We start from the raw sequence: 207,864 nt of genomic DNA, 5'->3' as shown, positions 1-207,864 counted from the left end.
CCTAGTACTCTATATGTCCTTTATCATTCCATTTACTATACTTTGTTGAAATTATTTGTTGAATGTCTTTCTTTCTTGTTACACTCTAAGCACAACAGGGTGCCTGGAACATGGTAGGTACACATGATAGATAATTATTTGAATGTATGAATGACTAAATGAATGAAGGGTAGGAAGTGTGTGCTGATCTCTCTGGAGTGTTGCCTAGAAAGAAAGGAGGGAGATTAGATAATAGCTATTGGGAGAGAAGACCAGGAAAATGGGCTTTTTGAAGGAAGAGACTTAAATGTGATGATGTATGGGGAGGAAAGAGCCAGTGAGAGATTCACGATAGAGGAAGAGAGTTGTTGCCTGATAGAACAAGGCCTTCGAGTGGGCATGAGCCCAGGGATATAGGCAGAAAGGGATTGGCCTTGAACGACACAAGGGACTTCTGTTCTTCGGCAATACAGAAGAGGAGAATGGTTGCTGATGAAAAAAACGTTTTATGGAGGGGTGTGGTAACCGAATAATGTCTCCCCAAAGATGTCCACATCCTAGTCTCCAGAACCTGGGAATATGTGAGCTTACATACCCTGTTTCCCCGAAAATAAGACCTAGCCGGACCATCAGCTCTAATGCGTCTTTTGGAGCAAAAATTAATATAAGACCCGGTATTATATTATTTATTATATTATTATTTATTATATATTATTATATTATATTATATTATATTATATTATATTATATTATATTATATTATATTTATTATATTATATTATATTCCCAGTCTTATTTTACTATAAGACCGGGTCTTATGTTAATTGTTGCTCCAAAAGACACATTAGAGCTGATTGTCCGGCTACATCTTATTTTCAGGGAAACACGATAGCGAAGGGCAATTAAGCTTGCAGACAGAATTAAGGGTGCTAATCAGGTGATCTTGATATGGGGAGATCATCCTGGATTGACAATGTGATCACACTGGTCCTTAAAAGTGGAAAAGGGAGGCAGAAGAAGATTCAGTGTCAGAGCGATGCCATGTGAGGACTCACCTTGCCATTGCTGACTTTATAGATGGAAGAAGGGGCCGTGGGCCAAGGAATGTGGCGGCCTCCAGAAGCTGGAAAAGGCAAGGAAATGGATTCCCCCCTAGCGCCTGCAGAAGGCACTGATGACACCTTGATTTCAGCCCAGTGAGACCTGTGTCAGACTTCTGACCTACAGAATGTAAGAGAATAACTTTATGTTGTTGAAGCTATTATGTTTGTGGTAATTTGTTACAGCAGCAATAGGAAACTAATGCGGTGTGGATAGAGAATTTGAGGGAGTCCATGCCTGATTAACTCAATTTTCTTACACGCACTCCTCTGGGTCTGTAAGGTATTTCAAATTGGCCCGAAGCAGAGGAGGGGAAAGAAGATGAAACATCCCTAAGAAGTGGGGATGGACAGCGAGCTCTCTGGTGTATACAGTTCAAATTCACTCTACCTCCGCAAGTCAGAAATCCTCAGGCACCAGTCTTGTGGCGCCCCCAGGTGCTTGGTAGAAGCAAATGCAAATAGTCTCTAGAAAAACATGCCTTCATTCTGGGCCTCTAAGATTTCTCACAATTTTCCAAAGAGAATTAATCACTCACAGTAAGAAATAGCAAAGACAGAAAGCCCTCAGTAAAAACCTACAGAAACAGCAGACAGCAGGAGAGGACTTGTAAGATTATTTGGATTATCAGATACAAGCAGTGGTGTGCTGAGTTGACTCATACAGGCTCAAGGTGGTAGTTTGGAATTGGCTAGGGTGGGAATTTTTACACCACAGAAATCAGCAAGTGCGCTAAACCATTTTTGTTTTTATGTGTCCCTTCAGAGAGCTGATAATGAAAACTTTACCAGCACACCACTAGATACAGGTTGTAAAATTATCATGCATATTACCTTTAAAGAAATAAAATGTAGGAGGCCTTGGGGTTAGCAATGAGGTTTTAGAAACAACAACAAAAGCATGATCCATGAAAGAAAGAAATGGACAAGATGGACCACATAACAATGAAAAACTTGTGCTCTGTGAAGCACACTGTTAAGAGACGGAAAAGACAAGCCACATACTGGAAGAAAATCTTTGGAAAACATATCTGATAAAGGATTGTTGTCCAAAATATATAAAGAACTCAAAATTCAATAATAAGAAAACAAAACACCAATTAAAAAGTGGGCGGAAGATGTGAACAGAACACCTAGGAAGATACACAAATGGCAATTAAGCCTACGTGCAGATGTTCAATATCATGTCACTAAAGTGAGGTACCACTACACACCTATTAGACTGGCTAAAATCCAGGACACTGGCAACACCGAACACTAGCAAGGATGTGGAGCAACAGCAACTCTCATTCATCGCTGATGGAAATGCAAGATGGTGCAGCCACTTTGGAAGACAGTTTGGCGGTCCCCGAAACTAAACATATTCATCATGCCCCCAGCACAAGCGCTCCTTGGTATTTTCCCAAAGGTGTTAAAAATGTACGTCCACTCTAAAACCTACATAGGGGTGTTCGTAATTTTATTCATAATTTTTATAACTTGGAAGCAACCAAAATGTCCTTCAGTAGGTGAGCGGATTAATAAACTGTGGTCCACCCAGAGAATGGAATATTCTTCAGTACTGAAAAGAAATGAGCTATCAAACCATGAAAACACGTAGAGGAAACTTAAATGCGTAGTACTAAATGAAAGAAGCCCACCTGACGTGGCTACATACTGTATGATGCCAACTGTATGACATTCTGGAAAAGGTAAAACTAGAGACAGTAAAAAAGATCAGTAGTTGTTGGGGGTTGTAGGGAGACAGGGACAAATAGGCAGAGCACAGAGGAGGTTTAGGGCGGTGAAAATGCTCTAGATGATACTATAATAATGGACACATGCCATTACACATTTGTCCAAAGCCACAGAATGCACAACACAGAGAATGAGCACTAATATAAATGATGGATTTTACTTACTAATGTCTCACTATTGGCTCATCTGTTGTAACTAGTGTACTACACTAAAGCAAAATGTTGACAATAAAGGAAACTAGGGGAGGTGAGCTGTGATGGAGTAATAGGAACTCTGTACTTTCCATTCAATTTCTCTATAAACCTGAAACTGCTCCAAAAAAGAAGAAAATCTATTAATTTTTTAAAAGGCATCCCAGGTAATTTTGTACAGCTAGTCCAGCACCAAGTGTTCAACTACTATTTTAGGCAATGCCTGCATTTTGGTCCAATTGCATCCTTAAATAGATGCCATTGAAATGATTCATCACTGACGGTGGAGTCAGCTTCCTCTGGAACACCTTGGTGTCGTATTGATTGAGGCTTTGGACAACAGTATGCTTAATCTCTTTCTTCACCTCTACACCTGTAGGAGCAGTGCCTGACGGGATCTTGTAGTGGGAGTTCAATCATCCAGTGGGATGTGGATCGGAAATGGGAAGAAATGTGAGTACTGTAGTGTGTCTTCCAACCCAGCAAGTTTGTGAGTCTCTGCCCCGGTTTTCCATTGCCTCTCAGCTCTAAATCCACCCGTGCCTAACTGCTCTGTGATGGAGGGGGGCTTTGTAAATATGTCTCCCTTACTAACCAACACAATGTCAGTCCTTGTCTGTAGAGAGTGCTGGAGAGATGCTGCAGGAGAAAGGGCTTTGTTTCCCTTCCAGGTCTGCTGTGCCTCACTTGCTAGCCTCCTGCAGGGCATAGTTTTCTCTAGGGCTTGGCTCCTGAGCATGCAGTGTCTTCTGTGCTGGGCTCCTGTGTGCATGAAGTATGTCTTTTATTTTCTGTATTCTGATGCTTTCACATCCGGTGCCCCTCTCAGGTTGGGAGATCCCTGTGGGTTTTGTTTTTGTTTTTTGTTTTCATTTTATTGGTCCATACAATGCAAAGGTCTGGGACTACCTGGTTTACACTCAGTGTCTCCCTTTCTTCCCCTGTGTGATGATTAATTATATGCATCAACTTGACTGGGCTATAGCATGTCCAGATATCTGGTTAAACATTATTTCTGGGTGTGTCTGCAAGGGTCTTTGGAAGAAATTAGTATTTGAATTGGTAAATCAGCAGACTGAGTAAAGCAGATGTCTCTCCCTCTCACAAGGGCGGGGGTGGGGGAGAGTGGGGGTGGGGTGGGGGTCTCATCCAACCCACTGAGGACAGAATAGAACAAAAATGTGGAGGAAAGTGGAATCTCTTTCTGCCTGGCTGTTGAGCTGAGACATCCATCTTCTGCCCTCAGTGCTCCTGGCTCTTAGGCCTTCGGACCTGGACTGGAATCTATGCCATCGGCTCCTCAGCTCTCAGGTCATCAAAATATGGCACCAGCTCTCCTAGGTCTCCAGCTTGCAGACTGCAGAGCATGGGACTTCTTGGTCTCCATGAATTGAGGGAGCCAATTCCTCATGATAAATCTCATTACAGTTAAGCTCTGCATAACAATGTTTTGGTCAAGATGGACTGCATAGACGAAGGTGGTCCCATTAGATTGTAAGGGAGCTGAAAAATTCCTTTTGCCTAGTGACATCGTAGCCATAGTAATATCGCAGCACAATGCATTACTCACATGTCCGTGGTGCTGCTGCTATAAACAAACCTACTGTGCTGCCAGTTGTATAAAAGTCTAGCACATCCAATTATGTACAGTACATAATTGTTGATGATAATAAATTACTGTGTTACTTGTTTATATATTTACTGTGCTGTACTTTTTATCATTGTGTTAGTGTCCTCTTTCTACTTATAAGGAAAAAAGTTTGCCGTCAAACAATCTGCCGTGTTACACCAGCAGCGGCCTCGCACATCTCGTGTTTACTGCCTCTCTTGATTGCATTATTTTCTCTTGTGCTCGATTTAATAGCATGTTGGTTTGTATACTAACATACTGTACAGGTTGGTAGCCTAGGAGCAGTAGTCTGCACCGTATAGCCTGAGTGGGCAGCAGGCTAGACCATCTAGGTTTGCGTATGTGCACTCTGATGTTTGCACAGTGAACAACATCGCTTAGCTACGCCCTTCTCAGAACGTATCCCCATCATTGAGTAGCTCATGACTATATAGATATAGAGGTAGAGACAGAGAGATAGATTCTGTTTCTCTGGAGAAGTCTCACTTATACACCCTCCCAGTCATTTCTGAACCCTCACCTCCCGTTCCAATTGTCCCCTGAAAGTGTTCTCATCAAAGTCCATGTGCATGGTTGATTCCAGGAACCACTTCTCTGCCCCATCTTACCAGATGTCTCAGCACCACTTGACACTCTGAATCATTCCTTCATTAAAACCCTCTACTCTCTTGGCCCCCAGGCTCTCTCCACCCTGGCTCTTTTCCTTATCTCTAGCAATGCCTCAAGCTCCTCCAGGGCTCCTCTCCTTTCACCTGCCCCTTGAGTGCTGGTGTTCTAGTATCTCACCAGCATCGGCCTGACAATTCACTCCTCACCTTGCCTCCCACCACACAGGCAGACAGCTGAACCCCTTAAATGATTCCTGGGAAGGCAGATGGTCAACCCAACAACTCTGTGTAGAACCTGATGTGGCCTTGCAGGGCAGAGGGGCTTGGGGCACTCGTGTGTTGGGAAAGAATTCTCCATGGCTATGTCAGGTTTCTGCATGTGCCAGGTCCTCTGAGCAACTAAATGTATAGCCAAGTTAAGAACATTGGTATAAGGAGACAATTCCACATAGTAAAACTTACAGAAGTCTCCCTCCATGGAGCCAGTTCAGTTGTAGCGAAGGTAAAGAGATTCGATTCTAAGGCAATTGCTCCCTCTGAAAGGGAGGATGGACTGGTCATTAGCAACCCTATAGAAGATCAGACTTCCCCACATTTGGGATTCCTCTTCTGTCATGCACCCCATTGCATGTGCAGATACCATCTGGGCCCCTACTGGACAAACGAGGTCACAGGGCCAGGCCACATTCAAGAGGGGAAAAGAGTCCAAGAGAATGCCTTGGCTGCTGCTTTGGCTGTGAATAATAAACCGCCTTTGTTTCCGACCCAGAGACTTCATTTTCTCTGTCAGAGTATCAAAGTGTAGTGGCAGGCTAAATTTTTTAGCTTTCTAGTAGGGAAAAATCTCAGGCCCTCCAGAGCTTCAGACCAAATAGGGGGAAGCACCTTCCTTATAGGGCGGGGATGCTTTGGGCCTGGATTCCCAGCTGAGTGGGCGGACAGACACAAAAAAGGGGGGATTGCTTCTCTGGGCCAGACACCAAGAACAGTGTTTGGGTGCTCTTTGCAACAAACAAACAAACAAACCACACTAAAACCTAGTAGCTTAATACAACAAATTATCATTACTCAAAAATCTGGAATGAGTCTCCAGTTTCACGTAGTGTTGGCTGGGCCTCTGGAATAGCTGGAAGGCCTGAAATGGCTTCACTTACATGGCTGGCTGCTGCCTGAGGAACTCAGCTGGGGCTGGAGGCCGAGAGCCTTGGTTCTTATCTACCTGGGCTTCTCCATGTGCCTGGTTGGGCTTTCTCACCGCATGGCAGCTAAGTCCAAGAAAGTATTCCCAGGAGTCAAGGTGGAAGTTGCAGATCCCTTCAGGTCTAACCTGGGAAGTGACGTAACATCCTTCTGTCACATTCTATTGATCAAAAGAGGTTACAGGGCCAGTCCACATTCAGAGGGAGAGGACATAGACTGTACTATACCTTTTGATGTGGGAGTATAAGGTCACATTGCAGAAGAGCATGTGGGTGGGGGATATTACTGAAGCTGTCTTTGCAGGTACAGTCTACCACAGAGAGACTGTGCAGTAGTACTTCTCCAAGTGCAGTCCAAACCCCCTTGCCTCCCATAGATTGGACTAGGTGTTCCCACAGCCTGCATGCTCACCCCCATCATAGCATTTACCCACCTGTAATGTCATTGTTAATGTGTCTGTCTCCTTCCCTTGAATGTGAGCTTCTTAGGCAGGGATATGTCACATTCTATCGCTGTCCTGTAAGTCCTAAGTTTGCTTAACTGAACTGAAAGTCTGATAGTGTCATAGTGAATTCTTCTTTGGCCTAAACCTCCTCGAAGAATGTGGTCCTTAAAATATGTTTAAAAGTTCAACATTTTGTTTGTGATAAATCTCAAGGCAGCTAGGATGCTTGCAGCTCCTTGTAAGAAAGTACTTGACTATAAGTGGGTGTCGGTCTGCTTGGGCTGCCATAACGACATTCCATAAACCAGGAGGCTTAAACAATAAACATTTATTTTATTACAGTTCTGGAGGCTGGAAAGTGCAAGATCAAGGTTCTGGCAGGGTTTGGTTCCTAGTGAGAGCCCTTTTCCTGGCTTGCAGACAGCTGCCTTCTCACTGTGTCCTCACATGGCCTTTCCTTGGTGCCTGCTCATGCACAGTGTCTCTTCTTATAAAGGCATTAATCCCATCATACTAGGGCCCCATCCTAATGACCTAATCACCTCCCCAATGCCTCATCTCCAAATATTATCAATTGGAAGTTAGGACTTCAACATCTCAATTTGAGGAGGAGGGACATAAGCATTCAGTCTATAATAGTGGGTTAAACATTTGACTTAACCATTTTGGGAAACCAGGACACTGCAGGAGGTAGGTCTGCAGTGTGTCTGGAGATCTTCCCATCCTTCTTCTCAGCCCTCCTCACTCTGTTGCCCTTTCACCCCAGGTTCAGCCCATCTTGTATGTAAGATGGCTGCTGAGGCTCAAGTATCACATCCTCAAGGTTCAGTTTGAAGTTATTAAGGTGGTAGGGCAAAATGGGTGTGGGATGGGAAGTGGAAACTCCATGTCTTCAGGTCTGCTTTTTAGCAGGGCCCTAGGTCTGCTGTCCATAACCAGGGTAATCATAGGCTAAGGGGCTTAGTCATCACTGCCAACAAAATCAGGGGTGAGTTGACAGAGGATGAGAAGTTGGATATGGGAACTCGAGTGAAATGAGCAGGGAAATAAGTCTAGTCCAGGAATCAAATGTCCTAAATGACTTTATCATCAGATATCGACTTGATTTTCATAGTGGTGATTTAACCAACAGAAGTTAAATGTTAGTCTTGATATAAATCAAGGGCAGAAGTTGTGAGGGGGAGGGCTGCATCAGAACACCTGGTTGCCCTACAGATGCTGGGGAGGTGGGTTTTGTGGGAGGGAGGGGGGAACAGGGTGGGGAGGAATTGCTAAAATGTATGGAACTGCTCCTGGTTGGAGATGTCAAGACCAGGGGTCTGAATTTTCCCCACCCCAAAACTTTTCTGGGACGACAAATTGAATGAAAACAAATCATTTGTAATCCCTGAATTTCCCTAAACTTGTTTTAAACACCCTGAATCTATATAGTCAATCTGGTAATAGTTTCCTGCGCAAAGCACGTTTTGCATCACCCGTTTGTAGACTTTGACCCCAAGTGGCTTGGGCCGTGACCAGGTTGCTCAAGCCCGCAGGCCTGCGTCCCGGCTTCCCCGACGGGCTCCCAGGTGGGCTGATGAGGGTGGGGGCCCCAGCCGCCCGCGCAGCGCACCCCCGCCCCACCCCCGATCCTCCCCACCCCAGCGCGCGCGGCCTTGTGGGTAAGCGGGGCCACCAGGTGACAGCTAATGGCGGCGGCCGCCTGAGCCGGCGGGCTGCGGATCTCAGCGCAGGAGGTGCGCGGCGAGACCTTGCAGGCGCCGCTCCCCTCCTGACTGCGGCTTCCCCTCGGCGGCGGCAGGCTCGGCGCGCCATGGATCGGCCAGGGGCGGCGCCGGCGGGTGGCGAGGGTGCCGGGGGTCCGGGCCCGGGACCGGCGGGCAGCTGGAGGCCGCCTCGGGTCGCGGGGGGCCCGGCCGCTGGTTCCCGGCAGCCCAGCGTGGAGACCTTGGACAGGTAAGCGGGGCCCGGCCTGCCGCGGCCTCCCGCGCTCCGACTCCCCAGGGCCCCTCGCGAGGCCCGGACTCCCGGACCCGCGCGCCGGGCGGTTGCCGAAGTGCGGCGTCCCCCTCCTGAGTCCCCTCCCGGGTCCCTCCGGAGGCCCCAGAATCCCCTCCCAATACCCCGGGGCCCGCACCTGGCTCACTTCCGCCTCGCGCGCAGGAGCTCCCCGCACCCCTGAGGGCCTTGGCAGCTGTCAAACCGTTTCCCCTGCCACTTCCTACGGCACCTTGGAACTGCCTGAGCTGGCCTTGCCGGGGCCACGAATCACTGGGGACATTTCACCCAGCCTCTCCTCTTATAGAGGGACCTTGCCTCCGTGTGATTTGAAGACCAACATCCTGCCGCAGCTGCTTGGGGTCTTTGATGTTGCGGTTGGGACTGGGGAGAGGGGGTGTGCAACCCCGCGGGTATTGGGGTGCAGAACCCCGCGGGTATCGGATCCACTGCAGATGGAGGCAAACATACCCTGATTTGAAAAACTGGGAGGAAAAACGTCCAAACGGCTCCTGATGGAGAACACACAATCGTTTACTTTCAGTTTTTCGCTCTTGGAAGGAACCGATTTATTGTTTTCGTGAACACAGAAACCTACTGCTTCTCACGCAGTGGTAAGACTAAGATCCATCAGTTAGACGTATACTCTGACCACGTCCAACTGGGAGGGCCACCCTAACGCCTCCAGCAAAAGGGGCAGGTATTCCACGCCCAGAGTATCCAGCTTTCCCACATCTCGGCCATGTCACTGACAGCAGAGTGAACTTACGCAAGAGTGACAGCTTGGTCAGGTTTCAGTCAAGTTCAGATGTTGGTTCTTGCCTGTCTTCCACCAGTTGGATGAACTTTTGGGAGTTGCCAAAGACATAAGAAGGAGAAACACTCCCTTTGTTTCTACCCCAGGGTAATTACACTGTGTTTCAATAAGTAAATCACCCAAGTGATCAGCTTCACTGAAAACTAATCACAGCTAAGACTACTTGGAATGGTCAGGATTTCAGTCATTGTGGATACTCTACAATGTCTCGCGGCTTGGAGAGTCAGCGAATATTTGCTCTCTGGCTTACCATCTAGTAAAAAAAGACAAACCAGCAGTTTTAATGGACTGTGATAAGTGCGAGGGTAGGGTGAACACTGAAGTGTGCGACCGCTCTGGATGGGGTGTGAATGGGTATCATCTGAGAAGCTATTTCAAGAGCTCCAGGTTGCTGGACACCACTCCTGAGGCTTCTGACTCAGGGGGTTCACTGGGAGGCTCAGGAGTTAAGTTTCTAAAAAGCTCTGCAGCCTCGGTTGTGATCTGCTGCGCTGTGGGTAGACGGAGGTGGGGTACTTGATTTATTTGTTAGTGGTGGTGGTGGCGGGGTGGAGGGGGTCGTTGAGTATGGGTAGTAAGAGAGGGCCTCTGAGGAAGCTGACATGAACTGAATGGTGAAGAATGAGAAGTTAGCTGTGGGACAGGGTGGCGAGGGCTTTTGTGGCGTGGGGAGTGGGATGTGTAGTCACCCAGCTAGAGCTAGACGTGGGGAATTGGTCAGGGAGAAGACTCCTGGGAAGGCAGAGGCCAGATCTCGAAGGGGCCCTTGTGCCTTCCTAGGGAATTGCCTTTATCCTCTAGGCCAGTGCTTCTCAGGGCACAGTTCTGTATAACCTGCCACAGGGTCACCACCAGTGCTTGATGCAAATGCAGAGTCTTGGATTCCACCCTAAATGGAGTCTGTCCACCTCTCGGGGGTGGAGCCTGGGATTCTGCATTTGTAACAACCACCTGCTCACCCGGTAGGTTGGACCATGTGGTCTCTTTGGCCCAGGTTGGTACTGATTTACTGGTTGGGGCAATATAATTAATAGTGTCCTTCTTCAACTCGCAGTAGTGTCTTGATTTGGATGAGAAATTATATGGTTGCACTAGCTGCAGGCACCACAAAGGGATTTCCATCAGGTGAGCTACAGGATGGAGTTGACGTTTGAGAATGATTGCTCGGCAGTATCATGCCAAATGGACTGGAGGTGGGGAGTTATTTCACAAATTATGGAGTTGCTGGTCACTCAACTCATTTCTTCTATGAATACGAGCGCCTCTCTGTGTCAGGTACTGTGTTGTGCTGAGAGTATAGCAGGGAACAGACATGAATTTCTGCCCTTGTGGAGCATATGTTTGGTGGGAGAAAGACAAAAAGCAAGGGGAATGTGTTCTGTTAGATAGTGATCAAGTGCTAGGGGAAAAAAGTAAGTTGGGACAGGGGTGGGAAGTGTTGGCAGTATGCATCTGGGAAGTGGTTGGAATTTGATGTAGAATGGTCAGGGAAAGCCTAGCTGAGAAAGGTGACATTATGAATAATGCCCCCAAAGACATGAGGGATCCAGTCATACAGATATCTGGGGCGATAGTCTTCTAGGCATAGCGTCCTGGGCATCCTGAGGTGGGCGTATGAGCAAACTGTCCCAGGATCAGCAAGGAGAAGTGTGTCACTAGTGGGGAGGGAGCTCGGGAGAGAGCAGCGGGGCAGAGAGGTCACAGGGGTAGATGGTGGAGAGTCACGGGAAGCTACTGGGGTTCTTGGAGGAGAGGAGTGACTTAATTGGTGTGGATTTCAGTAAGATCTCCATGGCTGCTGTGTGGACAACAGACCGAACGGGGAGGGGGTTGGAACGGAGAGACTAGCAGGTAGCAGGCTTCTGCAGTCATCTGCGTGAGATAGGATGGCTTAGACTGGAGCAGTGACGTGGAGGAAGGGAGAAGTGGGTAGACTCTGGATATAATTTGAAGAAAACCTGTAGGGTGGAGCCAATAGGGTTTGCCGAATAATGATTGTTGGGTACGAGAGAAGAAGCCAGGAGACGATCCCAAGGTTTCTGGCTTGTAGGAAGTGTTGTTGCCAAGATGGAGAAGCCTCTAAGTGGAGCAGTTTTAGGAGATTGGCAGGCTCTCAGCTCTGGATATATCAGTTATGAGATGCCAGTTATATGTGCCAGAGGCAGCTAGTTTATATGAGCCTGGAGTTCAGAGGTGGTATCTGGGCTGTGGACCTCAATTTGGGCGTTATCAGCATAGAGATGGGGCTTAAATTCATGAGGCAGGAGGAGAACACAGAAGAATGATGGGCATCTGGAAAAGGAAATTGGAAGAGGAATCGAGCAGGGTGCATTCTCATGATACTTTTCAGATAAGAGCAACAGGATGTGGTGAGCATTTAGATGAAAGAGTGAAGTGGGGGGTGGGCTTGAAGGTAAACCCCAGCTTTCGGGCCTGGGGGCCCTGGGTAACTGGCTGTGCTTTCCCCTGACTTAGGAAACATGGGTCTGATGCTGGTTCAGACAGGTTGAGTTGGCAGAGTCTCTGAGATTGACAAGTGGAGCTATCTTCTAGGATCATGGGCATTCGGATCCGGGGGGAGAGTCCAGGTTGAAGAAACAAGGCTGGGAGCCCCCAGTCTACCAGTGCTTGTTGATACCTGCGTGTGGAGGGAGATTGCACAAACTAAAGAGAAAAGTGGGGGAGAGGATAGATGGCCTCCCTTCTCAGTTCTATCCTCGTGACAAACTCTGATTCACGCTCTTAAGAGGGACCCCCAGAGAGAAACCTGGCTCTCCAGGCGTGGTTCAGCCCTTTCCTGTAGACTGTGGGGCCCGCCCCATCCCTTGTGAATTCTGTACTTCTCTTAATGATTCAAAGCTGTGGTCCTGCAAGAGGATGTGGCTTGCTCAAGGTCACGGAGCTAGCTGGTGAGAGACAGGACTCGGGTGCAGGCCTCCTGTCTAGCTGCCCACGGTAGCATGCTGTTTGTAACCATGTTGGCCAGGACACTTCTGGTTGCAGGTGACGAAAAGCACCCATCTTTTCAGCTGAAGCCAGGAAGGAACTCTCTTGGCACACATCACTGCTGCAGACAGAGTGAAAGATGGCCACGGGCACGTTTGGAGCCAGAGTTGCAATGTTGTCAGCCCCCCTTCCCCATCTCTTGTTTTTGTCTTGTCTTACTCTTTATGTCTGTGGGTTTCTCAAGGTGGTGGGGATGGGGAGCGGCCTCCTGTGCGGCTGGGGCGGATCCACACGGCCCCTTCTAAGAGGAAAGCTTGGGATTGGCCTGGCCTGGGTCACTCCCCTGCAAGTAGGGGCAAGAGGAGCAAGGAGTCAGCCCTGCTCTTTCGTCCACCCCCTCCTCCTCCACAGAAGCCTATGGAGTGGGGAGGGGCCATTCCCCCCAGTAGAGAGAAGTGTCCTTATCAGCAAAAGGGGGTAGGGATGCTGGGCAGATGGTAGCAACAAGTCACCCACAGTGGGTGAACAGGCGGGGTTCCTACTGTTAGATTTGTAATCAGAAGTTGGTGGTGGCAGAGCAAAAGGCCACGTGACAAGAAAAATATGCCATAACCAGGCGATAAAGGTGACTTAGCATTCAGAAAAGAGACTAAAATCCCTCCCGTTTCCCTCCTTGTTCCTTTTAGTTAGAAACTGTGGTAAATGAATTCTTGACGTAGGAATGCCCGCCCATTCAGTGCACGCTTTGACTTGTATTTTCATTCCCATAGATAACCACTGGGCTATGTTGATCAGACTGCAAGTTAGATCACTAGCAGAGGACATCAAATACCTTTATTTTACTATTTAGGTTATTTTGCATACTGCCTAGGGAATCCAGATTTTTCTATCCTTCCAACACACGAGTGTGGATTTAATTAGTACTGAGAATTTTAAAGGTCTGGAACATTCTTTACAGTGAAAGCTACCTGCAGGGTAAACTTGCATTAGCATCTTTCGCCCTTTTGCTTGAGTTCTTCAGTGCTTTGACCAGTTGAGAGAGAAGCCTAGCCCCTGAAGGCAATTTTTAATTCCCTCTCTGCCTCGTTTGCTTATGTGGTCCTTTAAGGCAGGTAAGCACAGCCTGACTGCTTACTAATCATGTTACCTTGGCTAAACACTGGGACCTCAGTTTTCTCATCTGTAAGATGGGTCACTGTGAGGCTGGAGTGAGCCATGTGGAAATGTGCTAAACACTTCAGAGCACCATGCAAGTGGAAGGTGCCATTCTCTGCATTGTGTTCTTGTATAAGACAGTGGTTAGCATCTGTGGTACTGGCTGGCCTCTGTTTCACTCTCTAGCTCAGCAAGTCAGGTCACTACTGGTTGTGCATGTTCTGGAAGGCCAGCCCTAGTGGTGCTGGAGGCAGGCCTGCCACTTTCTGACGAGGCATGTCATCGCTGCACCTCAGTTTCTCACCTGAGAAACAAGTTCCCTAGTCCCTGTTCTGTCTTCTTATCGCATCGTGGTTTGAGGCTCTGATGTAATAACGGACTGAAAGAACCTATTGTAAGTCGTCAAAGCGCTTACAGAAATGTAAGGTAGCATTATGACTAGACACAGGACATCATTTTTCTGGTCTGTTCTTTTGAAAATCACATAATCAACTCTGCTGCATTAAGAGTCATGTTGAGTCGCTCAAAATTACATTATTTTCTGGATTTAAAGCTACCAACACGAAATTGATTGAATGTTTTTTAAAATCATTTATTTATTATTTTTCAATGACAATTGACATTCAATATCATTTTATATTAGTTTCAGAGGTACAACATAGTGGTTAGACATTTACATAATTTATGCAGTGATTTGAAAAGCATATGCTGTAAGATAAATATTTCACTTTAGGATTAATTTTCTATATACATTACATTAAGAATAGTCACTTTATATAATTGTAATTGTAAGAGAGTAAAATTCGACTAAATGATAGAGAATACCATGCTTAGAATCTTAAACTTAAAAAAAATTGTTGATTCGTGTAAAATCAACCTGGAAGCCAATCTTATTTCCCAGTTGTCAGTCAGTATTTCAGTTCTTATATTAAATGTAAAGGTAACCATTAGTCTAATGAAAGTTCATTTTCTAAAAAAAAAAAAAAGTGTTCCTGTATCTCCAGTCGGTGCTCGTTTTTCACTGAGAGCCTATGTCTTGAAATATTTTAATCACACTATTTCTTTTAGTCCTACAGGATCACATGTTGAATGGTGTAAACAGCTTATAGCTGCTACAATTTCTAGTCAGATTTCAGGTTCAGTGACATCAGAAAATGTATCCCGAGATTACAAGGTAAGCAGCATTGAGTCCTTAATTAACTTTCAATGTGCTAAGTAGCCAAGAAGCTTTACAGTTTTAATTCGAGTGAGACTTTGGCCCTTTGTTGCTGGATGACAATTTCCTTGGGGACAAGACTGAAAGGTTCTGTGATGTTAGATGTGAACTTTAGAAGAGAAATTTTACCAGGATCTAGTTTGTGTGGTCATAATTTTGCAATTGAGAGGAAAAGCTGTCTTTAGATTATGATCATTTTTTAAAAGCCCAGTTCCATTTTATGATTTATTATGTATTTTATTATATATTATATTTTTATATTTTATTATAATAAATACCTATATTTTCTTTGCTAATATTCTGAATTTCAGGAAATATCTGATATCCAGTATTTCCCTAACGTCACAATTTGTTTCTGTATTTAGATACTACCTGGGGGTATTTAGCATTAACATGTGATACTAGGATGCAGAAAACTTACAAAATCTCAAGAATATTTATGGGCAGCCTGAGGTTTTAGTCCTTATTGAATTAAGAAATCTCTTCAAAGTTCCTGCTTATTCCTGCTTATGCTAAAGTTAAGAGTGATAAGCAACTTGTCAGCAGAGGGGGGCTGGGGTTCTTTTCTTTACCACTGCTTCCCCAGCGTGATCCTGGAACTTAGCAGGTGCTCAATAAATATTTGTCGAATCAATTAACAAATAAAACACTTGGGTGCCCCACCTTTGTTAAGGTGAAAGACTAACATTGTTTGAATGTCAATAAACTATTAACAGGTACAATAAATGAAACCATGTGTACATTTCAGGAGTAGTGTTTGCTTGAATTGGGGTTTCAGTTTGTTGTAGTCATTTTTGCTGCTAGTAAGAGGTAATTGATTTTCATAACTATGTGCTAATTACATTCAGAATCCTGAACTACCCTCAGTCAACAGTGTCTCAAAATCTCGGTCCTTGCCCGGTGTCAAATCTTACAAACAATTCAAGAACTACAGTAAAGATCCCATTCACTCCTCATAGCTGCTCCTTGTTTAAGGGTTTTGGCCTCAGTTGTCTTTAGCTCATAATATACAAGTGCAGACTGACTCAAGAGGCCGTGTAATTGAGATTTGGCTGTCTTGCTGTATTTGTTTCATCCAAGCCGTAGGATGCTGTTGATCACGCCTACCGAGGAAAGCATGGCTGCAGACAAGTAGAAAGTGGGTGGTCTGCCCAGCCAAAAGAGTAACAGTATATTCCTTAATAGGAGTCCCTGCTACCTAGTTTTCTTGTCTGCCCACGTAGGAGTAGCTGGGCCTCCTGCTCCTCAAAACCCAGCTGGGCGAATATGCCATCTCCAGGTGGGAGAAACATCTGCTGTGTCACTGATGTCCTGAGTGGCTGGTCACTGAGCAGCTGCAGACCCCCCTGGTCCCAGTTGCCCTATTGCCCCCACCGTGGCTAAGAAACTGCCCTGCTGAGTGAAGAGGCTCAAGGACCCATATTAGCAGAAAATAGCTCACAGACCTTGGAGTGATTTTCTTTAGGGACAATTATGAGTTAACTATAATGTTTTCATTTGGTTGAATATCTGTTAGTGATGTAGGTGATGTTAGATCTGCTAGCACTTTCTGAGTGTGGGCCAGGATCGTGTCTCGTGAAGCCGAAGAATGGAAACACGGACCAGGGAGAGGCAAAGAGTTTTAAAAAGAAGATAGTTTATTAGAGGCAGCAGAAGAGGTTGCAGCTCCCGAGCAGGAGGGGGTCCCAAATGGGGGTGCCCAGTGACTGAGGCAAAAGCTCTTACTTTTATACCTTCCCTTGCCTGCTTGGGGAAGGGGAGCTGTTTGAAGAAGGGAACTTGTTTGAAGAAGGGAACTGGCGCCTTCTAATGAAATTCGTCTGCCAGGTTGGTTCTGCTTGCCCATCCTAAAAGAATTAGCAGAGTAACCCACTCTTGTCTATCAGATCTGCTCCGTTTGTCAGGCGAAAAGGAATTTTATGATTAACCTCAAGGCCTTGTTACATTATGTCCTGGAGCGAAGGAGTGATTTCAAAACGTGAAGTGTTAGGATATGGCTGTCTTTGTTTCTTCCACCAGGGACCTCCCTGTCTACCTAGGGACATGCTGACTCTCCAGCATCATTAGTGCTGTGTGGGTTCTGTAAGAGAGGGAACATTGATGGTATGCATAGCTTTTGAACCTGTTCATTAATAGAGCTGACTGAATCAGTACTTGAACATTTAGCAACTAAGTGTTTTTTTTTCAATTTTAGTCTATTTGCGAATTTTCTGTAGCAGAATTAACTCATATTGCAATGGTTTAACAGACGGTGTTCAGAAAAAAACTAAGGCTTTTCTATATTTTGTAAATTGAATTTTAAGTACCTACATCAGATCATAGCTAAAGCCTTTGATGAATTACTCTAAGGGAGTATGTTTTTTTAATTGTCTTTGTTATATTTACCCTGTAGCCAAGTCTTCAACGTTGGCGTTAAAATTAATTTTCTGGAGTTGTTATGTTTTCTTCAAGGAGAGAGTTTTCTTTTTTTAAATAATAAATGTTTATTTATTCTAAACCACAAAGATAATTTTATCTGCTACTTATAAAGTAGTTCTTAAAATCTCACTTATATATGGAATCTAAAGAAAAGACTATGTGAATGAACTAATCAGAGACAGTTTTGGGGACGCAGAGAAAAAACCGAGAGTGGTTAGATGGGTGTGTGGGAGGGGGTTGGGGATAAGGGGAAAGGTGAAGGTATTTGGAAGCAGCTGGTAACCACAAGATGGCCTCAGGGTTTTTTTTTTTAAATTAATTTGGGGAAGGTATTCTATAATGTTGTAAAGATTTTGTTGGGTATCCGATGGACATGCGTCCTATTTGGGAGACCACCTCAGGGATACTGTGGATACCTGATCATGGCATTGTACACCAGAAGCTAAACATTAATGAATGCCAACTATAATTTTATATATATAATGTGATGGTTCAGTGTGAGGTCGGAGGGATAGTGTATGGGGGGGAGGGGGGTTCACAGTATGAGGGATATAAATGATGAACGTCTAAGTATTACCTTGTTTTGTACACCTGAAACTAATAAATAAATTAATTAATTAAAAAAAAATCAGAGTAACCAAGATGGTTACTGTGGGATACCTCTGGCCTGAGAGCCGTTGTGTGGGGTTTTCCATGAAGGTCCAGACACCATTCCTTGAGGATTTAATTTGCAGTCATCAGTTGATAATATTTGAAATTATCTATTGTGTAAATATCTTATTTGAAATACACACTCAATTTGGGGTTTAATTTATTCTAGGTTAAACACAAGGTCAGTAATTAAATGGGAGCAGATGTTCCTACAGAGCAGAGAGCACTTGGATCTTTTGTTTTCAGTTACAGTTGCTTGCGACTTGATTGGAAACTGATTGTCTTCTGAGTTGCAGGCTGCTGAGAGTGGTTCCACGTTACCATCTTCATCAATCCTCTAGCACATACAGGGCTCTATGGTGTTGTAATACTTTTTGACATATCATCCATTTAAGCCTTAAAATAAGCTTTTATTATAGTCATCATTTAACGGAGGAGGAAACCAAGTGTCAGAGAGGTTACGTGACTCGCTTAGTATCACACAGAGTTGGGATTTGAAACCAAATCATTCTGTTGAAAAGTTAGAGTGAGTTTTAAAATTTTGTCCCCCCCCCCCGCCCCGGTCCCCGCTCATCCACTGTTTTTCAAAATGTGGCCCTCGGTTCTTCCCACATCAGCCCTCCCTGGGGTGCCTGCAAAAATGCAGCTTCCTTGGTCTCCATTCCACTCAGTGAATCAGAATCTCTAAGGGTAGAGAGCGTCATGCCTCACATCTTTCTTATGAACAATAAAATCTGAAAAGCTAGGCTTCCGAGGTTTATATTTGAAATTGGTGGCGGGGCCATACATTTCTGGTACATGCCCACAAGTCTGAATTATTAGCAACTCATGTCAGATTTGGGAGAACCGTTGTTTTATTATTTATTCATATCATAAACTGACAGTCAGCTCAGGATAAGATGACCCAAAGTATGGTAAGAATATCACTGGTATCACATGCGAGGAGTTTAGATGGTATGTCCATGGACATGTTTTAACATTGAGGTAATTATTTTAATGTATATTAGGCAAAACTAGCACATCAAACTTGTGAGTCAATGGATGTTCCTGCTTAGAGCTAGGCCAAGTATGAAAAAGGAGTGGATTTAAAGTGACTACAAAGGTAAATACTAATATTAATACAAGCGGTATGCAGATACAGCAAACCAAACTCGTAGAGGTGGTATGTGAAATGACAGACGTGTGGGAAACATTGTCCCAGGTGAAGCAGTAGAGCACTATTCCGTTGATTTGTGGATCAACTAAATTAATGAATGTATGCTTTAATACCAAGTCATCCTGAAGATTTGCCCGATAATTAAGAATACTGGAAAAAATATAATAAAATATTTTGTTTTGTTTACCCCCTCCCACTGCCAGCTCAGTTTTACTGGGCTAACAGTACAATTCCCTGTCTTGAATTCATCCATACATTTAAAGACAAGATTGGAATGTAATGTTCCATAGATTAGATGAAATAATACAGTCACAAATTGTAATGCAACATTTTTAGTAACTATTAGTAGAAATGACACAGCTGATCAGTTTCCATTGTTGGGAAAGTAGAACTAGGCCAGGAAGAGGGAACGTAATGGAGTAGTACAAACAGTACTGGTTAGCTTTGTGACCTTGTATAACCTCTGAGTGTCAGTTTCCTTATCTGTAAGGATAAGGAAGTTTGGATTAGATTGTAAGTGTCTAAATTCCTTTCTTTCTAGAACATTTTTCAATTCTGTTTTGTCCAAAAGGATTTGATTCTGGCCAGCCTTCAGCAAATTAAGACACTAGTTTTAATGTAATCACCTCTCTTCCTCTGGCTCCATCATCATCATTGTCATCCTCACCTCTCTGTACCTTTGCTCCCGCCTCTCCTCCCCTCATCCATGCACATGCAGTAGCTAGGCCCCTTCTTTAAACACTCTGAAGAAAAAGGAAAAAAAATAGGGTCCTGTACTCAGTTTCATCATTTAACAGGTTAGTGCACTGATTAAATTCTGGTTCCTGAACAGAAATTTCCTGAAGGGCTTTGGAGGGAAGTGGGATGCAGTGTGTGAGAAGGCTTCAGTGTGCTTGAGCCAGGTCTTAGTTACTAATTCCTAAATTGAGTACTAGTCTTTGGGAAAGGAAGCATGAGCAGGATCTTTCAGAATCCATGGCTATAATCTGTTGTTGATAGCTTGGCCTCAGGGTCTGTTTATTAAATCAGAGTTTGCAAATGCATGGGAGAGTTGACAAGCTAGACAGACATGGGAGGGGCTGTAGAGAACTGGAGAGTACAGCATGTCCCCCTAAAAACAAACTAGGAAGAAACCCTGCTGCTGCCTGTTTGAGCAGTAGGCCTCCAGTTTATAACCACTGTAACAGAAGAGTGCTATCGTATCTCCCAGGGTTCTGTGTGGGGAAGAATGATTGCTTAAAAATATCAAGATTTGAGCTTCTGCTTCTGGAAAGCTGGAGCAGATGTACTTTTTCTTATTCTTCACAGTAAGTACAACTTGAAACCCTGGACGTTATCTGTAAAATAAAGCTAAGAATTCCCTGAAAGAGAGAAGGCAGACTGGTCAGGGACTTCAAGACCCGAGGAGCGGCAGGGTGGTGAAGTCCCTGTTTTTTTGTTTTTGTTTTTGTTTTGTCACATATATCCCAGATTTATTGCTGAAGAAGTCAGCAACCCAGAAGTGCCAACAGAGACAGACAACAAAAGGCTACTCTCTGTAGCCAAAGGACCAGCAGCCTAGCAAAAAGAAAACTCTTAGATACTGACCACTGTACTTCAGCCAAACAGCACAGAAAAAGTTGTGGCCCTACACCCACCTTCCAGTGAGGCCAAGTGGAGAGCCTGGATTCCATCCTTGCCAGGCTGTAATGAGGTAGTGCCCCACCCTGCCCTTTTCCTGCTGGGGCAGTGTCAGAGAAAGCCAGCTAAAACAGAAGGTTTAAATAAGATCTCATAATATAATACTCAGAATGTCCAAATTTCCATTACAAATCACTCATCATACCAAGAATCAAAAAGATCTTAAACTGAACGAAAAACGAGAATCAATAGATGCCAGATCTGAGATGACAAATATGTTTGAAACAAGGAAAACATAAAAAGTGAGAGACAAGAAACAGAAACATTACACCAAAGAAATAGGAGATAAAGGAAAGCCAAATGCAAATTTTAAAACTGAAGAATACAATAACCGGAATTTTAAAAACTCAGTGAAAATAGGTTCAACAGCAGAATAGAGAGATAGAGAAAAGGGAATTACACTGACCAAAAAAAAAAAAAAAAAAAAAAAGGCCACTCCCAGAAGGTCCCATACTGTGTGTTTCCATTTATAAAACAGTCTTGAAATGACAAAATTATAAAAATGGAGAACAGATTAGTGGTTAATGGGCTACAAAAGAGAGGAGCAGGGTGAAAGTGGATGTGGCTACATTGGGGTCCTCGTGGTGATGAAATTGTTCTGCATCTTGACAGTATTAGGGTCAGTATCCTGGTTCTGATACAGTACTATGTTTTATAATACACTCCCATCGGGGAAATCAGATGACAGGTACATGGAATCTCGCTGTAGTGCATATAAAATTAATTTTGATTAATACTTATAACAACGATCTGAAGTATGAAGCATATAGTTATGCTATGATTTGTAAAGACAAACACAAGAGAAGGATAGCGTACGTGCTGAGCACCAACCCGCCTTCCCTAAATGTGATGTGAGCATCTGTTACCGTGTTTCTCGGAAAATAAGACCTAGCCAGACCATCAGCTCTAATGCGTCTTGTGGAGCAAAAATTAATATAAGACCTGGTATTATATTATATTATATTACATTATATTTATTATATTAATTATTATATAAAACCCAGTCTTATATTACAGTAAAATAAAACCGGGTCCTATATTAATTTTTACTCCAAAAGACGCGTTACAGCTGATGGTCCAGCTAAGTCTTATTTTCGGGGAAACACGGCATGTGCAAGGGGCTGAGCTGGGCTGCGTGGAATTCATAGTAGGGAAAAGAGACACCAGAAAATGCAGTACACATTGGACTGTAGTGAGCACGAACTAGACTTGTAAACAAGGTGTGGTGGGAGGAGGGCATGCTGGGTATTAAGCCTGACTGAGGGCCTTTTTCAGCCTCCTCCTGAAGGAAAACAGATTTAGGTGGGGCCATTTCTAGATTAAGAGCATGTACACTAACACCAGCTAGCTCAGGTTTGAATACCCTCTGTGCTATTGCTGACTTTGTGACCTCCTTGGTTACGTGACCTCACCTCGAGCTGCCTCAGTTTCCTCATTTGTCATATGGGGATCGTGGTAGAATCTCTTTCCCCGGTGGCTGGGGGTGGGGGAAGGGTTGAAATAACATGTAAAGCCTTTTACACAGTGCCTGGCGTAGAGTAGACCTGGTTAGTATTTGTATTACTGATACTGGCTGGGTTTGAAAACTTTCTGAAATATTGTCACACTGTTGGGGATTTGGGGGTGCCAACTCTTACCTTCTGAAGAATTCAGACAGGAGCCGAACAGATCGAGACCACAATTATGGATCAAAGCTGGCTTGGAGGGCCTGGCTCAGGTGTGAGGCCACAGTGGGCCCAGAAATAAACACTGCCCCAAAGGCAGCCCTGAACAACTGTGGCCTCTGTCTTGGGGCAGGGCCCACACAGACAAACTCTCCATGGGCTGGGGAGACCAGACTACGCTCTGGGCAGGCTGGCACACACATCCTGGGGCATGCAGACAGGTAAAGGGGAACACATTGGCTCCCTTACCCAATCCACCTCGAGCAAGTGGTCAGGCTGAACCCTCTGGTGAAAGCTGCCCCAAAGGATGGCTTACATGGAACCTGAGGGCAAAGGAGGGGAGTTTTACCCCCAACACAAACTTTTATACAAATTTAAATTCGGATGCTTGTCTGGGAAAAAATTCACTGTTTCCTCTCTGCTATTCATACCACACTCCTAGAACCCTGTGACACCGGATGTGTGTTTTTCCCACACTGACCACTTCTCCAACAACAGCTAGGCGTGCACTGCTCCATTCTGACACTCATGAGTTAGTGCAGACCCCGTCGTTGAAAGGCGCAGTCCCATGAGACTGCTCCTCATTTCAGACACTAATTGCAAGTCGTGGGTGTCCAGGTTCCCTACCTCTTCTGCCAGGCTTGGCTACAAATTGGGAGTTCCCCACAACCCCCTCCTTGGATTCGATCATTTGCTAGAACAACTCACAGAACTCAGGGAAACACTTAACGTTTACCATGTCATGAAGGGTGTGATGAGGGACACAGATAAACAGGCAGGTGAAGAGGTACATAGGGGGAGGTCTGGGAGGGTCCCGAGTGCAAGAACTTCCATCCCCAGGGAGTCGGGGTGCACCACCCTCCCCGTATGTAGATGTGTTCAATCCAGATCCTTCTCTACCCCATATTTTTGGGATTTTTAGGGAGGCGTCCTCACATACTCGTAGGCATGGTCGATAAACTAATTTCCCAGCCCCTCTCCCCTCTTCTGAGGATGGAGGGATGGCACTGAAAGTTCCAAGCTTCTAATAATGTCTTGGTGTTTCCCGTATCCAGGAACCCACCCAGACTCACTTCAGTAGAACAAAGACATTCCTGTCATCCAGGAAATTCCAAGGGTTTTAGGAGCTCAGTCAGGAACTGAGGTCAAAAACCAAATGTTAGAACAAGCGATGGTCTCAGCACCCTTATTTACCAGGGTGTTCGGAGCTCTGTGTCAGGAACAGGGGTCATTTCACAGTGCTTTTTCTTGATTTAGTGAAAGCCATTTAGAAGTAGGTAAATTTTCGATTTTAGTTAACTTTCGCTTGCTTTGGTAAGTAGACTAAGCTCACTAACTTTTCTGCACCTTCTCGTAGGTTCCTGGCATGGATAGGAGTTGAGAGAGTGGAGTTGAGGCTGGTCAGGAGAGTTGTGGTGCATGTTGGGGAGGCTGAGCCCCATCAACTAAAAAAGGGTACCTAAATGTTAGGTTGGTGCAAAAGTAATTGCGATTTTTGCCATTTTTAACTTTTTAAACCGCAATTACTTTTGCACCAACCGAAGAGTATTGATGCTAACCACTGCTTCTTCAGTACTTTTCCAGTTATGTTACCCAACTCAACCCTCCCAACAACCTGCGAGGGGCGTGTTCCCAGCATCACTGATTTAGACAAGAGGAGACTGGGACACTAATACTCTGCGGGCTTGTGTCACTTGTCAAGAGTCTGGCGGGCAGGAAGTGGTAGTAGAGGCAGGATTTGACTCAGGCGCGCATTTTTTTTTTTGGTGGAAGGAAAAGTAGGTTTTATTCCAAAATGGCAGCATTAAGGGAAGACAGCGGACTTCCTGTCACAAAGACTGCTTTGCCCTCTCAATATTGCCAAAAGGTTTTTTTTCGTTGTTTTTTTATTAGTTTCAGGTGTACAAGACAAAGTAATACTTAGACGTTTATTATTTATATCCTTCACACTGTGTGGACCCCCCTCCCCCCATCCACTATCCCTCTGACATCGCACAGTCATTACATTTCCACTGTCTCTATTCCTAATGCTGTACTCCGCTTCTTGTAAGTATGTATGTATGTATATATATATATATATATATATATATATATATATATATATATACACACACACACATATATATGTAAAATTATAGTTGGCATTCATTATTGTTCAGCTTCAGGTGTACAGTGCAGTGATCAGGCATCTACATCTTCCCTGAGGTGGTCTCCCAAATGGGACACGTGTCCATCAGATACCCTACAAAATCTTTACAACATTATTGATTACGTTCCCCAAATTAATTTTCAAAACCCCGTGACCATCTTGTGGTTAGGCGCGCATTCTTTTAACCACTCTGCTGATTTGCCTCCTGAAGCTTTGGTTGGGAAGATGTTTTCTGAAGTCTTCGCATGAGGCTTAGAGAAATGACTCCTGTGGTTTTAGAACTGGTCAGGTCCTTGCAGTCATTCGGTACCCTCCTCTGCTTTTCGATATGTAAAGACTGAGGCCAAGTACAGATATGAGAAGGCCCTAGATGGGCTGGAGAGAGCTGCCCCCAGGTCTCCTGACATAAAACCACTGTTCTTTTCTCCAGCTTCGATGAGAATCCGATTCAAGAAAAAAAAATGAACCCCTCTGTGTGTCTCAAATGGCTTATTTAGGAGAGGTGTAAACTAAAACGGAGAAGAACATTTAGGTATCAAGTTAGAGACTTTCAGGAGAGCCTCTGTTGACCTCCCCGGTCTCACACCAAGAATACTGAGGATTTCATTACAAGTAGGTAAAGAATTGTGAGTGTAAAAAGCACATTATCATCCTCCCTCTTTCCAGACTTTCCAGTTAGTTACTCCTTCCAACAGCAAAGGTTTATTGGCAATGGGGTACAAGTTGTGATCAAAAAATACAGTGAACATTATTGATTACATCCCCCAAATTAATTTTCAAAACCCCTTGGCCATCTTGTGGTTACTGTTTTCTAACCCCCTCGTCTTCCCCCTTATCCCCACCCCCCTCCCATCTAGCAACCCTCAGTTTTTCCTCTTTGTCTCCAAAACAGTTTCTGATTAGTTCATTCACTTATTCTTTTTTTTAGATTCCACATATAAGTGAGATCATATGGTATTTGTCTTTCTCTGTCTGACTTATTTCACTTAACATAATGTTCTCTAGTAAAGAGTTTGTAGGGTATCCGATGGACACTTGTCTCATTAGGGAGACCACCTCAGGGATGATGTAGATGCCTGATTACTGCACTGTACACCTGAAGCTGAAGCTGAACAATAATGAATGTCATCTACAAGTTTGTACATATATGTATACGTATATATGTATATGTATGTACTTACAAGAAGCGGAGTACAGCATTAGGAATAGAGAGTGGAAATGTAATGGCTCTGTGCGATGTCAGAGGGTTAGTGGATGGGAGAAGGGAGGTCCACACAATGTGAGGGATATAAAAGATAAACATCTAAGTATTACTTTGTCTTGTGTACCTGAAACTAATAAAAAAACAAACAAACAAAAAAACCCTGAGACCATGTCCCAGGAAAACATTAAGAAAAAATACAGTAAATGTTTAAATAAAAAAAATTATTAAGAGTAAAAGACACATGGCCCTCGCTTCAAACACACTCCTCCCATCGTTCTTGCCACTTTCTGAAGCAGTTCTGGAAGTCCTCTTTCGTAAGTGTCTTTAATTGTGCTGGCGTGGCTGCCTCAATGTCCTGAATTGATTCAAAACATTTTCTTTTCATGGTCATTTTGACTTTGGGGAAGAGCCAGAGGTCACACAGTGCCAGATGTGGTGAATAAGGTGGATGAGGACACACTGTAATGATTTTATTTGACAGAAATTGCCTTATACCAGAAGCGATGTGTGGCACGGAGCATTGTCATTATGGAGATGAAGTAAAGACACTCACAAAAGAGGACTTCCAGAACTGGTTCAGAAAGTGGCAAGAACGTAATTTTAAATGTAAAATTTTAAATGTAAAATGTTTAAAAGAACGTTATTTTAAATGTAAACATTCACCGTGTTTGGTGATTACACCATGTATGTCCTACATGTAAGGCCCAATTACACTACTTATGAGTGCTGCTTTTTCATTTTCGATTGTTCCTGTCACTTTAGAGACAGTGTTAAAAAAGTAATCGTGGTTACAGAACAAATGTGAAAATAATGGCTTGCTAGAGCAGAAGTTTGGAGGTAGCAAGTGGAAGTGAGGGAAGGGGTAGTGACACCAGGCTGAGACAGTGGTATACTATAGCAGACCGCTGGGTTTCAGTACTTGCTTTGCCACCTTGAACATGGCCAGATTACTTAACTGTGCCTTGGTTTTCTCATCAGAAATGGGGCCAATAATAGTTTATATCTCACAAGGTTATTTTGAGAGTAAAATCAGTTAATGTATGCAAAGGGTCAGAAGAGTGTCTGGCACCTAAAGGTCATTTCATGAGTATTTTTTTTATGATACCGCTGCTGCTTAAGGAAGTCAATAAAAGAACTAAAACTTAAAATTTCAATTAGCAGAGATTAGGAAGAGGGAGTTGGTAGTTTGAGAAAGCTTATTTTCTCATCTTTTAAAATGGGGGGTCACTAGCTACTGTTTAAAGTTGACAAATCAAGAAGTCTAGGTGGAACCATATTTATGTTATGGAAGTTGTCCTCAGAATTAAAAATAGGTCTATTAAACATGGTTATCACTGAGGAATGACGCGCGGGGAGCGGAGACTTTCTGTTTTGAGTTTTTATTGCCATATATGTCCCATTGTGAGTTTTTATTAACATAAGTATGGATTTTATGCTAACTTTATTGAGGTGTCATTAACAAATGATAAACGTCACATATTTAAAGTATACAATTTAGTAAGTTTTGATAGGTACACACTTGTGAAATTGTAACCACAAATAAGATGATAAACATATCTATTACCCATCCACCAAAAGAGCTAGGTTTAAGCTTCTTAGTCTAAATAGTCTATATTTAGGAATGTATGGGCTTTAGTTCTCTTTGAGCTACAGCATGACGTAATTCAGAAAACATTTTTTTTTACTTCAAAGAGTATTTTCTTTTAATGATGATACAATGATGAAGCCTATATCCTCCTATTCATTCGTGTGATCTTATCTAGCCCAAGTAAAACCTATACAGCTAATAAGAGCCTCCAGTGATTTTTTTTTAAATGATCTATTTTCCATAGGACATCCAGTTGGTTGGATGATCATATTTCAGACTTTGGAATGGGGAACAGACGATTCAGACCTTCCTGGGACAATTACCACTATTTGCTTTTCCAAAGTCCCGCCTGTTCTCCGGGGTGTCTCCTCTGACCCAGGTTTCCTGAGTGCATATGCTGCATACTAAAGTAGCATTCAAAGGCTACGAAGGAAGAAGGTTGCTGAAATCAGTGTCTGCATTCAATAAAGCTTGGCTTCCCCTTGTGGGGACAGCAACCGAGGCCTCCCCTCTGCTTCCCTCTTCTCCCCTGCCCTCCCAGACAAGCCAGCTACCTCTTCCCACCTGGAAGTGCCCTTCCCCAGGACAAGCACCCTTCTCTCAATGGGGTGGCCTCATCGGGGAGTCTAATTCTGGAATCCCAAGTGCGAGTTGGAAATATAATTTCTACAGAAACCTGGTTAACATTTGTGGTCAGCTAGGTTTTATGATACCGTTAACGCTACAGCTGAGCTGTGCTCTGGATCAGATGTGGGAGCTTTTGTGGGTTTTTTGGGTTCAGTTTTGTTTTGTTTCTGTGGGCTGGTTTGGGAGCAGAACCGCCTTTTTATATCATTGTTTCTATGGGGAAAATGCATTCAGTATTCCAAACAGACACACAAATGAACTTTTCAAACACTGCCTGTTCACAATGGCTTGTAATAGCACTTGACAGAAGGGGTTTGTGTTTAAAATAATGTTGCTTGTCTTAGCCTAAGGGCAGTAAGTTTCTCCAAACCATAGACTTGCCTGAAAATTATAGGACAAATGTGTTAGGATTGATTTGATATTGACTAAAACTTAGAGGGCAAATGTATTAGGATTGATCTGGTTGGTTTTATGTAGAGAATTATGATGTTCCTTAGGGAATGGGCTGGTGAACTTCTTAGCATCTTGTACAGGTCAGTAGTAACGTGTTTGTGATGATGTTCTGTATTTTGACTAACAGGTTTTCAGGAGGCCTGATATAAGGGTAAGGATGTTTGGCTTTCAGCAGATGGGCCTCCTACTTGTGTGTCTCTGTGCTTTACGGAACACTTGGTCTATTTAGTGTTCTTTACCTTCTCACTGGTTTTTATGAGTCGGATCAATTTGCTCTACTGTGTCATAGCTTTCCGTGTTCACTAGAAATGCTTTATTTGTTAACGATGTTTGTATGTACAATAAAAGCCAATGTGTGTGAGGGCAGGATGCTAAAATTGTTAACTACAAGTGTGTAATACTGACTTTTGTTGTGTTTCATGAATTCTGACCAAGTGGATCTTTGTGGCAGGGGCCTACAGAGTCCTATTTTAACATTGTTACTCATTAATTCATGCTAAAGCATTTAAGCAACCACAACAAAGTGGTCAGTTATTGTCCATCCTATCTAAGTAAGATTTTTGTGTCTGCATGCTGAATCCAAAAAGCAGAAATGCTAACCCTGAAGATAAGTTTAGCAAAATCAGTCCCATTTAGTATTTCTTAAACCACAGATGTAGCTATTACATCTAGTGGGTTTTAGCTTATATTTTCCTCATGATTTTTCTTCCCTTTATTTCAGAGTATTCATAGAGCAAGACAAAGATTGGTAATGTGCATGCATTTGAGCCTGAATATCAGATATTGAAAATTAACCTATTTCCATTAAATGAAAACAATGTGGAGTTTGACAGAATAATTAGTGACTTCAGTTTAAAATTTTTAATCTCACTGAAGCCAATGAAGTCATGCAAAAATAAGCAGGTTAAGTCAAACTCTTAGGAGTCTAGTTGGTGTATCTTTGTTTAATCTTGTTTTCACCATGTTTCTTTTGCTCGTGGGAATCATTTTCCTTGACTGATTCACATTGTTAAATATTAGTGTTTGGCTTTACATTTGCATGGACTTTGAAATGTTGTGTGGGTTTTTTTTGTTGTTGTTGTTTAGTCATTCATTTTTCTGATTCAAAAAAATTTTATCAAAGATGATTCCATTTTCTTTGTATTTAAAAAAATGGAAATTTCAAAAAAACTGGCTTCATTTAAAATATTACCCTGTTTTCAGGGGTAGCAGTACCAACTGTGTACTGAATTAAATCTGATAATGAAGTATAAAAATGTAGTAAGTAGCTATTTTACTTGATTGACACAAACGAAAGGTAGGGAATAGTAAATTCTTTTAAAGCTTTGCTAATTCTTCACTGATTAGCTTTCAAAGGAATGTAGTCATTGTAGTCAAAGTTTCATGAAGGAAAATATACATCTATGCTAAATTTTAGTACTGTCAGCCTTAGAGACTTGATACAACTTTTAAAAGGGGTTGTAATCTTGTCATCTTCAGTATTCATATTCTTTATACCATCTGATGAACTAAAAGTCCAATTTTAAAGTTTCCAAAACTGAATCTATGAAGAAATTAAGAACAGTATACCTTCAAAGGGATTGGAAAAAAATTTAAATAAAGATATGTGACATTTTAGCTATTTCTCTGAACCATGTTGATACTGTAATTAGAAATATCTCATATGGTATTGATTCATAATTCACAATATTGAATTAGCAATGAGCAATAAGTACCAGATTATATGTATACATATACATGTATATATGTATGTCTCTAGCATGTGACATGTGCATGTGCATGTTTGTGGAAATTTTGGTAATACCACTGGAGTTGACCCCTGGACAATATAATAATTCTTGAGAGTATATGAATACTTACTGTGTTTAAAATACATGTCTATGAACTGCCTTTGTATTTTGGCTTGATTTTGCTCTTCATCTGGTTTCTGTGGTGTGCTTTATTTGCCATGAGTATATCATGTGTCTGTTATTTTGTTTCTTTTCTATATGGTGTAGTATGTATCGCTTGGTTTTCAAAAGACAGTGCATTCTTTGGAATCCATGATGTTTGCTTTTCATTTTTCTGCCCAACACAAACACAGAATAGATACTCCATTTTAGGCTGAGGATGCTATAGGCGGCCTACACGTTATTCCCTTACCTCCAAGGGCTGAAATATTGTGATTTGCAAAGCCGTGAAAGGTGTGTCAACTTTTACATGCTTACTGTCTCTTTAACAAAGAACTTCTGTCCTTTCACCTGTCTGTTTGCACGTGTTTCTCTTTCTCCTCTTTGCCTTTTCTTGTCCATGCACCTGGTGCTGTGCAGGAGATTCAGGAAGAACACAATGGCTACCCTTCTGAAGCTGAAGCTGATCAGGTTGCAAGTTCTACATGTTCATCTGTTTGTAGCTGCACATCGTGTATTTAGAAGCCATTTCATACTAGATTTCTAGACGATGAGCAAACGCTTTGACCACTAGAGTAGTGCCCTCCTGTCCAAGTTTGGTAGATTCCACTATGACATTATTTGCAAAAATTGGTTTATCCAACATTTTGTCAACCAGAAATTTGGTCATCTGTACTTCTCGGTTTCCCCACAGAGGGTTTTTGATGAGTTAATGAACGGCAGTCACGAAAGGATTCTGAAATGCTGTCACAAAGACTTAGAGGGGACAGATTCATATGCTGAGGGTGCTCCTTGAGGGTGCGGACCTCGCTTTATTCAAATGTGCATGGTCTGTGCCAAGCGCAGTACCTGGTACTTTGTACGTTTCATGAATGAGTCCATGTAGTTAGTATTTATTGATCAGAAGAAAAAAACTCATTCGAGTACCCTTGAGTGCTTACTCAGTACCTCTAGACCCTCTAGAGTCTCTTAAAGCAACAGAACCTTCCCCAAAGCTTATGGAGAAACTCAATATGTGAAAATGGTAGACGTGCACTCCAGGAAAATGTGGCAAGGCTCCGTGCTCAGCTGTGCCTCTGCTTGGCCCACCCTCCCTTGGTGACTCTGGAAGCACCTTGAAGCACCCGATTTGAAAACCACTGCTTTCGGCATGCAGCCATTAACTGCCCACCCAGCATATTAGAATCAGATGAGGAGAAAAGTAGTGGAGAGGCTAGGGACATCCTGTGGGCTCGAGCATTTGGGGACAAATTCAGGGAGCTGGTGGGCCTTCAGCTGGACTTTCAAGGTTGCAGGAACAGGGTTTAGATGAGCTCATCAGAGGGAATTCCTCAACTGGGCAATACTTGGAGCAAGGGCACCAAAGAGGAATGGGTGTGTTCCTGAGATCAAATTTCGTTCATAAGAATATTCCATTCTTTGTTTATGCTGTACATGGGTTGGATAAATCAAGGGTCAAATCATGTCCTATGCAACTTCATAGTTGCAGTCAAAGCTTAATGTAGCACAAGTGTGAGTCCCATTTCCTAACACCAGCTTTATAAAGGGAATCTACTGTACTCATAAAACGATGAGCCTTTAGAAACTATTATCTTCTTGAATTCCTATGCTAAAGCTAAATGTGTTTCCTGTACAAAATAAACCATATATGGGGAAATCTGAAGCAGTGGGATCTTTTGTTTGTTTTGTTCTGATAGTTTCTTTCTCATCAATTAAAAAGCATGTCCCAGAGTTAATTATTATTAGTGAGAGGGTTGTCTCACTGTCTCACAAACACAGTCGTGCTTCATATAAATGCACAAGAATTTCAAGCCAAATTCAACATGGCTTTCAGAAGAGAAGAGAAACATTTAATCCTCAACCTCTATCTTGAGAGCCTTGTACATTCTCAAAAGGGTCCCATTCACTGCTGTCTCCCATCTGCAACATTTTGCTTCCTAATCCTGGGTTGAGGACTTCAAAGTATTTGATGTGGCTTGCTATAAGGCTTCAGGTGAGCTACATTTGCCCCCCATCCCTTGCAGACAAAATTGATTAAAACAGCTTGCTTTAGTAAATATATTTCAAAATAACCTATCCCCATTTGTTTTTAAATATGAGTTAAGAAATTGAAGTCTATATAATATATGATAATATTTGGCCATTAAAATGAGCTTTAATGTAATATTTGAAGTAATATAAAACTTGGCTATTGATTAAAATAGCTTTCTCACTTTGTAACTATATTATAAAGTTAGTCTTTATTTCAGGTAGTAAATGAAAGAAAGCTGACTTTCAAATGAAGGCTTCTATTAAAGTTCGTGATTTTTTTTAGTGTTTCTAAAATTTGACATTTAAAAGTATGAATATTGGTTTATGCTTTATTGTGTAAAAGATGTATTTCCAAATCAGGTGTGAGTATAAAAATGAATGAACAAACACCTTTCCACGTCCCCTTTAACAGTTCTCTACATCCCTAAAATTTTTGGCTGAAAAGTATTTTAAAAACCAATCTGGACTAACAATTCAAATGGAATAAAATTATTGGGAGGTAACAATGAACCCTAATCTGTATTATTTTAATTGTGTATCTTGATAAGGAGGAAGATGGATTGCGTCCTATTGGGTACTCCCCATGGAACAGACATACCCTGACCAACATTTAGCATTGATTTTCCTCTTTATAGTTTGACTTTTCCCCTTTCTTTATTTTGAAATTTTTGATGAAATTACTATACATAGTGTTTTTAAATTGACCCCCAAGTTCCTTTAATAAAACAATAAAATATTCTTATAAGTATAAAAAAAGTTATTTTGAATTTTCAATAATTTCTGTTAGAATTATAAAAGTTACCACTTTTTTAATGTTTTGTTTCACAAAATCATGCTGAAAACTTAGTATTGTCCACTCTGTTTTCCACTGAACACTAGTGGCCTCCTGATGTTAACAGGTATTTTTTTGGAGAAAGCAGCTCGTGATCAAATAGGTATGGGAAAAGCAGCATACTCTAGCGCCCTCTTGCTGATTTGACTCACATTAACACACTAAACACTCACATAAAAATAAAAATAAAAAGTTTGTTTTCTTTAATCCTGTATTTCCCCAAATTGAAAAAGACCTATTCACATCTCTTGGGAATTTAATGTTCTATGAAGCACAGCTTTGGAATTGCTGGGGTTTTGAACACCTTATTCTTCTTGGTAACATATTGTGTCAGATGCCAAGGAGAAAGTGACCACTGCTTTTGGCAGCATCTTGGCAGGGGGTGGGGGGGGTATCTTGGAATGGGCCCCGAGTTCAGACTCTGGTCCCCAGTGTTTTAGTTCTAAAGCCCCATTTTCTCAGCTCCCCTGAGTTCTCTGGCACTGTGTGACCAAGCTCACAAGAGACTGGGTACTGGGCCTCTGTGCCAATCTGGACATTTAGAACTGTAGGCAGGTACCCACATTTATACCCAAGCACCTTATAATAGCCATCCATCCAAGACATCCTTTTCGTAGTATCATGGTAGCCAGGAAACCTAGCACCTTATTAGCAATTTGCTGGAGAGTGTGGAATCAGCACAGAGTGAACTGGCTTGGGAGAAGCCTAAGGAACACACTCGGCTTGTCCACAGTCATGATTGAAATATTCTCGTCTGCCAGATGAGGGCGCACTGTCGTGGCCTGGATGAGATACACACTGACGAGCTACCAGGCTTTGTGCACCCACATGTAGTACACAATCTAGGGCTTTCCTTGGTAATAGCGCTGCCCTGAAACCCCTCCCTGGCAACGTGACTTACACTTCGGGGTTTCCCATGCTATCTCAGAGGCTGGGCCATTTCTACAGCACCTACATCTAATGTTGATTTTATTTGTATTCGTTTCATGCTCAGAAGGTAACCTTTAAAAAAATTGTTTTTTTACTTTATTTCTGAATTCTGGAGGAACCTTATAATAGCTGTCTGTGTAGTGATTATAGTATCTGTCATGTCAAGCCATTTATGTATTAATGCTTTCTAACTGTGAACTTGAAATATGTGTAATAACTTGCTAGAATATGCAGCATGGTGTCCTGTGATGCTGAGCTTTGAAATTGTCTTGTAAGGGGCGGGGGCATACATTTCGCACGCTTCTGTAGCTGTGTGGCGCAAGCGCAGAACAGCACAATTCTTTCCAGGTATACAGATGGAAAGGGAGATTTACTGCTGTTTGTTTTTTTGCCAGGCTCTAAGGGATGGAAATAAGCTGGCCCAGATGGAAGAAGCACCACTTTTCCCAGGGGAATCAATCAAGGCCATTGGTAAGTTTAGTGCGTACACTTTGCCTACAGAGATCCGCAAAATGACATGGCACTTTCCTTGTGAGCACAGGTGACGTATGTGCTGAAGATCAGCCAGGCCCATTTAATTAAGGGACAAATGGACTAAATCTCGTCATTCTTATTAGTATCCATATGACCTTAAGAGACAGAAAACTATAGAGGATCCCTTTAAACTCCGACTGAGTATTAGTTGGCATTGCCAACACAAGAGGGGCACAACTTTTCCTGATGAAATGAAGGCAGATCAGATATTCACTGTATGTCAGGTCACTTCTTTGTTGGAATCCTTCACTATAAGGAAAATGTATCAAGAAAGTACAATTTTAGTGCAAGAAAAAGGCGTGTGCTGCCACCCTGGATTGTAAGGGCGATGGCCTGAGGACTCCCACGTCACCCCACGGTGGATTAGCTGGCATTTCAGCAGGTAGTCCACTGTACCCTGGGCGGATGGGAGGGCGGCTGGGTGCGACCTTTTCACCTCACAATTGCTGGGGTTGAGTAGGACAACCTGCTTTGCTAGGCTAAGTGTTACCTTCTTCCCTCATGAGTCCCTTCCAAGGATGTGTGCTCAATTTCTGAGTACAGTCATCTTGTGTCAAGAACATTTGAGTAGCTGCTCTCTCCTACCAGGGCCTGCAAACAGCCACCCCCACTGAATATCCTTGTCTGTGGCTCTGGACCCTACTTATCCTATCCTTGGTTTTGAAACGCTTTCTCACTTTGGCTTCTGGAACTTCTCTTGCTGTTCTCTCTCTGGGAGTTCTTCTAGCCCTGCCTCCATGCTGCTTTGGGAATGATCTGTTTAAAATGCAGAGCTAATTATGTCATGCCTCTGCTTCTCCTTCTGACAGCAGACTACACAGATTTAAAGTGGATGTGAAGAGTTTTGACACATTATACGCCTGGGAAACTATTATCACAGTCAAGATAACGAACATATCCATCATCTCCCAGAAGTTTCCTTTTTAAAACTCCCCTTCTATACCTTTTTCCCATCCCCAAGCACTGTAGACTAGATTATATTTTCTAGAGTTTTCTAGAAATGTAATCATTGAGTATATCCCCTTTCTTGTCTAGCTTCTTCCACTCAGCATACCATAGTTTGTCGTGCATAATGCGCTCCTGTGTATATGTGCACCCACATTTTTGGCCCAAACTTTCAAGGGAGAAAAGATCTTTTGCTTTATTATTTTAATTCAAATTTTTATTTGTTTACATTTAGGTACTTGTTTTTTGTATTATAAAAGAATTTTACCATTTATTTTTTAACATGTGGTACAAGAAATTTTATGGAACAAATAATTATAAAACACAAGAACAGATACAAGGTACAGGAAATTTTATGTGTAACAAATTTACAATATTTACGCATCATAGAAGGCCAAGAAGTCGTTGCAAGTTCATTGTACGTTCAATAAAACCGATGATCATATTCCAGGGTGTTATTTTGCATATGGATATCGTTATTGATTTCTAGAGTTATACTTTTAACTCATAAGTATAAATAAAATAACTGAAAACATTTATATAGGTAGGGAATTATACCCATGTATAATGTGCATCCTTATTTTTCCCTCACAAATGTGGGCAAAAAAGTGTTCATTATACACGTTATAATATGATAATTACGTTGATATTCATCCATATTGTAGCTTGGCTCAATAGTCATTCCTTTTCATTGCTGAACAGTATTCCATTGTATGGATGCACCACAGTTTTATTTTTTCATCCATCCATCTATTGATGGACATTTGGGCTGTTTATACCATTTGGCTATTACAAATAATGGATATTCATGAACATGTCTTCTCTGGCCTTGTGTCCCATCATCCTCATGCGCTCTTTGATCTAGTCATATTAACCTCCAACAACTGGCTGCTCTCTCCTTCCTCCCTTCTGCCTCCACCTTCTCCTCTCCCCCTCCCCCTTGCTTACCTGCTGAATTAAGTTGATCCTTTTCTAAGCCCTTATCACATCCTGTCCACACAGTTACGATAGCATTTATCAGGCTATAGTATAATGCTGATTTTCTGTGTAGTGTCACTCACAGGTCACGGGCTGCTTGTGGACAGGAACTGTGTCTGGTCATACCTAGAACCCCAATAATAGAAGCCACTCAGTACATAATAACTTCTAGAAAAGTTTGATGGAAGTGTTTGGCCAGATGACAACTTTAGTACCTTTCATTGTTCCTGTGTACTTATGTACATTCCTGTCATTCCAATGAAATGGCACTTTGGGAAAATCATCAAGACGTAGGATCTTTGCGATAGACGTGAGGTTCTTACCCCTCAAGAGTCCAGTATGTCATTGATATTATATTACATATTCTGATATTGATATTCACAAGAAGAAAATAAAAATTCATATGGAAGGTGATAAAGAAATTGAAGCAAAGTCTTTTTCCACTCCATTAATGTGGTTCTAGTTTTTGTCATCTGTGAAAAAGTTGCTTTTGGAGGGGCATTAAGGGGCAGTTTTTAGCTTTAGTTAGTTTTCATTAGCAGTAATTTATTAAGTGGTAGCCCAGGGTCTTCAGAGTTTAATTAATATGTTTGTGATGTGATTAACTTATCACTCAGGGGAAAAGTTAACCACCTGGAAATAAAATGACAAAATGTAGCTGATTATGAGGCCATTTACTTAAAAACTCGTTAAGTAGCAAATTAGAATATTGTTTTAAAAACTGGAATTTTATTAGAAGAATATCCATCTATGTCTTTATTTAAAGTAATAACAAATTTAAAATTTAAAATTCCTAGAAAACTGGAATCACAAATATACGCGCATACACACACACACACACACACACACACACACGGTGCCAAAAAAAAGTATACACATTTTAAGAAAGGAAAAAACTGTATTACAATTGTAATACTCAATATATACCGATAACAAAAGATGAATACAAGTCACATTTGACTTCTGCAATTACAAAAGGTGTCATTCAGCATCCATCAGCATCCAGACAGTTCTGATTACTGCAAACTACTGCTTGAGCAACATGACCAAAGTGTCCACTTGTATACAAGTTTTGGCACTATGTATGTGTATATATATATATATATATATATATATATATATATATATATACACATATATATATATATTGTAGTCATCTTTTGTTATCGGGGTATATTATTACAATTTTAATACACTTTTCTCCTGTCTTAAAATGTGTATACATTTTTTTGGTACCCTCTGTATATATATATTTGGAAAGTCGTGTTAAGATTTATTGAAGCACTAGCTTATGGCAGTAGTTGCTACTTTTGAGTTTTTTCTTTCAGTGAAAGATGTCATGTATATCTGCCCATTTATGGGAGCTGTGAGTGGAACGCTGACGGTGACGGACTTTAAGATGTACTTCAAAAATGTAGAGAGGGTGAGTTTTTAAAAGCGTGTGTTATTTTTAAAAACACTTCAGAAGCAAGTAAACACTACAGAAGAAAGAAGTAACGTCAAATTTTATCACCCTGAGAGAACCAGAGGGTGAGTCGTAAAATGTCCACATTTGCAAACAGATTTTGTGTCTTGGAAAAAAGGCCATTAAAGTAGCACTTACACCGGGAGGGGGAGTTTAATTGTACTCTTAACATCTTCAGAAAGCATGCTATGAACCAGGCTTCAGTGTATTGGCTGGGACAAAGAGGAAATGCAAAGTAAACAAATGTGTTTTAAGCCAGTGAAGACTTAAAATACGAAAACTCTGTTGACTGATACTAATAGGCATTCTTAATTTGTAAACTCAGGACCCACATTTCATCCTTGACGTTCCCCTGGGAGTGATCAGCAGAGTTGAGAAGATTGGGGTGCAGAGCCATGGGGACAATTCTTGTGGTATAGAGATCGTGTGCAAGGTATGGTACCAACACCATTAAAATGAGAGGCAGTCAGCTGGGAACTTTCTCAGAAGCATTTTTCCTGGTCTTTGAACGGGGTAGTTTGTATTGTAAGTGACTCAAATGTTTTCAGGACAAAGACCTCTTCAAATCTTATATCAACCAATTCATACCTTTATGTAAGCCATTGTAGTAAACCTCTTCTTTTCTATTGAAATATTCTAATTAGCATAGACCTATGACCTACGTGCTGACATTATTTGTTACATTTCAGAAAAATCAGTGGAAAGCAGAGATCCATATTTTTTCCAGTTTGTTGTTTTAAGACTAACTTTCAGAACAGTGGATGGTCAAAGACTTCCTCAAGGCACAACAGTACAGTGACCCTTGAACAATGTGAAGCTTAGGGCATCAACCAACTGCCTGCACAGTTGAAAATCCATGTATAACTTTGTTTAAAACCATATTAATCTTTTTATTTTATTTTTTTCAATTACAATTGACATTCAATATTATTTTATATTAGTTTCAAGTGAAGTTCTTAATGGTTAGACATTTATATATCTTACAAAGTGATCTCCCCGATTAGTCTAGTACCCACCTGGCACCACACATAGTTATTATTATACAATATCATTGACTATATTCCCTATGCTGTACTTTACATCCCTGTGACTATTTCATAACTACCAACTTGTATTTCTTAATCCCTTCACCCCACATGTAACTTTTGACTCCCCAAAAACTTAACTACTGATAGCATACTGTTGACCAGAAGCCTTACTGGTAATTATTGATTAACACATATTTTATATGTTATATGTATTATGTACTGTATCCTTACAGTAAAGTAAGCTTAGAGAAAGAAGATGTTATTAAGAAAATCATGAGGAAGTGAAAATACATTTACAGTATTTATTGAAAAAAATCTGTGTGTAAGGTGGACCCACACAGTTCAAACCCATGTTGCAGAAGGGTCAACTGTATTCGTAAATTCTGTGATTAAAAACACAGTTAAGTTTCTTGGCTATGTTGGAATTTTCATCCTTTTGGTTTTGTACCCTTCCTACAACAGGTTAAGTAGAAATGTGTGTGATAACTTTAGTTACTTAAAATAACTAGTCACTTAAGAAACACCTTAACTGATGTTTTTATTGGAAATGCAGTTTATCAACAACCCTACCCAAAGTACTGGGAAACAGGTCCTGCCTGCAGAATCATCGAGGTTCCTTTCAAACATGGGTTTGGGATCCCTGCCCATCTGTTTGTTTTGGTCAAATCTCTTGAGGACAGCTCCCTGTGGCGGACCCTAGATTACAGTTGAATCCCCCTTTTTCAAAGAAACCTCTACTATTCCTGGTCACAAATCTCTGGCTCACTAGGCTTGCTTTGGGCACTACCTGGCCGTGGTGGCCTTTGATAAGGGACAGGTGTCCTTCTCAGGCCAGGCTTCTACATTCGGAGCCATGTGAAGCAGCTACAGAACTTCAGCCAGTGGGGTGACTTAGTCAGTTCTGCAGTTTTGAAACATGTCATCTCCCTAGGCAGAGCTCTTCAGTAGCTTCCCACTGTCCTTAGGCTAGAAGGAAAGCTTATCAAGACCCGGTGAGTCTGAATCTGACTGACTTTCCTCTGCAGCTTCATCTCCAGCCACCCTCCCCTCATTCTTGCCATTCCAGTTCCTTTAGTTGCTCACACTCAAAGCCCCTCCCACACACACACACACTGTCTGGGGTCTTCACGCATGCTGTTTCCTTTGCTTGCAACATTTTTCTCTCCCCAGCAATCCTAAATAGCAAATCAGCTCAGTCAGGGTATACATGTGTAGCCCATGTAGCTTGGAGGAAGAGTACACCAGGAAGTTAGGTCATGTAGGCAGGTGTCCTGTGGCTGTTTCTGATGCCTGAGAGCCTTGCAAGGTGTGAGGTCTGTTTTTTGAAACAGGCGATGTACAATTGAAAAGGTACAAAAATTGTGTGTAGAAAAAAGTAAGTAAACCCTGTTGGACTCCCTGTAGGCACCCACTGTTACCAGTTCCCATAGATACCCAATGCATGTAAGATGTATGTATAGTCTTTGCAAATATTTTATTGATCTCTGCAGCATGGCGTCTCCCTCATAGGTACTCAGTACACATTGAATAAATGAGTTCTGCTAATTGTTTAACAGGATATGAGGAACTTGAGACTTGCTTATAAACAGGAAGAACAGAGTAAACTGGGGATATTTGAAAACCTTAACAAACATGCATTTCCTGTTTCCAATGGGCAGGTAGGTACACCAAAATCAACCGCTTTTGCATGCCTTTGTGGAGGTCCAAAAATTTCATGTTTAATTATTTCTTTTTCCAGTGGTTTCCTTTATCTCTTTTCTCTCAGCTGGGAACTAATATTAAAGTATTTAAAATCTGTCAGTTCTGTGTAATGATTAAGAAAACTGCCAATTTGTTGCTTTAAAATTTACAGATTAAAATGGGAATCTTACTACATTCAGCTCATAACTGAATGAAAAGCTTTAACATTGTGTATATGACATAGCAAGGAAATACTGACATATGTATTTTGTGGTTTTTGTATCCAGATGCTCTTTGCATACAACTATAAAGAAAAATTTCCAGTTAATGGATGGAAAGTTTATGATCCAGTAGCTGAATATAGGAGACAGGTAAAGTATGCTGCTTATCAAACTGAAAATAATAGGTTGAGCATCCTTTTATTTTCTAAAAGGTTAGAAATATTGCGCAGAAGAAACCTGTTGAAACAAGTTGTATGTAGGTATAATTCACCTAGCTTGTAGGTTCTGATGCCCCGGACTTCCTATGCCAAACCGTTGACTATGCCACGGTGTGTTCATCCCTTTTCCAGAGACAAGTGGAGAACAAGGACTAGGGTTTAAAAAGCAAATTGACTATATGGCTTTTATTAGTTATTGTGGTAATGAGTTGATGCGTAAGGATGAAAACCAATGGCTTCAATGATATTTTAAGTATATGGCGTGACTATATCCGTCTGTTGTGGTATTCCTCTACCAGAAGCTCTTATGTGCATTGTCAGTTTCAATATATTCCAGTAAGATGATTTTCATGACATTTAATCTCTGTCTCTACCTGATATTTGCTATGGTGATTTATATTACTTATTTTAGACATTTGTAAGAAGTTTCTGTGTCTCTAAAGGGCTTTCATGAGCATTTTCAAAAACAACACTATGTTCATTCATTATAGAAAACATGATTAAGAAATGTATAGGACTGGGATTCTAGTATATAATTTTCATTCTTAGTATGTTTGGAAATTCTCATGCTTCGTTAGATTTTTTGAAATGGGTTATATTAGGTAAATGTATCTAAACTATTAAGTAGCACTGAACAAATTATAAATGGTTGTTAGTAGAATATCAGAAATGGACGTGGTTCATGCTTAGTACTTTTTGAAAGTGTAAAAGTATGCTTCCCACCCCCCTCCTTTCTTCTCTAACACTCTGCAGGGCTTGCCAAATGAGAGTTGGAAAATATCCAAAGTCAACAGTAATTATGAGCTCTGTGACACCTACCCTGCCATCATTGTTGTGCCAACTAGTGTAAAAGACGATGACCTTTACAAAGTGGCAGCCTTTCGAGCAAAAGGCAGAATCCCTGTAAGTAACAAACATTGTCATTTAGGTATAAACATCCACCGTATTAGATCTAATATGGAAAGAAGACAGAAAAAAATCCAGTGAACAAAGTGGAAAGTAGGAAAATAAGGCCCAAAACCTGAGCATAACTTTGATTGTCAAGAGCCACCTAATTATATAAACATTCCCTTTACTGACTCCGCTTTCTATGACTTCACATTGCTAAGTACAAGGGTAACTTCAGCTATGGACTCAACATGTAGTAGGGAATAATGAAGGAATAGCCACAAGGAGTTAGCATGCTACTGCGTTAACGGTTTATGTCACCGATTCCACCGTCTCATCCTAGAGAAAAGACATGTCCTTAAATGTCGAGTGAGTGCAAGGCTGCAGCTGCATGGGAAGGACACCATTAGGAAAAGAAACATACTGTGTTTCCCCGAAAATAACACCTAATCAGAAAATAAGCTGTTGCATGATTTTTCAGGATGCTCGTAATGTAAAATAAGCCCTACCGTATTTCCCCCGCAATAAGACCGGATCTTATATTAATTTTTGCTCCAAAAGACGCATTAGGGCTTATTTTATATTATGAGCATCCTGAAAACTCATGGTAGTGCTTATTTTCCGGTTAGGTCTTCTTTTCGGGGAAACACAGTAGCAGCCAGCAGGGGGTGGATTTTTAAAACAGCTTTATTGAGGTTTAATTGATATACAAAAACACTGCACTTGTTTAATGTATACAGTATGATGAGTTTGGACACATGCATACATACCCCTGTGATACTATCACCACGACCCGGGAGGGAGTGAACGTTACTCAGCTCGGAGTTTATGGTCTGGGACAATCCTGAGTCGCTTGGCCACTGGAGGAAAACGGGAGGTTTGGGGACATAGCTTTAGATTTTCTGAGAGGCTGTATATTTACTTTGTCCTCATCTGGCCACATGTATCATTATTAAGATACAAAGATGTTTGAAAATTAGGAGACAAAATAAAACTAGTCAATCAAATAGGAATGGGGTTTGATGTTAGTAATCTGTTGTCTTACTTCCTAGTTTTTTTGTTCTGTTTCAGTTTTTGTGTTTTTTTTGCTTTGTTTTGTTTTGTTTTTGAGACTTATAGAAGTTTAGAGATAGAAGTGGATTTTTAGAGCTCATCTAGTTAGACTTCTTTCAATCTGACCCAAACATTGAGTCCCATGGCCACTATCATGCTGTGATTGGCCTGACCCCTCATTTTGGAGGAAAATATGCAGAAGAAGCTGTGCTTAAGAAGGAAACTTATTTTTACTGCCTGGTAATTATAACATATGTTGTTTTAGGAACTGAACTCATGTGTTGCTTACAAACAGGTGTTGTCATGGATTCATCCAGAAAGTCAGGCAACGATTACTCGTTGCAGCCAGCCCCTTGTGGGTCCCAATGATAAACGCTGCAAAGAAGATGAAAAATACTTGCAGACAATAATGGACGCTAATGCACAATCTCACAAACTTATCATCTTCGATGCCCGGCAGAACAGTGTCGCCGATACCAACAAGGTACATTCTCGATGACATTGCAGTGGGGCTTGTCTTATGTACTGTCTGTAAATCATTATGCGGTTCAAATGGCCCACCGACTTCTTCCCTCCCTGAAGGTGGAATCTTTCCGAGTAGCCTGTAGTTATCCTTCTCTGGCATATTGTCTGTGGGGGTCTCATGTGGGTTGGAATCTTGTCTTCCTTATTGTTCCTCCACAATCCTGTCTGCTGAATTAATTAAGCAATGAGCCAGAAAGAGAATTATCACCCAAAGAATCAAGTATTTTAACGAAATGATCGTGAGGCCCTTGGAAGTCCCTTTAACCTGTGAAATATGTATGGTGATTGCTTGATTCATTCCTCTCTGGTCTGAAGCTGTTAGAATGGAATCAGGTATGTGAAGGTAGACAAATATACAGTTTCCATAAATCACATGGAGCAGTGGCATCTGCAGACCACCCCATTTGATCCCTACTAGCTGAAGGGGACAGGGTCCTTTGTACCTAGTGACAGCTATGGCATCAAGCCTTCAGAACCCGCTATCCAAATAGGAAAGGCTCTGAACCGAGTCATTTCGATTTCCCATGGATGACTTTCCAGCAGTGTGTTACTACAGACGGGCATTTAGCAGTAGGAGGGTTTGGCCCTCTCACAAGTAATTTCAGGTATCAGGAAGGTGGTGGCACACTTACCATCTCATGCCTACTTATAAACTGCTATCTGAGTAACAAACATGTCATGGACACCTAGTGGGGAAGATACCCACAATAGACCAGGTGAGGTACAGCTCAGTGCGCTGAGGGAGCCAGGAGAGGGATTGACCAGCCCTGCTAGTGAAGCTGGGTAAGGCTTCATGAAAGAAGCCCCATTCAAGCTGGCTTTGGATGGTTAGCAGGAAGAGACAGGCAGGACATCCTAGAGAGCACGAGAACCTATCCAACAGTGTGCCAGAGCATGTCATTCACAACAGTGACAAGAGGAAGATGTCTGAGGGTCACCCCCCACCACGTCCTCCTCAGCAGTGCTTGGGGAGGTCTTTGTTTCTTTGGGTAGCTTGAGCCTCTTCTTTCCTCAGTGATTATTCCATCGACCACAATCTCTAAAAAGCTACCCTCCTACCTCCCCCATCTCACTCTCAAGAGAAGCCATCATCTTCTCCTTCAAGGAGCAAAACAAGCCACCAGAGACGTCATTTTCCCTCGGTACTAATGTGGGCCCGGCACACATTAGGCACTGGGGACAGGTGCGTATGAAACAAGCAGTCACACCAACTGCCATGTGCTTATACTCTGAGAGTGTAAAAGGAACCTTGTTATTTGCTACATGACCCTGGGCAGTTACTTCATCTCTCTAGATCACGATTGCCTCGTTTCTAAAATAACAATGACAGTAAACCTACTTCCTGGAGTGGATATGTGACAACAGGAAAGGACCCAGAACAGTGTCCCTCCCTGAGAAAGCATTTGGGTCAAGTTAGCTGTCATTATTACTGACCTCAGAGTGGACCACTTCATTCTCTTGACTTTCATGACATCTCACCCCCGGGATTTCTCTCTCTCTGGCCTCCTTCGCTGGTTCCTCTTCCTCTTCCCAACCTACCAATGGCTGTGCTCCTCAGACTCAGTCTTGGGTCCTCTTTGCTACTTTGCATAATCTCCCTGGGCCATGTCCTCCGATGCCATGAGTTTAAACACTCTATATGTTGAGTTTGACACCCAAGTTTCTATCGCATCGTGATCCCTCCTGAGGCTGAGGCAGAATTTCCATCCTGTTGTCCAGTTGACATCTCCACTTGGCTGTCTCCCAGGTAACAACCTCAGCGTATCCAAACTGGCCTGAGAAGCAGGGTGGTAAGAAGCCTTGGCTTGGCAATCAGTTATCCCTGGGTTTTCCTCCAGATTCTGCCACTCAATGCTGTGTAGAACCCTGAACCGCCCCCTACTTTGTGCTACTTTGTTACTGTAGCACTAGGAAACCCAAAGAATCCCCTGTTACTGGGATAAATCCCACTTGGCCGTGGTGTATAATCTCCTTAATATGCTGCTGGATTCAGTTTGCTAGTATTTGATAGCGGTCCCCTTGAATCTAGTCTCTACTTCATGGCCCATGTAATCTAAACACACAGCTCTGTGCACGCCTTCCGTGCCCTGAAGCACTGACATACAATTCCTGAACAGGGCCTCTGAAGCCCCCCACCACGGGCCCTTTCCTTCCATGTCTCAGCTGTGGGAGGCTCCTTTCAGTTTCTTAAGCACGTCTCCTTGTCATCTCCGAGCCTGTGCCCCCAGAGCTAACCATTCCCCCAGCCTTCAGATGACACGTCAAATGTCACTTCCTCAGGGAGGTCTTTCCAGATGAGCGGAGGCCTTCCTGTGCCTTGGCGCTCTGCACTTCCTTTTTTATAATCCTCAGCACACTTCTGATTGCTCATTCAGCCCGTGTCTCGCCCCTCGGCCTTCAGCTCCATGACAGCAGGGACTATAAGGATCTTGAGTCTACCTGGGTCCCCCGACCTGGGCCATCACATAAGAGCTGCTCCATAGACTGTGGAAGACGGTCTGGCTGGCTGGCAGGTCAGGTCGTCTTTCAATGGGTAGTTGCCATTTAGAGGACCTAATGGCAAGTGGCGTTGTATATTAATTCAAAACTCCAGACTCCATCATGGAGGCAGTGTAATAGCACCAAAGGTTTTTAAGTCACATTTCTTTTTCAGAGAGTGAACATGGAGGGAAGGAATTTAGCTTTAACCTGTAGCATTCGAGGAGACTGTGTGGGGAAAGATAAAGCTCTGGAGCTCAGAAAGTGGTCAGGTTGAGTTTGAGATTGGGGCCCAGCGGCCTGTTGGGTGATGGTTGCAGCCTGCGTGTGTGTGTGTGTGGGGGGGGAATCTCCTTAATATGGAAGGACTCTAGGTCTGGTGAGCAGGGGCCAAGCAGCAAACCCTCAGAAATGTCGTCTGTGATGGGCAAGAGAGAGACTCTGTGAAGGAAGGCGTGGTCTAAGCGTTGGGAGGAGACCCGGAAGAGGGAGGGAGGGGTCCTAGATTCCAGAAGAGAAGGCATGCCCAGGGGGAAGACTGGGAGGGAGGGGCTGTCTTAGCTCCAGCTGCTGTAACAAAATACGAGACTAGGTGGCTTATAAACAACAAACATTTATTTCTCACAGTTCTAGAGTCCAAGATCAGGGTCAGCAAATCCAGTGTCTGGTGAAGGCCTGCTTACTGGCTTGTACCCTGCCACCTTCTTGCTGTGTCCTCACATGGCTGAGAGCAGAAAGAAGCAAGCTCTCTCGTATCTCTTCTTCTTAGGGCACTAATCCCATCCTGAGGGCTCCACCCTCATCACCTAATTCCCTCCCAAAGGCCCCGCCTCCTAATCCTATCATCTTGGGGGGTAGGATCCCAACATTTGGATTTGGCGGGCACAGATTCATGTTGTGCACAATGAGCAGTGTGCGGATTTCAGAGTCTGGGGGCATCGGAATCTTGCCCTGCCACTTTGTGCCTTTGGCCTTTGGGAGTTCTCAGCCCTCTTAGAGGCTTCAATTTTCTCACCTGGGAGCCTTCCCTCCTGCCGAGGATTGGCATGCTAATGGGCAAAGAGTGGCAGGCTTTCAAGGAGCCCTCAACAGCTGGCTTGAAATCGAGGAAACCTGAGTCCATCCTTCAGATGGCTGCTGGCGTTCGGGTTTCTTTTTCCCAAGAGGGTTGAGGATTGCCCTGTCACCGCTGGTATCAACTTATTCTTGCAGACTTGGGGGCTAGTGGCCCAACGTCACTAGCTTCTTTCTGGAACCCTGCTTTGCCCCATAGAGAGAGGCCTGGCTATGAAGTTCTTGTCTTCTAGAACTCTCTGAAACCCTCCCCGTATTCCTGCCGGTGTAAAGGTGGTTCCGCTTCTCACCCTCCTTCCCCTTCTTCTGTCTCAAGACCTCGAGGTGCCTGTTCTCTGTGTCCTGGCTTGGAGTAGGCACTCACACTCTTTGCCTCCATACCCCCATTTTCTGACTGCCATTTGTCTTATCTGAATCCTTGGTAATCGGTTTCCAGGTAACACATTGCCCTTAAATACATTCTCCTGGTTAAAACCAACGCTTAGCATTGGTTTCCTCCCGTGCTGAAGAGCCTGATAAATACGAGGCCCAGCACAACCCCTCAAGCTCTCTCCGAGACTCTTCCTGCCCCTTTGCTCCGCAGGGCCTGGGGCCCATTCCTCTGCTAGCTCTTGGCTTCCTACGTGATAGGTGCTTGTGAGGTAATAACATAACGGCGCTGGAGTATGTTTGGGGGGTAGTGAGAAGGCAACAAGCTGTGCGTGGATTAGCTTTCATTAACATCATTTATTTTATTTTATTTTATTAATTTAATTAGCAGTTAATCCCCACAGTGACCCTTTGAAGTTTTTACCGGTGAGAAAGCTAAAGTGGTATTTGGGTGGCAGAGCTTGGATTACAAACCCGCTCTCCCTGCCACCCAGGCCTGTGCCTTTAAGCACGACACTGTGCTGTTCCAACCTCAGTCAGCAGCGTCTTTAGTGGGCGCTGAGGTTAATTTTGTTATGAAAACCATAATTACTCCATGGAGGCAGGACCGTGCTCTAAACAGCCTTGTTCATAGTTGGTGTTCCAACAGTGTATTCTTCAAGTTAAGTTGTCTCATATAATTCTGTGGAATAACTTGGAATAGAAGCTCGTATCCACATGTGCACAATGTTGTTGTTCTCCTGTCAGTCATGTTTGCCATTTGCAGATTTTATCAGAAACTCAGCAACTGCAGTTACATCCAGGTGGAGGGGCTTTCAGCCGCAGGCAGGCTCTGGTCTTCCCCAGAGCTGCTTTCCTTCTGAATTCTCAGGTGCAAACTGCCCTCTCAGACCTCAGACTCCTCTGCAGGTGTCCGCAGGCCGTTCCCGCTCCACAGCTTGTCCTCAGTACACGACCCCCCTCCAGACTCTCCTGGCCCCTTCTCAGCCCCGCCCGTACTCATGTGCTCCTGCCCAGCCTGGTCTCCTTAGGCTGCCCCTCCACTGTCCTACGGCCAGCACCTTGGCTCATTAGACCTTCAGCACCCTTGTCTGGCCCAGTTCACTTCTGCCTGCCTTTCTCATGCCCACAGCCTGGGCTGCTGAGTGTCCCAGGAAGACAGAAGGCTCACATCATGCAGGTTGGAGTCACTCCAGACTCATGCTCTCCAGAATCAACTCTGCCCCTCCCCAGGGGCCGTTTTAGCCCCTTAGGGACTCTTTTCTAATGTACCACCCAGTTCCACCCCCTTCAGCTGACACTGCTTCCTTCACAGAGGATACACCAACCCTCAAACGGGAACTTCCTCTGCTCCTGCCACCACACCTGGGAACAGCTTGTATTCCTGTCCATGGAAGCCTCCTGCCTCCTGTAAAGATGGAAGTGGGGGCCTCCTCCCTGTGCCCTGTGTGCAACCCCCACCTCCCCTGCCTGCTCAGTCATCCCTGTTCCCTCTCTGGGGTCCCTGACCTTTCCTCTCTACTGCCTCCTTCTGATGAAGTTTTCCCCATTTACAAATAAACGCCCCCTGGAATCATCGTCACCGTCCCCTTCCAGCTGGCACCTTCCCCTGCTCTTTGGAGGAGCTTAGTGTTCACTGCCTGTCGTGCGGGGTGACAGGTGGGGTCTCAGCTCCCGCTTCCCACATAAGAACTCAGGATATGGTGAGGCCAAAAAGGAACACCCATGGAGCCATAGGTAGGGGAGTCATACTACTATATTCTCGCTGGCACCTGGGTTGGAGACACAGGAAGCAGGAGCCACACTGTCCGCAACCCGCCACCCTAACTGCAATCTGTGCTTGCCAGCCACCATCTTCCTGCTAGCCCCCATTTACTGCTAGCGTAGACACAGCAGTTATATTAGTGGCCAATGGCTCACTGGTTGCAGCTGACAGCCAACTAGCCACAGCTGATGGCCATCCGATCACAGTTGATGGCCATCTACTACCCGAGCCAGCACCTTTCCATGTGAGAGCCTGGAAACTGCTTTCTGGGGCTCTGTCCCCACACTGCCCCTCGCTTGCCCCTTAAGCTATCTCTTCAGACTGTTCTTGGTAAAGTCGCCAAGTACATTCTAGACACAAAATCCAACGTGTGTTTTTCAGTTCTTATTTTCCTTGCTCTCACAAGCTTTTGACATAGTTGAGTGCTTTCCGCTTTTCAAAATAGTCTTTTCCCTTTTTTTCCCCTTCAACCTCTGGCTACTTTTCTCAGTCTCTTTTGCTGCATAGCCCTTAAATGCTGGCCTTCTTCAGGTGCCCAGCCTTCACCTCTCACATTACTTGCTGTACTTGAGCACCATGTGCCAGATCTCTGTCCTCCAATATCATCCATGGGCCCGTGACTTCGTGTTGATATGCCCAGCTCAGACCTCTCCACTGAGCTCTGACCTGTGTGTCACGCTGCCAGTAGACCTCTCCCCTTGAATTTCTCACTGCCGTTTTGTGCTCACTATGCTCAAAGCCAAACGCTTTGTTCCCTCTTCAGTAGTCTATATCCCAGTAAAGATGCCACCATCTCTCCGGTCACCCAATCTAGAATCATGGGTATCACTGTCACCTCCTGTGCTATCCACGTCCATTGCCCCGATCAGCCATCTTGTCCTGTCTCTTAATTATCTCAAATCAGATGCATGTCTCCGCCCTGCTGCCTCTGCCATGATTCCTTCAGCCAGATGACCGTCGGTCTCCGAGCTGGTCCACATGCACAAGGTTCCACCCCTCTCTAGCCCCTCCCATCCCCTGTAGCCAGTGATGATTTTACCGTGCAACTCTGATCCAGGCCCTGGCCACTTTCTGGCCTCCTCTCTCCCTGCTCTTTCCACTGCCCTAGTGTTCTCTGCTGAATTTGTTGCCTGTCTCTTGAGAAGCCATGTCCTTGCCTATCTCTGAGCATCTAAACACGATGGCCCTTTGCCTTGCATGTTCTTGACGTTCCCTCCCACAGCAAAGCTTTCCTGACTTGGGTTCTCGTCTCAGTGTGGACATCTCTTCTGTCCCCCTGGCAGCCTCCCAGCATACCCTGTGCTCTCCTACAGCAAAGGACTTGCCTCCTGTACTACACGTGCGCCCTCTCCTCACCTGCTTACCCCACTATATTTTGAGGACCTTGAGGACCAGGGTCTACACTTGTTCATAACTGTTGCCCCAGTATTTAGCTCAGGGCCGAGCATTAGTACCCACTTGGTAAGTGGAGACTAAATGAAGAGTGAGGTCTTTGGGCTTACAGATGCATTGACTATTGTTTTTATTGAGATAAAATTCACACAACATACAACATGCCATTTTAATCATTCCAAAGTTTACAATTCATTGACTTCCAGTATAGTCACAATGTTGTGCAACAGTTATCGCTGTCTAATTCCAGAATGCTTTCATAGTCCCAAATGGGAACTCTGTGCCCATTGGCAGTCACTGCCCATTCTCCCCTCCCTCAGCCCCTGGCAACTGCTAATTTACTTTTCTGTCTGCATAGGTTTCCTTGTTTTGGATATTGCAGACAAGTGGGATCATACAGTATGGGATCTTTTGCATCTTTCACTTAGCATAATGTTTTCAAGGTTAATCCATGTTGTAGCATGGAACAACTGCGTCATTCCTTTGTATAGCTGAAAAATATTCCATTATGGGATTAGACCACAATTTGTTTATCTGGTCATCCATGGATGGCCACTGGGTTGTTTCCACCTGTTAACTATTGTGAATAGTATTGATGTGATCATTCGTGTACAAGTTTTTGTTTGAATACCTGTTTTCAATTCCGTGGGACTAGAATTGTTGTTTCATATGGTGATTCTATATTTAACTTTTTGAGGAACCACCAAACTTTTTTCCACAGACTGCACAATTTGAATTCCCACCAGCAATGTATTTGGGTTTTAGTTTCTCTACATTCTCATCACAGATGTGTTTTGAATGTTGATCTCTACAAAATATAAGCTAATTACACACTAGATTTTGTTGAGATTACCAAGGGGTGAACCATATCCCCCTTTTTTGTTACGTTTGCATTTTATTTTACTTAAGTTGCTAAAGTCTCATTGTTAGGAATTTACAAACTATTTTATTATACAGAAATTGTGTGGTAGTGTATTTTTTTTCTATTCAGATAAATGGCACTAACAGACAAAACTTTTTAAACTTAATTTGTCTTGAGTAAGATCCATGTATTAATGGTTTAAAACCTGACGATCGGTGATGGAGAATTGTTATGGGTGAATTGTGTCTCCATTTAAAAAGTACGTTGAAATTCTAACCCCAGTACCTGTGAATGTGGCCTTATTTTGAAATAGGGTCATTGCAAATGCTATCAAGTTATAATGAGGCCATATTGAAGTAGACTGGGCCCTGATCCAATCTGACTAGTGTCCTTGCAAGAAGAGAAGACACACATACAAGGAAAAGGCCATGTGATGATGAGGCAGAGATTGGAGTAATATGTCTATAAACCAGGGACACCTGGCACTATCCAGAAGGTGGAAGAGGCAAAGAAGTATCCTCCCCAAGAAGTTTGAGGGAGTGCAGCCCTGCCAACATCTTGTTTTTGGACATTCCAGCCTCCAGCACCGAGAGAGATGACATATCTGTTGTTTCAAGCTACTTAGCTTGTGGTATTTTGTTCCAGTGGCCACAGGAAACTCATACAAAGATTTAGGAGGTTTATTATGGACAGATAAGTGTGTTGCTTCTTTAATGGTCTCAATTTGGTAACACTAGAAAGAACAGAGGTTAACTCCGATGAAGTGATGTCTATCTATTGTCTTTCACAGGCAAAGGGTGGAGGATATGAAAGTGAAAGTGCTTACCCAAATGCAGAACTCGTGTTTTTGGAGATCCACAACATTCACGTGATGAGAGAGTCACTACGTAAATTAAAAGAGATCGTGTACCCCTCCATCGATGAGGCACGGTGGCTATCCAATGTGGATGGGACACATTGGCTGGAGTATATAAGGGTAAAGAGGGCCAGTCCCTTACATGCTTTCTGGATAAGATTTCTCTGTGTCAGTGCCATAAATCTGTCTATCCAAGTTGTTTCTCAACATTGCAAATAAGCACATCTTTGCTGTGTACTTGGGCTTCCTTAGTTTTCATGGTAGCATCCAAACTGTGGTCTTTGTTGGGGGGCTTTTGTGATACAATAAGGGATAATGCTTGCCTCACGTTGGGATTTTAAAGTACTTGGTGGCCTTTTTAATAAAGGACCCTATTTACTGCTGTAGTTTTCCTTAGTATAAGGTTTTTCCTTCCTCCTACGATGCTGTTTCCTAGTGATTCTCAATTGATTGCATTCTTGTTTGGTTCATTGACCTGAACTTTCAACATTCTCCCCAGAATTGCTTTTGGTATCATAGAAATTACAGCTTGCTCTAATGTGCCTTCTTTTCTGAAGATGCTTCTTGCTGGGGCAGTAAGAATTGCTGATAAAATAGAATCTGGGAAAACGTCAGTGGTGGTGCACTGCAGCGACGGTTGGGACCGAACAGCCCAGCTGACGTCTCTGGCTATGCTGATGCTAGACAGTCATTACCGCACCATTAAAGGATTTGAGGCTCTCATAGAAAAGGAGTGGATCAGTTTTGGACATAGGTTTGCACTGGTAAGTTGACACACTGGGGTTCATGCTTTGACTGTTTTGCTGTGTCACATGCATGTGCATAGCACACGAGGTGCACACACACACATGCACACGTGCACAGGCTTTGTGCTGTGTATCAGACCTGAATCGCTATAATAGAACACTATGGACCTCGGCATTGTATGTTGCTGATAGGGCATTCGATTTTATTGTAGTTTTTAGTGTAGGTATGCCTTTAAAAAATAAAAGTTGAGGTTAAATTCGTATAACAGAGAATTAACCATTTTAAAATGTACAGTTCAGTGACAGTTAGTACATTCACAATGTTCTGCAACTTCTGTCTGGTTCCAAAACATTCATCACCCTAAAAGGAAACCCCGTACGCAGTAAGCAGTCACTCTTCATTCCTTCCTCTCCCAGCTCCTGACAACCACTGATCTGCCTTCTGTCTCAATGAATTTGCCTGTTCTAGGTACCTGATATAAGTGGAATCATACAATATTTGTCTTTCTGTGACTGGCTTGTTTCACTAAGTTTTCAAGCTTCATCCATGTTGTAGTTTATATCGATTTAATTCCTTTTCGTGGCTGAATAGTACTCCACTGGATGCGTAGACCACATTTTGTTTATTCATCTGTTGATAGACACTGGGATTGTTAGCTATTGTGAATAATACTGCTATGAACATTGGTGTACAAGGTTTGCCATACAAAATACCACAGACTGCATGGTTTAAACAACAGAAATTTGTCTCATAGTTCTGGGTGCTGGAAGTCCAAGATCAAGGTTGTGGCAGGGTGGGTTTCTCCTGAGGACTCTCTCTTCGGCTTGTAGATGACTGCCTTCTCTCTGCCCTTGCCTCTGTATTGTGGTCTTCCCTCTGTATCTGGTCCAGGTTTCTTAAGGACACCAGTGAGACTGGCTTAGGGCCCATCCTAATGGCCACATTTCAACTTAATCACCTGTTGAAATCACCTCTTTAAAGGCTCTACCTCCACATACAGTCACATTCTGAGATTACTAGGGGTTAGGATTTTAACATGTGAATTTAGGGGGCACAACTCAGCCCATAATAGCCTGCTCTCACTTTGGGGTATGTATCTAGGAATGAGATTGCTGGGTCACCTGGTAGGGCATTCTTGGGCTGCCATGTGTGCTTTAGTCCAAATGGCAACTAATTCCCCGTCTGTCCAGGCAGCTGAACTGTTGGGAGTTTCGTCTGATCTATGTGTTGAATTGCAATCCCATTCAGACTCACTTGTGGAAAGCAGGAGGATGGGCAGTTTGAGGACTTCCGTGTCCCCAGCCGTAAGGGTGCTGAGTGTACCCACTGTGCCTGCATTCTCGGGGTGCACAGGGAAGGGCAGTGCTATGGCATCCCTTTGGGAGCTGTTGTCACATCTGTGGACACCCCCTCTTCACTCTCTGTGCCTTGGTTTCCCTTCTATTAAATGGAATGCTGTGGGGTGGGAATGTGTTTATCTGTACCGGGTGTGGAGGGTAGTGCCTGATCCAGGCCGTGCAGGTAAGTCATAGCTCCTGTGACTATTTTCAACCTTATCACAGACTCCTTCGTTGCGTCATCCCTCAGCAAAAGCTGTTGTGGGCACTCACTGTCACTCTCTTCAGCCAGACTTGCTTCTAACAATCCCCCCTCGAAACTGCTCTTGCCACAGCCACCAATGACCACCACTCCACCATGTCCTTCTCTTCTTTGGCTTGAGCATTTGACACTTGCTTCTTCCCTTCTTGTGGAAACACTCTCTTCACTGGCCATCTACAGCTTTTTGAATTTCCTCCTACCCTTTCTGGTCCTCCCTCTCTCCCCAACCTCTTAATGCTGGGGTGCCCCAGGGCTCGGTCCTTGGGCTGATCTCAACGAGCCCCATGACATTAAACACACATATTTCAAATCTGTCATCTCCTCTCCATTGCCACCGATGCCCCCTTAATTAAGGCCTGGCCGTCTCCCTTGAGGCTACTATGGCAGTCTCTTAACTAGCCTCTCTGTTGCCTATATCCTTCCAAACCGTTGTCCCGACTGCAGCCAGATAGAGCTTTCCAAGCAGATCTGGGGCTGCCACTCCCCATTGTGAATCCCTCAGAGCCTGCAATGGCCCATGGGATTGTGGGCAAACTCTTCAGCACGGCATTCGAGGCCCTTGGTGGCCCTTAGTCCACCTTTTCAGCTTCATCTTGCTTCCCTTCCTTTGCCTCATCCTCTGAGCCTCAGCTGTGCCCAGTGACTAATGGCATCCCTCACTGCTTCTGACATAATATGTCCCTGGGCAGCCAGGAAGCAGGTGCATTCCTGTCCTTCGAGGTTTATCTCAAGTGAGACCTTCTCCATGACCGACCTGTGTGACTTTCCCTCCTTGTTCTCTTCTCCCCATCTTAGGACAACCACTTGCTCCTCTGTGGTCCCACTATACTCCTTGGAACACTTTACTATCCTTGTTCTTCATAGGTCTTTCTCCCACAACTAGACCAACAATGAATTGTTCATTAGGCACAGGTACTGTGTCTCATTTGTCTTGCTATCCCGGTGCCTAGCCAAGGGCCTGGCATCTACTAGACACCGTGAAAATGCCTGGAATCCCGAGGGCCAGGCAAGATGCATTAATGACTTACACCATAGGAGTTCAGTGAATGTCTGTTCAGTGAATGAATGTCTGAAAGAATGAATCCTAAATTGTGAACTATCGGTGTAAAACTGTTCCCTAGGTGGCTTAAGTACTGAAGAGCAGGCTTCACAAATCATTTCACAAAGGCAGAAGTACAAAAATAAGGCAATGTATACACCTGCTATGGAAAACAGTATAGCAGTTCTTTAAAAATGGAATTACTATATGATCCAGCAATTCTGCTTTTGGTGTATACCCAAAAGAAGTGAAAGCAGAGACTCAGATATTTGCACTGCCACGTTCATAGGAGCACTATTCACAATAGCCCAAATGTGGAAGCAACTGAAGTTTTCATCAACAGACAAATGGATAAACAAATATGGTCTCTACATACAACGGAATGTGATTCAGCCTTAAACAGGAAGGGAATTCTGACACACGCTACAACATGGATGGAGCCTGAGGACATGATGCTAAGTGAAATAAGCCAGACACAAAAGGACAGATAGTGTGTGATTCTGATTATGTGAGGGCCTTAGAGCAGCCGTCAAATTCATAGAGACAGAAAGTAAAATGGTGGTTGTCAGGGCTGGGGGAGGGGGAATAGGGAGTCGTTCGATGCGGACCGAGTTTCAGTTTGGAGAGATGAAAAAGTTCTATGATGGATGGTGGGGATGGCTGCGTAACAATGTGAATATACTTAATATAACTGAACTGGACACTTAAAATGGTTAAAACGGCCAATTTTATGTATATTTCACCACAATTAATTTTAAAAATAAGGCAATATAATGTTACTTTGAGGTGTTGACAGTGACTTGGTCATTTCCTTGTTTTTACGTCTTTCCTGGTGGCAATTTCATAGATCCAGTATTCTCACTGTTTCTGTGTTGTGATTCCATTATATCTTCATGATGTGTTTTTTTCTCTTCCTTTTGCTTAGTTTATTTGAATCCTCAGATTCTTTGAAGCTTGTCTTAAAATCCTCACTCTTAAGCTGTTTTTTACCTTGACATGTTCAATGCTCTTTATCAGTCATGTTCGTGTGTTTTAAATGAACTTTTACTTTTTAGTATGAATCTATAAATATCTTCTAAAATATGAAAAGGTATGAAATGCAATTGTAAATGTCAATTATATCTCAAAACTGGAAAAAAATGCAATATCGGATTGCCTTGAGCAGGGACTCTACCCATTGCCATTTCAAGAGTGAGATTTTGGGGTTCTCCGAGTCATGTAGAATTGCTTAAAATTTGTATGTTGTTAATCACTATTTTTATTCTCAGACTACCTGACATTTTGGAATAATGGGAAAAAGTTTTTACACTTGTGGAGAAAATGGCAGTCATGATGCTTTACGGGGTGCTAATTGGTAGTCTCACAGTGACACTGTATCCTTGGTGTGGTGGCTGGGGTTGCCCCCATCCTTTGGACTGAAAAGTTTGCTGGCCATTTGCTTTTAACTCTTGATCCCACCTATCTGAAAGGAAAATTATAAAACAATCAACATGTAAAACTTTAGTACACTGAAAACTTGTTTCCTAAGAGTAATGGAAGTCAGTTCAAGTCAGGGAACATTTTTGAGTTCCTGTTATGTGCCAGGGATTCTGTTAGGTCTTGGGACATACAAGTGAGACACGATTCTTGTCACCAGGCAATTTAAAGTGCCTTTTGAGAGGACCATGGCAGACATTAAAATGTTTAACCCGTTTCTTTTCAGCGAGTGGGCCATGGCAACGACAACCACGCCGATGCTGACCGGTCCCCAATATTTCTTCAGTTTATTGATTGTGTTTGGCAAATGATAAGACAGGTAAGAGATTTCAAGTATATTTCTGACCTATATAGTGTGATTCAAACGTATGTTAAAGTTGAAGTTTAGATGAACTTTCATCTTCATTCAAAATGTAGATGTGTAGATGTGTGTGGAAAACATGACCCCTTCTGTTATAGAATTCATTTTGATTCTAATTCATTTAGACAGATAAGCAGGAAATTAGAAGCAATCAAGTTCACATCAAAAATTCCTTTTTTTGTGCAAGTGTTTTTTGTCAGTCATCCTGTCCCCCTGCCCTGCAAACCAAGGCCTGCTCCTCAGTCATCCTGCCTCTTTTGCTCCCTTTCTCGGCTGGAAATGTAGGATCCTGCCAGGTGTTAGAAATGGGGATGGGACCAAAGGCCACCAAAAGGGGATTTTACCAGGGAATCCAGGAATCTCCACACCCTGCCCCAGCCCACAGCCACTCCAACCTGAGGACCCATGGCAGAGAGGAAGCCGCAGACTATCTTGTCATCACCTGGTACTTAGTTCCCAAAGCCAGGTTCCCATCACCTGGTACTTAGTTCCCAAAGCCAATGCACGGGGCCCTGGTAAGCAAGGAGGCCATGCAGGGTCCCCCTTCCCTTCCCTAAGCTAGTTGGGCCCGGAGGGCTTCAGTTCAAAGCAGACCATAAGGCATGCGCTGTTTCTCACCTCATCTCCAACATCCAAACCTGAGTCTGGGGACTTAACCTCAGGATGGGATAGCGTGCCAGAGAAATGGACGTGACATCAGAGAGAGCCAGAGCCAGACAAAGAGACGCAGGGGGTGGCAGGAGGCAGGGGTGCTCAACGCCCAACACCCAACACGATTTCACAAGCCCTCCAGAGGATTCTGCCCTAGACCAGTACAGCTCAAACTTTCACAAGCACACACATCCCCCAGAGATCTTATTAAAATGCAGATTCTGATCCACTGTTCGGGAGCTGAGCCCGAGTTTGCATTTCTAACAAGCTGCCAGGTGGTGCTGCTGGTCCACAGATCACACTTGGAGTAGCAAGGGTCTTAGCATAAACATACCTTCAGAAATAAGGCAGAGGGTGAACGGGAAAGGACTGAGCAGCCAAAGTAAATTCCCGGAGTCGTTGGGCCTCCCTTAACCAGCATCTGAGTGCCAGGTCACAGCTGACTGAGAGCAACCAGTTAGAGGGATGACTGGGTAAAAGGGGTGGTCTCAAAGGTAGGCACCCTGGTACTAGTGACAGGTATCAGTGGGCACATACTCAAAAGGCGTGGAGGGTGGCCAGAAGTCTCACTGTTTTGTGTGCCATGCACTTCTTGCTGTTCACATTGATGGCAGGCCAGTAACAAAATCAAATGATGGTTACATTCAAATTAATTGATAGTTACATTCAGGTTAAGACAAAGTATGAAATCCATCTTAGAAAAATTGCATAAAAACGTTGAACACAAAAAATAATTCTGATGCTTCTGAAGGGATAAGCAGTGATTTTGTAGATGTACAACAACTTATTCCTCCCCAATGCCTAGGGAAACGTGGGGGTGTTTATAATATCGTCAAGTCGACTACCACTTTTCATGTTGATTAGTGCCTATTTTCATGTCTAATCTCTATCATTTTTGTACCATTTATTGGTTTTTAGGGAAAAAAATGAGGGGTTTCATTTAGAAGATTTCACATGCCTCTCACCGCCCTAATACTCTGTCCATGAAATGTGTATAATTATTTAAAAATAACATCGTTAATGCATTAGAAGCAGAAACATGAATCAGTCTTTATCAATTAAATCACACGTGAATGAGATAGAGCTTGTTGGAAAAGATGTGCTAATATAACAAGATTAGCTTATTTTTAGGCTGCCTACTGCTAAATCGAGTAAGCTAAATCAATGTAAAATTGTCAGAAATCTCAGAATCAAGTGAACTAGTTTCTGTGCACAAATTGATATAAGAAGAACTAAAAGGAAAAGTAATTGAGGGACTCTTTAGAAAAGAGTCTCAAAGACATTCTGCAACAGCCGTACTTTGATAGACTCTCTGTCCTTTTGGATAGGTTTAGTAAGTTGTTGATATTTTTGTCCCTCAAGAGGTGTAGAATTTCATTATGGATTCCTATGGGGTGTTTGAAGCCATGCTTTTTAGGAAAATGGCATAGTTTCCAGGTGAAGAGGCCCAAACAAACTGTAAATTAGAGACTTAATCTTTCATGTGTATTATTCTATTGTTGTGTCCCCTAATGAAATGTTTTCTGAGTTGTATTTAATGCCACAATGCCCTTTGAATGTGAATAGCAGTCCGGACCCAACATTATAAAGATGGAGCCCTTGTGCCCCAGTGTCATGGATGCTGAGAGGCTTGGGCTAAGCTCCATCCACCCTCACCTCCCATACCTGATGCCCACTAGGCCACAATAAGGCTCCAAGTCAGTGGTGCTAGAATGAGCCCAACCAAGCTCCCTGATCCAGAACGCAGGCTCAGGTTAGGAATGAAGACTCATCCAACTTTAAAACTATGTCAATAAAAGCCTTGCTGTCCTGTTAGTAAACATATTTTTTGTCCGTTTATTTTGTTCTTTAGATTCCACATAGAAGTGAGATCATGTGGTACTTGTCTTTCTCAGTCTGACTTATTTCACTTAGCATAATATCCTCTAGGTGCATCGATGTTGTCGCAGATGGCAAGATTTCATTCTTTTTTATGGCCAAGTAATACTCCATTGTATGTATGTACCACATCTTCTTTATCCAGTCGTCTCTTGATGGGTACTTGGGTTGCTTCCATATCTTGGCTCTTGTAAATAGTGCTGCAATTAATCATTTCAAATTAGTGTATTGAACTTCATTGGATAAATACCCAGGAGTGTATTGGATTTCATTGGCTAAATACCCAGCTGGGTCATAAGGTTCTATTTTCAAATTTTTGAGGAAACTTCAAACTGTTTTCCATAGTGGTTGCGCCAATTTGCAATCCCACAGTGCATGAGAGTTCCCTTTTCTCCACATCCTCGCCAACACTTGTTTGTGGACTTATTGATGATGACCATTCTGACAGGTGTAAGGTGAATTCTCATTGTGGCTTTAATTTCTCAATGATTAGTGATGTTGAGCATCTTTTCATATGTCTGTTGGCCATCTGTATGCCCTCTTTGGAGAAATGTCTACTCAGGTCCTCTGCCCATATTTTTAATTGGATTGTTTGCTTTTTTGGCGTTGAGTTGTATGAGTTTTTATATATTTTGGATATTAACCCCTTATCCGATGTATCATTGGTGAATATCTTGTCCCATTCAGTAGGATGTCTTTTTGTTTTGTTGATAGTTTGCTGTGCAAAAACTTTGTAGTTTGATAGAAAAGGCTTCGTTGGGATTCTCTAAAACCCTAGTAAGAATTACCTAAAACAACAGTTGAGATGATCATGTGATTTTCTTCCTTATTTTGTTAATATGGTGAATTACAGTAATTGATTTTTTCTAACATTATTGATTTACAAATGTTAAAGCAGCCTTTCCTTCCTGAGATCAACCCCACTTGGTCATGTTGTGGTACCCTTTTTAATGTATTGCCAGGTTTAATTTGCTTATATATTGGTAAGGATTTAGGGGTGTATGTTCACAGAGTTGTCTCTGTAGGAAGGTTTTTAATTATGAGTCGTTTCTTTAATAGATACAGACTTTCTGCTTTTTCTTGAGTCACTTTTGGTATATGCTGTGCCTGTGGTCCCCCTGCCTTCCTCTGTGGCTCAGAATGTACCTCCAGGTGCAAAGCTGGGACAATAGTAGGACTCTCCTTTTTGTTTCCCTTCTCTTGGGGGTCACAGTCCCATGCTGCCTATTGCCAATTTCTGAAAACAGCTGTTTTATATATTTTGTCCAGATTTCTAGTTGCTGCTGGCAGAAGGGTGAATGTGGGCTTTGTTCTACCATCATGGCAAGAAGTGGGAGCTCCATAAGCTTTTGTAGGCATTGAAAAGTACAGCAAGTTTTGTTGCTTCAGGTTTAGCCAGTTCTATAAGCTTGGGCTTGAAACTCTAGATAGTTAAGTGGGCTCCATCTTCCTTTTAATCTTTGACTATATTCCAAGTTGCAGTTTAGCTGACTTTCACCAAAATAACTGTACCAAGGTTTTAGAAATTGAACTGTAACCTTGTTTCTCTCTCCATTTAAGTTTCCTTCAGCGTTCGAGTTTAATGAACTCTTCTTGATTACAATCTTGGATCACCTTTATAGCTGTCTCTTTGGGACTTTCTTGTGCAACTCTGAACAGCAGCGATTCAAAGAGGTAAGTGCGCTACAGCCTGTCCATTGTTTTCCCGCTACTCGGGTGCCTTTCCCATGAAGTGCCACTGTAGAAGGGGTACTGAATGGAGAGGGGACTTGGGTCTAGCCCTGCTGCTGTCTGTAAAAGGAGGGGTTGCGCTACATGCCCACCTGACTTCACCAGGCCCAACCCAGCTATCTGATCTTCCACGTTATCTGATCCACGCCCCTTACTTTCTGGGTTCACAGCTCTCTGAGTTCTGGAGGGTCAGTACTAGATCCTGCACCCCCTAAACTCCAAGCTCGTACTTTTCACTATACCAGCTCCAAAATGATACGATTCTGCTTGTCATTTTCTGTGCTGTTGGGCAGAAGGATACATGAAGCCCTGGGAAAATGAAGTCTGTAGATGAGTCCCAAACCTCCCCCTGGGCAGCATGCTCTACTTTCTTCTCCAGCAAGCTGGTAAAGAGCAGCTATCAAGACTCTCCGTTACATCTCAGCTCTTCTTCCTTTCCTCCTCACTCTGGGATAAAAGAAAGAAATGATCAAAAGTGGGGAAGTGTTGGAGAAAAGCAGCTTATTCTCTGGGTAACAGAAGAGTATACTGCCTGCAGGCAAAGTATATGAGAACATTTTAGCACCTAGGAGGAAACAGGAGGACACCGGCACCCACATCCCTCTCTCAGCAGCCTCTCCACGGCTGACCACCCGCTTATTCCGTACCCTCTCTCCCCCATCTCACTGGCCTCTCCCGCTCAGGCTCTTCCCTTTGAACACATTTCTAAACTTGGAGTCATCTGGGCCCAGTCCTGGGTCCTCTTCTCTAGGTGACTTCATCTGTCTCAGGGCTTTCAATGCCATCTGGCTCCTCCTCTGCTATTTCGCATCTCAGTATATGGCACCTCTGCCCACTGAGATGCTGAAGCCAAATACAGAGGGGCCCGTCTTCAATTCCTCTCTTGCCCTCACTGCAGCTGCCATCTCCCGTCCATCAGCGTGCACTGCTGGCCCTGGCCCTGTCCCCCAAATACATTCTTAATCTAAGCAGTCCTCACTGCTTTACAGCTACAAACCTAGTTCAAACCCCCTCGTCTCACATCTGGACTAAGGCAGCTGCCCAGAAACAGACTTTGCTCCCTCCATTTGTGATCTCCTGCAGTCCACTCAAACATGGCGACCCAGGGCGCCAGTCCCACCATGTGCCTCTTTTTTGCTCGAGACCTCCCCGTGGCTTCCCACTGAGGTCAGGTTAAAACCCACACTCCTGTAGGCCTGTTAACGTCTGAATAATAAAAAATAGAGTGAATTTTATGGTGTGCAACTTATAACTCAGTAAAGTCATGTTAAAAATCTACAGGAGAATGAAGTTCATATGTAGAATTTAAACCCTTATGTTTTGTTTTCATTTTTTTGCCAAAATGTACTCTTAAAAGTAAAAAAAAAAAAACACACAACAACTCTCTATGTGTTTTACATTTGCATGCCATGTAATTCACCCTTTTAAAGTGTGCAGTTTAGTGGTTTTCAGTATATTGAGTATGCAGATATTACCACCATCTTTCATAAAATTTTCATAAAATTTTTGGAGTCCCAAAAAGAAACCCCATACCTATTAGCAGTCATGTCCCTGTCCCTCCCTGTCCCCAGCCCGTGGAAAACACTAATCTACTTCCCATCTCTATGGATCCACTTCTGGGTCTTTCATATAAGTAGAATCATAAAATATTAGTCCTCCTGTGGACTGGCTTATTTCACTCGGCATGTGTTCAAGGTTCATCCACATTATAGTGTGTGTCAGTACCACTTTCCTTCTGATGGCTGAATAATATTCCATGGTATGAGAGACCACATTTTTTTTAACCATTCATCAGCAGATGGCTCTTTTGGGTTGTTTGCACTTTCGACTATAATGAATAATGCTGATATGAACACTCATGTACAAGATTTTGTGTGGACATATGTTTTCATTTCTCTTGGGTAGATACCTAGGAGTAGAATTTCTGGCTCATATGGTAACTCGAGGTTTAATCTTTTGAAGAATCCCAGACTGTTTTCCACAGAAGTTCCGACATTTTACATTCTCATCAACAATGTCTGAGGGTTCCATTTTCTCCTTGCAGACACTTATTCGTGTGTCTTTTTGATTGTAGCCATCCTACTGGGTGTGAACTGATAGCTCATTGTGGTTTTTGATGTGCATTTCCCTAATGATTAGTGAGGTTGAGCATCTTTTCATTTGCTTATTGGCCCATGTGTGTATCTTCTGTGGACAGATGTTCATTCAGATCCTTTGCCCTATTTTTTGTTGGCTTATTTATCTTTTTATTATTGAGTTGCATAAGTTCCTTATGTATTCTTTATATATACAAGTCCCTTATCAGTTATGATTTGCAAAACTTTTCTCCTGTTCTGTGCATTGCCTTTTCATTTTTTTAATGGTGTCATTTGAAACAAGTCTTTAATTTTGATAAAATACAATTTATTTTTTTCTTTTGTTGCTTGTGGTTTAGTTGTCATTTCTGAGAAACCACTGCCTAACCCACGGTCATGAATATTTGAGCCTGTGGTTTTGTTCCTAAGAGATTTATACTTTTAGCTCTTAAATTTAGGCCTATGATCCATTTTTGAGTTATTTAATGTATATAAAGTACAGTAAGGGTCTAATTTCATTCTTTTGCATGTGGTTATCCAGTTGTCCCAGCACCATTTACTGAAAAGACTTTCTTTTCCCCTATTTTTCCCCTATTTATCTTTCCCCTATTTTTGGCACCCTTGTTGAAAATCAGTTGAGTGTAAATGTGAAGACTTGTTTCTGTATCCTTTTCTATTCCATTGATCCCCATGTCTATCCACCCTTGCCAGCACACCTGTATTGATTAGCTTAGCTTTGTAGTAAGTTTTGAAATTGGGAAGTGTGAGACCTTCACATTAGTTCTGTTTTTTCAGGATTATTTTGGCTAGTGGAGGTCCCTTGAATTATTGCTGGTGTTTCTCTTATAAATATAAAATATGAAAAGGTCCTAACTGAATTTTCTGAGTCTGGATTACTTTGTGAGGAAGTCCGCTGGCTTGGGAAGAGCAGAGTGGTAGAAAACCTTCTTGACCTCATTGTTTTCTTGTTTGGACTTTGTCACTGTGCTTGATCCATGTTTCATGTTTACCTGCCCCACCATACCTGTGGGTTTGGGTGTTTTCATTCGGAAGAGCAATGTACATAACATTTCTGAACAATGTACTGTAACATTGGGTGGTGGGGAGATACATGTTAATATTTACTTCTCTATATAAGGTCTCTCCAGCCTGCCACCTGGCACGTTTTCCCCAAGATACCCATGATTTTCCATTGAAAAGAATCTTATCTATAAATTCTACCCACAGTCCTTAATAGTAAGAGTTACAAAAGCAAACTGCGAACCAGAATTTGAGATGTACTCATATGTGTTATTGATGAACTCCCTCCTCCCATGGTTGTTAGAAAGCTCTCATTCTGGCTTCACACAGACGCAGTCGCCAGATGTGACCTAACTCAGCAATACGTTTTCCTGCACAGTAATCAGTGTGTTTTCATGTCATCCCCAGCATGAGGCGATGCATGGTAGAGGGGTGGGGGTGAGAGCTAGTAAATGTGCCTGAATTTTCACTGCTAGAACTCACTTCATTCCTTATTCAAGTCCTTTTCTTATGTAATATGAATTCGTAAGGATAGGAAGAAAAGTTGAATGTATCTCAAGGTATTCCTTTTTTGTTTTTCAGGATGTATATACGAAGACTGTATCTTTATGGTCTTATATCAATAGCCAGCTCGATGAATTTTCTAATCCCTTCTTTGTGAATTATGAAAACCACGTCTTATATCCTGTTGCAAGTCTGAGTCATTTGGAATTATGGGTAAACTACTATGTGCGATGGAATCCACGGATGAGGCCTCAGGTATTTTTTTGGTTTTCTTCTTTCCAAAAGAGCATGTCTTTGTGTCCAGGTAAAGATGGTGTTACAGAAATGTGTGCGTGCTACGTGTTAGTGTATTATACCGCAGGCTGTCTGCCCTCTGCCTCTCGTGTTCCCCTGTACCTGTGCCTCTGCCCCCACCCATCGTGGTTTGATGGACTCCGTGTCCCACAGGCCACCCCTCAGTCCCCTCCCCCACTGACTCTGGAAACATTTTCCCTGCCGTCTGCCTCTCAGCAGTGCCAATAGCTGGTGCTCCGAGAACCCTCTTTAGGAACCTTTCCTGACCTGAAATTCTCCTCCATTTACTATATGAGGGCCCTACTGCTATTACCGTGTGCCAGGAAAATTTCTAACGTGGTGCGAGGGACCACTTGCTGCTTCATATGTTACAACAGTCGCAAGGGCAGTTAGCACTGCCACCCTGGTCAAATACATTGATGTGATGGGGTCTTAGCACTAAGCTGGCCAGAGCACATAGTTCTAAGTACCACCTGGGCTCTGGGTTTCGTGTGCGTTTTGAGTAGCAAAAATGCTAACTTTTAAGTGTGGTAAAACTATTTTCTTTATTGAAGAACTTCTGAAGCTGGAGAAACCGTCTCAGCTCTTTACCCCATGAAAACAAACAGTACACATTTAGTCCACTTCTGTGGTCAGTGGTCAATGTTTTTAATACAGATCTTCAACTCGATTTGTGGCCAGTAAGCCATTAGTAAGTCATTTCAAATGTTTATGGCTTATCCCCGTACCGATGAGCGTCCAGCCTTAGCTCTGTGGTGTCTGCCGAGAGTGCTATGGCCTCAGTCAGCAATCAGCGGTGGCCTCCAGAAAGCATCCTCAGAAACACCGTCCTTTCCCCTTTCCTCTTGGGAGTGGCCCAAGCCTCATCATGTGACCCGAGTCAGTCACACCAGGCCTCCTGGTGTGTGCAGACATGGAAGGGAACGCTGCCCCCAAGCCAGGGCCAAATCCTGTCTCTGGTGGGGATTTAATGTCTGATGTGGGGCAAGGTCTTGAGCCTTGCAGAGCCCTTGTGGAAGGTGCGAGTGTAAAATGAATGCCTACCTGGGAGAGTGGCAGGCAGGTGGTCCAGCTTTTCGTATTCTCCCTGCACCGTGCTACACAGAAAGGAGAAGTGGAAGGCAGTCCAAGGGCCACAGCATTTTATCCTCAATGCAACAGGCACGTTTTGGAGACCTCCTAGGTGCAAGATACACAGAGCATGTTGGGGAGTGGCCTTGGTCACATTGGAGGCCAGAGGTCAGCAGGCCCAGGCTGCAGAGGGCTGCATGCAGCATCTCTGGGGGTTTGCACTTGATTCCAGTGTTGTGGGCGCCACCTCCCGCCCCCCCCCCCACACCACCACCAGGGTTTGTAGAGCAAGACCTGGTGTATACTCTAGAAAGCTCATTGTGGTAGCACTAAGGTGGACAGGAAGGGAGATGGGGGGCAATGAAGACTGTGGCAGAGGGATCAGCAAGAAGGCTGTGTGGCTGTCCATGACAGGGGACAGTGAAGCAGGCTGGGCAGACAGGAGGAAGGGGGACAGGGAGGCCAGGCAGGGGCCACAAGCCGGTTGCGTCTCTTTCCTCTGAGGAAGACAGGTGAGATTGGCTGCCTGGAGAGGATGGCTGGGTAGGGGGAGGGCCCAGCAGACAGCTTGTGTCCTTTTGTGTCTCAGACATGCTAGCCTCCACGGGGTGACTGGCCCCTAGATGGGCATTTTCTTGAGGAAGCATGCATTTGACTTATTGTCGGTGAAGACGTAAGAGAAAAGATCTAAAAGGCTGCGTGGAGATGTATGGTTGTCTCAGGCCCCGGGTGTGTGTGAACTCGTGTATTCCCACAGTCTGCTCTCTGAGCTCACATGCGTGCGTGTTAGTAATGGGAGCCTGATTGCGAAGCGATCCATCATCTGATTGGAACCAGATGATCCCACAAATAGGCAACAGCATCCTTCTTGACCTATTTGGTATTTTTCTATCTCACAGCAGCCTTAGGATCAGCAGCAAATAAGGCAACTCTCTTGTTGTGGGGCTCTTTGCCATCAGACTCCCACATTGCTGTTTCCCCCCTTCTTCCCCTGACCTGCCCAAGTCAGGAATTTCTCGGCCTCTTCAATGCTGGTCACCAAGCCACCCTGCCAGGTGGGCGCACCTGGCTGCCCTGTGTCTTGCTTGTACCCCCTCCCTCTCGTCTGTGTCTCTGGCTCTTTCAGTGTGTCTGTCCCACTCTCCAGTCTCCCATATGTCCCTCTTCCTCTCATCTGTCTTGCCTTCTTGTCTCTGTCTCTCTCTCCCTTTCTCTAGTGTATGTCCCTCTCATCTGTCCTTCTCTTGTCTCTGTCCTTCTCGTGTCTGTCTCCCTCCTTCCCGCCACACAGGCTGATCACCATTAGCATCCCTGCTCAGTTTTGGGGGCATGCAAATGATGAAACAAACGAGCCTGGTGAGGGTGGAGAGTCCAAAGGCCCCCAACCCAGAGCACACACTCTTTACGCTGGTCCCTGTGGGATGAAGCAAGCATGTGTGTGAAAAGGGTGGGGGGAGAGTGCCCCAGGAAGAAGGCACAGCACATGCATGGCATCTTGCAAACTTGGAAGATTCTGGAATGCAATAGGGGAGTGGAGGCAGGACCTGGTGAGAGGTGAGCCGGAGAGGCAGGCTGGGGTCAAACCACACAGTACCTTGAGGCCTGGCTGTTGCCGAAGCCATTGGAGGGTGTTCAGCAGTGGTCACATGGAGGGGTGGAGGACCAGTGTTCCCAGGGGGTTCCCCTCCAGTGGCCCTGCCTTCTCCTGGGGCTTCTGCCAGCTCATAAACACAGATTCCAGTTGTAGAAAATGCTGATGTAACAGAAGTATTTTTAGCCAGCAGAACTATTTATAAAGTTGCAAAATTGGAGGTGTGCGCGCACGAGGTGACGGGCATCCATGGAAACACGGCTCGGAAGCCAGTTGCATTTCCCACCCAGGCTGAGGACTGACTGTCCCTTTGTCAGCCTGCACCGGTGGCGTTGCCTGACGCACAGCTTGCGCTTTCACCTGAACCTGCTTGTGCTCTCTGGGAACTTGGCCAAGCCGGGCAGGACAGCACAGGGGGACCAAAGCATCCCCACGAGGTCAGCTGACGCCCCCAACTCATGGGGAGGGGGTCCTTGTAGCCTGGTGCCAGGTGGGTCAAAGGCCGAGGAGACTTGGGACGCTCGGGGCCGTCTGGGTTGTGACCTCATTGTGCAGTTGGCAGCGCCCTGGTGCTGACAGGCTGTGTTAGAAACACAGTGCCCGATGGTGGCCCGCTAACAGCTGTGCCCTGCAAACCCACAGATGCCGATCCATCAGAATCTCAAGGAGCTGCTGACCATCAGGGCGGAGCTGCAAAAGAGAGTGGAGGACCTGCAGCGGGAGGTGGCCACACGCGCCTCGTCCCCATCCGAGCGGGGCTCTTCTCCTTCCCACTCGATCACGCCTGTCCACACCTCAGTCTGACGGGCTCCAGACACGGCAGTGCCGGTGAGTCCAGCCATCAAGGCCATCCTGCGGCTCCTCTGCTCTCCCCGGTGACTCAGGCAAGGGTCCTGAGACCCGTCTCGGCTACAGCTTGTCATCTTGTCTTTTAGGATTAGGCCCAGTTCCCTCCGCGTCTGGATGGCACTTCCAACCAGTGACCATGTGTATGACTAGGTGACAGCCCCCACTGTCATGTACGCTTTGTTTTGCGAACACCCAGTTTCCCTCCTGTCGGGTTTCTCAGGGTGGCTGTCTGTCCCGTTGACCCACCTTTCTATCGCTGGGTCGCTTGGGAGAAACCATAGTGAATGGAATGCAGCGCTGAGGTTCAAGAAGGCCTCACACCATTTCTTTCCAAGGTAGATCCGTCATTAAAACCACCACCGTCACTTAGAGACTACGTTGCCAGCCACGTGGCTTCTTTCTGCTCCTTCCTACAACTTGAAAACTTTTAAAATCACCTATGTGGGGGTGGGGGGTAAACAGAGCATTGCCCTCTGTTCTAGAATTCTCTTCATGCACGGGGGCCCCTGTACCAATTACTCTTGTGTACATATAAGGTATTTTTAAAAAAGAGAAATGTGCCTTTATTTTCCTATGTCCTTTTTTATGTTTAGACTAGTCACCCAAGGAGGTATCTGCTTAACTGGACTGTATGAGAAATTCTTTTCAAACAAAGCTCGTGCTAACTTTTATGTGGTACATTTGAAACATGATTTGGTTATAGCCATCCCTGCAGAGGGAAAACCGAGGACTCAGGCAGCTCTGCGCAGGTGCTGACGTCCCCACAGGCTCCTTCAGGGAACTGTTGGCAGCTCCTGGCCTGTCTGACCTTGCAGCCGCCCGCCCATTTGTGTCAAAGTGAGTCTGGCCTCTCCTGTTACCTGCCTGTCTGAAATGTCTCATTTTCCTGAGATCCCTGCAACTCAGTCTATTCATATGACTTCATGTCAATTATTTTAAAGCAACCACTGTGCTGTCGTTTCAGTTGCCAAAAGCATAGCACGCACACCCCTTGGTTTGCTCATCTCAGAGCCAACCTCCGCCAGCCAGGCCTCTCCTCCCAGTTTTGCGCCTTCACTCACTGACTTGGGGCTCTAGGACTCCACCAGGATGGGCAGGACCTGATTTGCAATCAACTGGTCCATCCACTAGCACTGAAGCACTGAGCTCCCGTGTGTGGCGTATCAGAATCTTGCACATTTGCGCCCACCCCAGCAGGCCTCGCCCCCTGCCCATGTCTGCCCCTGGGACCCTCATCCCTACTGGAATTACGGTTGCCTTCCAAGGCAGGGGGCCTCAGAAGCTCATAGGATCAGATCTAAGTACAACTGCATTGGAGTATCTGGTTGGTTTCAAATGATTGCGTACCATGCAAAGTCCTACAGATTGACCTTCGTTTTGCAAATATATTCTTTAAAAAAGGTTTTTTACAGTCAAATACTTACAGAATAGATGTTTTTTCAACTGGGAACTTTCTGATTCTTCTAGTAAATGATCTGGTATCCGTAAGGTATCAGAAATACTTCTTCAAAGTAATTTGGTCACCTAAGATGAAGTCTCCATTTTTATCATCTGGGGATTTGTTTCTAAATCATCGTTTGATTGATGTTAGCTTTTGATTTATGCTTCCAACGTATCTGAAAGCTTATTTATGAATGGAAAATCTGATTATTCATTGATACAGTTGTTTTTAAATGAGGACATTTCCCATTCCCCTCCCCCCCCCCAGAAATACCCTTCAATCCCCCAGCTGCACTAAGACTACTCAACTTAGTGTGGACTGGAGGATGCTATTGACAGAAGCAGAGTGGGCTTATTCTTGCTGAGGTCAGCTAGCCTGCACGCAGGGCCCCAGAAAGTCACATTCGATTTGAAAGCAGCACAACAGACCATTTTCCTTTGTACGTTCCTAGCACAGAACTGTTTCTAAAACAACTTGAAGTATAGTTTTGTTACTTAAGCAATTCTTTTTTTCAGTTTTATTTAAGTATACTAGAATGTAAAACCTTTAGGGTTCTTATTTTTGAAAACTGGTACAGTATCGTATTTGCCTCGTCTGATGCACTATATTTCAATCTAATTAAAGTCATAAGGTTTGCTCTGTGGTCTTTTTTTGTTGTTGTCTCTGTTTTTAAGTATTTTGGTAGATTTCCTCCTTGGGGAAAATTAGGAATAGTAAACATTCAATACATGTTATTTTATTATGTGTCAAGCATAGTTAATGCCCTGTTTCCCCCAAAATAAGACCTAGCCGGATCAGCTCTAATGCGTCTTTTGGAGCAAAACTTAATATGAGACTGGGTCTTATATTAAGTTTTGCTCCAAAAGACACATTAGAGCTGATGGTCCGGCTAGGTCTTATTTTTGGGAAAACATGCTATGTGTAAACTTCCTTTCATAATTTAATTCATTTACTAAATCATAAATGCAATTTATCATAAGTCTTGAGTATCTTGGCTGAAATGGGTAAGTAGTCTGATTTTCAAATCTGAAATGCCCTTGAACTTAACCTGCAGAAAATGTTGCAGACATGGAAAGGACTGAGACACCTGAGTCAGGTGCAGTTCTGAGGAGGCAGGGCCATCTTTTCAGGCCACAAGTCCTAGTGCCTCAAATGGGGTGGACTTCTGAGAAGCCCAGCATCCCTACCGGGAGTCTATAGCAGAAATTCTGGTCTTGGAGGCGGGTGCTGTAAGTGCTTGGATGAAACCACAGTGCCCCCTGTGGGTCACTCTTACACAGGCCCGGGGTCCCTGTCCATCTCCATAGTGCAGTCATTGCAGCTATAGTCCCAAGCAGTGACACCTCAGTGGCAAGGCTGGGAAGCCTACTGTGCCAGGCCCCAGCTGGCCGTGCAGAACTACTGCACAGAAGAGTCACTCGGTGGGTTTGGGTTGGAGGACGTGGTGCTATTTCACTACAAGGACACAAGTGCCACCCACCTCAGTGTGCAAACCTTCCTAGTATCCACCGCATCTTGCTCAGGCTGAAATGTCCGGCTGTCTTTTCAGTTTGTAAGTCAAGCTGCAAGGTCATGACAAGAGCATACTTTACCCCAACAGGCCACTCCGCACATGGCTGCAATGAGTGGCAGAGCCCCCGTCCCTGCTTGGCTTTCTCGGGCTGAAACCACTGCGCGAACTCACAGCCACCCTCGACACTGCATCACCTGACAAAGGAAGAACCTTAATCCCGTCACAATGCAATGATCTGTGAGGTTCCTTTTAATTTAATGCAAACACGAGACAGTTTACAATTCACACTTAAACACAAGCACATAAGAAGTAAGGGGATTCTTAGATCAGTCTCTATTTCTTCTTCCTCAGGGAACTGGTACTAAAACCCAACCCAAGTGGCCAAGGCAGTGGGCCTGGCACTGTTCTATGGGTTGCACCCAGGAGAGCACCCCACACCACAAACCTGCCATGTCTCCTTCCTCCGCGTGCTCGGACTGATCGTCCACACTGAGCTCCCCATCACCACATTAAGCTGACACAGATTGGCTATGTTCAATCGGCCCGTCTAGTTCATTCACTTTATCTCCGCTATCACCTGGGACAGGCCTACACTGGCCAATGCAACTTGGAGAGAATCACAATTGCAAGAGTCCCGGGGGCTTCTGCAGGCGTCAGTGCTCCCCTGACGAGGAGGAGCGTTCTGCAAATGGGTGACTGAGCGACCTTCCAGGCGTGGCCAGTCCCTAGGGCCAGGTCTGAGCACTGGACTGTGGCCATTGTGCAGAAGTCACCCACATAGCTAAGGAGGAACAAGATGGGTCTGTGAATCGAAGTCACAGCTGCTGAGGTGGTGGCTTCACTGTGCACGCTGCCTTCTCATGACAGCTGGAGGCTCTTAGCCATCACAAGCCTCAAAGGGAAGCGAAGGGAGCTTCGGTGTCCCGACAGCGCTAGTGCCCGCACCGTGCCTGCCATGCCAGGCATCACACAGGTCACATTACTCCTCCTCGTCGCTGCCATGACAGACTGCTCTGTAAAGGTCCACACTCCGTGGGGGCAGGGAGAGAAGTAGTCTACCATCTGGCCCTGTTTTTCTTCCTTTAAAATGCCTCGGGGGCCTTTGGCACGCGGCCATCCTAACGCAATCCTCCCCTGACTCCGGTTCCTTAGGACACTGGCCCTCCCCGGGCCCTCAGGTCACCCTATCTACGAGGCAACAGGTCATGGATACAAAAATCCTTCATGGCTGCCTCCAGCCCAGCACCGGTGACGGGGTGAGGCCATCAGCCCTTGCCATCCTTGGGAGGAACAAGCCTAGCAAAGTTGACAATCTGGCCACTGCAGGCAGGGAGGGGCTGGAAACAGGCACACCTTCCAAGCAATGCGTCCCCTGCACAACCTCCTGGAGCACAGGGCGGCCACATTTTCCTTCCTCCGCAGCGCTGTGCACAGGTATGTCCTCAGTAGGTGGTGTTCCCCACCCCCTCGTACACATACACTCCTGGGCTGTCTGGCACATGCCCCCACGCAGGGAGGGGTCTTTCAGGGCCCACAAGCCTGTACGGGGGACAGATCCGAAGGGCAGCATCAAGCCACGTACCACACCTGATTACCACCCCGCAACGAGCCTGTTTTCTAAATAAGTGCTAAAAGGAGCACACGAGGCATGCATTAGACAACCTGCAGGGTCTGCTCAGATTTCAACTGTTTCCTTAACAAGTTGGAGTTGCCTCATCCCAGTTTGGCAGACAAGGCGCTAACACACAGCCGTGTGGGGGCAAAGAGGCATGTGAACTCATAAACAGGACCCGAGCTTTCTGCTGACCTACATTATGCTTTCAGAAGTGCTTTTCGGCACTGCAAACTGATTATCAGTAGACATGGCTCTAGCTCAGCCTCTGACGGCAGGGCGCCCAGGGACAGGACCACATGGAGGCTAAGGGGAACATTCCAGGGAGCCAGCTCTGCTCCAGCCCAAATCAGACAGCGCCGAGCCAGGTAAGGGGCCAGTTCCCGGGTTCTGGTGTTTACCACACTGAACAGACCACAGTACTCATCCCTAGGTGTTTAGCACACTGAGCAGGCCAGACAGGTAACTACAAACTTACCAAGTCAGCTGTACATCACTAAAGCAAGCAAACCCTCCCCTTACCACCCTTCCCCCACCCCCCGTACATTTCTAAGCCAACAACAAGCATACAGCATGCCTGTGGCTTTGATGCTCATTATTGACATCTGTAACTTTTGCTACCAATATAAGAACACAGAGTGGACGGTGAACACCTCCCACGCCCAGAATAAAATGCATTTTCAGTATATGAATGATTCCTAAAAACCAATCATGTCAACCTGGGGACCACACCCGTCCCCCATGGAATCAGATGAAACTTAGACCTGAGAGTCACAGCTTCCTACTTCTCCAGAAGGTTCCTAAACTCTCAGGGCCGGACTATCATGGCATGCATGTTTGCACTTAAAAAAAAAAAATGAAGTCTCCACGTGGGCCAACTTTCTAGAAGCCCAGCAGTGTCAAAGCTGGAACTGGAAAGAAGGACCAAGATGACGACCCCCACCCTGCCCCATGTGGTGTGTGTGTGCACTGGGTGCTCGCTAGTTTGCTCCTTGCAGTGGCTTCAAGCACTGGGTGCTAGCTGGGCCCCCTGACAGCCCTCTGAGGTCACACCAAGGGCTGCCTATTGGCAGAAATCCGCCAGTGTACCACCTCAGGCGTGACATTACCCTGTGGTCAAACTCTTGTCCTCTAAGCAGAAGTGTCCTCTTGCCCTCTGTCACCTCAGTTTTTCCCCTCCCCAGCTCACTAAGGCCTGGGACGGGCTGGCTTTGGGGAGTCAGTGACCCGGTAGCTCCTGAGGCTGGATTTCAACACCAAGTCTCTTCAGAGCACCTACAGCAGGGGGAGACCCCAGTCTGTGTGCAGGGCACAGAAACCAAACTCACAATCACCCAGAGCTCATCCAGAAAACTTAGAACAAGAAGCCAATGACATCGAAGCGGAACTACAGCAGCTGTGGGTCCAAATGAAATAAGGAGCTGGGTCCCCAGTGGCAGCACCCCTGTGCGTCTGCTGCTGTGTGGCACCTCAGATCCGGGGCGGCTGGGGCTGCGGGGGCTCTGTGGTCTGTGGTGGCAGCGCTGAGAATTGCACTGAGGAGAGAAGACACCCATTAGAAGGGATTCATTGCCATCCTACACAGAAGGCGCACACACACAAGCCAGCCCCTGCTGGGGCAGCGATGTGGCTCTCCGCCTGTCCTGTCCAGGGGCTGTAGCAGCTCAGCCCCTGCCGGGGAACCTCCCTTCTGACATCCACTGTGTCCCCAGGCAGGGTAACCCTGGGCCCTGGAGAGGAGGAAGCTGGTCAGCCCCTGGGAACAGCTCAGCCTCCATTTCCTCATCTGCAAAGTGGGAATGCTCCTGATGGGATTGCGGAGAGGATCATTTTAAATAAAGTATTCAACACGGTACCTGGCCCACAGCACCTGCTCACACGATGGTGGCTAAGAGTTTTAGAAATGATCACAGTGAATGCTACCGTATGGTCACTTTTCCCATGTTTTCATCCAGGGCTCTTGAGTCCACTCAGTGCAACACTGCAGGTACCCATCCTAAGCAATGGCAGGAAGTACCCTGCTCCCCATTACCCATCAGTGTGGCCCATCCCCCCACCCGCTGCTGCACTCCCCTCTCCCTACCTGCACCCACCCTGGCATCTCCTGAGGAGAGCTGCTGACTCCCCGCCTTCACACAGCCTCTCCTGACCACCACCAGCATTCTGGGACCCTAGGTGGTATCTGCCCTGAGACTGGCCAACTCCAGGCCGGCAGCCTGACCGTACACGGCCTCTATCACCTATGGACCCTGCACCCAGAAAGGGCTTGATGACCACAGAACGGGGACAGAGGGAGGTAGCGTGGGGCACGTTCTCCAACAACAGGCCTGTGTTTTAACCCAGTTCCCTCTTGCCTTTGGCAATTTTCAAATTGAAAGGTTAGGAGTCTAGATTGAAAGATGCCCCATGGCTCTATCAGAGTTTGTCTGGGAGGTGTCTATTTCCACGGCAGGGAGCACAGGGACCTGGGGCTCATGCACATATGACGAGAGCAGAGTCTGAGCCTCAACAGTGCACAGAAGTCCTCGACATGGCACCATCTGGCCCTGGTATCCAGCTAATCGGGTGCAGGGTACAGGGATCTCTAGGCCTCTGCAATCCCTTGCTCTGGCTGGACATTCTAGAATGAGCTACCTCTGCCCTTCCCACTTCCCAAGTACAGTTCTGCTGAGTGCCAGGCCCACTGACTAGGAGACCTTCAGCAAGGGACAGTGGACAAGAAGTCCTTACCTTGGGGTTCCTCACACACGACGGCTTCCAGGTTCTCCCCCTTCACGTAGTCTGCATTGACACCCTCTGCGAAGGGCAAAGGGCAGAGTTAGTGATGGACACAGAGCTCAAAGGCCTCCCACTGTGATCGAGCACTCCTGAGCAAGTCCTCCGTGACATATAGAAACACACAACGCCCTTAATGGACTCAGACCCAGCACCCGGGCCACCTGAACGTCCTTGTCAGCAAACACTGGCTGGCTGGGAGCGTGCTGACCTGCCCAGGACTCCTCATCATCGTCCTCAGAAATAGCAACCAGCAAAGGCCCCTGACAGTCACCCCATCCGCAGAGGACAGGTGCCACCACGTGTGGGGCTGTGGGCCAGGCAGCAGAGCTACCCAGCATAAGGGGCACCCAATGGCAGGGTTCCGCATCACCCCTGGGTCCACATGCTGGCCCAAGGGCCAGGGAAGCAGAGAGGGAGCCAAGCACCGCATGAGTCACTGATGGATGTCGAGCAGTGAGGGGCAGATGGCTGAGTGGGGCTCACTATAGAGAGGCCAGCAAAGCCTCCTGCTAATGTCCGGCCCTCCCAGCAACACCTGCATGGAGAGGCCAAGCGGCTCCTGCAGGCATGGGAACAGCGCTGCCCCTGCCCCAGCGTGCAGGGCCCAGGGCGCACAGATGAGAGCTGCTCTGGTCTGGTTAGTCATTTGGGCTTTCTCCCCGCCTACTTCTGAGAGGGACGTGGGGCCTCTAGAAAGCATCTTCTGCATGCTAGCACTTCAACTACTGAATAGCACCATGCCAGATGCAAGGGCCATTACTCAAGACTCGGAGCAGACCCTACCCCTGCTGCTGCTTGGGGACAGTCAAGAGTCCTTGTCTCATCCCTGGATAAGCAGGAAACTGTAAACCTCATCAGAGCCCTGGGCCGGTGGGAAAATTGGGTCATGGTTCTAACCAACTAACCGACTGAGCAGGCTCCAACGTAAGTCACTCCACCATCCAGGGCTGCATTCAGGATTCTCACCTAGAAAAGTACACCTGCCTGCCCTGCTGCTCGTTGGGCTCAAGGCAGACACCAGATAGGCCCAGGAAAAATGAGTGTGTTGCTCATTGGCAGGAGTGGACAGCCCCCATCCAAGGCAGTGCAGGTGATGGAGCTGGTAGAAGTTGTTCCCAGCTGATGGGAGGGGGCTGGGAGATGCGTCCTAAGCCCCTAGTCACTGCTCGGCTGCCATCCTGGTGTGCACTGGACTGGCTTCTGCCTGTGGGCAGCTGTCTGGTTGCCCTTCATGGACGACTGCCAGTGGGCATCTGCGTCCCAGATAGGACCCTCCCCATGCATCCCTGAACCCAGCCACACCCAGCCTGGGGACAGAGAGTCTGGAAAAGCTAAAGATGGTTGTGGTCGAAGCCAAGTTGGAGAGTGCCAGGAAGGGGGACAGCGTGGAGAGCTGTGAGAAGGGGCAAGAGCAGCGGGGTGGGGAGGGAGGACCACAAGGCCTCGAGGCCAAAGCAGAGAGGAAAACGAGTAAGTCAAAGCATATCATTACCTTGAACTTCTGCTGCATCTGAAGGCAAGACGCAAAGCTTAGGACCCTGGAGCAAGAACTGAGCCCCCGGCAACAAAGCACACGGGCTTTCTGTGAGATGTACTGGCCCTTGGCACTGAGGGCAGAGATGGGGAAGCAGAGGGTCCCCAAAACGTGAGCCCCTTTGGTGGCAGCAGAGGCTGGAAGCCCCTGAGCACCACAGAGCCTCCTAGAAGCCACATGCTACCCTTCCTCACCCTCCTGGTGCACCGGTGAACCATTTCCGCTCTGCCTTTCCTAACCTCCATGCCGTGGTGGCTGAGGCTATTCTAGGCAGAAGCTCAGCACAAAGGGCAGGGATTGGAGATCCCCACTCCCAGCTTCACGGTGGGCTTAGCCACCCCACACCCATGGGACTCCTTCTGATTACAGCCCATCCTAGGTGCCAGGGACACATTGGTAGATGAAATGCACAGGGTCCCCCAGGGAGCTGACAGTCCAGAGTTATGGGAAGTGGGGGTGCAGCAGTCACAGACAGGGAAACAAACCAACAAGGCCAATCCTGTCGCACAGGCTTCACACCAGTCGGCAGGGGGCGCTGTGGCCGCACGCAGGAAAGACATCGAGTCAGGGCCTACAGGCAGTGAGGGAGGGAAGGCTTCCTAGGAGGGTACCTCAGGCCCAAAGGATGAGAGCTAGGTGAGGAGAGGAGACACTGCAGAGGATGCTGGAGACAGCAGGGCACACTCAGGTAAGTGAGTATGGCTGTGGAGAAAGGCTTCTGGGCCCAGGGCCACAGTAATCGGGACGGGGTGGGGGGGTTGTGGAGGGGAAGGGATGTAGTTGGAGCCGAACCATAAAGGGCTTTCAATGCCAAGCTCGGGGGTTCGGCCATGACCTAGAGAGCAGTGGGGAGCACAGGAGGTCCTGGCAGAGCTGGCCCTGTGCATTTTAAACAGGTCCTCCTGGCTGCTGGAGAAGTGTGGGGGCAGGCAGGAGGCTGATGGAACCATCCAGATGGAAGACTAGGACATCTGGCCTGGACCGGCAGGGGACACGGTAGTGCTGTGGCCCCAGAGAAGATCTATGCAGGGGGCACAAGTCCCAGGTTTGGGGAACGCACTGATGTAGGGTGGGGGGGACTGGATTCCTGTGAGGGGAGGCCACAGAGACGGGGTGGAGACAACTTACTAATTCTAAAGAGAAAGTTGGTAGCCCAGGGAGTGGATACAGAAGCAAGACAGGTCCTCTTCAATGTGAGGGCACTCCACACTCGATTCCCTTCTGTGCAAACTGGGGGTGATGATACATACCGTGTGTCCCCCAAAATAAGACCTAACCAGAAAAGAAGCCCTAGCATGATTTTTCAGGAGAACATCCCTGTTCATAAGCCCTAATGCATCTTTTGGAGCAAAAATGAATGTAAGACCCAGTCTTATTTTGGGGGAAACATGGTACTACTTGCACGAGTATGTCCAGGTAAGGGAGTCAGGGCAGTGTGGGTTAAGCAATGATGATGATATCATTAACACACTGAGGGGAAAATCTGGGCGTCAAGGACATGGGTGGAGGGACCACCTACAGAGAAGTAGTGTGTGCACTGTGAAGTCAGTCCCATGGAGAGGAGCCTGCCCTTAGGCTAAATGGGGGTGGGGGAGACAGGGGAGAGGCCTGTTGGCTCCCGCTCTGCGAGGGCAGTGGGTTCCATGAACTTCCTGGGAGCCACCATTAGCCCCACGAGCCTACTTGCCTCTCTGGCCTGTGCCACCCCCGCCAGCAGGCTCACCCCCACTGCCTAGCCCAGTAACGCCCTCACTTGAGGTGGCCCCCCCAGAAAGAGATTACGTCCACATTCTCCAGCCTTTTTGCCACATAGCCTTCAGCTGTTATCAACACCCCCCTCTTTTTGGTTTATCCATTCCCAGATATCATATAAATTGCTCAACTCTATAGACCTAGGCCTTCATGTTCTCACGATTTATGTGGCTTTCCTGCTAATTCAATTTGTAAAACCTCATATCTGTTTGTTTCAGGAAACAAGTGTGAAAATAACGTGTTTTCATTTCACCTTAGTGTCCCCATAGACACAAACAGATATAACCCAGACATCTCTTTTTTGGTTTGGAAATCAACCTCTTTTCCCTCCCCGTTCATACCGACTGACACCCCTTCTAGATTCTTTGCTTCCCATCTGAAGCAAGCTCCTTCACCAATCCTCCGAGCCTCCATTTCTTCGTCTATGAGATAAGGGTGTCCATCATACCTACTCAATCGGGCTGTGGGAATTCTCACTGTCAGGGTAACGATGCTGTACTGGGGTACATGGTGGCTCCCAAACTACATGTCCATGTCCTCATCCCCGGAACCTGTGGGTATGACCTTATTTGGAAAAAGGCTTGTCGTGCGGGGTGTCCGGCGGGGCGGCCTGCGGGGTCTCTGCTCCCGCTCCCCACATAAGAACGCAGGACATGGTGAGGCCAAAAAGGAACACCCAGGAGCCATGGGTAGGGAAGTCATACCACTATGGTCTCACTGGAGGCTGGGTTCACACGACGTGCGACCTGCTGTCCGCTTTGCTGCCAACCGACCAACTCTCCTCGACTCTCCTTACTCTCCCTCAGTCTCCTCCTTCACTCTCCTCGGCTCCCCTCCGTAGCTGCGGCAGTTATATCAGTGGCCAATGGCTTAATGGCTACAGCTGATGGCCAACCAGCCACAGCTGACGGCCATCCACTATCTGAGCAAGCACCTCTCCACATGAGGCCGAGAGCCTGGAAACTGCTTTCTGGGGCTCTGTCCCCACAGGGTCTTTGTAGATGTCACTAAGTTAAGGATCTCGAGATGAGATCATCCTGGATTATCCAGGTGGACCCTAAATCCAATGACAGGTGTCCTTTTGAGAGACAAAAGAGGAGAGACACAGACACAAAGGGCAAGGCCATGTGAAGACAGAGGCAGACAGATATCGGACTGATGCAGCCATAAGCCACGGGACGCCTAGGGCCACCAGAGCCTGAGAGCCACAAGGAAGGACCCTCCTCTAGAGCTCCCTGGAGGAACCAACTCTGCTGAAACCTTGATCTTGGACTTCTGGTGTCCAGAGCTGTGAAACAATAGATTTCTGCTGTTTTAAGCCACTCAATTTCTTTGCTTTTGAGCTGGGACAAGGGATAGTTTTAAGAACAATGCAGCTTCCAGGTCTGCTCTCCTTCTGAGTCTTCCCTATTCATACCACCCTATAGCCAAGCTTCTCAATCCCAAATGAGTTGACAGGATCTCAACCAAGGAGACTACGAACGGTTGTGCAGGTTGTGCACTGATATGTGAATGGTGCCCCTGGAGTGCTGCTGTGCACAGCCTGTGTAGCTGTCTGTATGTGGTGGCCCTGGTCAAGATTGTTACATAAGAGTAAAAGAAGCAAATGTGATGGCCAGATGAAAAATTAGTTGGATACTTCAGCAATATCAACATTCAAAGCATTCTGGGACCTGGGTTAGTCTTCTGGGAAGCTCAGCTCCAGGCTAGAATGAAGGACAGAGGCCTAGAGCAAGAGTAGGTTAAGCCTCACAGGGGACAGTCCTCAACTTCAAGAAAGACGGGAACTACCACTGAGTCATGTTCTGTCACTTGAACTAAAAATGGCCAGCCTTAAAGTAGAGATACACTCTCAGCAAACAGTGACACACATTAAACACTGCACTTCTAAAATGAACCAGTGTGGTCTTTCAGTTCACCCCCAATAGCACCCCTACAGGGTTCCCAGCATGGGATACCTGCCAGCTTCCAAGATAGGATTTCACGTGTAACTCTGCAATTTATCCACATCTTCTAGATTCACAGCTACAGCATGAAATGGAAGCAACCTAGCTTTCACAAATCTAGCATGGGTGGATGGGGGCAAAACCACACTCTATTCTCTCTTGCATTCCTACTCCTTTAAAACAATTTGTCATTCTATATATTTTAAGATTGTTCTGACTCGTGGGGGGAGGTGCAGGGGCACCGGGGCACTGTTTTCTTAGGACATGAAAGGGCGGGGAGGGGGGCTGGCTTACCCAACAGTGCTGCCTGCTGGGTCTTAGCGATGCCCACAGCCTGCTGCCTTCTGCTCCTGAGGAAACTGGCAGCATGAGAGGGAGCTGTTGATCCAGAGCCTCTGAAGGCCCCAAATTCCTTTGGGTGAGATCTGAGGCCGTATGGAAATTCTCTGGTCTCTCTTGTTTGATTACAAGGAAACATCACAAAGGTCATTGGGCTCTACCCCCGGCTTCTGGGATCTGGAACCCTTGGGAGACCAAGGTCATTTTGTCCAGCCCCATCCTCTCTTCCAGGCTGGTTTATACTTCCGTTGCGTCCCCAAGGATTTCCCAAAGTGCAACTCCACCTCCCCCTTCCCCAGAAAGCCTTCTCTGAAGTTGTTCTCAGGAAGGCTGTGGAATGGACCTGAATCTCAACTTGCTCATGTTTCTGCCCCCTTCCCTCCAAAGACCTTGACCATTTGTTCATATCCAGGAGTTGGGGGAATGAAACAGCTGTGGGCAGAGCCACAACAGGCCACAGGGCAGGTCCACTTACGCTGAATGCGGAAGCAAAACTTCTTCTGCTGGTAGGAGATGTAGCTGGAGACGGCACCGATCAGGGCCATGGCCAGGGCACTGGCCACACCGGCAATGGTGCCAGTCTCTGGCGACATTCCTGGGCAAAGGAGAGGGTGGGAGAAATAAGAAGTCAAGTGAAGAGCACCACAAGGATTGGCTCAGGCACTGAGTTAAGCTTGCTCCAATGCCCAGCACCCTCAAGCCAGTATGAGAGGACTACGCCACTTGTACGTAACTAAGGAGTTCAAATGACACAGTGCCCCCTTGGATTTGCCAAGTGCTTCTCATTTTCTGTAAGGACTTCCATTTTGACAAGCTTAAAAGGTGGACATGGAAATGGTGCCGTCCCTCTAACTGAGTCCCACACAGGTCTCTAGGTCTCAGGTCAGGGGGCTTCCAGTGGTGCCACCTCCCTAGGGATCCATATTTTCATGCATCATTCCTGTAAGTGACTTCATCCCTCTGCTGTTAGCCTCACGGTTCTCTACCAGAAACATTCAGGGGAAGGTCGGGAAGGCCAACTCTGAGACGAGAGCAGGCCAGCACTAGGTCTCCTTGTGCTTTCCAACAGAAACCTTGGAACTCAAACCCACCGGCTTCAGTCTCGTCATTGCTGCCATATCGGCCATCACCTGGAAAAAGGACAAAAGCACTTAGTGTCCGCTGTGAGCCCATGAGCCCCCAAAATGACAGTCACTGCTGTCATTGAGCATTTGTGATATCCTGGCTCTCTGTGCACAGTACTCCACTAAATCTCTTTGCAATCCAGTGGGACAGGTCACCCGGCATCCCTACCTTACAGGGGAGGGAGCAGAAGCTTGCAGGTGGGGGACTTGCCGGCAGGTGGCGGAGCTGGGCCTGTGCCAGGTGAGCCTGCCTTGTGAATGACGACAGTCTGTGCCCCACGTATCTAGTATTTCCTGTAAGAAGTATTTATTCTTTATCTGATTCGAGAAATATGCTTCTGTAAAACTTTGTTTTAAAAAAGGATGAAAGGCCAGCATAAAAATAATTTATAATCTCACCAGCCAGCGAGATTTATGGTTAATATTTCACTTTACTTTCCTCCTGTGCTTAGTGCTTTGTATGTTTTTCTTCAAATCTAGATGTTTCTGCTCATGTAATTTAGGTACATATACAGCATCCTTCTGATATGCTACAGGATTAAGTCATAATTAAGAGTTTGTAAGGGCTTCCACTTCCATCTTGGCATAGACCTGAAGTTGTTCTTGGAACAATAACAAATCCAGGCTGACAATTCCTTACCCAAGATTTTTAAATTCAAAAGGTTCTGAAGTATCACAGAGATGGAGAAGAGAATACTGGTGGACAGGAGTTAGGGAGGGGGCTGGCTGTGATCCTTGTGGTGACAGAACTGTCCTTTATCTTGACTGTGGTGGTGGTCGCAGGAATCTACGCATGTGATAAAATTTCATAGTGTGTGCGCACACAAACACTTCCCCAGACGGCAGCCCCCTCACAAGCAAGTGGTGCCATTTCAGGATATTAATTAGCCTTGAGCACTACCTTCACGTCATCCTCTTCTTCTCATGGCATAACGCTCATTAATGGAGGGTGACTGTGTTCCCAAAGCCCAGGATTATTAGGGGAAACCACCCTGGGATGTTGGAGGCAATGAACATTTCCTTCACCAATCAAAGAGTCTGAGGGAATGTAGATTCCTGGATTGTAACATATGTCCCCTGTCTAGTAAGAGATGCTGGTAATGGGGGAGACTGTGAGGATAGGGGGGCGGGGGGTATGGGAACTCTGCATTATGCTCAGTTTTGCTGTGAACCTCAAAGTTCTCTGAAAAATAAAGGCTATTTTTTTGTTAAAGAGTCAGGAGCGGAGGGAGAAAAAGAGGTTTGCTATGTTCCCACCTGGGGCTGAATCCTTGGGTTAAATGCATTTTATAAAGATCTGTGATTGGATATGAATAGTTATTTATAAAACAAGGAACACTGGCATTAAAAAAAGAACACCACAATCACTCCTGTTGGAGAAACGGGGACAAGAGTCCCCCTGTACATTAACACGTCAGCGGCAAGGCCACTTGTGAGGGCTTGGAGTCCAACTGTGTGGGCCCATCAGTGGTACTCCCTCTGTTGCACTGGAGGGGTAAGCCCCTTCACAGATCTCCTCTTCTGACCTGTTCACGTCACTAGATTTCCAGACACGGCTGAGCAATTCAACCTACTCTTTCTTTCACCTCGAGGTACAATGAAGCTGAGTACTCACAAGTCTCTTTTTCCTTATTAATATTTGGTCACGAGGATTCACAGGAACTTGAATGATGCCTGGGTTAAGAGGGTGTACATGAAAGGTAAATAGGACCACCCCTGCATATTGTTCCTCTGGGGGCTTACACAGAGGTCTGGCACTCTCCCAGGCTGCCAAGAAGACTCAAAAGCTCAATACTTCATGTCTCTAGGAATTCCTGACTATCTGACAATCTGTAGTTGTACGGAAGCATTATCCTAAGAAGATGACAAAAAAAAAATGTTATTTCTTTCCCTTCAAAAAAAGTGACCGTAAGAGAAATGCAAATAAAAACCACAATGAGATATCACCTCACCCCAGTCAGAATGGCTATCATCAACAAGACAAATAGTAACAAGTGTTGGAGAGGCTGTGGAGAAAAAGGAACCCTCATACACTGTTGGTGGGAATGCGGACTGGTGCAGCCGTTATGCAAGGCAGTGTGGAGGTTCCTCAAAAAATTATGAATAGAATTACCAAATGACCCAGCAATCCCTCGCCTGGGTGTCTACCCAAAAAAATATGAAAACATTTATACATAAAGACACATGTGCTCCAATGTTCATTGCAGCTTTGTTTACGGTGGCCAAGACATGGAAACAACCAAAATATCCTTCAATAGATGAATGGATAAAGAAGTTGTGGTATATATACACAATGGAATACTATTCGGCAGTAAGAAAAGATGATAGAGGAACATTTGTGACAACATGGATGGATCTTGAGAGTATAATGCTAAGCAAAATAAGTCAGACAGAAAAAACAGAGAACCATATGATTTCACTGATATGTGGTATATAAACCAAAAACAACAAAAGAACAAGACAAACAAATGAGAAACAAAAACTCATAGACACAGACAATAGTTTAGTGTTTACCAGAGGGTAAAGGGGGTGGGGGGTGGGAGATGAGGGTAAGGGGGATCAAATATATGGTGATGGAAGGAGAACTGACTCTGGGTGGTGAACACACAATGGGATTTATAGATGATGTAATACAGAATTGTACACCTGAAATCTATGTAATTTTACTAACAATTGTCACCCCAATAAATTAAAAAAATAATATATATATGTATGTGTGTGTGTGTGTATATATATATGTATGTATATATATATATATGTATGTATATATATATATATATATTTTTTTTTTTAAAGTGATCACATCCTGTAGGCAACTCATTGCTCAGAAGGGCATGTGAACTAGAAATACCATGAGGCTAAAAAACAATTGGACAATAAAAAGCCAGTCATTCTAGATTATTCCATCCCTTCTAGTTGCATGAATTTGAACTGAAATCAACACACAGACCTGCCACTGGAGTTAGCAAAGCCAACGTCACAGCTTTTGTCTTCGTTTCACAACTAAGCTCTGTTCACTTCCTCTGAGCACATGCTGAACCCAGTCCTTTAAATGCATGCTGTGTAACACATGGTACTGGGACAACTGATGAACCATTGGCATAAAATAAATGTATCTAATCCAATACCATCTGTGGAACTAAGTTTTCAATAAATATAAAATAGATGAAGGCATACAAGCACTATAAGAAAATGCAGGACAACATTTACATTGTCTCAGGTTAAGGAATCAGTATCTAAATGACCCTAAATCCAGAAACTCAAAATGGAAAACATTATATCGAAAGTAAAAACTTCAGTACTAAAAGCACAAGCAACAAAAGAAAAAAGATGGATAAATTGGACTTCATCAAAATTAAAAACTTTTGTGCTTGAAAGGACATCATCAAGAAAGTGGAAAGAACACTGGAGCACACTTGTCTTTATGCATAAAAGTTTTCAGATTTTTTGGGTAGATACCCAGGAGAGGGATTGCTGGGTCATATGGTAATTCTATTCGTAATTTTTTGAGGAACCTCCACACTGCCTTTCATAATGGCTGCACCAGTCTGCATTCCCACCAACAGTGTATGAGGGTTCCTTTTTCTCCACAGCCTCTCCAACACTTGTTACTATTTGTCTTGTTGATGATAGCCATTCTGACTGGAGTGAGGTGATATCTCATTGTGGTTTTTATTGTCACCCCAATAAACTTTAATAAAAAAAAGAAAGTGGAAAGACAAAACCATAGAATGGAGGAAAACATTTGCAAATTGTATACCTGATAAGGGACTAGTATTGAGAATATATAAAGAACATCTACAGCTCAATAATAAAAATTTTAAAATGGACAAAGGATATGAATAGATATTTTTCCAAAGAGACATACAAATGGCCAATTAGCACATGAAAAGATGCTTAACATCATTAGTCATGAGGGAAATGCAAATCAAAACCACAATGAGATGCCACTTTACGTGCATTAAGATGTCTATAATAATAATTAAAAAGGTAAAAGTGTTGGCAAGGATGTGGAGAAATTGGAACCCTCACATATTATTGATGGGAGTATAAAATTGCCCAACTTCTATGGAAAACAGGTAGGCAGTTCCTCAAAAATTTCAACACAGAGCGTTACCACATGACCTAACAATTCTAGTTCTAGATATGTATACCCAAGAGAATTGAAAATATATGCCCACACAAAAATCTGTATACTCATTTCATTGCAGTATTATTCAAAAAGCCAAAAAGCGGAAACAACCCAAAGGTCTATCAATTGATGAATGGGTAAATAAAATGTTTTTGGAATACATGAAGAGGGCTTAATAATAATCCCTAATGTAAAAGGACCCCTTACAAATCAGTGAGAAAAGATAATGATTCCAGTAGAAAAATGGGCAATGTATGTGAACAGGTAATTTCCACGATATATTAGAAGTGTCTAAGAAGACATAGAGATGGGAAGTGTTTCACCTCTCTTGGATTGAAAGTTATGCAAATTGAAACAGGATAGCATTTTGCCTGATCAAATTTGCAAAGATTACAAAACTGTAATAGCCAGTGGAGGTGAGCATATGAGCAAACACCGGTTTACTTCCTAGTGGTGGAAATAGACGCTGGTACAACCATTTGGCAGTACACTTGAAGAGTTGCATCTTTATAAATTTACACCTCCTGTGACCCAGGAATTCAACTTCTAGGAATTTATCTGACAAACAATTAAGGTTTTGTTTATTATGCTATGAGGATGTTCAACACAACACTGTGTAGAGTAGTAAAAAGCTGGAGGAAGTAACCTCTCTGTACAAAAATAGGGACTGGTTAAATAAATTATGGTATAACAATATTATGCAGTCATTGACATCGTATTTTAGAGTACTCTTTAATGACAAAGATATTCAGGGTATTATTGAATTAAAATGGTTTTTAAAAGGTAGCATGATCCCATTTTTATAAAAATAAACACAAATATTTACAATGTAGAGTTATGAATAGAAAAAGTACTAGAAGCATATACTCCAAAGGATTACTGGTGATTCTTCCTAGATGGTGAAACAATAAACAAGTATTTTTCAATACAATTTCCAAAGTGTTTAAAATATGCAATTCCCGTGCAAATCTATCCACCTGTATTTTTCCACAACCGGAAGACTTCTCGAAAAGGCTATTTCACAGGTCACTGGCAGGATCGTCATTTTCAAGGACAGTGTTTCGTATGCAGAGCTACCTTCTGAGTTCACAATTATATACTAAAGAGACTTGAATAGCCCTCTATTGTACTAGCAATTTGCCTGTACAGCATATCTCATACTGCAACTGGCTTTGAGCACAGAAACTTATATGTATAGCGATATGGGATGCTGGAACTCTAGGGACCACTGTCATAGCAATAGCGACTGTCATAACTATAGAAACTGCCACTGTAGCTTTAGGAACCCCTGAAACTATGGAGACTGCCATAGGGATAGCTACTGCTGTAGCTTTAGCAATCACCGTAGCTATAACAACCAGCGTAGCTATAGAGACTTCCCATACCTATGAAGATAGCTTAGTGACCACTGAAGCTACAGGGAACACTGTAGAACAGGAGGCATTACCTCAGTGAGGAAGTCGTAAATAAGCCCTGTTGTCAACAGAAGTGTTATATCCTCAGCATATTCAAATACAAAAGACAACAATGCACACATACACATACACATCAGTCTTGAGCCCTACACAGCCACATTGCTGGGAGACAGGGAGGCAAGGCACATGTTTGCTCTTTCTGAAAACAGTACAACCCCGGGCTCACAGTGAGTGCCTGACACGTCTGAGTTACCAAGGGCATGGAGAGTAACATGGGAAGATTATATCTAGAATTGCTAGGGGGGATATTCAAATACTTAAGGACTTTTGTAAGTATTCCAGACTTCCAGCCATAGCTGGAACTTCTACATTTTTTAAATTGATTTTTATTATGTTTTTTAAAAGTGGCAGCAGAAATGCAAAATAAAATTTAAAAAATTTTTTAAAATGAGTAAACAAAGAGGGGAAAAGACTTGCTTCAAATGACCCATGGTTACAAAGTCAAATGGAACTGAAAAAATTGGCCAAAACATGACTGCCTGGGCTAACCACTGGGGATGCCATTGCTCACTGTTCCAGAAAGTCTCCCAGGCCAGGATTTCCTCCTTCCACCCACTTAGGGATGAGAATGCTCACCCTCTCAATAATAACAGGTGCCCTGCCCCAATCTGACACAGAGCCCTGCAACGCCCCCTTCCTATGCTAAGCTCTCAAGATACCAAAAAAGTTCTCTTGGAGAAAGCCCCTATGTTCATGTTACACTCCTGGGTATGTGGGCACGTGTGTGTGCATGTGTGCATGCCTGCACGTGTGCCCACATGCATGCACACATGTCCATGTGCATATCTGTGTCGGGGGCAGGGGCTACGAGGGAGCAAGTAGGTTTCTTCACGCTTTAGAACACTAAGACCAGAAAGCTTTTCCTCACATCTGAGACAACTTATTTCTTCACAGTATGAAAGCTTAAAAAAATATGGAAACAGGTGCAAAGAATTAAGTTAGAGACACATATACATGAGAGATCTAGAAAGGGCTATTCAGAGTGAATGTAGGCTATCTGGGGGCAAATCCCTAACTTTTCAGCTCCTGATGGAAAACCCCAACTCGTTTCACTGTGCCCACAGCTGGGCAGACCACCTGGGGGAGTCGGTGGTGACCAAATAGCCAGTGGACGCCTGATGGGTTTTAGCCAATATTTCTGGAGTAAGCCATTCCTCTTCAGCTCTTCTGCCATGCTTATGTTCCCATCGAGACTCGATTCCCTGTTACATGAGATTAACTTAATAGCCTGTAAGGGATCATGAGAGGACCCAGATACTTTGAGATAGTGACAATCAATACAGCAAAAATGGAAGAGAAATGTTTTCTTCAAAGACCCAGTAGGGAGAATGGATTAAAAATGATGTGGTCTGTCCATACAATGGAATATTACTCAGCCAAAGAAGAAATGCTGATCCAAGCTACAACATGGGTGAATCCTGACAACATTATGCTAAGTGAAAAAAGCCAGAAACAAAAGGACAACTACTGTATGAGTTCACTTATATGAGGTACCTAAAGTAGTCAAATTCACAGAGACAGAAAGTACAATGAATGTGGCTATTAGGGACTGGGGATAGGGAAGAATGGGCCATAACTGCTTAATCAGTACAGAGTTTAAGTTTGGCAAAGTTCTGCACATAGATAATGATGGTTGCACAGTACTGTGAATGTACTTAATTCCACTGAAATGTACACTTAAAAATGGTTGAAAGGCCCACATATATATATGGAAGATAATTGTTGACAAAGGAGCCAAAAATATACACTGGAGGAAAGACAGCCTCTTCAATAAATGGTGCTGGGAAAATTGGAAAGCCACGTGTAAAAGAACGAAACTAGACTGCTATCTGTCACCATATACCAAAATTAATTCAAAATGGATCCAAAACCTAAATATAAAACCGGAAACAATAAACTGCATAGAAGAAAGCATAGGCACTAAACTATGGCCCTTGGGTTCAGAGAGGATTTAATGAATTTGACTTCAAAGGCAAGGGAACTGAAAGCAAAAATAAATGAATGGGACTGTATCAAACTAAAAAGCTTCTGCACATCAAAAGAAACTGTCAACAAAACAAAGAGGCAACCAACTGAATGGGAGAAAATATTTACAAACAACACCTCTTATAAGGGGCTAATATCCAAAAGATATAAAGAACTCATACAACTCAACAACAGAAAACAAACAATCCAATTAAAAAATGGGCAGAGGACCTGAACAGACACTTGTCCCAAGACATACAAATGGCCAACAGATATACGAAAAGATGCTCAACTTCACTAGCTATTAGGGAAATGCAAATCAAAACCACAATGAGATATCACTTCACACCTGTTAGAATGGCTATCATCAACAAGACAAGTAATAATAAGTGTTGGAGAGGCTGTGGAGAAAAAGGAACCCTCATACACTGTTGGTGGGAATGTAAATTGGTACAGCCACTATGGAAAACAGTAAAAAATTAAGAATAGAATTACCGGGGGGGGGGGGATAAGGGGAAAGGTGAAGGGATTTGGAAGCAGCTGGTAACCACAAGATGGCCTCAGGGTTTTTTTGAAAATTAATTTGGGGAAGGTATTCAATAATGTTGTAAAGATTTTGTTGGGTATCCGATGGACATGCGTCCTATTTGGGAGACCACCTCAGGGATACTGTGGATACCTGATCATGGCATTGTACACCAGAAGCTAAACATTAATGAATGCCAACTATAAATTTATATATATAATGTGATGGTTCAGTGTGAGGTCGGAGGGATAGTGGATGGGGGGAGGGGGGTTCACAGTGTGAGGGATATAAATGATGAACGTCTAAGTATTACCTTGTCTTGTACACCTGAAACTAATAAATTTAAAAAAAAAGAAAAAAAAATAGAATTACCATACGACCCAGCATTCCCTCTTCTGGGTATCTACCCCAAACTCTGAAAATATTTATTCGTAAAGATATATGTACCCCTATGTTTACTGCAGCATTGTTCATAGTGGCCAAGACATCAAACAACCTAATTGTCCTTCGATAGATGATTGGATAAAGAAGATGTAGTACATATATACAATGGAATATTACTCAGTCATAAGAAAAGATGAAATAGTGCCATTTGCAACAACATGGATGGATCTTGAGATTATTACACTAAGTGAAATAAGTCAGACAGAAAAAGTGGAGAAGCATATGGCTTCACCCTTATGTGGGATATAAAACTGAAAGCAATGAATGAACAAGACAAAAACTCATAGACACAGACAACAGTACGGTGGTTACCAGAGGGAAAGAAGGGTGTGTGGGGGGGAGGTAGAAAAGGATAAAGGGGGTCAAATACATGGTGATGGAAGGAGAAAACTGACTCTGGGTGGTGAGAACACAATGCAATATACAGATGGTGTGTTATAGAATTGTACACTTAAAACCTAACCAATTTTACTAACCAATGTCACCCCAACAAGTTTAATAAAAATTAATTTTAAAATAATTGAAATGGTAAACTTTATGTATATCATACTACAATAAAAAAGATTCTTACAAATAACTCAGTAAGGCCTCCTGGGGGCCAAGAAAAGTCCAGGCGACTTAACGTTCCAGACAGGGAGAAAGCACAGAGGCCTAAGCAAGGCTTTCCATGTGTGGTATTATGAGAGAAATAAAACAGACATCCAAAGGCAGAAAGCAGTCTGCTGAGCCTAGGAGCCTGCCAGGCGAGTAGGGAGGGCAGAGGAAGCTGTCTATGAAAAGCTCTAGAAGGAAATCAAGGACAGAGGCTCCTGCAGGTTCCTCCTGAGAACCAAGGAGGTTGTATTTGGAGGGAGACAGCACTTAAGGTGACAGTCAACTAGCTGACCACAGCCAAGAACATCTTCTCATTTAACTCTGGGAACTAAAGGTGATGGCATTCATGCCACACACCAGGGGACATCTTCACACAGCCAATATGCGAGACCCAGACACATGTGAAAGAAAATGTTTGTATCTCTTTAAACGCATGGATTTTGATTCTTGCCTCAGTTTTTAAGAACTACATGCTTTTGGCCTGAAAATTTGCCATCTGGGAGTAAAAAGATGCCCAGTTTGATTCTAACATTAAATTTTCTGACTGAAAAAATGATATAGTATTTTCTGCCCCGTGAGCCCAAAGTAGTTGCAAACAAGCAGCCTGTAACAGAGTGAACCCAGCATGTAGGCTACTAGATCCAGAGGCAGGAGGTACTGACCCCCCAAAAAAGGCATCAACGCAGTGGAGGGCTGCGTGCTACAAATCAACTTTCACCTTTAGATCGCCAAGGAGAAGTTCCGGGAGTGGGGGCTCTTCTCTTTCTGGTGTTCTTTGCAATGCAGGGAGGGTTTGGGCTTAAAGCAGAAGAAAAGCCCTCCCTGAAAAGACCCATCCCAAGGGCTGCCACTTGAACGAGCTGCTCACTGAAATGCTGGCTTTGAACAGACCCAGAAGTTCAGGGAAGGTCCAGTAAGAACAGGCAGGGGGTAAAATATCCAGCCAGGCCAATGAAATGCTGCTGCCCCAGAATGATCTTTAAGGAGACCAGAAGGAAGACTGTCCCTGAGGGTGCAAAGGCGCTTTGGAGAAGGGAAAGCGTGAGCAATGGCCTGTCCCTTTTTGTTCCTTCCCTGACCCACTCTCTTCCCCTGACCCAGCCCTTCTCTCACCCCCTGTTGATACCATGGGTCAACTTATCAAGAGTTTTCTGACCAACATGCCAGTGGGGGTGATAATGACACCCCTCTTTCCCTCCAGGTCCTTTAACAATTGAGAACATTGAAAGATTCAGGGGAAGATCAGGGAAGGCATTCATTTTATGAATGGGCTAGACAAGTACACCAGCAACCTCAAGGGCAAGGCTTCTGTGTACTGAGTTAGAAAATATGGCCTGAAGCCAGATGGAAGCTTCCTGCTATTTCTCTTCTCCTCTCTCACAAATCACCCTGAAGCTTACCTGGGGGAAAGCAGGGTTTACAGACCAGATCACACAGTCCACATATTCTAAGAGTGTACACACTGCCAGACAACTACATGGAGTGCCCCAGGCTCCCTCACTCCCTTCAGGGTCCAAGAGAAAGCATTTCATGCCATGACTCCATCACTAATGTGGCCCAGAGGGTCATCAGCCTAGCCAATCAAATGCCTCACCTTTCCCTTAATGGGGAGGTGGGCATGACAGGGTAGAAAGCAAAGCCAGGTGTATGTTCCATCCCAACCCCCCTCATTTCAGCACTTTTGCTGGGGGTGCCAGGGATACACAAGGTAAAGGGTGCCTGCCTTCAGGAAGCCAAATCTAGCAGGAGTGAAAAAGATACACGTGGTCTGACAATTAAGTTCACGGCCTTGTTGCACCAATGTTGCTAACCTTTTTTGATATCAGAGGGATTATTCATTATGTATTTGTACCAACTAGACAAACAGTTCACCATGTTTACTATGTGGAATTGCTGAAAAGGCTGCGTATAAAAGTTAGATGACCCGAACTTTTCACCAACAATTCATGGCTCTTACATCACGAGAATGCACCAGCTCACACGGCACTGTCTGTGAGGGAGTTTTTAGCCAGTAAACAAATAACTGTATTGGAACAGCCTCCTTGCTCACCTGATATGTCCCCCAATGATTCTTTCTTTACCCAAAGATAAAGGAGATATTGAAAGGAAGTCATTTTGATGACATTCAGGACATCAAGGGTAATACAATGACAGCTCTGATGGCCATTCCAGAAAAAGAGTTCCAAAATTGCTGTGAAGGGTGGACTAGGCGCTGGCGTCGGTGCATAGCTTCCCAAGGGGAGCTCTTCAAAGGTGACCGTAGTGATATTCAGCAATAGGGTATGCAACACTTTTTCTAAGATGAGTTCGCGAACTTAATTGTCTGACCCCCTACGTGACTCAGGTGTGGCTGTTGTGATAAGGGCTCCCCTGTAGGGTGAGAGGAACTAGGAGAACCCAGAGGCAAGAGATGGATGTTGTGACACAGGGCCAAACTGAGGCAGAGGGAAAAGGGCCAGAGAGGTGCGGAGCCTTCAGAGAGGAGGCAATGTTTGAGGTGTCTCTTAAAGGGTGGGTAGCTTAGCATTCTCTGAGGAATGAGTGGGAATTCATTTGGTGGAAGAAAGGCATTTCAGACAGAAAAGTGACATGTAAAGGCCCAGTCCATTTGCATATTTGGAGATGAAAGGAACCCAGTGGTCTAGGGCACAAAGATACCGCAGCAAGCTAAGGAGATTTAACTTATCTTACAGGCAGTGGGAAGTTACTAAAGAGACTTTAAAAAAAATTTCCCCAACATTTACTTAAAAAACTTTTCAAACATTAAAAAAAGTTGAAAGCGCTGTATACCAAACTCATATACACACCCTCTGGTTTTATAGTGAACATTTTGCATTATTTGTTTTATCATCTTGTCCATCCACCGCTTTCTTATTTTTGTGATGCAGACATCACTTCATGTCACCCCTCAACATATTGTTACTTAGAGTTCCACATTTGCTTATGATTCCTTTTACAAGGCAAAATTTACGTATAGTAAAATACAGAAATCTCACGTGTACCATTTGGTAAGTCTTGGCAGATGAATACACCTGCCAAAATACAGAATGTGATCAACACCCCAGAAAGTTCACTCGTGTTCCTGCCCGATCACTCCCTGTCTGTGTGTCAGCCCCAGAAGCCATGGATCTCACGTGTAACATTGCAGATTAATTTGCAAGTATTACAACTTCATAGGTTTGGGCTCCTGTAGTATGTACTCGTTTATTTCTTTGGCTTCCTTGACTCAGCACATGATGTTTATCCATGTTTTTATGTGTATCAGTAATTCATTCCATTGTATGAATATATAAATATATCACAAATTGTCTATCTAATGAGTCTCCTATGGATACTTGGGCTATTCCCAGTTTTTTTGTTTTGTTTTGTTTCACTATTATAAACAAAGCTGCCATGAGCCTTCTTTTACGTCTTTTTTTTTAAACGTAAGCTCTCATTTTTGTTGAATAAGTGTGAAATTGCTGCGACATCAGGGAGGTCTATGTTCAGTTGTACAAGAAACTACATTCCCACCAACAATGTACGAGAGTTTCAATTGCTCCACACCCACAGCGACATTTGGTGGTGTCAGTCTAATTTTAGCCATTCTGGTGGGTGTCTCGTGGTATCCCAATGTGGTTTTAATTTGCATTTCCTTAATAAAAAACGATTTTGAACATCTTCATATAACTTCCTCTGTGACGTGCCTCTTCAACTCTTCTGCTCATTTCTTTTTTAACTGGGCCATCTTTTCATTATTATACAGGTCTGAGAAGATCAGTTTCATATTCCTGATGGTTCTCTCTGGCAGCTGCATGGAGGACAAACTGGAGCCAGGAGATCAGTTAAGACATTAAGGTAATGACCCAAGTGGAGGTGACATGGGTCTGGGCTTCAGGAGGGGCAAAGAGAAGGAATATTCTAGATTCAAAAGATATTAGAGGAGAGGACTTCCAGCATGAGGGGATGAGGTCAACAAATCATTTCCTCAAAAAGCAACTATAACCCTGGATAAGCAGACAGCCATTTCAGGAAACAGATTAGTTCCAGTGAGAACAGCTGGTGTCTGAGGCCTTCTTCCTCAGGGTTGCTCTCATTTCCCCTTCCCCCAGAAGCTGGTTCAACTGGGGAGGGGTGGACAGGCCATGAAAACCAGCAACTCTACTGCAGCTGCTACAGGGGACCTACACAACTCGCAGCACTTCAGTTAATATGGCAATCTCAGTGGCAAGTGAAGAGGGAGAGCCAGCAGCTCCTTTATCCTCAGCAAGCCATCAACCAGTCAACTTGTCAGGGATTTAACGGGGAGGTGAGAGGTGAGACAACAGATGCAACCTGTGGATGAGAGCCTGTCACTGTCACCTACAGACAAAATATGAGGCTCCTACAAGGCCAGTAAAAATATTTTCTTGAGAAAAAAATATATAACAGATAACATATTGTTTCAGAAATACACTCCAAAACTATAGTTGAGTCTATGTGCTTAAGACCCAAGGTTGGCAAATGTATGAATTACGATTGTTTTTATGCCGACGATCATCACTTATTTAAAGGTGATGTTTTATCTTCACTCATGGCATTAGCATATTGGCACATAGGACAGTGTCTGAGAATTGCATTGTGTCCTTATCACAACCACTTTTCATTTTCACATTTGTATTTTTTTCTGGGACCCCTTTTATCTTCTTTTACTGACATCTATAAAGACAGAGGGTATAACTTAAGCTAAAAATTGATTATTCTTTACAAGAGAAGTTCAAATATGAGCCTAATTAAAGAATTTCCTAACACTTCCTCCTTGTTAAAGCATGACTTTTAATAAGGAACCCCCCCGACATGTCATTCAGACTCTCATTCATGTGCATGCGTACATAAACTGCTACTGTCCTCATCTCCCCATCTGGAAATACCATTTGTCACCCAGGAGTAATTGGCTAATTTGTTGGGTTTGCCCTTTAAATGTTCCATGTTCTCCTGACACCGGCAAGTTTCATTTAGAAGGCTTTAGAGCTTTTTACTCAAGATAACACTGTTTGGAGAGGTGTTTTGAAGGACAGATTTGACTACAGTATCCTTTCATTAGGGAGAACACTGTTCCCATATGAAAGGCACAGTTCCTGCAAAAAAGGAGCAAATGCTACTTACTACCATAGCCAGGATTGCAGGGAGTGTGGCAGGGTTACAACCAGATACACTCATCACTTGTTACACTGATTACCACAACTTACCATCAAAACAGGCTACAATCACAAAGTGCTACAACCAGAACTTACCATTAGAACAGGGTACCATCGCGATAGTTACAACTACAACCACTTATGTCATAACCACATTACGATCACAGCAATGCACCATAACAGGTGACAACCACAAGTAAAAATCAAATTACAACCATAACCTGCTTTGTCATATCAAGTCTGGCTTGGGGTGGCCGGATGGCTCAGGTGGTTAGAGCACAAGCTCTGAACAACAGGGTTGCCGGTTCAATTCCCATATGGGCTGGTGAGCTGCACCCTCCACAACTAGAATGAAGACAATGAGCTGTTGCTGAGCCTCTGGAGAGGAGGCCGGATGGCTCAGTTGGTTAGAGCATGAGCACTCCACAACAAGGTTGCCGGCTCAATTCCCGCATGGCATGGTGGGCTGTGTCCCCTGCAACTAAAGATTGAAAACGGAGACTGGACTTGGAGCTGAGCTGCGCCCTCCACAACTAGATTGAAGGATGACTTGGAGCTGATGGGCCCTGGAGAAACACACTGTTCCCCAATATTCCCCCAATAAAATTTAAAAAAAAAGACGTTGGCTAACATTCTTTCCATATTAGGATCAGATCTTGACATACGAAGTCTGCCAATTAAGTTCGCAAACTTGTTGCAATGATGTTGCTAACATTTTTTGATATTGGAGGGATTATTCATTATGAATTTGTACCAACTGAACAAACAGGTAACCAAGTTTACTATTTGGAAGTGCTGAAAAGGCTGCGTGAAAAAGTGAGACGACCTTAACGTGTCATTAATAATTCATGGCTCTTGCGTCACGACAATGCACCAGCTCACATGGCACTGTTTGTGAGGGAGTTTGTAGCCAGTGAACAAATAAATGTATTGGAACCCTCTCCCTATTCACCTCATCTGACCCCCAATGACTTCTTGCTTTACCCAAAGATAGAGGAAATATTGAAAGGAACACATTTTTTATGACATTCAGGCCATCAAGGGTAATACGACGACAGCTCTGATGGCCATTCCAGAAAAAGAGTTCCAAAATTGCTTTGAAGGGTGGACTAGGTGCTGGCATCAGTGCATATCCTCCTAAAGGGAGTACCTCAAAGGTGACCATAGTGATATTCAGCAGTGAGGTATGTAGCATTTTTTCTAGGATGAGTTCGCAAACTTAATTGTCTGACCTTGTATATTATGATAAAAGGTTTATATCTTTGGCATTTGGGAAACTAAAAATATATGGCCTTAGAGGAGGAGGTGACTATGAAAGGCCAGCATGAGACAGTTCCCTTGTGATGGAACAGTTCTGCATTCTGCTACCCAATTGTGCTCATGGTTACTCAAATCTACACGTGATAAAATTTGGCAGACCTATGTGAACACACACACACTCGAGTGCAGGCAAAATCTCATGAAATTTAAATAAGGTCTGTACTTGACTTAATAACAGTATTGTACCAATATCAGCTTCCCGGTTTTGACAATGTACTGTGGTTATGTAAGATATCATTATCCCGGGAAACTAGGTGACAGGTACACAGGAATACTCCTGAACAATTTTTACAACTTCCTGTGGGTCTTAAACTATGTGAAAATAAAAGGATATTTTAAAAGATGTCTGACTTGTGATGGGTCTCTTTAAAAAATGCTTGTCATAACGAGTCTTGCTTCTCCCATCGCAAGGGTGACCGCCTCCCCAGGTGGGGAGCTGTTCCCAATGAGTCCCTTGACCCTCAGTCACTGTAATTGGTGCTGTCTTGGCAAATGGCTTCTCCTAGTATGGAGACATTAACCCCCACAGCATCCTGGCTTAAGGAACATCAGAGGAAATGTGTGGATTTTCCAAATTGGATTATAAACACCCCCCCTTGAGCTATACAGCCCACATCATTCCAAGTGAATCCCAAGTTATAAGCAGGGATGGGTGGTAACCTCCTCTTATTTCCCAGAGGCTAACAATGGATCAAACTATTGGCCACATAATCACATTTTTTTAAATTTATTGGGGTGACAATTGTTAGTGAAATTACATAGATTTCAGGTGTACATTTTTAATGACAATAAGGTGTTTGGACAGATCAATGCTCCTACCTCTACCCTTGTCAGGTTTGTAGCCACCACCCCCTAGTACGTCTTCGAGATCCTTGTCTGAAAAACCTGGAGGGAAAAAAAATGCATTTCAATGCCAAAAAAACAGTTTTCAGTGACAAGAAACTTGTGTTAGTTAATGTTGCCCGACACCCCTAGAAAATAACTGCCACTTAAGAGTGTCCTTGATGAATGGTAGGCAAAATTCTAAACGGCCCCAAGATCCCCTCCCACTATTGTACACACCCTGTATAATATCCATTACTTTGAGTGTGAGCAGGACCACGAATAGGATGGGTATTACTCCCATGATTAGGTTATATTGCATGACAAAGGTGAAGGGATTTTGCACTTGTAATTAAGTTACCAAACCCATTTGGGAGATTGTTTTGGATGGGCCTGACTTAAAATAGGTTTGAGGGCCAGCCAGTGGCTCAGGCGGTTGGAGCTCTGTGCTCCTAACTCCGAAGGCTGAGGGTTCAATTCCCACATGGGCCAGTGGGCTCTCAACCACAGGGTTGCCAGTTCAACTCCTCGAGTCCTGCAAGGGATGGTGGGCTCTGGCCCCTGCAACTAAGATTGAACACGGCACCTTGAGCTGAGCTGCTACTGAGCTCCCAGATGGCTCAGTTGGTTGGAGCGCATCCTCTCAACCACAAGATTGCCAGTTCGATTCCTCGACTCCCGCAAGGGATGGTGGGCAGCGCCCCCTGCAACTAGCAATGGCAACTGGACCTGGAGCTCAGCTGTGCCCTCCACAACTAAGATTGAAAGGATAACAACTTTGCTTGGAAAAAAGTCCTGGAAGTACACATTGTTTCCCAATAAAATCCTGTTCCCCTTCCCCAATTAAAAAAAAAAAGGGTTGAGACCTTCCCTGAGCTCAGACCCTAGAAGCAACCTTTAGTTTTTGTTTCCCACCCTCCCCATCTCTTTCCTGCTGCTCTTGGAGACGCAAACAGCCATTAGTTCCACAACTGCAAGGAATGTACTCTGCCAACAACTACGTAACCTTGGTAGAGAACCCAACCCCAGATGAGACCCCAGACCTTGTCGACACCTTGATTGCAGCTGCATGAGAACCTGAACGGGTAACTCAGCTTAGCTCTTCCTGAACTCCCCACCAAAGGAAACTGTGAGATAATGAATGTGTGTTGTCTTAACTCACTAAGTTTGGGATCATTTGTTATGCAGCAATAAAAAACTAACAAAACGAAAAAGAGTAATTAATTTCATTGAAATTCAACTATTGAGTACACACCTTTTACTATTCTGTGTTATGAAACAAAAGTATGCTTAAAGCATTTCTGTTGCACTCCAAAGTATTACAGTTGATTCAAAAGAGCATCTGTGTGACTGTTTCAGTTCTGAGTTGTATGAGCTATTACTTGTCATGTAAGACCACCTATACTGGAAAAAAATGAATGATGAGCAAACTATGGTTGTGGCAGCTTGAATATTTCACTGATGTTCTCTCTGAAAAATGAATGAAATCAGGCTGTCACTTAAAACCACTGGCAGTATTTGTTGTCATGGCTAAGATTTCAAACAAAAATTAGAATTTAAAAAAGTCTATAACTACCGCTGTGAGCTTAACAGCTTCTGAATACTTAAAGACTCTTTCTCATGAGAGGGGTGGTAATATTAACAAATGTGAATTTTGGGTACTGCATAATGAAATGGGGCATTATTTGAAAGTTCAAAAGACCTCGGGGCACCAATATTTTTCCAAATGACAAATGTACGATATACAAAATCACGAATGGGTAAAAGTTCCATTGAAAGTGCTTCTGAAGCACCTAATTCCTAGCCAGCTTCTACACCATACTGCTGCCTAAGTTGCCCCAATTCAATGGGGTTTGACTCTTTGACCTCAATAAATACTGAGAGAAGGGGTTGGGGATGACATTGGAACAAAAGACTGTATTATCTTTCCCTTCTCCATACTATCTTCTATACCTTGAAACCCTGACAACTAGACAACCTTTCCCAAACTCCCAGGAAAAGAACATTGGAAAATGGGGCTCCCTGCGCCTAGCACTGCAAGGAGCAGGCTTCCTTGAATCAGGAAAGGCAGCTGAGGGAAGAAACAAATCATTTGCTTCCAAAGCAGGAAGCCATATTTGGGCAGTTTGTTAAAGTTTTTCCATATCTTCCACCTGTACCACCTTACAGCTCTGTTTTGCTGTATATGTTCCTTAAAATAAAGATAATTTCTTTTCAAAAAAAGTGCAATAGAGTCCTATAGGGTTTAATGAAATCAAGTATGGAAATTTCATTGATACAGTTTCACATTCCACACTGCACTTAACCTGCAATTAAACAACCACCGATTGAGCTTTTAGTGTCTTATCAAATAATGTTCACAATGACCAGAAAAGTCCATTAAAATGTTCCTTCCTTTCCCAGCTGCATATCTATATGGGGCCAGACTTCCTTGATAGACTTCAACCATTAACACACGTCACAACACCTGAATCCAGAAGCAGATGTCAGAGTCTATCTAGCTCTTCCACTAACATAGCGTAGAAATTTGCAAAAATATACAAAAACAGCTTCTCCCTAAACTCTGTTTTTCTTTTCCCAAGCAGTCATTTCTCATAAAAATATGCTATTATGTTAACATGCATGCGTTTATTGTTCATTTTTATTTAATAAATCTTATTTTTTTCAGTTTTAAGTTCAAAGATGAAAGTTTTGATAGATGTGACCCACACAGCTCAAAACCCTTGAGATCCTCAATAATTTGGGAGAACCCTGAGACAAAAAAGTTTGAGAATGACTGTTTTATTATTTTTTTATTTTTTTTAAATTTTTTTCGCAAGAGAATGACTGTTTTAGGTTCTCCTGTGTGTTGGATGTCCCCAGCTCTGCCAGGCCAGGAGTGGCTCTGTTGTAGTTAATGAGCTACAACCCAACCAGGGAGCCACAGAGGTGGCCTGTGCTTTCAAAACAGCTACAACTTACCTCCTCCTCCAGTATTCGGTTTCCTGTAGCCACCATCTCGATCATTTTGATCATCCAAGGCATCAGCCAAGTCAAAATCATTTGCTTCATAAAAGAGAAAGTCAAATGGTTCAACTACAGGTAGTGCACTTGGATACAAGATCCCAAAAAAGCAAAGCAACAACATCCATGAGCCCAGTTTGTCAGTGCAATCAATGGGTTAAGGCAAAACAAATAACAAAAAAACTTAAATTGGATGCAGCAAGTTACTGTTTTCTGCCTTTGCAGTATATTACCAATTTTGAATTAATGTACACTCCTATATATATATATTTGGCTTAGGCCAGCAGCCAGACCACAGTATACTCACTGATTATAGATACTAACCCAAGATTCAAAGCCAGCTGCAGAGAGTCCAGAACCTGGACAATCAAGAGGGAGGCTGCGTGGTCACACACACACAAAGCCCTTTGAGGGTACAAGTGTGAAGACACGAGGGCAAATCAGAAAGCAATAGTAACTCTCTCTGGGGTCAAGACTGTCTCTTCAGAGGAAAGGTAGCTCCTCTTCAAGGAGCATGGTACCCTGTTTCCCTGAAAATAAGACCTAGCTGGACCATCAGCTCTAATGCGTCATTTGGAGCAAAAATTAATATAAGACCCGGTCTAAAATATAAGACTAAAATATAAGACCAGGTCTTATCTAACATAAGACCGGGTCTTATATTAGTTTTTGCTCCAAAAGACGCATTAGAGCTGATGGTCCGGCTAGGTCTTGTTTTCAGGGAAACAAGGTAGCATGCTCCTAAATACTAGAAACAAGTTGCCAGATGGGAGCAGTGAGTTCATCCCCTACCCCAAGGCTAAGTTTTTATTTCCATCAGTGAAGATGTCCGCATAGTAAAATGGACCATCGGGACAAAGGTTAAAACAACTCCAGAAAGAGGCGCAAAGAAGCATTGAGTTCCAAAATCCTTCACTGAAAGATGACACTGAAAAATAAATGCCATTCCAAAATGCTCCTTCTGTCTAAAGAAATGTTTGATGGGTTTCATAACACCTAAACAATGACATCTTCCCTGATTTTTGAATGTGAAATGGTTGAAACGGGAGAAAATCCAAATGCATGTTTCTCCGAAAATTTTCTCAAGCAGGACTTAAAAAAAAAAAAAAGAAAAAACCACAGAAGTCACAGTGATTGGCCAGCTACATACTCTATTAAGTTAAACCCAGTGTTCTGGTAAATGTCTTGGCTGGCATTGCCAACACAGGGCTTAAAACTGTGGGTAGCTCAACTGGACACTCTACTACCCCAGAGGGAGCTCCATGGGTCTTTCCTCATTGTCCTCCTCAGAGCAGTGTATTACCTGCAGGCTTTGCCGGAGCTCTGGTCGTTCCTGGCTTCTTGGTTGTGGTGGTGACACGGTCCCATCTCTCTAAAAGGGGAAGGGGGACAATAAGGGGAGCATGTTTAGTAACAAAATAAAGCGGCCACTTCATGGCTCAGGGAAGTCACATTATGAGTAGGGTACCCTTGTGTTGGTCCCTGAGGCCCCTCTAAGGCCTCTGAAGAATCACTTAGAGAAGGATGACAAAGAGGTGTAGGAAGAAGGTTTAAATGAGATGAGTTCTGCTCACGTTTCTTCAGAGGGTGGGTGGTAAAGTGGATGTGGTCCTACGTGTGCCCAGGTGATTACTGGAGCTGGGACTTCAGCCCAGATCTGCTGGAGATGACCACATGGTTCAGTGAGTTCCAGAGCCTAAGAATGACCCTTAGGAGCTTCAAGCCTTGGTTTTCACCACTGTCAAACCGGCAGCATAACCATAGACACTACTGTCCATGGATGGATGGAGGTTATGCTCCCAGTAGAGAATGGGAGTGTCTTATAAACTGAAAGTGATTATAATACCAAGAAAATATTTTATATCAGTGTGGTAACTACACTAACTATTCAGTCTGTGGGCTCAACCTTATTCCTTTAAAATCATCCTTCTTCCACATCAATTACATGGAACGGCGTGCACAAGTTTTCCAACAGTTTGTTTTTTTAAAACATGAAGACTATGCTATACGTGTTACTACAATTGGAGGTATTAGAAGGAAAGAAAATTTAAGTAATGGGGAAGGCAGAGTTGAAACAGGTTGCAATTAATACACAGCAATCACTTAATAACTATTGACTACTCAGAGAAAAACTAAAAATAGAAATTAATTGAAAATAAAAGAATTGATACAGCTATAGTATGCAAATGGCAACCTAAGAGAGCTGGGGTACAAATAAAACAGAAACAGATTCATAGATACAAAGAAGAAACTAATTGTTGCGAGAGGGGAGGGGAGTTAGGAGCTGGCTGAAGAAGGTGAAGAGATTAAAAAATACAAATTGGAATAGATTTCTGGTCAAGCTGGGAGAGTAAGTGAATGCTGTGCTCACCTCCTCTCAGGACCACATCAACTACTACTGAACTACAGAACAATCGTCACTGAAAATCACCTGAAGTCTAGCTGAACCAAAGCCCTACAACTACGGACATACAGAAGAAGAGACCTCAAAACTGGTAGAACGGGCAGAGACATGAAACAGGCTGGTCCCACTCTCCATTAAAAATCAGGAGAAATATCTCAGCTGTGGAGGTAACCCCTGGAGCAGCAAGGGGTCCCAGCCCCATACCAGGCTCCCCGGCCCAGATTTCAGTGCCGAGGAGAGACTCTCCAACTTCTGCTTGTGAAAACCAGAGGAGTTTGTGGCTGAGTGAGACAGAGGGTTGCTGGGGTCCCAGGAGCTCCTCTTAATTTGACCACGTATGGATTTACTCACTGAAGGACTCAGTCACTCTGAGCTCCAGCACTTGGGCGGCGACTCAAAATGTGCCAGGGACATACAGGGAAGAACTGACTTGCCTGACTTCAGTGCAAAGGCTGGAGGGCCAGCTTTTTCCCAAACGGAGAAGCTGGCGGAAGCCACTGTTTCTTTGTTGAGCCCGCCCCCGCATGCAGGAAGATGCCACATCTGAGTATCCATCACACTAGATACCACCTTTCATCTGCCCCCGCCCAAGTGATTCCTAGAGACCCCAACCCACCCATCTTTGAAGCACAGCCATACAATGTCTATCCATACAATGAGCATAAAAAGGAATGAAGCACTGATCCATGCTACCGGTACACATAGATGTACTTCCAAAACCTTATGCTATGTGAAAGAAACCAGAGACAAAAGGTCACATTCTGATACTGTTTACATGAAATATCCAGAATAAATAAATCAATTGATACAGAAAGTATACTGGTGATTGTCTAGGGCTAGGGGGAGGGGGAACTGACGAAGAACTAACTGCTTAATGGAAAAGGGATTTTACTTTAGTGAGGGAGATGTTTTGGAACTAGATAGAGGCGACAGCTGCACAACATTATGAATGTCTTAAAATTCTACTGAATTGTTCACTTTAAAATGGCTAATTGTACTTTATGTGAATTTCACTTCAGTACATTTTTTTTTACAAAGAGGAAGGGGTGGGAAAGGAGACCATCACCACAACTGCATGTGCATTCCACCACAATTCAATTTTAGTAAAAAGTATACATATATGGAAGTTGCAAATATGGAAAGTCTTTCCCTTGGAACGATTGTGTTTACTTACTCTTTGGTAAGGCTTTGGGTACACCTAATGCACACCTCAATATGAAGACCACACCAGTGGACGGATTTTCTGGCAAGAAAACCACACGTGATAACCTTTCGTCATTATATATATTTCTTTAATCCAGGTCATCAGTCTAGAGATGATTTTATGTCTATAATTTTCATTTGACTTTGTAGCTATAAAATGAAGAAGGAGAGTTTACCTGTCCAAATGAGGCCCTCTATGTATACCTATATTATGGTGATGTGTATAGGTAGGCAAGAGAAATTACGTTACTGAAGCCAGTATTTGAGCAACTTTCAGAAGAGCAATTGCTACTTACATAATAATATTAACTTAAAATCTGACTTAAAATATGACTCAAACAGCTCTTGTGTAAAAAAATATTTGTTTTTCCAGCCTAAAAAAACTCTACTGACCATAGATGCAAGGGTTTCCTTTCACACTCTCAATTCTGTTTGATTGACCTACAGGCCTATACTTATGCCAGTACCACCGTCTTGATCATTATAGCTTTCGGGAGTTCTGCCCTACTACGCAGTTTCCAAAGTCTGGTTTTGCTGCAGATCTGCAGGCGCCATTTCAAGAGAGGACACTCCTTCCAGGCATGTGGAAGCAGTCGCTCTGGCAGAACCTGAACCTGCGATGATGTAGGCCATGAGCTTGGATTTGTGCACTTTTATTTATTTATTTATTTATTTATTTATTTATTTATATTAGTTTCAGGTGCACAAGACAAAGTAGTACTTAGACATTTATCATTTATATCCCTCACACTGTGTGGACCCTCCTCCCCCCCGATTTGTGCACTTTTCAAAAAACATTCAGAATATGAATTTATGGTCAATTTTCCATGTATATGAGTATACGTATACAGTTCCTTAGCAAAATATAATATTATATACACAATTTTATAGTCCACTTTTTTCTCAAATATTATTTTATAATTGATTTTTTTATTAGTTTCAGGTGTACAAAACAATGCAATAGTTAGACATTTATGCCCCTCACAAAGTCATAAATCCCCTCCCCCAATCTACTACCCCTCTGACATCGTGTATATAGTTGTTACAGTTCCATTGACTCTATTCCCTATGCTGTACTCCACATCCTGTGACCACATATATATTAAATTATAGTTGACATTTAATATTATTAAGCTCCAGCTTCAGGTGTATAGTGCAGTGGTCAGGCATCCACACCGTCCCTGAAGTGGTCTCCTTAATAAGACAAGTGCCCATCTGACACCCTACAAAATCTTTACAACATTATTGATTATATTCCCCAAACTATCTTTCATAGCCTTGTGGCAATATTGTGGCTACCGATTGTGCTTTCTAATCCCCTCACCTTCCATTTGTTCACTTTTTAAGATACTATTAACTACAAATTTTCTTTTCATTAGCCTTTAAATGGGATTTATCATCATCCATAATTGAGATGAGGAAAGTCTAGCTCCTTATCAAGGAATTAGAATAGTAGCTCAACTTTAGCAAAGCAGTGAGCTCCTAAAATAAAGAAACCTATTTCTGTAAAGCCTTTCTCAAAATGACAAACTTTAGGATTCCTTGCTGCTCAGCACACTCTGCCAGCAATATGGCACTCCTACCAGGAGTGATGCTGTATTTTTTGGATTTATTTATTTATTTTTATTAGTTTCAGGTATACAGAGCAATATGACACATTTACACCCCTCACAAAGTGATAACCCCCCCCCAATCTATTACCACTCTGACATCACATATAGTTGTTACAATCCCATTGACTCCAGTGGACACTTTGGTCACTGTTGCTCAAGCAGTAATTCACCGTCATCAGAAGTGTCCGGACGCTGATGGTAACCACTTTGAGCACCTCTTGTCATTGCAGAAGTCACACGGGACTTGTATTCATCTTTTGTTATCGGTATGTATTGAGTCTTACAGTTTTAATAGTTTCTTCCTATCTTAAAATGTGTACATATTTTTTGGCACTATATATATATATATGTAATTAATTATAGTTGACATTCAATATTATTCAACTTCAGCTTCAGGTGGACAGCACAGTGGTCAGGCACCTATACAGTTCATGAAGTGGTCTCCCTAATAAGTCCAGTGCCCATATGGCACCCCACATAATCTTCACAACATTGTTGATTCTTTATAATATGTGCTTCAACAAAACAGTAAATAGAACTAGTCAGGTTCCCTGGGGTGTGGCTTAATGATAGCACCTATGGCATTCCGAGAAAATGGGGACACTAGCGAGAAGCTTCATTTGGCAAGATCAGAAGTGTGTTCCCCTGTGAGATGATTACACATAGAGTAAAAGGAGAAGACGGAGGTGGGGAGTAGAAGAGAAAAGACATGGAGAGACAGAGGGAAGGAGAGAGTGAAAGGAGAGAGGGAGGAGCAAAATTCTGAGAACAACATGGATAAACCTTGAAAATATTATGCTAAGTGAAAGAAGCCAAACAAAGTGCACATATTCTGCCGCCATTGATAGGAAATGACCAGAATAGGGAAATCCACAGAGACAATAAGATCAGTGGGTGCCAGGGGCTGGGGGGACAGGAAGAATCAGGGGATGAGGGATTGATAAGTAAATGACAGTGTTTCTTTCTGAGGTGACAGAAATGTTCTAAAATTCACTGTAATGATGGCTCCACAATCTTGTGAATATACTAACGAGCACTGAATTGTATAAATGACTCAGTTCTATGGTATGTGAATTACATCTCAATAAAGCTGTTTTTAAAAATACTCTAGGAGCTTCCTCTTGCACTTAGAATCAAGTGTCACCACACATTATGAGACCCTATATGATCCAGCCCCTGCCAACTCGTCTTGTCTCCAACATTCTCCACACTTCTAGCCACACAGGCCACCTTGCAGGCCCTAGAGCCAACCCAGTTCTTTTCTGCCACAGGGCTCTTATACCTAATCTCTTAGCCTTGAAAGGTCTTTCCCTTGCATGTCGCCTTTCATCACAGAGGACTTTATCACTTTATCTCAAGTGGTCGCCCCTTCCCATATCCTTGGGCTTCCCCTGCCCCATCACCGTGTTGTAGTTTCTCCAGAGTACTCATTAATATCTGAAATCATTTTACATACTATCCGTGTCCTTCCAGAGAAAACGACTTCACGAATTCAGTGACTTAGTCCACATGGTATGCCCAGCACCTGGAATAGTGTGGCAGCAAGAAGGCACTCAATAAATATTGTTGAATGGATGAATGAAGGTCATTTACAATACCCTGACCCAGGTGGTTCAGGGATTCTCTAAACAAGAAATGTTCAATATACAAAGAACATTCTCTACCAGAAAAATAAATGAGCCAAGGAGAGATGGACAGGCCTATCTGTTTGAAACTTCAGTTGCATGAAATGTATGCTGAAATAGAAAAACAAGGATGATCGGGTAATATGGTCTTGAAGGATGTCATTCAACCAAAGACACCATGTGCTGGTAGTCCTATGGGTCCCAGACACACTGCCTGATGGGTGTTGATAAATAAGATCAGATGATCAAGCACCTGACTGAAAAGGTGACGTACGTGTAAATAGTTAAAGTCCTCCATCAGGAAATTAACAAAGTTACTCACTGGGGGTCTGTTTTTACTTTAAAAATTTGTTTTGTTTGGCTTGTGGTCATGTTTATTTTTGGAGATGTGAAACGATTTCATTAAAACCATCACTGCTAATAAATTAAGTGTATTTGTTTCCCTAGCAATCTAAAAGGCCACCTGCTGTATAGGACTGTGTGCGTGCTCAGCAAAGACCCTAAGACCTTGTCTCACATCATACACAAAAATGAACTTCTAAGAGATTTATAGTTTTAGGTATATGATCCATTTTGAATCAGTTTTTGTAAAAGGTACAAGGCACAGGTCCAACTTCATTCTTTTGCATGTGGCTATCCAGTTGTGCCATCATCATTTATTAAAGAGACTATTCCTCCCCCCCCCCCCCGTCAAATGGTCTTGGCACCTTTGTCAAAAGTCAACTGGCCATAGATACAAGGGTTTATTTATAGCCTCTCAATTCTATCCCACTGAGCTCCATACCAATCTTTATACCAGTACCACATCATCTTGATTACTGCAGATTTGTAGCAAGTTCTGGCATGACATTGAAAAGTGTGAGTCCTCTTTTACTTCTTTTGCAAGAGTTTTTGGGTTGTTCTGGGTCCCTTGAATTTCCATATGAATTTTAGGATCAGTTAGTCCATTTCTGCAAAATTCCAGCTGAGATTTTGACAGGAATCGCATTTAGTCTGTTGATCAATTTAAATAAGTGATCATTCCTCATGTATGTTTGACTTCTACACTAGAGAACCAGTCCTGCCAATCAGACCAGTTCACGAACAACAATGACCGGGCCAGCCCGGTGGCTCAGGTGGTTGGAGCTCCGTGCTCCTAACTCCGAAGGCTGCAGGTTCATTCCCACATGGGCCAGTGGGCTCTCAACCACAAGGTTGCCAGTTTGACTCCCACATGGGATATCGGGCTGTGCCCCCTGCAACTAAGATGGAACACGGCACCTTGAGCTGAGCTGCAGCTGAGCTCCCGGATGGCTCAGTTGGTTGGAGTGTGTCCTCTCAACCACAAGGTTGCCAGTTCGATTCCTCGACTCCCGCAAGGGATGGTGGGCAGCGCCCCCTGCAACTAAGATTGAACACGGCACCTTGAGCTGGGCTGCCGCTGAGCTCCCGGATGGCTCAGTTGGTTGGAGCACGTCCTCTCAACCACAAGGTTGCTGGTTCGACTCCCGCAAGGGATGGTGGGCTGCATCCCCTGCAACTAGAAACGGCAACTGGACCTGGAGCTGAGCTGTGCCCCCCACAACTAAGACTGAAAGGACAACAACTTGACTTGGAAAAAAGTCCTGGAAGTACACACTGTTCCCCAATAAATTCTTGTTCCCCTTCCCCCAATAAAATCTTAAAAAAAATAAAGAACAATAATGACCTAACGTTTACTGAGCACTCACCTTGTATCAAGTCCTGTGCTGAGTGCTTCACATGGGCCTGCTCCCCTAATCCTTACAATCATCCTAGGAGGTAGGGCTTATTATTAGCCTCATGTAACAGATGAGGAAACTGAGGAGAAGTCAGGTGACTCAACTAACATGATAGTTATTAGTGGCAGAGGCAGTGTTCAGACAAAGGAAGTCTGGCTCCAAAGCTCCTGCCTTTCTCAATCCAGAATATACAAAGGGATCCCATAAAGCCATAAAAAAGAAAAAGAAGAAAAATAGAGAAAGAATATGAACTGACAATTCACCAAAGAAGAAAATGCAAATAGCCAATAAATATATGAAGTGGTGCTCCATCTTAGTATAATAAGGGAAATGTAAAATAAGCAATAAGATATGTTGCCCATCGTATTTATAAAATGTTTTTGATTGATAAAATCTGGTGGTGGTATGGGTCTGGCATAAAACGTACTCTTAGAACAGCATTGTAGGAGTATATAATGGTACATTCATTTTGGAAATAATTTCACAGCATCTATTAAAATATAAAATACACAAACCCTTTTGCCTCATAGTTTCATTGTACTTGGGCACAAAGGACAATGGATTGTGCAAGGATTGTGCACTGAAGCCCTATTTTTAATTGCAAAACGGAAACAAACCACATGTCTTTCAATAAGGAAATAGCATCATCGGCGCTGGGCTAAACCACACCACTGGAATGTCAGCTCCATGAAGCACAGGTCTGAGATAGCCAATTCCGAATTCCCAGAATCCGTGAATGTGACTTTATTTGGAGAAAGGGTCTTTATAGATGTAATTAAGGATCTTGAAACCACTCAGGATTATTCAGGTGGGTTCTAAATTCAAAAAAAAAAAAAGTGCCCTTAGAAGAGGAAAAGACAAACACACACAAAAGAGAAGGCCATGTGAAGATGGAGGCAAGTGAAGTGTTACAGAGGCCAGCTAAGAAACGCAAAGGACTGCCGGGACCACCAGAAGCTGCAAGAGGCAAGACCCTCCCTCCCCTCAGGCCTTCAGTGGGAGCGCAGTCCTGCCGATACCTTGATTTGGGAAATCTGGCCCTCAGAACTGTAAGAGAATGAATTTTTGTGGTTTTAAGCCACCCAGTTTGTGGTATTTTGTTACAGCAGCCCTGGGAAACTAATACAGATATATTCACTCAGATCCTTCATACATATTAAACATGAAAAACAAAAACTTGTGAAATAATACACACATAACTAAATGAGAAAGCCCTATACATGTTATATAAAACAAAACCCCCACCACACTATGTTTACAGATGCATATAACAGCACAGAAAACTAATCAGCAGTTCCTTCTTGGGATGCGAGTGGATGTTAGTAGGATGGGGGAGGAACAAGGGAAATCTCAGCTTTACTTTCAAAGCAGTCATACTTTTTTTTAATGATTTTTTTTCCAAAAAGTTTAAAGAGAAACCAATGACAAAGCTTAGCATTACATGTAGAGATTACATATAGACATCATTTTAAGGAAAGCCATTATTTAAAAAATCTAAAAAGGGAAACCAATCCCTTATTCACCTCAAAGTATCCCTTTCTGAGCAAAGGAAAGACAGTTGTTGGAAGCCTCTGCTGGCATGTTACACCAGTACGGGCTATGACTTGAGCGGGAGAAAATGCTGTATCAGTTATAACACACTGGTATTGTCCACCAAGGTAACAAATGATTTTAAACATTTGGATAGTCTTTTCTATAATGCAGTTCACAATAACCGTATTTTATCTGATCAGGTGAAATACAGGCCACCTGCTGTTTTCCTTGAGTATATATTCCGAGTGGGTGGGGCATATTAATCCTCTCATTTACTTTTAATATTTAATTTACTACTCACGCTTTACTGAGGTAGTTTCTTTCAATGCATCCCCCAGATAGAGATCATCAGAGTCCCCGGATCCTAAAAATTAAAAACAAGATTTTTAAATTTATCTTTGCATGAAACAAAATAATATTGACATACTCTCTTGTAGTGATCATTTCCCTTTAGACAGTATCTTGAAGGTAACAGCACAAAAGGAAATCAGTTGAAGTCACTCAAAGATATAGAGTTGATATCCTTCTGCAAACAATTTATGCCCACCAACAAAACAAAATATATCCTTCAGTCCACTAGAAGTCTGAAGGCTCAACTGTATGGAACACAAAGTACAATCTTACAAAAATCTTTCTCCATAGTATGCGTGACCTTTGCAACAGGGAATATCAGAGCCCAAAGCTCCACTGACAATGGGCTAAGTTCTTTCACCCCATCTCAGCTCTCATAAAGGCTGCTCTGCATTTTGTCCATTCAGAGTACCTTCCCCTCAACCCCAGCACCCACACCTAGACTAGTAGCTCTGACTGATTACACATCACTGAAAAGGCTCTGGGGAAAAGCTTTTCATAAGGGAATCTGTCCTCAGAAGTGGAGCCATCTGCCCAACCCTTCTCGCGATGGAATTTGATAGCTATCATTCCCTGTAGATGGGCATGTAGTTTCCCACAGGGGTATACACATTACCAAGTCTCAAGCAAACAACTATGCATGTGCACTGGAATTGAACAAATAAGTAAATGAATCATGGATTGTAGAAGCCAGGTTTCTCACTGTTGGAGAGGGAGGTTACAGGTAAGAGAAGGCTCTTAGAATGATCCATGTGCAATGGATTAGAGTTGGAGACCTCAGTATGAATCATGTCTATATACATACATACACACAGACACATACACACAGACACACACACACGCTGTGTGTGTGCGTATAATCTTACAAAAATGGTGTGTGTGTATATACACACATACATACACAGATATGGTTACCTACAGAAATATTTATAGACGTGTATATACATGGGTTAGTATGCAGACATATAGTCCCTTGCTCTGTCAGCTGAGAGGGTCTAGAAACAATAAAAACCCAGTAGTAATGAGCACACGTAGCACCCAGATCTTGGTTTATAAATACTATTGTCCAATAAAAGGAATCATAGCTCCTTGGAGAAATGGCTGATTCTAGGATTAGGCACAGGAAATATATAAGATGAGCTTGAAGCATTTTATAGTGCCAGGAAGTACTTTTTAAAATATTGACATTGATGTGTATATGTCAAAGGGGCACAGGACTAACTGAAATAGTTCCCAAGGGCTAGAGTTTGAACAATGTAAGCAACAAAATAAAGTAGTACTGGATAATAACCCAAAGTATAAAATAAATATCAATGAGTCCATGTTGACACAAATGAATAATTGAACAAATACATAAAAGGGAGAGAAGAATTCAAAATAATTTAAATAGGTATTTCTCCCTCAAGGAGGTGAAGCACAGCTCCCCACTCCATAAGTTTTGACTTCCTTCCAAAGGTTATAGCATGAGAAGGTGAAGAGTTGGAGAGGGTGGATAAACCTGCGAACCACTACATTGCCCCAGCAATCAAGGTTAGCATCAACAGTGATAAGTAACATTGTCAGTATATACCCTCGATTCGATGCGAAGGGTTCTATACATGTGTGGCCTTCCTCTCAAAAACCCATAACCCCAGTATAATCATGAGAAAAACATCAGACACATTCCAACGGAGTGCCATCCAGAAAACATCTGACCAGTATGCCTCAAAACTGTCAAGGTCAAAAACAAAGAAAGTCTAAGAAACCGGCACAGCCTGAAGAGCCTAAGGAGCTACAGTGATGGAAAGTCATACGGTACCTTGGATTGGATCCTGGAACAGAGAAAGGACTTCAGATAAAAGCTAAGGAAATCTGAATAGAGTATGGCTTTCGTTTTTAACAGTATATCAATATTGGTTCACTAAATGTAAGTAAGTTCTGGGGATCTAATGTACAGTATGGTGACTATAGTTAACAATACTGTATTATATACCTGAAAATTTCTAAGAGGGTAGATCTTAAATGTTCTCAACACACACACACACACACACACAAATGGTAATTATGTGAGTTGGCGGAGGTATTAACTAATCTTATTATCATCATTTCACAGTGCAAACGTGTATCAAATCATCATACTGTAAAATTACACAATTACATCACATTAAATTTATACCATGTTGTATGTCAATTATATATCAATAAGGCTACAAAAAAGGAGATAAAGAAAAATAAAGATATGAACCATCTGAGTCAGAGTTAGTATACTCTTTATCAGAATGTTTCTAAAGTTATACACATAAACAACCCCTGACCAAGAGGAAAAAAGGGTGGAAGACCTTAACAGACACCTCACCAAAGAAGATACACAGATGGCAAAAAAGCATAGAAAAACATGTTCCACATCATATGTCATCGGGGAAATGCAAATTAAAAGAAGATACCACTACACATCTATGAGAGTGGCCAAAATCTGGAACGCAGACAGCACCAAGTGCTGACAAGGATGTGGAACCAAAGGAAATCTCATTCACTACTGATGGGAATGCAAAACGGTACAGCCACTTTGGAAAAGAGTTTGGTGGTTTCTAACAAAAGTAAGCATATTTCCATACAAGCCAGCAATCACACTCCTTGCTATTTACACAAAGGTGTTGAAAACTTATGTCCACATACAAACCTGCACGTGAATGGTTACAGCAGTTTTATTCATCATTTCCAAAACTTGAAAGCAACCAAGATATCCTTCAGTAGGTGATGGCTAAACTATGGTAATCCACAGAACAGAATATTCTTCAGTGCTAAAAAGAAATGAGCTATCAAGCCATGAAAAGACATAGAGGAAACTTCAATGCCTATTACTAAGTGAAAGAAATTGTAAAAGTGACCTACTGTTTGGTTCCTACTATATAACATGCTGGAAAGACAAAATTATGGAAACAGTAAAAAGATGAGTGGTTGCCAGGGTCCGTGGGGGAGGGGTGTCTAGGTGGAGCCCAGAGGAGTTTTAGGGTGGTGAAACTATGCTGTATGATACTCCAGCGGTAGAAACGTTATAAAAAACCTTATAAATTTGTCCAAAACCATAGAATGAACAACCCCAAGTGTGAACCCTAATGGAAACTACAGACTTTGGGTGACAATGACATATCAATATAGGTTAACCAATTATAAGTAATGCACCACGGTGGGGGGGCCAGTGTCAATAATAACGGAGACTGCTCATGTCTGGGGGCAGAAGGTATATGAGAAAACTGTACCTTTAGCTCAGTATTGCTGTACACCTAACACTGCTATACAAAATAAAGTCTATTTTTAAAAAAGAATGGCAAAAGCCTATATACTGACATGGGAAAGGTCTCCAAGATATAGTATTAAATAAAGAAAGAAAGGTGCAGACAAGTATTTTTTTCCATTTGTGTGTGTATCTATAAGTAAATCCATAATAATTTCCTGGAAGCTTACACATGAAAACTGGTAACAGTGGCTGTTTAGAGAATGAGAATAGGGGTCAGGGAGAAGGAGCATTTTACCATTAATTTAAATCCTTCTGTGCCTTTTTTGTTTTTAATAATGTATATGTTTTCTTTTGTGATGATGATGATGATGATGATGATAATTTAAAAGTTCTGTATCAACCCCTCCAAAATTATAAGCCAATCACCCTACTGGGTATTCCTTCAAAACTCTATCCTGCCTTTCTCACCCTAGAATTTGAAGAATAGGTTCTTCCAAATAACATCTTGCACAAGTAATGTTTTTAGCCTCAGCCATTCCACTGTTTGCTGATCTATTCTGTTATTATATATCATCATGTAAAGAGGTAAGAACAATAGAACAATTTTGCAGTATTTATTAATCCCTTGTTGACCTTGGGTTCAATAGATCTAAACCATCTGTGGACAAAACCATTCATATGTCCTGAGCTATTAAGTCCAGTAAAGAGTCTTTATGGCAAGCATAGCTGCTAAAAATCAAGATGGAAACACATTCTCATGAGAGATACCACAGCTCAAATGGTCTGAAATAGAGTTGTATTCCACACCTGTTCTATGCAATCTGTAACTAAACAACTCAGTTTGGGTTTAGGCAGACAACAATCCTCGGCATTAACAACACTGACTCCCCCTCTGGCACCAGGCACACATTAGAAAGCAGCCGACTCATCAAACTCCATGTGTATCTGGGGGAGGGGGCAGTGTTCAAAGTTACCTTATTCCACTGCAGAGGGTCACAAAGAATTTCTTTTAATGGAAAAAGCACGTAGTGAGCTGGTCACACCTGTTGGAAAACATCCTTTCACAGAGCAGAACTTCGGAAATGTTATACATGGTCTTGTGGGTGTCCTTGAGTAGTAAGGATATCACTAGTTCTACCCACAGACACCTCATCAGCCTGTGTTTGTCCTGAAATGGAGTTTGTCCGTTTGGAAGGGAACATAAACTTGACCTCATATGGCAACCTAATCCACTGTGACTGGCTTCTAAAGCGAGGGGTGCATTTTTATGGGGGCTGTAAAACAAGGCACAGCAGGCCATTGTTGGACAATTCCACATTCCACCACACACTGGCTGGGACTCAGCACCTGCCAAAGTCTTGACTGAAATGTCTGATCCATGAGAGATTCCAGGTGATGTGCCCCTTGTTTAGATCTGATGAATGACTCACTTTCTCCTCTGCTCTCCCACCCGTTCCACTTAGTTCATCCTCAAAGCTTGTCTATTCCAGTTAGGTGTTTATGTTTGACCTCCCTCTAGGCCTGCCCTGTCCAACATGGTCATCCATAGCCACATGTGGCTGTTTAAATTAAAACGAATGAAAATTCAATCAACTATTGTCAATTCAGTGCCTTAGTCACACTAACCACATTCCAAGTGCTCCAAAGAGCTACTGTGTTTAACAGAGCAGCAGGGAAACACTTCCATCTTCACAGAAAGCCCCATAGGCCAGTGCCGCTCTAGACCCTGAGCTGCTTGAAGCAGGGACCAGGACTTGGTCATCTCCATGCCAACGCCAAACACAGGCCTGGCAGCACGGAGGTCCTCCCTAAAGGTATTCATAGTGACTGTCCAAACTCTTGTCTTCATGCTGCGAGAGTACGTCCAATGTGTTCCCACTGAATTACCAGTACATGGTATCTGATATTTGTCACTTTGTGACAAAACCATTTGGGTTTCATGCCAAGAGCAAGCTCATCTCTGCAGAAGATTGTGTCTACATGTCTGCCCCCTACTGCTGGATAAACAATTGCAGAGGCAGCCCAGTCCCCTAGCTGCTGAAGATTTCAGAGGCAGCGTCATAACTCAGCCAGGGAAATAGGGGCCTCTCAAGTGTGCAGTTGTATCTATCCCCCGGCCCTCCAAGGATGGTTTCTTGTCTGCCTTTTTTTCCCCTTAGTACATATAAGCAGCTTTCAGGTTTTTTTTGGAAAGGGTTTAGCACAAATCCTAAATGAATCAATCAATACTCACCTAAACTGCTTTTGTTTTCAAAAGTTTAACTCTTGACCCTTCTCGGTGGATGAATAAGAACGCAAGTGACACCTGAGACTGGTAAATCATAGATGCGTTGTCGCAGGATTTTCTCTTTGTCTATCTGAATAGAGCTTCTAAAAACACCTATGTCATACCTAAGTTTGTTCAAGAAAGCCAGAACACCTCGCATCTGCCTGGCAGCAGGGCTAGCACCTGCGTCTACACCACAACTCCAAAGGAATGGAACTACGAGGTGTGATCAGAGAACACGATGAATGTTTAAATAAAAATGTATTACAGTAAAAGACACGTTGCCATTAATCCCCCTCAAATACCTGCCCCCTCGCTTCGAACACACTTTTCCCATCATTCTTGCCACATTCTGAGGCAGTTCTGGAAGTCCTCTTTTGTGAGTGCCTTTAGTTGCACTGTCGTGGCTGCCTCAATGTCCTGAATTGATTCAAAATGTTTTCCTTTCATTACTTTGGGGAAGAGCCAGAAGTCACACGGTGCCAGATCCGCGGAATAAGGTGGATGAGGACACACTAATGTTTTTATTTGACAGAAATTGCCATATGCCAGAAGCTATGTGTGACACAAAGTGTTGCCATAATGGAGGATGAAGTAAAGACACTCACGAAAGAGGACTTCCAGAACTGCTTCAGAAAGTGGCGAGAACGATGGGATAAGTGTGTTTGAAGCGTGGGGGAGTGTTTTAAGGCGGATTCATGGCAATGTGTATTTTACTGTAATAATATTTTTTTATTTAAACATTTACCGTATCTTTTAATCATACCTCATATTTATCAAAAAGGAAACCAACTTGGTCAACAGTGAGATGGTTAAATGCAGGGAGGACCCACTAGAAGATGGGCCAGAATAAAATTCAGACCTGAGGGGTCAATCATGACCAAGTAACTAGGACTGTGGCATAAGCCCCTGATCACTTGGGATCAGAGAATAAGACTAAACTCATCCCCAATAGATTGAGCCTACTGATGATAGCGGGGCAGGGACACAGCTTGATTTAATCTGAAATGAGCCATGGAATAAAGATGCTGTACCTTAATATGATAAAAATCTCACCTGATGGGCCTGCTTACAAAAGCCATGTGTTTCCCCTGCCCTCTAGCAGGGGCCATTAGGGCATCGGTAACAAAAGGAAAACCTGCAAGTCGGAAAAATAACTTCGTACCTCCATGCTGCAGGAATTCCCTGTCTGCCATTGAAACATTCCTGAACACCGCTTGTGGGAAATCTCTTCAACAAACTCACTGGCATGCATGGTCAATTTTACAAATGTCTCTGGTGCAAATAATTTCTCTCCCTTAACACAAACAAGTTGGTCTTGCTTTCCCACCAAAAACGCTAAATTATGCTAGTCCCCAATTTCCCTGAATTTTCACCCTGTTTTAAATTACCTCTTGTTGCCTCAATCTAGATTTGAACACATTCGTCTTGATAAATTTATGCTTTTACACCTCAGAGCATGCTGAGTAATTAATATCCTCTGGGTTAGCTAAGCACTGCAGCATTGCAAGGGAACATGAAAATGGCTTTCCTCTTATTCTGATTACTAAATAGAGTTAGCTATTGCCACCTGAGCTCCCACTAGTTTCATGAATAAATTTAAAGCACTCCCAGGGAAGCTAGTCATGATGCAGAGGCAGCAAGGAGTTCACCATAAGCCAGGGATCAGCATTTCCAGACCAAAACAGCCACTACTATCATCACATTTGCAGTGTCCAATCCAGGCAGTTGATTTTAAGTATTCACAGGGCACACCTCATTCCAGTTACCTGCTATTTAAAGGAAAACTTGGTAAACGACAGAAGGATTTAGATGCAGGTGCCATGGCTAAAAGTATTTTTACCTATTTAGAGGAAGCATCTACATGTCCTATGTACATGGCAAGTAGCTTGATTTTAAAGGTGGATTTTTTTTTTTTTTTTTTTTTACAAATTTACACCTCACTTACCAAAAGGACAAGATCATTCTTCCTTTATACACAGAAAGGTACATATCTATAATGGCTGTTCAGAGGAAATCCCAAAGGTGCTTTACCTTTTCCACGGAAGTCAGAGCTGAGAGACAGGGAACTCCTTAGCAGAAGAGAAATGGAGTGGGTGCCAGGGGTTGGGGATATGAAAAGTGACTGCGAATAAGTACAGAGTTTGTTTTGGGGGTGATAGAAACATTCTAGAGTTAGATAGGAGTGATGGGCGCAAGACCTAGTGAGTATACAAAGAACCACTGAATTGCAGGCTTTAAAATGGTGAATTTTGTGTTACATGAATTATATCTCAATAAAACGCAGTAGTTGTCTCTAGGTACTGACCTTAGCATTCAGCTCTTTAAGGGAGTAAGTACCCTGGGCCCTCAGTGATAAGATGACTGATTAGGTAGGAACCTGCAGGCCCCAGCACCTAATCATTTGGTAGCAGAAAGAGAAATCACCCTGGAGCCAGAAGATATGATGTTTCATCACAGTTCTGTCACTCACTGATGGGGGTCACAGAGCATTCACTTGGCCTCATAGGAGTGCCCTGTCCCCCATACGTAAAATGAAGGTATCATATCTCAATTTCATCATTGAGAAATTAGTCTCAACCCCCCAACAGGATAAGGTGGATAACATGATGGAAATAAAGGCACTGTGGACAAAAAGAAAAAGTGCCATCATGATATGCCAGCAGGCTTGGGGTCTCATGAGAGCCCTAGGACAAGAGGCACACTGCTATCAGGGCCACAGTTTCTCAGAAGTAGCGCAAGATACTAAGTTCCTTGCTGAACGTGACACTGCTGGTGTGACATCAAAAACTGGAGCCCGAGGCTTCTCAACTCTGGTCCAAAGCTATTACAAGACCACACAGGAGGATTTCAGTACTGGTGACCAGCTGTGGAGCCAAACAGCCTGAGTGCAGGTCCCAGCTCGGCCAGTCAATAGTAGACACACCTTGGGCAAGAGCCTTGACAGCTCTGTGCCTCAGTTTCCTCATCTGTAAAATGGAGATAACAGCAGACTTCACTGCAGTGGGTTAATCTGAGGACTAAATTGGTCAGAATATATGAAGGGATTAGCATAGTATCCGACACACAGTAATCTCTCAAATATTAGCTATTATTATTGTATTTGGTATTAAGTAGAATTTACTAGATCTATTAGTAAGTAGAAAGCCTTCAATAAATATGTATAGAAAATAGCTGATATTAATAGAATTATTAAAATGTTCAAAAGCTTAGTACATGTAAAAAGGACAAAGCCACACTCTGATCTGAACTCACCTAGTGCTGATGAACCTTTAGATCCTACTGATGTAACATCAGCCTGGGAAATCAAGGCACAAGAATGTTACAAGGCCATCCCAAAACACTTCTGATGCCACAGGCTCTTGACAAATAATCAATGCACATGACATTTCCTTCTTCTGTGGCCAACATAAAAACACAACAGTATCTGTATAATTTAAGTGAGGTGGAAAGCTGTCTCTGGTTGATGTTGCCTAGAAAAAAATTTTCCAAATCAGAGCCGAGCTGAGCTGAAGAGTACCTCAGAGATCATCTAGTCCAACCTATTCATTTTAGAACTAAAGAGAATCCATTAAATGGTTGACTTTGCGGGGGAGGGGGTTGTTTCAAGTTGGGTAAACAAAAACAGGAGAATCTCATCATAAGACAGCTCATTATACAGTACAGATGTGTTTTGATGGGGCCTGGATTGCATCATGGGCCCTCAAAGAGCCAGCCTAGACAGAGAGCCTGATTTACCCAATCAACTTCAAAGGCAAAAAAAAAAAAGCAATCATGTCACAAGGTCCAGCATTAGTTAGGGGCTTGCCCATCCATGTTCATGAGTAGGCTTGGAGGTAGAATCTGAGTCTACACTCAATGAGCTCATCAAGATTGTGGCCTTACCATCGGGCAAGGCCAATGCAAAGGGAGAAAGGTGCTGCCATCCCAAGGGAGCACCTGTATGTTCCCAACCCAGACCTTTCTCCCAAAATCCAACACTGCAGGTCATGTTACCCAGGGGAAATTTCCACAAATCCTCCAAAGAAAAGTGCCCAAACTGACCTCTGGCTTCCCTCATCCTCCCAATCTGGCTTCCTTCTTTTGCATAGCAGAGTTCAAGTGCATGCATTACCACCTACCTAGGCACCAAGTCAGAAGCATGGCTGTTATTCTTGATGCTTTCTCCTTCATTTGTGATCCATCCATGACCAAATTTTATCTATTTTACCACCAAAATGTTTCTCATTTTCATCACATCACCTCCACTTCTGTGGTTAACTCTCAATTTCTCATCTCAGTTATAACAAAAGCCCTCTAAACTGCCCTCCTCAGCTTGAGTCTTTCTTCTATTCTGCGGCCAGAAAAAATGTGATACATTGAAAATCTAGTTGGGTCATCCTTGTTACTCAAAAACTATAAATTTCTCTCCATTGCCTGAATAATCAAGTCAAAACTCCTTGCGTATCATTTAAAACCCAACCATTCTCTGCACTTTTATATCTCCGTTCCCATTGCTGTCTCTAACCAAACCCCTTTCTTTTCCTGTAGAGGTCGTCAACATCCTCAGAGGCACTTCCACCATGGAGCCCATCTGATACCTGCCCCTTTCACCAAGTAAAATTTATCATGTTGGTCATTCTTCATCTTTCACTCAAATTGTATCAGATATGTCTAAGCCTGTAAACCTCACAGTTGACTGAAAACTCTGAAGAAATGAACTGTGCCTTGATCTTTTCTGCATGCCCCCACATACCATAAGGCCTTATCTTATCATAGTGCTTAGTTCACTGCCTCAAATTAACTACTCTTTTAGCAAATGGAAACCTAATACCATCTATGTCCAGGAAACTAACACAACTTACTCTTTAAACTAGTGAACAGATCTTCTACCAAGGAAAACCCATAATGTTCTCCTCTAAGCACTGAAGTTTTGAGAAATAACTTTATAACAAGTGAGTGCCTGCAAGTTAGAAAGACAATGAACCTAGAGACCTCAAACCTCAATTCTGAAGTGCTTCTAGTAATTCATCTATTCCTAGTATTAAGTCTGGATCAAACTACAACATTTTAGATCAACCAGAAAACAGAAGCCACTTTCAGGGAAGATTTCCCCAATTGGTGGCCTAGAAAATGTGGAAAGTCCTCTTACCAAAGAGTCCTCTTGCCATAGGGCAAGTGAGAAGAATAGAGAAAAAGGCCCGTGAAGAGAAATGTCTATACAGACTCTTTGCCCACTTTTTAATTGGGTTGTCTTTCTATTGTTGAGTTGTAAGGGTTCCTTATATAATTTGGATACACGTCTCTTATCAGATACATGATTTGCAAATGCCCCCACGCATTGTGTGGTTTGTCTTTTCATTTTCTGGATGGTTTCTTTTGAAGCACAAAAGTTCATTATGAAGTCCAATTTACCTTTTTTTTTCTTTTATTAGTTGTGCTTTTGGTGCCGTATCTAAAAATGCTTTGCCTAACCAAGGTGATAAAGATTTACTCCAATGTTTTCTTCTAAGAGTTTTCTAGTTTCAGTTTTTACATTTAAAATCTATTATCCATTTTGAGTTACTTTGTGTATGGTGTGAGATAGGGGTCCATTTTCATTTTTTTTTTTTTGACATGTGGAAATCCAATTGTCCCTGAACTATTTGTTGAAAAGACTGTTCTTTCCCCCATTAAATTTTCTTGGCACTTTTGTCAAAATTCGACTGACAATAAATGTCAGGGTTGATTTCCTGATTCTCAATTCTATTCCATTGATTTATATGATTGTCCTTGTGCCAGTAACAACCAGTCTTGAACTCTGCTGTGTTGTAATAAGTTTTGAAATAAGGGAATGTGAGTCCACCAACTTTATTCTTGTTTTTCAAAACTGTTTGGCTATTCTGGGTTCCCATGAATTTCCATATGAATTTTAGGATCAGCTTGTCAATTTCTGCAAAAGAGGCAGCTGGAATCGCCTTAAATCTGTAGATCAATTTGGGAAGTATTATCCCATCTATTTTTAAACATACTCAAGTCTCTCCCATTTTAAACTAAAAAAACTTCTTTTTGACTGTATATCCCCATCCCGACACTGCCTTCTCTCTCTTCTTCTTCATAACCAAACTTATCAAATGGCTGTCTATACTCGATGCCTCCACTCCCTCCCCTTCCAATCACTCGTTGATGCCTCACAACCACCTCACACTCAGCATTTCCAAAACCAAATGCCTGCACGTGCCCCACCCCACCAACCTAAACCCTTTCCTGGGCTTCTCATCTGTTTTACTGAATTACACAGCCATCCACCCCACTATCCAAGCCAGCAACCTGAACATCAATCATCCTGGACATCTCTCCCATACTCCATAGCCACACTATGGAGCACTATCAATTCTACCTCCACAACATGCCCTTGGTCCACCCACTTATCCACATCTCCACTGCAACCATCATCTCTTGCTGGGACAACCACAAGAGCCATCCACCTGGTCCTTCATCTTCTCCCCACCACAACCCATTTGCCAAACTGTAGGCAGGGAGACACCTCTTTTCTTGTTTAAATAAACATCATAGCACATGGTTTTTCTGCTCAAAGACCTCCTCACTATACTAAATATAAAGTCCATATGCCCAACTATGACCTTCAAGGCTCAGCCTGACCTGGTCCCTTCCTACCTCTCTGTGTAGGTCCTTCTTGTACTATGCTTCTCACTGTTATGTAACATTTTTAATTTGTTTTCAAGTAACGTATGTCCAGTCTGGAAATCTTATAAAATGTGAAAAAGAAATAAAATATTACCAAGTTATTATAACATAGATGAAATCTTGAGGACACTATGCTAAATTAAATAAGCCAATCACAAAAGGACAAATACTATATGATTCCACTTACGTGAGGTCCCTAGGGTAATCAAATTCATAAAGACAGAAAGTAAAATTGTGGTTTCCAGGGGCTGGAGGAAGAGGGATGATGGGGAGTTAGTGTTTAATGGGTACAGAATTTCGGTTTTGCAAGATGAAAAACTTGTGGAGACTAGTTGCACAACAATGTGAATATGCTTAGCATTACAGTTGTGGTTTCTTAACAGCAAACTTCACAAGACAAAGTCAACTTTCTCAGGGCTTATTAACTGGGCAGAACCTGAAATGTAAGCTAATGAACCATCCCTTAGAATGCAGCAAACTCATCTCCTATGTGTAATTCAGAGGTTCTCAGCCAGAGGGCTAGGCCGACCAAGCTTAGGCACCTCTTCCCTCTCAGAATCACCTGAGTTGGGGACCCTGGCAGGTGCTTTTGAAAGTTATTCATTGGAAGAGTCAGGTTGTTGGAAACTTTTTTGTATTGACCCCAAAACTGGCCCTGATCCTCTGGCACTACAAAGAATAAGTCCATCCTCTATAGCCCACAACAGACACCTGCATCCTATGGTGAGGGTCACCAGTCAGCAGCACCAGGAGAGCGCATCTCCCTGCAAGACCCCTTACTTCTTCCTCAAACCCTTTCTCCCTTTAAACGCCTTTTCTCCATGAACCTGTCCATGTACAGGGACCTGGCCCACAGGCAGATGAGTGGGCAGCCAGGCAGGCAAGGTCTCCTGGCTCCGTGGAACGCTGTGTACAAGAGAGCGGGCCTGTAGGAGCTGCCAGATGATTTCTCCCAGGGAATGTTCTGTTTTGCTGTACCTGTCTTACCTTGCTTCCTCTGTGCCCGCGTGCAGAGCGCCACCCTCTGGCTGGCCGCCACTGGAGACTCCCTGGTCTGTATGTGTCAATAAACCTATGTCCGGCACTCAGCTACCTGGTGTGTTCTTTGCGCTTGCGGCTTCTCAGGCACACATCTTGGAACAACTCGGACTCAGTCCAAATACCACGTGTGTCATATTTGTAAGAAATGGCTTCCCCTAGTTCCCTTCCCTGATACACCCAATGGCAAGCTGCTGTTTCTACAACAACCACACTCAAATTCAATGCCTGTGTACAAAGTTAGGGAACAGAGCCATGACAGCCCTTGGCACTTGTGTGGCATTGTAAACAATGACTAAGCAATCTGGCGAGCAGTGACCCAAACAGAAATAGCCAGTCTGTGGGTATAAATACACCCTGCTCTATATCCTTCTGGGGCTAGGTTATCATTGAAGCAGGCCATCGGTCTGACTCATCCTTCAACATCAACCCCCAAAAGGAGTTAGACCCCCCCCCCTGGTTTTCACCCCTATGGAAAAGGGGAGATTGGTGTCTTAGGCTATACAGTAATTTCAAGAAATACCCACGCTTGTGTCTGCTTGATTTGGCGAACTAAATCCCTAAATCAGACAGTTCTTTGGGAGAATAGAAATCAAATAACCTATATAATACTGTGCAAAAGAAAATCACAACTGTTTAGCTGATGTTTCCCCTTTTTAACCACTCTGTGCTTGTGTCTCTCTACACAAGCAATGGGGGAAGGGTGACGCTAGGGATAGAGATGTTTTGAGGATACAAGACAGTCTTTTTTAATCCACTAGAAATGACAAGTATCCTGCAAGTGTATGTCATTTAACATTCCTGCTCAGTTTGGAGAAGGATGAGGGAGGAAACCAAAGACCAAAGAAAGTGTCCTGTGTGTCATGGAGTAGAATCCAACTTGTCTACTTTCTAAGCTTCTTTCCAGCCCAAATGTGTCCCTTACAACATGAATCAAGACGGGTTCAGCAGTGGTCATGCTCACTGTTAAGAATCTCAGCAACGCAGCAGACATCCCACAACTGTACCTGACATGAATCCCACAGTTAGAAACATATTTTATATCCATCCCCACCTACTGCATGTAGGCAGCCAGCAGACATGCACATAGCAACAAATGATGTAACAAAGGTTCCTCATTGAACTGTCTGCAAACACAAAACACAAATTCAGCGGGCTGAATTCTAACTTCCCTTCATGGCTATCTTCTCCACAGAAAGGCGGCCCAGGAGGCTGAATCTTGTGCCTCGTCTCCTCCATGGGCACCTGAAGCAAGGCCGGGGATGGCATGGGTCCACTGGGCACTCAGCACATTTGTCAAATGAAGTTGTCTAGCCCAGTATTTCTAAGTAACACCAAAAACTTCAAAAGGGAAGCTTTCCTCATTTGAGGGAAGAAAAGAAATGAATGGCTGAGACACACAACAACATGGATAAATCTCAGGATAATTATGCAAAGTGACAGAAGCCAGGAGAAGAAGAAAGAGTACATGCAACATGATCCCATCTCTATAAAATGCTGGAAAATGTAAACTAATGTATAGTGAGAGGAAGCAGATCAGTGGTTGCCTGTGGATGAAGATAAGGGCAGAGAGGTATGACTAGGGGCCATGAGGAAACTTCTGGGCCTGATACAGACAAGTCATGATCTTGACTGTGGTGATGATTTCACAGGTGTGTACATATGCCAGAGCTGAACAAACCATACACTTTAAACAAGTCCAGTTTATTTTACGTCCATTATACTTCAATAAAGCTGCTAACAACAACAATAAAATATGTCCTCATTGTGGGGAAACATAAATGCCAAAATCCTTACAATACCCTCTGATGGCCTACGGGATCTACTACCTACCTCACCAACCTCTTCAAAGTGTTTTCACTTCATGTTTTCATTAAGTCTGCAAGAATACATACCAAAATATTAACGGTATTTATCCACAGGTGATGCCTATTTTCTCCTTTATTTTCTGAGAATCTATTAATTTTATATGCAAAACAAAACTCCTTTTAAAAAACAATGTAATGCAAAGGTAATGTTAAAGCAACCGATAGATACCTCCTGTGGTAGGCAGAATCCCTCAAGAAGTCCCCATCCTAATCCACCTTGGGAAGCTGTGAATATGTTACCTTATATGGCAAAAGGGAGTTGGTAAATGTGAAAAGGCTATTGACATGGGGAGATGATCCTGGATTATCTGGGTGGGTCCGAGCTAATCACAAGGGTCCCTATCAGTAAAAGAGAGATGAGGGAGGGTCATAGTCAGGGTGATTTAGAAGAAGGGGCCATGGGCCAAGGAATGCAGATGACCTCCAGATGCTAGAAAAGGCAAGAAAAGAGATTCTCTCCTAGAGCCTCCAGAAGGCCTGCTGACACCTCGATTTTAACCCAGGGAGAACTCTGTCAGACTCCCAACTCCCAGAATGTAAGAGAACATATTTGCGTTGCTTTGAGCCTTTAAGTTTGTGATCATTTGTCATAGAAGCAATATGAGACTGATACCTCTATGTACGTGTTCTTCTGTTCTGTCAAAAAACCTTTGCTAAGCGTCTACTCTGAGTCAGACTTCATCCTAGACCTGGGAATAGCAAGAACAGTGCATCCCTGCCCCAGAGAAGTCACCAGAACAGCTTGAATCTGCTGGAAAGAGGCTAAGTGCCCACCTTTGTTTTTAACAGGTTTGCAGTATTCATTTAGAAATCTTTCCAGATATTATTCTGCTAACCCTGTAATGTCACACTTTCAACAAGCAATTATTCTTTTTTTTAAAAAAAAAGACTCCTACTTACAATTATGTACATTCTAATTGGCTAATATGACTGACAAAGGCTTTAATTATGGTTCATAATTCACACCTAATATATTATTAGACCTTTGCTACAAGTTGACATTTGTGAACATTACACCATTGTTCTGTCATTTGTGCAGCTTTCTCTAATTATTGTACTTCCAGGGTATTGGTGCAAGGAGAAGTGATAAATGATGGTGGTCTAACTACCAGAGTCTTATTTATCTGAGAAAAACACCTTTTGGTCATTCTAACCCAGAACACAGAACATAGAAGGGCTTCCAGTGGGGATCAACTCTATCCACAAAGAACTTGATTTGCTAATCTTGTGAATTATCACGATACTTAGGTAAAGGTAGGCTGATTGCACTCCTATTTTCAGGTGAGAAGGCCAAAGCACGTATCAGGCAAAGGCAGCAAGTCAAGAAGTGAGAATTCAGTGGGTACCTGTCTCATTTTTCCACATGGACCCTACAGTATTGTCTCAAGAAGAGCAAGCAACCACACGGACTTCCAGACCTCCATTCTAGAATGTTCAGGACACGAACATTCTTCTTGTTTTTGTTTTTTTTAAATTGGGGAACAGTGTGTTTCTCCAGAGCCCATCAGCTCCAAGTCGTTGTCCTTTAACCTAGTTGTGGAGGATGCAGCTCAGCTCCAAGTCCAGTCGCCGTTTTCAATCTTTAGTTGCAGGGAGCGTAGCCCACCATCCCATGTGGGAATTGAACCGGCAACCTTGTTGTTGAGAGCTCGTGCTCCAACCAACTGAGCCATCCGTTCGCCCCTCCGGAAGCTCAGCGGCAGCTCGATCTCTTCAATCTAGTTGTGGAGGGTGCAGCTCACTGGCCCATGTAAGAATTGAACTAGCAACCCTGTTGGCTCATGCTCTAACCAACTGAGCCATCTGGCTGCCCCGAACATTCTTTTTTCGGTGTTTCTTTGGTATACTTCTATTTACTATAGTGAAATCTGCCTATAGTACTATACTGGGTTGAAGAGTGTCCCTCAAAATTCATGTCCATCCAGAACATGTGAATTTGACCTTCTTTGGAAACAGGATCTTTGCAGATATAATCAAATTAAAATGTGGTGATATTGGATTAGTGTGGCCCCTAATTCAATGACTGGTGTTCTTATAAGAAGAGAGAAATTTGGACACAGACACAGGGAAGAACTCCACATGAAGACAGAGGCAAAGTGGAGTGATACAATTGCCAGCCAATGAATGCCAAGGGCTGCAGCCACCACCAGAAGCTGGAAGACACAAGGATTCTACCCAGTGTCTAAGAGGGAGCAAGAGAACAAAGCTCTGCCAACATCCTGATTTTGGACCTCCAGAACTATGAGAAAATAAATTTTTGTTGTTTTAAGTTATCCATTTTATAGTACTTTGTTATAGCAGCCCTAGGAAACCAATACCAGCACATATTAGGTAATGACCTACACATTCAAGAGTCAGTAGAGTAAATAGTCTTAATCCAGTAAAACTTCCTGGAGCTGTGAGCTTAAGAGAATGTTCTAAATGTAGGAAGAACACAGCTTGGGAAGGAGGACAGGAGACAAAGGACATTCGACCAGAATACTGAATTCCTCCCCAGCCAGGCGATAGCAAGGCATTTGCACATGCATGCAAGAAGCAGTATGTGTGGAACCACAGAGGTGAAACCTTTATCAGAGCTGCTGAGCACAATGGGATAATACTTCACACCTATGGTGAAGGCAACAATTAGAAAGATGGATAAAACTGAGATTTGGAAAGGATGTAGGAACTTAGGACACCCATGGACTCTGCTAATGGGAGGATGAACTGGCATAGCCATTGCAGAAACAACCTGGCAGCACTTGGGTGAATTGCATGGGGGTGCCCCATGACCAAAACTCCCACAGCCCCGATCCTGAGCACATAGCCCAGAGATGGTCTCGCACAGGGCTCGCAGGTACACGGAAGAGGATGTTTGCTGTGGCATGGACTGCTGGGTAGGGAACTGGAGACAACTTGGATGGGTGTCCATGACTGGCAGAGCATTAAGGTACAACATGGTGGGCGCTTATAAAGAAATATTCATACCCTAAGGCAGCTGGAGGAAACAAACCCAATGTAACAACATGAAGAGATCTTGAAAGCATAGTACTGAATGAGAACAATAAGAAACAGGCACAGTACAATTCATGCAAATCACACACACTCTACGTATTTCACAGGGATGTACATATTTAATGACACATATCAAGAACAAGTGCTTAATGAGGGGAGGTGAAAGATAATGGGGATGGGGAGGTGAAGGAGAATAGAAACCAATATAAAACAAAATGAAAGAGGGGCCTTCTGAGCTGCCGTAGCGACAGTGGGCCAGTACCCAGGAGGGAGATAAACTCCATTCTCCACACGAGAGAGCTGAGAGAGCAAGACTAAGAAGGCCAAGAAGACCTCGGCCCATCACACTGGCTAATGCAGATGAGGTCCTCAGGAAACGGCACCACTCCCCTCCCCAGCAGTAACACATTTCTCCCTGGGCGTACTTAGAAACAGAATCACTAGGTAACCTTGAACTCCATCAGATGCAATAGCAACAGAAAAAAAGATGAAACTTATACTGAAGTTTGCGTAGTAGTGTTTTTAAGAACTCAATTTAGGAAATCAACAATTCAGGCTATGGAGAGCCCAAAAGCGTTGACTTGGGGTTTGAATTCCAGAACTCCAGCCTTGAGATTCTTGACCGTTCAGCCCAGTTCATTTTCAGATGCAAAATGCCAGGTAGGGGATGGGATCTTAGAACAGAAAAGAGACATTAGGGAAAACTAAGGAAATCTGAATAAAGCTGGGACTTTCCTAATAGTGTATAAAGGGTTGTTCACTAATTGTGACAAGTGTCAGATGTTAATAGGAGAAACTGGGTGTCGGGCATCTGGGATCTCTAATGCAGTATCTTTGAAATTTTTCTGTAAATCAAAAACTGGTCTAAATTTTTATTTATTTATTTATTTATTTGGTGCTGGTAGTTGTTTTTTTTTTAAAATTCTTAGTTTCAGGCGTACAAAGCAACATAATAGTTAGACATTTACACCCCTCACAAAAGGATAACTCCCTCCCACAAGCTACTACCCCTCTGACATCTTATATAACTGTTACAATACCAGTGACTTAAAGTTGTTTTTTTTTCAAGTTCAGATAGGCCCCTGGACCTACTTCATGCTACCTCTCAGCGGCTTCCTATGGAGCCTTCGTTCCTTTGACTAGAGACCATGGCAGTGTCTGTGTCAAGCAGGATCTAAACTCTTGCAGACATTTCAGACTTTGCCTCCACTACACAGATTACACAGATAATTCAGCCAGACTCCTGGCCTCATCTCCAGCCTTGTTTCTGGCGATCAGTAGCTCTGATTTTGCTCAGAGAGGGGGAGCCTGCCCTGCCCTGACCTCAGGCAGTTAAGTTAAAATAGGATTTTTTTTCCTCTATGTTTCTCCTAACTAAGAGCAGTAATTACAGTGTTTCCCTGAAAATAAGACCGGGTCTTATATTAATTTTTACTCCAAAAGACGCATTAGGGCATATTTTCAGGGGATGTCCTATTTTTCATGTACAACAATCTACATTTATTCAAATACAGTCATATCATCTTCTTCTGGAACATCATCATAACATATTAAATGTGTCCATCTGGCTGACGATCTTAACTGGGGCTTCCTTTTGGGGTAGGTCTTATTTTCAGGGAAACATGGTAAAAACATCCAGGACTTTTTTGGAACTGTTGACAAAGAGAAGCTCTCTTCCTGGGGGCATGCTAAGATGGTAAACTGTTATCTTAAGCTGCCTGTGGCGGCTTTGCCAAGAACCTGCCAAAGAATAAAGCCCACTTAGAGAAAAGCAAAACCGTGAGATGGAAAGAGATAGTCAATGTGACATTTAAGAGCCTGATCTATGTGTACCTGACACTAGCACTGGGCTTTTCAGGTACATAAGCCAATAAATTGCCTTATTTCCCACATACATACAACTACAAGAGACACTGCTGCCAGAGGGAGGGGGTACAATTTGGCAGTATCTATTAAAATTTGAAACCCAAATCCTGTCACTTTGCAAGTCTACTTCTCAGCATCCACGTTGCACACGTGCACAGGGAGACCTGTACAAGGATGCCTGTTGCAGCACTGCTGCACAGAAAACCTGGAAACAGCTCAAGTGACTATGAATGGAGATATCCCTCCACCAGATCAGGTTCAGTGATAATGTGGATATAAGCCAGTGGATTGTATGAATGACAGATCTGCATGGAAAGATTCTCAAAACATAATACGGCTGGTGTGGCTGGATGGCTCAGTTGGTTAGAGTGCGAGCTCTGAACAACGGGGTTGCTGGTTCGTTTTCCTCATGGGCCAGTGAACACCCTCCACAACTAGATTGAAGACAACAGGCTGCCGCTGAGCTGCAGGTGGGGCTGCCGAATGGCTCAGTAGGTTAAAGCATGAGCTCTCAACAACAAGGTTGCTGGTTCAGTTCCCGTGTGGGACCATGGAGGTGGGCTGCGCCCTCCACGGCTAGATTGAGGGACAACAACTTGGAGCTGATGGGCCCTGGAGAAACACACTGTTCCCCAATATTCCCCAATAAAACTTTTTAAAAACAACATAATATGACTGAGTGGAATAATGTTGCATAGAGTATAACAGCATTCATGTAAATATGTAAAAAGACCCATACATCAATAGATGAACGCTCAAATTTTTTTGTTGTGTCTATCATTTTTCTTTTTTAAATTTTATTAAGTTTATTGGGGTGACATTAATAAAATGATATAGGTTTCAAGTGTACAATTCTATAATATATCATCTATATACTGCATTGTGTGCTCACCACCCAGAGTCAGTTCTCCTTCCATCACCATATATGTGATCCCTTTACCCTCTTTATCCTCTTCTGCCACACCCCTCCCCCATTACTCTCTGGTGACCACTAAACTGTTGTCTCTGTCTATGAATTTTTGCCTGTCTTGTTCATTTGTTGCTTTCAGTTTTATGTCCCACATGAGTGAAGTCATGTGGTTCTTGACTTTCTGTCTGACTCATTTCACTTAGCATGATATCATACTAACAAAATGTTAGTCATGAAAAGGAATGAGGTATTGATACATGCTACAACAGAGATGGACCTTGAAAACAAGCTAAATAAAAGAAGTGGAACCCCGAAGTCCACATATTGTGTGATTCCAGTCATATGGAATGTTCAGAACAGAAAAGCAGATTTGATACAGAAAGCAGGTCAGTGGTTGCCAGGGGCTGGCGGTGGTTTGTTTGGGGTGATGAAAATGTTCCGGAATTAGACAGTGGTGACAGTTCTACAACATTATGAATACACTTTAAAAAACCCACTGAATTGTACTCTTTAAAGGGTTAATTACATGGTATGTGACTTACATATCAAAGAAAAAGATATGATGACATGGGCGAACTTCAGCAACGAAACTGGGAATATAGAGGTAAATTTCTGAGGGACAATCAAGAGGGTGCAGTGACAGATGTGATTTGGGAACAGGGAAGAGAGAGTGAAAGGGCAAGGTGATTAACGACAGTGTTTGGAAGTCCCCTGTAATGCATTACACTAGCTCCCTGGGGAGCTGAGAAGCATTAGGGAAGCGTTTTCCTGTATATATCAGGTCATTGCCAGTGAACCTGACCCAGAACTAGCGGCTAGCTTTTGGGGCTTTGCTTGGGGTAGTCTTCAGAAGAGGCACATGGACCTGCCAGTCTAGGCACCCATCTTTGGAGCTGAACTATCTTTGACATGGAGGTCCTCTGCAGTAGCCAAGGAGCCAGCAGCTCCCAACTCCTACTGTGATTGCCTGGTCCCAGAGTCCAGCCCTGAGCTTCCCTCATCTTTGTAACTAACACTGACCAGAGGCACGGCTAATCTCACAGCGGCCACACCTACTAGTTCAGAAAGGGAAAGGCAGCCCCACCAAAGGGACGGGAGCTAATCTGAAAATCATGCATCCCCTTTGCAGGAACAGAAGACTGAAGGCCTCGGCTAAGGGCCTGCTGGCAACGTGATCAAAGGCAAAACTGCTGGGCCAAGTGCATCCAAACCCAGCTCGGCTGCTGACTAGCCCCCTCACCTCGGACAAGTTTGCACCTCTCCCAGAGCCTGTTTTCTCCTTTAGGAGACTAACTGCTATACTTCCCAAGGCTACTGGGAGGCCAAAGTGAGATCTGGATGTTGAGGTGTCTGCCCCGTGCAGAAGCACTGGATCCAGTGATGGTATCCTCCCCGCACCTCCACCGGCTCCTTTCCTGCGTAGCCTGGGAAATGGCCAAGTCTCCCCAGCCCCTGCTGCCCCTCAGCTACTGCCCTCTCTATTCCTCGCCACTCCCACGCAGGAGCAATAGGGAACTCCAGGCCTCACTCCACCACCTGCTGCAGTCTGGCTTCACACACCATTCCCAAACACCATTGTCGGGAACGTAAGCTGGAACGTGAGATGGGCCTTCTCTTTCTTCTGATTTTCCTTCCGCCTCTCTGGTCATCCCCTCCCTGGCTCCTGGTGGACATCTTTTTTTTAGCCTTAAACTATGTTGTTAGCCCTACCTGCTTTCCTGCCGCCCTCCCTTCCCTCCTTCTTCCCCTCTCACCTGCCCCTCCCTCCCTCTCTTCATCTCTGACCCCACTCCCTGGGTGATGTACTCAGGACCGTGACTTGCTTTTCAGCTCATGCTGAGACCTCCTGAGTCATGTCTCCAGCCCTTAGGCCACACTATCGTCTCTCTCCTGTGAGCACAGCTACTCCCAAGACTCAGTTTCCTCTTCGATTTACTGGAGTGGACAATCCCTATACCTCCTGGAGTTATTGAAGCAGCCCAGTACCTGGCACACAGTAGGTGCTTAGTACTGGTATGGTCTCTGACTCCAAAGCTCAGACACAGTGGGCAGTGTGACCCTCTGCAGTTCCTTAACCCCTCTATCCCTCTCTTTCACCATCTCTTAAGTCAGGAGAGTGGCCGGGCTCTGCTTTCTTCACGAAGCATACATTTGGGTATAAAAAGCAGACAACACATGCAGAAGTACTTGACAAGTAAAGGGGCTCTGACACACAAAGTATGCTCAAATGGTGTCATTCCGTCCATACTGGCAGGTGATTCCACTGGCCTAACACTGTTCCCGTGTATCCTTGCCAAGTCCACCCCCCAACCTCTCTTCTGATGGGGAAGCTAGGCAGCTTTCCTTCTGCGGTTTGTTACTATGGCTGAAAGGCTCTGGACGAAGCTGGTCTAGGTACTGTGCTAGATGTTCTACATCATCCATCATGCCCCAGATGCTTTCATGAATACCTCTGCCTAGTGGGTCTTATCCCAGTCCTTGCTGGAGGGTGACTAAGCTGAGAGAGGTAGAGCCACCACACCCTGGGATGACTCCAGAGGCCCTTACTGGCTCACCAGTCTGTGTCTGTGCAGAGCTAAAAGCAAACATTCTTCTTTCCATCTCCAGATTAGGTTCCCCCAAATCATAACCATCTGAGTAAGTGGAACCACCAGGTACTGCAGCTCAGGGTGGAAATTTGGGCGTTATGTTACCCTTGACGACTCCTTCCCCTCGCCACCCACATCCAAGCTATCCATGAAGGCAGTCGATTCAACTGAAAAAATCTCGAGTCCAGCCATTTCGTACATGCCCACTGCCACCACCCTGGTCCTTTAACTAAGCACTTCTGTACATACCTTGCTCTATAGTTAATTGCCATTTTGTTTTTTTTATCTCGTATCTGTCTGAAATCCTAATGTCTTCTTCATGTGTATTATCACGTCTTCTCCAGCAGGTTTCTTCTGGACCTTCCCAAGGTACTCCAATAGAACACACCCTTTAAAGTGCCCTGAATCTCTACCAGTACACAGACAGCCAGTCAGAAGATGGCATGTGCTCGTCACTGTCACCAGCCTAGACCTCTCCTGAGGTCCTCTCTTTGCCTTCCTCAATAAAGAGCTGTTTTATAACCTTTGCACTAAACACAGAGGAAAATAATCAGACTCCCTCTTGAAATTTTTTCTTTAAAAATTACTCTCCATATAAGCAAGTAGGTTTAAAAGAGAAAAACCTTTCAAATATACTTGTATCTTGGCCTTTGTAAAAAAGGGAGGGAAAGAAGAGAAGGGATGGTTGAGAAGGTTGTTCTCATTCCCACCGCTGGTGAGGCATTTGATTTCATAAGTATTAATCAAAATCACGCTTGATTATAGCAAAAACAACCTTTGCTATAATTCTAATGCAATTAACTGGAATATATGGTAATTCTGAGCAATCTTGTTCTTGAGATTAAAGAACAGCCTGCCAGGAAACATACGAATAAAGCTTTAAGATCAAAATTTGCATAATTAGGTTTCTTCCCCATTCTATTCACCCCCCCCCAGCTTATCTGGCCATGAGAAGTTCTGTTGAAAGGAGACGTTTCCGCAGGCCTACCACCTGGACTGGCCCCCTGCGCTTCCCTCCCAGGCAGGAATATTCCTTTCCGAAAGCATGTTTGTGTTTCTATAATGCATCCCTGATAGCCTAAAAGCCAAAGACAGGTGGACAAATTACAGCGTATAGTGGTTTTGAGCCACACTTTCAGAAGCAGGAACAAAAAAAGGAGTAGCAATGCCTTCTTGGATTTGCTTCTTAGCAGTTTAGTACCACACAAATTTCTCCACCCTGCTCTGCAAATGTATCATACTCTTTTCTCAAAAAGATAACCTAAGCAATACATCAAAACCCCAAACTACAGGTTTTACTTATGAAACATGTTTTAATGCCTGGTCACAATGGATGTCCTTGTCACATAGTCCCTCAGCCCAGGCATGTCTGCCACCAGAAAGCCCCCATCTATTACACTCCTCTAACTGGGGCTATGACAGCCAGAGCCACTGCCTCACCCCACTTCACCCCCTTCCTCCCAGCCCCTAACCCTCTGGGAAGAGCCAGCTTTGCTCTAAGACAGAAGAAAAAGCTTCAAGCAGTTATTTTCCTGGGGCTGTGACAAGTGACACTGTGCACACATACCCCCAAGAAAGGGAGAAATGCAAGGCGTGATGGTACCTACCAATGGCACATGTGACATGCAGGCTGGGAGCAGAGTATTCCAGGGACCGATTGAAACACTTCCCACCACTCACCTTCTATCCTTTGTCTTATACAGTTTTTCCATTCAGTCCCACCCATGAAAAGAACTTTTAAGTTTTAAAATCATGGAAAATGTCCACAGTCCCATTTCCCCTTAAATAAGTTATTCTTGGACATGCAGTCCAGTTTAGGCTGAAAGGTTAATATTTCTTTATAGGAAGGTTTGCAGGAAACAGAACTCATCATTTTTGTTCTTTGCTGCTTTGAAAACAAATGCAGAAAAGAAGACAAAACAGAACAGTTGGTGTTTTTTTGTTTGTGTGTTAGTTTGTTTTTTTGTTTGTTTGTTTTTACAGAGACCTTCAAGATGAAATACCACTAGAGACTACTCAGATAACTAAAAATCTGCCGTGACCTCCTGAGCCTGATGGTGGACCAAGCACATTTACATTCCCGTCTCTGAAAACCCCTGGGAGATCATCTGAAAAGGCGCACACGAGTGGGTACATTCAGAAAACCACTGGGAGTAGGAAGGAGTGGGGAGGAGATCGGCAATCCGAACTGCCAGAAGAACGAAGGTGGATAAGATCAGAATGACAGAAAAATCAAAGTCAAAGGAGCTGAGTGCCAGCAAATGTTGGAGGAAATGCAGAACTGGAATGCTCACACACTGCTGGTGGGAGTGGAAAATGGCACAACCACTTTGGAACACTCTACCAGGCTCTTAAAAAGTTGAACATATTTATATCCTGTGAGTCAGCAATTCCACTCCTAGGTCTCCATCCAAGACAACTGACGACACGTCCACAAATAGCCTTGTCTACAAAGGTGTACAGCAGCTTGATTTGTAATAGTGCAAAACCGGAAACCCAAATGTCAGTGAACAGGAGAATGGATAAACTGATATATCCATACAATGGAAAACTGCTGAGCAATAAAAAAGGAAGTGCTGATACATCCTCTAACCTGGATGAGCCTTGAAGACTTCGTGCTGCAGGAAAAAAGCCAGACACACAAGTAAATACGGTTGGGTTTTTTCCATGAAATTCCAGAAGAAATAAAACTGTCCTATGGTGTAATAACGAGATCAGTCATTGCTTGTGGGGCCAGGGGAGGCTAGGAAGTGATGTAAGAGAACTCTCTGGGGTCATAACAATGGTCTGTCTTGATATTGTGTTGTTGCGTCCCGTGCAACAAGGGCAGTGATGAGGTGAGAAGGGGCGGTTTGGGTTAAGTTTTTAAGCAAGAAACAAACAGAGACTTAACGCAGTTAAATCTCTCCTAAGGTCTCAGTCTCAGAGGACTGGAGGCCAGAATAAAGCCGGCTGGAGGTTTTTATTGAGAGGTCTACAACTACAAGAAAGCAACTGTGGGGACAAAACCCCAAAAAAACAGTTTCCAGGCTCTCGGCCTCACATAGAAAGGTGTTGGCTCGGGTAGTAAATGGCCATCAACTGTGATCAGATGCCAGCAGCTGTGGCTAGTTGGCCGTCAGCTGTAACCCGTAGGCCATTGGCCACTAATATAACGGCTGTGGCTACGCTAGCAGAAAAGGAATGGGGGCTAGCGAGAAGATGGTGGCTGGCAAGCGCGGACTGCTGTTAGGCAGATTATGTAGATCCTGCTTCCTGTGTCTCCAGCCCAGCCGCCAGCGAGAATATATTGGTTTGACTCCCCTATCTATGGCTCCGTGGGTGTTCCTGTTTAGCCTTACCGTGTCCTGCGTTTTTGGGCGGGGAGTGGGAGCTGAGACCCTGCATGACAAATGGCGCAGTGAGCAGGGTCCCCTGCACGACAGCAACATTGTTTCTTACACGGTCTGTGAGGCTCAGACCTCATAACAGAAAATGTTTATTCCAACCACCCTTTGTCTTTAAACAGCGGAAGCACAAGGTCCCAGGATGTTTTTACTTAAAGCATGTACCTTTTCAGGATCAAGTCTTTCACATCATAACAACTCCGTTGAGCGAAGTGGAACCAGGTGCAAGTGGAAAGCCAGAGCCGGCAACAGACTTTCCCCGAGCAGGGGGAAGGGGAGGCAAGGCCCCTTCCCATACCTGTCTAAGGCAGCTCCTTCGGGGTCCCCACTCGGTTCCGCCTGGCTTAGGTTGTATCTCCCGTGAGATATCTTACCCGTCTTTGGCGGCAAACCATCTTTTGGGGACCAGACAGAGAGACAAGGTGTAAACACAAGGATGGAACAGAGTCCCAGAAAGGCACAATCTCACAAACTCTTCTTTCCTTAAGGAAAGACATGAAGGGACAGTTGGCTAGGCTGTTGTGCGACTACACTGTGTTTCCGCGAAACTAAGACCTAACCGGAAAATAAGCCCTAGCATGATTTCTCAGGATGACATCCCCTGAACGTAAGCCCTAACGTGTCTTTTGGAGCCAAAATGAATATAAGACCGTCTTATTTTCGGAGAAACACGGTATGCATTCCAAGCTAAGAATCTTACTATCTTAGCACTTTACTACTATCTAAGTATGTAAATTATACCTCAATAAAACAAGATACTTAATAACTATACTAGAAGTAAGTGAAGAAAAAATTTAAATAATAGTGAAGAACACAAAAGCAGACCTGAACAAACTAGGTTGTGGATAGGAAGATACAATATCATAAAGATGTCAATTCTCCCTTATTTTTAAATATGACATGCTTCCAACAAAAAGTGTAACAAGACAAAATATGGGAAGGAGCCAAACTCAGGAGCATATCCCCTGTGCAGGAAGGAGCAGTGGAGGCTGGATGGAAGATTCCCTTACTTAACCCCTTCTCAAGTCAGTGTCCGGGGAAGCAGACAGTGGGAAGGGGGAGGGGGAGGAGCCTAGAAACTGCATGCAGACCTGCGCTCCTCTCAGCCTCCTATGCAGCCCTGCCTCCTCACCGCAGAGAAGCTGGACATCTCCCCTCTAAAGAAAGTGAGCAAGCTGGCAAAGAGGAGCTGGCAGCCCAAGCAGGCCTCAGACCTAAAAGAGGCTCGTTCCGGCCAGCCCAAGCCTGCTCACTAGCTGGCTCACCACCCACAACCCCAATATGCAGTGTTTCCATCCTCCCAGACTGCAGCCCACCTCCCAGCCCAGGGAGAGGAAATCCCAGCTGGGTGTCCACTGAGGAATACAAGCAGACACAGAGGATCAGCAGACACTGGGGGGAACCAGCAACCTCTATTCATTCATCCCACAAATAGCTACTGATCAGCATGACGAGGTGCCAGCTCTGATCTCAGCCCAGGGAAACATACACCAAGAAGGCAGCTCCAAGTGGTGCCTTCACAAAGCAGAATTCTAGTGAGACTGGTTTATCCATGCAACAAAATATTATTTGGCCACAAAAAGGAATGAAGTTCTGACACATGTTCCAACCTGGATGAGCCTTGAAAACACAATGCTGAGTGAAAGAAGCCAGACAGACACAAAAGGCCACATACTACATGATTCCATTTCTATGAAACATGCAGAATAGGTCAATGCAGACAGACAGAGACCTGATGAGCGGTTGCCAGGGCTTGGGGGGAGGGGAGAGTGAACTGACTGTTTAATGGGTACAAGCTTTCCTGTGGGGATGATGACAATGTCTTGCAACTAGACAGAAGTGATGGTCACACAACTTTGTGAATGTCCTACATGCCAGTGAATTGTACTCTATAAAAGGATGAATTTTATGCTATGTCAATTTTATGTCAATTTTTGCAAACCATAAAAAGAAAACTGCATTTCAAGATGATATATTCACAGGGAAGCCAGTGTACAGGTGATTCAAGTCGGAGACTGCAGGGAGCGAGGCTGGAATCTCACTGCTCCTGCTCCCATCTCAAACCAGGGCTGGCCTCCATAACGGAGTCAGCAATGCCCTGGGTGTGAGGAGGAGGGGAGAGAGGGCAGATGTCTTGCTCACTATAAATACACCTGGCCCCTCACCAGGTTCTGAGACTGATTGCCCAAACACGAAACAGGATGTACTTCCAGAAGAGTGATCTGCTTGAACACAGCAGAAGTGTTCTGACCGTGCTCCTTGTGATTCCAATTTCTGCAAAGCCAATCCTATTTTCAATGACCCAAGGAGCTTTCATTTAAAGGAAATCCTTCAGTAAAGGCTTTTCATAGGATTATGGAGCCAGAAAGTTAGCACAGGATTATTCAGTCACCACACACTGAAGACTTATCAGGGACCAGGGGCTAGGGGGGAGAGAAAGATGAGAAAAACAGAGTTCTTGACCTCAGTCCAGTGGCAGAGACATTTAAATAAATGAGGTGATGGCAGCTTCACGTGCCAAATGCTATGCGTCTTGGCAGCAGTCACTAGCTCCACCTGGCAGGCTTTAGGAAGCCGGTGGCAGTTGGGCTAGTGGTCCAGGAAGGTGAACAGACATTCTCTGGGAGCATAGAGAGAGGGCCTTGGGGCAGAAGAAACCCTCTGAGTCAAGCCTTAAATGTGCAGGAACCCACCCGCCATTCTCAGAGAGAAAGGAGGCACCATGAAGAGGGAGAGATCAGGATGGCTAGAGCACAGTATGTGGTAGGGAACGGCCAGAGAAGAAGAGGAAGGCAGATGAGGAAGGCCAGACTGGGGAGGGTCAATAGGGATAGTTCAGAACGACTGCAGGCGTGACAAGAGTGTGAGGGTGACCTACATGTGCCCCGTGGTGTATGGACTAGAATGGTGACACCACCCGCCAAGCTGGGGAGCACAGGATGAAAGGCCAGCTTGGGGGAGAAATGCCATGCCCAGGTTGACTTGAGGACTCATCCTTCCTTTTTGGAAAAAAATGTATTAGCTCGGTTCCGCCCCTGAGGGGAGGTGAGGCCACAGGATGGCGGCAGTCGCAGAGTTGACGTCGCTGGAGAAGTCCCTGGGTCTGAATAAAGGGAACAAATACAACACTCATGGTGAGCGCCAGATTCCAGTTCTTCAAACAAACAATGGTCCAAATCTAATAGGACTGACGATTATCGCAGCTCATCTAGTCAAGCAAGCCAACAAAGAATATTTGCTTGGAAGCACTGCAGAAGAAAAAGCAATAGTTCAACAATGGTTAGAATACAGAGTAACTCGAGTAGACGGACACACCAATAAAGATGATATCCACATTCTGTTGAAGGATCTTAATTCATATCTTGAAGATAAAGTCTACATTACAGGATATAACTTCACCTTAGCAGATATCTTATATTATGGACTTCATCGTTTTATAGTTGACCTGACAGTTCAAGAAAAGGAGAAATATCTTAATGTCTCTCGCTGGTTTTGTCACATTCAGCATCACCCAGGCGTCAGGCAGCACCTGGCTAGTGTTATCTTCATCAAGAACAGACTCTATACTAATTCCCACTAGAAGTACCCATGCCACACAGAAGAGCGATTTAAAACATTTTAACTGGAAAGTATACTCTGGACCAGAGGACTAATGTAAATTGATAAGCAGCCATTCTCTATTTGCTGAAGTTGATAGAAGTTTTTAAGTATAAGCTTGTGTCTGAATGTCTTGTTCTTTAGTTGAAATTTTGCAATTTTAATGTAAAAATTCAACTGCTGTCAAAACTTGAGATAAGATCATCCCGTTATAAATTACCTTGTTATATAGATGAAAGTTATTTTAATAAAAGTTGCAAATCAATGGCCTAACTTAAAATAAAATTTAAAAAATAGTCCTTTTAATGGTTAACCCATTTGGCTATGTATTGACCATTCTTTCATATTTTAAAATTCATTTCCCCATTACAGGTATATACAGTAGTTTATTAAGATCATAATGTGCCAAGGATACCGAAAAGGAAGACAGATGGATTTGTTTCCAAATATTTATGTAAACCAGTAAGTGTGGTTGGAAAAAACAATGTATTAAAGTATAGTTGGTATATAGTATTATATTCGTTTCAGGTATACACTATAGATTTGACATTTATATACCTGATGACGTGATCACTACGATAAGTCTAGTACCCATCTGTCACTGTGTCATAAAGCTTCTAGAAGAAAACATAGACAATGGACTCTTTGATACAGGTCACAGTGATAACTTTTTGGATATGTCTCCTTGGACAAGGGTAACAAAAGCAAAAATAAACAAATGGGATTACATCAAACTAAAAAACTTCTGCACAGTTAAGGAAACAATCAACCAAATAAAGAGACAACCTACTGAATGGGAGAAGGTATTTCACAATGACACATCCAATAAGGAGTTAATATCCAAAATATATAAGTAATTCATACACTCAACATAAAGAAAAACAACTTGATTAAAACATGGGCAGAAGACCTGAATAGACATTTCCCCAAAGAGGACATACAGATGGCCAATAGACATATGAAAATGTGCTCAACATCATTATCATCAGAGAAATGCAAATAAAAACAATCAATAAATCAATAAACAACAAGTGTTGGCGAGGATGTGGAGAAAAGGGAACCCTCATGCATTGTTGGTGGGGTTACAAATTGATACAGCCACTATAGGAAATGGTTTGGAGTTTCCTTAAAAATTTTAAAATAGAACTAACTACCTTATGACCCAGCAATTCCACTTCAGGGTATTTATCCAAAGGAATCCAAAACACCAATTCAAAAAGACATATGTACCCCTGTATTCATTGCAGTGCTATTCGCAATAACCAAAATATGGAAGCAACCTAGGTGCCCATCAGTAGACAACTGGATAAAGAAGATGTATAAACATACAATGGAATATTACTCAGCCATAAAAAAGAATGAAATCTTTTCATTTGTGACAACATGGATGGACCTAGAAGGTATTATGCTAAGTGAGTAAGTCAGACTGAGAAAGACAAATACCACATGATCTCACTCATACGTGGAATTTAAAGAACAGAATAAAGAACAGAATAAACGAACAAACAGAAACAAACTCATAGTACAAAGAACAAACTGATGGTTGCCAGATGGGAGGGGGGCTGGGTGGAAAAGGTGAAGGGATGAAGAAATACAAATTGGCAGTTACAAAATAGTCATGGGGATGTAACATAAAGCATAGGGAATATAGTCAATAATATTGTAATAACCATGCATAGTGCCAGATGGCTACTAGATTTATCAGGGGTATCACTTCATAAGTTATATAAATGTCTAATCACTATGCTGTACATCTGAAACTAATACAAAATAATATTGAATATTAACTGTAATTGAAAATTTTTTTTTAAATTTCAGGGGGATAAAAGCCACAATGAGTTACTACTTCACACCCATTAGGATGTTTTTTTCTCAAAAAAAAAAAAAGAAAAAGAAAAGAAGTGTTGGCAAGAATGTGGAGAAACGAGAATCCTCATACACAGCTGGTGGGGCTGTAAAATGATGTAGCTTTGTAAAATAGCCTGATAGTTCCTTAAAAAGTTAAAGTATTACCATATGACCTAGCAATTTCACCCAAGAGAATCGAAGAGTGAAGTCCACACAAAAGGCTATATATAAATGTTCATAGCAGCATTATTCATAGCAGCCAAAAAAGTAGAAACAACCCAAATGTCTATCAACCGATGAATGGACAAATGTATTATACCTATGCAATGGAATACTATTTGGCCATAAAAAGACGTGAAGTACTGACACACGCTACAACATGCTTGGACCTTGAAAACATCATGCTAAGTGAAAGAGGCCAGGCACGAAAGGCCACATGTTGTATGATTCCATTTATACGAAAAGCAGATAACTTGTTCCGGGGTGGGAGATGTGTGTGGAAAGGAACTGCTAAAGGGTTAAGGGGTGATAAAACTGGTCCAAAATTCAATAGTGATGATTGTTCAACTCTGAATATACTAAAACCTCTGAATTGTACTCTTTCAGTGGATGAATTGTATGGTACATGAAAATAGAACTTTTCTGACATGTGGGAGGGGAAAGGAAATCAACCTGCTACATACAAAGGCTTCTGCAGTCCAGAGGAAGCACATACAAAGGTCGCATCTGTGACCATGGGCAAGTCCCTCTGACTTTCTGCCTGTCTCCTCCTCCAGAGGGAAGATTGCCCCCCCCCACCGCCAGCAACCTACTTCGTGCTCAGAGAACCCTCCCTCTTCTTTTGAGGCTACAGCCCCTTTCCTTGAGGCCATTATTTCCTGACTTGCAGCACATGCCCTCCTAGTCATGCAATGAGGTGAAGCTGCCTGGCAGGGGCTGGTTTCTCTCTTTCTACCCCAAGTCAACCTGGCCTATGTGAGCATCTGTGGCCTGGGTATACTTCAAATTCTGCCCTCAGCCCTTTTACGTCCTTCCTCATCTCCAACATCCTTCACTCACCTCACTGTGCTAAAAGCAACTCCATCCCCATTCTAGAAAAGAAACCATAATGCCTTGGAAGTCTCCCCCTCTCTGACCACCACCGTATCTTCCCAATCCTCGCCTGACCTCCTGCCCCAGCAGACCTGCAGAACCTGCCAGGCAGCCCTTTGCCATCCCTTCCTATTGTCCTTGGGGCCTTCAACTGACTCCTCCTCCTTTCCCAACTCATGCAGTCCCAGCTCGATCATGATCACGATCACGGCAAAGACTCAAGCCAGCACCAGCAATCCCTGTCACAACATTCTGCCCAATCCCCCGACCAGCCCACAACTTTGAAAAAAGAACCCACTCTCTAGCCACACTAAACTGAGGGCTCCTTGAAGCAAAGCCAGTGTCTTAGTCATCTGTGTCGGCCTAGCGTGAAGCAGAATGGCTGGCACACCAGCAGCACTTAACTAAAACTTCGTGGAGGAAAGTGACTATGCTGAGCGCTTCCGCCACCGGCCTTGCTGCATTCTCAGGTAGTGCCACATTGCAGTAGCAGGTCTCACATCCCTGTGCTGACTGGCATTGGCATAACTGCCAGTTCAGAGTGTGTGACTCGAGCCAGGGCCTTGGGGTATCTTGGCAATCCACATTTCCTTAATCAGTTCCTTTTGCTCCCTGACATTACTCCTTCCATCCTTAACGCTCTAGCCAGGTCCCGGCACTCTCAGCACAAGACCTTGTTTTCCTCTCCACAGAAAAGACTGAGGCCGTCAGGTAGGACCACTCCACATGCCCCCTCGGCCACCCCATGGGCACATGTGACAACAGTCACAACAGTTGACATGAACACACACTAAGGTTCAAAACTTCTCTCACCTCTCCCAGCCACCCTGTAATTACGTACCATTACCCTCAGCCAATTATTACGTACAAAGACATTTACTGAAGCATAATTTATAACAGCAAAGACCTGGAGCCCACCTCACTAGCCATCAAAAATCGTATCTTTAAAACGATTTTAATTGCATAAAAAATACTCAAAATATAAGGTTACATACTTAAACCTAAGATAAAGATATATATCAATTTGTGTTTCTAGTACTGGCAGGATAGATTATTTGGACCAATTTTCCAATTAAAAACAACTAAAATGGTTGATTTTAAAAATATCCTCTTAAAAGCATTGAGGAACTGACAAATGGTATAAAAACAACCATGAAAAAACCTAAGAGACAGGAGGAAGTCCAGAGAGGTAGGAGCCAACAGCCCTGAAGGCATTTGCCACACTGAACAAACTTGTCCTTTGGTTTCAGCAACCTTCCAATGCAGGCAAAGGAACTGAAGTCTGGGCCCATGAGCACCTCAACTGAGGTGTCCAATAGAAAAGTTCCCACATTAAACTGGGACCCCAAAAGGCTATACCCATGCGATAAAGATGACTCAGAAACAAACTTGCTCCTCCCCAATTCAACCTCCAGAGGATAGCAAGGTAGGCTGCTTGGTGCTGGGGAAACAAGGGGAAAGGTTGGGGACCTGTTTTAGATGATCCCAGGCTAATAACACCCCCAGGCACCGGACAAGATGAAACACAAATCTTCTCTGGAAGAAGGCCACATTTATCCTAGACTTCCAAGAAGCCCTATGTATTTCAAGGGCAATGAGCAGTATGTAGCCAAAACTAACCAAGCACAAGAGGAAGTAAAACATCATGAGTGAGAACCCAGAAAAAGAATAATAGAAAAATGAGCCAAGACTGGACGAGGCAATTCATGCAAGAAATCAAACTGGACAATAAATATACGGAAAGATGCTCATCCTCATTAGTACTGAGAGAGCTGCAAATGAAACCATAAGAATATAAAATTACACACCCAACGGAAGCTAAAATTATACTAAGTCTGACAATACCAAGTGTTGGTGAGGCTTTAGCACAACAGAAACTTTTATGCATTGCTGATAGGAATATAAACTGGTACAACCACTTTGGAATACAGTGTGGCATCACCTGGTGAGATTGAAGTTACAAATATTGCATACCTCAGAAAATCCACTCCTAGGTAGAACCCTACAACAGCAATTTTCAAACTTTGTGGCATTAGAATTCTATACACTCAAAAACTGAGAATCTCAACGAACTTTTGTTATGTGGGTTATATCTATTTATATTTATCACATTAGAAATTAAAACTGGGACAGTTTTGAAACACAAGAAGACACAAGCACACATTTCATTGGCCATCAGATCAATGATATTACATGTCACATCAACTCTGGACAACATTGTACACTCATGAAAAGGGTGCAAAAGGCAAGTAACATCTTAGTGTTATTATGAAAACAGTTGAACCTCGTAGACCCCCTGAAAAGGTCCCAGGGGCCCTTCAAGGGTCCCCAGAACACAGTTTTATAACCAGCGCCCAAGAGAAATTTGTGCACATCTGCATAACAACATTCACGGCAGCACTGCTTGAAATAGTCAAAAAGTGGAAACTAGCCAAATGTCCATCACTAAGAGAACAGCTTAAGGAAAAACATGTGGTATAGTCAAACAATGGAATAATGCATAGCAATAAAAATGAATGAGCAACAAATACACATAACGGATCATTAGCAATGTTGGGGGGGGAGGCAAAACACAAAAGCTTGTATAAAGTGTAATTCCATTTCTACAATGTTAAAAGACAGGCCAAACTAAACTATATAATTTCAGCCACATATATAGGTGGTAGAAGTATAAAATAAAGCAAGAAAATGACTGCATGAAAATCAAGCTAGTGGTTACCTCTGGGGGAGGTGAGAGGGGCAGGAAGTGATGTGATCAGTACAGGCACACACAGGTCTACCCAGGTGTTCAACATTCTATTTCTCAACCTGATTAGTGATGACACAGATTTTCACTTTCACATTCATTAAAGGCCTTGCACTTTCTTGCATTTATATTTCTCACAATAAAGGGGAAAAACTATATATACCAGGGGTTCCCAAAAAATGTATACAAATGGACACTTTGGTCAACGTTACTCAAGCAGTAGTTCGCCGAAATCAGAAGTGTCTGGACGCTGATGGTAACCACTTTGAGCACCTCTTGTAATTGCAGAAGTCAAACATGACTTGTATTCATCTTTTGTTATCAGTGTATATTGAGTATCACAATTTTAATACAGTTTTCCTTTCTTAAAATGTGTATTCTTTTTTTGGCACCCTCTGTACAGTTCAATAAGGATAATGTGAAATCTATATTTCCGCAGAGAAAAAAACTATTGAAACACTGTATTCCAATATGTTAACAGTGGTTAACGCTGAGTGACGGGGTTTGCATTTTTCTCATACATTTCTATCTACATTTTCCACGTTTACTACAAAGAGCACATATACTCTTGTAACCATGTAAACAGTTGCTATTGCCATACTTCATAACTTTTAGCCTACTGGAGGGTATGTCACTTTATGTTATTATAATTTAATCTGCATCTCTCCAATTACTAATGAGGTTGAGCGCCTTTTCACATGTTTGTTGTCCAATTTGATTTATTCTTGTATGAATTGCGTGGTCAAGTCTTTGGCTCACTGTTCCATTTATTCTTTTTCACTGGTTCTCAGAAAATCATAAAACGTATTTTAAAAGACAAGGTTCCCATCTAAGATTGAAACTAATGAAGATCAACACAAGATGGGATGAGCCACCTGGAAATCTACGCAGAAGATACCTGTCTAAAGAGATTGGCGGTGTGCCTGATCTAATGAGGATGAGCTCACCGCTCCCCAAGAGTCTAGGGTGTACTCCTGGAGTCGGCTGAAGCTGCTACCAATCCACAAAGACTGGTTGTGATCTGATTTACTGTAACATGTCCATCCTGAGGCAATGTGATGATCACAGAAAACTTGAGTGATTCATGAGGAATACTGAGTATGGAGAGTGGAATTACGAAGAATATGTGTCTACAGTAGTGGATCTCAACCCATGGCATCTCTGACCCAGGGGACGTTAGGCATTATCTGGACCCATTTTGGGTTGGCAAGACTCGGGGGGGGATGCTACTGGCATCTAGTGGGTAAAAGCCAGGGATGTTGCTAATTATTGTACAATGCACAGGACAGTCCCCTCCCAACAAATTATCCCATCTTAAATGTCACTAGTGCCATGGTTGAAAAACTCTCAACGGTCTCTATCTAGGACAAAAAGTGCTCAGCCCTCCATAACTCTTCTCCACGTAAAAATCATTGCAGGTGGACAAAGGCAAATCCTCAGGCTGCCCTACCGTAATTGGGTTACCCAAGGCCCTGGAGACCCACGCTCTGCAAGTGCCTTCAAAGGGAGCTGTTTGCGAGGCGCTGTACTCTCCTAAGAAGGCCTCCTCCACCCCCTGGAGAAAGTCTCTGCAAATAAGGCCAGGTCAAGCTCATAAAACATCTCTGATACAAGGACCATCAGAGCCAGCGAGTCCATCCCCCTCATCGGAGAGAAAACCCAACAGCTGATTACAGTAGTGTGGCATCAAGAGGCAGACTTGGAGCTGAGCTATTCATCACTGCAATGACGAACATGCATTATGGTGATTCTTTCATAAAGAACCAGAGAGGTCAGAGAAGTATGCATCGTAATAGAGCTACAACAGTTAAGACTTCCATGGATGAGGCACCATTTCATCTGGACCTTGAAATCTCAGTGGATTGCTGTGTCAGTTTTAAATCATGGCTAAAAATTCTTTGACAATAGGAGCATTGTGAGGTGGGATACATGAGGTTGGACACTTCACTTTGTGAACTCATCCTAGAAAAAGTACTACACACCTCATTGCTGAATATCACTACGGTCACCTTTGAAGTACTCCCCTTGGGAAGCTATGCACCAACGCCAGCGCCTAGTCCACCCTTCAAAGCAATTTTGGAACTCTTTTTCTGGAATGGCCATCAGAGCTGTCATCGTATTACCCATGATGTTCTGAATGTCATCAAAATGTCTTCCTTTCAGTATTTCCTTTATCTTCGGGTAAACACAGAAGTCATTGGGGACCAGATCAGGTGAGTAGGGAGGGTGTTCCAATACAGTTATTTATTTACTGGCTAAAAACTCACAGACAATGCTGTGTGAGCTGCTGCATTGTCATGATGCAAGAGCCATGAATTGTTGGTGAAAAGTTCAGGTTATCTAACTTTTTCACGCAGTCTTTTCAGCACTTCCAAATAGTAAACTTGGTTCACTGTCTGTCCAGTTGGTACAAATTCATAATGAATAATCCCTCTGATATCAAAAAGGGTTAGCAACATTATTGCAACAAGTTTGCGAACTTAATTGTCAGCCCACATATGTTGTCAACTTGAATCTGGACTATCCTGAAGTGACTCAGCTTATAGAATGTAGTGGGCATAATGCTGCATGACTCTGAGGCTAGGTCCTAAATGGCCATGCACTAGGTGAACAGTCCACAGAATAAAAAACAGGTGTTCAAAGACTTTTACACAAATGTTCATTGCAGTACTATGCTCAATAGCCCAAGTGTAGAAACAGCCCAAATATCCATCATCTGATAGATAAACAAAGTGTAATATATATATATATATATATATATATATATATATATATATATATATATATATATCTCCGTACAACAGAATATTCAGCCATATAAAGGAATGATCCATGCTACAACATGGATGAACCTTGAACATATCATGCTAAGTGCAAGAAGCTAGACGTGAGAGGCCATGTGTTGTATGATTCTATTTATATGAAATGTCTAGAATAGGCCAATCTGTAGAGACAGGAAGCAGATTAGTGGTTGTCAGGGGCTGGGGGGCAGGGAACAAGTAGTGACTGCTTCATGGTTATGAGGTATCTGCTTAGGTGATGGAATGTTGTAGAACTAGATCGTGCTGATGGCCATACAACATTGGGAATGTACTTAATGCCAATGAGTTGCCATAAAATGGTTCAAATGGTAAATGTTATGGTTTTTTACCACAATTTTTTAAAAGTTTAACAGGTGTTTTAAGCTACTAGGTTTACCGCGGTTGATCGTGCAGCAATAGATGACAGGAACAACTTCCAACATGGGGAGGAGGCGGGCAGAGGTCTTCTAGGCAGACAGCATTGCCACAACAATGAATCATGGTACCTCTTTTGCGACACACAGGACAGTTACCATGTACAGTTGCTTCCAGGTCTGTCTAGACTGTAAGCTCCTTGAGGGCAGGTGCAAGCTTTATTGTGCTCTGTCCTGCCCACAGCGCCCCACACTGTTCCTGGCTCAATGACTGCTCATGTATGCATTAGCAGATACACACTGGACCTACTGACAAGTATGGGTCACATCAACGCCTTCCCCTGCCCTGACTTCCAGTTGGGTTCACACCATAGTTTACCTTAGTGTCTCAGGGGCTCTTTCACAGCACCCCAGGCCCAAAGAAATACCTAACGGTTCCATTTGTTAAGTAGTTAGATCCAACCAATTCAATGGTAATAGTCTGTGTGTTTGACAGACGTTGCTGCCTTTTCCTCAAAAATTAAAAATATCTGTGGCACCACCGTGAGTCTGCTGCTGCTGTGAGTTTCTGCAGTGACCCCGGGTTCTGGGTGCACAGTTTGAATGTAGGTGCCTGGAGGTCAAGAGAGAACAGCGCTGGGGCAAGAAACTGAAGAGTCACAAACATGCAGATCAGACTTCATGTAAAGCGATGAGGCTGGTGAAAGCACCTGGGAAGTCAGTGCAGGGAAAGAAGCCACCTGAGGACTAAGCTACTAAGGACTAAACCTGAGGCACTACCACCAGCCCTGAGGTCAGGGCGGTGAGGAAGAAAGGCAAGGAACTAGTAACGTGGGGCTTCCCAGAAGCCAAGGGGAGAAAGTGCTTCCAGAGGGACGGTGTGATCAGAGATGTCAGATGACCTGATTTAGCAACACGGAAGACATCACCTGTCCTTGGCCAGGAGCAGTTTTGGGGGAGAGGTAGGAAGCAAAGTGCTGGGAGTGAATTAATGGGAACCCCAAACTACAACGCCATGCAGTATACCGTATTTGACACATAAAAGATGAAAACATGGTTTTCGTTGGTTTCTTTGTAGGTACTACTTTGGATTCTTGCATTTTTTTGATCCAGATGACAGAGCCAACTGAATGACAAATGAAAATGCAAAAAATGGAGGGCTCATTCAGGAGAGCACATAATCCTGCAGGTACCCAAAGGGATATAAAAGCAACACAATAAGAGCTGCTCCTGGGGCAGCTCCTCCTGCACTCATTCATTCGGACTGAGCCCAGCTCACTAACTCGGCCGGTACTTTGGTTCTGCCCCAACAAACGCTGTATGAACATCAGCCCCTGGATTTTTAGCAGAACCAAGGAATCAGGTGGCCTCTTTCGCATTATCGCCCCCCCTAGGGAGCCTAACTTTGCTAATACCCTGACAACACAGCCTGTTTGCATGAGCAATTAATTAGCTAGTGGCACAATTCTAGAGGCCCACAAAGCAGAGATCAGATAAGAGCACTGTCGCCAGCAAATGGTGGGGCCACACTGGAATGCAGGCCCTGTGTTTGTTCCATCATCCCAAGCTAGCTGAAGCAGCAATAAAAGTAAAGAGAATGTCAAAATGAGCCCCGTCTGTGCCTTGGCACAATTTTGGTGGTAATGACTTCTACACTGCCACAATGCTTCCTGCTGAGGGCACCACCTCTAATTTGGAAAATAATCCCAAATAGAATAATCCCAAATAGAACCACCTCACGATGCCAGTCAGATGTTGAGCCTCTCCTATAAACAGATGTTCACTGAGCAGGGGCACTCCTCTCTGTGCAAGTCAGTTTTCAAGTTTTTGTTTTTTTAAAAAAGTTGCACTACACTCTGACATCTCATGAGCAGCCCTAGGTACAAAACTAATAAAAACAGAGCTCAAAACTGCCTGAATGGAGTGGAGATCCAGGCCACCCATTCCTGCTCTGGTCCTCTCCTCGCGCCCGCCTCGGGAAAGAGGTCAGCATACTCCCCGTCAGCAAAGAGGCAGGCATGGCCTGGACAAATAAGAAACCCCCCGTCCGCTGACCCCAGACTGCACCCTGCTTTAGGCACAGCCATCAGGACTTGGGTGGGGTGGAAAAGGCTTCTTGGGTGACAGCCGGTGGCCCCCACTGCAGATGACATACAGAATGGGGTGCACTCGGAAACAGGCATAGGCTCTGATGTCCTTGTGAAGTCATTTTAAATCAAACCCAAGCTAAAGGAATCCAGCTGCCTTCCAGGGCCATTCTGAGGTACTTCTCAATGTTCACTGCTGCACCCAAATCACCACTGCCATCCGATTTTCTGCACATTTTAAAATCCTGAATTCAGAGCACATTGGAGATTGATTGAAAATGGCTAATTTGAAACAATGTAAAGAAACATCACAAGGTAGTTTTCAAAGAATCAAGAGGACACTGATATCTACCTTTCACCTTCTCTGTCAGTTCCCTTTTGCTGCTATAACAAAATACAACAAATTTAGTGGCTTAAAACAACACACTTTTATTTTACAGTTATGAAGGTCAGAAGTCCAACACGGTCTCACTGGGCTAAAATCAAGGTGTGGCAGAGCAGCATTCCTTCTGGAAGGTCTAGGAGAGAGTCTGCTCCCTCGCCTTTTCCAGCTTCTAGAGGCTGTATGCGCTTTCCTTGGCTTGAAGCCTCTTCCATATTCAGAGCCAGCAAAGGCCAGCCAAATCTTTCTCGCATGGCATCACTCTGATCCTGACTGTTCTACGTCCCTCTTCCATATTTAAAGGACGAGGGTCCTTTAATTGGCCAGGATAACCCTGGAGAATCTTATTTTAAGGACAGTTGATGAACTACCTTAATTCCAACTGCTACCTTAATTCCCCTTTGCCATGTAACCTAACATAGTCACAAGTTCCAGAGATGAGGGTATGGACATCTCCAGGAGCTATTATTATTATTCCCACCTACCTCCATTCGGAACACCCACCTGGGTAAAAGATTTCCCCTCTCTTTTCTGTTAGGTGTTTAGAAGGCCTTGAAGCTTTTACATGCAAGCCAAGATTGGCCAGTCAGTGGACCTGTGACCAAGCCTCAGGGAGGGCAAAAGTCCAGGTTGAGGGACAGGAACTCCTGCAGCCAGGCCGCCCCAAGCACACAAAGAGCAACGGCACAGCAGAACTGGACATGCAGCAGGAAAAGTGCCAACAGCAGGTTAGGGAGGAACCCAGAACAGGAAAGTCAGCGCACCCGGAAGGTATCTTTCCTGAACTCCCAAGAACCCAACCCAGCTCCTCCTGACATGCCGCTCTGAGCAGCCATACTGCCCCATCATCCTCATCACCATCATCTCTACTGGAAGCAGCTTCCGGCCCTTCCTCAGTGCCTGCTCGCACTGACTTTTCGGCGATTTCTGTGTTGTTGTTCAACAAACATGCAGGTTTTAGTTACGTCGTGTCCAAAATGATAGAGGGGATGGGGCTGTGACCTGTGACAGTGGGGAAGGGGCCAAAAACCAAAACAGGTGAGACTGAAAGGCAAACAGTCCGCAGACCATCAGCACAATGCAATGACTATCTAAGGTGCATCATGGCAACCCTGAGCCGTCCAGGAAAGGGAAGGTACCCCCCAATCTCGCCCAGGATGTACCTTTCCAGGGACCATTCCTGGACTCAGGTAAGCAGGGTTAAGCAGCTCTGAGCCAATCCTGCAGCTGGCCCTACGGCCCATCTGACTCATCCCCAATAGCTTAAGTCAGCCCACAGGGTTTCTGCTTGGACCCTAACCAGTGCCACCAGCAATTGGAGTCTGTAAGGACCTGGCCCACAGGCAGATGAGCGGGCAGCCAGGCAGGCAAGGTCTCCCGGCTCCGTGGAACGCTGTGTACAAGAGAGCGGGCCTGTAGGAGCTGCCAGATGATTTCTCCCAGGGAATGTTCTGTTTTGCTGTACCTGTCTTCCTTTGCTTCCTCTGTGCCGGCGTGCAGAGCGCCACCCTCTGGCAGGCCGCCACTGGAGACTCCCTGGTCTGTATGTGTCAATAAACCTATGTCTGGCACTCAGCTACCTGGTGTGTTCTTTGGGCTTGCGGCTTCTCAGGCACACATCTTGGAACAACTCGGACTCAGTCCAAACAGGGCCCACTCTGCTCTAGCTCTCTCCCCTGCCCAACCAAGTCCAAGGGCCACTGAAGACAAATCCAAACTCAGGGGTCACATGCTGCCATCTCCTTCATTTGTTCTGCTTGGACTACAGTGAATTTTTTTAATGGAGATATAATTCACATACCATACAACTCACCCTTTTAAAGTGTATAATTCAGTGATTCTTAGTACATTCACAAAGTTGGGCAACCGTCACCTCTAGCCAGTTCCAGAACATTTCCATAACCCCACAAGGAAACCTGTACCTATTAAGCAATCACTCCCCATTTCCCTTAGCCCTTGGCAACCACTAATCTACTTTCTGTCTCAATGGATTTGCCAACTCTGGACATTTCATATAAATGGGATCATACAATACGTGGACTTTTGTGTCTGGCTTTTCACTTAATGTTTTCAAGGTTGGCACAGTGCACATTTTTTTAATGTGGCTTAGAATGTCTTCAGTGACGTGAATTAGTAACACAGAGCTCACTTGGAGCCAGGTGCTCTGCTAAGTGCTTTGCTCACTGCATTCATTTAAAACTAATAACAACCCCATAAGCTGGATGGTGCGGTTATACCCATTTTACAGATGAGGAAACCAAGGCACCGAGCAGTTAAGTGACTTGGCCCGGTTGTAGTAGTGCTGGGCATGCTTGCACCGAAGCTTGCACCCTCCCTCCATTGGCTGGGCTACCTCTTTTGAAGGGAGTAGGCACTCTCATCACATTTACTATTGATCACTTCTCATATTACTCTGAACTGGCTCATTCCTGGAAGTATCTGTATTCATGGCCCCTGCTTTGGTTATTCAAATAAACCTGAGTTGAAGTCCTAAACCTCACTGGACCACATGTTTTTCATCTGTGATATGGATTACCACTTAGTTATTTTCAAGGCTGTAGGCAAACGGCCATTATAGACCTCAGGAGACGAGAGGGGTCACCGTACCAACATTTCAGGGTAGTTAGGAGGGGGGAATGTGTGTGAGGCACTAAGGACCTAGTGCATGGAAGACATTTGGGGAAATGGAGCCCTCGTTATGACTACCCACCCGCACCACTGAGCTGATCCCCACTGTTCAAAAGAACAGCTTTCCATTTCTGTAGGTACCTGAAGGCAACAGACCTGTCCTCGGAGGAGTTTCCCAAAGTAGTAAAATATACAGCGGACTCAAACCCTATCTGTAATTAAAACAGGGATGACTTGTTAACCGCCCTTTTAAACTCCTGGGAGCCTAAGGTCTGCATCAACTTGCCAGCATCTGCAGGGATTTCACAGATCATGCTTCGAGGCTGGGTGCCCTTTCTGAGGCCTGTCGGGCTTCCGTAGTCACATCTCCCTGCTGAGCACCCGGAACAGAATAACGTGGCTCTCAGGCAGGTCCCCCGCCCCCAATTCACCACTTCGGCGCTCCAGGAGAGCCAGCAGGTGCCTAACTGAGCACCTGCTTTGTGGGTCTTCATTTTGACACAGCCATTCTGAAACTGCCTGCACCCCTGCAGGAAAGCCACAAACGCACAGCCTGTGTTTGTCATCATACTTTTCACAAAAGATCCAGAAAACTGGGTCCCTACCTTGAAGCCAAAGCTTCTTCTGGTTCAGCTTTCTTAATTAAACTAAGGTCACTGGGTACTTGCCTTATCTGGATAGGATCCTGGCTCTCTCTCTTCCGAGCTATGTGAGCAGGGGCCCCTCATGTGGAAGGTGGGAGTAATAATACCTAGCCAGCAAAATTGCTGGGACAATTAAAAACAATAATGTGAAGTGCTGGCACACAGCAAGCACTCAGGAGAAGGTAGCTGGTGACAGGGCTGCAGACCTGAGAGCGACACATGGGCCTGGTCCCCTCAAGACACCTTTGTGAGTTGTTAGACATTATACACATGAGCAATCTGACTGAAGTTCAGAGAACGTGCCCAAGGCCATGTCAGAGGTAGAAGGAGGGCTGCCTCCAGGTATAAAGGCATATGCCTACTGCTGAAAAGCAAGGAGTGTGGAATCGGATAAGTCTGGGATCATATCTTAGCTTTGGCCAGTCAGAGGTAGAAGAAAGGCCGCCTCCACGTATAAAGGCATATGCCTAGTGCTTAAAAACAAGGACTGTGGAATCAGACAACTCTGGGATCATATCTTGGTTTTGCCACCTGAGGCAAGTTACTTCACCTCTCTGTGCCTCCATTTTGTCATCTGTAAAATGGTTGCACCAGTTTGCAGTTTCCTCCACCCCCTAAATCATCTAGTGAAACACATAGTGGTGAAAAATGGAGACCTGATCATTTATATTCCTCACCTTCTCAATGTGCATACCATGGTGAAAAATTTCAGAAGACAGCCTTGAAGCAAGTGTCATGTTTCTACCTTTTTTGTGCTTCCACATTCAAATTTTCCACATCATTAGATGCAAGTCAATTCAATGATTGTACTTTCCCCCACAAATGCATCATACACAAAATTAAAATGTTAACCTCAAAGGGAAAAAAACAGAAAATTCAACAACCCTGTAACTCACTTTATTTTTCTTCATAGCTCTAACAATAGACTGTATAGATTGCCATGTTTGTATTTGTTTTCTCCTCCCACCAGGATGCCAGCTCACATGAGAAACATTTCTGCAGCTTTTGCAAAATTGCCTTGGCTAGTGCTGTCCCGTTTTCCAGTGTTCCTTATATGTAACAAAAGTCTCGCTGGAACTCAGTACTAGGGCAAAGTTTTGTTTCAGCTAAGCTCGTTTGTTTTCCATTAGCTGAATCTGCTTTCGTTGTCAGGGAGCTCAGAGCACAATTCTGTGCTCAACTGCAGTGTTTTCCTTAAACCCCTTTTCTGATGTGGAAATGGGATATAAATAGGTGTAAGAAGATTGTGCTGGTACACACGGAGGAGACCCTATTTTTAACCACAGACCGCATTTATTCTAAGAGGAAGCTTCTCCAGCTTGAATGCAAAATACCCGGAATGTAGTTAAAATGCAGAATGTGACTCATTAAGGCAGGGGCAGGTCCCAAGTGGCTGCACTCCTAACAAGTCCCAAGCGATGCCGTGTGGACCCTGGACCACACTGAGTAGTCAAGATCTAAGAAACTTGCTCCCTTGATTCCACAGAATTTCTCTCTCCTTCTTGGCAAAATATCACCAATGGCTGGAAAACCAGGGCCGGCACCAGGAGCACCCGAGCAGCTGGTTAGGCCTGCACATCACCTTCCCCGTAGAGACCCTGACAAAGGGGGAGGAATGTGCCCACGAAGCTCCCCAGCTGCTTCTGTCGCAGGTGGCCTCAAAACACATTTTGAGACTCTCCACTCGAGGGAATGAGTGCTCTCTTCAAGATTTTCCCAAAGGCAATCTCTGGGGACAGCTATTGTCACCAGTGGAGACACCTCGTTCAGGATTGTAAGGGGGTACTACCCCGCTCCTTCCAGCCCCGCACCAGGAGGGGTCCCGCTCCCTCCTCTCCGGCCACGTGGATCGTGGATCACGCAGCAGGTTCAGCCTCCGCGGGATCCTGGCTCGTACCCCCGCCCCACCACCCGCAGGCTAGCTACGCCGCAGGCCCGAGGGGCGGGCACCAGGTCGCTCATGCGCACCACGAGGCCGCTGGGGCGCAGAGCCCCCGCCCCGCGGGCCCCCAGGGTGGGGTCCCCGTGTGCCCCCCTCCCTCCTTACCTCTCTGGACCACAGTGGCCAAGGAGAAAGCGAGGCAAACGAGGAACGCCGAGTGCCAGGCCACCATGGTTAGGAGCAGGTGGAGGGGGCCCGGAGGAGCACAGTTGGCTCGAGAACGCCGGAGGGGGAAGTTGGGGAGGAGCAGGGAAAGAGGAGGAGCGGCAGGAGGAGGAGCCCTGCTGCCACTGCAGGACCCGCCCAGAGAGAGCAGGAGAGCGCGCATGAGCACTGGCGCCGGGGGGCGCGCCAGGCTGAGGCAAGGTGAGGTCGAGCAGGGCTGCGGCAGCCGCACAAGAGATGGGGCGAGCCTGCAGTCTCGGGGGTGGGGCCTCTGCGCAAGGGATCGGACCGCCAGTTGGAGGCAGGTCTTCAGCTGAGGGCGGGGCTGGTGTGCGAGGCGCGGGCACCCAGCGGATGGGGTGGTCTAGGTTGGGTCCCGTGCCAGCGAGCGGCCCACAGGCCCCTTCCTACCATGGTCCTGGAAATGGAAGTCTTAGAGGGGGGCCCTGCTGGCCCGGAGCAGTAACTCAACAGTGTTGGGGCAGTCAGAGGCGCCTGCGATGAGAGTGTGTGGTGATTTCCACCCGGTGCGCCAGACTTCTCCCGGGCTGTGGCAGGACCCGAGGCAGCGCACACGCCAGGTGCGCTCTGCCAGCTGGGTGACTCTTGGACAGAGCTCTTCCCCTTTTAACTGGTGTGATCCCTGTAAAAGGCTCTTCCCTAGGGACCTCCCCAGCTGCGGCTCCAGGACAGAGCACCGGCGCACTTGCCCCAGTCGCTGTAGCGGAGCTTGCTTTTCAGAACCGTTGGCTGCCCGCCCATTCGCTGATCCCTGCAGGAAACTGTGGAGGAACCCAATCCAGAGATTAAAGAAAAGGGCCGTTTTCGTAGTTGGCCACGGTTGGCAAACAACAGCACGTCTCGATGAGATGAGCCCGAGGCCGGGGACACTGCGGCAGGCGAGAGGGAGGGTGAGGGGCGCCCCAAACCTGAGCGCTGGCGGGTCCAGGGGATGAGGGAGGAGGGACAGGGTCAGCTCTCCCGAGGCTTTGATGAATGCGCTGAAAGTGCAAGTTCACATCTGCAGAGTCGATTTGTAAAACGTGCTCACTGAACGACAAACGCGCTGCAGTCCTTTCCTATGAACCTCCGCAAACGGAGTCCATCTCTGGGACCAGACAAAGTCAGATTCCGACTCTGCCCTGAACAGCAAAATGCCCTCTGTAGCCTTTGACCTGAACGCCCTCAACAAGGGCTCCAGCTGCAGCCGGCTTTCGAGGACAAAGAAAGCGCCACTGCTCTGCAGAGAGGCGTCGTCAATCCTAGCCCTGCCATTATTGGACACAGGCTGCCCTGGACTACATCCTCTTTACAGGAGGGGCTACCACCACCTCCCCCCAGTGTACCTTCAGTAGGCTTCCTGTGCTCCCCACCAGTCCGGCCCTCCAGAGACCCCCCCCCCACAGTGGCACTCTCCACCCCCTGAGTCATAGTGAGGGGGCAGGGGTCTCCATGGGATGGACCTGTGACTCCATCCATTGCTCTGAATCCCCGGGGCAGGAAAAACAAAACATATGAGTGACTGTTAGGATTTTCAGGGCAGTGCTTATTCTGACACTAGCCAGAGAATTAACAGAACTAACTAGTAGTCACTGAAACACACTACATACCATGTGTCATGCTGGGTGTCAGGCGGGGTCTCTGGTCCCGCTCCCCACATAAGAATGCAGGACATGGTGAGGCCAAAAAGGAACACCCACGGAGCCATAGATAGGGGAGTCACACCACTATATTCTCGCTGGCGGCTGGGTTGGAGAAACAGGAAGCAGGAGCCACACTGTTCGCGACCCTCACTGCACCGCTTGCAGGCTCAGCCACCATCTTCTTGCTAGCCCCCATTTTCCGTTAGTGTAGCCACGGCAGTTATATTAGTGACCACTGGCTCACGGGTTACAGCTGACGGCCAACTAGCCACAGCTGATGGCCATCCAATCACAGTTGATGGCCATCTACTACCTGAGCCAGCACCTTTCCACATGAGGCCGAGAGCCTGGAAACTGCTTTCTGGGGCTCTGTCCCCGCACTCCACCCCTACAGGGTCTCACCTCACAATCTATGCGACAAGCGTCTTCCGCGAGGGTCCCTGTGCGAGGAGCCTGGAGGTAGATGCAGTATCGTGGACACAGCCAGGGCTCTCAGGGTACTGCCACTCTTTCTGGGCACAGCCAGAGTTTTTCAGGGCACCACCAGTACTTCTGGGCACAGCCAGACTTCCTGGGTTTCTTAGGGTACCACTAGTCTCCCAGGGCACAGCCAGGGCCTCAGGGCACCGCCACTCTCTCTGGGCACAGCCAGACTTCCTGGACTCAGCCAGGGCTCTCAGGGCACTGACAGTCTCTCTGGGCCTCTTGGGGTACTGTGCTGGAACAACAGCAGCTCACAGTCAAGGTGCTTACATATTCTTGATGGCGGCCGGTCAAGACACAAAAGCAAACATCCGCCAGTTCCACTACACGGTGGTATGTTTCTAATCAAACAGTCAAGCAGTCCATTAAATTAGGGATAGAAGGCAATTCCCCATAGTCCATAGTCATTCGCCAGGGCTGTCCTGGGTGTGAGGGACGACCTTGACCTCACCCTCATCTCCCACGGAGGATTCAGCAAGCGTTTCCTCCTGGGACTACAAGTCCTGCGTCCGGGCTGCCTCAGCAAGCACTTCCCAGCCCACAGGGCGGCAACAACCTTCACTTTCTTCGGCCTGTGCTGGTTGGGGAACCGTCCACGTCTTTCCACCCCTCCACGGGGGTCCAGCTCTCCAGCAGCTGCTCCTCCTGGTCTTCCTGAGACTGCGTGTTCATACGCACAAACTGCTCCACAGCCTTTTGGAGGGCTTTGGCCGGCACTGTACCCTCCTCGCTGCGCCATGTGTCATGCAGGGTGTCAGGCGGGGTCTATGGTCCCGCTCCCCACATAAGAACGCAGGACATGGTGAGGCCAAAAAGGAATACCCACGGAGCCGTAGATAGGGGAGTCATACCACTATATTCTCGCTAGTGGCTGGGTTGGAGACACAGGAAGCAGGAGCCACACTATTCGCGACCCTCACTGCACCGCTTGCAGGCTCAGCCACCATCTTCTTGCTAGCCCCCATTTTCCGTTAGTGTAGCCACGGCAGTTATATTAGTGGCCAATGGCTCACTGGTTACAGCTGACGGCCAACTAGCCACAGCTGATGGCCATCCAATCACAGTTGATGGCCACTTACTACCTGAGCCAGCACCTTTCCACGTGAGGACGAGAGCCTGGAAACTGCTTTCTGGGGCTCTGTCCCCACACCGTGTTTCCTCCAAAATAAGACCTAGACGGACCATCAACTCTAATGTGGTCTTCTGGAGCAAAAATCAATATAAGACCCAGTCTTATTTTACTATAATATAAGGCCCGGTCTTATATTGATTTTTGCTCCAAAAGACGCATTAGAGCTGATGGCCTGGCTAAGTCTTATTTTCAGGGAAACGGTATATGGCATATTCCAGGCATTTTAGCCTTATTTGTTATTCCCCACAACTTCATGTATCACCTCAATGATTTATAAGGGAAAAGGAGCAAAATGGAGGTTCCTTGAGGTATCAAAGGGCAAAAGCGACCATAGGAACCCCAGTGGGTGAATGGCTAAGAACATGTGCTTCAGAGCCAAGCAGGGTTGAAATCCTGGCTGGACCCAATAAGGTTGTGGTAAGGATTAATTGAGATGGTGGAAAGTGGGCAGCCTAGGACACGGTAAGCAGAAAGGTGTTACTTGTTCATCTTGTTACAATTAAGAAAATACTGGCTACTATGAGGTTGAGCAGTTACTGTGTATTCCAGGCCACAGATATGCTCTCAAATCTCCCAGTAACTCTGGGTGCCTCGGGTCATTCCCTTGTCCCCTGGCCTCGGAAGTCCCATGTGTACCAGGAGACCACTGGATATCAGTCTTTAGGAGCCCTTCAGGCTCTGATGAGTGAACCCCAGCACCTATATACTTGGCTGCACTGACGAGGTGAAGAAAATTTAGCCTCTGAGTTGAGGCCATCTCAGTCAACATGCAGTAGACAGTCACATACACCTGGAGCTCTAACTGGTACATGTACAGTGCAGACACCTAAATCCCACCAGCAAAACACTGGCTGTGGTGTAATGTGCAATAAGACCATGTTCTAGCTCAGGGGTAGTTGGCACACTATGGGCCTTGGGCCAAATCCCATCCACTGGCTAAGTCCCACACCATGGCCAAATCCCGCCCAGCGACCAAATCCCGCCCAGTGGCCAGCAGCCAAATCCCGCCCACCTATTTATTTGTTTGGCCTGCAAACTAAAAGTGTTTTTTCAATTTTAAATGACCGAAAAATAACAAGAAGTTTATTTTGTGACATGGAAAAGTTACAGGAAAGTCAAATGTCAGTGTCCATGAAGTTTGTGGGCACATAGCCACACCCATTTGTTTCTGTATTGTTGATGGCTGTTTTTGCTGCTGAAGCACAGCTGAGTAGGTGTGACAGAGACCATGGAGCCCACAAAGCCTAAAATAGTTACACTTAGTCCTTTACTAAGAAAGTTAGCTGGCCTCTGTTCTAGCAGCTTGAACTCTGGCAAGGATGAAATTTAACAGGTGACATGTGAGACCTAAAGCACATGCTCCACAGAATAGGAGATGCCACAGAAAGAAGAACCCACAAAAAAGGGTAATGTTTACCATGTGCCAAAAGAAACACACTTAAAAAAAGGTAATTAATCAAAATATTACAAATGTCTGAGGTTAGTTATCCTACCGGATAACTCTCCCTATGTAAAATAACTCACCTGGGGCCTAACTGGTCTCTCGGTCTCATATAAGTTAGGTTAGTGTGAGTTTGAGGGGGCTGATGACATCGAAGCCCTGAGCCTGCCAGGCTGAAGACCAGCCCAGAACTTGTTGAGCCTCTCAGTCGGGTAGTGGCTATCCTGCTGAATTGAAATTGAACATGGAGTTGATTTCCATACAGGAAATTCTACACTTAGAAACCATGATTCTTTGCTTCCCATCTTCACACACATACATTCCTCACTGCCACTGCACATGGGAGATGGGTCAGACTCTTGGCTGAGCCTGCCTTGTCCCCTCTTGCTACTCTTTACCCATTCCTGAACTTCTCATATCATGCAAATTGTCACCCATTGGAAAACCATTTGGCCTGAGAAGCTCCTCTCCTAAAACACTCATCTTTCCTCAACTCTGACCCTGGCAGACAAGTGTGTGATGGACAAATGACCACCAGGCCAGTGAGAGTACAGGAGAGGTACAGATTGAGCTATGAGGACTTCCACTAATCGCAGTTAAATAGATCTCTGAGGGCTACCCTGGTGTTCTACCACTGCCCAACCTTCTGCCTCCATCCTCATTACACACTATATACTTGGAAAGATGTGTTCTAAATTCCCAAACAGCTATTATCTCACTATCACTAGTGTAGATTCCCTGTCTTGCTCCCAAGTACCACGGAACCCTCCTTGCAGAGTCCCCCAAGGGGGGCTCCCTCACCCATAGCCAAAATCAGCCCCACCTGGTGGCGTCTGCCTACCAGGGCCTTAGAAAGCCCTTGCCACCACCCCCACCACTGTTGAAGGAGCCCATCCTGAGAGCACCACTGTCCACGTCAGGACTGCCATTTCCTGCAGCCCCCCCTTCCCCACCCCACTGATCCTTGGGGCGCCAGGGTGGAGAGGGAGTCCACATTAAGGCAGGGGCAGCGACAAAGTCCCCTGGGACCCAAGGCAGCTCAGCTTGTGCTCAGAGCTTCAACAACTCTTCAATCTGTATTCTTTCTTCTCCTATAGCGTGGGGATCTAACCCCTTTAACCAAACTAGTTTGTGGACCCCCCCCACGCAAGGTAGGAATGGGAAAGGGAGCAACACTCCCCCTCCCACCTGGCTCCCCACTGTGCGGGCCAATTAAGAGACAAAGACTCCGTGCATATCAATAGGAATGTTTGAAGCTAGCCCTGGGGAGAGGGAGCACCGCGGGCTACAACAGTTCCCTAAATGGCTGACATCAGACATCAGCAAGTCTTTACCAGTCCCTGGCGAAATAAGAAAAATGAGGTGGTTGTAGCAACTTTTCCCCCATAAAGCTAGAGTACTGACCTTTATTCTGAAATCATGGACTTTTTTGGTATACAAAAGTCCTTTATTTCATGAAAAGATGGTAGTGTTTTATTTAATGTGCTTACTTTGCAAAGTAGAAAGTTGGCAACCCTACCCGTCCCCAAATAAAAAAAAAGAAAAAAGAAATCTACTCGCCGGAGAAATTCACAAGTCTGGGAATCACTGGCTATACCTGCAATATTGAGCCCACCCAGGGCCCTGATACACAGGAATTTTTTGAAACACACCCCATATGTAAACAGAAGCCCTGATGATGGATTCTAAAACAACGTTCTCTTTCATATTTTTTGAGTTGTAAGCAAATTATCCCTCATTCTCCTCTTCCTCTCCACAGCATTCTTATATTCTCTCTTCTCTTGGATTTTATAATAAGGCAAGGTCAGTCAGAGCCTTGAATGCCATGCTAATGAGCAAAGATTTGATCCTGAGAACAAAGGGAAGCCACTAGAGGGTTTTAAGCATGAAGTGGAAGAGACAGGCAAAGTGGTCCACAGGAGGGGCTACTGACACCATCTATGGAAAGAGGCTGGGAGCCATGGGGCTGAAGAGAAATTTTTGGGTTCAGAGTAAATATGTGGTGGACGTAGCAGTGGACATAGAAAGGAGGGAATGGGTGTATGGGCCTGGCCCAGTTCTCAGGGCAGGGAAGAAAACAAATCCCAGGTGCCCTGTAGGGAGGAGACAGATGGCGAACGATTATAACTCCATGTGATACAGGCAGTTAGAAACGGGAGTGCAGGGCACTGTGGGAGCATCAAAGAGCGGGGTCCCTCCCAGTTGGATGGTCAGGTTGAGCTGACTTAAGGAAAAGTAATAGTTCACCGTGCAGATGGGGGTGTGTGTGTGGGGGGGGTGTTCCAAGAGAACTACTGAAGCAAAGACCCAGAAATGAGAAAGAACACAATATATGGAATACAAGTTGGCTGGAACCAGGTTGTGCAGGGCTCACAGAGCAGGTTAAGTTTAGATTCTATCCAAAGACAACTGGGAATCCCAAAGAGTTTTCAGTGGGGCTGTGGAGAGGCTGCAGGGTGACAAGATCAGATTGACATTTCATGATTCATTTCTTGAATAAGACTCAGGACTCTCTTGTACAGAACCCAGCATCCACCTTAGAAAATGCTGCTCTAGGTGACGGAGCCGTTGAAGAGTAAAAAGCTGGAGATAGTGGGGAGGGAATTGGAGTGGGGTGTGGAGGCAGGGAGAAGAGGGAGGAGGCCAATGCAGGAGTTCCAGGAGTGCTTATCTGGGCTCAGGAGGTGAGCTGGGACCTGGGCTCTCAGGCTCTACTAGCTGCTCAGAGACACCCGGTGTGGCTGCTCAGGAGCTGCAGTGATGACTTCCATGCCTGTGTTTTCAGAAGACCCCCCCCCCGACACACAATCACACCTGTTGGAACTGTATGCCATTGAGTTGCTCACCCTCTCAAGGGAGACTTTGACCAGAGCATTTTGTAACCCAGTGCCACAAATTCCCATGAGATACAAGTCATCTCATTCTTTTTGATTTCTGTTAGAATTCCTATTTGAGGTTTGAGGTCTTTTTCTTAACACACCAAGGGCCATACAATGGTGACAATAATGGCAATGATGGCCACGGTGAAGATAAAAAAGGAAAAGAAGATGAGTACAAAATGCCAGTGGGTCACGACTTGGTTACAAGGCTCATTATCATGAGAAAGAGCCCTCTTCTCTGGAAATCTAAATGCAGAATGCCCACCCATCTTCTGGAAGCCTGCATGCCAAGTCAAGCAGGGCAAAACCTTATACCTGCATGTTTTTCTAATGGGAGAAACTGTTCTGTAAATTTCTAGTGCTCAGTTGAATTAATATGAAATTTGCATAAGCACTTGGCAAAAAATAACTTATGTCTCTAATATTTTTGAGGTAGCATTTTCCGCTCTGAATTCTGATCTCACAGGAATAGGACTTAACATTTGCCTTCCCAATTCAGAGGAGTAGGACCTTATTTAACTTACCCAGTGGAGTCTCCCTGAAGCACTTGGAAGACTCAAACCACAGAAATCAACAATTGGCCTCTTTCTGTCTTTTCCAGTAATGGAAGCAGTCCAAGAAACCTCCCAGAAAAAGTTACAGGACACAAATGTGGAAAACAGCATCCAATTAATAGTAACAACATTGTGTTAAAAATATCTCTTGGTTTTCAACAGGCATTGCCACCCCTTTGAGGGACCAATACATCAAACATACACACACACACACACACACACACACACACACCCATAGGATGCTAGTGGACATGAATTTGGATGTTACGGTAGCCCAACCCCAGGCTGTCCAACAAGACCATTTGATTCCATTATTGCATACAAATGTCAAACTTCAGTCTGCAGACTTTTATCACTGGGTCTGGGTAAACCAAAACAGAGAAAAATTGGAGCACCATGGATCTGCCTCTACCATGTTTCCCCGAAAATAAGACCTAGCTGGATAATCAGCTCTAATGTATGTTTTGGAGCAAAAATTAATATAAGACCCGGTTTTATTTTACTATAAGACCCGGTCTAATATAATATAATATAATATAATATAATATAATATAATATAATATAATATAATATAATATAATACAATACAATATAATACCGGGTCTTATGTTAATTTTTGCTCCAAAAGGCACATTAGAACTGATTGTGCAGCTAGGTCTTATTTTCTGGGAAACAGGGTAACTGGTTATGTGAATTTGAACAAAAGTTGATTAACATGTATTGAGTACCTGGAAATTCTACCAGAGGTTTGAATTCTACCAGAAGAGAAGTCTTCAAGACTTCTCAAAGCACCCCCCCCTTTTTAAAAAGATTTTATTGGGGTAGGGGAACAGGACTTTATTGGGGAACAGTGTGTACTTCCACGACTTTTTTCCAAGTCAAGTTGTTGTCCTTTCAATCTTAGTTGTGGAGGGTGCCGTTCAGCTCCAGGTCCAGTTGCCATTGCTAGTTGCAAGGGGCACAGCCCACCATCCCTTGCGGGAGTCGAACCAGCAACCTTGTGGTTGAGAGGACGCACTCCAACAAACTGAGCCGTCTCGGGAGCTCAACGGCAGCTCAGCTCAAGATGCCATGTTCAATCTTAGTTTCAGGGGGCACTGCCCACCATCCCTTGCGGGACTTGAGGAATCAAACTGATAACCTTTTGGTTGACAGCCCATGCTCCAACCAACTGAGCCATCTGGGAGGCAGCTCAGCTGAAGGTGCCTTGTTCAATCTTAGTTGCAGGGGGCAGAGCCCACCATCCCTTGTGGGACTCGAGGAGTTGAGCTGGCAACCTTGTGGTTGAAAGCCCACTGGCCCATGTGGGAATCAAACCAGCAGTCTTCGGAGTTAGGACCATGGAGCTCCAACCGCCTGAGCCACCTGGCCGGCCCCTCAAATCACCCTTTTGTTTATATCCCCACTAAGGACACCCTGACACAAGTGACCATGTGAAGCCTACTGAGAGAAAATGGAGAATCTTAACTGGGGTCTTACTTCTCCTTTCCCTGCCCTTTTGTCTCTTGATCACACTACAGGAAGCGGGATCTTCTAAAAGTGTTACGTCGGATCATAGCCCTACCCTGCTCAAGCTCCCCAGTGGCTTCTTCCCATTGTTCCTGGGATCCAGTCTAAGCTCCTAAGCTCAGTGTTCAAGGCCCTGCATGACTTGGCTTCAGATAATTTCTCCGACCATCTCTCTCCCACCACTCCTGGCCCCAGCTTCTAGCCTCACCGGAGCACTCACTGCTCCCCAAACCTCGGTGCTCCTTCCCACCTCTGTGCTTTTGCTCACACTGAACCTTCCGCCAGGTCCTCTCTTCTCACTGTAACCTTTCTCCCTGGGCTATCTCATTCACAACCACCTAAAGCTCTCCAGCCCTACTTCTCCTGTGAACCCAGACACCTACATTCAAATCCCTGTTGTGCATTGTCTAATGGCTTTTTCAGAGGCATTGTGACATCCAAAACAGAAATGTCAATCCTTGTCTGCAAAAGCACACTGCCACTCCCCTACATGGTCCCCATCTCAGTAAGTGGCACCAATGATCTCCCAGTTGCAGGGGCCTCAAACCTAGGCGGCAGCCTTGACTCCTTTCTTGGTCTCACCCATTTCATTACCAAATACTGCGAACTCTGCCTTCTAATCAGCCTTGGATGTGTGCATTCATCTCTGCCCTGAATAACTGCACTGCTGCCTCCAGCCAGCACCCAGAGCGAGCCTCTTGAAAAGTAAATCAGAACATGTTCTTCCCTTGCTGAAAAATCCATAAATCTCATGCTACCAGTCAAGATGGTGGAGTAGGTAAACATTGTGCTTGCTTCCTCTGATAACCACTCCAAAATTACAACTAAACTACAGAACAACCATCACTGATAATCACTGATAATCACTTGAAACCTAGCTAAACATAAGTTGTATAATTAAGGATAAACAGAAGAAGCCATGTCGAGACTGGTAGGAGGAGTAGAGATGTGGTCCAGGCTAGGCCCACACCTACATATGGTAGTTGAGAATCAGGAGGGATACCTCAGCTGTGGAGGTCCCCCCTGAGGAGCAAGGGGTCCTAGCCCCACAACAGACTCCCCACCATCCCAGAGTTCCAGTGCTGGGGAGAGAAGTTCCCACAACTTCTGGCTGTGAACACCAGCAGAGATTGTGGCTGAGTGAAACAGAGGGCTGTTGGAATTCCAGAAATTCCTTTTAAAGGGCCCATGCACAGACTTAGTTGCTGATGGACTTACTCACTCTGAGCTCCAGCACTGGGACAGCAACTGGAAAGGCACTAGGGACATATGGGGAGGAACTGAATTGTCTGACTTGAGGGCGAGGGTTGGAAGGGCAGCTTCCTCCCAGACAGAAGTGCTAGCAGGAACTGTTGTTTCTTTGTTGAGCTCTCTCACCACCTAGCCTGCTCGCATGGATAGGGGCCATATCTGAGTCTCCATCAACCTAGCTAACATCATTCCTGCCACACTGGTGATTCTCTGAGACCCCACCCCACCCAATTTCTGGGCCCACCCAAAACACTTCCAGTGGCTTTTCCATACAAACAGCCTCTCTCAGATATTGATGCAGACTTTAAAATTTCTTGAAGGTTCACAAACCCCAAACAAGCAGCATCTGGCCTCAGCATGTCCCATACCTCTTGCTACACAGCCCGAAGCTCAGCACTAGTGGCAGCCAGCCTCAGTTCACAGCTTGGTATCTCGCAGGCATCTCCAAGCCCAGCAAAAGTGGCAGCCATCTGCAGATCACTTTGTAGCTCATACCAAGTGGCCCTGGACAGGAAACTGTCAGTGGCTGAGCTTGGCCTGCACCAGAGCCCCGCCCAAGAGGCCCCAGGACCCATACAGCCAGTGGCCAGCTTCAGACTACCCCAGAGCACCACCTAATCATCTCCACAAATGACACACCCAAAGGGCAGACTGGGCAGGCACAAGAACCATAGAACCATCCTAAAACAAATCCTACTCCATAAGGTCAGCCCCTGCACAACAGCTCTTCCATTGTAGTCACAGCCAGTCCTAACAACCAATCAGCCTGAGGGTCAATCCCTCCCATTGATGTGCCAACAGCAATCAAGGCTCAACTACAACACATACAAAGGACAAACGTTGAGCGCCTGGCTCAGGGGATCAGGGAGACTGTGCCACTGGCTCCAGAACAAAGCTCCAGAAAAAGAACTAAACAAAATGGAGACAAGTAATCTACCAGATGCAGAGTGCAAAACACTGGTTATAAGGATGATCAATGATCTCAGGGAGAACTTCAACAAAGAGATAGGAAACATAAAAATGGAGATATAAACATAAAAAGAAACCAGTCAGAAATGAATAATACAGTAACTTAGATGAAGAATACATTAAAGGAAATCAACAGTAGATTAGATGAAGCAGAGGACTGTATCAGGGATTTGGAAGACAATGTAGCAGGAAACACCCAATCAGAACAGCAAGAAGAAGAAAAAAGACCCCCCCCAAAAAAATAATAAGGATGGTTTAAGGGGCCTCTAGAAACACATCAAGCATACAAACATTTGTGTTATAGGGGTACCAGAAAGAGAAGAGAGAGCAAGGAATTGAAAATTTATTTGAAGAAATAATGATGGAAAACTTCCCTAACCTGGTGAAGGAAATAGATACACAACCCTAGGAAGTGCAGAGAATCCCAAATAAGATGAACCCAAACAGGTGAACACCAAGACACATCATAATTAAAATGGTAAAGGTTAAAGACAAAGAGAGAATCTTAAAAGCAGCAAGAGGAAGGCAACTAGTAAATTATAAGGGAGCTCCCCTAAGATTGTCAGCTGATTTCTCAACAGAAACTTTGCAGGCCAGAAGGGATTGGCACAGAATACTCAATGTGATGAAAAGCAAGGACCTACAGCTAATACTCTATGCAGCAAAGCTATCATTTAGAATTGAAGGACAGGTAAAGGGGTTCTCAGACAAGAAAAAGCTAAAGGAGTTCATCACCACCAAACCAGTATTACAAGGAATGTTAGAGGGACTTCTTGAAGAAGGAGGAGGAGGAAGACGAGGAGGAGGACGAAGAGGAGGGAGGAGAAGGAAAAGAAAAAGAAGAAGAAGAAGAGAAAAGATTTAAAATATGAATAATAAAATGGCAATAACTATGTATCTATCAACAATCACTTTCAATGTAAATGGATCAAATGCTCCAATCAAAAGACAGGAGGGCGGAACGGATAAGAAAACAAGACCCTTACATATGCTGCCTACACGAGACTCACTTCAGATCGAAAGACACACACAGACTGAAAGTAAAGGGATGGAAAAAGATATTTCATGAAAATGGAAAGAAAGCAAAGCAAAACAAAAAAGCTGGGGTAGCAACTTATACAGACAAAATAGACTTTAAAACAAAGGCTATAGCAAAAGACAAAAAAGGAGCCAGTAATTCCACTTCTGATATTTATCTGAAGAAACCCAAAACCCCAATTCAAAACTGTATATGCATGCATATGTTCATTGCAGCATTATTTACAGTAGCCAAGACATGGAAGCAACAGAAGTGTCCATCAGTAGACGATTGGATAAAGACATACAATGGACTGTTACCTAGCCATAAAAAAGAATGAAATCTTGCCATCTGCAACAACATGGATGGACCTAGAGGGTATTATGCTGAGTGAAATAAGTCAGAGAAAGACAAATATAATTTCACTTATACATGGAATCTAAAGAACAAGATACACGAACAAACAAAACAGAAACAGACAAACTGATGGTTACTAGATGGGAGAGGGGTTGGGGAACTGGGTGAAAAGGTGAAGGGATTAAAAACCCAAATTGGTAGTTACAAAATACTCATGGGGATGTAGGGTACAGCATAGGAATACAGTCAAATATGGTAATAACTATGTATGGTGTCAGATGGGTATAGACTTATCAGGGTGATCACTTTGTGAGATATATAGCTATCTAATCAGTATGTATATACCGGAAACTAGTATAATATTGTAAGTCAACTCTAATTGAAAGTAAAAATTACCAAAAACAATTTTAAATCCATCAATTTCATGTTAAAGGTTCTGCATCTTACTCAGAACAAATCCAAATTCCTGAGTATGATGTATACATGAAACTAATATAATATTGAATGTGAAGTATAATTCAAAATTTTAAAATATTTTTTTTTAAAATTCCTGCCTACAAAGCTCTGTATGACCTAGCCTGAGCCCGCCATACTGCTTTGTGCTACTAGGTTTCCCTACATATCCCCATTGTCTGCAATGACCTTCTTTCCCTTGACTACCTGGCTGGCTCTAATTTGTCCCTCATTTCTCCCAGCCCAGGAAGAGTGAGGGGCCCATCCTTTCTACTCCTGTGGCCTCTATGCTGGACTCTGCCTTAGAACTGGGCCTGGTCCTTTGAAATTTGCTGTCTCCTCCCACTGGTCTCCTTGCTCTCAACCCTGGCAACATGATAGAATCGTTGGGGAAGCTTTTTTTTCTTTATAAATTGGAGTACAATTCACATAACATAAAATTCACCCCTTTAAAGTGAACACTTCAGTGGCATTCAGTACATTCACAGTATTGCATAACTATCACCTCTATTTACTTCCAGAACATTTCCATCATAGCAAAAGGAAACCCTGTACCCATTAGCAGTCACTTCCTATTTCCCCTCGGTCAATCCCTGGCAACCACTAATCTACTTTTTGTCTCTATGGATTTGCCTATTCTGGACATTTCATATAAATAAATCATATGCTATGTGGCATTTTGTGTCTGGCTTCTTCCACCTAGCAAAATGTGCTCAAGGCTCATTCATGTTGTAGCATGATCCTCATTGCTTTTTACAGCTAAATAGAATTCTATTGCATGGATAGACCACATTTTGTTTATCCAATCATCAATAGATGTACAGTTGGGTTGTTTCTAGTTTGGGGTTATTGTGATTAATGCTGCTATGAACATGTATGTAAATGTGTTTTTGCAGATGTATGTTTTCATTTCTCTTGGGTGTATACCTGAATTGCAGGGTATCAGGGAAACTTTGAAAATAACCCCTGTCAGTCCCCACTCCCTGAGATTTCACGCATTTGGCCTGGGGTGGGCTAAGGCACTAGTGTTTTTCTAAAGACTCGCCTGGTGGTTCTAATGCATAGCTAAGGCTGAGAACCACTGATTGAGACCATGGCTGGGCAAAGTACAGCCAGTGGGCCAAGTTCTGCCCATCACCTGTGGTCATATGGCCTGCCAGCTAAGAACGGTTGAGAAAAATTAAAAAGAAGACTATTTTGTGACACATGAAATGATGTGACATTTAAATTTTGGTGTCCATAAAAAAAGTGTTGTTGGCACACAGCCATGCCCATTCACTTACCTGTTTTCTATAACTGCTTTTGGGCTACCAGGGCAGGGCTGAGTAGTTGTAACAGAGACCAACTACTCACGAAATTATGGCTCCCAAAGCTGAACACATCTACATTTGGTCCTTTACAGAAAACATTTGCTGGCCCTACTTTGATCATTCTCAGTCTCTCATTACTTGACCTTTAAGCAGCAGTCGGCACCCTTGATAACTGTCTTCTGCCTGAAATACTTTCTTCACTTGACAGCTGGAATCTCACTCTCTCCTGGGGCTCAATCTCTGGAGTTTGGGGAAGCCCCATTGGGGTGGATCTGTGGTGCTCCATGTTCAGCAGCTGGGGTACTTCCACCCCCTCATACAGATGTCAGTGGGGTAGGGGGAAGGTGTTAGGAAGTCACTTTGAGGCTTTGGGCAGGTCACTCCCCTTCTCTGGGCCTTGTCTTTCTCTTCTATGGGACAAGACTGTCTCCGAGGTCCTATGCAGTTCTGAATTCTCTGATGATCATATTGCCAAGTATATCACCTTGTCAAGTCCTCCCAGCAACCCAATGAGAAGGGGGCCATTTCTATTATTATCCAATTTTACAGAAGACTCGACAAATTCTCAGAAAGGAAAAGTGACTTTAGCCAGGTTGCACAGCAAGTCAGTGGCCTATCCAGAATTCAAAATCAAATCCACCAGCCAACCCCACTCCCTCTAGTAAGATGGATGTGTCAAGTGCCTGCAGTTTAAGCTGATGAACTCTCAGAGAATTTGGGTGGGGGGAGTGGGGGGCTGAGGAGGACACACTGGCAGGTGTTGGCTAGGTCTGCTTTATGTTTGAATATGGGCAGCTGTGAGTAGGACCCACGATGACAAGCATAATTTCTTGAGAGATCTTGGGCAATGTGCCCAAAATTGCGATATGCCCTTGACCAAAATAATATTCAATAATTTCAATACTCTGTGAGGGAGGGTATCAGTTTCTTGTGGCTGCCGTAACAAATTACCAGAAACTTTGGTGGTTTAAACAACACGGATTTATTCTCTCACGGTTCTGGAGGTCAGAAGTTCAAAATCAAGGGATCGACAGGACTGTGCTCCCCTCTGCAGCCACTGGGGGAGGGTCTTTCCTTGCCTCTGACCAGCTTCTGGTGGCTGTCAGGAAATCCTTAGTGTTACTTCGCTTGTAGGTGTATCACTCCAACCTCTTTCCTCTATCTTCTTAGGAGGACACCAGTCACTGGATTTAGGGCCCATGCTAAATCTAGGCTGATCTCATCTGGAGATCCTTAACTTAATTACATTGGCAAAGACTATATTTCCAAATCAAGTCACATTCTGAGGTTCCTGGTGGGCATGAATTATTCAGTCCACTACAGGGGACAATATTATTCTCAGTCTACAGATGAGAAAGCTAAAGTTCACTTTTGTACCATGAGAACAGTTTTCCCCATAGCTACTTCCTTAGTGACTTAGGAATCAATGCCTAGTACTGGATCATGTCAACTCCTCACTTCTCATGGACAGAAAAAGGCATAAAAAAACCCCACATGACCCTTACCTTACACCATGTACAAAAATTACCTCAAGATGGATCAAAGACCTAAACTTAAGAGCTAAAACTAAAACTCTCTGAAGAAAACTTTGGGCAAAGTCTTCATGACGTTGGATTTAGCAATAACTTCATGGCTCTGACACCACAAATACAGGAAACAAAAGAAAAACTAAATAAGTTGAACTTCATCAAAATTAAAAATTTTTGTGCATCAAAGGACATTGTCAAAATAGTGAAAAGGCAACAACCAACAGAATGGGAGACACTATTTGCAAATCATGTATCTGACAAGAGATTAATATAAAGAACTTCTATAACTCAACAACAACAAAAAACAAACAACCCAATTGAAAAATGGGCAAAGGTCTTGAAGAGACATTTCTCCAAAGAGGACACACGAATGGCAAATAGACATATGAAAAAATGCTCAGCACCACTGGTCACTAGGGAAATGCAAATCAAAGCCACAATGAGATACTACTTCACACCCACGAGGATGACTAGAATAAAAATGACTGAAAATAACAAATGTTGGCAAGGACGTGGAGCAACTGGAACCCGTGTACATTGCTGGTGGGAATGTGAAATGGTGCAGCCACTATGAAAGTCAGTATGGCAGTTCCCCATAAAAATTAAACATAGAATTACCATATTACCCACCCAGCACTTCTATTTGTGTGCATATACTCTAAAGAATTACAAGCAGACACTCGAGCAGATATTTGTGCACCATGTTCATTCTTAACAATAGTCAAAAGGTGCATTATTAACAATAGTCAAAAGGTGGAAACAACCCAAGTGTCCATTTACTAATGAATGGATAAACAAAATGTGGTATATGCATACAATGGAATACTATTCAGCTATAAAAAGGAAGAAAATTCTGATAGATGCTACAACATGGATGGACCTTGGAAACATGCTTAGTGAAATAAGTCAGGCACAGAAGGACAGATATTGTATGATTCCACTTATAGGAAGTACTTAGCTAGAATAGACCAATTCATAGAGACAGAAAGTGGAATAGAGGTTACCATGAATTGGGAGTGGTGGGGAGGAGAAGTTATTTAATGGGTAGAGTTTATGTTATAGATGATGAAAAAAATTTGGATATAGATAGTGGCAATGGTTACACAACATTGTGAATATAACGAATGCCACTGAATTGTGTACTTACAGATGGTTAAAATGATAAATATTATGTATATTTTATCACAATTTTTAGAAGAGAAAACAGAAGACCCCCTGAATATAGGGCAGCCAGCTGGGCACAGCTCCTGCTTCTTTGCCTTGCTTCCAAATGAATGCTTCTGGAATGTTCTAGAATGACTTCGGGGCCAGCGTCATTGGCAGGCTGACTTGCTGAAGCCTCTCTGTGCAGTACTACTTGAAGCTGGTTCTCTCTCTAGGGTTTTGGCCCTTTCTTTTCTGCTCAGGCAGAGTCCTAAGAGAGAGGTTTTCATGTACCTGTATCACCTTTTCTTATTCTTGTCACTCTCTTTTTTTTAATTAAAGTTTATTGGGGTGACATTGCTTAGTAAAGTTACATAGGTTTCAAGTGTACAATTCTGTCATATATCATCTGTATATCGCACTGTGTGTTCACCACCCAGAGTCAGTTCTCCTTCCATCACCATCTGTTTGACCCTATTCTTGTCACTCTTTATCATCCTCTACATCTAGCCCATTTGTGATCACAGGCCCCTGCTTCCTGTCACTCCTTTTTGGCCTCTGTTCTGTTCTAACAGAGCTCTGGAGGTGACCTTTGCCATCTTGCTCCTCTGTGCACTCTAGCTGCACTCTGATGAAGCCCCAGGATTTTCCTCAAAAGTCATGTCCTCCTTTGGATATAATGTTCCCAGGCTCTCCGGTGCCTTTGTGATCAGGCCACCTATCCTCGCTTGACATTCAATGCCCCGCCTTCTCTGCCTGAGTACGTCTGGCCCAACAGGAAGCCTCACTACCTCTTGACTTTTCTTATGAGTTTCTGTTACCCATTGTGCTCCCCTTAGCCTGTCTATCCTGGTATCCAAATGCTAATGTCCCCTAAGCCCAAGGTCAACATACACCTCTTTCTCAAAGCCTTTGGAGGTCAAATCTTATCTGTCTGTTTAACAAGGAATCATCTGTTACAGCCTTGGGTGGGCATTTCCATCTTTTATTATTTTTCAAATTTACCCTGATGTTGATTTTATCTAAAAGGAAAGCTTCTAGAAGCCAGGGACACATCTTACTTCGCTTTTCTCTCTGCAGTACATATAATTGGTATGAAATGAATTTTGGTCAAGTGGCTTGGTGAAGAGGAGAGACATATCTCAATGTCTGGTGCTCCTGGAACTTGGGTCTCTCCTTCCTCTGCCACCTTCACCTTTTCCATCAGATTCCAGTGGGGGTGAGCAGGGGGCGGGGCGGTAGCCCTGGGTGGAGAGTACAAGGAGGTCAGTAGCCCTCCCTCTGTCATCTATGGGAATTTTCCTTTAGAAACTCTGACCTTTAAATTTTTCCAAGACTATGTTTTCTGTGGCAACAAATTGTGAAAGAACTGAGTGAAAGTACCCTGCTCAGAGCTCTGCTCACTGTGTCTTTTGGGAGTGCTTCCTCCTTGCTGCCACCACTGTCTCTGCCCTGGTTTCAGCTGTCCCTGTCTCGCGTCAGGATTATTGTACCAGCTGCTCCCTGGTCCCACTGCCTCCAGTGCTGCCTGCATGAACCCATGCTCTGCACAGCAGTCAGGATAGCTGTCCTAAAACAGATTACTTCCTTTTTCTCCCCAGCTCACAAATGGCAACTTGTCTGCAGGATAAAACAAAGCTCCTGAGAGTGGGGTTCCAGGCACACCGACTGCCTGACCTAATGCTGATTCTGCACGTATGGAATAATTTGTTCATTTCCAAAATGAAATGGGTATATAGATGCCTCTGGGGCTCAGTTCAGGCAAACCCCCTCCTGGAATGTCTGATCCCCCACAGTAAATCCTGAAAGATTCACCTCCTCTCCAAGCCCTGTCTCCTCAGCTCTCCTTCAGCTTGGGGGCTTTGCCCCAGTGTGATGCCAGTAAATACTCTAAAGAAAGAAATGGGCCACGATGAGATCTCACTTCATACCTATAAGGGGGGCTACAATCAATAGGGCAGATAAAGATAAGTGTTGGTGAGGATATGGAGAAATTAGAACCGTCACACATTGCAGCTGGAAATGTTGTCTTAGTTCAGACTGCTATAACGGTGTCACAGACTAGGCGGCTTATAAAAACACATTAACACACATGGAAAAATGTATGAAACAGGGCCTGGAATACAGTAAGCTGTCAAGTGCAGTAACTGTTGTTTTCACCATTATTATTTTGGCTAAGAAAGTGAGAAGGGAAGGAGGCACAATAAGAAAAACATCTGGGTAATAGACGCTTCCTGAATCACTACAGGAAGATTTTGACATCTTTTTCCCCTATCCCCTCTCAAGAGGCCTTGTTCTGATCCAAAAGGAGGGAGATGACAGTCCTACTGTCACCTGGTCAGCCCCCAGTGCCTGGACACATACCCCGTTCTGGCTACCAGTAACCTCTCCGAGAGACATTAACAAGCTGGACACGCTCCAGGGGCCAGTGATCAGGATGTCGAAGGGAACTCACGATTTTCATACAAGGAATAATCTCGGGGAGAGTTTAGGCAAGAGAAAGGTGACTTTAAGGGGTTAAAGGGAGATGGGTAATGAGGGATTTGATCTGTTGTATCTGATCTCAACTTGTGGAAATAAAGATAAAGGGGACAAGCTATGGGGTGATAGATTCTGGAAGTTTCTAAGAGGCAGAACAACCTCAAGATGAAAGAGCTGGCTGGCCTCTTGGGGATACTTAGGCCTGGTTCTCTAGTCCCTCTTTCATGACCCTTCCACTCTGGAGAACTTACGACACACTCACCTCCCCCACCAGGTTTGGGCCAGGACATTGAAAGGCTGGTTTCCAGAACCGCTGGAGCAAAACACACAGAGGGTTTGGCAGGTCCTCTGTTTCGTCTAAGCCCAAATTTGAGATAGACCTTTGAGGCTCTGCCACATCCCACCTGTGGCCAAGCTGAATGTATGCAGATTTTTCTGTCCACCTTTCCACGCTTGCCCTGTGATGCCAAGCTGAGAGAGTGAGGCTGAGAGAGAGAGCTTCTGCCAGGAGCTTTTAGTAGTCATCTTGTCTTTAGAAAAAGGATAAATGGGTGAACGGGGAAAGCAAACATACTGAAAACATTCCTAGGATTCTATCTAGATCAAGGCCAGGGTCTAGCTGCTGAATTGGGGCCCAGCCCATCCTTTCCAGCAAATACAATTCTAAAGTGCTTTTTCTCAGTGTGCTCCTTTATCTGTTCAAGATGAAATTCTGACATTTAACTGTGATCCATGCCTTTACAGAGTTCTTCATTCAGCTGGGTAATTAAAGGTACATAGGAGGCTTTCCAAGCTCAGCCCAATAATGCAGAAAGCTCCTTCCTTCAGTGTCATCTGGTTCAGCAGACCCTCATTTACAGATGAAGAGACTGAGGCCCAGAGAGGGGAAGCAACTTGTCCAGGGTCACACAGCAAAGCATCAGCAATGTTTACCAGGCCTCCTGCCCTCCTATTCAGTGTGGCTACAGTGGCTTCCTGAACTGTGGCTGTTCAGTGGCTCCCTGGGGGCCACTCCTGCCGCCCTGTCCTCCTGGCTCTAAGGAGGACTTTCATTTGTACCAGGTTCTTCTGCCAAGTTCAAATCAAACAGAATGGTTTCTAACTAGCAGCAGGGTTTTTGCTTGTAAATAAACCACAGGAGTGACCAGCTATTGACCCAACAGAGGGACAACTTGACTCTCTTCAATGAAGCTCAGCATTTGAAGGGGTGATAATCATTGATTTAAATAATAGTAAGTTAATGCTTATAATTTACAAATGGTGCTGCTTCTTGGTGCATTTCTTGTGGGCTGTTTGCAAGTTCAAGAGATATTACCCTTATTAGAGGATTTGTGCTTATTTTCAGTTTGTCTTGCCCATCTGGTTTGGAGAGAAAGTGAGGTTTGGAGAGTGTTCCTAGTCTAAAGCTAGTCAAAGCTCCTAAGTCTGCTGTGTCCCATGATAAGCCCATCCTGTGCAATGTTCCATTTGCAGTTCATGAATCAAGCGTTATTCAAGGGCACAGAACAGAACTAACCAACCCAAATCCTTTAGTTTTCTTGACATTCTCTAAATCCCACTCCCCTCTTTAAACACACAAGCTCCAGGCCTGTTTCAAAAGGCAAATATTGTAAAAACTGAAGAAATTGTCACAGACTGTACTTGGAAAAACTTTCACTGATGTTGAACTACCCTGATCTGTAGGTGGTATATCTTCAAAGAGATTCAGTTAGATGGATTTAGGTGAGGAACAGTCAGTAACAAAATAGTTATTTGTGCATTAAATGTGGACACATTCTTACTTTATAGGGTGTCTGGGGGGCAGCACTGTCACTGGTTGATTTTAGATTTTGGCCTAAGGAGTCTGAAGGCAAATGTTTTCTCGTCTAAAGTGATGAGTAGAAAGACAATAGCCAAAGATAACTTCAGATCAACCAGTTGACCATCCCCTACACATATCTGAAATCTGTTTTGGGGGTCACTTCATGGCTCAGGAGGGGAGCTGAAAGTCAAACCTTGAACTTTGTGACAGAGTGACAACCCCAATAGCAGTGTGGGGAGGGGAGAAAAAGGAAATATGAGCTAAAAACGAGATTATTTCAATTGCCTTTGGTTTTCTATTTTCTGGGCTGCCTATATCCTCCATCACTGTAGAGCTCCAGAGTTGGATGCACTGGATACTACTGCAAGTTGTGTCTTGATAAACATAGCATATGACCCAGCAATTCCATTCCTAGGTATCTACCCAAGAGAAACGAAGACATATGTCGACACAAAGACTTGTATAGGGATGTTCATAGCAGCATTATTCCTAATAGCTGAATGGAAATAATCCAAATGTCCATCAATTGAAGAACAAATAAACTGTGGTCTCTCCATACAGTGGAATATTATTGAGCCATAAAAAGGAATGACACCTGCTCTTTACTGACACCTGCTACATACTGACACTTGCTACAACATGGATGAATCTTGAAAAAAATTATTCTAAACAAAAGAAGCTTGTGTAGCCAGTTGGTCAGTGGTTAGAGCGCAGTGCTCATAAAACCAAGGTCACCGGTTCGATTCCCACATGGGCCAGTGAGCTGCGCCCTCCACAACTTGATTGAAAATGACTACACAACTAGATCGAAAACAATGACTTGACATGGAGCTGAGCTGCGCCCCCCACAACTAGATTGAAAACAACCCCTTGACATGGAGTTGATGGGTCCTGGAAAAACACACTGTTCCCCAATATTCTCCAATAAAAAATTTTTTTAAAAATAAGAAAAAGATAAGCAAATTTTCAAAAAAAAAGCTATACATAAAAGGTTACACATTATATGATTCTGTTTATATTAAATGTCCAAAACAGGCAAACCCATAGAGACAGAAAGCACATTCGTGGTTGCCAGGGGCTAAAGGGAGAGGGAGGATGAGGAATGACTGCTTAATGAATGAGGGGTTTCTTTTTGGAGTGATGAAGCTATTCTAAAATTGACAATAATAATGATCTCACAACTTTATAAGCATACTGAAAATGACAAGTAGTGCACTCTAAAAGGGTTAAAGTGGTAAATTCTTTCTTTCAAAAATTTTTTTAAAGATTTCATTGGGGAAGGGGAACAGGACTTTATTGGGGAACAGTGTGTACTTCCAGGACTTTTTTCCAAGTCAAGTTGTTGTCCTTTCAATCTTAGTTGTGGAGGGCGCAGCTCAGCTCCAGGTCCAGTTGCCGTTTTCTAGTTGCAGGGGCACAGCCCACCATCCCTTGCAGGAGTCGAACTGGCAACCTTGGAATTGAGAGGATGCGTTCCAACCAACAGAGCCATCCGGGAGGCAGCTCAGCTCAAGGTGCCATGTTCAATCTTAGTTGCAGGGCACGCTGCCCACCATCCCTTGCGGGACACGAGGAATCAAACTGGCAACCTTGTGGTTGAGAACCTGTGCTCCAACCAACTGAGCCATCCGGGAGGCAGCTCAGCTCAAGGTGCCATGTTCAATCTTAGTTGCAGAGGGTGGAGCCCACCATCCCTTGCGGGACTCAAGGAGTTGAGCTGGCAACCTTGTGGTTGAGAGCCCACTGGCCCATGTGGTAATCAAACCGGCAGCCTTCGGAGTTAGGAGCATGGAGCTCTTACCACCTGAGCCACCGGGCTGGCCCCTAAAATTGTTTAATTGTGGCAAAACACGCATAACATAAAATTTACCTTTTAGCCATTTTAAATGTACAATTCAATGCTATTAATTATATTCATATTGTTATTCAACCATCACCACTCCTCTTCTCCAGAATGTTTTCATCTTCCCAAACTGAAACTCCATACCCATTAAATAATAACTCCTTATTACCACCCTCCCCAATGCCCTAGTCTTTACTTTCTATATCTATGGACTTCACTATTTCAGGTTCCTCATGTAAATGGACTCATGTAATATTTGTCATTTTGTGTCTGGTTTCTTTCACTGAGCATAATGTTGTCAAGGTTTATCATGTTGTATCATGTGTCAGACTTTTTAAAATGGTAAATTTCATCTTAATATGAATTTTATCTTCATAAAAATCATTGTAGCCTGATGGGAGACAAAGTAATCCAGGGAGGCAGGTGTAAAGGCTCTGGGTAGTGAAGGGAGTTGTTGATGGATATGGGGCTGACCCATCTATGGGTCTTGATCATGGAATGCCTTGAAGCTAAGTGGGGACCATCAAACTTGATCTTGCTATCAGTGATGGGGAACCACTGAAGGACTTAATCAGGTGTGATGTGGGGGGCCAGGGGAATTAGGAAGTTCACTGAGGGGCAGTGAGCGGGTAGGATGTTCGTCAAGGAGACCAGGTGGCAGGCTGGCATGCCTTTATGCCCTTGGAAGAAGTTTAAGTGTTAAGAGGAGGAGTTCCTTGAGGGAATGGATGTACCCTGTTCTATTGCATCTGTAATAGGCTCAATTGCATATGTGAAGGCTGGAAAGTGCCATGATGTATCAGCACGTGGCCCCCAAACAAGAGCCATAGAATGTGCATCAATAGTCAATTCTAGATTCCCCTAGAATTGACTTCCGCCTGGGAGCATGGGAGTTGGTGTCATTGTAACACAGACCTGCAGAAAGCGAACCTGTTAAGGGATCCTGAAGTCTCTCACATTACCATTTAGGGGAGAAGGTTTGGGTTGGTCAATGTAAGTTCCAAACCCACAGGCAGACGTTTTTACCTCCACTCCTGTGAGAGGCTGAATAATGACCCACAAAGATACCTGAATCCTAATTCTGAGAACCCATGACTGTTACCTTATATGGCAAAGGAGACTTTGCAGATGTGATTTAGCTAAGGGTCCTGAGATGGGAAGGTTATCCTGGATTATCCAGCTGGGCTCTAAATATAATCACAAGTGGCCTCATAAGAGGGAGGCAGAGGGATATCGCCCACAGAGACAATATGACCACTGAAGCAAGATGCTCTGTTGCCAGCTTTGAAGATGGAATCAGGGCCCATAAATCAAGAAAACACAAGAAATGCATTTCTAGATGATGGAAAAGGCAAGCAAACAGATTTTCCCCTAAAGCCTCCTGAGGGAGGGTGGTCTAGCCAACACGTTCACTTCGGTCCAGTGAAACTGATTTAGGACCTCTGACTTACAGAAATGTAAGTGAATAAATGTGTATGTTTTTGAAACCACCAAGGTGGTAACTTGTTACAGCAGCCAAAGAAAATAAATACAACTCCCCCGATGTGATATACTTTGAGAAATTAGTGTCGTCACTGAAGTTTGGGCTCAAGAGCAGGGTATTCAGTGTCCATTTGCTCCTTGCTAAGGATAGTCTACACTGGTCTGACTGAGTTCCTTTATGTGTAATGTTTTGGATGTTCTGGAACTTCCTGGAATATCCCATGAAATAACAGGAGGCATGGTGGAAGGCCACACTCTTCAGTCTTACCAGACCAGCTTCCCAGTGTACAGGATTCTGCTTCCTTAGCCTGGGGTTTTGGGGTGAGCCAGTCCTGCCAACTCTGCCCAAGTATCTGACAGTTCTATCTCCCCTATCTGTCAGGGAAAAACTTGGTCAAAAAGAGTATTATTCTTTCATTGTCTTAACAAACCTACTGTGTAGAATCTACTCCAAGAAATGAACTTTTGATCCAGTGGCTTTTCCCCAAGTATCTCTTGGCTTGTCTAGCAACCATTAGGCTTTTATGAGTTTCTACTTTGTGCCCCCAACTATGCTTGGCTTAAATTCTGAGCCATACTTGCTTATTTATTCAGCAAACATTCACCAAGGGCCACGATCCCTCTGAAAGCTCTAGGGAAGCATCTGTCGCAGGCCTCTCTCCTAGTTCCTGGTAGCTGCCATCAATCCTGGGTGTTCTTTGGGTTATAGATGCATCACTCTAATCTCTGCCTCTGTCTTCATACAGCCTTCTTACAAGGACACCAGTTGTTGGATGTAGGGCCCGCCCTAATCTAGTATGGACTCATCTTAACTTGATACATCTGCAAATATCCTATTTCCAAATAAGGTCACATTCACAGGTACCAGGGATTAGGACTCCAAAATATATTTTGGGGACATGATTCAACCTATCACACCTTCCAGTCTTGGCAATTTCTCACTGCTTTGAGGCAAAGCGGATGGTTCCTCCCATTCAGTTTCCACTGTGTTTCTCTTCCTTCTGCTAGCTAGAACATTGGGATAACAATTAGCCACCTGCAGGACCTGGGTATTCAAGATAGGCCAGCAGGCTCAATCGACCTTCCACCCTGGCTGACGTTAGATGAAGAAATGTATACAGTTCCAGACACCATGGCATAATCAATCTTCTGGCTGGCTTCAGTCAATCAGGCCTAGCTGGGCAAGGCTGTCAACAATGGTAGATATTTCTTTGCCTCAAACTTGGATCAAGTGAAACCTGTACGCGGATGTTTATAGCATTATTATTCATAACAGCCAAAATGCAGAAACAACCTAAATGCCATCAATAGATGAATGGCTAAGCAAACTGTATTCTATCCATACAATGGAATATTATTCAGCCATAAAAAGGAATATGGTACTGATACATGCTATAATATGAATGAACCTTGAAAACTTCATGCTAAGTGAAGGAAGCCAGACATAAAAGACCACATACATATGGTATGATTCTGTTCCTAAGAAAGTCCATAGAGGAAAATCTACAGACACAGAAAGCAGACTGGAGGTCACTTAGGGATGGGGGGATGGGTGGAGGTAAAGGGCAGTGATAGCTAAAAGGTACAGGGTTTCTTTTCTGACGTGATGAAAATGTTCTAAAATTCACTGGTGGTGGTTTCCCAACTCTACAAATATACTACAAACCATTGAATTGTACAGTTTACATGGGTGGATTTTATGGTATAGGGTATGGAATTATATCTCAATAGAGCTGTTTAAAAACATATGCTACAAATTCTTGCTATCTGTACATAGTATATAGTATATGTATATAGTATATAGTTCCCATTCAGCTATCCTTATGTGAAGGGCTTACGCTAAACTATCTTGTCATTACATGGTTGTTTTGTTTAATTAACTTGGGTTTCTCCCACCCATGTTTTTATTTTTATTTTGTCTTAATTTATTGCAGTGACAATTGTTAGTGAAATTACATAGATTTCAGGTGTACAATTCTGTATTACATCATCTATAAATCCCATTGTGTGTTCACCACCCAGAGTCAGTTCTCCTTCCATCACCATATATTTGATCCCCCTTTACCCTCATCTCCCTCCCCCCACCCCCCTTACCTTTACCACTTAGATTCAGTTGACATGCAACAAGGAAATCTACGTTTCCTAAATAACCCACACTTAGTTTTTAAAGATAATTGGTGTTTACCCTCACCCTGTTCTGTTCTATAGTGTTAAAGCTGGCCTTCATCTTAGTGAATGCTTTAGTTTCCTATTGCTCCTGTAGCAAATTACCACAAACTTAGTGACTTCAAATGATGCAAATTTATTATCTTATAATTCTGAATATCATAAGTCTTAACATCAAGGCGTGGGCAGGGCTGCATTCCTTCTGAAGGCTCCAGAGGAAAATCAGTTCCCTTACCTATTCTCGCTGTTAGAAGCCGCCTGCATCCCTTGGCTCATGGCCCCTTGCTCCATCTTCAAAGCTTCTTCCAATCTCTCTCTCTCTCTCTCTGACTCTAAACCTCCTGCCTCCCTGTTATACAAACGCCTGTGATTACACTGGGCTCACCTGGGTAATCCAAAATAACCTCTGCATCCCAAGATCCTTAACTCCAAAGTCCCTTTGGCCATGTAAGGTAAGATAGTCACTGTTCTGGGCTTAGGAATGGACAACTTGGGGGGCCATTATTCAGCCGAAGGCAGTGACGTTCCCTTTTAGATAGAGCATTTGATGCAGTCGCTTAGAGGAGTACCGTAAAAGGGAAGAGGAAGAGACTTTACCGCCTAGTCATTCTGTATCTTCTGTAGATGACTCACACATTTGGAGATGCCAGGAGGTAAAATCTCCTACTTCCCTGCATACAGGTTCTCCACCAGCGGTGCCTAGAGGGATTGGTGCCTTTAGTCCCAGAAACACCGCTTTACACATGCTAGGTGCTCGGTAAACACTAGCTCAAGGCTGACTGAGTCCTTGGCCCAGAAGAGGATGAAGGTCAATCTAAGAGGTCCCAGTTGATGGTCCGTTTCAAGGTCATCACTAAGGAATCTTCTCATTTAACAACTCCACTCCTAGAAACTCTTCATTGGAGCTATTTTAAATCTCTCCTACCATGATAGAAGCCCATTTTGTTTGCTCTTGTTTGGTTCTCAGAGCAAGTGTAAAATAGCTTCTAAATAGAATATCCATAGACTAGAAAAACATCATTGAATGACTTAGGCCTTTTGAGCAGGTGAAATCATTTAAGTTCCTTTATGCTTTCTCTGCAGGGCCTTCTTTCTTAGGAATTACCCACACTGCAACAAACTTTACTCCAGTTTTCCTAAAAGACCCAGAAATTCTCCTGTGTCCAATCTGTCATTACCACTGCTAACAGATACCCACTGAGTGATCTGCTGGGAACTCACCTTCTTTTTGTCTCTCCCCACTAGGCTTCTGTCCCCTGCTGCTTCTTATTTGTTTCATTGAAGGCGGGCATCATGGCATAACAGAAATAACATGGGATTGAAGTCAGACAACATGAATTGGGGTTCAGTTGTGAAGTTGTTGGCTGTGTGACCTTTAGCCAGCCAACTCCCCTGCAGAGTCTTCATTTGTAAGGGGCTGGGGCTGGGAGTGGGATGTGGTTAAAAATCCTTGTGCTCAGCCCCTCCCTCCAAAGGGTGAGGGTGGGGTAAGAGGCTCCTCAGACCCTATTGATGGAGTCTTGCTTTTTTCCCCCAAAGCTCCTTGATCAAATTGTAGCAGAACAAGCACTGACTAAACTTCATCTTCAGAAACTAAAAATGAAACAGCAGCCTTAGTGAATGAGACTTTTGAGCCAGACAGAATATAAATCAAACCAGTCATTTTTGCCATTAACTCAAAATGGATGAAAGATTTAAATATGAAAGTTACAACTATGAAAGTATAAAATTCTTAGACGAAAACATAGGGGTAAATTGTCATGACCTTGGCAATGGTTTTCTAGACATGATGCCAAAAGCACAAACTAACAAAGAAAAAATAGATAAATTGGACTTCATCAAAATTAAAAACACTTCTGTTTCAACAAGTATATCCTGTCAAAGATACATCCTGGTGAGGATACTTAGTATATTGTTTAGATAGCGCTGAATAAAAATTTGCATGGGCATGCTACTGGCAAAAGAATGGACAATAGATCAATGGAATAGAAGTAAGAGTTCAGAAATAACTCTCACATTTATGGCCAATTTATTTTCTACAACTGTGTCTACAATTCAGTGGGGGAAGGAATATTGTTTTCAATAAGTGGTACTGGGAAAACTGAATATTCACATACAAAGTAGTGAATTTGGACCCCTACTTCTCACCATATACAAAAATCAATTAAAAATGAATCAGAGACCTAAATATAAGAGCTTAAACTATAAAACTCTTAGAAGAAAACATAGGTGTCCATCTGTTTGACCTAGGATTAGGCAATGGTTTCTTAGATTATGATACCCAAAGCACAAATAACCAAAGAAAAGATAGATAAATTGGACTTAATCAAAATTTAAAACTTTTGTTCTTCGAAGGACACTATCAAGAAGTGAAAGATTTGACCACTCATATATGCTGGTGTGAATGTAAAATGGTGTAGCCATAGTGAAAAACAGGTTGGCACTTTCGCAGAAAATTAAACATAGAGCTAACATATGACCCAGTAATTTTACTTCTTGGTATATATCTAAGAGAATTGAAAACACGTGTTCAAATACTGGAGGTATCACACTCCCTGATTTTTCCTTGTACTACAGGGCTACAATAATCAAAACAGCTTGGTATTGGCGGAAAAACAGACACATAGACCAATGGAATAGAATTGAGAACCCAGAAATAAAACCACATAAATATGGACAGATAATTTTTGACAAAGAAGCTAAAAACATACAATGGAGGAAAGACAGCCTCTTCAATAAATGGTGCTGGCAGAATTGGATAGCTACGTGCAAAAGAATGAAACTGGACTGCTATCTGTCACCATGTACCAAAATTAATTCAAAATGAATCAAAGACTTAAGCATAAGACCTGACACAATAAACTGCATTGAAGAAAACATAGGTACTAAACTTATGGACCTTGGGTTCAAAGAGCATTTTATGAATTTGACTCCAAAGGCAATGGAAGTAAAAACTAAAATAAACAAATGGGATTATATGAAACTGAAAAGCTTCTGCACAGCAAAAGAAACTATTGACAAAATAATGAGGCAACCAACTGAATGGGAGAAGATTTTCGCAAACAGTTCCTCTGATAAGGGGCTAATATCCAAAATATACAAGGAACTCATGAAACTCAACAACAAAAAAACAAACAACCCAATTGAAAAATGGACAGAGGACCTGAAGAGACATTTCTCCAAAGAGGATATACAAATGGCAAGTAGACATATGAAAAAATGCTCAACATCGCTAATCATCAGAGAAATGCAAATGAAAACCACAATGAGATATCACCTCACCCCAGTCAGAATGGCTTTCATCAACAAGACAAATAGTAACAAGTGTTGGAGAGGCTGTGGAGAAAAAGGAACTCTCATACACTGTTGGTGGGAATGCAGACTGGTGCAGCCGCTATGGAAGGCAGTGTGGAGGTTCCTCAAGAAATTACGAATAGAATTACCATATGACCCAGCAATCGCTCTCCTGGGTATCTACCCCAAAAATATAAAAGCATTTCTCTATAGAGACACGTGTACGCCAATGTTCATTGCAGCTTTGTTTACGGTGGCCAAGACATGGAAACAACCAAAATGTCCTTCGATAGATGAATGGATAAAGAAGTTGTGGTACATATACACAATGGAATACTATTCGGCGTTAAGGAAAGATGATATAGGAGCATTTGTGACAACATGGATGGATCTCGAGAGAATAATGCTAAGTGAAATAAGTCAGACAGAAAAAGCAGAGAACCCTATGATTTCACTGATATGTGGTATATAAACCAAAAAGAACAAGACAAACAAATGAGAAACAAAAACTCATAGACACAGACAATAATTTAGTGGTTACCAGAGGGTAAGGGGGTGGGGGGTGGGTGATGAGGGTAAAGGGGATCAAATATATGGTGATGGAAGGAGAACTGACTCTGGGTGGTGAACACACAATGGGATTTATAGACGATGTAATACAGAATTGTACACCTGAAATCTATGTAAATTTACTAACAATTGTCACCCCAATAAAATTAATAAAAAAAATAATAATAAAATAAAAAAAATAAATAAAAAATAAATAAAAAAAAAAAAAGAAAACACGTGTTCAAACAAATACTTTGTACACAAATGTTCACTGCAGCACTATTCACAATAGCCAAAAGTTGAAACAACTTAAAGATCCACCAACAGATTAATGGATAAGCAAATTGTGGTGTAGCCATTCAGCAGAAGATTATTCAGCCATCAAAAGGAATGAAGTACTGATTCATGCTACCGCGTAGATGAAACTTGAAAACATCATGCTAAGTGAAAGAAGCCAGTCACAAAAGGCCACATATTGTATGATTCCATTTATATGCAATGTCCAGAATAGACAAATTTGTAAGAGACAGAAATTAGATTAGTGGTTGTCAGCACCTGGGGGAGGGGAAAATGGGGAGCGACTGCCTAATGGTTATGAGAGTTCATTTGGGTGTGAGGAAAATGTTCTGGAATTGCATAACAGTGATGGTTGCACAACTCTGTGAATACAGTAAAAACCACTGAATTGTCCACTTTATTTTTTATAGCTTCTTTATTGTTTTCTTTTGTTTCTTTTTTGTCCAATTAGAGTTGACATTGAGTATTATTTTATATTAGTTTCACGTGTACAGCATAGTAGACATTTATATAATTTATGAAGTGATCCCCCCGATTAGTCTAGTATCCACCTGACACTATCCATAGTTATTACAATATTATTGTGAATTGTCCACTCGCAAAGAGACATGTGAATATTATGGTATGTGAATTCTAGCTCAATACAAGTAAATTTCACAGACAGCACTGAGGGTGTGTGGTGGGTGTAGAGGTCCGGGGCACAGGATTCAGAGTCACAGGGATCTGGATTCAAGTCTCAAATCCCTCCCTTCCTAGCAGAACGTTCTTTGGCTGATTGCTGAACCTCTCCATGCCTCAGTTTCCTTATTGGTAAAATGTGTCTGATCATAGCCACCTCGAAGGGCCATTGTGAGAATTGATAAATTGGAAAACAGGTTGGATGTTTAAATGTAGGCAGTGCTGTTCTAATTACGGTTGTGGTGGTGGTTTTCTCATCCTGGACAAGAAAAGACTAAAGGGAGCTGGTACCTGTCTTCAAATCTCTTTAAGGCTATAAAGGAAAAAAGGAGTTAGACTTTCTCCCTGAGGCCTGAGCAGTAAAAATAGGAGGAGGTTGGGGAGAATTTTTTACAGGGCTTTATCCAGAGGCAAGGGCTGCCTTGGTAGGTAGTGCAGACTGGGTCACCGAAGGTGTGCATGCAGATCCTCGATGAGCCCTTGAAGGGGTCCTTGCTGCAAACAGGGGTCTAACCCACCAACCTTGAGAAGCTCGGGTTTTATGGATTACCCAGTCAGTCAGGTAATGACTGCTGGGTGGCTGCCAATGTCCTCCACGGTGCTCTCGTGAGCTGGAGAAAGGCCAATTGGCTCTGGCAAGGAGGAGAAGGGAGGAGGCCAGCAGTAAATTAACATGGTGGCAGGTCCCTTCAGGAAAGGGACTCTGTCAGTAGGTGGAGGTTGGGTGTGAGCACGTGTGCGTATGTGCCTTTCCTCCTGGGGTAGAAACAAAACAGGGTTCCCTGGAGCCTACCCCCTGAGAATTAAACAGGTAACTCTCCTCTTCTTCTTTTGGGACAGCAGCCCCAGGGAAGACCAGTGGGGTGGAGAGGAGGGGGATATGAAAGTACCAGGAAGGGAAAGTCTCTGTGGGGAGAGGACCCTCCCCCAGGGGCAGAGGCTGGGGCTGGTCCACAGTGAGTGAAGGGGGCCAATCCCTTTCACACCCCACCTTTGAACATTCCTCCAACAATGGAGTTATGGTCTCTTCCTTTTCTGGCCGCCCTCCTCTCCATACTGAGAAACACCACGCCCTCAAATCCTACTCTTCAGCCCATGGGCAATTTTCCTACTGAAAAACTGACCGTTAAAGTCCACATACTCCACTCATATGAAAGTCTAGACTAGGGAAATCTGTAGAAATGAGAAGTAGATTAGTGGTTGCCAGGGGTTGGTGGGATGGAGAGGTAGAGGGACAAAAGCTAAAGGGTACATTACAGGGTTTCTTTTGGGGGTGACAGACATGTCCAAAAATTGACTGTGGTGGTGGTTGCACAACCTTGTGAATATACAAAAAAAAATCATTGAATTGTATACCTTAAATGGGTGAATTTTATGGCATGTGACATATGTCAATAAAGCTGTTTTTTTTTTAAGAAATCCAATCATCAAGCAGTCTTTCATTAGCTGACCTGTCTCTTTAAATTTCCAAGAAACCCCAGAAGAACGCCTGCCGTGGGTCTGTCTGCACCTGGCCTGCGTCAGTATCACTATTGGGCCTGTTGTCGCTGGCGCTGGGTGTCGCACTGTTGGGCTGGGTACCTCATTGTGATTGCAGATGGCTGGCCAAATGCACCGCGTGTATGCAGCAATGAGAACTATCTGGAAGGCATTTAATACAGTGACTCACAGGGTCATGCTTGGAAAATTAATTCAAATTGGCTTGGCATCAAGCCAAGAAAAACTGTCTGAAGAGGCTGTAAACAGAAGGTAATGAATCGAGTTGAAGGAGGGATAGAGGGAAGGCGGCAGGGGGGCAGCCCTGCCCCCCAAACCCCCAAGGCAGCTAGCTAGAAGGGGCTGATGTGGTGGCTGGCGCTCTCCGTGCTTGCTTGGGGGTGGGGGACTGTACTCCAAGTCCTAGATCTCTATCTCATGCCGGTCCCTCTTCCCATTCTGGAGTCCCTGGTACCTGGTCCGTTCCTTCTGGCAACACTGATCCCTGTCACCCCAGATATCCCTGGCAGTCCTGATACGACTGTTTGCGCCTTATCTCCTTCCCTACTGCAAGCTCCTTAAGGGCAGAGACGGGGCAGCTGTAGACAAACGATAGCTTGCTTGGCCCACCATAGAGTCTGCCCCGGGGAGGCCCTGGTACACTGCCTGGAGCCCCGCCTTTTTAAACCCACATCTCACTAGACAATAATATGAATGCAAGCCTTCACTTCCAGTAGTTTGTACTGGAAAAATATAGGTTTCTAGTAGGTTTTCCAAAAAGATGTTATAATGTCCTTGTTTGTTTTTTTTATAGATTGATTGAGGTTTAATGTACAAGGTCAGACAATTAAGTTCATGAACTCATCCTAGAAAAAGTGTTACATACCCCATTGCTGAATATCACTGTGGTCCCCTTCGAAGTACTCCCCTTGGGAAGCTATGCACTGATGCCAGCACCTAGTCCACCCTTCAAAGCAACTTTGGAACTCTTTTTCTGGAATGGCCATCAGAGCTATCGTCGTATTACCCTCGATGTCCTGAATGTCATCAAAATGTCTGCCTTTCAATATTTCCTTTATCTTCAGGTAAAGAAAGAAGTCGTTGGGGGCCAGATCAGGTGAGGAGGGAGGGTGTTCCAATGCAGTGATTTGTTTACTGGCTAAAAACTCCCTCACAGACAGTGCCGTGGGAGCTGGTGCATTGTCATGATGCAAGAGCCATAATTGTTGGTGAAACTTTCAGGTCGTCTAACTGTTTCACGCAGCCTTTTCAGCACTTCCAAATAGTAAACTTGGTTCACTGTTTGTCCAGTTGGTACAAATTTACAGTGAATAATCCCTCTGATATCAAAAAAGGTTAGCAACCTCATTGCAACACGTTCGCGAACTTAATTGTCAGACCTTGCAGATACTATATAACTGTACAATTCAGTGAGTTTTAGGAAATTTGTAGAGTTGTGCAACCATCACCACAATTACTTTTTAGAACATTTCCATCACGAAATATGCCTTTTAAGCCCTGCATTGCCCCCATATTATGATGTATCCAGAAGTGCAAAATGTCCCCCTTCTTCCCCTTCCTGGCCCTGAGGAGTAAAAGCTCAGTGACCCGAGGAGCAGCCACCACAGTACTCAGCTCAGCTCTACCACTGAGCGGTTGAGACCTTGGGGAAGCCTTTCCCCTCTCTGGGCCTGGTTTTCCTTCATGGAAAGTGATGGAGTTGGGACTGGAGAAGGGTTTGGGGAGGGGACTGGGTTGGTCTTTGGAGGCCTTCCAGCTCTGGCACTGAGTGTCTCTGCCCTAGTAGGAGGGCATGGCAAAGGTCCATGGGATGAGAAGCTCTGGAACCCTGTAGGTCCTACAGCTTGTCTGCAGCTCAGCTGGCAACTGCGCAGGAGGGAGCAGGAGTATGGAAGACTCCAGATGTTTCCTGGGGAGAGTGCTTTGGTCTGGGACTCCTTTCCCAGGCATAACAATGACCCCATCCTACCCTCTCAAGCACAGGTACCATCCCTGCAGCTAGAGGTATGACCAATCTTGGGCAAACACAGTGGAATGTAAGCATCCATAGGAACCCTGATTTCTTCAGAGGGGTCCTCAGGACACCTCACACATTTGCCATGCTCCTGCAGCCCTCACTGATTCCTCTGGCTGAGTGAATTCTAGCAAACGTTTCCTGAGTGCCTACTAGGGTTCAGGGTTCAGGTGAGGAGGCCCCACAGGGGACGTGGATGTGAGCAAGACAGTTCAGGCCTTGGAGAGCCCCACCTTCTCCACAATGGAGGAGATGAGGTATGCCAGTTTCCTATGGCTGCTGTAACCAATGGCCACAGTTCAGTGCCTTCAAACAACAGAAGTTTAGTATCTTACAATTCTGGAGGTCAAAAGTCCAAAATGGGTCTCACTGGACTAAAGTCAAGGTGTCCGTATGGCTTTCTTTGCCTTTTCCAGCTTCCAGAGATGCCCACTCACATCCCTCATCTTGTGACTACATCACTCCAACCTCTGCTTCCATCCTCACATCTCCTCTGATTCTGACTTTCCTGCCTCCCTCTTATAAGGACCCTTGTGAGTACATCAGGCTCACCCAGATAATCTAGGATAATTTTCCCATCTCAAGATCCTTAACTTAATCACATCTGCTAAATTTATGTTTCCACGTAAGGTAAGATATCCAAAGGTTCCTGGAATTGGTACACAAACATCTTTGGGAACCATTATTCTGTTCAACCCACAAGGCCTCAGTTGAATTCCTATTCTCCATATCATCCATTTCTATCACTCTTTATTTTGAGACTCATATTGTCCCAGACTTGGTCAGTGGGAGCTCCTTGAAACTGGCTTTTGGGTTCTTTTAGCATGTCCCCATCGTTCTTTGGACAGATCCATACCCTCTTGGAAGTACAAGATTTTCTAGAGTCATCTGGCAACTTCACTGCCTCAAGAAATTAACCATTTCTCCAAGGAACTCTGGTTCGTTAAGTGGACAAAATTATTTAGAAACCAAGGTCTGGGGACTGAGTAAACTTGTTGCTACTTGGATATCACTGCTTCTAGGCTCTCTCAGCAGACAGAGCAAGGGGATATATGTGCATATAACCACATGTACAAACATGTACATCTATGTAGCTCTATATCTAAAACATGACGTATACCAGTTCCTGCCATTCTGATCTTGCACTCCACTATTCCATATTTGCACTTCCCTTTTCCAATAGTAAGAAACCTGGCCCTTATTATCCTCAGCATATTTACTTATTTGCTCAATTCCCCCATGTGGTACTAATCTCTTGGTCACAAAGGTTGTCTCAGCTGTGGCTCCACTGGGCCTGCCTGCTGTACCTATTGAGGCACCCTGCCCTGGCATTGCCCAATGCTACCACTCAACCTGACACCAACCTGCTGTGTGACCTTGGCCTCCTCTCTTCTCTCCCTTCCTTTCACCGGGGCAATGAGAGTGGCAAGTATAAATCTGTGCCTCTTCTGAGCAACAGGCAGAACGTTGTGTGGGGCTAGAGCTTAAGGAAAGGCTGGGACATGAGAAGTGAGGCAGTGCTTCTCAAACTGGGGCTCAGAGAATCCTAGGGGTGGCTGCTGACTGTGGAGAGGGACAGGGGGTGGGTAGACAGCTGCAGAGGTGTAAGGAGCTTGGATGAGGACTGGGTCCTGTGGCCTACAGGGAGCATTGAAAGGTGTGAGCTGGAGTGAGCAGATCCAATTTGCATTTTTTTTAGAGGCTCTGGCCATCCTGTGAGTAGGTGAGGGAAAAGGGTGAGCAGATGGGGGAGGGATAAAATGGGAGGCAGAGACCAGTTAGGAGGCTAATGCAGGAGGCCAGGTAGGGGGAATGAGAGGAGGAACTAAAGCAATGCCAGTGGCAGAAGAGGAGACAAACAACAGGGATGGCCAAGTTCAAGGATACCCTCTCCTTTCTGCAGCACTTGGAGGTAGACCTGAATGGTGAGGCCTCAGGCAGAGACTGGGAGATTGGGGGGGGAATGCTGAAGGGGAGGATTGGGGAGGAGAGAGGGAGGGAGAGGGGAAGGTCAGGGGGTATGGGAAGAGGAGGGAGGGATTCTTCTGATTCGGAGGTGACCATCTCCGCACCAGGCAGATGAAGGTAGAAATGGCAGAGGAGGCATTCTACAGGAATAACTCATCAAGGTCACAGAAGAGGTGAGCTCTTCCAAGGGTAGAGAGTGTGGGGCCCAAGGCCAAGGCCTGAGTATTGGAGTGGTTGGAATGGTGGGAACATGAGACAGAGAAGAGCCAGGGTAGGGAAGGAGGGGAGACAGGAAAGAGTGCAGCATTCAGGGGCTGAGCCAGATTCCCTGTTGGACACCTCCACCCCCAGGGAGGAAGGAGGTTGTCTGAGTCTTCCTTGACCTCTGGCGTGGCCTTTGTTCTTAAACTTCAGGGAACATTCTAATCACCTGTGAGACCATCCAACACAAAAATCCCCACCCTCTTCTGCCTGAAGGAAGAAGGCTCCTCCATATGGGCCGCATTCAACCCTGTGGATTCTGTGGTCTTTAAGCACCCTCTCCTCCAGGCAGGCCACCATGATTTGCAGGAGGATCTGAGGATTTGGATATTCCTGCAAAGTCACATGTAAAGCCAGTCTTAAACTTTATTTTCCCTCACTGACAGTTTCAGAGGTTATCATCTTTTGGCATTACTCGGCCCCAGTGGCGCTCAGAACCTTAGCTTTAAGCCTCTCTTATCTCCTGCCTCTTTGCTGGGGAGAAAATGGTCTGTTAACATACACCCCAGAACTGCCCCCAGGTGGCCTAGCCAGAGGGACTGACATCCTTCTGGTGAGTGGAGAATCCCGAGGGAAATGCCTGATTTCCCTTTAGGGGCGCCCTAGAGGGGCCTGGAATCGATTATTGACAGTGCTTTGCCCTAACTCCTGCCTAGGCAGCGACAGATGAGGCCAAGCCCAGAAGTGATGTAATAGTGTAGATAGACAACAACGAGGGTGGTCATGTCACCCAGTAGCACAGGTGACAACCTGTGACAGGCCCTGACCCAGCCTGGTACTCCTTGGCACCTCAGGATACTCTTCCCACTCATTCTTTGTCCTGGAACCTACCCCTAACTCCTGCTCTATCTCCACCCTCGAGGAGAGGTCCAAAGTTCTCTTAGAGGTCACTTCCCAGGGATGCTCATGACAGCAGTGGCTGGATCCTGAATGGAGGGCAGGGACCACAGAGCCCCGTTCTTTTGCTGCCATCTGTGTGGAACTGATTGCTCATCAGGAGCACCCAAGCATGTCCTGCAGCAAGCAGGTGACACACCTTCTCTGCCCAGCAAGGGACCGACGCAACAGAGCTCACAGGCCAGCCTGGCAGGGTGGCTCCCTGTAAAGAAGCCGCTGTAGGTCCCGTCGGATTAATCCGGCTTCTACCAAGTGTGTGCTTTATGGACTGTCAACAGTCAGTTTTTATTTGTGGCTGACTTCGAAAGCTGTATCATACCCCACTTAGCGGACTCTGGGCAGTCCATTCATTGATCTGTAGGCACGAACCTCAGAGGGATCCCAGGCCTTGGGAGAGAAGCAGAAAGGCAGACTCACTGCGCCTGTCCTGAAGCCAGTTGTAATTACCGTCAATTCTATTCAGCTCACATGTCCTGGCTGGCCCCCTGTGAGAGGCCCCGGGCAAGCGCTGCGGGAAATACTCATGAAGCGGCACCTCTGGCTGCTGACCTTGGTTTGCTCAGGTCTGCGAGGGGCCAGAGAGGGCACGAAGCCTGGGCCTTAAAGCCCATGGGTCCCCTGTGTGGCACAGGCACACTTTGCATGTAGCTGACACTCACACTCCCTCCTGTGTAGCAGAGGCCAGCCATCCGCCGTCACTATGCATTGTTCTCCCTCTACAGCGCTCCCCTACCTCACCCATCCCCTCTGTTACACTCACACACACACCCTCAGTATACCCCCATCCTCACATACACACACTCCCACACTGACACACTCTCACACTTGCCCATGCTCACACACATGTCCTCACATACCCACACACAAGCTCACACATACTCTCTCATTCTCATGCACATGCCCTTACAAGCACATGCACACATCCCCATGTGTGCTCTCTCACGCACAATGCCACACACCTTCCCACTCACTTCTTCCAGTCACTTGTGGCAGTCCTTGCCAGGCCACCTGTGTGTCCTTGTGAACTGAGGAAGCCAGAGGACACAGAGGTCTGGGTGAAGACTGTGTTTTTCCCACAGGCATGAGAAGGGCAAGTTGGTCCCTAGGTTGAAAGGGGAACAGGAGAGAATCCTTTCCACTTTTTTAAAACACCTGGAGAGCTTTTAAAAAATACACATTCCTTTGACAAAAACTCTAGACCTCACTGTCAGGTGACATGCAGTGGCTACATAGGCACACGTATCTCTCAGGCAGAGGGGGAGCACATTCATTCATTCATTCAGTCAGTCAGTCCATCAGATTATTTTAAGCATTGATTGAGTACCTACTAAGAATGCAGATTTCAAGAAGCGCTGAACACCCTTGAACAAGAAGACACGGCCTCACCCACAGTCTGCTGGAAAGACATACAAACAGAGGAGGAGAGTGTGGCCCCAGGGCTGCTGGGACGGAGGTGCTCTGTGGGAACATTGGGAAGAGGTGTCTCCGCTGACCAGGGTGACCAGGTAGCAAGAGTCCCTGCCTACCCTGGGCCCCATTGTAGAGTTTCTGAGTGAGTAGGTCTGGGAGGGGCCTTAGCATGTGCATTCCTTGCATGTTCCCTGTCAGGCCCTGGGATAGAAGTCTGAGGGGTAAGGGGCACATCTGGCTTGGAGGAACAATGGGTTCAGCCAGGAAAGGCTCATACTCATACAAAGGCAACTATATTAGTTTTCCTGTGGGACCCCAGGTTTGTGGCCGAGGAAACAAACGAACAGAGATGAAGTGTCTTGCCCAAGGATCTTACTGCTAAGAAGCAATGGAGCTAGGATTTAAACCCAGGTCTCTCTGGGCCCAGAGCCACGTTCTTGATGACTACGCTGCCCTCTGCTTCCTGGATCATGCTATCCAGGTTGGTGAGAAACTCAAATCTCCAAAACAGAAGAAATCCCCCTGCTCCTCTCTTTTCTCTGCTTCCCCACCTCACCTTCACCCAGACCCCACTCCCCATAAGCGACGCTGACTCCACACTCCTCTGACTCCTTTCTGCCAGGTGGTCAGCTACTGGCCTTTCTATCACCGTGCCCTGGAGCCTTTCCTATATGTCCAGCTTCCAGGCATCTCTCAACAGGAGGGATAAAAGGCCTTCTAAGACCAGCGAGGGCTCTTGTGGCACTGGTGCCTGTCCTTTGATCTTGGGGAAAATAACAGAGCCTAGAAGACTGGGACCTCTGGGGGGGGAACCCCTGTGCTGGTGGCCTCAGGTGACTGGAGCTGATTCACCCCCACCTCTCTAGTCAGCCCAGGTTGGGAGAGTAGTTAGTGAACCCATCTGCCTGTTGGTTTTGAGCCTGTAGCCTCCTACCCCTGTTGTGTGACCTTGGAGAAGTTATCTAACTTTTCTGTGCCTTGGGTTCCTCATCTATAAAATGGGTATAATAGTAGACACCACCAAAGATACGACACATACCTGCAAACTGTTTAGTACATTACCAAGTACATAGTAAGAAATGAGAAACTGTGAACCATCATCCTGATCACTATTCTACCAGCCAATGCCGCTGGGCTACACAGGGGACTCTGAGACTGTTCACAGCAGCTCCTGGCTGGGGTACCTTTGGGCCCTGCCTCAGTATGCTCCTTTTCTCAGGTGGGGTGATGAGCAGAGAACCCAAGGCCCAACTTCTCCCCACATCATCCATGAGCTGCCTGGCCCATCACCTAGATTCCCCTCCTCCCCTTGCCCCAGCCAGAAGCAGACAGGCAGAAGTGGACCCAAAGGGAGGTACCCCTTGGGCACATAAGCAGAGAGTGTGAGGGAGGGGAGGGAGTGCCTAGGTTCCAGTGATTGGGAGGTGCTGGCCCAGTTGGAGCCCAGACTCAACCCCTGGCCCTCAGGTGGGTAATTCTGTGGGCTTAGATCCTCAAAGGGGCTCTGGGCCTAGAAAGCAGAAACCCGGGTTCCAATCTCCATGTGGCCGTCCAGTCTGTGATTACAATCTCTGATGTATATCCTACTACTTCCCGAAGGACTTGAAGCAGCGGCTAGTAATAAAGACACATGCACATCGAAACCACTGATGATGGAAAAAGAAAAGCGCAACATGTAAACCATAGCAAGACAGTTACTGTCATTGAACACCAAGTTCAGCTTTGAGCTTCCTGGAAGGCAATACCCAGGAAGGGAAAATGATGGAATAGATGCATCTCATTTTCTGAATGTCTCAAAGTCACTTCCATGGGGCAGGGGACCTTTCCTTGGGGTAACTTAATAGAGACTTTGAACAACCCACAGACACTATCTGCATGGGAGACATGTGCAGAAATTTGGGGATGTGCTCCAGGGAGGAAAGAGGCATCTGCCTGGTGGGGTGGAGCGAACACCATGCTATGTAGTTCAGTCCAGACCTGGGTTTCCTGTCTCTCCATCCAGAGCGAGACTGGACAACCCAGGGAGGAATAAAGGGAGAAAGTGGGTCCCTTACCTCATTGCCCTTGACTATCATCCACCTCAGCTGGGCTAATGATGACAGATGCTTTCAAAGACCCAGATTCTCAACATTAGGCTCAATGTTTTTCACCCGAGAACATAGCAGGTGTTAATATATGAGTGTCTCTGGGCAGGTTAATCAAACCATGAATCTCTGCATCCTTTGTACACAATTGTAGTCTTGACACCTCAGTGGGAGGTGCAGGGGGAGGGCCAGGAAGCTGTTATAGGAAATCCAGATCTCAGCTCCAAGGGGAAGTGGTCAGCTTTGGTTTTATTATGTGTTGAAAGCAGATGGTGACCTCCCAGAATCCCTGTGGAGCCTTCTAGGGTCGTGGGAGAGGTGACTGTGCCCAGACACTCCTCCCCCTGTTGCAGAATTTATCAGCTTAACCCTCTGGCCACTCTTCAAGGGCAGAGCCTAGGCCTTGTTCTTGCAGCTGTTCTAACAAATTACCATAAATGTGGTGGCTAAAAATGACAGAAATGTACTCTCTCACAGTTCTAGAGGCCAGAAGTCCAAAATGGGTCTCACTGAGCAGAAATCAAGGTATTGCAGAGTCATGCTCCCTCTGGAGATTCTAGGGGAGAATCTGTTCCTTGTGTCTTCCAGCTTCTGGTGGCTGCCGGCAGTCCTTGGCTTGTGGCCTCATCATTCCAATCTCTTCCTCCGTCTTCACATGGCCTCCTCATCTTCTGCATGTGTGTCATAAAATCTCTCTCTTATAAGACTATGTGTGATTGCATTTACAGTTCACTTGGCTAATCCAAGATACTCTCCCCATCTCAAGATCCTTAACCTAATTACATCTGCAGAATCCCATTCACTATATAAAGTAGCAGTCACAGGTTCCAGGAATGAGGATGTGAATATCTTTGGGGGCATTATTTAGCCTCCCACAACCCCCAACTACCTAGGCTGGAGCTCCGCTCACAGGAAGTGTTCAAAAAGATGTTTGTGGGGTGGCCAAATGAATTGCACTTTGAACTCTAAACTCTAAACCCAGTGTCTTCCATGTGGATTCTTGGGCCCCCAGCAAAGGTTTGTTTTGGAGTTAATTGTCTACTGGTCCCTGTATTGGAACAAGAAGCTGTTACAGCCAGTCATGGGCTGTAGGGAGTAGAGACAGATGAGTCCAAGGTCAAGAGAACTAGGCTCGGGAGGCTCCTTAGAGTAAGTGGATCGCCCTCTCTAGACACTTGGTTTCTGCAGTGATAAAATCAGATTCATAATCCCTGTTCTGCCCTGCCTCCCTCTGGCCATTAGTGCAATGATTACGTGAATTAGGGACATCTAGTGTTATACAAATACCAAGCATTGCTAGAAATATTCTTATAGAGTTTAAACGGAGAGAGAGGGAAGAGGGCAACATTCAACTCAAAGGAATGCATCTCTAATGGTGGAATTTAGGTCGTGGGAGGGCTGTAGGAGACTTTCAAAACCTGTGGCCTCCTCCAGCTGCCATTAAAGCAGCCCCAGTGCTTCAGCGATGGCCTCTAGAGGCTCTTCTGCTACCCTGTTACAGGGGCTGGAGTGGGAGACCACCCTGAGTTCTACTCTGTTGCTGGCTTCCCTGTGCTTCCCCCCAATGTGTGAGCTGAAACCCAGAAAGCCATGCCCCTCCTTCATGGCACAGAGATGGGGAGGGGCTGCCCAAAGGAGCCCAGGCATCCAGACCCCAGGCCAAGGTGCCTTCGATGGGGGCGGAGCACACCTGGGTGGAGAAGAAGAAATGCAGCAGCAAAGTCAGATAGTTTTGCTCCTGCGGCCTCTCTCTGAGCCCCAATATCCAGGGTAGAGGTGTGTAGCTGTGGTGATGCAGTTGGGCTGCGTGAACTTTATAGAGACCCAGCAGAGTGTCCCCTCCACTAGGGACAGAATGGAGCACTCCTGCAACAGAGAGAGGCTATTGAGTTCTTAACAGCCAGGACACCAGCAGATACCCTTAGGCTTCCTGTTCCACCTGTTCACAGTGCTTTTCCCACCAAAAAAGCATCAGTTGGACATGGCGTGGCTATTTTGGTGCCAGAAGCCATTCATCAGTTACCTTTGGGTCCTGCAGGTTACTTTTGCACAAAATGACTAGTAACAAGTGGGGTGAGTGTGAGGGAAGGAGTGCCAACTCTAGAGCCTCAGGGCTGCAAAAGACCCCAGAGGCCATCTGGTTCAAGCCCCTAGGAGCAGCCATGGATGAGAAATAGGAACCAATGAGGGCAGGTAGGCCAAAAAGATGCTGAGAAGTGAGAAGGAAGGAGCATGCCATGACATAAAAGCCACCTGCCTTGGGGGTTGGAGCCAAGGTTTCTAGTCTCTACTCTGTCACTGACCAGCTCTGGGACCTTGGACAAATCATTCCCCCTCACTGGCCCTCACTTTCCCTATCTGAACATGAGGAGGTGAGACTAGATTCATCGGTTCATTCATTGGTTGGCCAAATAGGCACTGAGCACCTACTGTATTCCAGGCTTATTCCAGGCACTGGCAGCAGAGGATGCTGGGGGAGCAGAGAGGAAAGGGAACCTTAGCGTGGTGGGAGTGGGAAGCAAGTCTGCAGAATGTCACAAGGATACAACACCTGAGCTGAATGTTGAAGGTAGAATAAGAGTGTGCAGTGACAATAGAGCCAAGGACAGAAGGGAGTAGATGCCAACTTTTAGTGGCAAAATATACAAAACATCAAATTAACCATTTTCCAGTGTGCAATTCAGGGACATTTAATACATTCACAATGTTGTGCAACCACAGCTTCTATCAAATTCCAGAAGTTTTCCATCATGCCAAAAGGAAATCACATACCCATTAAACAATCTTTCCCATTCCCTTCCCCCAGCCCCTGGCAAACACTCATCTGCTTTCTGTCTCTATGGATTTGCCTATTTGGACCTTACATATAAATAGAATCAGCTACTTTGTGGTCTTTCACTCAGCCTGTTGTTTTCAAGGTGTATCCATGTTGTAGTATATATCAGAACTTCAATCCTTTGTATGTCTTGTTCTTTTGTTGTTTTTGGTTTACATACCACATATCAGTGAAATCCTATCGTTCGTTCTCTACTTTCTGTCTGACTTATTTCGCTTAGCATTATACTCTCAAGATCCATCCATGTTGTCACAAATGTTCCTATATCATCTTTTCTTACCGCCGAATAGTATTCCATTGTGTATATATACCACAACTTTTTTATCCATTCATCTATCGAAGGACATTTTGGTTGTTTCCACGTCTTGGCCACTGTAAACAAAGCTGCAATGAACATTGGAGCACACGTGTCTTTATGGATAAATGTTTTCAGATGTTTTGGGTAGATACCCAGGAGAGGGATTGCTGGGTCATATGGTAATTCTATTCGTAATTTTTTGAGGAACCTCCACACTGCCTTCCATAATGGCTGCACCAGTCTGCATTCCCACCAACAGTGTGTGAGGGTTCCTTTTTCTCCACAACCTCTCCAACACTTGTTACTATTTGTCTTGTTGATGATAGCCATTCTGATTGGGGTGAGCTGATATCTCATTGTGGTCTTTATTTGCATTTCTCTGATGATTAGTGATGTTGAGCATTTTTTCATATGTCTATTTGCCATTTGTATATCCTCTTTGGAGAAATGTCTCTTCAGGTCTTCTGCCCATTTTTCAATTGGGTTGTTTGTTTTTTTGTTGTTGAGTTTCATGAGTTCCTTGTATATTTTGGATATTAGACCCTTATCAGAGGCACTGTTTGCAAAAATCTTCTCCCATTCTGTTGGTTGCCTCTTTATTTTGTCGATGGTTTCTTTTGCTGTGCAGAAGCTTTTAAGTTTCATATAGTCCCATTCGTTTATTTTAGCTTTTACTTCCATTGCCTTTGGAGTCAAATTCATAGAATGCTCTTTGAACCCAAGGTCCATAAGTTTAGTACCTATGTTTTCTTCTGTGCAGTTTATTGTGTCAGGTCTTATGCTTAGGTCTTTGATCCATTTTGAATTAATTTTGGTACATGGTGACAGATAGCAGTCCAGTTTCATTCTTTTGCACGTGGCTATCCAGAACTTCAATCCTTTGTAGGGCTGAAAAATACTGCATTGCACGGAGAGACTACATTTGTTTATCATTTATCAGTGGATGGACATTTGAGTTGTTTCCACTTTTTGGCTATGATGAATAGTGTGGCTATAAACCATTCATGTACAATCCCTGTTTTCCTTGAGTCCTCGTTTTCAGTTCTTTGGGTCTATGCCTAGGAGTGGAATTTCTGGGTCATATGGTAACTCCATGTTTAACTTGTTGGAGAACCGCCAGCCTTTTCCACAGTGACAGCACCATTACATTCCCACCAGCAGTGAATGAGGGGTCTCCCTGTCGTTGCCCACACTTGCTATTTAGAGGTGGACTTGTAAGGAACAGTTTAAAGAGGAGGAATCTGAATGGGACCAGGAGGAGCAGTAGGGAAGGGAGGAGGAAAACCACAGAAGCACAGTATCCTGGAAGCCTGGGAGGCTAAGTTTCAGGACACAGCCAGTGGTCATGCTAGCAGGATGGTGACAGTGCCAGAATGCTGGGGAGGACTGGTTAGAGATCTACTTTGTGGCCAGGGCCAGGACAGTGGCTTGAGGTGTGGTAGAAGAGGAAGTGGAGGGAGCAGGTGTAGGCCCAGCTACTGGACAGGGAGGGAGTGGCCATGGGGGTGGGAGAGAGGGGGGAAATGGGGTTCAAAGAAAGGCTTTGGTCAGAGCCCTGAGACTTCTGTGATATAATTCAAGCTGGCTTCCATGCTACAAGCACCCTCCATTATTGCTGAGCAGTTGGAGCATGTGCTGAGGGCCCAGAGACCCGGCTGGCCCAATAGTTTGTTTGAAGAGAGATTGTCCAGAGCCAGCACCAGGAAATCTGGCTGAAACAGCTCTAGGACAGCCAGAGAGGACATTGTTTGGGGAAACTCTGGCACTGCTGGAACCA

At 44.4% G+C, this 207,864-nt stretch overlaps 3 protein-coding genes across 17 annotated transcripts; 2 read left to right on the top strand and 1 right to left on the bottom strand.

Moving 5' to 3' along the window:
- The first annotated feature begins 8,386 nt into the window (after positions 1 to 8,386).
- On the top strand, positions 8,387 to 71,598 carry MTMR1 (myotubularin related protein 1). 14 transcript variants are annotated; one of them, XM_081041972.1, is made up of 18 exons: positions 8,573 to 8,846; positions 14,875 to 14,980; positions 28,740 to 28,763; positions 30,922 to 30,972; positions 34,690 to 34,765; positions 38,080 to 38,174; positions 38,542 to 38,649; positions 40,801 to 40,902; positions 41,212 to 41,295; positions 42,117 to 42,266; positions 43,600 to 43,788; positions 52,560 to 52,745; positions 53,183 to 53,389; positions 57,713 to 57,805; positions 61,937 to 62,050; positions 65,785 to 65,961; positions 69,305 to 69,490; positions 69,598 to 71,598. In XM_081041972.1, exons 1-17 carry the CDS (start codon positions 8,704 to 8,706, stop codon positions 69,464 to 69,466), a joined length of 2,067 nt encoding a protein of 688 aa, XP_080898098.1. In that variant the 5' UTR covers positions 8,573 to 8,703; the 3' UTR covers positions 69,467 to 69,490; positions 69,598 to 71,598. The 14 variants fall into 14 exon arrangements, with proteins under 14 accessions (XP_080898094.1, XP_080898093.1, XP_080898092.1 ...); XM_081041970.1 differs by adding an exon at positions 29,334 to 29,360 and having other exon boundaries at positions 69,305 to 71,591; XM_081041967.1 differs by lacking the exons at positions 8,573 to 8,846; positions 30,922 to 30,972 and adding exons at positions 8,407 to 8,458; positions 29,334 to 29,360 and having other exon boundaries at positions 69,305 to 71,598.
- Positions 71,599 to 72,696: 1,098 nt separating this feature from the next.
- CD99L2 (CD99 molecule like 2) lies at positions 72,697 to 160,650 on the bottom strand. Of its 2 annotated transcripts, XM_081041979.1 has the most exons (10): positions 160,501 to 160,650; positions 113,406 to 113,468; positions 104,291 to 104,359; positions 102,946 to 103,029; positions 99,982 to 100,047; positions 83,518 to 83,556; positions 82,902 to 83,021; positions 78,348 to 78,365; positions 76,808 to 76,873; positions 72,697 to 75,612 (listed from the first exon to the last, which is right to left on the bottom strand). In XM_081041979.1, exons 1-10 carry the CDS (start codon positions 160,565 to 160,567, stop codon positions 75,548 to 75,550), a joined length of 657 nt encoding a protein of 218 aa, XP_080898105.1. In that variant the 5' UTR covers positions 160,568 to 160,650; the 3' UTR covers positions 72,697 to 75,547. The 2 variants fall into 2 exon arrangements, with proteins under 2 accessions (XP_080898105.1, XP_080898106.1); XM_081041980.1 differs by lacking the exon at positions 78,348 to 78,365.
- On the top strand, positions 143,313 to 143,834 carry LOC308494316 (eukaryotic translation elongation factor 1 epsilon-1-like; the record flags this gene model as incomplete). The annotated part of the gene is made up of 1 exon (XM_081041981.1): positions 143,313 to 143,834. One exon carries the CDS (start codon positions 143,313 to 143,315, stop codon positions 143,832 to 143,834), a length of 522 nt encoding a protein of 173 aa, XP_080898107.1.
- Positions 160,651 to 207,864: the final 47,214 nt, after the last annotated feature.

The sequence above is a fragment of the Rhinolophus hipposideros genome (genome assembly GCF_964194185.1).
Source record: "Rhinolophus hipposideros genome assembly, chromosome: X".
Taxonomy (NCBI): domain Eukaryota; kingdom Metazoa; phylum Chordata; class Mammalia; order Chiroptera; family Rhinolophidae; genus Rhinolophus; species Rhinolophus hipposideros.
Note: the sequence above shows the minus strand (reverse complement) of the source record. Positions and strands in the feature narration are given on the sequence as shown.

Coding starts and splice junctions, on each gene's coding strand:
- MTMR1 (XM_081041970.1), top strand. CDS start 8,704: ATGGATCGGCCAGGGGCGGCGCCGGCGGGTGGCGAGGGTGCCGGGGGT. Junction 8,847..14,874: donor AGCGTGGAGACCTTGGACAG/GTAAGCGGGGCC, acceptor TATTTCTTTTAG/TCCTACAGGATCACATGTTG. Junction 30,973..34,689: donor CTGAAGCTGAAGCTGATCAG/GTTGCAAGTTCT, acceptor TTTTTTTGCCAG/GCTCTAAGGGATGGAAATAA.
- CD99L2 (XM_081041979.1), bottom strand. CDS start 160,567: ATGGTGGCCTGGCACTCGGCGTTCCTCGTTTGCCTCGCTTTCTCCTTG. Junction 83,022..83,517: donor CAATGACGAGACTGAAGCCG/GTGGGTTTGAGT, acceptor TCCTTTGCCCAG/GAATGTCGCCAGAGACTGGC. Junction 75,613..76,807: donor CGTGTGTGAGGAACCCCAAG/GTAAGGACTTCT, acceptor TTCTCTCCTCAG/TGCAATTCTCAGCGCTGCCA.